Source organism: Rhipicephalus microplus, chromosome 1, assembly GCF_043290135.1.
Source record: "Rhipicephalus microplus isolate Deutch F79 chromosome 1, USDA_Rmic, whole genome shotgun sequence".
NCBI classification, from domain to species: domain Eukaryota; kingdom Metazoa; phylum Arthropoda; class Arachnida; order Ixodida; family Ixodidae; genus Rhipicephalus; species Rhipicephalus microplus.
Window position 1 is genome coordinate 99,712,856 of NC_134700.1, and position 287,288 is coordinate 100,000,143.

A 287,288-nucleotide genomic window follows, 5' to 3' on the forward strand; every position below is an offset into this window, starting at 1 on the left:
GACGTTCCGCTTATTTATACGCAACATCAACTCTCCCGGGCATTGGTCACTACGAGGAACCCCATTCTCGCGTACGCGAAGAGACTCGGAAACACCACTACAGTAATCCTCCTTTACGAAGGAAACAGAGTCCCGACGTGGTTTTACTTTAACAGCATAATGAAAAGAGTCGCACTCTACCGGAAGCAACTCGAATTCTGTCGAGATTGCGGAAGACTCAGTCACAGAGCCGACGTGTGCCCTAGACCGGAAGTCAAACTCTGTCGGATTTGCGGCACGAGAAACCCAATTACCGCACACAAGTGCTCGCCAAGGTGTAAAATCTGCGGGGAAGCCCACCCTACCGCTGATCGCACATGTAAAGCAAAGTACAAGGTTCCGTATGTGGTCAAGTCGAAGAGATGACTCGCGAAAAGCAGGGATGACCGGGAGTATGGGAAAGAGGGCGCACTCACTTCCGAAGATGGCGTGGGGGACCAGTACCCGGCCCTCTCGCAGCATTACCCATCGGAACGTCACCCAAGGAGAGGCCGTTCGAGATCAAAGTCCGGCTCCCGACAACGCAACAGAGCCATTGACCCCCCCCCTCCTCCTCATCAGCGGTAAAAAGAGGTCTCGCAGTAGAAGCAAAAGCAGCAGCCGAAGCCGTAGCCGTACTGGATGAAACTCAAGTAGCGAACACAGTTTCTCGTCGGGCAACGGGCAGCCTCCACCGGGCAGAAAGCCGAAGCGATCATGCTAGGTTACTTGGTCACACCTGACAGCTAAAGAAAGCAGGAGTCCGGAAGCGAGCTCACTCCCCGGAGACCTAGGGAAGACCTTGAACTCGCCAATCGCGATGCGAATAGAGAAGTTAGACAAAGAGAACATTGAACTAAGAGACGAATGGAGAAGGGCGAGACAAGAAAACGAGAAATCGACGAAGATCGACGAGTTGCTAAAACGCTAAACGAAATCCTCAAGCGCATGGCGGGACACGCCGGAGGAGCCCCTACCCAGCGTGTGCCCATGGAGCACATTAGTGCGGCGGCGGAAGAGGAGATTGACATGCTCGACGTAGAGGGACCGACAGTTGGGTCCAAACGCAAAGATCAAAGGAGCGCACAAGCGGATGACACAGAGAACACGCAAGAACCGAAGAGACCCAGGTCAAAAGTCAAGAAAGTAGATGTGCTCGAGCAAATGATCGACAAGTTGGTGGATAAGACGGAACGCCTGTTTGAAATCCTTCTCACAAGGCTGAACGAGTCCGACGCCGAACGGAATGCGCAACACGCAACCGTAAACCCTCAACTTCTGGCTATGAACCAGCGAATAGAAGACTTAGAACGAAAAAAAGAGCAGCTGCAGCCTCCAGAAAGGGTCGATTCCCCGCCTCCCATCACTCGCATTCTGACAATCGTCAACAGAAGCAATAAAGTCAATGTCACCCGCCCTGGAGGGGAAGAGATGCATGGTCAATTACGTTCCTACAACACCCTCGCATGAACATGGCTACGCTTCGCGTGCACAACGGCCGACTCATCGTCTGGCAATGGAACTACAGATGCTTCAAAAACAAAAAAATATACGTTGATGCAGTACATGAAACACTCCCTAAAAAGAAACTTCCTGATGTGATTGCCTTACAAGAGTCCTATCACTACACCAAGCTCCCGGGGTACGTCACGCACTGTCCGTTCTCCGAGAGCACGGGGTGTAGCACCACGATGTGAATCCTTGTAATAAGGGAAATAGCGCTTGTTGAACACAAGCTGGACGTGTTGAGTGAAATCGATAACGCTATAATAGAAAGCATACCAATCAAGGGCACAACAGCTAAGTTGTTCGTCCTTAACGTTTACAGCACCCCTTCGAAGAAAGGTCTCACTCTCAACTTTGACTGCATCTACAGCGAAGCAATGGTGAAAGCCGCCTCCGAATCCTTGTTGATTTGCGAGACTTCAACGCCCCGCACACGTTCTGGGGATGTGGCAACACCTCGCCCAAGGAGAGGAGGCTGGCCGAACTAGTGGACGACCTCTGCCTCACCTTGCTAAACGAGTCAATGTCGCACACCAGAATCGGGCAGGGGTGTGCCGCGACACGACCCTGGACCTCTCGATGTGCGTTAACGCGAACGTGGTGAGCTGGAAAAATACGTTTGAAGGTCTAGGAAGCCATCATCGAATCCTCGCTTGGTCGTTGGCAGGAACGCAGAACAAAGCGCCAATCTCAAAGTCAGGATCGTCGATTGGGACAAATTTCGCAAAAACAGGGACAATGAGAAGGAACAGCCCATCAATGATATTAGGTCATGGTGCAAAAAAATCCTAGCAGACGTGGAGAAAGCACCTAAAGAAATCGAATGGACGGACCGGTGGGAAGAGGAAGGTCCGGGCGGCGAGAGAACTGAGGCCCCCAACCCAACCAGAGTGGACAGCCGTCTGGCGCACCTCATCCTGACCAAAAAAAAATCGATGCAGCACAGGAGTAAGTAAGCAGAAGTTTAATAAAAAGCTACGGGGAAAAATCGGCGAAATCCACCGCAAAATCAAGACACACTGTTCCCGCTTATGCGAGCAGGAATGGGAAGAGCTTTGCAATACCATGGACGGAAACATGAGCGCGGGACGCACCTAGAAGATTCTGAAGCATCTGCTAGATCCCTCCAGTACCAGGATGGCAGCTCGGACAGATATGGCCAAGTCGCGGCACAAATAGGAGGACGACCCGAACGCCCTCACGGACGAGATCGTGTGGACGCACCTCACTCGTTCCCGAAGGCCTAGATAACCCCGAGTATACTGGCGCACCTAACGAAGAGCTCGACGCGGACTTCTGTGTACTAGAGTTCAGGGCGGTTCTTCAGCTACTCAAGACGAAGTCGGCGCCCGGCCTGGACAAAATCACCAACAAGATCCTCAGAAACCTTGACGACAACGCCATCGAGAACATATGCGAGTATGTCAATGAGTGTTGAAGGACTAGTCTGGTTCCGCGCGAATGAAAAATCGCGGACGTCGTGCTTATACCCAGACCAGGCAAGCCACTGGTAGTCAAGAACATGAGGCCGATTTCTCTCACGTCGTTCGTCGGCAAGGTTATGGAGCACGCCTGCCTGAATAGAGTGGTGACGCTCCTCGAAAGTCGAAACGCGTTTGGCACCCGCATCATCGGGTTCCGGAAAGGACTCCCCACACAGTACTCAATGCTGCAGAATACAGAACAAGTCGTTGATGCACCGAGCACGCACCTTCGCGCCATACTCGGGCTCCATCTCAAAAGTGCTTTCGACACTGTAAGGCACACGACCATACTGGAGAAGATCAGTTAGTCGAACCTAGGTGAGAGATTACACAGATATATCGGGAGCTTCCTCGACGGGCGAGAAGCGCGAATCAAGATCGACCAGTTACCAACAAAGACGGTCGAGATGGGAGGTGCCAGGACCCCGCAAGGCTCCGTGCTCTCACCAATGCTGTTCAACCTCGTTATGATTGGCCTTCCGGAGCGGCTCAACACGATCAAAGGCATCAACCATACAATCAACGCGGACGACATTACGATATGGACCACAGAGAGCATGAGTTTTGGGAGTATGCAAGATAGGCTGCAGCAAGCGGTAAGCGAAGTTGACAAGCACCTCGAAGACATGGGGCTCGTCTGCGCTCCAAAGAAGTCGGAGATCCTGCTCCATAGACCTCGGAAACCGGGACGTCCCCCGAGGGACGTGGCCGATGTCCATCAGACGGGCGTGTGTGTCACGACAAAAGAACGAGTCCGAATACCCACGGTGTCCAAGATACGAGTCCTCGGCCTCTGGTTGGAAGGAAACGTTGCCAATTTCAAGCTGGTCAGTTGATTGCAGAAGAAAGTGGTAGCCGCCATGAACCTGACACGAAGAATCACGAATAGGAAGAAAGAAATGAAAGAGCACAATGTAGTGAGACTAATACAGGCGTATGCCACATCATGTACTTTGCTGCTCACGTCAATTGGAGTACAAGCGAAAGCAACAAACTAGACACGATCATCCGTAGGGCTTACAAAATTGCATTAGGCGTACCTCACTACACTGCCAACTGCAGACTCTTTGAGCTGGGCGTGCGCAACACGCTCGCCGAAATAATTGAGGCTCAGAGGATTGCACAGCTCGAAAGACTGTCGGGCAGCAAGACCGGAAGAAGCATTCTCGACTCCCTCGAGATTCTTTACCACAGGATGCGGGGACTGGAGGGCGCGCTATTGCCAGCGGTCAAGAATTCTATACTTACAAAGAATATGCCCAGAAACATGCACCCAGTGCACGATGTCGACAGGCGCCAATGCAGAGCGGAGGCGATCATCAAAGAGCACGGCAGCCGAGAGAGTGTCCTTTCTGTCGATGCTGCTAGATACCCCAGGCCCGACCGAGGACAACAGCAGAACAAACGAGAGCAACAACAACACCTATCGACACCTGCCTCATAGCGGTGGTCGACACGAGGGAACGAACTGTGGTGACGGGATCTGCGAGACTCCCATCGTCTGAGGCGGCAGAAGGAATGGTCATAGCCCTCGCAATAACTCATAGTGGAAACGAGGACACTCTTATTGTGAGTGACGCCATGACGGCGGTCCGAAATTTTACGAAATTTTACGTAGGCATGGGTATCTGCCGAGGGGGCGCACATGCTAAACGCCATAGCCGAAGATTTCGAGTCTGGTGCGATTGCTGCCAAGTCTTTCAAGTGGTTCCCCGCGCACGTGGGACAGCTTGGAAGTGACCAAAGATCTGACCTCCCATCGAACCACAACGAGCGCGCCCACTTCGTCGCGAAACTGCTAACCTGCCGCGACGCAGACGAAAGGGCCGCCGATGTGCGACACATTGACGATTGCGAGGCACCAGATGTCGGAGGACATAATACCTCTACGACGACGATAACAGACCCCGAGACCTTACAGGACTGCAAGGACATCATGGTTACCTTCCACTAGATCCTAAACCATTACAGAAAAACGCGACGATGTTACCCACCACCCCAAATGCAGTTAGAAAGGTCTCAGGAATTTGATCTGAGGCGTCTGCAGACCGATACATTTGAGAATCCCCGACACCTGCATAGACTGTGTCCCTCGCTGCACCCATCACCCGGCTGTCCGTGGTGCGGGCACGAGACAGCCGACATGACGCATATACTTTGGGTGTGTGAGTGCAGTGTTCGCCGCCACTACTCGGACGAGCTTGAGTGCACCCCAGGACGACTGGCTGAGCGGTGGCGAGCCGCCCTTCTCAGCCCACGTGCATTGAACCAAATCTGGGCTGTCCAGCAAGCCAGGGCTATCGCCGAAGACAATGCACGATGCTCAGCGGACGACAGCTCCTGGAGGCCTAGCCCGGGCTAGTAATTCCTCGTTGGATCCTAATAAAGTTTATTACCTACCTACCTTCACTTTTTTTATAACCAATGTGAAGTGGGGGAAGGTTAATTATTACTGCGTGTAAGAGCTATGGCAGCGACAACACCGTGACACAAAGGTAGTCAAAAGTGCCCAGGCCACGGCGCCACATGGGTTAGTTGCCTTGGAACGCAAATACACTTGTCCTAACTTGCCACATTGAAGTGTCAGGCTGACGTGTGCTGCAGTGTTACATATATCAGTCGACCTATCTTTTTCGTATCCTGCGTTATCTTAATAGAAGTTTCACAGCAGAGGCTCCCACGATATGGGCGCCCGTTAATTGCCTTAGATAACTAGATATACCAAGGGAGGTTACATGAGGAAATAACTTTATTAAAGAAAAAAAACCAGCAAGATGTGGAAGAATTGTCTCCTTCCCCTAGGTGGCAGCCATGAGTCCTTGAGCTCTGGTGGCATCTCCGGCTTGCCAAGGGACGTCGAGTTGCACTTCTGGGTCTGCGCTTAGCAGTGCGGTCTCCCACTGCTCTCCATTGCTGTATTTTTTTATATTGTCCTCTCACTGAGGGGCAAGCCGACACTATATGATTGAGATCCGCCCTCTGATTGCAGAACTTACACAAATCTGAGTATATCTCTGGCTAGATGTAGTGAAAAGTAACTGGGTTCGGAAAAGTGTTGGTTTGTAAGAGGCGCCATGCCTTCGCCTGCTGCTTGTTGAGCGAGGTATGTGCCGGGGGGAATGGGACCCTTCTTAGCATGTAGTGTTTTGTGATCTCTTCATAACTAATCATGCAACCCCTCTCCGCCCCCAGACTCGTGCTGCGCCTGTTCGGTCGGCCAAGTTATCGAGCCAGGTCGTGCACGATTTCGTTTCCGGGGAGGGAGGAGTGAGCAAGTGCCCATATAATATGAACTACCCGCTCGTCGCAAAAGTTAGCCAGACTTTTTCGCGATTCCGGTGAGATCCTTCCTTTGGCATAATTTTTAACAGTGGTTTTGGAGTCGCTGATCACGACTTCGGCTTTTGTTGAGGCTAGTGCTAGTGCTTTCGCCGCCTCCTCCGCCACTTCTGCCCTATCTGTACGTGCACTGCCACTGACGTTGGAATCCCTTTGAATATTCGTAGCTACGATTACCATGCTTCGGCCACTGTCGTATTCTGCTGCATCTACAGAGACCACGTCCCGGGCGTTGCCAAACTATTTATGTAGGCTTTTCGCCCTTTCTATTCTTCTAGCGTGGTGATACTGAGGATGCATATTTCTAGGTAATGGAGGCACCACGATATGCCCCTTGCCTTCCGCGGAATGCCCTTTTTTACCCCAATTTGCACGTTGTACGTGACACCAATTGTGTCCAAAATATGCCAGCCCGTAGGGCTCTGGGTTAACCGATCATACTGTGCTATCTTGTGGGCCTCTATTAGCTCTGCGAGCGTGTTATGTAGCCCTAGAGCCAAGAACTTGTCTATTGACGTATTTAACGGTAGACCTATTGCTTGTTTATATGCTTTTCTAATGATGCACTTTATTTTGCCCTGTTCGGCTGCGTGTAGTTTAAGGTATGGGGCAACGTACACGATGCGGATGACTACAAATGCCCGGACTAAACGAACTAAGTTGTGTTCCTTCATACCATAGTTTTTGTTGGCTATTTGTTTGATCAGCGCGCTTGTTTGGTGGACGCTGTTCTCTAATAGCCTAATAGTTTCTCCATTGTGCCCATTCTCAGATATATGGAGGCCGAGAACTCGTAGGTTCGCTACCATGGGTATTTTACTTCCCCCTGCAAAAATCGTGATGTCTGGCCTTTCCTGTATGCTTTTGCGTCCCCTACATGTGGGCCTCTAAATGAGCAATTCCGACTTTTCCGGAGAACATTTTAGCCCATTACCTTCTACATATCTCTCAAGAGTGTCAACAGCTTCTTGTAATATGTTTTCCATGTCGCCGTTACTCCCACCCGTCACCCAGAGGGTGATGTCGTATGCCTATATGCTATGTCTGAGGCCCTCAATCTGGTCAAGTTTTGTGGGTAGGCTAATCATCACCACAATAAATAACAGGGGAGACAGCACCGAACCCTGTGGCGTCCCCATACTGCCCAATTTAATCTCTTCAGACCTTGCGTCTACGACCGCAATTCTTGCAGTGTGGTCGGATAGGAAGTCCCCAGTCCCTGATGATTCTCTAATATGGCTCTGTGTGTGATGGTATCGAAGGCCTTAGTGAGATCAAGACCAAGGATAGCCTTAGAGTCTAAAATTCTGGTCCCCACGTCGAGTATTCGGTGCTTAATCTGTAACATGATGTCCAGCGTTGATGCTTTAGCTCTGAAACCGATCATGATATGTGTGAAGAGTCCGTGCTCCTCTATGTAAGTAGTGAGACGCGTAAGGATGACGTGCTCTATGAGTTTGCCTATACATGAAGTCAGTGAAATTGGTTTAAGGTTATCCAACTGTGGTTCTTTCGCGGCTTTGGAATCACAATGACCTGAGCAGCCTTCCATTGACGTGGAATGGTACCACTCTCCCAACACTTATCCATGTACTCAGTGAGCGCCTTAATGGATTCGTCGTTCAAGTTTCTGAGTGTCTTATTAGTTATTTTATCAGGTCCCGGAGCAGACCTCGGGTTTAGTCGAGCAAGCTCGAATCTAACCTCGATCTTCGTTATATCAGCATCGAATATAAGGTTGTCCTGCCTCTTGTAACCGGAAAGTGGTTCTTTTGTTGCGTCTGCGAAGTACTTTTTTTGTAGCTCGTGGAAGAGCTCCTCCTCTGTTCCTGCATAGTCATGTATTACATGTTGCAGCTTATGCCTCTGTGCAGTCTTTGCACTTTGCGCGTCTATGAGACTTCGGAGAATGTTCCAAGCCTTTGACATCTTGATTTCTCTATCCATCAAGTTACACGTGGCTTCCCACTGTTGTTGGGTCAGCCTATTCGCATGGAGTTCTATTTCCTTGTCTAATGCAGATACTTTCTTTCTTAAATTACGTTTGTATTTTTACAGCGCTTTTGCATGCTAGTCCTTGCCCCGTTGTGGTGGTCTAGTGGCTAAGGTACTCGGCTGCTGACCCGCAGGTCGCGGGTTCGAATCCCGGCTGCGGCGGCTGCATTTCCGATGGAGGCAGAAATGTTGTAGGCCCGTGTGCTCAGATTTGGGTGCACGTTAAAGAACCCCAGGTGGTCAAAATTTCCGGAGTCCTCCACTACGGCGTCTCTCATAATCATATGGTGGTTTTGGGACGTTAAACCCCACATATCAATCAATCAATGCATGCTAGTCCTTTTCTCTCACAGATGCAACAGTTTGCTGTCCATCTTCGTCATTCCTGCTTCTTCGGGAACAACTTTAGTGGCTTTCTTGACACTCTGTTGGAGCTCCTCTACCCATTTTTCTATATGTGCTATGGTATCATCCGAATCCTCTTTTCGAATCTTGCGGAAATTGTCTCAATCTACAAGTGCCAGTTTTCTGCCTTTTTTTGAGGGCCTGCATGCACCGTTGTAACTATAGTATAATGATCAGTGACGAAATTCTGCTGCGTGTTTACCCATCGCGAGTCTGCTACGTTCTTCGTAAAAGTTAGGTCTGGTGTTGTATCATTACTAACACTGTTGCCTATTCTTGCGGGCTCCTAAGGATTCGTTATCAGCGTAAGGTCCTTGTCTTGAGCGTCTGTCCATAAGTTGCACCCCTTTATATTCTCGACAGTGTATCCCCAAGCCATGTGCGGTGCGTTAATGTCGCCGACTATGACGAGAGCCTGTCTCTCCGCTATGCTCAAGGCTTTGTGGAAAAGTGGACCAAACGTGAGCTCCTGTCGGGGTGGGCTCTAAATGTTAAGCACGAAGAGGCTTCCCGTTTTCTTACGGGAGGGTATTATTTCTATAAGGACGTGGTCTATGCTGTGCACTCTGGCATCATGCTCTACGGCTGTGAGGTTTCTATGCACCAGAGTTGTGACAGTCGCCTTCTCCCCAAAAGTACTATACGACTTGTACCCCGATAACTTTGCCGTCCCCCCGGTCTCCTGCAGGGCTATGACATCTGGCGCCTCGATGTTTATCACGAATTGCTGTATGTTCCCTCGTTTCCTACGGTATCCGCGGCAATTCCACTGCCAAATAATGTACTGGTTACGTGGCGCCATGTTTATTTGTGAGACCCTTCCCGGTGACCTTGCTGGTTTCTACTGTGGGGGTTCTGCTATACGGTTTTAATTTAACCGGCCCCGCACCAGACGGCCTAGTGTCCTTCGGCGTTCTCTCTATCGCTAATACCCTGTGCTTGAGTTCATCAAATTGTTCCTTTATTTCGACGTACATGCAAGTAATTTGGTTTTGTAGTTTGTCAAACATTTCTTTAAACAATCCCTTTAACTCATCAATCGAAAAATTACCAGCTTTTTCTGCTTCTTCCTGCACCCACCTTTTGAGTGGCGGTGACTCCCCGCTCGTTTTCGAGGGAACAGATGTCGGGGCTCGATTAAGCGTTAGCATTTTGCTAACAGAAGGAGTGTTGGACGTCGTACTCACGTTGCGCACCTCCTGAAACTTCGCATTTTCCTCTTTTAGTTGCATAATCTCTTCTTTAAGCGTTAGGTTCACTGTAGTGATCTGTTCTAACATTTTTTTAATCTGCATCATTTCCTTTTCTAAGGCGGACCCTATAACATTGCTTGGAGAGGCAGTTCCGGAGACCACACTTGCATCACCTGCGTGCTGCCGCTCTCTTGCGTGGCTCTTGAGTGGAACCTTGGCCTTGATCTTGATCTCGGCTTGGAGTGAGACCTGGACTGTCTTCGAATTTTCCCCCCAGTAAGATTTGGGAAGGATGCGGAGTGGTCTCGTGTGAGGCCGTTCGCACTGTTTTGCCTGTTAGTGTCCTTGTCCGACTGCTGGCTGGTTGTTGTGTGGTGGTCGTCGTCATGGCATACGCCGACTTCCTTGTACTGGGAGCAAGCTTCAGCGCACGCTACCCGTGCTTCCTCATCGTCTCGCCTCGTCCGTTCCCAGCGACGCCTCCTAACCAGGTAAGGTATCTTGTACCTTGACTTACATCTCTTGTCTCCAGTGGGGTGATCTTTGCCACATAACTTGCATTCCACTTCACAACTGTGATCTTGCGCTGGGTGCCCGCTTCCACATCCCCTGCACACCTTGTCGTTGGGGTAGGGACATACATCTGCTCTATGTCCAAGTCTCCCACAACCGTAGCAGACAACAAAGTGTTTTCTCTAGAGCGTGCACTTAACGAACATTGCTCCATACCTCACATATCTCGGAATGCGAAACCCCTCAAACAGCACAACAATATTGCCCGTGCTTCCCATTCTTTTCGTATGAAGGACTCCTGGGTTACGTGGAGTGACCAAGTTTCCAAGAATGTCTTCTGGGCTCTCTTCCTTGGACACTCCTCGTATAAGTCCCTTTGACGTGTTCTCCGGGGCTGCCCTGTACGCACAGGTCTCAAGCCCCTGCTGACCTATTCGTAGTTTGGTAATGGCCCCATACTGCCGGGCTCGATCCTCGGATAGTGTACTGATGACGAGTATGTTCTTCGTGTTGTTGATGCACATACTGTCTTCCACAGCAGCCTCCCGGCCGACCCACGCAGCGTTGCGCAGGCAGCAATGTATGCTATTCATCCTGTATTCGAGACATTAAGCGCACCCCGCGGACGCACAATGACCTTATAATCTTCCATCGGCAGATTAGGCAGTCGACTCACCTTGATGATTTGTCGAGCGCTCCGCTCATTCTTCCATTTGTTTCCTGGCACCTTTTCTTCAAAGGGCGTTTTTCGCTGCGTATTTCCCGCTGAGCCGGGCTCCCGGTCGACCTGCATCTTGGCGCCTTTTCACACTTCGCACCAGCCTGACCCTTTTTCAAACTCTTCCGGTGATAAGCCTTCTCCATCCACAGTTATGACTTCCATTTTGGCATAAATCGGGCCTCCGAAAAGGAACGGGGGGCCCTGAACAGCTCCAACGGTGCGTTCGACCGAGCTCTCCACACCGCCGCGGCGGTGGAGACACTAGCGTACAGTTCGTGTTCGCTGAGCTTAGCTGCCACGTTGATGTGGCGACCCAGAAAACACAGTTGTTGCGCCAAAAAAAATGCAGCCCACCTGTAAAAACATGGTGTGCAAGAGATCTCCAGAACTTCCGTCGTCCAGTGATGTGAAAAATAGTGCTAAGAACTTCAATATCGTGCCGATAATCATAGAAAAACTGCGGAGCCGGTACGACGTGCGTCCGCATAGACAGACAGACAGACAGACAGACAGACAGACAGACAGACAGACAGACAGACAGACAGACAGACAGACAGACAGACAGACAGACAGACAGACAGACAGACAGACAGACAGACAGACAGACAGACAGACAGATGGACAGACCTATTCATGGTTTACCAACGAAACCTTCCCAGGCTTCGCCACACTGATCCTCATTCACTCCGTGCACATGCTGTGAATTTTAAATGGGGAGTATTTCATAATGGCACCTACCCGCAAATCCAGCGTTGGTGGCGTCGTCAAAACTCCCACTGCACATGCTCGCGTCTCGCGCCAACTGTCGCTTTCCCCTCTCTCTTTTCCTTTCGCAGCAAAGCCGACGGAACGACGCAGGCAGCGTCTGCTAGTAAAAACCGACTGCTCGCGCTGCACAACCTTTCACTGCCCCCCCCCCCCCCGTATATGTATGTATACAGGCACTGGATCGGGCACTGGTCTTAGGAGATTTTCGCTTGACTTTACGCTTTGCTTGACTAGAGTAGGCGCGATGAAAGCAACAGTAGTTTCAAACATTAGTGGAACACAACCCAACATCAGCGTCCCACCACTAAATGAAGGAGGAGGATACAACTTTATTAAAAGAGATTTCATGGGTTTCGACCTGGCCGCTTGTCTGCGGCGACCTCTTCTGCCCATGCAATGACTGCTTTCTGCAGTTTTTCGTCGGGGGACCGTGTTAAAGTCTCCCATGTCGTTTCTGAGGGAGCTGGCAGAAGCTCTCTGGGTGGGGGAAGGCCCTCGCATTCCCAGAGGATGTGACTTCGGTTTGATATGGCATTTTCGTCGTAATTTTTTCATGTTGAGTCAACCTCTCCACCTGCGAATATCGCTAAGCGGTGAGTAGTGGTTAGGCTGTTCGTTTGAATTCAGCGGAGGATAGTGGCCAGCGCTCTCGTGAGGTTGCTGTGTTGTATGGAATATAATTTCCTGTCATCTTTACACATATTCGTAAGTTCGTTATAGGAGGTCACTGCCTCTCCTATCGGGGAGCCCGGTTCCAATGAAAGTGCGACCTGGTTTGCTAACCCTCGGGCCACTTTATGCGCTTCCTCGTTACCGGGGTTTCCTGAGTGAGCGGGGACCCAGACCAGATTGATTTCGGTTCTATCATTCCGAATGAAGTTGCTCAGGACCTTGGCTGTATTTAGTCCCACACTTCCCCTTACAAAGCTGAGAATAGCGCTCTTTGAGTCGCTAAGGACAGTGTGGGTGGTTGGATGCATAATGGCCAGCGCTATGGTTATTTCTTCGGCCTTTTTGATTGATGCAGCTCTAGTGGAAGCCACATTTACGATTTTAAGTTCTCCGTCCACGGCACTCAGGGTGTATGTGTTGTGTTCCTGGTTGGCGACATCGACGAATACCACGGTTTGGTCTTGCTTGTGCTTTTCACTTAGCCTATCTGCTCTGGCTTTTGTCCTGGCGTCGTGTCTGCCCGCCAGGGTGTTTTGGGGTATTGGTTTGATATGTAGGTAATGTCTGATCGCGGGAGGTAGTGGTGCTCTGCCTCCCGTGGTGGGCATGGGCTGAATTTTCAGTTTATGCAGTATGTGTAGTCCCATCATTGTGTCTGAAAGCCATGTTATTTGTGCTGTTTTGTGTGCTTCGATCAGCTCCTCTAGGGTGTTATGCATTCCAAGTTGGAGGAGCTTCTCGGTGCTGGTATAAACAGGCAAACCAAGGGCCCATTTGTATGCCTGTCGAATCATAGCTTCAATTTCATCTTTGTCTGATTTCCTGAGATGATAATAGGGGAAAGGCTAGACTATGCAGCTGATTAAAAAGGCCTGAATGAGCCTACACAAGTCCATCTCCTTCATTTCTATATGTCTGTTGGCCACTCTCCTGAGCAGTCCACCAATTTGTTTGGCAGTGTTCTGCAATTTTGTGAGGGCCATGGTACTTTGCGTGTTATATTGAATAAGCATACCCAGCACTCTAATGGTCAGACCCGGAGGAGCTGGACCACTTTCCAACATAATCTTTATCGGTGCTTGTTGTTGGGCGTCCGTGCCTGGCGTCTTTTTGGCTTTACTTCTAATGATTAGGAGTTCAGATTTCGAGGGGAAGCATGTTAACCCGTTGTGTCTAACATACTCTTGCACAACGTTGGCTGCCTCCTGTAATGCGTCATTTATCGCACTGTCCGAGCCACTGTTTGTCCAGAATGTAACATCTTCCGCGTGTATGGCATGTCTGATATGTGGTATCCTGTTTAGGTGTTGTGGTAAGTTCATCATGGTGATATTGAAGAGTAGGGGCGAGAGGACGGCACCTTGCGCGGTTCCTCTTGTGCCTAGCGTTAACTTCTGACCGCGCACTTCACCCAGTTGGATGGCGGCCGTTCTTTTTCTGAGAAAGTTGGAAATGTAGGCACGCTGTAAGAGATGGGAAGGAAGAAGTTGCAGGTGATGGCATCCCACCATCCGCTGCCGCCAGTTGTTAAGGGTTGGAAGGAAGGACGCTGGAGGATACGGAAACAAAACAGGTTTATGGCACTATTTACACATATTTACAGAAAAGAAAGGTTAGTGGTTTCAGAAACCACGAGCATGGTGGTTGAACGTTACATAGTTCAGAGCGATGTCCAGCACTCTGCGGCGTCGTTTTAAGCCCTGTTGGGCTCCTCCTCTCCAAGTGGAACACCAATCACACGCACACACAGGTGAGGGAGACGATCATGCACGGTCCACGTGAACACTGCACTGCAAGGTGGCGCCAGCTGGGCTTTTCCTCGTCGTGTGTGTGCCGCTAGTCGAGAGTTCCCGCGATCCTGACAACGTACATCAAAGGGTCCACCGCACAGCTCGCCCAATTAGCGGGGCGATCTTCGGTGGCCGCCGCGATTTTTTTCAGGAAGATACTTTCTTTGTTGTCCTCCCTCGTCGTGGCGTCGTGGCGACACGACGTCTCATCCTCCGGCTAGCAGGAACAATGCCTGGCGGGCACAGACAGCCGGCCGGTCGTCTACTTGATTGGTGATTAAAAGGATCGCCACTCTCCTGTCAGCTCTGGCTCCGGATGAATCACCGAGGTCATCAGGCATGCTGCTGCTTGAAAAGACGACAAAAGGGTCCGCATTTGAAGGACGGGAACTCGCCTTTGCTTGCTGCTTTGTCTGGATCATTGCTCAAATCTTCAACAGCGTCTGTCAGACTGGGCGCCGAAAGGATTGAGAGACGAATCTTCAGGCCAAACCTAACAACGCCCACGTTCAACTGAGATAAGCCATTTAGGACGGCTTGATGTGCGACATTGTCCAAAGCTTTACTGACGTCCAGGCCCAGTATGGTCCGAGTGGCTCGGACTGGGCCTGGGTCAAGGGTGCCTTGTTGCAGTTGAAGCATAATATCTTGTGTTGATAGACACTCTCTGAAGCCGATCAGGGTGTCAGGTAGCAGATGCTCTTTTTCAATGTAATTGTTGAGTCGGATTAATATGGTATGTTCCATGACCTTGCCTAAGCAGGAGGTGAAAGAAATCGGTCGGAGGTTTCCCAGTTCTAACTTCTTGCCCGGTTTCGGAATGAAAATGACGGTAGCATGTTTCCAGCTAGGCGGAACTTTTCCATAAGCCCAGTAAGTGTTGAATAGTTTATGAAGGCAACGCTTCTGCTTCATAGAACGTGCCAACAGCTTGTGCGGGAACTTTAGCTTACCGCATTTAATGGGGCCACCTAAGTCACCTTCAAACGTTTCATGCAGGAAAGAAGGAAGCTACAGTAGGAGTTATACGTGACTGTGAATTGTTAATTAAAGCTAGTTGCGGCTTCTTTTTTAATCAGATTTTTTTGTAAGCCCTTGTGATCATTAATGCAACAAAGTGGAGCTACATCACGAGGTGAATGAAAGCGCATTTGGAACTTTGTGTCTACTGCAGTGGGGTGTCAACAGATGCGTACAGGCGTAAATAGAGATGAGCGGCTCATGGGTTCACCAGTGGTCGGTTGCTCCGTCTACTTCCGATAAGATGCCTTAATTGACTACCTCAACCCCGACAGCTCCAAATAACCTTTCATTTACGACCCTGTCGAGGGAGATTCAGAGTTGCAAAGTGCATGAATGGCGGTGCATATACGGTTCCGTCGTCAATGCGAAACGAACACCAGCCGGGCCTCAACTGTATTTAGAGATCTTTTAAATGCGAATCATTTTTAGGGAACATCGGCGACTTTGAGCGTATCTATCTATCTATCTATCTATCTATCTATCTATCTATCTATCTATCTATCTATCTATCTATCTATCTATCTATCTATCTATCTATCTATCTATCTATCTATCTATCTATCTATCTATTCTAGCCGCCTAGGACATTTCTCTCCTGGCCGTTTGTATTATGGTATCGATACGAAACTTGGTATCACAAAGCATGACTCTATGACGAGCATATTTGACAAGTCCAAACATGAAAATCATGAAATTTATCTCTTGAGTGTCATGATTTACATTTCATGGTCTTGTTGCTCTTGCGGAGGTTTTGTTCACATGACATGTTGCAAAACTGATATGGTATGACATGATTGCATGGCGAACGCAAGCGACACACCCGAACATGAAAAGTATGACTTGCGTGTTATGTAACAACGTGACTACATGCCACACTCTTGATGCGCTTGCGGCCCTTTCACTAGCGTCACATGTACGAAATTCGCTAATATGGTACGTGGATGGATGACGAAGGTATGTGACTGGTGCAAACATGATAATCATGAGATGCGTGTCATGTAACAACATGACTATACATGCCACGCTCATGATGCACTGGCGGCCGTCTCGCTAGCTTCACTTATACCATATTTGGTATTACGGGACGTGGATCGATAACGAAGGTACGAGATTGGTGCAAACATGATAAACATGATATGCATGTCATGTAACAACATGACTACATGGTACGTTCACGATGCGCTTGCGGCGGTTTCACTAGCTTCGCATGTACCGAATTCAGCATTACGTGACGCGAACGCACGGCATAGGTAAATGATACATCCCAACACGATAATCATGACAGGCGTGTCATGTAACAACATGATTACATGCCACACTCATGATGCGCTCGCGGTCGTTCCGCTAGCTTCACATATTCCGAATTTGGTCTTACGTGACGTAAATGAATGACAAAGGTATGTGATTGGTGCAAAGATGATAATCATGAGATGCGTGTCATGTGACAACATGACCACATGCCGCAATGAAGGTGCCAATACATATCGACGTGACAGGGCGCGCGTGCGCGCCGGCGTTCGTTTCGTCGCGTCACGACGGCGTGGCCACGCCAGGTGCCGGTCCTGCCATATACTGCATTGCCTTAACGCATGCGCGTTTCAGTGCGTCCAGCATCCCTCCGTCACGAAAAGAGGCAGACGCAGTGCTGTCTTGGTAACGCATCGGCGCGAAATGCAGCATTTCGTATTACGCGCCGGTTGCCATCGGGCCGCGCAGATGGACGCTGGTCGCGCCTGTCGTGAGACTATACAGAGTTCTCGCGTTTTGCTGATGTATAGCGTTGCTGAGCCCAGCGCGCGCGCGCGTCAACGTCACGTTGTAGTATAATGGGCCCTTCATGATGCACTCGCTGCAATCTCTTTTGCAATCTCTCGCTGCAAAGAGATTGCATGATGCAACCTCTTTTACAAGTGTGCCTGTTCTTTTGCTGTCCCGTTCAATGCGCTTCATTTTTTTTCAACTGTATGCATCGCCAATTGGCCCAAACCTCTACTCTTTTAAAGAACGTACACATGTTCGATCATACCGAAGAGTTTCCAGCAAAGTTTGGGGCTTACAGAACAGTGGTATAAAAAATAGAACAACACTTGGGCAAGCCCTTGACGTCCCCTCATGAGAGGCCTAGGCCCGGCCACCTACACCTGCTGATTTTTTATAATGAAGTTTATTCCTCCTCCTGGGTACATATTAAAAAACTAAATTTTTGTGAGAAAAGTAAACAAGAGCACCTGACATATGCACATGATATGGCACAAGGTTTGGCTTGTATGTCATAGTTATGACAATAAACAAACGTAAACATTCACTGCATAGCTAGAACAAGGAAAATAGGTGAAATACCTGAAAATAGAATAATAATGTAAAGATTTAAGTATGTCAAAATAAACTCCCGATCAACTCATCTAATATTGGCTGCGCTTCATAGATTTTTCATATAACTAGTGATATGAAAAACACGGACTAAATGAACACATATTATCAAAGGATGTATGTCATTTGTCCTTGAGAAGTACCAATTCTGTACTTCTTAACTGTTCTCTGTGCGCACCGATCAGCTGCGGCCTTTCGGGAGAGGTTAATAAGAACACTTAAATCCTGAAGAAAAGTGACAACATTCAATGAGGTGAAGAGCACCAGCGACTCGTGCTAAAACGAACGTGTTTCTTCGCAACAGAGCAGTACAACGTTTCACACATCTACTTAAAGCCTCAGAAACACGGTCATAAGCGATGACCAGTGATTCATCATCATTATCGTCATCATCATCATCGTCATTATCATCATCAGCAGAAGCGGCAGCAGCAGCAGCCTGACTACGCCGACTGCAGGGCAAAGGCCTCTCTCATGATTCGCCCATCAACCCGGTCTTGTGCTTTCCGTTGCCATCATATACCCGCAAGCTTTTGAATCTGATCGGCCCACTTAAGTTTCTGTCTTTCCTTCGTGTGTTCGCCTTCTCTGGGAATCTAGTCAGCTACCCTCAATGACCACTGGTTATCTTGCCTACGTGCTAAGTGTCCGGCCCCTGTTCATTTTTTCTTGATTTCAACAATATTGTTACGTGGAAATAACACGAGGCAGTTCGCAGCCACAACACTGCTCACCAACACCGTCTACTTCTTCACTCTTAGTCTAAAGTGCCCTTTTTGGGTATGTCGCACTATGCCTTGTCACAGTCAGCCGAAACCACGTAACACAACCCCCGGCGGCAAAAGCGCCGACCCGGCGAGGCTTACGGGGCCACAGTAGGAGCAGTGTGGTAACGCTTGCTCATCAGGAACGATTTCATATGTAGTGTTGGTCCCTCGTCTAACCACGCGGTATGGACCCATGAAACGAGAGACAAGCTTCTCTGAAAGGCCTGCTTGTCGCGTAGGGGACCAAAAAAGAACGAGAGAACCTGTCGGAAAGTGTTCGTCGCGATGCCACTCGTCGTAACGATGCTTCTACAAATCTTGGGACGCCGTTAATATTCCGCAGGCAAGCTGACGAGCATGGTCAGCTCGGGCAATAACATCGCGTGCATATTCAGAAGTAGACTGCGCAGCGGCTGGCAGGAAGGTAACCAACGGCAATGTTGGTTCGCGTCCAAACAGAAGGTAAAATGGCGAGTACCTAGCAGTGTCATGCCGGGAGGAATTGTACGTGAACGTCACGTAGGGTAGTGCAAGGTCTCAATCATGATGGTCGGCCGAGACGTATTTTGATAGCATGTCCGTCAGGGTGCGGTTTAAACGTTGTGTAAGCCGTTTGTCAGGGGGGGGGGATTTTTTTAGGCTGAACGCTGGTAAGTTGCGCTTGAACTCCCTAGGCACGGCGACGTTGCGTCCTTCGAGGTAGTCGATCATGGCGCGGAGGTCAGGGTCGGCACGCTGCTGGGCGGCTAGGTCGCTCTCTGTCACGACTCCGAAGAACGCGCTGTCTTCATCGGAGTCCTGTGGTGGTGGGACGACGGGGGCGCGGGACAGGCAGTCGGCGTCGGAGTGTTTCCTGCCGGATTTGTAGAATATTGTAACGTCGAACTCTTGCAGGTGCAAGCTCCACCGCCCAAGACGGCCAGAGGGGTCCTTCAAATTGACGAGCCAACACAGCGCATGATGGTCTGTCACAACCTTAAACGGTCTACCATAGACGTATGGGCGAAATTTTGAAATGGCCCATATGATAGCCAGGCACTCTTTCTCGGAGGCAGAGTAGTTTCTCTCCTCCTTCGACAGACCACGGCTTGCATAGGCGATTACCTTCTCGTAACCGCTTTGCTTTTGGACGAGGACGGTACCCAAACCGATATCGCTGGCGTGCGTGTGCATTTCCGTTTCGGCGTTTTCGTCGAAATGAGCGAGTACAGGCGAGTTTTGCAGGCGTTGTTGCAGCTCGCAGAATGCCTTTTCTTGGTCGTTTTCCCAGCTGAAAGGGGTGCTTTCTTTCGTCAGGCGCGCGAGTGGCTCTGCAATGCGTGCGAAGTTTGCGACGAAGCGCCGGTAGTATGCACACAGTCCGAGAAATCTTCGCACACCCTTCTTATCTTTGGGCCTTGGGAAGTGCCATGTCCTGATTTTTCGCAATGGCTGATGTTTTTGCCGGGTCAGGTAGAACTCCCGCAGCGTTCACGACGTGACCCAAGAACTTGAGTTCCTCGTACGCGAAACGGCACTTCTCAGGCTTCAGCGTTAACCCCGACGTACGAATGGCCTCGAGTACAGATTCCAACCTTGTGAGGTGTTCGTCGAAAGTCCGGCCGAATACGACAACGTCGTCGAGGTATACGAGGCAAGTGTGCCACTTCAGGCCTGCTAGCACAGTGTCCATGACTCTCTGAAACGTTGCGGGCGCCGTGCACAGCCCAAACGGCATCACCTTGAACTCGTATAGACCGTCCGGGGTTATAAATGCAGTCTTCTCTCGGTCTCTTTCGTCCACTTCAATTTGCCAGTAGCCGGGCTTCAGATCCATGGATGAGAAGTACTTGGCGTGGCAGAGGTGGTCGAGGGCGTCGTCGATTCGTGGCAGGGGGTACACGTCCTTTTTGGTGATTTTGTTTAGGCTCCGGTAGTCAACACAGAATCTTAAAGTGCCATCTTTTTTCTTCACGAGTACAACCGGCGCAGCCCACGGACTTTTCGATGGTTGTATTATGTCATCGCTGAGCATGTCATCTACTTGAGTCCGGATGGCTTCGCGCTCGTGTGAAGAAACGCGGTACGGTGACTGTCTGGTAGGTCGGGCTCCATCTTCGGTTATTATCCGGTGCTTCGCCAAAGGTGTCTGACGTAACTTCGAGTTCGAGGAAAAACACTCGCTGTAGCGATGGAGCAACTCCAGTAATCTGTCCTGATTTTCTTGCGACAGCGCCGGGTTCACGTCGAAAGGATGTGGCAGCCTGGAAGCATCTGCGCGTGCGCGTTCAAAGGTGGCGACCGCGATCAATTGACTCGCTTCTTGCGTTTCCTCGAGGAACGCAATTGCAGCGCCCTTGTTTAGATGCTGGTACTCCTCAGTGAAATTGGTGACCAAAACGTGGGATCTGCGTTGGTTAAACCGCACAATGCCGCTTTTGACAGACACACCGCGGTCTAGAAGCAATCTTTGGTCAGTCTCCACGATAGCGTCGACGTCAGGAGCAGCACCTTCACAATAGACGGCGATCATCAAGCTTGCGCGGGGTGGCAGGGTGACGTGATCGTCGGTGATCCTTACAGCAGCACGGTGTCCGAGGTTCGGCTGCGGCGTCGTGGAGTGATCGGAAGAAAACGTTATCGACCTGGTCTGCAGATCAATTATTGCGCCATTGTCCTTCAAAAAGTCCATTCCGAGAATTACGTCGCGGGAGCAGTTAGGCAAAATGACGAACTCTGAAGGGTACGTAGTGCCGTCTATGGTGACGCGCGATGTGCACATTTCGCTTGGGGTCACGAGGTGGCCTCCTGCTGTGCGTATGTGCGGACCGTCCCATCTGGTCGTAACTTTCTTTAGCTTGGATGCGAATGACCCGCTCATGACCGAGTAGTCGGCTCCCGTGTCGACGAGGGCGACTACGTCAAGGCCGTCCATGGACAACTGGATGTCGGATGCCGCTTTCCTCGAATTTCGGGTGCGTCGGGGCGTCGTATCGCGGCTTGCACGTGTTGATGGTCGGGCACTATGCGTCGTCATGGTCGTCTTCTCAGCGGCACGCTTCGTCATTTCGGGTACGCGTCGCGCAGCGTAGCTGTCGTCGTTTTCGGGGGTCTCGTCAGGGTGTCGTCGGGTCGTCGGGATGAGGGCATGTCGTGAATCACGGCCTTGTGTCGTTGGAGTGTTTTCATTGTCTCGCCGTTGTTCAACTTCACCTCCAGAAGTTGCTGATTTTGGTTTCCCCCTCGTGGGCTGGGGGACCTTCCACGGGCGAAGTCAGCATTGCTGCGACGGTTGGGGGATTGGTACGGGTAGGGCGATGGCGAACGGTTGAAACGGGATGGTCCACGGCTGGTGTTCGACAGGTATTCTTCGATCTCAAATGGGCGCTGGCTGGCTCGCGGGCGCGGTGCGTCGACGGAGAACCCACGCAAACCCAGCCTCTTGTACGGGCAGCGGCGGTAGACGTGGTCGGCCTCTCCGCAGTGGTCGCACAGTGGACGATTATCTGGCGTTCGCCACACCTCGGTCTTCCTGGGCGCCTGGTTTCGGGTTACAGGGGGTCGGGTGGGCGACATTGGGCGGCGGTACGGCGGGGCCTCTTGATAAAGGGTTGGGACGGGTCGGGTTCGACGAGCAGCAGCGGAGTAGGTCAGCACTTGCGGTTCGTAAGATGCTTCCGGCGGCGTAGAATTCCCCAGTGCTTGCTGAACCTCATCGCGGACGACGTCAGTGAGGGAGGCGACTTGGGGCTGCGGCGTTGCTGGGAACAATTTACTCAGTTCCTCGTGAACGACGGCGCGGATGGTCTCCCACAAGTCTTCCGTCGCCAATACAGGGGCGTTTACCGGGTTCACCGAAAGGGTATTGAGTGGTCTATCGTATTGCCGCGAACGCGTATTCAAGGTCCTCTCGATCATCGAAGCCTCGGTGACGAACTCAGCGACGGTCTTAGGGGGGTTTCGGATGAGTCCAGCGAAGAGCTCTTGTTTAACTCCCCGCATCAGAAAGCGCACCTTCTTCTCTTCTGCCATTTCGGGGTCAGCTCTCCGGAACAGCATCTTCATCTCCTCAGCAAACAGTACAACACTTTCGTTAGGGTGTTGCATTCGCGTCTCCAACAAAAGGGCGGCTCGTTGTTTCCGCACAACCATAGCGAATGTTTTGAGGAATTCGCTCTTAAAGACAGTCCAGTCGGTTAGGGAGGCTTCATGGTTCTCAAGCCACGTTCGAGCTGCATCCTCCAAATAGAAGAAGACATGACGAAACGTTTCTTCGTCATCCCACCTGTTAAAGATGTGGATGCGCTCCAGCTTCTCCAGCCACTCTTCCGGGTCTTCACCAGGAGATCCTCGGAATGATGGGGGCTCACGAGGTTGTTGCAGAACGACGGGAGGGTTGGTAGCGCTGGTCATGGTGCCTGCGTTGATCATCGTGGTTTTTACGTCTTCTTTCCTCTTTTTATCCGGGAGCAGTCCAAACTCTGGCTGAAGGCCTTGCTGTCGGCGTCTGACACGAGTTGGGCGTGCTTGTCGTGTTGGGCTTGCTTGTCGGCTTGGCAATAGCCTAGAATTCATGTACCCCGCACCTCCACCAGATGTCACGCAGCAAAGGACGACGAAGTTGTCTATAAGGAAAACAAGTTTATTGGAGCGAACCTGTGCTCCCCTAACAACTGAAAGAATACACAGGCGGCGAAGCAGCAGTCGGCAAAACGACGTGCACGCTAGTGAGCGTCGGCGATCGAATGTCGCGGCATCGGCTGTGCGGGAATTTATATCCCTCGGCGCGAGGGTTTCTCGAATAGTCGAATTGTATCGAGAACGCCGTGATAGCGTTTGTTCGAAACGCTGTTCGTTCGGAACGCTCGAAGCGCTGTTCGATAGCGTTTGTTCGAAACGCTGTGAAAACAGTGATAGCACAGGCCGGCGCAGCCAGGCCGAAAAAACAAAACACAAATAAACAAACCCAATGCATGGTTCGCGGCAATATCGTCAACCACTTTCGATTGCAACGCACGGCCTCGGTCTGTCACCAGTTGACCAGGGTCTCCATGCGCTAAAATGAGATCACGTAGTAGAAAATCAGCGACGTCTGTAGTGCAGCTTGTTGACATGGCTTGCGCAACTGCATAGCGGGTCGCGTAATCTGTGGAAACTGCGACCCACTTGTTTCCAGGTGCAGATGTTGGGAAGGGACCGAGAAGGTCCAAACCAACACGGAAGAAAGGCTCCAATGCGATGTCGTTTGGCTGGAGATGCCCGACAGGGAGAACCGACGGCTTCTTGTGGCGCTGGCAAATTTCGCAAGCGTTGACATAACAACGTACAGAGCGTGAAAGGCCAGGCCAGTAGAAGCGGTGGCGCACACGGTCATATGTGCGAGAGACACTAAGGTGACCCGCGGTTGTCGCGTCATGGAGCTCGCGGAGTACTGTGGAGCGCAGGTGCTTTGGTATGACCAGAAGTAGGTCGTGACCATTGGCCGATAAATTAAGCCGATATAAGGTGTGGTCCTTTAAGGTAAACATGTGAACAGAAGCGTCGTGTGGTGAAGATTCGAGCTGTTGTATCTGGCGGCTGATATCCGGATCGCGACGCTGCTCGTCACCGAGATGAAGCGGCTGGGAGATAGAAAGGACGAACCTACATAATCAGTGCTTGTAGGATCGCAGTCGGCCACAGGGTAGCGTGACAGATAATCCACATCTTTGTGCACTTTTCCTTATTTATACACTACGGTGTAAGAATACTCTTGGAGGTGGAGTGCCCAGCGGGCGAGACGACCTGTGCGATCTTTGAGGGAGGCGAGCCAGTAAAGAGCGTGGTGGTCGGTGAGAACTATAAGTGGTCGGCCGTATAAGTAAGGGCGAAATTTCGCGACTGCCCACACCAGCACTAGGCATTCGCACTCTGTGATGGAATAATTCCACTCTGAGGGGGACAGCAGCCTGCTGGAATAAGCTATCACTTCACTCTTCTCGTAACAATATGATATCCTTCATCCCGGTTTGTTCCCTGATCCACATTTGTTGCACAACGCCGACAGAGTGGTTGCGTGTCCACTGGTGTTATATAAGGACGGCTCACTGCTTCCCCATAGTTGAGTACGAAGTGCTCGAGTGCGTCAAACACGCCTATTAAACACACAGATGTAGTCATGGGTCTGCCCATATAGGACAGGAGCCAGCCAAAGCCTCGGGAGATGTTGAGGAGAGTAGCCGAAGCTGTTAACAGGAATATTAAAGACGATATTCTTTCTTGCGGACCTTCGACGCCTGTCTGTCTGTACAATTGTCCGCTTGTAAGCTCTTGACTCTACCGGATACTCTGAACGGCACCAGCCGATACCCCAAACGGCCGACCCCATTCGCAGCGCCCACAAACGTTGCTCAAGTTTCAGGGTTCATATTTGTGCGATTGCCAATTGAAAAGCAAATATTAAGCTTATTTGAGGCACCATAACAGCAAGTATATATCCTGTATGTGCGTCTTTTACTAGAAAAGGCATACATAAGTAATTCTAAATACAGTAGCGTTTATCACGCTGCGCTGACCATGCAACGCTTGCACGAAAAGGCGAGTGTATCCAACGCTTTGCTAAGACGACACGGTGGTGGCACCTATACCCGTCGCCTGGCGTTCTACAGCTTATGACCTCTGAGACAGGCACTCACGCCCGTTTCAGAGTCACGTGCTTCATTGTCCAAGAAAACTGCCAGATGGCGTTCATGTCTCACGTGTGACGTGACTTGATGCGCTCGTTCGCCTCCGCTGCACACTCGAGGGACTCTAACGCAGCGCCTCCAGAATACCATTCACCAATTTCTTGCGCAGAACACCAAATAAATGTTTTGTCTACTCTCTCCACACGCAAGACTATAGTCTTTCGACGAGATTTGCATATTAACATGCAGATACGGGCCAATTTTTTTACCATTTTTACATTTTAAGGTAGCGTGATTGCATGATTGATGGTAAGATCATGGAAGCTTTCAATGGAGGCTTGATAGGAGCTTCTAGGAGCTTGCCTGGAGTGTCTCGGCGCTCGCGTTTGCGTCCTGGTCTCCAAAACACCGCCTTCTTCCCAACCTAAGAAATTCATTTTACTTATCTACAGATACTGTCGGTCCTCATCAGGACCAAGACAGGAGTGGTAACAATACATCAGCATACAGCAAGCAGTCAACGGAACAATAGAATACAGCGATACAGTTATATGCGCCCTAATGTTGAAAAATTCGGACACAAGTGCAGAAAATTGATCACGAGTCCCATCGTTCACAATGTTTGCAGGGAGACAATTCCAGTCACGTGCTGTCGAAAGGATGAATGAGTCTTTGTAGCAATTCTTGTAAAATCTATTTTCCTTAACGTGCCTACTGTGCTTGTTTCGCACTATTCTGGTCTTAGATTCGTTTACGTAGCGAGACTTATCAACAAGTAGCAGCTCATTATTGATTAAATAGAAAAAGCTAAGTTGTTTCTCTTTCCTCCTGACGTTAAGTATAGGGGCAGGTTTGCCCTCGCATAAAATGGTGTTATGGCGTCTTGCCGATGGTGTCGGGAATAAATAAACCGCTATGCACGTCTTTGAACTTTCTCTAGTTTTGCCTCTGAATCTTTCAAATACGGACCGAACACTTGACATGCATATTCTAATATCGGGCGCACGATAACATTATAAACAGTCAATTTCGTGGCTGGAGGAGCCAGTTTAAGGAAACGTCGAATATAACCTGATCTCTGGTTGGCTTTCTACTACTTTTTTTAATGTGTGATCTCCAACTACGGTCAGATGTTATTGAAATTCCGAGGTATTTGTACTCAGTTACGCGATGAAGTGGTTCTCCTTGTAGAGTGTATGTGAATGACAGAGGTTCATGTTTGTGTATGATGGTCATACATACTGTCTTTGCTGGATTAAGAGACATCTGCCACATGTCGCACCATCGTTGAACTTTACCTAAGAAGTTATTTAAGAGTATCTGGTCACTAATATATTTCACCTCTGCATATATGACACAGTCATCTGCAAATAACCTTGCTGAAACTGTGGCCAATTCTTCGACAAGGTCGTTAAGGTATACCAGGAACAACACAGGCCCAAGAACTGAACCTTAAGGCACCCCTGATCTCAGACCCCGGACATCACAGACCCCGGACTCATTTTCATCAATACTGACGAATTGTCGGCAATCAGTAAGAAAGAGTTCCACCCAATCGACTACATCTGTATCTCCTAAAATAGCGTGTAATTTAATTAACAGTTTTCTATGATTAACTTTATCGAAGGCCTTCTTGAAGTCGAGAAAGATCAGATCTATTTGTCCCTTGCCATCAATAACTTTTCTTAAATTGTGAACACTTTCCAGTAATTGTGTAACGGTAGAGAAACCCTCGCGAAACCTATCTTGATAGTTTACTAAGAATTTTGTTCTGTGACAAAAACAGCCGAATATACTTAACATTTTTTCTAACAACCTACAGCAGCCTGACATTTGCGCAATGAACCTATGATTGGCAGTAGGCTAAAGAGGAAAGAGGCACGCCCAGTTCATCCCATGGCGAGGGAGAAAACATTACTCAATACAAAATACGCTCGACGCAGCCCAGCGTGAAGACGTTTTGTCCCTACGTGCTGATCAACTAGTGTATTCAGGTGCATCGTTCACTCATTCTTGTGGTCAGTGGCACCGGGCAGGCCCACAAAACTATGAACATCTTTGGCAGAAGAAGGCAGAGGAAAGTTCTTGACAGCGCTCATCTTGTCAGGGTCTGGTTGGACGCCAGTAGCACTTACACGGTGACCAAGGACCGTGATTATTTGTCGGACGAAATCGCACATTTTCGAGTTCAATTGGAGTTCCGCTCGATGAAAAACGGCTAGGATGGTTGACAATTGAGTTAGGTGGCTTTCAAATGTTGAAAAAACAATCACATCGTCGAGGTAGCAAAGGCAGATGGACCATTTATAACCACGAAGGAGACAGCCCATCATGCGTTCGAACGTTGCCGGAGCGTTGCACAGCCCAAATGGCATAACCTGGAGCAGATAAAGGCCATCCGGTGTGACGAAGGCAGTTTTTAACGCGATAGCGTTGAAAAGCTCGTGTCGCAGAAATTCCGCCGTCGGCGACGGTACCGTTGGTTGTGAGCAAAAAAGCTCGTTACAGAGATCGCCACGGGAGGCCGCTACTTCTCCACGCGTGCGCGCGTTAACACCGACAAAGTCGCGCATTCGAAGAAAAAAAAGTGCTCAAAGTCACGAGGCACGGGTGACGTAGTTTCTTAGTCCCTGCCACCCCTCCCTGCTTAGCTTCCAGCACTTTCGTAGGGATGACAGAACAGAGAATGGAATTGAAGCATGCGACAAACCTTTGTAACTCCACACGCATTGTACGGGTTCTTAAATTTCTTGCAGCGTTGAATTCTAAAGCAATCGTTCTTCTAGGAAATTCATTTCATCGCTACTTGAAAAAGTGTTTTAGGGCCCCTTTAACGCATTTTGTTCGACAGGTTTCAGGACGAAAACGAGCCCATCCGGAGATTTTTAGGCGCGTTTGGGAGGCCTCAAACTACGTCGAAAAAGGCCAGGATAGCGCAGCCATCGCCGCTAAAAACACACAGTAACTTTCAAAGAGCTCTAAAAATGGACAACTATGTCCATATAGTGGAAAACATATCATGCATTTCTAGAGGCGTTCATCAAACAAACAGCAAACGCTAGACAATGTGCTGCCATCTGTGATGCATTGTTTGACTCTTTATGACCACCAAGATGACAAGTGCGAGGCGTGTATTTTGAAGACCATGCGACTCTTGCTTTAGATCCAAAACCTGTATGTACCACTCGCGCGTGCGCGCTGGTACAATCTACTGTGTGCGTGCGTGTGTGTGTGTGTGTGTGTGTGTGTGTGTGTGTGTGTGTGTGTGTGTGTGTGTGTGTGTGCGTGTGTGTTCAAACAAAACATATCATTAAATAAGCACTTAGCGGTTGAAAGGCGCGCTGGATTTCGCTATCGCGTTCAACTCTTAAAGGCGAAGCTTACGGGTACCACAATTTTTACTCGGTCTTAGTCGTCGACATAAATTTGCCAGTAGCCCAAACGCACATCTATATATGAGAAGTATCACGTGGCATGAAGGCAGTAGAGAGCGTCATTTATTCGTGGCAGTGGATATAGGTCTTTGCGGGATATCTCGTTCAAGCGTTCAAGGCACGGTAGTCAACGCAAAATCTCTAGCTGCCATATTTCTTCTAGACTGAAACAACAGGTGACGCCCATGGACTTGAAGAGGCCTCTATGACTCATTTGGAGAGAGTTTGCTCAACTTCTCGTTGCATGACCTGGTGTTCAGACTGGGAAACACGATATGGTCATCGTGTAACAGGACTATAGCATCACTGGTATATATTTGATGACTCACGAAGGACGTTTGACCTAAAGGGTCATCATCGAAGCCTAAATTATCTCGGTAGGTGGTCAAAGCGTGGTGCAGTCGCAGACAGACAGGGCAGAAGATCAGGGGCAATCATCATCGTGATTTCGTCGGTAGGTACGTTTGCTCGGCTGGTTGCAATAGGGGACGAGCAGTCTTCAGGATCTAATGCCACGATGTTACATGCATCAAGTGGAGAAATGTGGGCTAACGAAATGCCTTGTGGGAGAACTTGAGTTGAACTACGAAAGTTGAGAAGCAGAAGCTTAACGTAGTTGTCAACGATAGTCACGATGGTATGCGGCACAGCAACACTTCGGGCCAAGAGCACATCCGCTAGTAGAGACACTATGTAGTCACCGTCAGGAAGAGCTAGTGATATCGTCAAGGCCACGCACGCGGTGGCTTGCGGTGACAGCCGAACATAATCAACGGCGCACATGTGGTGTGACGGTCAGGATGGCATAGCCCCAAGTTGAGGCAGTTCAAGTTGGAGAACGCCGGTTGCACAGTCGATAAGAGCGGCATGAGCGGACAAGAAATCTAATCCAAGAATTAGGTCATTGGTGCACTGCTCCATAACTGCGAACAGAACAGATTTGGGGTGATCGGCGATTGTGATGCGTGCAGTGCACATTCCTGTAATGGCAAGAGCTCTCTCGTTGGCGGCACGAATAATGCCAGGAGCAGCTGGCGTGAGCACTTTCTTCAGGTGGAAGTCGAGCACTTATCACAAATATATGCGCCCCAGTGTCAACAAGCGCAGAAACAGTCAGGTCGTCAACGTTGACGTCAATCAAATTTCGTCGTGTTGGCAGTACAAGGAGAGGATTTGAAGTCGGTATCGAGGATGCAGCTTCACCTCCAATAGCTGCACCGCTTTGTTTCCCTGATGAGAATTGATCGGGGAGGTTGGGCGTCGTCGTAGAGAAGAAGGGGATGACGGGCGACGTCCAGGCGGTAAACGAGACTGGTGACGTCGAGGCAATGGTGCGGCTGTGCTGCGCATCAGGGGCACTGAAGGCATAGTAATCTGTAACGTTGTGGTTTTTTTTTAGCCCAAGGCACAGGTTCGATTTGGGAGGTCTGAAAAGCCACTTCAGGACATTTCCCGAAGGACGAGTCCGTTTGACGCAAACATTTAATGACAATAGCTCGAGAGCTTTTAACCCCAAATAAAACAAGTCCTATCTCTCGGATACAGTTACTAAAATAAGGCGTTTTAGAGCGGCCCTCTTTTTTGTAAAAAATGAGAGTGGTCACGACAAGTCAAGTGGTAATGCCGGAACCAGCCTGTGAGCCCAGCCAACCAAGCGTCGTCCTCCTCACAGATTGAGTGGTACCCCCTGCCTATCCGAGTAGCACTCATCTTCATCACTACATTTTCCTCCCTTCCGGAAAAGAGCCATCCTGGCAACTCATGGGCAGGAGACAATAGAGGGATCTTAATACGGTTTTAGGCAGTCTATGTGTACGGTCCCACGTCCACGGCGTCGTTGATCAAGGGGTTGCTCAAGTGGCTCCACGATGTAATTGACGGGCGAAGTTTGTTTATCCACACGGTAAGGGCCGTTATACTTGCACGTCAGCTTCGTTGAGAGACCAAGGCTGGTTGAAGGTATGCGAAGCCAGACAAGGTCATCCGATGCATAAGAAGCCGGAGGCGTCGGGCTATCGCGGCGGTGTTTCTAGCGTTGCTGTTCAGCACTTGTGAGGAAGCGCTCAAGCTGACGACACTCCTCCGCGTATTTAGCAGCTTGTGACATCGTCCTCGACTCAGCAACATCCGGGCGGTAAGGAAGGATGGTGTCTAGCGTGCAGGAGGGCTCGCGATCATAAAGGAGGAAGTATGGAAAGAAACCAGTGGTTGTCTAGACAGCAGTATTATGCGCATTTGTTACAAAAGGAAGAATACTGTCCCAGTTGGAGTGATCGGTTGCGACGTACATTGACAGCATATCTCCTAATGTACGGTTGAATCGATGATTGATTGATCTGTGGGGTTTAACGTCCCAAAACCACCATATGATTATGAGAGACGCCGTAGCGGAGTTCTCTGGAAATTTCGACCACCTGGGGTTCTTTAACGTGCACCCGAATCTGAGTACGCGGACCTACAACATTTCCGGCTCCAACAGAAATGCAGCTGCCACAGCCGGGCTTTGATCCCGCGACCTGCGGGTCAGCAGCCGAGTACCTCAGTTCCTAGACCACCGTGGCGGGGCTGTACGGTTGAATCGTTCTGTAATGCCATTAGTTTGAGGGTGATATGCGGTGGTGGTGCGATGCATGACTTGGCATTCCTTGAGAAGCGATTCGATGGCGTCCGACAAAAACACACGCCCTCGGTCACTCAGGAGTTTACGTGGTGCACCGTGACGTAAAATGATCCGATGCAATATGAGACGACCAACGTCACTCGCTGACGCAGAAGACAGTAATGACGTGTCTGCGTAGCGCGTCAGGTGATCGATAGCGACGATTAGCCAGCGATTTCCAGCCGGTGTAATCGGAAGAGGTCTATACATATCGATATTATTACGATCAAACAGTCGGGCAGGACAAGGTATGGGTTGTACTGGAGCTGGAGAACTTGGAGTGGGATTCTTCCGGCGCTGGCAAGCGAGACAGGAACGTACGTAGCGACGAACGAAGCGATACATTCCATGCCAGTAGTAGCGGTGCGACAAGCGGGCGTAGGTTTTTAACACTCCAGCATGGGCGCATTGTGGGTCGGCGTGAAAGGAGGCGCATATGTCTGAAGGGAGACGTCTGGGAATAACTAAGAGCCATTGGCGTGCTTCGGAGAGATAATTTCGTCTGTATACAAACCATCTCTGATAACGAAGTGCTGTATTTGACGGCGCGTACCTCTAGGGATATTTTGCGAGGGAGTTCGACTCAAAAAGTTCATAAGTGAAGCGATCCAAGGATCTTTTCGTTGCTCCTGTAGCATGTCGCTGACACTAAGTGCATATATGTTGGGGGCAGGCGAAGACGGCGACTTGTCACTACATCATAAAGGTGACCGGGACAAAGCGTCTGCGTCGGAATGTTTTAGCCCAGATCGGTAAACGACGTGAATGTCGTACTCTTGTAGCCGAAGTGCCCAACGGGCGAGCCGGCCGTTGGGATCTTTTAACAAGGAGAGCCAACATAATGCATGATGATCTGTAACCACGCTGAATGGGCGCCCGTAAAGATAGGGTAGAAACTTACCTACGGCCCATATGATGGCTAGACAGTCTTTTTCGGTGACTGAATAGGTGGCTTCTGCTTTTGTGAGTGCATGGCTGGCGTAAGAGACGACGTACTCATTAAATCCGGGTTTACGCTGGATGAGCACAGCACTGAGACCAACTTCGCTAGCATCCGTGTGTATTTCCGTCGGGGCAAGAGGATCAAAATGTCGCAGCTGCGACATTTTGATCCTCTTGCTCCTAGTATAGGAGGTGACGTAAGAAAGTGGCGGGGTGTGGCGAATGCATCATCTCAAGCTGACGACCAGCTAGAAAGGTCGCTGTTGACGGCAAGAAGGTCAGACAAGGGCGATATGATGGAGGTGAAGTTGCGAATAAAACGACGAAAATGTGAACGTAAACCGAGGAAGCTGCGAAGTTCCTTTAAAGTATTCGGTTTAGGAAATTCGGCAACAGCACGGAGTTTCGTCGGATCCGGAAGAATGCCATCTCTAGATACAACATGGCCCAAAATTAGGAGTTTTCGAGCGCCGAAGCAGCGCTTCTTGAAGTTGAGCTGTAGACCGGCGGAGGTGAGGCAAGTAAGCACTGTCTCGAGGCGCTGAAGATGCGTTGAAAAGTCGCTTGAAAATATCACGACATCATCTAAATAACACAAACATGTCTGCCATTTCAGACCACGGAGGATGTTGTCGATCATGCGCTCGAAAGTGGCAGGCACATTGCAGAGCCTAAATGGCGTGACGTTAAATTCGTATAAGCCATCGGGGGTAACGAAAGCCGTCTTGGGGCGATCAGCCTCAGCCACGGGAGCCTGCCAATAACCTGAGCGCAGATCTAGTGACGAGAAGAACTCCGCGCCTTGTAAGCAGTCAAGGGCATCATCTATGCGAGGTAGCGGGTAAACATCTTTGCGTGTGATCTTATTCAACTGGCGGTAGTCGACGCAGAATCTTATTGAGCCATCCTTTTTCTTGGCTATAACAACTGGGGAGGCCCATGGGCTGTTAGAGAGCTCAACAACGCCACGCTTCAACATGTCGTCAATTTGCTCCGCGATTATACGACGCTCAGAAGATGCCGATACCTGATACGGACGCTGACGTAAAGAAGCGTGAATGCCAGTGTCGATTTGGTGAGATACTGTGAAAGCACGGTCCAAAGTCAGTTGCTGTTGATCGAAGCTGGCGCGGAAGCGCTCGAGGAGGGCGATGATGTCGGTGCGCTGCTGGGCCGTAAGGTTGGTGTCGATGCAGCGCGAAATTGCGTCGGTGAATGATGGGGAAGAAGTTGACGCGCAGCAACCAACAGCGTCAATAGGTAGCGTGGTCGAGTGGTCAGGAACTACACGTGCACTCGAGGGATCAATGTCACCGGCAAAGCCCAAGCACTCTCCACACAGTAACTTGGAAGTCGAGGGAAACGGACTGTAAACATAAATTGCACTTGATCCATCGTGAATGTTTAGAACGGCGAAAGGGATCAGGAAGCAATTGCGGTGAACAGCGGTTTCAGAAGGCGCAAAAAGAACAGTTGAGCCACCAGAGACGCCACAGGAAAGCGGAATCAGGGCGGATGAAAATGGTGGTATTGAAGTGTCGGTGGAAACGAAAACTTTTGCAGGTGAAAGGGGCGAGTCGAGTGAAGCAGCGTCGCATAACAGCGCGAACCCCCCTTCGGCGCGACCACAGTCGATGACGGCATGACGAGTGCAGAGAAAGTCCCAGCCTAATATAATGTCATGGGAGCACTGTGGGAGCACTACAAACTCGACGACATAAATATCGTCAGCAATAGCGACACGTGCTGTGCATGCAGCAAAAGGGCGAATTCGTTGCTCGCTTTCAGTGCTCAAAATGAAGTCGTGAAGAGGCATTGTGACTTTTTTTAGTCGACGACAAAGTTTTTCTGTCATTACAGACACTACGGCACCAGTATCGACCATTGGAAAAACAGGTATACCTTCAGCAGGGACAGCAACGACGTTGGACGGCGAAAAACAAGGTCTTGTGGAGTTCGAAAGATACGCAGTTCTTGCCCCCGGAACTGCGGCTCCTAGTTTTCCTCAGGGACAGGGCGAGGTCGACGTAGCATATGGGAAAGGGAACGGCGTTGAGGTGAAGGCGACCGGTGTCTGTTGAAGTTCCGGCGAGGTGAAAATTTGTCTATGATGGCAGGCTCGCCAAACACAGCAGGCTCCGGTCGTGGTGAGAAATCATAACTGTTTGGCTGGACGTCATCACTCTGGAAAAACTCACGTCGTCGACAAAATCGCGCCACGTGACCCGCAATTCCACAGGCGAAGCATATGGGGCGGTTGTCTTGAGTGCGCCAAAGGTTCTAGAGTCATGGTGGTGGTGGTCGGGAGAAAGGGCGGGTAGCCTGGTACATAGGCTCAGTCAGTATGGCAAAGGGGCGCGTGGACGTAGGCGTTCGCGACTAAGAAACGTGGGAGTTCACGACAGGCGGACGTCGGGTTCTGTTCAGTGCTTCGGCATAGGTCAGTGAAGCAGCCACAAGTGGTGCGTGAGCTGTTGGTAGCGCCTCGGACACTAGCTCCTGAACTACTCGCTGTATTGATGACACTAAAGTATAAGGGGCACCGTCAGAGGTATAAGGCACGAGGGACAACTGGCATGCGACCTCCTCTCATACAAATTGCTTGATCTCGAGAAGCAAACTGGTGTGGTCTATAGCAGTGCCAGCCGACGTTAACGTGGAGATTGTTGCACATGGCGCGCTGGCACGACGAGTGGTGTCACGCTGTTTCCAGAGCTCGTCCTAACTCTGACAAAGTTGGATCACTTCCGCTGCCGCTTGCGGGCTCTTGGCGACAAGCATCTAAAATGCGTCGTCAGTCACGCCTTCCAAGATGTGTTTTATCTTCTCGGCTTCTGTCATTGCCGAGTTGACACGCCGGCAAAGGTCGATCATATCTTTGATATAACTGATGTAATTCTCACCATTCTGCTGAGCTCTAGTAGGCAAGCGCTGTTCGGCCCGTAGTTTGCGAAGCGCTGGTCGGCCAAACGAGTCCGCAAACGCCGTTCAGAAGGCCGACCAGGTGAAGAGGTCTCTCTCGTGATTGCGGTACCACAAACTGGCGACGTCTGTCAAATAAAATTGGACGACAGTAAGTTTGTGCGCATCGTCCCACTTGTGCTTGCTCACCTGGTCGTATTCGTCGAGCCAGTCTTCCACGTCCTTGTCATCGGTTCCACTGAAGATAGGCGGAACGCGTTGCCGAAAGGAGCCGAGACAGACAGGAGCTGCAGTAGTTGGAGCCGAGCGGCCGCCTGCTGATCGTCGTCCGTGGACATCGTAGCAACTGGAGGCAACGTACGGTTTCACAATTCCAGGATTATGAGTTACCCAGCACTTCCACCAATTAAAATGAGGCGTTTTAGAGCGGCCCTCTTTCATAAAACAGGAGAGTGGTGACGACAAGTCAAGTGGTAATGGCGGAACCAGCCTGTGAACCCAGCCAACCAAACGTCGTCCTCTTCACAGACTGAGTGATACCCCCTGCCTGTCCGAGTCGCACTCATCTTCTTCACTATATTACAAACAAATCTTCATGCTATAAGTTAGTCATTCATCATCAAGTCTTACCACTCAATTCCTAAACAAAAAGTCCTAAGCACGCAGTTCCTATACACAGAGTGTGTCGTGGAACGTCAAAAGAGCGCCATCTTACCGACGTCGTTGCGTAGGAGCTTCGGCGCGAAGCATGGGGTTGATGGCGTCGCTGTAGTTGGCATCAGCGTAGGGCAGCCACATGAACCGTAGGAGAAGCAGCTTTCCTAGGCTGCCGGTAGACGCTGCACAAGCTGACGCTGCATTTCATGCACTGGTTTCGCGGTAGAGTCCCGGCCGGACAGCCTCATCTAAGCTCGAGCCCGAAGATCGACCGCTCAGACCTGTTCACGGGCACGGGAACGTCAGCGCAGCCTGGTAATCCTGGATGCCCTCAGGTCACCGGGCGATGGAGGTAGCAGCCTTGGCTCGAGTCCGAAACCCGACCACCTTGATGTGTGGCTCGTATTCCTCTGGCCACCGCCGCGACCCTTCCTTTTAGGGGTGAAGCTCCTTAAAGCGGCACCCGTCCATGCACTGGCCTCGAGGTAGAGTCCCGGCCGGTGGACAGTCTCGCTTGAGCTCGAGCCCGAAGATCGACGACAGCTCAGACCTGTCCTCGGGCACGGGAACGTCAGCGCAGCCTGGCAGTCCTGGATCCCCTCAGGTCACAGGGCGATGAAGGCATGGAGCGTTGGCTCGGGTCCGAAACCCGACCGCCCTGATCCATGGCTCGTATTCCTCTGGCCACCACCACGACTCTTCCGACTTTTAGGGGCGAAGCTCCTTAAAGCGGCACCCGTTCGTCCCTCCTCGTAGTCATAGTGCGTAAACAGTCTTACACTTTTACCTGCAAGGTGATGCCGGTGGGGGATTTCTCCTGTGCATTGTTGAACAATGAAAAATTCGCAGCTTGCGCGTTAACTGAAAGCCGAATTCTCCTGCCTCTCATTCCCAACTAGCAGCTGTTGGCATGTACATTGAGCACTATCTGACAAGAAAGAGTTGCTAGGTTATACTCGCTCGGCGTAACCTCCTTGGTTTTATAAAGGTTTAGCGAGCGTTGGTCCGCAGTGCCATGAATACAGTGAACTAGTATATACCATGAACTCGAGGTAGTTAAAGGTGGGAAGTAGACACGAAGCGCAAGCCGTAAGAAAGTGTGCGTGTGCCACCTCTCGCTTAGTCCTTGGAATGCCCGCTGGATGGTGGTGCTCCTATAAGCTGAATGTATGATGAAAAAATGCGAGATGGTGGTACCTGGAGGGCTGACTAGATGGATGAACGGAAACACAGACTGATGCATGGACGGACGCACGGATGACTGCACGGACGGGTGGACGCATGAACGGACGCAGGGGCGGATGCATGGACGAACGCAGTGACGGACGCACGGACAGACGCAAGCACGGGCGGGCGGATGCATGCACGGACGGTCCACACAGGCGGACGCATGAACGAACGGAAGCAAGAACGAATGGACGGAAGGATGCTTCACCCGACTCTCCATCATTCACCCCGTGAATATGCTGCCATATTTTCTCTTCTCTGTTTCGCGCGGGTTTCAAACAATCGCTGTGTTGAACTGGCGCTTCAGTCATTTATTATTTGTTGGTTCACAACCATGCCATCTTCTTCCACGTTGCCGACTTTCAACTTGGTTCATGGCGGGCACTTCAAATTCCGCTCACTCCGTTTCAAGTTCCACTCACTCCAGCCACTTTCAATTGCGCGCGCTCCATCACAGAATCGAAGGGCGGAAGGCAGCGGTAGTTGGCGGTGATCGTCGCAGGAGGCTGGAAACGGTGGTAGCTGTCGGCGCGGCGAGCATTGGTATACTGGGTTCGGGACGAAGACCAATGATTGTGGCAATACCGCGCGACGTGACCTATGCGGCGGCAGTTAAAGCAGATTGGCTGATCATCCGCAGTTCGCCATTTGGCCGGATTGCGAGAGCGTGGATAAGACCGTTCCTGGGGCGGTGACCTGGGGTAAGGTTGGCGACCTTGAACGGAAGAAAATTGGTCGAAACGAAGCAAAGGCGCAGACATCGAAGCCCATATTGCTGAGTTCTTCCCGCACAATCGACTGCACCAAGAAAATTTAAGGTACTTGCGAATTTATGTGGCCATTGGTGGGAAGAGCAGGTGTAATTGCTTCGATTTCCCGCCGGACGATTCCCGTCATTTCAGACGCCGGTGAAGACTGCCGACGAGAGGCCAGTTCATCTTCGCAGGAGGACGTCGCAGCGGTGTTTGGCAGTCGAGTAAATGACCTTGAATGACGCCTGCTTTTGGACAGTTCAAAACGCCGGCATTCCTCAATAATTTCGTCTATGGTCGCACAGTTCCGGCACATTAGTAGCATTTTTGCTTTTTTCTGGCACTAGCATTACGTTGACAACCATTTCTTCTCGATGTGCCGACAAGACGTCAGGTGATGACCTTGAGGGCCCGGTGCCTTACAGGTACGAGGTTTTTTATCAAAAACTTGGCTAGTATGCAACCACTACGATGATTGGTAGCCATCGCCACGAGCCTTTTTCTCGTCCAAGTGCGTCAACTCACGTGAGCGACACTGCAGGGCACAATGAAAAGCCTGGGGCCTTACACGCACACCGAAACATCATAAAGCCGGCACGTTTGCTCATTCACAACTGCGAAATGGCTCCAGCAAGCCCAGCAGCAATGGAAGACGATGGAGCTGAGAGCAAGAAGCTTCGCTTTGAAGAGAATTTTTTCGACGATGAAACGCCAACTTATAACCTAAGTGATGAAAAAGATATGGGTGAAGATGAACCATTTACGCTGGTTGCGTATAAGAAGAAGCGAGCAGAGGTCATTCCAGTCGTTTTTCTTCCAACAGCTGAAGATGCTAGTTTCTGGAAAGTGAACCCCAACCGAGTGTCAGCCGAAGTAGTTTCCGCTGCTAAAAAAAAAAGTGCAGTCACTCAGAACAACCAGAGATGGAAGCTTCAGTGTCAGCGTTGCTTACTCAGACTCAGTAAAGCGTCTTTTGATGCTTTCGAATGTATGCGGCCTGGAAATTAAGCCTTTCATCTCAGAGTCATACATTCGGAACGTTGGGACAGTAAAGCATGTGCCTCTGCAGTATTCCGAAGAACAACTCCTAGAGTACTTAATAAATGCAGGGGTTATATTAGCGCGGCGGCAAATGAAATATTACGGCCAGGAAGATGAAGCAGTAACGTCGCGTCCACTTCACACAGTGATCCTGACTTTTCGAGATGACCACCCTATTCTAGCAAGAATCTACTTAGGATTCACCAGTCACCCAGTGGAAGAATCTCTCGGTCCAGCACTTCGGTGCTATAACTGCCAGCGATTCGGACATTTGGCGAAAAGTGGCCGTAATACACGCCAGTGTAAGATCTGCTCAGAAGAACACCATCATAAGGAGTGCAAGTCAGTTCTTCAGCCTAAGTGTGCGAACTGTACAGGTAATCACGCTGCTTCATAATCAGGCTGCCCACAAAGTAGAGCCGCTGCGGAAATGCGTCGGCATGAGCTTATTCACGGAAGAAAACCTCGTCCTAATGAAACCTCCCCAAACCTTGAGATTGTTCATCCTGTACGTGATCTACCTCAGCGCACACCACAACAACAGCCGAGAAACACACCAAGAGAACCGCCAAGAGCACACCCGAGAGACAACTCATGAGAAGTACATTCAGCTACCCCAACCTACGCGTGGAAGCTGCTAACGCCCCCACGACCTCGGACGGAAAGTAGCAGAACCGACAGCGCCAGTGTTCGCCCAAGCTACAACATCGAAACATCACCTCATTCTCAGCAGGCTTCAGGAACTTAACCATTCAATGGTGACCGTGCCTCTGCATCAGTCTTGCAATTGATTCTACCAATGCTTTTCGCAGCACTAAGAGCAATCCTGTCTGCTCTACCGGAAGCAAGCAACCTGCCAGAAGTAAAAGCCCTGCTGCCTCTGGAAGCACTATTGTGTCAACAATCCGGGTCCAACCTGCGACAAGTAACACATGAATAAGCGCTATGAAAATGTCTCCATATTCCAGTGGAATGCCAGTAGTCTTCGAAGGAAGTGTGCTGACTTCCGTAAACTCCTTTTGTAATATAACTTTCCAATACTTTGTATCCAAGAGGCAGGAATGAATGACGATTTCCGCATCTCTAACTACGTGATATATAAGTCATCTCGTAGAAGAGGACCTAGCAGAGTGCATTTGTGCGTCAGAAAGGACCTACCTTCTCACCAAGTTCGCTCAAATGACTCGAACTTCCCGGAATACGTCGCTTGTAAAATATCCTTTGGTGAGCAGTGCGTAACAGTGATTAATATTTACCTACAACCTTTAAGCCGTATTTGGTGGAAGAGCTAACAAACATCAATACTTCTAATTCATATACATTTGTATTTGGAGACTTTAATGCGCACAACATAATCTGGGGTAGCGATCAATGTGATGCACGTGGGAACGTTGTTGAGTGCGCCGCAGACACATGCAATTTGACTATTTTAAATGACGGCTCCCCAACTTTTGTCCGTGGACATAATTACTCGAGTTGCATAGATGTAACCATGTGTTCTCAAGATCTACTGAATGGTGTGGAATGGACAACGGATGGAGATACACGTGGTAGTGACCATTTTCCTTTTCTCATGAATCACCCCTACTTGCGAAATGACACCAAGTGCTACAGCAGACTGACGAACTGGAAATCATTTCGGTACCGCCTAACAAACCAAAATAGTGAACTTACGACAGTTGAAAGCTTTACTGAATTTTTGCAGGATAATGCGAATAAATGCACAAAAAAAATCCCGATTAGAAAAGACTATATATGCTGCAGTCGACGAAGAGTATGAACACCTAAGAGCCGTCAGACGACGTTCCAAAAGCGCATATCGACGCAGTGGCAGTTTAGATGCACATAAAATCCACAGTGTAATGCGCAGACGGCTAGAAAATTTAGGTAAACGACGCTGGCGTGATTTTTGTGCCATGCTCTCTCCACACACACCTGTTCCAAGAATTTCGCTTGTGATTCGAGCATTTAGTGGCCCTATATCACAGAGCTTTCCATTTCGTGCGCTTGCTGTACCCTTGGACAAACGGGAAGTTGTGGTAGCAGATGAATTTTGTCAACTTATCAGTAGGCCCGGCATATCACAATATACTTCATTTGATAATTCTGTCACCATAGCCAGCCCGAAAATTAATGCTTGCTATTGGGCTGAGCCCCCTCAACTAGACCCTGTATTTACGTTAAGTGAGCTGCAATGTGCTGCAGCATCATGTCGTCAAAAATCGACCTCTGGACCGGACGGCGTTACGTACAATATGCTAAAGAACGTTGGCCCAACGGGCGCAACCATTCTCTTAGGTATTTGCAATAATCTATGGACGCAAGGAATTGTACCCAAGTCTTGGAAGTTTGCTCGCATCATTCCGATCTTCAAACCGGCAAAGACGTCCTTGAGCCTTGAATCCTTCCGCCCACTCAGTCTGACAAGCTGTCTTGGTAAGGTAATGGAAAAATGATTGATGCGCGACTTCAGTGGTGGTGGAACGAAACTGGTGTATTCTCCAACTACTTAACAGGTTTTAGGAAACAGAGATGCACAATGGATGCAATACTGGACATAGTAACGTATGTGGAGCATGAATGCGCATGTGATAGTTTTACGGTGTCACAGGTCTGGTTAATTAGGGAGGCGATCGCCGGGCTAATTCCAAGGGCCGAAGGATCGGCCCCCCGAACCGCACCACGAAAGCGTGAACAATTTAGAAGTGGTCCTTTTTGGCGCGCCAGCGGACGCCGGCTGTGGCCCAAAGAACAAGTAAGAGCCGAGGCTTGATAAACAAAACAGAATTATATTCTCATTAATGGCAGATCAAAAAACAATACACAAGTATGCACACTCCACAATAGTTAGTACAATATGTCACCAATCAAACAACGTACTACACAGTACAATCAGGCACACTCGAAACAACGGACACAGACAACAATACACACTACAATGCAGTCGCATGCATTGAACAACCAAGACACTTAAAGACTAAAGAGATAGAAAACCTATTCAGTCCAAAGTTCTTGGAACAAAAGTCTGGATGATACTCCTCCGAGAATCACTCACTCAAAGTCCAGCGCTGTTGTTGTCCCGCTGCCCCTGAAGTTTCTCTTCCAGGAAACCTCGCCGAAGTTTCTCTTCCAGGAAACCTCGCGTCTTCAATTGGCCTCTCTCCAAGCTTCAAACTTCTTCGCCGGAAACACGTCGGCTTAACACACGCAGCTGTTGCCACGCGTCTTCGCTCAATAGCGGTAAACACACGCTCTTGCCTGTAGCTCGAGCCTTCACCCTTCAGGTGGAAATCGTTTTCTTCTCCTGCTTTGTCGCTACGGACAAAACCTTCGCCGACTACACGGCGGAATTCCTATGCGCTCTGGCGCTAACTTCCGTCTTCTCCTGACCTCTCATCTCCGCTGCTCGGTTAAATACCTTCCGCGCGACATTCCAGAAAGTTCTCATCATTTCGTCGGCGCGATGCGCAACGGCGGCTGGGGGAAGGCGCGAGACTGTACGAGGGTGGTCCCCGCCAGATGTTTCAACCCGGCATAACACGCCCCTTTCCATCTAGAAATTTCGAGTGCTCGGCCGTCGATGTGGGGTGAGGAGGTTCGTCGGCGAAGCCACGCTTTCGAGGGGAGAAGCGCGCGCCCGGGGAGCCTTGGATGTTTGTTTTCTTTTTTTTATCGTTGACCTCGCGGCGTCACTCTGGCGTTTCGTCGCGAGAATTTGGCGGCGCGCCCTTTTTGAGCGCTCGTTCTGTGACATACGGTAGCAGTGTTCTTAGACATAAAAAGGGCATTTGACACACTCAGTCGCACTGGTGTTCTGCTGAGTATGTTGGTACTCGGACTGTCTGGCAGGTCTTTGCGGTGGATCTCTAAATTTTTATCAGGTCGCAAAATATTCATTCAGACCTGCGAAGGAAAGAGTGCGGAAGACGACGTCAGACAGGGAGTGCCACAAGGAAGCGTACTCAGCCCTTTTCTTTTCAACTGTGCGATGGCTGATTTAGCAAAAAGAGTGCCTTCCAGCTTGAAATACTCCTTATATGCCAGATGATGTGTGCATTTGGGCATCTGGCACGGACGGTCGGTTAATTCAAATTACATTGCAAGACGACATAAATACTATCAACTACTTCTTAAAAGAAAGAGGAATGGTTCTGTCGCACGCAAAGACAGCTGCATGTATTGCCCTTCACCCGTAAGAAGTTAAAAAAACTTCAGTCTCAATTTAGAAGGAGAACCATATAGCATCGGTTTCTTGACATAATACTTGATAGGCAGCTATCATGGGCACCTCACATAAAGAAATTCGAAAACGAGGTGAACTTGCTAGTGAATATACTCCGCAGAATTGCCAGGACATCATGGGGCGGATCTGTATCATCCATGCTCGCTGTTCACAACGCTTTAATACGACAAAAAATTGCATATTCTGCAGCAGTCCTAAATGGCCTTTCCCGCACTTCAGAGGAGCGACTTCAGAGACTATTAGCTAGGGGACTGCGCGTCTGCCTAGGTGTTTCGCGCGCGACTTCCAGCAGCCTTGTCATAGAAGAGACTCGACAACCACTCTTTCCAGTCTCGAGAACAATCGAAACATGCCGCCATTTTTTCGCTTACAGACGCAACACAAAGACCACTCATTGGCACTGGAGATTTCAAAAAGAGATCAAAGGAATGTTCATGAAGAAATGCACAGTAATCTATATACATTACCAAGAAATGAATTTTGGAACTCGAAAATGGACTATCCTCCGTGGCTGCTTACAATACCAAGCATTGAATTCTCAGTAGATGGCATTATCAGAAAGAGAGACATGTTCATCCAAGCTGCTCAAAAACTAGCACTTTATCAGATGCACATGCGGTATCCAGGGTACATACACGTTTACACAGATGGCTGAAGTATTAGAACGTCTTCAATATCAGCATTTATTATACCACAGCTCAATATTCAGGAATCATTTAAATTATGTCCCACGACATCATCTACTACAGCTGAACTTTTCGCTATTCTTTATGCTATAAAGTTAATAAACTTGGCAGCAGGCGCGAGAAAATGGGTACTTTTCAGCGATTCACAGGCCACTATAAGATCACTCTCCAGTACAAACGCGACAGTGATTAGTGATAGTATGACATACGAAACGCTCAAAGAGCTCACCAAAGCAAGCAAGGCGCAACATGAGATTGAATATCAGTGGACACCTGGCCATTGCAACATTCCTGGAAACACAGCGGCCGATGAAGCGACACGACAACCACATCGTAAAGATGTTACTGTTTCTTTACCAATTTTGAAAAAATGAATTGCGTAGTGTTATGAAGGCCACAACTTTCAGAATGAGCAAAACTGCTCGGTTTGACCAAAGGAGAAAGAACTGTGACTTATATCGCGTCGATCCATTCATTGAATTCAAAATCACGTTATAGCATTAGATAGAAGAATGGAAACTCTTATGCACTGGTTGAGGTTAGGCACCGCATACACAAAACATTTTTTCGCACAGAATCGCCAGAGCTGAAGCTCCCGAATGCGAAAGTGGATTTATAGATAAAGACGTATGTCACCTTCTCATAGAATGTCCATACCATGGCACGCCAAGACGCCGTCTCAAATCAGAACTGTGAGCATTAGACTGCAAAGCGTTTAGCATGAAGAACTTCTGGGCCCATGGCCAACTGTAGTTTTACAGACTCCCGCTTTAAAAGCGCTAACACGTTTCTAACAAGACAGCAGAATTGCTGAAGTATACTAAAAAAATAACGTACTTTAATTTGCATAACACATGTACTTATTATGGGCAGTATCATATCACACCCTTAATATGTGTGTGCTGAGTGAATGGCGTGTCGTTAAATTTGCACACATGAGCGAATACACCTTTATAAGGACCAGACGTGTGCTCTGCTGTTTTGTGCTGGTTGGACAGAATATTAACGAGGGACGTTATCAAAGACTTCATTCGCTGACTTTTGAACGTTTCTTTATCATTGTGTTGTGATATGTGCATATGTGTTTTTGCATATGTGTGCTCGAGTGTTGTATTTCCCATGCACTGTTTCATATGTTTTCTTTTCAGAAACGTGTTCAACTTTCACTCAAGGGCTAAGGAGTAGCCGATGTCATACTTGTGCGCCAACATGTCCTTATATAGCACATCAATAAAAAAAAAGCAGGTTGAACGCGTCATCTGTTATCCCCTTCAGCACGTGGCCAACCTTATCAGACTCCGACATGTCGTTGTCGACTTTACAACATAGAGCCAAAACGTCCTGTATATACGAGATGTATACGGCTCAGTGAACGTGTCAGTACGGATGGACTACACCTTCTTTGCGACCACCTTTCAACCGATGGGCCTCCCAAATAAGTCACGAAGCTTCTTCTTGAAGGTGTCCCAACTACCAATACCCAACTCATGATTCTTGTATCATACCTTGACCATGCCTTTCAGGTAAAAGAGCACGTTGGCTGCAGCATGATAGTCGGATCATAGCGGTTGAACGCACTTGTACGTTCATAGTCGGCTATCCAATCGTCGACACCAACTTCTTCCGTACCACAGAACGTTCCTGGGTGCTTCAGATGCGTCAGTAGCCCCCCCCCCCCCCCCGAGGTGGATGGAGTGGGTGGAGTTGGGGCTGGTGAAGGCGTCGCCATGGATGATGCAGGCGTTGCCGAGGCCGATGGAGAGGTGGCCGTGGGATCAATCCCGTGTTCCATCACGAAAACTCCGATTTGACGACCACTGCGGAGCTCCGTTGCATAGCGCTTCGTTACCCAGCACGTTCACCAATCTGAGACAGAGATTACAAACACACGTAAGAAGGAAACGAGTGTATTTGTAATAATTACAGGTATAGGTGTGACACTCCAAGGCTGCCAGCGTCTCGCGCGGCGAGTCGGCTTCTGTTTCATCAATTCGTCTGCGATGGTGGAGCCACGTCCATTGCCTCGTAACAATATGACAAAAATAATTACATCAATTGATGGCGTGTATGAACTTTAGGCAATAACGAAAGGCAACAGCCGCGTGACATGGAAACGTTGCAGTCATGATCACACCTTAGTTAATTACACTTCGCATAACCTTCCACGGCTACAGAGAAACAGAAAGTTCTTGCACATATGATATGTGACTGGTAAGAAAACTAGATAGGCCATATTAAGGAATTGTTTTTATTGTTCTGGTTCGTGAATTTCGAGTACCCTTTTATATGCACGCATATGATGAGTCCACTTACTTCTGACAAGAAAGTGGCTCGTGTGCTATTTCATATGCCGGTAGGATCTTAGGTACAAACGAAGTGAGAACTAAATTTGTGGTAAAGACAAGGTTAGCTATACGAACAAAGCAGCGGGCTGCTCACAGCTTAGCTTTCTGGAGTCAGCCGATGCAGCAAGCTTCTTTTTCCGTGGCTGCCATGGCTAAGTGATATCAGAATTTAAGCCTTGCTAGAGAAGTATTCGATTTTTACTCGTCGATTAGTTCACTTTACGCACAGCTACAGTTTTTCCGGTTGCCTGTGTCGGCTTAAAATAAGGGTGTCTGTTCAACATCAACAATCGCTAGGCTTTCATTTACCAAACAAGATATCATTTTGAGGTACGCTGAGTGTGCATATTAAGAATTATTGTGACTGCTTGGGGTTTTTTGTATTTCACCCTCATCTAAGTGCGGCTGCGGGGGGGGGGGGGTGAAACTCTATCCCGCGCCTTCACGCATAGCAGCGCGACACCACGCGTGCTATGCTGCCACGGTGATTTGATTGATCAACGTCCCCCTGCATACATGCTGCGGGCAGGACGTACATACGACGCCATGAAAAAAAAATTCACGTAGCTGTACACCATTTCCTCTGATTTTGTTTGTTTCGTTTTACTACACATGTGGGCTGCGTGGTATCGTCGCAGCACGGACTTATCAAAGGGGACATGTCAGCCTGCACTATCTTAACGCAAAACCCAGCACGCAACCATAAAATAAGGACGAGAAAGCCGCCATCATGGCACAGCCTGTTCCTTCGATGCCATGGCATAGACGTTGTTCGCTGTGCAGAGCTTCTCTACGTTCTTTAGTGCTTTTTATGTGAGAGTAGCCTTCGGACAAAGTGATTTTTCTAAACCACAGTGCAGTATTACTGGCGCAAAGGATTTCCGAGCTGTTCGTTCCAAAATGAAACATGGCAGCGGCGAATGCACGTGCTGTCAGAGTGGTTCACTGCGGCCGGTCGTCTGTGCGCGAGCAGCTGAGTTGCGCCGCGACTCTCCACCAGGTGCTCTTTTTTAGCGCGCCACTTATCCAGCGCTGGCCTCCCATTGGCAGAGGCGAGGGCGGCTCTATTGGCTGCATCGCCTAGAGTGGATGCGGCGTAAGCTGCTCAACAGCCTGCGACTTGAAGGGACAATAAAGAGCAACACGATTTTTCACGTATTTGTGAAGTGCAATTTCACAATCTCGAAAAACAACACTTTTACCGCGGCCCGGCGCTTAGTAAGCAGGTAAACACGCGAAAAGAAAATGTGGGTAGCCACGCCACCTTGGAATTTCCACACCAAAACACCGTGATGTAAGGAGTTTTGAAGGCGTCTGCTGGGCACGTAGCTCCCAATAGATAAAAATGAAGTACATAGAAATCTGTGGGTTCCATAGACTCAGTTTCATAAAATTTTATTGAGCGAATACCACGAAAATACCGAAATATATTTTGACTTTTTTTCGTGACGCATGGAAGCTTTGGTGCAAAATTCAACAAAAAAAAATTGAACTTCTGATTTTTTCCGCTTATAACGAAGCTACGACAGTGAAACATATGACATTAGAGTTCTCAGAGTGCAGTTCGTGAATCGAAACCAAGTCATTGTTGGCATATATTTCAGACAGCAAAACTAATTTTTAAAATGTTTACTGGACTATTCACTTTTACAGCTAGAAATTTATTATTACAAGATTAGCATTTTATCTGCATTTCAGTTTTATGTGATGTACACGTTGAAAACTAATCAATCTTTTTCTTGTATTTGAGCTTATTGATGAAATTTGTCTCGCTATTTAGAACAACGGGAGTTCTGGACAACAATAAGTGTCCCCTACACTTTTCTTGGCTTGACCGTCTGTTGGGTTTAGTTTGTTGTGCCTATCGAAGAAAGGGGTCCTTATGAGGCCCAAACTTAATCAATTTACGAAAGTACCTGTTCCAGTATAACGGTCTGATTACTTTGCTCTGCGGCTAAGATACTGTACATATATTGATGGAAAGTGAGTTATTTGGATCTCCTGTATAAAAAAGAAGCCCACTGTTTATTAAAAAGTTAACAGTTGTGTAGAGGGAACAATCGGCGCAATTCCCGAATATGCAAACAACGATGCCTCGGCTTTCAAGCAACACCACTGGCGCCTCACTGGGGATGTGCGGTGCCTAGTTTCTGGTAAATAATAAACATTTGCCTAATTGGTCAAATTTTCTTGATGAGCAGCGATTGCCCTAACCACGAGAACGCAAATTGACGGAAGCGAAATGTGTAACACCCATACACTTACACTTATATGAACGTGAAAGGTGCCTGCAGGTATTCTCTGCTGAATATTCAAATGGAACTCCTTTCAGTTTCTCAAAGCATTTCCTTATGAACTATTTCAGATAGGCAACACAACACCTTAGTCCCAACACAAGTTATGCACGGCATACTGTGTTAGTTATATCACGACGCGAACAATTTGGCTCTGGATTTATAGAGAACAGTCAAAAATAGTTTGGTAATTATCTTCAGTGCTTAATGAGAAATAAATGAAATTGCTAACTTACCTGCAATATGCTTGGCTATGTTGTCAGGAACACGCGACTGCCTTGAAACAGTTGCTCTTTTCACTGTTATGAAAAATAAAGGAAGCAGTTATCACGGAGTGATGCATCATCGATTATAGTTTTTAGAATGCGCTCGGGAAAATTTCACCAAGAAAGGTGTGCGAATGTCTCTGCACGGGCTATCGAGCAACCACACAGGAGTGCCAAATTCCTTCGCTGCTTATACAAAGTATAAGACGGGATGGATCAAGCGCATCGATACAACCTGCCGGCATGCACCACTTACCTGTTGGCGCGTCAACCAACTCCTCCGTCACCAGTAAACATCCTTGCGGCCCTAAATACAAGTACTATTGGGAGGGATTTGCCCCCTCTTCAGCAAACGGCATGGGAAAGCGCAGCACAGCGACATAGCTATCGCTTACGGTGATCGCAAGCGTTCCGCAGAACCGGTAAAAAAGGGTTAGGAGGCCCGACCCGTCGGCAAACTGGACAACAGCAAAAGAGACAACACCGCTTCGGGCAAGCTGGTGGTGCGAGATGGGGTGTCGGAAGACTCTGGGAAAGTGCACAATGGCGGGTATGCGATTAGCGTGCGCCCCGAGAAACGTTTGCTGGAGATGCTAGGGACCTGGTCAGAGCGTAAAGAATGGAAGTGCGCTTTTTGTGTCCATTCGGCGAAACGAGCCGAGCTGTAGCAGGAGTGCCTAAATGAGGGTGACATTTGTGAGCCGAGAGAAGATCATCGGAGAGGCCTCGAGCACTGCCGAATGTTTACCTTTGAACTGTAGAAAGTAGAGGTAGCAGGAGAGTGCCTGCGAGGAAAATGTTACGCTCGTCACTTGGTCGACAGAGAAAACTTGAAGCAGATGACAACAGTATATGAGTGACTACGTGGAGAGGATGAACGCGGTAACCACGCCGCGCAAGCACTGAGCACTGGGACTACCTGAGTACGAATACGAATTCCCGCCATTCTTCCCAAAAGGTAAGGTACAGTGGCACAGGGGCCTGGTGGAATTTTTTTCAGCGGGGTAGAGACCGGAAGGATGGAGACAATGAAAGTGCATTCAGAAAACTAAATAAACCTCCGCGGTTACTCTTAGCGCGCCAGACCTATCGCTCTCATTAGAAAAAGTTTTTCTTTTTCTTTTTTCAAGAATAAGTTTGACAACTTGAAAAGCTGACGAGATCATTGCAAGCTGGTCGCAAGGTGAAGCTGATTAAACGGGGAGGTAGGCTGAAGCCTTATTTAAGCTGAAGTCTACTTCAGCTCAGATTAATATTTTTTTTTGTTTCCGAGTTGGTAGCGCTGTTGTGCCTCGCCCAAGTTCCACGTGGTCTTCGCGGCCTGCTGGCACCTGGCAGCTGTTGATGAGTCAACCCTGCACCGGGACGGCGACGGACGCGGACAATCTGGAAAAACCACGTCGCCGGCTCCTCTTGACACAAAAGTCGTTGGCCAAGCTTTTGTCAGCCGCCGAGAGCAACACTCCGAAGCAGCGTCGACCCAGCAGCTGTACGGGGTATTCTGCCTTGCTTGAGTCAACCTGGCTGCATCAGGGAGCGACTTTGCGCATGGGATTCCACGTCATCTCGCTGTGGTGCCACGCTGGCGCGTGGGGTCTCCCTCACCAAACAGCGAACTGGGCATGTCTTGCCCCTTTCCTAGGTTCAGAGGGAGGCGGTGTTTGGCTTTCCCTCTTCGGGGACGGAGAGGAAGACGACGATCTCATTGGAGTATCCTGCGCATAAATTTTCTTTGCAAGGGATCTTGGGAAGGCGGACGATGTATAAAAACGCTAGCGCAGAGGCGCTCGTGTGTGATTCTCTTTTCATGTTGTACCACGCTACCATGTAAATACTGTATATAAACATTTTTTTCTCCTTCTCCGGCTTCTCTACTCGTCCTCTCCGGGGACTCGGATGGCCCGAGTCCGCACCACGCTACCCAAAGGCGCAACAGTGGCTGGCAGCTTATGGGATTCGCCTGCGTCGGCTGCATCGAAGTGGTGAGTGCCGCGTGTTTGCTCTTCTTTTCGCCAGACTCGTTAGCGCAGATGGTCGGTAACGTGGTAGGGTGATTTTGGTAAATTTTGATTCGCAGACCAAGAATTGGGTGGCTCGTGGGCAAAATTACCTTAGAAGAGAAACGGTGTGCATATCTAAGATGGAGAAGTTTAAGGTCCAAGAACTCCTCGAAATTTGTCAGGAGCTGAATATTTCGGTCGGCTCGGTTAAAAGAAAACAACAAATTTTGGAGCACTTGGGAAAAGAGGAAGTAAGTTTAGAAGAGGCCATTGAGGCCAGAGAAACCATTTTGGCAAAGAAAGAGGAGCGTGAGCGCTTAGCCCGTGAACAAAGAGAGGAGGAAATAAGGAGGGATCGCGAGGATAAAGAACATGAAATCCGTCTGAAAGAACTGGAGCTTCGTATGTCCGTGGGAAATCAAAATTCAGGGGGTGGAGAATCAAAGATAAAGGATCTAATCCACACCTTCAAGGCGGGTGACGACATTGCATTATACCTCGTGCATTTTGAGCGAGCATGCGAAAATGCAGGGTTTAGTAGGGAGACTTGGCCACAAAAACTGATATGCGTACTACCAGGCGAAGTGTCCGATGTTATCGCAAGAATGAATAAAGAGGACTCCGAGGTGTATGACAGGGTAAAGGCTGCATTGCTACGAAAATGTCGCCTATCGACAGAGGCTTTCCGCCTGCGGTTCAGGCACTCTAAGAGGGGCAACGAATCTCATTCAGACTATGCCTACCAAATTAGAGCCAACTTTGAAGAGTGGCTCAAAAGCGCGCAAGTCTATGGCAACCATGACAAGGTCATTGAGTTGATGGTACTTGAGCAGTTTTACCGGGGAATTCCCGAGGAGGTAAGGCTTTGGGTGCAGGATAGGATGAAAGACGTAGACATGAACAGGGCAGCAGAACTCGCCGAAGATTACTGCTCACGCCGTAGTCTCCGCAATACACCACGAACTTCGGAAAAAAATGAAAAGGTAGAAAGCTGGTCGGGAAACCAGGGACGCAAGAGGTTTGCAAGAAATAACTGGAAACCCGAAAATTCCAAGTTATTAGACAATCAGCAGGGAAAGGACAGTGAGGGGACTAAGGCGGCACCTTCATCAGGTTCAAAGGCGCCTGGTGACATAGCGCATGCGTTAGAAGCGCGGAAGCCAGTTGTTTGCTACAGCTGCGGAGAAAAGGGCCACATGGCCAGGAGCTGTAAGAGGCACATGGCATTTGCCACAATTCAGGAGTCAGAGGATAGCTTAAAGCTGTTGAAGCCTTACATGAGGACACTCTCAGTGAACGGCCGAATGTGTAGGGTATTGAGGGACTCGGCGGCCACAATGGATGTAGCGCATCCAAGTTGCGTATCTTCCGAAGACTATATAGGAGAGTGTGCCTGGATTCGGCAAGTGGCAGAAAAGCAAAGCGTCTGCCTACCGATAGCGAGGGTTGTAATCGAGGGCCCTTTCGGCCAATTGTGTACGGAAGCAGCAATTTCAGCCAACCTCCCGGAGCACTTCCCTTACCTATTTTCAAATAAGTCTGAGGAAATGTTAAAAACACGTGGAGAATCATTTGCCACCGAAATAGCTTGCATGGCCCTTACCCGTTCGAAGGCGCGCGAGCTGACGCAACAGCTGAGCAGCTCACCCTCTGGGGAACAGACGTCCGAGGGCAGTGTAAGAAAACCTGAGGTAGTTGCGACGGAAAATGAGTCTGCCATGCGAGTTGTCGAGACGGAAACGGGGGCTATGGTCGACAACAGCGAGGAAATATCTCTAACGCCCGAAAACGAGGACTTGGTGACAGGCTCGGTGTTAACACCCGCGTCCACCAGTTGGTGTCAGCTAGCCAGAACCGACCGTGCAACGCTAGTGGTCGATCAAAAGGCGGATCTCGCACTCTCTATGCTGCTAGATGCCATACATAAGGAAGGTAACTCTAGGAAGAACGTTTCGTTCTACACCCAAAACGAGGTGTTGCATCGCAGGTATGAGAACGCTAAAGGGCGGGTCTACAACCAAGTGGTAGTTCCACTAAAATACCGGCGGAACATTCTCGACCTGGCCCACAGCAACGCCTGGGCGGGCCACTTAGGTATAAAGAAAACGAAAGCTAAGCTGGCTCAGGAGTTCTACTGGCCCGGGTGCTGGAAGGATGTAGAGATGTTTGTCCGTGGATGCGACACTTGTCAGCGGATAGGAAAATCAACAGACAAATGGAAGGCACCAATGAAACTAGTGCCAATAGTCACAGAACCCTTCCGTCGGCTCGTGATTGACATCGTGGGGCCTCTGCCTCCATCTAAATCAGGATATCGGTACGTCCTGACCGCGCTGTGCGTTGCCACCAAGTTCCCGGAGGCAATCGCACTGAAAGAGTTGAGTTCAGTATGCGTGGTGGACGCATTGTTGTCTATTTTTTCTCGGGTGGGTTTTCCCTCGGAGATACAGTGTGACAACGGAAGTGTGTTCACAAGCTGCCTTACGACTACATTCCTAGAACGCTGCGGGATAAAAATCGCGCATAGCTCTATTCACCATCCACAGTCGAACCCTGTGGAACGCATGCACTCGGTCATGAAACGCGTTTTGCGAGCTTTGTGCTTTGAGCATAAAAGTGACTGGGAGGGGTGTATACCAGCTGCGATGTTTTCTCTGAGGTCGGCCCCACACGAGAGTACGGGTTTTAGTCCGGCTGAACTTGTCTACGGCAGGAACTTGAGAGGTCCGCTGCACTTAATACGAGAGTCATGGACTGGATATGGGGAGGACCCTAATGTAGTTTCCTATGTACTGGATTTATTGGGGCGACTGGGGACTACACGCGAAGTGGTGGAGAGCAACATGCGCGCAGCACAGGCGCTTTCCAAGGCCCGTTACGATAAGTCAGCTCGAAAGCGAGTCTTTAGAGTGGGCGATGAGGTGATGCTGTTGTGCCCTTCAAGAAAAAACAAGCTGGACGTACAATGGGAGGGACCAGCGACAGTGTTGTCAGTGCTTTCAGACACCAACTACGAGGTAAAGTGGGGCCGGAAATGCCCCAAAGTGTATCACAGTAACCTAATGAAACCCTACATGCGACGAAAAGCAGTAGTAAACCTTGCACTCAATGTTCCTGAGGATGAGGGCGCGGAAATCCTTTGTCTTTCCGATGGCACGGTCAGCAGCACATTGTCCGATAGGGTAGACACAGGGAACACCCTAAGTAAGGCTCAAGAGGAAGATTTAGAGCTTTTAGTACAGGAATTCGCTACCGTTTTCTCCGAGAAGCCAGGCAAAACGGATGTGATTAAGCACGACATTGAGCTGACGGTTAACAAGCCGATCAGCTGTAAGCCGTATCGGGTGTCACCTAGACAGAGAGAGATACTAGAGGCCGAAATTCGCCGCATGATCGACCTAGGTGTTATCATCGAAGCAGACAGTGATTTCACCTCGCCTTTGATTTTGGTTGAGATTCCGGGCCGTGATCCAAGGCCATGCGTGGACTATCGCCGCCTGAACTCTGTAACAGTCGACCAGACTTACCCTATTCCTAACATTGAAGAGAGGGTAGAGACAGTGTCTAAGGCGAAATACATTTCTACGTTAGACCTTGTTAGGGGGTATTGGCAGGTCCCTTTGACAGAGCGCGCGAGTCGATACGCTGCTTTTATCTCACCCCTGGGCACTTTTCGTCCTTTGATGATGAGCTTTGGGCTCAAGAACGCGCCGTATTGTTTCAGCCGCCTGATGGATAAGGTTCTCCACGGGCTCGAGAAATTTGCGCTGCCTTACCTAGACGATGTGGCGATATTTTCGGACAAATGGGAAGACCATGTTGAACACCTTCGGATGGTTTTGGAACGGGTCAAAAATGCAGGTCTTACGGTAAAGAGAGAGAAATGTCATTTGGGCTGTGCTGAAGTAAGCTATTTAGGGCACATTGTAGGAAATGGGCGTCGTCGACCGTCCGAACTCAAGGTAGCCGCGGTGGTCGGTTATCGTCGTCCCAGCACTAAGACCGAGATGAGAGCATTCCTCGGCCTCACAGGTTACTATCAGCATTACGTCCCGAATTACTCCGAGATTGCCAGCCCTTTGACAGATAGTTTACGCAAGACCGAACCTGTGAACATTCAATGGGACTCTAAAAAGGAAGACGCTTTTCAGAAGCTGAAGCACGCATTGAGTGAGAAACCCGTCTTGAGGGCACCGGATTTTGCAAAACCTTTCACTATTCAGTGTGATGCAAGCGAACGCGGTTTAGGAGCAGTGCTATGTCAGACGGACCAGAGTGGAGAGGAGCGGCCGGTTTTGTATTTGAGTCGCAAATTGAGCAGCAGGGAAGAGGCTTATAGCACTTCGGAAAAAGAATGTGCTTGCATTGTTTGGGCCGTACGAAAACTAGGCTGCTATGTTGCTGGCTCTAAGTTTATTATAGAAACTGATCACTCTCCACTAACCTGGTTACACCAAATGTCACCTAAGAATGGTCGTTTGCTCAGATGGAGCATAGCACTGCAGCAGCACAATTTCGAGGTGCGCTACAAGAGAGGTGGCCTTCATACAAATGCAGACGCCCTAAGTCGAGCGTTTTGACTCGTCAAAAGACGCGGAAGGTTTGTTTGATTTTTTTTGTTTACCTTTACCTAGTTTATGTGTACTTTTTTTTTCCAATGTGTTACAGTGAGGGCGTAGAGAAATTTTTCACTGACTCCCTCGTTGTCCCGAGCTCTACAGTTTGCTTGTTTAGCTTGATTATAATGTTATCTCGATTCCAAATGGAGTTACGTATGAAAGAGTTACTGGACACTTGTCCCGATTGGTATGCACATTGTTTCCTTGAGCTTAAGTTATTAAGATAAGATGTTTGCTTTGTAAAATCGGAGGCCTGGCGATGAGAGTGGCGTGCACGCGGTGCTTGTCGCATTGTGTGTGGCTGACAAAGGTCGTTTCTTGGAGCTTGTCACCCACTTTTCACCGAAGCGGGGCGCAGAGGCCAGCTCTTGGAGCATTCCAGTTTGACCAGGCCCTTCGAGAAAGCAAGAGCCTTGCCGGAACGTCGCCGACATCGACCCGGCCGAGCTGCATGGAACAACTCGACCTCCCGATGTATCATCTGGCGGCGGGGGTGCTGTTGTGCCTCGCCCAAGTTCCACGTGGTCTTCGCGGCCTGCTGGCACCTGGCAGCTGTTGATGAGTCAACCCTGCACCGGGACGGCGACGGACGCGGACAATCTGGAAAAACCACGTCGCCGGCTCCTCTTGACACAAAAGTCGTTGGCCAAGCTTTTGTCAGCCGCCGAGAGCAACACTCCGAAGCAGCGTCGACCCAGCAGCTGTACGGGGTATTCTGCCTTGCTTGAGTCAACCTGGCTGCATCAGGGAGCGACTTTGCGCATGGGATTCCACGTCATCTCACTGTGGTGCCACGCTGGCGCGTGGGGTCTCCCTCACCAAACAGCGAACTGGGCATGTCTTGCCCCTTTCCTAGGTTCAGAGGGAGGCGGTGTTTGGCTTTCCCTCTTCGGGGACGGAGAGGAAGACGACGATCTCATTGGAGTATCCTGCGCATAAATTTTCTTTGCAAGGGATCTTGGGAAGGCGGACGATGTATAAAAACGCTAGCGCAGAGGCGCTCGTGTGTGATTCTCTTTTCATGTTGTACCACGCTACCATGTAAATACTGTATATAAACATTTTTTTCTCCTTCTCCGGCTTCTCTACTCGTCCTCTCCGGGGACTCGGATGGCCCGAGTCCGCACCACGCTACCCAAAGGCGCAACAGCGCTCTGTCATGGCTTCATTTTCGAAGTAAGCAAGAATGGAGCGAAAACAGAACTTAAATGTCTGGCTTTATACCGGGTCTGTGAAGAAGTGCGTCCAAAATTTCCAAACATTTCTAAAAGGGGAAATTCGTTCGATGCCAACATATTTACTTCTACGTAGCCGCAAGCATATGGAGATGCTTAGAGACATCGTATGGGGCAGTAAGAAAGCTAAATCAATTAACATTTTGGGTAGTGGAGTTAGGTTGTTATATCAAATAGAAAAAAATTACTTCGTCATGCAAAGAAACTATCTGGGCTTCGCGAGACGCAGAAGCACCCTCTGGTAATTGTTGTGGCGTGATAAAATTCAACACAATTCAACGGCGAAATCGAAACCGCAGCCCCGATGAGTGTAACAAGCAGACGAACAGAATGTCATCGCGCTTCAAGGTAACAATTAAACAGGTGTAATTGTTCCGCGCTTGTTAACGTATGTGCATCATGCTTGTTACAATTACCAGCGCAGCCCGCGTGCCCACACAACGTAGTCTGTAGATGGTGATTTGTTGACATAACGACTATTACTCTTTCCGGACACCTAAAATGAATATGGCAGTTGTGCTGCTCTGCGTTTAAATTTTGGTATAGTCGCCAAATTCGGAAGAATTTCGTAATTTCTCAATTATTACTAGAGGTCGCTTTTTAAAAATCTCAAGCCTACAAAATGTTCTACGTATGGAAAACTTGGATTCTCTTATCAGACATAACCACGTTACTTCTTAGTGCCCACAAAATGGCCTAATAAAGAACCCTTAGGATGTCTACGGCTACTGGAAAGATAATTGTGAAGGCATTCAGTAAATATCGCATTTCGCTCATCTCCGATAATTTCGGACACATCTCTTAAAAGACCCGGTAAAAGCCATGTACATGGTTAGCCTCCTCCGCAAAGCTAGAGTGCAAGATGTGAAAGCATCGGATAGGGGCCAGGCGCCATATATTGCCCCACGTGTTTCTTATTTTCACTTCTTTTTCTTTCGGTTTTCGCCCACAAAACCTGCCAGAAATGCTCAGCGCATTTTAGGGCGTTAAACCCCACAAATCAAATCATCAAAGAATGCTCAGCGCGAAACTGCGCCTCGTTGTGCGAGAAGGCTTGCGATCATTGTAAATCGTTTTGTTAAGATTGCTCGCAAGACGCGAACACTCGAGATTATTCCTCAGTTTGCGCGACGGCCAATGACAAGGCTGGAATATTTTACAGCACATACATAAATGACGACACGCTTCACCGCTTGTCAACTGATCGACGGCCGATGCTCTGTTCGCCGCTATCAGTGCCGGTTTGTTGCTGCAATCTGACTTCCCATTTACCGGCCACAAGTTCGGCCGAGTAAACAGTTTCACATGACCATCGAGTCTGCTCCCTTCGTCCACGTCCCGACCCTGTGACATCTAACGCCATGACACCGAGACGCATATAAACTACCACGCATTGTGGTGAAGCAGTGGGCACGAAAGACAATATTCGCCATAGAATCACAAGATATGTCATGAAAAAAGTCTATCGCCTATTCAGTGTAACAGGTGCAGTGTGTCTTGTCTAATGCTTTACAGGTATACTCTATATCATACGGACTGTAGTGCTTTGAGTATTTGCCAAGCGGTCACCGAGGACGGAAAACCTCCCTGATAAAGCGAATCGCAGGGGGGGGGGGGGGCAAATTTTATTTTCAGTGATATTTTTGGCATTTCCAAATCACACGACGCGCACGCTCTGTACCCGTGATCCGTTGATTGATATGTGGGGTTTAACGTCCCAAAACCACCACATGATTATGAGGGACGCCGTAGCAGAGGGCTCCAAAAATTTTTGACAACCTGGGGCTATTTAACGTGTGCCCAAACCTGAGTACATGGGCATACAGCATTTTCGCCTCCATCGAAAATGCAGCCGCCACTGCCGCCGAGTACCTTAGCCACTAGACCACCGCGGTGGGGTGCCACGATTTATCAAACCACGTCATGGCGACGGAGGCGCCATCTTTTCCAGCGGTGATGCACACCCAAACACCTTCAAATGGAAGAGTGCGTTGCGCAAAGGTCGGCCATATCTTTCCGGTACTGTGCGGCAAATCCAATACTAGCGCACACATGAGCTTAGCTCTGTGCTGCGTAAAAAAAAGTCTGCAGAGCACCCCCCCCCCTCCCTTCACTTCCTTTCTTATCTACACTGTGGTGATAAGCAATAAATTTCTTTTGATGTTTTTAGTTTTTGCGTGCGCGGTAGGGGGGCAAGCATAAAATACGTTATGTATACTGTTATGCCAGCGAGTCCTCGTCAAACGTCCGTGCCTCGGAAAAAGGCAATCTGGGTCAAGGCCAGCCCGCAGTCTGCCTGGCGCGATCACCTCGACGGCGTGAACACGCGCGGCGCCCCTCTGGCCCAGGTGCAGTGAGTCAGCGGCGCACGTGACAGCGAGCCGGCGGCCGCGTGTCGGGTGGTCTGACGCATGGCGCGGCGGCCCCCATTGGCGGAATCTGCCTTGACGACCAGGGCGCTTCTGATTGGACATTTTGGTTGGACCCGGTGTAAATAAAAGAAGCCCTGCGGCGCGTCGCGATCGGCAGTCCTAGAGAGAGGAGTCCCCATGTCGGAGGGCCGACATGTGTGTGAGTCAGCGGTCTTAGGCGAAAGGCTGAACTATGTGTTAGAGAGAAGAGCTCGGCTCTTCGAGTCTCTGTCGGCCCCAGTGCCGAAATTGTAACGCCTCTGTATATATGCTGTACATAAACCTTGTTTAACTCACCGTCGTCTCGTCCGCTCGTCTTATCAGCTCTGCGCAGAAGCAGTCGCGAGCTGATAAACATACGCTACCAAACGGCTGGTGACCTTCCCGGCGGAGTTGAAAGCAGTGGCGCCTCCGGGGCCGTGTTGGCGTCGCCGTCTTTCGCAACAGTGGTGGCTTCGGCGGGATCGGTCCGCCGTTTCTCAACAGTGGTGGCAGCGGTGGGATCGGCCGGCGTCAGCGACATCGATGCGGTGAGTGCCTGATGTTTTCCCCTCAGTTCACCAGACTACTCTAGCTCAGGTTGTAGTAGTTTAGAGAAGGGCTGTGTGAAGCATTGAAGTGAGCTTTGATAGTTTCAAGCCAAGTCGAAGCGCTTTGAAACCAAAGTTAATGCGGAGGGGGTAAACACGGGAGAGTGAAAAGTTGCTTGCGCGTCTTGCTAGTTGACTTATAGTGGGTACGGCAAGTAAATTGTTAACAGGGGCAAACAGCAAGAGGCTAGTGTGAACGATGGAGAACCTTAAAGTGAAGGAACTCATCGAAATTTGTGAGGAACTCGGCATTACTTTGGGCCGTGCGAAACGAAAGCAAGCGATCCTTGAGATCATGAAGGATGAGGGAGTGTCGGCTGAGGAAGTCGATGAGGCCTGGGTGGATATTAAAGCACGCCGTGAGGAGGCTGAAAGGCGAGAAGTAGAAGCTCGCGAACGTGAGGAGGCTGAAAGGCGAGAAGCTCGTGAAGAGGCTGAAAGGCGCGAAGCTCGCGAACGTGAAGAAAGGCGCGAAGCTCGCGAACGTGAAGAAAGGCGAGAAGCTCGCGAACGCGAAGAAGCTGAAAGGCGCGAACGTCGCGAGGAGGCCGAGAGACAGGAGCGCCTCGAGATGAAACGAATAGAATTGGCAATCCTACAGTGTTCGCAGGCGCCTAGCGCAGCTTCTCCGACGATTCAGGTCAGCGGTATTAGAATTCGGGATCAACTGCCACCGTTCGTAGTGGGCGAGGACATGGCGAAGTATCTCGTCAAGTTTGAACACGTCTGTGAGCGAAATGCTTTGGAGCAGTCTCTTTGGGCGCGGAACCTGCTAGCTCTTCTTCCCGGCGAAGTGTCCGACGCGATAACTTGCTTGTCGAGGGAAGCGTTTGAGAGCTATGACGAGGTTAAGGAAGTGCTCTTGAGACGTTATAAGTTGTCACCCGAGGCTTTCAGGCAAAGGTTCCGGTATGCTAAAAAGGGGAATGAGTCACACGTTGACTTCGCGTTTCGTCTTAAAGCCGATTTGATCGAATGGCTCAAGGGCGAAGGTGTTTATGACGACCGCGATAAAGTGGTGGAATGCGTTGCATTGGAGCAATTCTACCGCTGCATCGAGGAGGATGTTAAACTTTGGCTGCAGGACAAACTTGGTGAAGTACAGTTAAACAAGGCAGCAGAGTTAGCTGAGGAGTATTATACTCGCCGAAAGTTGCATAGCAGGGCAGTGCGCGTTGAAAAGGATGAAAGGAAAGAGGGCTTTTCAAGGAAACCTGATCAACGGAAACCCGCTCCGCACCGTAATTTCAAGAAGGACCCGTCTCTTACGAAGGACAGTGTAGGGGAAGGGCAAACAGAAGCGGAGAAATCGAGTGAGGTTTCTACCACACAGGCATTAGAACCGGAAAACAAACGGAAGCCGCTAATCTGCTACAACTGCAAAAAGGAAGGGCACATCGCGAGAAACTGTCAGGAAAAGTTTGCCTTCGCAACGATCCGAGAATCAGAAAAAAACATGCGGTTGTTGGAGCCGTATCTCCAAGAAATTAGGGTGAATGAGAAAACGTGCCGAGCACTTAGAGACTCAGCGGCAACCATGGACGTTGTCCATCCTTCATTGGTGTCTCCGGATGACTTCACAGGAGAATGCGCGTGGATCAGGCAGGTCGCCGAGGAGCAGAGTGTTCGCTTACCAATCGCCACCGTTGTCATTGAAGGCCCGTTCGGTGAGCTTCGCACCAAAGCAGCTGTGTCTGCCGCGCTAAATGATCGTTTTCCTTACCTTTTCTCCAACAACTCGGAGCAGCTTCTCAAAGAGCAGGGCAAATCGTTCTTCCCCAACTTAGCGTGCATGGCTCTCACGCGATCGCAAGCGCGAAAGCTTTCACGGAAGCTTGACCTGGTTCCATGCGGTGAACTCTCAAGTGACCTTGTCGGCGGGTCGACGGAACCCCAGAAAGGAAAGTTTCCGCATGAGTCATGTGAGCAGTCACGCGAGCGGCCCGTCGCGGGAGCGGCCGGCGCGGTATGCGCTGGGGGAGATGACGTGGCGCCATTGAGTCAGGGCGAGAGGGTTGCAACGCTCTCGCCTGTAGCGGAAAGTTGGAGCGAGCTGCCGAGAGTTGATCGAGAGACGCTCATTCGAGGGCAGAGTGAGGATCTCTCGATTGAAGCGCTAGTGGAAAGCCAAATTGAAGCGCTCGTGGAAAGCCAGAAAAACGCGGCAAAAGTGCTGTCGAAGGAGCACTACGAGAAATCGGGGAAGAAGCGCGCTTTTGAAGTTGATAATCAGGTAATGCGGCTGCAGCCACCCAAAAGGAACAAGCTTGAGGTTGATTGGGAAGGGCCCGCCACAGTATTATCGAAGCCTTGCGATACAAATTATGAAGTTAAATTAGGAAGGCGGCCGGACAAAATTTACAACTTGAAAGCAGTCGTAAATCAGCTGTTGAATGCTTCAAAGGAAGAGGAAGCAGAAATTTTGAGTTCTAGTGAGGTAATTGAAGGGGGATCGAAAGTAATCCGGGAACAGTTAAACCTGGAGCCTAGCTTAAGTGAAGGAGGACCTGAGAAAGAGGACCAAAGAAAGATTGGTTCCGAGTTTGGAGACGTGTTTTCGGACCGCCCCGGAAACACGAGGGTGATCGAACACGATATCGAGCTAAGCGGTGAGGAGTCAATCCGTAGCAAGCCGTATCGTTGTTCCCCTGTGCAACGTCGAAAGTGTGAGCCGCTCTTGGTGCCGCATAGGTATCGTCGCCTAAAAGTGGCCGGTTACTGAAGCGGAGCATGTTGCTCCACAGCGCAACTTTGACGTTCGCTAAAAAAAAAAAAAGGAAAGGTAAACGTTAATGCAGGTGCATTGAGCAGTGCGTTTAGTTAGTACCTTCTCAACCTTTCGGTTTCTGGCTGGCGATTCGGGGCAAAATTTTGACCTCATCACGACCTGGGCCGAGCGCTCTCGTTCAGAGTGCTCTCAAGGGGCCAACTTTATGTGGTATTCTAATTCGTTACGTTGTTGTACGTGGAAAAAAAAATTGAGTTGTCATTTTAAGAGTCTTGTGTCCCACATGTGCCTCTTGATGTAGAGGGAACAAAATTCCGATAGACACGTAGATAGGTATATGTTGTATTATACTTTGTCTGGTGTTCTGTCGGGTGACCGAAGGCACTTGCGTGTGTCGTGTGTTGTCTGTTGTCGAACCGTTCTTAGCAAGTTGCAGAACCATCGACAAGTGCTGAAACCGAAGATGGTCAGAAGAGACGAGTGAAGCTGGTCGACAAGTTGTGGCGACAAGCCAGTGGAGCTGGGATCCGTCGTCAAAATTGGGATGTGTTCCCGGAACAGTCTGGAGCTGTATTCTCCCCATGGCCCTGGAGGCGAACCTGGAGGGACCTGGCGAACGAGCGCACCTGACATCCGAGCCCCGTGGAAGCAGCTCGTCTTTCCGGTGCATTGTCTGGCGGCGGGGGTGCTGTTATGCCAGCGAGTCCTCGTCAAACGTCCGTGCCTCGGAAAAAGGCAATCTGGGTCAAGGCCAGCCCGCAGTCTGCCTGGCGCGATCACCTCGACGGCGTGAACACGCGCGGCGCCCCTCTGGCCCAGGTGCAGTGAGTCAGCGGCGCACGTGACAGCGAGCCGGCGGCCGCGTGTCGGGTGGTCTGACGCATGGCGCGGCGGCCCCCATTGGCGGAATCTGCCTTGACGACCAGGGCGCTTCTGATTGGACATTTTGGTTGGACCCGGTGTAAATAAAAGAAGCCCTGCGGCGCGTCGCGATCGGCAGTCCAAGAGAGAGGAGTCCCCATGTCGGAGGGCCGACATGTGTGTGAGTCAGCGGTCTTAGGCGAAAGGCTGAACTATGTGTTAGAGAGAAGAGCTCGGCTCTTCGAGTCTCTGTCGGCCCCAGTGCCGAAATTGTAACGCCTCTGTATATATGCTGTACATAAACCTTGTTTAACTCACCGTCGTCTCGTCCGCTCGTCTTATCAGCTCTGCGCAGAAGCAGTCGCGAGCTGATAAACATACGCTACCAAACGGCTGGTGACCTTCCCGGCGGAGTTGAAAGCAGTGGCGCCTCCGGGGCCGTGTTGGCGTCGCCGTCTTTCGCAACAGTGGTGGCTTCGGCGGGATCGGTCCGCCGTTTCTCAACAATACTCATACAGCGCACGTGGGGTGTTTTTTTTTCAAAGAAGATGCAGATTTTCAAAAATAATAATCATATCGCAGTAAACTTCCTGTTGTCATCGCTAACAAACTCGCGAGTAATACGCATTCATTTCTTCATTAAACTTTCATGTGCGAAGAAGTCGTGAAGTAGTACTGTAGTACGAAAAAGTTGTGACTGCAGCGACAGCCACCTAGCGAAACAAAGGCCGGAAATTGCAGTTTTGTTGGGTGCAACGCGGAAGAGACAAACACTAAACGCCAAATACAAGTAATAAGCGTTTCAAATTAGTATTTCGGACGGCTTGCTGTTTTCGCGGACCATATTCAGCGGCAACGGGCATTTTTTTTTTAAGTTTATCACGCGAGCTTTTTATCCTATTGTTACGCAGCTATCGAATTTCTAGCGCTTACAGCGCGCTCAGTTTCTGTTTCTCCTTGATGGTGGCCTTCAATTTCGATAATCAATACCCCAAGCTACGCGTGCCTCAACAACCAAGCTGTCCAGCAAGTCATTCCGTATGACTTGCCCCCCCCCCCCCCAAAAAAAAAAAAAACTATCATCGTCATACACGGCTATGCACCGCAGAACTTTGGTAAATCAACAAGAGTGGCGATGTGGGCTTGTTGGTGAAACATTTGAAAGAAATTTATGTAGCGCGAGGCGAAAAAACGAACACAGGAAAGAACACACTTATAAGACTGACCGCTCTGTCTTTTCAGTCTGTTCTTTCCTGTGTTCGTTTTTTCGCCTCGCGCTACATAAATTTCTTTCAAATTTGGTAAAGCAAGCTACTTCACACTGGTCCACTCGAAACGAGGAAGCCAACAGCTAGCCTAACAACAAATGGCTGCTAAGCGATGGCCATGAACCGGAGACCTCGAGTATATACGTGACGAGAGAACACAGTAAGGAATGGGAAAGGCAACGGTTAGAGCGGGAAGACCTCGAAGCGATGCAAGGCCTATACGCCAACGCCGACGTGCCTCTAGGTCTATAGAGGTGCCAACAATTGGTTCTATGGCGAGTTCCTGCCTCTGTAATTTGCGCAAGCGTATTGTGTCTGTGACTGCCTGTGACTGTCTGCGTGTATAACCTCTCTGCACTGATAATAAACGTGGAAACTACCTAGTATCTCCTAGATATACAGGTTATTCCCAACAACAAGTAACTGAGAAACCCGCATGACATAGCTAAGGCTTGTACAGCTGCAGACACTTGAGCTTCGCGCCGTTCAAGAGAGTCTAGGTCGTGACAGCTTACTCTGGCCTCGTGCGCATCGGCTTCTGGACTGCTTCGGTTCTCGGTGCATGCATCGACCTTGCCGTATAAGGAAACGAACGAATGTGCGTGTAACATTGGTCGTTTCAGGGTATTATTGAGGGCCTATTGGAAGCTCAGTTGTTGCATGGTTATATTTTCCGGAGCCCTACATACGTCCTGCCTCATTATTATATAGAGGTTATTAGAGTTATATGCATAAGTATCATTTTATGCGATAGCTGTCATATGGACACTCCCAGCTAATTTTTTGCCATTGCTGTCATGTTCGCTATATTTATGAATATATATAATGTGTGTGCGTGTGTGTGTGTAGTTTGGGGCCCCTTTAACCAACTAGACCATGCTGCTCATTTTGTTCTTTAATGCATAGAAATAATGCATTCAATTGTTATAAAATTTATCGTTTAAAAATTATGCTCACAGTGCACTTATAGATATGGATGAAGAAGGGACACACGAAGACAAGCGCTGACACTAACCTCTAGAGAGTATGAAGTTGGGTGTGTTGGTAAGACATAACTAATGACGTAGCGCGTAAAATATGTTAGACACAGGACAACGGAAGGGACAAAGGGGAGCACTTGCTTCCAAAGTTAGAAGGAAGCGCTCCCCTTTGTCCCTGCTCTTGTCCCGTCTCTCACATATTTTGTGCGCCATGTCATTGGTTAGTAGCAACTGAAATTCATTTCGAACGAACGTGCTGGTAAAAATATGCATAGTTGTCTCTGCGCGAGTATGCTCCTTCGAAATAAATGCAAGTTTTAGCACTTTTCTTCGTGTGTTCCTGAGTGAATTCCTGCAGTCCGGTCAAAAACATAGCTAGGATGATTGTAATTTTTTGTTTATTCTTGTGGCGATTCATTTGTACCTCATCCACTTCCGAATGAATTTTTTTATATCTACCGATGGTTTCATGGTCAATCCACCATGGTGGGTAGAAGCCATATATCAAGAAAGAAGGAAGCGAACAAGCTTCTTTCACCATCTAGCTGCTTACCACTGCAATGTGTGGGGCAATTTGAGGTGGACGATTTGGTGAAGTGCATTGAAACTGTACTTTTCGCAACCGTCACCGGTATCGCCGACGTCGACTGAAACCAAGGAAAAAGAAGCCGAATGAATGCCGGACAAACGCCGACGGAAACACTGTGTGTAGTTCGGTCTCTGTGATGTCACCATGTGTTGTACGAACATCTGCGGAACAGCTCCAATGGAATGCTAGTCGCCCAGCAGACACCGCCTAGACTTTTTTCAAGGCCTCCGCAGGTCTGTGTGACGTAATCACTGTGAGATGTGCCTGGAAGGCGGCGCCACTGAAGTGACGGGCACGCGTTTTATGTTTTCGCGGCCCGTTGCCGTCGTAGCACTTTTTTTCTTTCTGTGATCTACGCCTAAAAAAAAAAAAAAACTAATGTTGATTTTTTTTGCAAGAGGTGTAAAAGTTATAAATCCGCAATAAAGCCTTCAGTTTCGGAAGGCGCTGAAGGGTTTTTTTTTTTCATGTCTCAGTAGATCCACCAGAAGATTTTTGCAGAACAAGATTACACGTTTTATGACCTTTAAAAAGAAACAAACAATGAAATGAATCATTCAACAAATATTTACGCCGAAAATTTTCACAAACTTATTTTGTAAAACATAAAACAAAGCAGACATGATATGAGCTGCATTATCTTTTCAACACTTTGTTCACTTATTCTCACTATGTTTAGCTCAACTCATAAAAAAAAGTTAAACATAATTTCCCCAAATCTTTAAACGACTCTTCCAAACAGCTCAATTTCTACAAGGAAGGTAACCTTCACAACAAAACAAAACTAGTGAGAATAATTGATCAAACTTTAGAGGCAAAAAAAAAAAAACAGTGTTGCCATTGAAAAAAGCCATTGCTTCTGCTTCTCACAGTCATAAAATGTGGCTGCATGTACTGCGCTAAGGAGATTCTCGAGAACAATGTACATCATGATCATGGAGTTCACAACAACAGCTTGGGGAAACTTCAGTTCCACTCTTGGGATGGTCATTATGAGTTCGTCTGCCCCAATTATTACAGTCTTATTTTCAAAAACTAGGTTGTCTTTACAAAACGCACGTGTAAGCTTTTTGAAAGCAGCGTGTGCACAATAACCAGCTGCATACGTTGTAGCTGAAAGTGTGTGCTGCTTAGCCGCAATGTCCTCTTCTGGTGTTGTCCTCTTTGTAGATTGTTACATAATTCATGTGATGACCAGTGCGTCAATTTCGTCATACCAACTTACCGTCCCTTACTGACTTTAGGTTGCCACAATGTTAAGGAAGGTTTCATGAGAGCACTCAGCGTAAGCGGTTATATAGATAGATAGATAGATAGATAGATAGATAGATAGATAGATAGATAGATACGCTCAAAGGATCAGAAGTTGATAAAAATTATAAAACAAATATTTAACTAAAGTTGACTCCACGGCAGTAACTTGAAAGAGAAATTGTAGGTGCAGTAATTAGTTGTGCCAACCCTAATCAATCCAGCGGAAATAAACTTTCCAAATTCTTTGTACAACGCATCGAGAATCTTCAACGCGTACTGCACGTGCTACGCTTACAGTACTCATATCGTAGTACGTCGCCCACGCATTGATCGTAACCAGCCTCAGGCCGTGACATGCGGTTAAAATTCCTACTAGCAACATAAAAACTTGCTCTGTCCCTGCGTAGGCTTTACTTGTATATTAAGGCTACTGTACAACAACCACTTGCACTCCACTCAATAATCGTCTGCGTTCGCAATCTTCTGCGCCAATATGAGAAAGTTCATTGAGAGAAGCCTTTATGGAAAGCTACACACCCTGGAGCAGCCAGGTGTGGACGTGAGATTCCGTGCTCGCGCGTACGTTTTACGACGTGCTAGCCTAGTTAGAGCCCGTGTCCTCGACCGCGCAGACTGACCAAAGGACACCACCTGCTCAGTCGAGGCCTCGCGAACGGTGTTACAAGCTGCGTATCGAACGGGCAACATTTGCGAACCAATAACAAGGACACGTCCTTGTCTAACAGTACAAAGTCGTTCCGCCAGTTTTCATTCAGTGAATGCGAGACGGCGCAGCATCCACCACCTCCCGGGTCACGTTTCCGCTTTGCGCTTGCACGTAAGTCGACAAACACGCTCCCAGAGCAACACTTTACAACGCGCCCACGCCGCGCCGCAATGGCCGCGCCCGTGTTAATCGTCCCACGCAACGGCGAGCAGGGCATCGAGGAGAGTGCGTACGCGAGCAGAGCAAAAGTGGCGGCCGAGTACGGGCTCAAAGGGCCAGCGACTGACATCAAGAAACACCCGAGTCCATCCCACCCGAACACAGCGCCCGAAAACGGTGTGCAACCTGGCCGCGATTTCGAGGGAGAAACATCAGATAAAAGAAGGAAGGAGGCCCTAGGCTTCTGTAGGTCAACGGGGAGGAGGGCGGTGTCAGTGGCGAGGCGACGTCTTCCTGGAGAACGCCCGGCAAATTTCGGCGCTCGAGAGACCATGAATGAAACAGCTGCTGTGCACGCTCTCTATCACTCTCGCATGAACGTTGAGCGAGGGAAAGAAAAGAAGTTGCGGGGCGGATTCGGAGGCCGCCGTCCCGGGATATTGACCTGAACGACGGCGAGCAGCAGCGCGCCCGCTCGCCACGAGGTAGTGCGCGCAGCGCTCAACCCTCTCGTGGCGACCGTTGGAGGGCGCCGCATGCCTCACCTCCGAGTGTGGTTCTCGAGCGGCGAGTGGTTGCGGCGACGCGGATCCCCTAAACCGGTTCGCCAGCGCTTTGCATTGCCAGTTTTCGCCCCCGCGGCCCCGGCGGCGCAGCAACCGCTAGCTCCGAACTTCCGAAGCAGTTTCTGTTCGGAGTGAACGCCACACGGTGGACGTGCATCTTCGTGAGGAGGAACCGCGCGTGATGACCGGCGTGGTAGCAGCGCGACGAGAGGACCTTCATCCTATCAGGTGCTCCCGCCGACAGGTAGCGACGATGGCGAGGTGCTCGTTCCTGCCGATCGGAATACCGTTTGTCGTGTGCGTGGTGCTCGCCGCTTTCGCGGTCGTCTGCTGCGGTGCGACGACGGACTGCAGCGCGCCGCGAGACCTGCTATCATCGACGCTCGGAGGTGGGGACCACAGGTGGACCGAAGTGCTCGCCGCTTCGCCCACGTCCGGTGAGTTTTCGTTATGTCGTTCGGTTAGCGCGCGCTTGTTTTACACCGCGTTAGTTGCAGCGTCGTTCCGAAAGTTGCACGCTCTCGGCGAATCACCGGCCGGTGGATGGCGCGGCCATATGGTCGCCGAGTTTCGCGTGTGTTGGCCTCCGTGCTCGCCGGCGGTCCAGCTTTGCTCGTGGCGGGCTCTTATTACTGTTCTTCTTTTCACCGGCAGGAGAGGCAGGGGCTCGGCCGTTGCTGGCCGCAGGAATGCGCACGGGCGAGCTTTTTCTTTCTTGTCGCCGCCACCACCCGGCTGCCGTTGCTGCCCCTGGGCGGGTTGAGGGGGTTCCGGGGTGGGGTATGGGGGGACAACACGGGGGATGGGGGGTTCGTTTCCTTTGTGACCGCGCCGTGTATGTGTGTGTTTGTGTGTGCGCACGCTTGCCGAGCATCTTCCACTGACGACCTCCTCCTTTTACTTCGCGCCTCCGTCTATGCCATCCGCGACGGCTTTATTCCCACGGCACTTTTGTGAGTAGCGAGGCGCCGTCGCCGCGGGCGGCCAGGCATCTTTCTGCGGCGGCCTGTTCTCGCAGGTTTCTGTTGTCCCTCCACACCGGCTCACAAGGGCTGGGCGGCGGGGTACCGACCACCAGTTTCCCAGAAGTCTTCTACTCTCGCGGTGAAGGAAAGGTGTGCACCACCGTGGAGATATTACTCGCGGCCATCTCCTCTGTGCGTCTTCTCGGTGCGGTATGCGCCTCGCTCTTGGGGTCCTTTTCGAAGTACGCGGCGAAAAACAGGCGAGCGCGCCCTCCTACCTCGTTTCAAACGTTCAGGCGTCCCTCCTTGTATGACGTTAGTTCAAGCTGGGACGCCGCCGCGCGAGAGGTTTCTGTTGCAGGAGTGTGTACCTTGTGAGCAGGAAGAGAGGTCCGCCGGCGTTAGCAGCTGCGGAGGCAACTGCGGCAACCGTGTTCTTTCCTGATCGAACCATCACGTCGTGGACCTCGGAACGTGGAGCTGTCTCTGTAGGAAGAAGAGAGAAAAGGAGCAAGTCTGCTGACAGTTTCCCTTAGTGCACCAGTCCTCGCGATCGCCTCTCATGTGTTGTAGCCTCCTTTTGATCTTACCGGCCCGGCAACAGCTGTTGCTCAAGCGAGAAAAAAAAAAAAAGCGTGGATGTTTGAGAAACACCGATAGGCAAATCGCGAAGAGAAAAACATACAATCGAAGAAAGCGGACGTTATCGATTATTGAGTGCGATTTCCCGAGGCGCAGTCAACAACATACTGTGATTCTTGCGGGCGTTTCAAAAGCTTTGGCGCGCTTCGTTGTAACCGCTTTTTTCGTTCCGTCCTAAATCTCCACCGCCCCTTGAACTCGACTACTCTCGTCTACGAAGTTTCCTGCTGGCGGGCGTGTTGGAATGCATACATGCTTAGACAGGATTTGAAACGTAGCTTATTGAAGATGACATAAGTGGGTTTATTTCACGCCTCAAATGTCCGGCTCATTTGGCTTCTACGCGTGTAACCGCTTCGCTGGATCAGCCATGATTTTGCCATCCGCAACGTCTCCCAAGTGGCTGAGTTGCGGACGCTCCATTTTTCGGGTGTCAAAGGAAAAGCCGCTTTCTGCGAAAGGGAGATCGTTGAAGCGTTTGTTTGTCTCCGTATAGGACTGATTAGGACCGAGGAGTACTGGTGCTCGAAGGCGCGCTACGGAGCTCGAGAAATCGCTCAGGCGCGGGGCGTTCTTTCAAGTGGGCGATGGATATTCGACGGTTGCACTGAAGAGAACTTGAGAAATTGCCGACTTATAGGAAGCACTGTGCCTGTGCGTACGGAAAATACAGATATATATCTAACGAAAGCTGATTTTACGACACTATCTATTCGTCGAAATGCTTTAGCTGCCTCGGTACATGTTCACGGAGCATGCTGGAGGAGCACTCGAAGTTGCGAAGTGAACTTAACGTTCCGCCCTGTTTAACGATGCTTAAGGGAAAGAGGACGAGATTAAGATGTAATGTTGAGATATGCGTATGCGAGGTTCCAGGTTGAGCTGGGAAGAGAAAGTGGCCACGATAAACGCGTGTGTAGGCGAGCTCACAATTCTTTGTTTGTTTTGTTTGCTTGAATAAAGAAATAATATCTCCACGGATATTCGGACTATTTCTGACGCACCAAAGTTTTAATGTGGTGCTTTCAGTTGATTCGAGTTTAACGCTGGTTGGCAAACGTCGCTCGCGATAGAAAGCGGGATAGCGGCAGTCTGTTTACTCGCCCGTTCGAGAGGATGAACGCGCGATTTCGCAAACGTCGAAAGCAGTTTCAGCGGGGACCGTTTCGATCCTCGCGTCATGGCTTCGTGCTTGCATTTCGCCACAGCTGCGTGCATCGATGGGCCGCAGCTTGTGAACGGTGACAGGCACCACATGTACACGCGTCGCCACTGAACCGGCGCAACAAGTTTAAGAGTTGCGCACCTATTTCGTTCCTTACGTGCAGGTGCAACGACGACAAAAACTGGTAAAGGTGTTTTGATTGATTTGTGTGGTTTACGTCCCAAAACCACCATCTGATTATGAGAGACCCCGTAGTGGAGGGCTCCGGAAATTTTGACCACCTGAAGTTCTGTAACGTGCACCCAAATCCGAGCACACGGGCCTACAGTATTTCCGCCTCCATCGGAAAAGCAGCCGCCGCAGCCCCGCGACCTGCGTATCAGCAGCCGACTACCTTAGCCACTAGACCACCGCGGCGGGGCCTGGTAAAGGTGGTGGAAGAGTAGTTGAAGAGTACAAACCGCAGGGCCATTCATTCGGGTCTAAGCGTGCGACTGACTTTCGCAGCCGCCCGATTTCCTCGTCTGCTTTCGAAACGAGGATAAAAAGATCGGCTGCGTCTCCTGATTGAACTATTCCACAGGTAGACGTCTTCCTCAATCTACACATACTACCTCACGGAGTGCGCCTGGCGATGCTGTTATGCGTCTAAAAAGAAAAAACAAGGGAATAAATTAATGTGGCGATTAGTGCCGTTAAGCAGCGCGACCTCAGTGTTAGTGGTGCGTCGATGTAGGCGCCCATGTAGCCTCGTCTCGTCATGTAGAACACCCAAGTTCCGCGGGCACTCGGTGCTTCATTACTTGAATAGAGTTCTGGCTTTTACTTTCAGTCGGTTCAGGAACCGCTAGTTATAGATTCTGTGGGATTGTGCGGAACATACGTTCTGCTGATGGCAGACCGTCCTGCCCAGTTTATAAGCTGGTTAACGTTAGACAATGGAAAGCATATGAAGAGGACGATTGTTTGCTTCCGCCTTTCAATACGCTATACCAGGTACGGGGGTCAGTCGGAAACCGTTACAATCAAACTCGTGTGGAGTCGAATATGTGTGATTGGCTGATAATGGAACAGAGATCTGCTAATTCCTCCTGTTCGTTTAAGCCAGTGGTCTCAAACACGTGGACGTCTTGGTAGCGGCCAGCTATAGCTGGGGTGAGTCAGTGATCTCCTAATTAGTCGAACCGATGTTATATCCTCATTTAATTTCTTCCTCAATACCGATGTTCAGTTGCATGGATTCTACTACTTTATAAGTAGACCGCCAGTTTGTCTCTCTACGAGGCGCGCCTGGCCTTGTAGCGTCGTCGGGGTAGATTGGGTGGGATGACCAAGATCAGGCAGGTCATGAAAGCAGGACGTCCATTTAGGAAACTTGAAAAAAAGGATTTATTTGCATTCAAAGAAAAGTTAACTGGTCATCGTTGTTCCCCCTCCCTCGCCCGCCGTCTCCTCCGTCCTTTTTATCCCTCTCGTTGCCGCCCCTCTCCCTCTATCTCGGTCCATCAGTCCACTTCACGAAAGGCAGGGGCGGCCCGCAGTAAGAGGGGGGGATCAAGGGGGTGAATCGTCCACCCGGAACCCGACTTCCCCTCAGCTCTATGCTCAGTTGTTCCGGGTGGACCCATCCCTCCAAGAAGCAGCGACGAATCTTTCGTTCCCCGAAACCGCCGCCGCATTCCGCAGGGCCCAGCCGTGGCGCCAGCGCACCGTCCCGCGACACAATGGTCAGCCTCAACAGTCGCTGCGTTCGCGGAACTGAGTGGCGGCGACATCGCGCTCGCCTCGAAGACGTCACTGGCAGCGGGACGCAACAGACTCCTCCGCCGCCGAAAGACTCGACTCGAGGGTGGCCAACTGTCGGGTCACCTGAAGCGTCGAGACGACATGTGCAAACACTCGGCCTCTCTGGGCTTTAGCACTCGCATCACCAATAACCCTGTTCCAGGGATACACAACACAAGCACACACACTCTGGTCGGCGTGCCCGAGCGACACGCCCACCGGACGCCAAAACTGCCATAATTTTACCCCATGATTGCCCTCTCTTTCTTTCTTTTTTTTTTTTGTGGTGGTCAGCCCTTGGAAAAAAATCTAAATGCCGTGACCTCAGCCGCGATAGAAACACATCAGTAAAAAAAGAAACAGCAACAAGAAAATCAGTGTTCGACTCTAAAATCCACGGCTCAGTCCATCGGCGTTCTTATTCTGGTTCCCCTTTCTATATTTGACCTCGAAGTTATACTCCTGTAGTATGAGGCTCCATCTCAACAGCCTCCCGTTTTTATTGGACATTTGCTTCAGCCATGAAAGCGGGCAGTGGTCAGTCTCGACCGTGAATTTTGTGCCTTGAATATAGCATCCTAGTTTTTGAATGGCCCACACAATGGACAAACATTCTTTCTCCGAGGCACTGAAAGCCTCTTCTCGGGGAGTCAGCTTCCGACTGAGATAGAGCACCGGATGCTCTTCACCTCCCTCGTTAAGTTGGGCCAAGACGACACCTAGACCTCGGTTGCTGGCGTCGCATTGGAGAATGAATTCTCGGCTAAAGTCTGGCGCGACAAGCACGGGCCGAGAAGACAAAGCTTTCTTCAAGTTTTGGAAGGCCTCCTCCCTCTCGGTGCTCCAAGTTACCACTTCCGGTTCAGGTTTTCGCAGGCTGTCGGTTAGCGTGCTGGCGAGCTCCGAATAATTTGGAATGTAGTGCTGGTAATAGCCTGTCATTCCTAGAAATGTTCGCACCTCCCTTTTGTTTACGGGTCTTGGGAAGTTGACTATCGCAGCTACCTTGGCTTTCATTGGTTCCCGTTTTCCCTGCCCTATGTCGTGTCCCAAATACGTGACACGGGCTTGGCCGAACTGACATTTCTCGGCTTTAATAGTCAGGCCCGCCCCTTTGATTCTTTCAAGCACCGTTCGTGTGTGCTGCAAATGAGACTCCCAATCATTAGAAAATACGGCCACGTCGTCTAGATATGGCACCGCAAATTCTTCTAGTCCTTCTAGCACCCGATCCATTAACCTTGAAAAACAGAAGGGTGCGTTTTTCAAACCAAAGGCCATGGTGACGGGCTGATAAACGCCAAAGGGTGTTACAAATGCTGCATACCGACTTGCTCGTTCAGTTAAGGGCACCTGCCAATATCCTCTCACTAAATCTAGGGTTGAAATGAAGGTAGCCCGGCTTACCAGCTCCACCCTTTCCTCTATGTTAGGCAACGGGTACACCTGGTCTTTTGTGATCGCATTCAACCTGCGATAATCGACGCATGGCCGTGGTTCTTTCCCCGGCACCTCGACCAACATCAAAGGGGAGCAATAGTCACTATATGCTTCTTTGATCACGCCAAGGCGAAGCATCCTTTTAACTTCCGCCTTCATTAAGTCCAGCTGTCGCGGAGACACGCGGTACGCCTTCGAGCTAAAAGGGACCTCTGTAGTCAGCTCGATATCATGTTGTACCAAATGAGTCCTTCCGAGCCTTTCCCCAAAACATTCCAGATATTCCTGAATAAGGCTCTTCAGATCCTCGACTTTAGCTGTACCCAACTCGTCTTTGTTAACTGCACACGCGATTATCTCTTCTACACTAGGGCCCGTGTTCCCAGGAAAACAAGGTACCTCTAGAGAAACCTCTTCTGAAACATTCATGGCGATGCTAACAATTGCTGCTCGCTCTAAAAATGGCTTCATTAGGTTTACGTGGTAGACCCTGTCCTCGCGTTTTCTTCCAGGTAATCTCACGGTGTAGTTTACTTCCGAAAGGCGACTGATAACCTCGGCAGGTCCATCCCAGTGGACTTCCAGTTTATTCTGGCGATTAGGCCTCAATATCATCACTTTGTCGCCCGGGTTGAATGATCGCGTCCTGGCATTTCTATCATAGTAGCGCTTTGAAGCGTCTCGCCTCGCCTCTAGGTTGCCCTTCACGATCTCACGACACTTATGTAACCTTTGCATTAGGTTCAACACATACTCGATCACACATTTAGGCCCCCGATCATCCTCCCACAGTTCGCGGACTAGCCTCAGCGGACCTCGAAGATTCCGGCCATACACCAGCTCTGCCGGTGCGAACCCGGTTCCCTCGTGTGGCACTGTGCGCAACGCAAATAGCGTGCCCGGTAAACAACCATCCCAATCACACTTCCTTTCATGGCAAACAGCTCTCAATACTTTTTTTAGGGTAGCATGCCATCTCTCCACACTGTTGCTTTGTGGGTGGTAAACCGAGCTATGCAAAATTTTAACGCCACATTTCTCGAGAAACATGGTCGTGAGAGCACTCGTGAAAACGGTTCCCTGATCCGATTGCATTTCGGCAGGGAAACCGAGGCGCGAAAATATAGAAAGCAACGCATCGACTACCTCGACCGAAGTTGCCTCCTGTAAGGGCACCGCCTCGGGGAACTTCGTTGCAGGACACAATAGTGTGAGAATGTATCTGTTCCCCGCACTTGTTTTCGGCAACGGCCCCACCAAATCTACAACAACTCTGCGGAAGGGCTCAGAAATAATGGGCACTTTTACCATCGGGGCCTTCCATTTGTCGTTAGACCTACCGGCTCTCTGGCAAGCGTCACAAGTCTTCACGAAATTCTGCACGTCCCTGAAACACCCCGGCCAATAAAATTCCTGTAGCAATCTTTTCTTGGTTTTATTTATGCCCAGGTGTCTTGCCCATGAGTGATCGTGACAAAGACTGAGTAGGTCCTTGCGGTATGGTGATGGCACCACCAATTGATCGTAGCACTGCCCTCGCCTATCTCGGTATTTACGATATAGGATACCGTTCCTCACTTCGAAAGAGATGTTTCTTGACGAAACACCTTCACTGTTTCCGTTGTTCATAACCGCTATACTAGGGTCAGTTTTCTGAGACAGCCGTAACGCTTCCCTGTCAACCCCTAGCATGCGCTCGTAGCTGTGCGAGATTGGGGCCAACACGGACCCCTGCAAACTATGATCTTTTCCTTTCGAAGGTTTCTTTCTTTTCTCAATTATCGGCTTCTTAATCTGACCATTTTCCGGATTTTCGGTCGGAGGAATAGGGATAAGTGCCTCGTCGGGCTTAACTTCTTCGGATTCAGTTGTTAACTCTTTCGCTTTGGCACCTTCCCCTTCCCCGTAACGCAGCTGCTGAGCCAATACGCGTGCTTTCGATCTCGTCAAAGCCATGACCTGGGCATCAGCAAAAGTGCACCCCCTGTCGTTGAGTAGTGACTCCGAGCTGTTCGAGAAAAGGTACGGGTAGCCCTCTGGTAGCCCACGGGAGACTGCTGCTACTGTCTCGATCGCTCCAAAAGGACCCCGAATGTGTACCTTTGCCATAGGTAAACACACTGAATCTTCGCTGACGGCCTGTCTTATCCACGCGCATTCGGATAAGTAGTCTTCACTTTTTACGTAGTTCGGATGGACTACGTCCATAGTGGCCGCGGAGTCTCTGAGTACCCTACACCTTTTGTCATTAACCATTAAATCTGTCGTGTAAGGTTTCAAAAGATCTAGGTTACTCGGGTGATCGCTTACGCAAGCAAACACTGGCCTACCTTTTGAGCAGTTTCGGGCAAAGTGACCTGTTTCGTTGCACTTGAAACATAGCGCCTTAGCTCGCGACTCTAACTCTTCTAAATGATTTCTGACCTCCTTTCTGTTCTTTTCCGGCTCTTTCAGCTTGCCTTCAGCACGCGCCGAATTTTGATTAGTTTCCTCTCGCTCTTTTGTTGCGCTTTGCGGTCCTCGAGTGTAAGCTTGGGGCCGTGGTGCAGGCCTTTGATAGTGATGTGCGCTGTTGATCGGGGTCCTGAAGCCTCGACTGGCCACGTACTCGTCGGCAAGCTGTGCTGCACTCCTAACAGACACACCTTCCTGCCTATCCTTGACCCACAGGCGCACGTTATCCGGCAGGGTGTCATAAAACTGCTCCAAACAAATTAGATCCCTCAGTTTACTTAAGTTATCCGCACCTGCTCCTTTCACCCACTCTGAAAAATTATCACTCAGGCTACACGCAAACTCAACAAAGCTTTCACCAGGCTTCTTTCTTTCCCGTCTAAATCTCCTCCGAAATTCCTCTGTGGAGAGCCTGTATTTTGCGAGTAATGTCGACTTCACTGAACTGTATACGCCTGCCTCGGCTGCGCTCAGTCTGGCCACGACCTGCGAGGCCTCACCCGGTAACAACGCAAGCAACCGCTCTGGCCAGGTGTCCTGGTGAAATGAATGTTTCTCACAGATCCGTTCAAAATTAATCAGGTAGAGACCAATGTCCTCGCCCGTTTTGTACGGCTGAAGCAAACTCGTCATCTTCAGGTTCTCAGTATGCGGCGGCGCCGCATCTGCACTGCGTGCTAATCTCGCCTGCTCTAGCTTTATTCTCTCGAGCTCAATTTCGGCCTGTCTTTGTTCTCTCCTTTCCTGCCTTTCCTTCTCTTCCGCTCTTTCCCTCTTTTCTTCCTCCCTTTGTTTCTTCTCCTCACATATCTTTTCCCAGGCCTCGCTGAGCTCGTCCTCCTCGAAACCCCCTTCGATTATCGCACTGCGAATTTCGGGCTTCCTTAACCTGCTATTGATATCCAAGCTGAGCTCTACTGCTAACAGCAACAGCTCTTCTTTCTTTAACACTCCGATATCCATATCTTCACAAGAGCCAACCCATACTTCTGCAATATTCACCGCACACTTGTGGCGGCCCTTCAGAGCCAATTGCCCGATAGAACCCTGTTCTTATCGTCCGGCAAAACGTGATCGCTCAAGCACTCACCTAACCTCGAGCTGCCGAAGGCCGTGTCTCCCGGAGCCACGTTCCCAGGTCCGCCGATCCCAGATCGTCGGGTCTGCCTTCTGCTGCTCGTCCTTAGTTTCCGGTAGTCGTTACTGCGACGGTTGTGCCTCCCGGAGCCACGAAGTCTCGCTCTGCCGATCCCGGATCCGCAGAAGTCGATCTTCCGTCCGCAGCTACTTCCAACCTCGAGCTGGCGAAGGACGTGTCTCCCAGAGCCACGTTCACAGGACCGCCGATCCCAGATCGTCTGGTCTGCCTTCTGCTGCTCGTCCTTAGTTTCCTGGAGTCGTCCAAAACTTCATGCCGTTACTGCGACGGTTGTGCCTCCCGGAGCCACGAGGTCTCGTTCTGCTGATCCCGGATCCACAGAAGTCGATCTTCCGTCCGCAGTTTTCTGCATGCCTTTTCTTGATTCCACCGCTGCCATCCAGTTTGTAGCGTCGTCGGGGTAGATTGGGTGGGATGACCAAGATCAGGCAGGTCATGAAAGCAGGACGTCCATTTAGGAAACTTGAAAAAAAGGATTTATTTGCATTCAAAGAAAAGTTAACTGGTCATCGTTGTTCCCCCTCCCTCGCCCGCCGTCTCCTCCGTCCTTTTTATCCCTCTCGTTGCCGCCCCTCTCCCTCTATCTCGGTCCATCAGTCCACTTCACGAAAGGCAGGGGCGGCCCGCAGTAAGAGGGGGGGATCAAGGGGGTGAATCGTCCACCCGGAACCCGACTTCCCCTCAGCTCTATGCTCAGTTGTTCCGGGTGGACCCATCCCTCCAAGAAGCAGCGACGAATCTTTCGTTCCCCGAAACCGCCGCCGCATTCCGCAGGGCCCAGCCGTGGCGCCAGCGCACCGTCCCGCGACACAATGGTCAGCCTCAACAGTCGCTGCGTTCGCGGAACTGAGTGGCGGCGACATCGCGCTCGCCTCGAAGACGTCACTGGCAGCGGGACGCAACAGCCTGCAGCCGTGTCCGCTTGTTTCTATATCAGTCGCCGGTCTAACCACCTTTGCAAGCTATCTTTTATCGCTGTATTTGTGATTCGTCAAGTTATCGCACAGTCCTTAGTTTCATTTGTAGCTCTTCTGTCCGTATCCTGGTCGCGGCCCCTTATCAGATAGTGTTGTTGGAAAATAATACTTGGAGAGAGATAAAGCTTGTTTGCAAACGGTACTGCTGGCAAAGAGTGTGTAACCGCTCATACATAGCTTGCCTAAAAAATGTGGAAGTCGGCGAACACATTATTCCGTCGCAGTGTGCGGTGACAGCCGTCAGTATAGCGATAAGCGTGGACGTCCAATAAAAGACTGCCAGAAGATTGGGTAGCACACAGCGTGGGATACAACACGCAATAAAGTGGACGCTCTCCGTTACATGACGAGTAAGCATGAACTGTAAAGTTAGCGGTTTCAATTTACTATATCTCATGTCCAATGTTGGCGTGCTCGGGCCACCGCCTCCGTTTTTCATCATCATCACGTGGTTGTTTCTTGGGATAAAGCTTTGGATTATATACCTTGAACAAAAACTTCGATTAGCAGTTGCCCATGATTTCTATAGAAACCACTTCCTAACTTTCTATCAATATTCGTCGCAAGATCCCATCATGAACTTTTTTTCGAGTTGAGTTTAAAGAGGGTAGTCGTGTTGATGCATTACGTTCTTACCATCTTTCTCGTCGTGCCTCTCTTAGCTGTTATATCTAAACACTTCGAAAAAGCGAGAGTTGAGAATGCCACCAGTTCAATTTAAAAAGGCGTCGCACTCACCATAATTTGATTAGAGTTTGCTAATACAATACTATGCGGCTTGCGCTGTGGCTCGTGAAAGACGACACTCTCGATTCGCAGAATACGAATCGAGAGTGTCGATTCGTATTCTGCGGTGACCTCAACTGAATGGCAGCCTGGTGCTAACAGAATAATTGAGAGCGGCGGCTGCGCGTCGGGACAATAACGCCATGGTCCGCGCGGCATCCCTACGCTGCGCTGGTGCATTGAATAAACTGGTGTTGCGTTGCACCAAAAGGCTCGCGCTAAGCCCTAACCACACACACGCGCTGCAACGCGTCAGCGCGTGGTGAGTAAACGTAGTGCTGCGCCCTCTTCCTACAGAGAGAGAGAGAGAGGGCGCGGGGCCGAGTCCATTCTGTATACGCACTGGCGCGTTGTAGCGCGTAGTGTGGTTAGGGCTTTAGGTTCCTCTTCGCCCTAATCAAGGTTTTGTCAGTGCTATAGTCACAGTCGCGCATCATAGACGCACGTCGACTCATACAAGTGGTTTCGAAAGGATGAATTGAGCCCACCGTTACCAAAGGCAAGAGGCGCCCAAGCACGCGTAGGCAGCGTGTCACAGACCTCATCTGATTGGTCTTTCTGCCACAACGCATATTTGCGCTTATTACAAACTTGTTTGGCGCAAGGCAACGTCAATCTAAAACACACCTCGCAACAGGACTTGCTAGATAGCGAGATAGTGCACTGGCAGACAATGACTGCACCGGTGAGCTGCCACTGTGACTTTTTTTAATGTATCAAATCTGACTTAAAGCCCCGTGAATGTCATCGGAATTAATTTTTGGTCATCAGTTTTGAACGAAATGAAAGCTCAAGGTTGCACCAGAAGTGGCTGCGTATACCGTTTCTCTTGCTGCGTTAGTATATCAAATCTTTTCTTCGGTAATCGCGTACGCCGGTCGGTGGGTTCGGTTTAAGGCTGAAAGATTGCTTGCGGCAGCCTTTCAAAAGTGTTCGTACAATGAATTGAATAAAATCTCTGTAAATCAAGCGTGATTTGCAGTCAGGCTGCAGGCGAGGCAGAAATGATTTTTGTGCTAACTCAGAGGCCGAGTCTCACCGTGCTTTAAAAAAGTGTCTTTCTCCATGTAAAAGTCGCCAAAAGAGTGAACAGCAAACTGATTACCGATTGGAGCGTAACAGCAGTGGTCAGCGTTTGGTCTAATGCGCATCAATAAACAAAAAGAGTCGATTACATAATATGTATGAAACACAGTGAAGGTTCCAAATGTATGAGCGATTATCTATCGGCAATCGACGCATTTTCGTAAACCGCATTTTCATCGTTGCTTGAATAGTTCGAATTTATCCCCTTGTTTCCTGTTACTAGGTGAAGTCCATATAATGTGTTTCGTCTTTGGTCGATAATGTTGGCTTCGTGGAATGAACTGCTGCATGCTCGCAGACGTTGTCGAGAGACATCTCCTAAGAATTTGCCAACGCCGCCTGTTGTATACAGACTACATGCGTATATAGTTACGAAAAAGAGGATTGCGCTTGTTACTTTATAATCGAGGCTGCAGGCGAAGTGAGGCCAAGGGCGCCGATTGAGACCGGCACCAAGAAGAGCACCCCCTGTCCTGGCCCCTGTTACAGTTTCGTAGCATGGTGACGTGGCGCCTCGCTTTGATGCGACTAATGGCTCTTTAAAAAGCCGTTCCCGCGCCTTGCATGATCGGTGTTTGCGTCCTAAAATAACTGGCTCAACTCGTGGTCACGTGGTAAGTGAAACGTCTGTGGCGCCCGCGCTAGGGGACTCGCGGAGTGCAAAACATTCGTTACGGAACGATGCCTCGACCTCGGCTGCTTTGAAGTGAAGCTGTGAAACTTGCTTATTTTTTATTTACTGGGAATGCCAGAGCTGCGCTTTATCTACCCGCTTGAATTGATTAAAACGTCTCCGTTAATTTCACTGCAAAAAAGCTGGTTCACTCCACCTAGGCTGGTGAAATTGTCAACGTAATGCCTTCCTCCGCTCTATGGCTATACCACCATAGCGTAGTCGTGAAGGTATACGGGGGGGGGGGGGGGAGGGGGGAAAAGTGTGTGTAAGTTTGAACACCCTGCTGATGACCGGCGAAGTTTTTGTGTTTTGAATGTGTGTATATGTGCGCACACATGCAAACACACGCACGAATACACTCCCCAATTTTCGACAGAATTTACGTCTCCTACTTGCTGATGATGTTTCTCGAATTTTCGAAGCGAACGAAGTGTTCGTTGCGCATACGCTTTGGTTGACACGCAAAATCGCGAGGGCGACACCTGCTGGCTCAAAGAAACTTCTGTATACACGCCCTGCGCTTTTGTTCTCGGTGAGAAACGGGGCCACCGTCTGCGGACAGCATTAAACCGGCCGGACAGTTTTCGTATGGCGAGGATCGGGGACCATGACCTTGTGGATTGATGTGCCGAAACTCATGACAACCTTTCTGGTGTACTCAAAATCAACAGCTCTGTGACGCCGCTGACAGACATTGCTAGTGTTCCCCGAGCTTGCGCATGAAGGGTGTGCTCCGTATCTCTCTGTTACTCTCTTCTATCTCCTCTAATTTTCGTTGTTTTATCTCTTCTAATTCTGACGTTCGTCTCATTAACCTTCCTCTGCGGCCCTCTCTTTCTGACAGTGTGGACGTAACATTTATCTTTGGTGCATGTATCGCGACATTACTGTCAACATTCAAACGAGTACACTGAACATACCCGTATATCAACGCTTCCCATCGGAAAGACATCGTGGGCGGGAAGTTCACCAATGCGGTACTTCTTGCATATAAGAAACACTGTAGATTGGGTTTTAACTGTCTGCTTCTCTGTTTATTTATTAACCCAGCTAGGTTGTTTTGACGCCTATACTCGTACGAATGTGCGGTAGGGACATTGAGCAGAATCCGCGTATCGCCCCCATCGCCTTCAACTCCGTAGCGCGACCTCATCAGCGCCTAAAACCTGTTCCTCTTCGATCGCCCTTGCGGAGCTGCTGCATTACCCGTTGTCGATGCTAGGGGTCGTCTGTGGATGCGCTGACTAATGCCTCGTAACACTCGATTGTAAAAGCCGACAGCGACGCGTAGTTTTCCGCTATTGCGTGCGATGGAGCCGCGTAAGACGTTCTCTGCGTGGAAGAGTGCACTTCCTAGTCAGATAAAGGGGCTGCCAGGCAGGGTCTCTCCGAGCCAGATAGAAAGGCGCTTTTATATCAGATGCACACTGATTGTCTCGCTCTATCTTCTTTATATATATATATATATATATATATATATATATATATATATATATATATATATATATATATATATATATATATATATATATATATATATATATATAGGAAAGAAGTGTATCCCTGAGGGCCCGTTTTTCCGTGTTTTGACACAATATTAATGAGATCTAACGGACAATAATGCCAAGGAATGTATAGGGGAAGTTACTAGAACCAATTTAATGTAAATAAGAAGAAAGGAAAGTGGGTGAAAAAATAACCAGCCGTGAGCAGGAATCGAACCTACGGCCTTCAAATAACGCGTTCGATGCTCTAACCACTGAGCTATCACGGCGGCTATCCCCCCAGCCACTTTATTGGATTTATATGTGAATTTAAACGTGAGAGTGTCAGTCAGCGCCATCTGTAGCCATGGTGGCGAGTGTGGCACACTGTTCATGAGCCTGTGTGGCGTTACGTGGCACATGAACTTATTACGAGCTGGCAGCTGACCAATAATCCCTCGTATACAACCTAACGGCGCCAAGTCTGCCAGTACGAGACTCTCGTAATGAATAAGGGAAAGAAGTGTATACCTAAGGGGGTCGTTATACATATATATATATATATATATATATATATATATATATATATATATATATATATATATATATATATATATAAGAAGAGATGAGACACAGCTTAGCGGTTGTCTTATCTTAATTTTATTTCCACCAGTTCCGACCGCTGCACTGGTCTTCGTCAGAGTTCGCGAACCCTGGCGAAGACCGGTCCAGATAGTAATAAATAATACTCAGAAATGTCCTTACGTTTCTACAATTCTTCAAGATTGAAATTCGATACAGTAACGATTGTGAGGGCTATGTAACATGTTTCTACGCGTGCCCACGGAGACGCGGGCGCGAGCATACGAGACTCGAACCTGCGACCTCGCATCTCGAACAGCGGAGCGCCCGAGCCTAGCGCACCTATATAACAAAGAGTCCCTTTACGGAATCGCAAGATACGTGTAGGACCCTAATGTTCATTCTGTTGCTTATTAACGCCCGGCGGGCACTTCCATTTCGCGTGCCTTGCGTTCTCTGTCCTACGCACGCTGAGAATCCAGTGGGGTGCGTAATGAATGTACTTGATTCATTTCGTAATTCATTAGCAGAATATAGCAGGATTAGCGCGATCCCCGCAACCCGCTCTTGTTTTTTTTTTCTTCTTGTGAACTGCTTCCACGCTTAATAAGCAGCCGGAAAGACGACAGCGAGTTAGATTAACCCGAGAAGAATATCCGTTGACGTGCTCTGGCAAATAGAAGAAACAAAAAGTGTTACTTTGCGAGTGTGATATATAGAAGCTACCTAACCGTATTTGCCAGAGCAAACATACGGTGAGCCACGGAGAAAAAAAAAAAGAAACGAATAGAGGGAGAGAAGGAAGAAAGGGGGTGAGTAAAAGTGGTGTCGGCCTACCCATTGCATAATACATGGGACGGTTGCATCAGCAGACTACCGCGACAGCGGGAGGCAAGAAAAAAAAAAAAGAGCAAGCAAGAGTGGGCAACGCTTTGTGGCAAATGATGGAAAGGAGGAAGAGGGGGAATAGAAAGGCGATGGAGATCACTCCAGGGGTCGCGCCATTGGAACTTGCGCCGCGGGAAATAAGAGTTAAACTTTTGCGCTCCTCTTGCTAGATGACTATTTTAATTCCTTTTTTTTTTTTGCGTGAATGTATACGTACTCAGGCTTCAGTGGTTCGGTGCCTTTGGTCGAGTTATCCGCGTTTCTTGCGGAAACTCCGTACTGGTCGGCACGCAGTTCGATATCGGCGAGATGAATTCGCTACTTAAGTTATACGGTGAATGCTATCCGTCGCACGAAATAATCGCGGAGCGCGCTAGTGAGACGTCATTTATTGCGAGTAGGAGAGCGTCACTCTGTTTGTGCAACCCCGAGTAGTTTCAAAAGTGTGTTCAAGTATCTGTCGGAGTCTTGATTTCCTGCTTTCTTTTTCAATAGCGTCTGTTCGTGATTACTGGAGTGTAGTACAAGAAAGCTACGTCGTGCAACAGCAATAGATAGTCGTACAACACTGCTATATGGAATACGGGTAGCCCAAAAGCCTCTATATACAGAGAAGCGCGAATTGACGCTTCCCTCGACTTTCGTGCATGGCAAAAGCCGGTATTGCGCTCCGATTTATTTACTGGGCATAGCAGAATTTTCACATTAAGCACAATGTTAATTTGATGTTCGCTCTCCATCCGAATTCATAGTTTCGCCAACAAGTGCTTCTTTGCCATCGGCTGCAGAGCGCGCTTGCGTTTGTGCGTGTGAGCATACCCCGGCGTATAATCTCGGAGCATGACACGCGTCAGCCGGGCCTGCATGCATTTATATTCTCAGTTTTGAGATCACCGCCTGAAAGGGTGCTTTACCGTTAGAGAGGTTACATTAGGTCAAAGATTAGATCAAGTCTGGGGGGATAAAGAAGTCTCTCTTTGGAAACTTTCGGCGAGAAATGCTCTTTAAGAAATATAAATGATAAGGATTATCGAGGTTTGACGTCCCAACACTACGATATGATTACGAGGGACGTACGCCTCGGTGGAGGGCTTGGGAAATTTCTATACCTCCTGGTTCAACGCTCACCTGAATCAAAGCGCACGGCTGGCTTCGAGCATTTTTGCCTCCAACGAAAATGCAAGAAGCCGCGGCCTGGATTCGACACCGCAACCTTCGGGTCAGCAGCTCTTTATGAATATGTCACACCGACGAAGCGTAGCGTTGGGAGTGCTACCCGAAGGCTTCAGGTTCAACGAGGGTGGCGATTTGGGCTTGTTGGTACGGTAGCATGATAATATATGGTAGCGCAGACAAAGGATACGTACGAGAGAAAGCAAATTCAGCACGGACAAGAGAAGGCAACACGGACAAGAGAAGGCTGTGTTGTCTTGAATGTGCCTTCTTGTCCGTGTCTTTTGTCTGCGCTACCATATATTATCACGGTTCAGGTTCAGTCCCGGAAGGCAAGTAGCTGTTCCGCCCAATTTCCATTTATGAGTACGGTTAACAACATCAGTGTTCCATACATTTTCCCTGGCTTCGTTGAGTTGTGACCTATAAGGATATGTCGCCCGGTCTCGCACCAAAGGTCAGAAATGACCCGACGAGCGGGGTCACCACGATGCGAAAGAGGGGGCCGATGCCCGAACGAGCTTTCGGGCGACAAGCCGCCTCCCATGCTTGTTCCCCTCCCGACTCGTTGCTGGCCAGTCGTAATTCCCCTCGGTGTCGTACCGTTACACACGCATTGCGGCCGGCACCTCTCCACGCGGTTGTCGGCGCTGTAGTGCGGGAAAGGCAACTTGCGACCGTGCTTAGTCGAGTCGGGGTTGGCGAAGTCGTCCCTGGCGCGCCGCCGCCACCCCGACCGCAGCCGGGAGGTCGTCGACACCGCGGCGGTGCAGCGGCCTCTTCTCTCATCTGCCGCCGCCACCGAAGGAGTGGTGCGCTGCAGAGTCCGCGCCTTCCTTCCTGCCTTCATTATTATACCACGCGCGCGGGTCGACGTCGAAAAGAGCGCCCTACGCGTCCGCGTGACGTCACAGGCTGGCGGTTTGTTTGTTGTGGGAGACGTCGTCGTGTTGGTGCCGCGCCGGAATGCGGCCGGCTGGTTGCAGTGCGCGGAGTGGAGCGCCTCTAACACCTGTGTTGCGTGCGGTGGTTACGGTAATGGTGTGCATATACTAATGATATGCAGCCACCCTGAAAACGATTACGCGTGCTACGTGCGGCGCGAAGACGAGCCATCCTGCTTTTGTTTTTGTTTTATCTTTCTTTCCTGTTTCTTTTTTTTTTACTCTATGAGAGTAAGGAATGTGTGCGTTGCAGTGAAAGAAGTGGCCACGTTGGGTCAACACGCAGAAAGTTCGCGAGTGTGCGTTAGCGTGTCTGATCGCGGTGAACGCACGCAGTAAGCTTGTTTAGCCGTTATAGTAGAACTCGAGGGAGAGTTAGTTTGTCACTACGACCAACCTAATGCGGGCGCATGCAGCAGCACTTATTTTTCTCTTGCGATATTGTCATGGGTGGATGTGGCCCGGATTGACGGAAAAGTGAACAACAAAACCAACTTTAACTGCAGCAGTGTTTAGACAATACCTTACTTAAGAACGCTGCGTATCAGTTTCCTGCGCGTAACATCTTTGGTGGAGGTGCGGAAAGCGTATGGTGCATGCGCATGGTAATATATTAATGTGCTGTGCAATAAAAGATCATTTTCGACATTCCGACATGCATCTGCATTTCCGATGGAGGCGGAAATGTTGTAGGCCGGTGTACTCAGATCTGAGTGCACCTTAAAGGACACCAGGTGGTCAAAATTTCCGGAGCCCTCCACTACGGCGTCTCTCATAATCATATGGTGGTTTTGGGATGTTAAACCTCACATATCAATCAATCAACATTCCGACTTGCATGACGGCTTTGACGCGCACTGCAGGGCCACTGGGCGCTCTTGTAAACATATATTACCACGCCTTGCATGAACAACATGTCTTTACTGCACCATTTCTTAGCTGTTACGCCAAGTTGCTCTTTCGATGGAACGAATTAGAAGGATAATTTTCAAAGGCTGAAACTCTTTAACGCTGAGCTTGGTAATCCGTCACGCTCCACAAACACGAAACCGAAACTGAACACTTGGGCAGCTACTCTCGCGGTGTCTGATTCGTGGACATGTTCAATTCCGCCTCCATCGATTCGCTGGAGCTGGCGAGCAGAGCGCCGCCTGTTTCCCGTGTTTCTTCGGGCAACGTCATTTCGACGCCAAGCAGCTTTCACAACTCTCGACACAAATGAGAAAGACCGAACGTGCTTCGCGACAACCAATGGTGCCCCCAGAGATCCGCTTTTGGACGCCCATCTCCGAGGCTGTGCATGGACTATAATCACCCTAGTCCTTGAATTATGTTCAACGCGACCGCCCGCCTGATGCCCCTAAGAGGTCGGCACGTATTTATTGCATCGCTCTTAAAACATCTCAACACGTCCGTACGTACCTTCAGACTTGTCAAGATTGTTTAAAAGTCCTAATGCTGTACAGTTCGTCCATTTAGTTTTTTTTTACGCTGGGAATGTTTTGGCCAGCGTGGCCTAGCGTGCCATGACGCCACGACTCACCCCCCCCCCCCTTTTTTTTTGCCAAACCAAATGCGCTGCGCCGAATCGAACATGTCCACGAATCGGAAACCGCGAGAATAGCTCCCCTGCACAACGAACAACGACAGCATCCGTGTTGGAGAAAAATTTCACGCATACATCAATCAAGTACACGACAGCATAATACATGACAATCTGCCCCGTCCGTCTGTCCGTCCATATGTCGGTCTTTCATACTAGTCGGTGAATTCAACGTAGACATAATAAAACCGCATGACCTGGCTTCGCCCACTCATCATCATTCACTTCGTGGAGATGCGGGGACATTGTTCTTTGTCACACCTCGAGCGAAGTAGTTCCTTGCTCGTCTAGTTTAGCCTTTCGCCACATCACGCCGCCGGAATTCCGGTCGCTGACCTATACGCCACCGCTAACGTGTATAGTACAGCCGCGGTCACGTCTGTGTAGAGCGCGCGAACAGCTGGTTTTTGCTCTGTGGGCTGAAACCTTGGGTCAGTTTCTGACTCTGTAGTGGTATATCAGAAGCATGCGTGGCCTAGTTGTCAGGCTGAGTGAGTCGGAGCCCAATACTTACTGCCTCCAGGTTTCACCCCTGAGAGCAAAAACAGGCTGCTCGTGTGCTGTACACAGACGTGGCCGCGGCTGTACACTCCAAAAAGTCTGCTGAAGAAGTAAAGCTACCTCTGAGAAATTTGTTCAATGGCGGAAATAGTTATTTGCTGGTTTATCTTCGTGTCACCGCATTACACCTCCTATCCAGGCGCTCATGTCTGCGGACGAACTTAACTCTGTTATGTCCGTGCTTAGACCGCCAAGTGAACGCCTAGACAAGTTGGGTTTAGCTTCACTTTGGGGATGCTTGTCGGGTGGGAGGCACATTCTTCATTCCAGCTTTGTGTGTGTGTGTGTGTGTGTGTGTGTGTGTGTGTGTGTGTGTGTGTGTGTGTGTGTGTGTGTGTGTGTGTGTGTGCGTGCGTGCGTGTGCGTGCGTGCGCAAACGAGTTATGTCGGGAGCGAATCTAAGAGGCGGCGGAGTGATATATGTGGCATCCCTGTCGCTGCAAAGCGCTGCTCTGGCGCTCTGCCTGGGAACGCTTTTACAGGCGTGCATTATGTTCCTGCTTGTCGTTCTTTTCTCGGTCGGCCGCTTGGCTATCGGCAGCGTCTGTCGCTGCGGATGACGCAAACCCGCGGGATTACAGCGCCTCCTTCTCGGCGCTCGCGTCGCTCCAGCGATCCATCCTCTCTTACAACTGCGTCGCCCGTGTCAATTACTTAACGGTACCGGTAAAGCGAAAGATGTGTTGGCATGGGTAGTGGTAACCCACGTCTGCAGTCTCGGCACAAAAAAAAAAAGAATTCCAGGTTTAAATAGGGCTATCCTGTGGCGCGTCTCTCGACCTTACAGCTTTTTCAAGGATGTGACGACTGCAGCTGCGGGACGTCAAGGCAAGGTAGCCCTGTAGAATAAACCCGTCTGACGCCTGCCTTGCTTCCAGCTATATATGCTCGTTTGTTTACATATATATATGTGTGCAGAACTAAATGTCCGCTAGCCCGCGGAGTGTATAGTCAGATTCGGTGGTGTACTGGCAAACCATCTTGCGTGTTACAAGTGTAGTTCACGTTGTACTCAACGGAATATATACTTAGATGAAGCTCTGTACTAAGACTGTGTATGCAACGTGCGTTTATGCGGGCGTGCTTACATCAACTCTTCGCCTCATCTTTTATGCCGATTTGTTCAGAATGCCGGTTACGAAAGTCAGCACGGCTGCCAACAGAAATAAACACTGTAGAATAAGGTGCCTTTTTTCCGTCTTCGTAGCGAACCTCGCATAAGGTGCAGTCGGAGTTGACCTGAGTGTTTACTATTCTACTCACGAGCCGGTCTTTCAGTTGGAGCCCGTTAACTGCTTTTCAAAAGGTATATTCCCACTAATGGTGCGCCCTCTTTATCTTTTGTACAGCTACCGCTCTGTCGCTCATTAATATTCTACGAACCTGTTATAGTGCCCAGGCGGGACTTTTGAAAAAAAAAAAGCATGGAACACGAAGCTGCATGCAGCTTGCCGACGGTCCGCGAATCGAGACATCGCGTATGAGGCAACTGCGCGTTGGAATTCGTTATCGCGAGGTCGGCGGCGATCTGTCGTGTCCGGGACTTCTCTAACGCGCGTAGAATGCCGAAAACCTGCTTGTGGCGGATTCTGCCTTGGAGAGCGCGCAATCTGCGGATGTCTAAACGCGTCGAATGTGCGTGTGTGTGTAAGATCGACGTTGCAGGGTGTGCGTATGGAAGATGAGTATCTCTCTTGCCGCACAGCCGCCTACAGTCGCCTTAAATCGATTTTGTCTCTGTGTGCGTTTGCTGCCGTGTGTAAAAATGTTATAGCGAAAGTCACCATTGTTAAGTATTCAACATCGGGGTTCACCACTTAATGCGGCGCGCCGGTGAAACTGAAGTGTTCAACGGGGAAGCTATAGGCGACAATGCAGTGACAAGAAGAGTCGGCTGCTGTGCACACGGCCTCAGACACGCGTCGTATATGCTGTGCACAGATGCTCCAACGTGGTGGCTGCAGGATGGTGTCGGTGTATCGTATTCAATGCCATGGAATGGTGCCGACGCGCGTGCATTGAGTTACAGCAGAACGAACGCGCCTGACCATAACACATGCATGAAGCTCGCCGAGAGAGAGATAGAGAAATAGAGAGGATATGCAGGGAGGTTAACTAAACTTGGCTCGGTTGGCTACCCTATACTCAGGGTGGGAGAAAGGGGGAATAAAAGAAATGAAAGAGATACAGAGAAAAGGAGTAAGAAAGAGATGGATAAATAGTCAGCTCGAGACACGGTCTCACGCTGCTGTCACGCTCACAGTTTAATGTTTTGGTGAAGCTTGCCGGCATTACTGGTGTTCTAACGTGGCAGCTTAAATGACGTCAGGCGTATAGAACCAACTCTTCCATAGCAAATAAGCCAATGACAGGTCTCACTCATCCATTTGTACTGTTCCCGCAAATGATATGACCCGGCTTTAGAAGGAACGTATACGCAGCGCCACTTTTATGACGGAGTCAATTTACTTATCTTAAGCATTACTAGGAGCGTTACGTGGATACATGTTTATGCTCGCGTCTACTCACAAGTATTTCGAAACAGTATTGTTCATACACTATTGCAATATTTATTGATTAGAGGCGTAGATTACGTAAGGTAGCGCCATGTACTCCCACGTACTCAGCCAACTCTCCCGGGTAGGTTCTTAATAAATATATTTTATGGTGTCTCTTTCAAAAAAATTTTTCCTGGTTGGTTTGCAGCCAATATATAACTCGTATTTGAAGCTACTATATCAAAATCCGTTAATAAGAGAACCGATTACGCGAGATATTGATGTTAAAAGCATTGACGCCACAATCTAAAGAAGCTAATTCGGGACTTGCCGACTCGTGAGTCGACTCGATCGGACTCAAACCGAGCCACGAGTCTGAGTGGTTTCGGGTGAGTAATATTTTGCTGAGTTTGAGTCCCAGTGAGTCAGATTAAAGAAAATTGTCCCGAGCTGAGTCTGAGTGGGTCCGGCTCAGGATAAGTCTAAGTGAGTCCTAGGCACAAGATATATTTCTTGAGTGTGTGCGAGTGAGCTCCACAATTTTCGCCGACATAAGGTCACCGGTAAAATGAACGTGGTCACAGACACTTCGACATAAAGGCGTGGTCCCTCTCTCTGTGTGTGCGTGCGTGTGTGTGCGCAGTTTCTCTCTCTGGACGCTCGGTATGGCTTTGTGACTGCCTAAATACCCACTCTTTTGGCATTTCACATGCAAACACCGCGGTACTTATTCCGAAACACACGGTGCCAGTGATTCTCGCGATTGCGCGCTGCTGTTTGGACAAAGTTTCGCGGCATCTGAGCTTTCCAGCTTTCTGCATGGATAAAGATGGACGCGATAACGGATGAGTTTCGTGGCAGGTATATGGCCATCGAAACCGACTAATTGAAAGGAAGCCGAAGTAATATTGTTGGCGACGCCTGGATTTTGGCCCGTTTTCTATTTCTGTTACGAAACCGCGTTGTGCTACGTAGACCTTATCCCATGTGTTTACCTGAGCGTCTATGGCCTTTTGGCATCGCCTCGAACTATATGCTGTCACTGTGGCATAGATGTACCTTCGCGATGTCCTTGATTATGGCGCGTGCGGTGCACGCACGACAGCAGTGCTGCACAGGTGTGTGTGGAGCTGGTTGCATGTCATCTCCCTCCCCTAAAGAAAGAGAGGCGGTATATACGAGCTATTGGTCATCGGCTGCTGGGAGGAGGCGTTACCGTGACGCTATATATCATCTTGGCGTTGTACGCGTTTCGTGCGCGCAGTGCTGTCAGGGGTTTTGCATACATACGATGCTGAATCAGAAACGTATGCTTCAATCGGAAGAATAATTTGGTCTCAATTTGTGGGTTCATAAAGTAAGGAACTTTTCATTCGTAATATGGCGCCCGTCCGATTGTTTTCGGCGTCGATCGCCCTAGTTCAGTTTGCACCGGAAATATTCTTCAGTTATTTAACGTATTTTTTTTTTTTTTTACGAATCAGCGTGTGACGATAATGTACGAATGTCTGCACGAGGACTGCTCGATCTTGTTGCGTGTGCCCGATGCATTTTGCTGCCGTTGTTGTTTCTAGTCAACTTCACTCGTTACAATGTGTGTGTGTGTGTTCTCGCTTTCCTCCCTCTCTCCCATTCCCTCTTCCTTACTTATGTATATCCCCTTCCCCAGTGCAGGGTAGCAAACCAGATACTTGCTTTCCAGCTAATGTCCCTGCCTTTCTTTATACTATATTTCTTTTCTCTCTCTTCACTTATTACGAAAAATACATTTGGCAACGTGCAACGCCTTCAGGTGCGGCGCATTGTTTGTGATCCGCCATTCAGTTGACGTAATACCGAGGGACGCCACCGCTTCGAGGAGCTCGATTGACAGATCTCGGTGACGTACGTGTGACGTCATTGGTAGAGAGGCACGTCGTTGTCGCCGTTCTGGCGATCTCTGATCTTGACAATTTAGCGAGAACGTTGTTATGAAATCTGATGTCTATAGCTGCTATGCAAACTGTATAGTGCATGTGCTGTTGAGTTGTTATACGCTTGGAGACTTGTAACCTACGTGAACTTTGTTATTATACACCTTTGAGGGATAAAGAGTAGCTGGCGCTCTGTTTGTGGAACAGCAACTCCTTACATCACGTTAAAGAAAACAAAAAAAAATGGCACGGAGTAGGCGAATTGCGCCGCAGCGACAAGGCGAATCAGTGAGGCTGGCAATTAATCGGTGAAATGTAACACTGTCCTGAGAAAACGTGGTCTTTTATGCAGCTATACAGTGGGGCTATTACGTATTCCGCGATGATTTATTAAGGCAAAAGCTCCTGTTAAGGGAAAATAATTTTATGCCTCATCAGACGCGAACATTGGCCGTCGGCGTCAACGCGACTGATGAAAATAAACCATCATCATCACGCGACCACGTCATTATGTATGACGTGTTCACAAGGTCACAGATTTTTTGTCATTTGTCACGTCACACAGCGTGACGCCACTTCATGGCGTCATCACGTGACATCCTCGCTTGTTAAAAGTCAGGACGATCACAAAGTGCAAAACTAGACGAAGTGCGTAAGGCTTACAGTGCCTCCGATTCTTAGAGGCCGTAATGCACCACGTTAGGATCGATGCATTAATCGGCTGAGCAGAAGAAGGACAAAAAAAAAAAAGAAAATGATAGCCTTCTTCGAAGCCGAATACACACTCTGGGCTTTGTTTATTTTTTTTCGTCCACTTACAGGCATATCACGTCTTATCACCGTTTGTCATTGGTGAACGCTACTATACATTATCAGTAATGGCGCAGTTAGGCCACACCCGCTCCTCGAGCCAGGGAGCACCATGACATCATCATCGCTTTGGGATCATCAACTCCGTATTATAAGCGAAGCAACGTTGCCATTGGGCAGTCTTCCACGAAGAGCGTCTCGAGTCTGCGTGCTCGCACCTAGTTCGGGGCATCGAAGTGCAAGTGTTGGCAGCACTCGCCGCTAACGACGGCGAAGCCATGCACGAGATAAGAGACTGGCACTTCTGCGATAACGATAGCCGAGAGAGGGCCGTGAGGAAAAGAAAGGCGGCGGAACTCGCGGCTCGAGCCATTGCATCCGGCGATAGCGCGGCGTCTCAATCAATCGGTCACGCTAGACTCACGTAGCGCTCTTCAATCGGGAAACATCCCTAATTCGCGTGGTTTTCTGAGACAAACAAAAAAAAAGTGCATTTGGGCTACTTATAGAGTTATCGAGACGGATACGATTGCCAGCATGAATCGCGGCTGCAACGTGATTCGCAAGTTCTTTCTGGATGTGTGAAGCTTTCGATTCGGATTTGAAGCGCTGATCACGTAGTCTATATTGCCAGCTATCGAGTGAGATAAGGAAAGTCATGGTTTCTGCGGGCAGCGCCTATAATAAATATCAAGGGGCAAAACCGTGATATCAGCGCCGGGCTCCAGAAATTCACACCATCTGCAGTGTTCTTCAACGCTCACTTACATCTCACAGTTCACGGGCGTCTATGGCGTTTCGCCCTCCGTCAAAATGCGGCCGCCGTGTGGTGACTTCGAGTCAGCAGCCGACCAGCGTAAACATTGTACCGCCGTTGCGGTGACGCTGCATGGTTACTTGGTCAGTTCTTCGGCACGCACCGGAACACTATTACAGGAACTTTGTCTTTACATTGCGCGCATTTCGCGAATTAGCGCGTCGAAATTAGGAGTCGAACCCACGATTACCTTATCTTCGGCAGTGAAGCGTACGTCTCAATGGCCGCCGTGCCAGCGGTATCGGGGAATCGCCCACAGAATAAAAGTAACAGCGCATAGCCACCGCACGCGATTAGAGATAGAGAAAAAAAAAAGCGAGAATGTATGTACGTATTGATTGATTTGTGGGGTTCACCGTCCTAAAACCACCAGATGATTATGCGAGACGCTGTAGTGGAGGGCTCCGGAAATTTCGGCCACCTACGTTTCTTTAACGTGCACCCAAATCTGAGCGCACGGGCCTATACGACATTTCCGCCTCCATCGGAAATGCAGCCGCCGCAGCCGGGATTTCGTCCCGCGACCTGCGGGCTAGCAGCCGAGTACCTTAGCTACTAGACCACCGCGGTGGGGCGAGAACATGTGTACGTAAAGCTTTAGTATAGGTTCAGTCACGTGGTATGAGAGAGGGAGGAAAAAAAAGAAAAGACGGTACGAGTGAAATGGAGTCGAGAATACGAGCGGTAAACACATTCCAAAGAGTCCGGATGCGGGTTCGTTGTATATGTGTGTTCAGCATGTGCGCGTGATTATTCTGAACGGGGCACGTGTTATGAATGTTTCATAGGTTTCTGTGAACTCGCCCATGTTGTTCAGTGGAGACTCGGTCAGGGGGCCGTGCCGGCGTTCAAGCTCAGCTGTATATCGATACGCATCGACGGTTCCCGTATCGATGGCCGGTGGGAGTGATGCAGGTTGCGTAGTATATATGCGCAGCGATATAGGGCACGTGGCGTTCAGAAAGCAAGAAGGAAAGAAAGAAAGGAAGAAAAAAAAAGGAAATGCATGGCACGACTCCACTTTTTATACACGTTGCTCAGCTACGTGGTGCATATTTGTGACGATTGATTGATATGTAAAGTTCAACGTCCTAAAACCACCATATGATTACGAGAGATGCCGTAGTGGAGGTCTCCGGAAATTTAGACCACTTGGGGTTCTTTAACGCGCGTCCAATTCTGAGCTCATGGACCTACATTTCCGCCTCCATGGGAAATGCAGCCGGGATTTGATCCCGCGACCTGCGGGTCAGCAGCCGAGTACCTTAGCCACTATATAGACCACCGCGCCGGGGCGCACGTGACGAGACAGGTCGACAACCGCGTGGCGCAGTACACGTGATAGTAAATAAATAAATTGTAGTCGTCAACAAGCGTGTGGTATGGCGTAGCAACTGAAGTATTGCACTACGGAGTTTCACGAGGCGTGAGTCGCCGCCAACAGCGGAATCCCCGTGTATCCATGTTTTAGGTGCAGGATCTCGGGACGTACAAATTAAGCCTCAGCGCCCCGCAACGGCGCGCCCGGGATTCACGCGGTGGTTTTGGTAAGATCAGAATTTAACATAAAAATGAAGGTGAAATTAGGGAAGTACATGTTAGCAACGAACGGGAAAGCATGCAGTGATGTTCGCTTGGCCCATAAAAAAAAAAGAACCGTAAAACGAATGGAGCGTAGGTGTGATTTCGGTACAGTTGGCTGAAACCGCTCTTCTAATACCTTTAGCAAATGAAGAAAGAAGCAACTTGTAATTTGAGGCAACATTTGATCAAAATGACCGCAAAGTGCAACTTCAATTTCATTCGTGATTATTACAATGACTCTATCATTCTATGTTTTTTCATAAAGACATGTTCTTGAACGTCGTCTTTCGCGAAATTTCACCAATGGGGTGTGATGAGGACAACAATAATTTTAGACCGGGTTCTCCTCCGCAGTACATGCCAACATAAGATAGCTACGTGTTCTTAGATGTGCTGTTTATAACTGCCGGCCAGTCTGGTTTGTTGGCAATAGTCGACTCTAAATGTCAGATATATGCGCCAATACAAGAGCAACGTTTGTGTTTATTTGATATTAATCCAGTCACTCAATCGTCTGTCAATACTGTATTGTTTCTCGCGAGTTGTGGACGAACTACGCCTTTCAGGTCATCGTGATCAATTACAACCAAATTACTGGTGACAATCGTAACTGTACGATTGTTGGTGTGCATGTTTATCATCTTGACATCGGTTATTTTGGGGGTTAAAAAATAAATGAAGGTAACCTGGCCCGCACCGCAACTTAACGGGCTTCATCATCTTGACAATCGTAATCTACGATCGATTTTCTCCATCGTAAAATTTTCAGTCATGATTACATCATTGTCAAGAAAACGTGCATGCATTCTGTAGGCATACAGATGCACAGCTATTACGAAAACAGACCCACGCAGGTGGTATAGCCTCCTTATCCAATATTCCTTCGCCTTGAGATTTTTTTTTCGCCTTTTTGTTTTTCGATTCGAGCTCACAGCGTGCTATACACAATACAGAAGCCGCTATTACGAAAACCCCTCACGGAGCGGCGCCAGTACAGGCACACATTAAACGGTGGTCGCTACAAAGAGCCATTTAAAAAAAGGAATGAGCCTACTCGAATACTTAATGACGGTGGCACCCAGTGCCACTGAAAAATACGATAAGAATAAAACGAGAAAGGCTTGCTTGTCTTTTCCTCCAGCGTCACGCGAGGTAGACACACTGTGGCCAAGAAAAGACGCGACGCGCCAAAAAAAGAAAAAAAAAGAGCTCTCTGCCGAGCGTTATTAAGCTACTCAGCTCACGTCACGCGACGCAGTTGGGCTGTGATTGCCGAGAAGACTGTGTATGTATATAGTATGTGTTGCGACCTTGACACAGCCGCGCGGTGCGACGAGCATTACGTACGCCGGTCGCGGCATCGCTCGTGCATGCGTGCGCGGTTCTGCGGGCGTTGCGCGGTGATATTTAAATTGCGGTGCTGCGTGCACACTGTGGTCCTCCTCCATAAACGGGCCCCATTCGGGGCGAGTCTTCAGCCCGCTCCTCCTTGGTGAGCACGATGTGGGCGCGCGCCGTGTAATTATGGATGAATATATAGCATAAACGGTAACCAGTTGTCGATGTTCACCAGTGACACATTGATTCAACTTTTGCATGTAGGAGCCGTACACGGAGCGCATATATTTTGCGTAACGTATCAATACGTTCTTACTACGCGCTGACGTTGGAAGGAAAGCGAAGGGAGCACGGGGAGAGAGAGGGATGATGATGACGACGTTGTTTCTGGGATCTCAACGATCTTTCTTTTTCATATATGCTCACTTACGCCGCCCCTGTCCCTTGTAGAAAGGTATACTTAAGCTCCGGTCGCACGTATAGCTGCCATAAATAGAGCGCTGAATGAACAGTAGTTATCGCAATATACACTACGAGACGCTATAGCGCAAGAAAAAGAGTTGGGGGGGGGGGGGGGGGTCAGGAAGAAGACGTGAGAGTAGGCTCGAAATGACAAGCAGTGCATTGTTACGTAATAAGACGGATTTCCAGACGGGTGCTTGTTAACTTGGGACGATGACATCTCTGAGACATCGTTACCTATAAAGATTTATAAGAATAATCAGCCCAGAGCGGTGTCCCTGGAAGTTGTCTTCGTCAGTTTGTTGTGGTTGTTGTTGTTGATTGATTGATATGTGGGGTTTAACGTCCCAAAACCACCATATGATTATGAGAGACGCCGTAGTGGAGGGCTCCGGAAATTTCGACCACCTGCGATTATTAAACGTGCACCCAAATCTGAGCACACGGGCCTACAACATTTCCACCTCCATCGGAAATTCAGCCGCCGCAGCCTGGATACGAACCCGCGACCTGCGGGTCAGCAGCAGAGTACCTTAGCCACTAGACCACCGCGGCGGGGCGTTGTTGTTGTTGTTGTTGTTCTTGCAATGTCTTGGTGATTCGTCAACTGTTACACATATCTCAAATGAATATAATGATTTCGTTCGGAATCACCGATGCCACTGTCGTTGCATGTCGTCCTTCTGTCCTCAGCCTTCTTTCCACTGAAGGACTTACGTCCATGAGGGGGCAAGGACCTCGCCTGTAATCAGAATCATTATCGACCCGTATCGATCGAGCCTTGCGAGCGCATTGCAGCTTTTCCCCCAGAGGCATCTGCATTGCACCGATCACTTGTTTTCTCGAGTGTACAAGTAGTAGGTAAGTTCGTGAAAACTGTTGGTTAATTCGACGTTTGTAGATTGCGTAGAAACACGCCGCTCGCAACCAACCCTTCCTCTTTATAGCTATACAAAAAACGCTGCCGTGTTTTGAGTTCACAGAACTTGTGCACATTGAATCGCTTTCTTGTTGCTACGTGTCTCCGCGGGTGTTCGCAGCGCCGAGATGCGTTCGATGGCCGAGAAGCGCGAGACGTTCATTTATTTGCCGCTTGTCTGGCTTCGACCGTGTGCACGGGCATTGACAGTATGCGCCGTTGTTTATTTCGCGTTGGCGATAGTTATTTTCTTGAAACGCTAATGTGCAGCACAGAGTGAGAGAGAGAGAAAAGAAATATTTCATCGTACACTTGCACGGCGGTCAACTCGATAAATTCGTCAAATCAGAATTGTTTACAAAAGAAAAAAAAAACACATAGGGGGAAACTGCAGGTCGAGATTGTTAGGGAAAAAAGTTTAACAAAAGTAGAAAGAATCACAACCAAGGAATTGCAGTACGGAAGGGTTCCGAAGCTGCTGGCCTGCGAAAATATACGCGAACCGTTGGACGAGAGAAAATACATTAATGGCCGGCCACCACTGCGCGCACGTCGCGAACATCCGTAAACTGAACCGGCGCTGCGCGGGGGTGCTTAAATAAACGGGTCTGTATACCGCCAGTATTTTCTCTTGACTGCTGGTAAAAGGCCCCAGTGTCTCTGCTTTGGCAAGAGCGCGTGGACCGTGCCATATAGCTCTGGCTGTCCACTGGCAAGACAGATGAGCGGCCCCGACTGGCTGGACGGTTCTGCAGAAGTGCATGTTTCTATAGCTTGTGTACACTGTCTGTCTGTCTCCTTTGAATGGATTACGTTTTGTCGTGTGTTCTAAGATGCATCACTTTCAAAGCGTTGAGGCACCTATATATTCATTCGTTTTACGCTACGCGAAAGGCCGCACGAGTGCTCTTGCATCCGGGTTACGTAACTGAAGCATTCCGTGTCGCTTACGGCTGTGCTGTGTTTGTTTAGGAATATAATGTCGGCCTGCTTCCAGGGTAAACCTCGGACGTGTTGTGGTAATGTACTGTTAGAGTTGGTCATTGCCGTCCGCTAGCAACGGACACGAAGTGCCCTTTCCTCTCGCTTTTACGCTTCCATTTCCATCTCCTGGCTTATATTCAAGGGCAGCAACAGGGGCGTGAGAGTTGGTTGAGCAGCATCTTTGATTTTTCTCTCAACCGTAACAGCGTTCAGCAGCTCGCTTCCAACCAGCCATGCGAGGAACGAGGGGGCGACCGCGCTTGCGCCTGCGTTTCGTCTGCTAGCCGGCGAAAGCAGACGGCTTTTCGCGCGTGTAGATGGCCGGTTCTGCCTTGAACTTCCGCGCCCACGTGTATGTATACATAAGCGGCGGGAGAATCGAGGAAAAAAAAAAAAAAGAAAAACCCAACAGCGGTATGAAGTAGGCGAGAGGGAACGATGGCGCGAGCGTAGAAGCTAAACAAAGCTGCGATAAAAAAAAAAAAAAGGCAAGGAAATCGCGCCGCCCCAGCGACTTTACCGTCTCGTTGTCGGACAGGAGCCAGAAATGCTAGCCCGCACGTGAACTGGTTGCGCAGTCCGCGAATTACGGTGCGTATGGCGGCTGGCAAGAAAGAAGGAATGCCATGGGAAGCCAGATGAAGAAGCAAAGCGAAACAACGGGCCGGCTTATACGGCCGTAACTCGTTCTGACCGGTGAGGGAGAGCAGGGCGGAACTGCTCTTCTTTTTTGTTTTTGTTTTTCTCTCTGCCTGCCGCCTGCTTGCCTGCCGGGAGGCATTAATTCTAACTTGTCGTGGCGCGTCGGAATGTTGGAAACGTGCTTCTTTATGCCGCATCGTGCCGCTAAAGGAAATGCCAGGAGCCACTTCGCGCTACCAAAACCGGGTGGATGGGATTCGGAGCAAGATCTCTCTCTTTTTCTTTCTAAACTTTTTTTTCTTTCCGTCAGGTAGGCGCAATATACAACCCGAACCACCGGAAGGAAGCGATAAGACGACAGCCACGAAGAGCAAGGAAAAATCAGTGGTACACTCACCGAAAGAATCTCATTAGTTGGATACATTGTGTTGGAGGAAAAAAAGAAAGAGCGTTTCTGCACTTCTACTATAGTGAACACGTCAGTATTTCGTGGGCATAGGCAAGATGATCTTTAATGCAGTCTGTGTCCATCTGTCCCTGCTTCGCTGGCGAGCGGCATTGGGATGAAAGTGCAATGCCAGAACCTACTTTGCTGCCGTGATGTGGACACTAGACGGAGCGAATTCCGGTGGTCCGGAATTCGGCGTACCTCGATATAGACTACTCGTTTGGTTATGAACTGCGGAGTGATACGCCAAATCAATCGTCGTTGCTGAGCGCCTTTTTTTTTTTTTTAAACGAGCGTCCAGTGTCTGCTTCCTCCATCAATTTTAGCCTGAAGGAGTCCGTATCCCAGGCCGCGAACAAACCGGCTGTTTGTGTACATTCGCCCACCACGTGCCCTCGATTTTTTTTTTTCGCCGTTTTTGCCCTTGAACGTTTGTTTCGTTTCACCTTGGCTTCGCGCGATCCCCTCGGCCGTCTTTGTTTCGTCTGGCGGAAGAGAGCAGAAGGACGTGTTCATCGCGCGCCACGTGATTTGCCGTGATGGCACCACTTTCCTTTTCTGTTTTTTTTTTTCCTGCAAACTTGTTGGTGCAGCGGCGCGTTGATTATTTATCCCCGCTGATGGCCGCTGGTGCTATCGACAAACTCCGCACGCTCACTCGACGGGGCTGCAAGCAGGCAGCGCCGAATTCTGACCTCCCGTCCCCCACCTTCCGTACTCGCTCGGCACTTGTTCAGCCGAGGCGGCGGCAGTTTCAATGGAGCTTCTTTGATCGAGACCCAAAGCGGTCGGCCGGGGCTGATAACGCGTCAACGCCACTATAGCCGCCGCCACCGATAAGGTCGGCACAGAGATAACACGGCGAGGTATAGCTTTTCCTTCGGCAGTTGACGTTATTTATTTATTTCACTTCATACGATTCGCGCCCATTGTTTACAAATTGATAATGTTTCTGAACGGCAGTGTTCGCCCGCTGTACCTGCACTGGTTCTCTTTTTTTTTTACTTAAAAACAATATTCTTTTCCGCCTCAGCCTCTGCAGTGCATCTGAGGGAGAGATCACTGTAGTGTTTTCCGGCCTGCGTATACAAAAGGTCGAGCGGCTTGGCGACTGTTATGAGCAGATACGATATAGCCTCGAGTGGCGCGCGCTGCCCTTAGCGTCACACGCGTTTTAGCGTAGCCGTAGCGGTTAGCGCTCTCCACTCCGTCGCGATCGGAGAGGCTCCTGTTGCGCCTGCTCAATATATGCTGTTCGTATTAGAGAGGTGTGCGTAAACTATTAGCGAGTGAAAATAGTGTGACCCCAGAACCTGATCAGAGACCAGATTGAGCGAACATCATACACACTGAGACCGCTTGTGGCCTCAGTGCATATTGAGACGTAATGACCGACGTGAGGGCATGTGTATCGTATGCGTAGTTTTACGTCCCGAAGCCACGATATGATTACGAGGGACGCTGTGTGGAGGTCTTCGGAAATTTAGACCATAAGGTGTTCTTTAATGTGCACTGACATTGCACACTACCATTGTGTCTCTATCGAAATGCGACTTCAGCGGCCGGCATGACAGTATAGTGTATAAGCATAGTGTAGTGTACAGTATTGTGTACACTGCAGTGACGGATTGTCCAACACCACCTCCATTCGGTCGAATTGGTCCATGGTTGTCCAATGGTCGACATTCCGTCTCGGTTGGTCATTCAGTCCCGGCGATGTTCGGGCATACGTGCACCGAGTCCTGTCCCGCCAACCATCGGTGGCGACGCGGCCGCGCAAGCCGACCGCGCGCTCACATATCCCCCGCGCTCGTGTGTCGTTTCCGTCTCGTGCTTCGGCGAGGACAAAGCGTGCCACCGGAGCAGCGTGAGATCGAGGCCGTGAGGCGAGCTATATATGCGCAGGCCGGTGTGCGCGATGCTGCGCATCATTTTCTCCGCGGCGGCTTTGTCATCGCTCTGCGCCGCGGCATCCGCCTCGATTCGCAAAGCCTTTTTCTTTCTCTTGTTGTCGATGCGCACGTGTGAAAGCAGTGCTGCCGCTGGAGCGAAACCCGAAGCCGATGTGCGCCTGCCGGTCCAGGCCGTCGCGCTATATCTGGTCGCGTGATGAGTGTGTCGTTGTTTTTTACCTCTGAAGCTTGGACACGCCACGCAGGGCGATGTCGAGGAAGTCGCTCGAGTGCTCGATGAAAGGAAAACTATGCACGGTACGAAGAGAGTTATTTAAGGATCCGGAGAAGTTCTAATTCCACTAAGGACGACACCGCGGGCCGCTCCCACGTCTCGACAGTTAGACCTAGCCTAACCGCCGCATTTTTATGGGGTTATAAAAGGGAAAAGAAGGGAAAAGTGAGCCCCGTAACTGTCTGCATCTCGTGCGACACCTCAACGGTATCTCACGAGGGATGGGGGTAAGGAGGAATTAAAAGGATAGGATTAAAAGGTATATAGATATAGAGAGAGGCGCTGGAACAAAGAGCGACAGAAGTAAAGAGAAGATAGGAAAGATGTATACACGGTCGCAGGAGTCCGACGACGGGGCACCTCTGGCGAGAGCTCTTGTCGACAACAGGAGATGGCGTAGGGCTAATCCAGTCGGCCAGAGCTACGCTGTCGTCGTCGTCTGGGACCAGCGTCAGGAGGTGGCGTAGGACACAACCCAGTCGGCCAGAGCTACACTGTCGTCGGATATCGCGAGGGCACAACCGGTCGGCACGATATCCAGCGAGCGAGTAACCGCCGCATCGCAGGCTGTCTGGACAGGCCAAAGTTGATATTTTGAGCTCTTGAGGGCCGAGCTCCATTTCTGCTCTGTGAGGTCCTTGTCCTCACGTAACGAGGGGCACCGCCAAAGCATGAGCTCTAAATCGCACGTTCCCCCGCAGCGAGGGCGCTGCGAGCTGAAGTCACTTGGGAATAGACAGTGCTCGAAAGGGAGATCCGTACAAGAATTAGTAGTTTGTAGCATCCGCAGGGTCATCGCCTGTGGTCTCGTGAGCTTTTTGTGTGGTGGAGGGAATACTCTTCTTTCTATAGAAATGCTTTGTGAATTCAATAAACGTGAATAAAGTGTCTCGGCACTCTTGAACCCTGCTTTGTGACCTCCCGCGCTGAGAATTGCGTTTTTTCTCTCGGTATGTTATGTTCTAATAGCCGCCGCGGTGGTCTAGTGACTAAGGCGGCTGACCCGCAGGATAGAATCCCGGCTGCGGCGGCTGTGTTTTCGATGGAGGCGAAACTGCTTGAGGCCCGTGTGCCTAGATTTGGGCGCACGTTAAAGAACCCCAGGTGGTCGAAATTTCCGGAGTCCTCCACTACGGCGTCTCTCGTAATCATATCGTGGTTTTGGGACGTTAAAGCCTGAGATTTATTATTGCTATGTTCTGAAGATGAGTGCACGCGAGAATGTTGCCGCTTTAGAAGCCCCATCCGCTCCACCCTCCACACACACACACTTCCAAGTTTAAAGGACCCCCAAACTACTCCCAGTTCTAAGACGGCAGAGTGGTTTCTTTCTCGCATTAGGTTCTGAAAACTTCCTGGGAGTCGCCATAGTCCTCTTTGGGCTGTTCAAAATGCGCTGCCGAGGTTGTGACATAGGCTTTGAGCTCCCGTGCCTAGCAAGGAGGCGATGCTCCTCTCCGTTAAATAGGTCTCTCCTCGTCGCGAGTAGTTTTTTTTTTTTTTTATGAATCACGGGGATGGCGGCAGCACTACCCGTTGAGCATATCCATGGATTTCGCGCCTTTCGGCTACACGATGTTATCATTGCTCGCGCAGCCAGAAAGGCACAGAACGATGTGAGATCAGTTCATCGCTCACGGTAGTCACAATGGCCATGCGATGCGGAGCAGTATACGGGCATGCGACTGCGTGGAAAAGCAAAATAGGGGGGGGGGGGGGGGAATCAGCAACAGGCACTTCCCCGTGACGTCACGTGAACAGACCGCTGGTGGTGCCGGAAAAACAGGAAATGCCAGAAGACAACAACGCGCTTGTTCTTAGTATTTTCAGAGGTTGTTTAGCGGCCCTTAACTATTGCAAGGGTGTGCGACAACAAATGCCACAAGGTAATCGATGTTGGCGAACGAATTTTGCAGGCTTTCATACCCGTATTCTCACAGTGCTTCCTTTATAATTATGATATTCCGAACACTGCGATGGAGGATGACTCGTACACTAACCTCCAAGTAACTGTATACGTTGGTCACTATTATTGTTCCTTTTTTTTCGTATTGTTTCCTCTCGGGAATTCAGGGTACGTGCTGGACGTTCATTGTTCTGCTACCTATTTTGGCTGTTTCTGTCCGCGAGGCTTCTCTGCGTGCTCATTTGCGTCGTGCTACAGGTCGGACGTAACGCATCGGAGCACTCGCAGGTACCTCCAGAACTGCGCCGAATTCACGCACGGCGGAACTGGACGTCATCGGGCTTCTTCTGTCGTTTTTTTTTCTTCTTTCGCGCACGCTTCTCGGCTCTTCCAATGATCGCCGGCTGACTTCCACCACTCTATGCTCTGCGTTTTCTCAATTCTTTCTTTGCGATTTCCTTGCTATCATACTTTTCGTTCTCTTCGCCGCGTAAGACCACCGCTTTTTAAGGGTTGTCCGTGTTGACCTCTGGGCCTTATGACTTAGAGCGTTTTCGTTTTGCATTTCATCGTCCCGCGATACCGTCGCCCCCTCCTTCGCTCCCTTTTGCGTCACGGTCCGCCGATGATGACAGTGGCGGCAGCGAGATACGCTAACCACGCAAAAGACGGAAAAAAAGACAAGAACACACACACACCGCCCACTCACTCGCTTTAGATGTCTCTTCCGGCGTCGTCCTAACGGTACGCTGCTCTCGACCAGCGGCAGGAACATACTCGTTCTCTTTCTCTATGCGGACAGAAGACGTTCGTATTTGTGCCCATTACGGAAATAAGGGCTGCACCAGCCTTGATGGGCACGCGCTGTATTGCGAGGGAAGTGAAGCGAAGTGCCTGTGCGCTGTTCTGGACCTTTGGTGTGCGTGTGGAAATTATGTCAGAACCTGGGCCACGTTTATTAGCGAAAAGACTGAAGAAAAATGTTGCGAATCACAAACACTACTACGCGAACATTTAAAGTGCAGGTCATAGTTTTATAGTGCCTGCCATCTCGAAAAAAAAAAGGGAATTTGGAAAGAGCGCTTTTCGTAGCTACACATCGCATCTCTTACACACATTTGATTAAACGATAAAAAACACAGTGCAAAAAAAGTGATTGTGCGTGTTTATGCGTAAAGTATGAGGTGTTCATTCTTAGCCCTACCGTTATAAAGCAATGCCCGCAAATTCGTCCATAAGACGGTGGGACAATTATTTCGATGGCGCAAGCTCAGGTATATCGAAGCCAACTTCAGCGTGAAATGAAATATTTGTTTCCCTAACACCGGACTTATTGAATATCCTTCTGGTGGTTTATGTGGCGCGAGCGCGTCGTAGACATCTCGCTACTAATAAGCAATAAAAACAAAATTGCCAATTCATTTCACGCCTTCAAATTCACCGCACTGCCAAACCGCAAGCGTGTGCGTCTACGTGAGTAGCCATCGAGATCACGTGTGTCATCAACGTTTATGATCTCCTCAAGCATCATTATTATAGTTTCATTTTATTTATTTATTTGCTTCCCCATTCTTGGCGCGTGGGCTGTCAGACTCCTCCTCCTCACAGTACTACTACTGCAACTGCACTACTACTAACTACTAATGTCTTTACTCCTCCTCCTCCTCCTCCTCCTCCTCCTCCTACTACTACTACTACTACTACTACTACTACTACTACTACTACTATAGAGCAACTAGTACTACTGACGACGACGTCGGCAACAACACAAGTTAAACTAACCCAATTTCGCCGTAAAAACATGCGGTTGTTGTTCTTTAACGTAACGTATCACGAAACGTTTTAACCATGTCGAGGCGCATTACCGATTCTACGGCCGTCCTTGACTTGGTGCAAGCTCTCCGGAATGTGCCCAGTGGCGTGAAAATTGTGCGTGGCGATGGCCCGGTTTCGTCAGTGGGCGGCTTCGAGCGAGCTTGCGAAAAAAACAAGGGAGGCGTGTTGACGTCTCACTCCGGGTGGGCCCGCTTTTTCTCGCTCGTTGCTCTTTATTATTTTTTTACGGCTCGCCTACACGACAACTCGAGCACCACAATTCATTCTGAACAGCTGGCCCCGTTCACCCGGACACGAGAGAAATACCATCATTTATACGCGAAGGAAACCTTACCCGGATCATTGCGAGAGCGTTAAAAGCTGCACAGAATGTCGGCGGCCCGCATAGTCGCTCCAGTAGTCGTCGTTGTAGTAGTATCTATATGTTTCGCTTCACTAAATGCGTGCAGCGCATTCAAAGCTGCAAGAAATGCTAGTCAATGGGGAAGTAACGAGGCGGGGCAATTGGCTGCAAATTTCGCAAGGCTAGATCCACCGGCTACCCACACCGTCCTAATCCTAGTAAAACTTCTTTATGCAACGAAAATAGTCGTGGAAGAAAGCAACGTTGAATTACAAGGAGCATAGTAGATGAGAAAGGGAAAACACAAGTTTCAACACAAACTGCACTAGCCTTGTCTTTGGTCCTATTCGTTCGAGATGCTCACCTTATCTTATTGTACAAATAATTGTCTGCAATAATCTGATTGTTTCAGCAGTTAAGAAGCCGGAGAAGGCAGGGCTCGTCCACCGCTCACCTTTTTCGTCAGGAGCACATTGTTCGCGCATAGGCTTACCAAGAGCTGCTTGATTTGATTGATATGTGGAGTTTAACGTCTTAAAGCATCATGAGTGGATTAGGAGGCGCTAAAGATGCATAACGCAAAAGGAAAACAATGGCCAAAAGTTGGATCAGCGTATTCATCTGAAGGGACATTGTTCACGGTTGACGGTTCCCGTGACTGGATGTCTCATATTACCATAGACTACGTGGTCCCACGTGTGAGTGGAACCGAGCCACGAGGGCTCGACTTTTCTGCCCGTTACCATTTACTTTCCTTACTTTGATCTTCAAAGCACCAATGCTTTAATGTTCAAAAACTCTTAACGTCGTTGAAGCGGCTGCCTGACCTTTCCACCGTTCAGTGCGTACACAAACCATTACTAAAGGTATCCCTGAGTGGATATTCATTGCCTCAACGGATCCTTTTGTGCAGCTCCTTGCATGCTCCAACAAGTTGCCGGCATGCTCCCTGGCGCAGCTCGAAATGTTGCTGCAGGGGGGGAGGGGGGCGGATGCCAGCATCGTCATTGTGGGTCCTCGCGCGTCCGCCACCTGGCTTCGGCGCGCGCGTCTCCTGCCTCTTCTCGTCGCTTCTTTTCCCGTTCTCGCTTCTTTAGTGGTGGTGGCGAAGGTATGAAAGTGTAGCGGTTGAAACTGGGGAGGGTCCCGGAGCGCATTCCTTGGAACCGGCAGTCCGGAAGAAAGGATATAAAAAATAAAAGGAAAAGAGGGGGGGGGGCTGTTTTCGGTCGGTACAGAGGCGACCCACGCGCGTCGTTCACTCGCTTCTCGCCGCCCACCGAGACGCCCCCGTATTCCTCGACGTGGCACACACCGCCCTGACGCATTATATCGAGGAGGGGGCCAAGTAATACTTTCTCCCCCCCCCCCCCCCCTTTCAGACTCGTTGCGACAAGCACTCCGGGGAACGCAAAAACGTATCGAACAAGAAGAAACCGAAGCGGCGGAGGACAGGTATAGAGAACGTGTGTCCGGCTCTCTCGCTTCCATTCAGACGGCTCGACCGGCCGGGAGCTTTGTTGGCACAAGCGGCGCTGACTGTTGCTGGGTCGTTTACAATGTATCGCCTCGAACGGGACTCGCTTTGGTCCGAACGCGGCCCGGGGTGGGTTTTCGTGGACTTCGGGTATGCGTGACTCAGCCAACTTTCAAGGTTAGGGCAGGGAAGTGGGACGCTTGTAGAAGTGGAATGCCTGAAGAACGAGCTCTTCTACGGTTGGTCAGTTCTTGAGGCCTTTACGATATCCTTCTGTAGGGGCTGAGAATAGCGTGGTGAAATGAATCGAAGGGCTTTCCTGGATGTTTAATTTTCTTGACCTTTTTTTTTTCTTTCTCGTTAGGACAGGAAGTGTTTGCACGCGCTGCAAGTAGTATGTGAAGAATAACGGCTATTTGGGCCAGTATGTGATAATCTGCGTCTTTGATAGAACTCTATCGTGATTCTCAAAAAAAATCACTAAATAAAGTTGTGTATCTCTCTTTAGCCCTGCTCGGTAAAACTAAAAACTTGAGACTGTCCGGTTGTGTCCTCTCCACTGTTGCGTTCCTTGTATTGTACTTTACACCACTTTACACTGACTTCGAAGGCCACTGCGTTTCAAAGCGTCCTTTCTAGTTGCTCGAAATTCTGCAGTCTGACAACCAGGGCTTCGGAACCGTTGTGGTGGCAGTTTTTTCTTTTATTTTGTTGCGGGCACACTCCTCTTCCCATGCAGCGATAATGCAATTCTGGTGACGAGACACGCTAACAAGCATGAAATCTAGGAAATGTGCGCTGCGCGCCGGAACCTTTTGCACAAAACTCGGCTCTCCCGGAAGCCACAGAAGCTTCTTCTGCCGCATCCATTATACCTCACACTGTACGCTACCTTTAACGACGTGATGTCCTAGGTGCTCAACAACACCAATTTACTCAGAACGTCGCATGTCACTTGCACGATTCCTGTCGAAACGGCGACTACGGAGCTTGTCGCGCAAGGGTCGGATCTGTGCCCTCTTTTTTGTTCGTATTCTATTCCGGCTCACTTAGAGTGACGGTGACCGAGTACTTCGGACCGATGGTTATCGCTCCTCCCCATGGGAACGTCTGATGGGAGCACTAAATTGCTCTGCTCGGCGCCGCTGGAGTGTTTGTACATACGCCGGAGGGCGAAATTATGTGCAACTATCTTTGCTCTTTCTCGCGTCCGTAACCCTTCAGAAAAAAAAAAAAAACTGTCCTTCACCTCGCTCGCTGCAAGCTTCATTGTGATCGAGGTAGCTGCTTCGTACGGTAAATTGCTGCGCGCTGGGTCGTCCTCCTTTGGCGAGCTGCCCATTCGGAAGTGGTGCGTAGTGGTGCGGCTGCTATGGTTGAGCAGCGCTTCTTTTCTCGATGGCTTATTAAAAAGGAAAAGCTTGTTTTGCGGGCGCGTTGACCCCTCGCTTCGAAAAGTCCTGATGAAAGGAAGGGTTGGCGATGGATGGCAAGGAGTTGAGCGGACTGTTGCGGAGGTATCTGTCTAAGCAGGCACAAAGGCGCGTACTTCATTCTTCGCGAAGCCCGTATGACCCGCGCTAAGAGACGCCACACAGAAAAGGCGCGAGCGCGTACGGTCACGACGAAGCAACTGCTGTTTCGTCACCTCTACGAAGAATAATGGCAACAACAACAATTTCTCCGCCATCCGAATCTCAGGAATGGAACGGAACGCGCTTTATTCCACCAGAGGGAAGCCGCTACGCTATGGCGCCGCGGAGGCGCGATGTGACGTCCCCGGGTGGCGGATGACCGCATGACGTCCCATCTCTCTTCTTGAATCGACCTTGGAATTGAGGAGGGCTCGTTGCCAAGTGGCGATTGCGTCCTGTCATGGGTGGGTACTCGGCGCTGGTAAGGTTCGGGGGACGGTGCCCGATGATGACGTTTCGTTGTCGGCTCCCCCTCAGCACGCTCCGCCCTCGAAAACGCTCGTTGACCCCGTGGCTCCTTCGCATCCGGAGGGCGCCTGTGAGTCTCGGGAGCGGCGCCTCGTTGCGTGCCTGACTGCTGGTCAGCGGCGTTGCTTCTTGTTCGGGCGAGAATGTGGAGAATGCCCGCTTCCGGTAGCAGGTGAGACGGACCCGTATGTACCGGACGCGCATCCAAGCCCTGTGTGCCCGGGAGGTGCGGCTTGCCCAAAAAGAAGTGGGTGGTGGTTGTGTGGTCCCCCCCTCACGCTGCCACCTTCGGTAATTTTTTATATATCTTACTCTTCGAGATGCCGCTGTGATTCGGCTTTCCTGGAACGACGGGTGCGTACCGGTGGGTCTGCGAAGAAAAGACCCGCTCCAGTATTTGTGACGTATTGAATCCGGCACTGGAACATGACCGGACACGTCTGTCGGTGCTCGTTGAATGTTGCAGAGCTTGCGGGACACTGCTGCCACGCTCGGCCCGCATTGTACGTTGGTGTCGTTGTTCGCTGGGACATTATGGACGCAAGATGACAGGACAAAAAAACATCGTCATTTGTTCCTGCGCCCACGTGCCCGCAGTGTTGTGCTGTGTACGCCCAACCAATGCACTGTAAGAGAGCCACACACTTTACGAAGCCACAGTATACCTTTACCACATGGTATGCATTTGAAGCAGTTGGACAAAGGCTGTACGTTGCGGGATTGGTTTTTTTTTTTGTGCGTGTTTGCTCAGTTTTGGACAGAACTTGAGGCAAATGCGAGTTCAGACGCGTTCACAGAAAGACTCCGCATGCTCTGCCAAGCCGCCGCGAATTTCCTCGTTAAATACATTTTATTGTGCGGTAACGTCAAAAGATTGTCACCACACAAAGGAACGTGCGGACTAAGTTTACTTCTCGGAATGCCTGAGGCTATGTATGATCACCGAGAGCTTTCATTAATTTTTCGTGCTCCGCGAAGCTAGAATTCCGCGTGAATTGTTTTGGTGCCAGCTTTTAAATGCATTTCGTAGCGAACTTCGGCGACATTGGATCTATCTATCTATCTATCTATCTATCTATCTATCTATCTATCTATCTATCTATCTATCTATCTATCTATCTATCTATCTATCTATCTATCTATCTATCTATCTATCTATCTATCTATCTATCTATCTATCTATCTATTGACCCATCGATCGATCGATCGATAGATAGATAGATAGATAGATAGATAGATAGATAGATAGATAGATAGATAGATAGATAGATAGACAGATATTTTCACGTTAGGGCTTGTCACTTATGTTTACCATGCAGTCATGTCATCACATATTAGTTTTGAAATATGTCATATGAACGAAACCACTGCAGAACAGCAACGCCGTGGCATGTAAATTATGATATTCATGACGCACATGATGAAGATGATGATGATGAACAAACTTTATTTAATTAGCAGAAAGATCCTCCTCCCCTTTCAGGTGCGAGAGAAGGGAGGACCAAACCTAGACGACGGCCATGATCCCATGGGCCCTGCATGTCGTAATTTTTTTATGTTATGACTATTCACTTGTGGTCGTTTGTAGTCGTGTTATGCCGCACCAATTTTTGTATAGATCCCATTATCCAAACGACCAGGATATCTAAAATTTGTATCTATCTATCTATCTATCTATCTATCTATCTATCTATCTATCTATCTATCTATCTATCTATCTATCTATCTATCTATCTATCTATCTATCTTTATATCTATCGCTGGTAGGTTATGACATGACTGCATGGTAAACATAAGTGACAGGCCCTAACGTGAAAATTGTGACATGCATGTAATGTAAGTCATGACTACAGCCACGCTCATGGTGAGCTCGCGGTCGTTTCGCTAGCTTCACATATACCAAATTTGGTATGGCTTGACGTGACTGGATGACGAAGGTATATGACTGGTGCTAACATGATAATCATAACGTGGGTGTCATATAAGAACATGACTACATACCACGCTCATGATGCGCTCGGGCCAGTTTCACTAGCTTATCATATGCGAAATTTGGTATTACGTGACGTGAATGGATGACGAAGGTAAATGACACGTCCAAATATGATAATCATGCCATGCAAGTCACGTAACACATGACTACATGCTACGCTCATAGTGCGCTCTCGTCCGTTTTGCTAGCTTCACATATACCAAATTTAGTGTTACGTGGCGTGAATGGACGACGAACACAAATGCCAGACGCAACCATGGTAGTCATGCCATGGTAGTCAGGTGCGGCATAATTTACGTCCGCCTCGCAACGTTGTGCTGATTTTAAAGTGACATATCGCCCTTTTTTATTCGTGCTTCGCATGCGCTTCGCATATCATCGATTCCCATTCTACGTGGGATTTGCCTTTTTTTTTTCTCTCTTTATTTTCTTTTGTGAATCGCCGAAGGATGTCTTCAAGTAATTTGTGTTTTACTGACGGCTTTGTTTAGTGCACTGTTGTGTATCCGCAACGGCGAGGCGCGATATATATCGCGTGATGCATAACATGGCGGGAATATGGGGTAAGGGGTGCATACGAGAATGCAACTGGTGCCGCAGTATCTGGTGTTGATTAGCTACCGTGCTTAAGGTTGAAGATGGGTTATGATGCGTTGAAGCTGATAGTAATATGCCAGTTGGAAAAGGTTGAAAGATGGACCCTTGCAGTTAAAGAGGCCGCATGATTGAAAACAACGTCAATGGCCAGGGCTCGGCCGGTCTGTCATTCGACTGGCACGACAAGGATTGCTATTCTGCACCATCGATGTCGAGCACATCATTCGCATATAACAGATAACCTGTATGCACTCACACCGTCGTCACCTCATTGTACTTGAGTCGTGGTGGCGCTTGCTTAGTATTCTTCATAAAGTTCCTTTTGACCTTCGCATTGCCCTTGAGCTGCCCGCAGTCTCTCCGCTCGTCGCCGGCAGACAGCGTCTGCAGCGCGGCATCTGACGCGGACCTGAATCGAATGTCGTCCCCTTCTCTCGGTTTTCTGGCGCGCTTCTACTGTCCAATAAAGAATGGGCTCCATTGTTCACGGTCACACGCTGCCAGACAGGTCCCAGACGGGACGTGCGATCGACGGGAAGGGTTCGCACGGCTGCAAAACTGGGACGACTGAGGCCTTCGACACGCGATCTGTCGATTGCCCGCCTTTTTCTTTTGTTTTTTATTTTCTTTCTACTGCTGCAGTCGCGTGCGCTGGCAGTGAAACCGCATCCATCGTATGCGTCGCGCATGTATGAGTACTGCAGCGTTCCCGCGTCTGCAATGGGCGCGCTGTGGTGCGCAGCGGGTGGCGTCGTTGCCACGGGCAAGCCGACACCGCGCTCCGATATGCAATCCTGCATGCTGCAGACCTCGCTCCGCCGGCTAGTTTCAATAAAATGCCAGCGGCGACAGTCAGATGTCAGGCTCCGTCGGCAGTCCCGTGCATTGATTCCTCCTTGCCCCCCCATCTTCTTCTTCATCACGTCATACTCTTCAGTGCGAAAAGACAAACGGAGAACCGAAGCGTGCTCGCTTCGACAAAAGACGGGGGCGTCTCTCTCCCGCATGCGTCTACTTACAAAAGCTCTCCTCCTCATCCTCCGACAGACGGCGTGACACCCCCGCTGCGCGCACGCCATGCTCGCGTCTCCGCGCCGCGCGTCAATTAACGATGTGGGTCTCGCTCGCCGCGCCCCTGCGGAGTTTTCGCCGGCCTTGACGGCGATCGCGTTTCCAAGCGCGAACCGCCCCTCCCGTGTCACGGGACTGGGAGCCAGTGAGTGAGTGACTAGGGCAGGCATGGCTCGGACGCAACGTCTATGCTGTCACGCATCGCCGCGCTCGACGTCGACGTACACCCTCTCTCACAGCCGCTGCCCCGCATTGGCGCGTCGATTGCGTCACCCAAACGGCAGCCTCGAAGGTTTCTACAACGTCTCGGCGGCGCTGAACGTCGAGCGCGACGTCGTCATCCGTCGGGTCTGCTCGGGTTGCCCCGACGAAGCGAGAGATGCTCACCACAGCGGACAGATGCCGCACAGATCCTGCCGAGAGGGGAGCGGCTGGTGACGCGATGCGCGTCCGGTGGTTCGACACTTGCGACCAGAAGTGCACTTTTCGTAATGATGAAGTACTCAGTATAACCAAATCGCGCAGTATTTAGTGGGATCTTCGATCGAAAACAGAAATATAGTGTTGATGACCCTATGTTATACGGTCCTGTCTGCGCATTTTTCGTATCAGACGAGGCGCATTAAGTTTTAACTGCGCAAATGTGTATTGGATCAACATGTCGTTATCTGACATCGCCGTTACTCAGGTGCCACGTTTGACGCCTAGCAGATCGCACGTTTGGAACTCCAGTGCTGGCGACGGGCTAATTCATCTGTCCGAGGCAACAAAGATGTCGGAGGTCCGTGTGCTCTGCAATGCCAGTGCACGCTAAAGAACACCAGATGGTCGAAATTTCCAGAGCCTTCCACTGCAGCATCCTTCATAACCATATCCTGATTTGGGAATGTAAAGCCCCACGCATAACGCCGGCTGTTAGCCGCACCGCGCTCGGACCAACTTGCTATAGATTAGATCTGGATGGTGGTATATAATGATATGCGAGGTTTTGCATGTCAAAACTGCGATATGATTGGGCTATGCCGTAGTGAAGGGCTTCGGAAGTTCCGGCAATCTGGGGTGCTTTGGCGTGCATTGACATCGCACAAGTACTCGGGTATTCGTCAGTTTGTCTCCATCGAAATGTGACCACCGTGGCCGAGATTGAATCCGCGACCTTCGGATCAGCAACCGAGCACTGTAATCACTACACCACCGCGGCGGACATTTAGGTGGTGTTGGTTCGGAGCATAAAACTGAAGAGAAACGCTAAAAAGGAGACCCTTCGCAAACGAAAAGATGAATGAGGTACCTAATTTTAAAGAAAAACAAACAGAGAATATTACTATGAAATATCACACAAGCACACAAAAAAACACAAATAAACAGTAAAGAACAGACTAGCACTAGTGAAAAACAGGTGATTGAATGGTCCACAGCTCGATACAGCTTTCACTGGGGTGTTGTTGACATTTTTATTTTGAGGTCTTTGGGTCATGCAGGAAGCGTGACACACTGTCGTCGCCAAGACGGCGCACGCGGGTGACGCGCCCTGGACCGGTGTATCTTCGGCACCTTATAGTAAATACGCTTTCCCTGCGTTTTCACGATTGCTGCGGAAGTTGCGCGTGCCTCGCAGCGCGCTGACGTTGCCCACTTCGAAAAACGTGTAACGCCCGTCGCAGTTGCCGTGTTGTGCTTGGCCGCATCCTGCGATTGCTCGCTGGCTCGGCACAAGGCCTCCGGATTGACTAATGCTTGTTTTTCGAGCGGTATTGCCGGAAGTCTGACTGTAGGCAGGCGAATGCTTCTTTTTTTTTTCTGTGCTCTTCGCACATCCTTGGGTCATGTTTTCCTTCTATACTGTAAAATAAAAAAAAACACGATTTATTAGTCTTTCTGGTAAGCTCTGACTTATCACTCATGTGAGTACAATTGAAGGTACGTACATACCAGCTCTTTCATGGAAAGTCGCGCGTCCCACAATCTCCGACGATGGTTAACTAACCTTGAAAATTGTGTTAACGTGTATTGCTAAAGCGAGTTTTCACATGGGGGAAGTCAAAACTCACCAAAATGTGCCATATTACTTAATGCTTCCCCCCCCCCCCCTCTTAGTGTATAGTTCGGAACGGCAGCACACATAGTTCGCAGTGCTCGACATGCGAACGGACAACTTGAGACTCAGGTGTGAGTCTCAATGTCAACCTTTTGACCTCACGTGATGCGTGGACGGAGACTGCACCTGAGCATGTCGTTTATGCTATGTAATCCACGTATGCCATTAGATATGTTCTTATGACGTCAGCCATCTCTACGGATGCGGTTAAATTGCCTTTGGTTCGCGAAAAAAATAAATGCTTTGCATTTCAAAACAAAAGTTATTAACACATTCTAAATTTACACTCGTTTTTATTTGGCGCGTGTAATCATGAGGCCGTGAATCAGACAGCTAGGGTCCCTGAAGACGACGCGAGAGAGTGTAGGTGAGCTTGAAATGTCTCATGTAGCTGCGCCCTCTTCCCCCCTCGCGCCATTTCCAGAGAAAAGAAAGAGGGCGGGTGTGGGCTCTTCTCGCTAATTAAACGAGACCACCAACGCTGGGCGGCGATTGAAGCATTCCCTCGCTCATCTTCTCGTTAACCCCACCGCGTATCATCTCTTCAATTTTAACAGCGCCGGCTGGAGCCCTTCCTTCCTGGCTTCCCGGTTGAAATAAAAGAGGATGTTGCGAGAAAAGTACGCGCGGGATGTGAGGTGAAGTGAGCTCAGCGGCGGCCTCGATCACTCATCGGCTTCTCCGAAACGGTGCGGGGGTGAACACGATGCGCGCGGCATCATCGTCCTCTTCCTCCGGGAATGCGATGACTCGCGAACGTATCCTCTCCTGGCGCGCGCTTCGCACCCCGAGAAACTTCGTCGTGGCAGGCTGAAGGAGTGAGAGAGGTGATCAAGGGGAGAGGAGGTTCGCGTGTTGCGTTGGGTGTTGCCCCGCCGCTCGAAATGGAGGACAACACGTACACGCTCGGCCACCGTAGGAAGGAAGGGAGGCGAAAAGGGATCGCGGGCGGATGGGGCTCATTGCGACCGTCGGCCAAAGCTATACAGTGTCGAGGGGGGGAACTGCACCGATTACGACGACGGGCACCGAGTGGACGATTAGGGGCGCCCCGTGTGTAGCGCGTATATACGTGCTCTCGTTGTGTAATTGCGCGGGGACACACGCGTATGCCCTGTGTACTACAAGCACCGTATGTAGTGAGTGCCGCTGGTTGCGTGCCGTCGTTCTTCCGTCGACACGCGGATCATTTGACCGCAGAGAGAGAGAGAGAGAGAGAGAGAGAAAGAGCAGCGGAAGGTCGAACGCGCGTGCTTCACTGCGAAGAGGACGGTGACCGGTATCACTTAGCGTTAAACACACTTGTTTGTGTGTGTGTGGGTATGTGGATGTGACTGTGTGTTTCTTTTCCAACCCGAAGTAACTCGGTCGTGGCCGTTGCGATTGCCGTCATGGAGGGATGTGGGAGGTGTAAAAGGGAGGGGGCGGTACGCGAGAAACGTGGCCGCCGTCTTCTGCAGAAGACGGCGCGACGATGGCACGCACGGCACGCGACTAATTCTCGCCAAGTTCTAATAACACTCGCCTTGTAATTGATGAGCGTTGCACGCCTTCCAATTGGGCACACTGTTCAGATACACGCGGTATACAGTGAAGCCAGCTCGCAGGGCGCGTTCTTTACTCACCGGGCTCCCGGTCTTTTCAAAGGCGTTTTTCTGTTGTGGCATTCCGTTGTTTGTCTCTCGTTCTTTCAGGCATGGTACGTTCTGTACATCATCTCCTTGTGTCGTTTTGATCAGTATCTTTTTCGTCTTTCGCTTTCACATCGTTCTTTGGTCCTCGCCTCACCGTTCGTGCTTCGCACTTGGTATACTGTTATTGGTGTTTGATAAATAATTCAAGGCTTCGAACTCGTTTGCGCCTCAATGTTCTTTAGTTTTAAAAGGTAGACGGATTTTCAGCAATATATATCTGTTTGGTGACTAATTGTACGCTGAAATGCGCTATACAGTGACCAAGACGGCTAATTCCTGTCATATAAAACATACCTTACTACAAATCGAGGCGGAAAATTCATAATTTTGCGAAAACGACGGTAACTTCTTCACTTTGAAGTCGCGTGTTGGGATGCTTTAATATAGCACGCGCATTAGGGAAGGTAAATGAAAGACCGACTGCGAAAACTATTAATCTGCCAGCCCTTGTCACTGCATTCCGTCGTTGGCGCATATATGGACAAGTTGGTCTGGCCTGTCTCTGTGATTCACTTGGATTGCGAGAATGCCAGGACCCGCGCTTTCTACGGTTTAACGTCCCAAAAGAACAATGTGAATATGAGGGACGTGGTATATAGTGGAGGGCTACTGAAAATTTAGACAATCTGGTGTTCTTTGACGTGCCCTCACATTGCGCACGCGAGCCTCTTGCATTTCGCTTCCATTGAAATGCGACCCACTGGGCCGGGTTTGAGCCTCCGGGTCAGCAGCAGAGCATTGTAACCCCTATAAGCCACCGTGGTGGGCCCGTACTGTAGAGATGTCTAGTTATATTTCAGTAGATGCGAAGCTACTGTTTGACCAGCCTGTGTAACGATGTCCCTCCGTACACCCCCACTGCGCATGTTCGCATCTAGTGCAGGCCCAGGAAAACACTCGCAAAACTGTCGCTCCTCTCTCCCTCTCTCAGCTCGCAAGGCCGACGCAGGCAGCGTCTGCTAGTAAAAAAAAACCGACTGCTCGCGCTGCGCAACCGTTCACTGGGCACTGGATTGCGTGGTCGGGATTCAGTCAAGGGCGTCTTTATTTGTTTCGGTCACGTGGCGACAGCTGCAGACCAGGACGCTTCCGAACCCGGTGGTCTTGAACCTCTGTTACCCAGAGCTTTATGCGTCACGCTGCAAGTTTTGCGAGGCCAGGGCAACCCTGGTATCCTATGGGAGTGTGGAAGAGGTAGGGCTCCAGACGGGGACGCAGCCTCGAACCGAACGCGCTGGGAAAGTGCACTGCTCAGCCATGCCCTCGAAGACCAACTTTGGGCCGTCCAGTGGGCAGAGGCCGCCGCCAGAGCTCAAGTGCTCGTGACCGATACCTAAATAAATGTTTACTACTACTACTATTAATGGCCGATACCTATGCGGGGTTATCTGCCCAGGTCCCTGAGTAACTCGCCGGACGTTTTTTTTTTATAAAGTTGCGTCTCTCTTTCTCTCTCTCTCTCTCTCTCGCTTGATGAGTGCCAGCGTCAACGTCGTCGCCAGTGTCCGCTGCTTCGCATCTACGCATGGTTCCTTTTAGCGGGAGATGCTCCAAGTTTTTTTTTTACGCTATAGAAATATCACTGTTTATCCACCTTTTACATGTTCATGGTATTCTCTCTGCTGTTTTGTTAGCTTTGAGAACAACCGGTATCAGGAGAACGAAAGCCTCCGATGCAAAGAGGTGTCTCGCGACTCTACCACTTGGGTAAGAGGGTATGCGCCGTCGCATCGTTAGAGAGTAGAATTGAGACGCGTACAATATTACTAGCGATGGTGAGGCCCGTTGGCAGGGACAATTGTTTCGAAAAAAAAAACTGCGAATTGGACGTGCGGAGTGTATACGCTTTCTGAAACTAACTTATACTGGCTAGCGCCCACCTATCCGGGTGAAGCCACCGTAGGCATTTTGCATGACAGCCTCCAGATAATCCGCTGTACGCGATGTTCGAGCATTTAATGACCGTTTTACGTCGATGTGAGCCGCTGGTCGTGATCGGGTGGGTATAAATGGTAGCGGTATTTGTAAGTCGTACACGATGAAAAAGAAAGTACACTTACAAAGAAACGCTTAACTCAGTGACAAGAAGACAACAGTCATGGAGTACAATTGTACACTCTTAGACGTGTAGACGGACTCTGTTTCTTTTGGTTAGATTTTTTTTTCGTGTTTATACAAGTACGCGAAGGGGTTATTGCATACTGCGTGGCGCGAATTGCCGCTGTCCTTGGCCCTCGTTCGGACTCGCTTGGTTGCCGAAGACCTTCGTACTTTTCCTTTGGCATTGTCTCTATGCGCTCGAACGCGTGGCTGCCTCTATGTTCTCGCCTCATTTTGCACGTGATACAGGGGTGCACAATTTTTTTATGCACTTTTGTTGTATTGATCGTGCAGTTTTTCTCGCGGTAATAACTTATCGGCCAAGGTGTTAAACTTTAGAACGCGGATTGAATCCCGTGGCCACGGTGATCGCATTTCGATCGAGCTGGACTGCTCGAGGCCCGCGCGTACATAATGTCAGTGCATGTTAACCAAATGGCGGGAACGATGTACTACGGCGTGTTTCGAAATCATGTCATGGTTATGACGCGTGTGTTACCCCAAATACGATTAATGAAATTTCGCTTTAGACGTCGCAGCAGTGCTCCATTGCATGGGATCAATTTGTGAACGGATCTATTGTCTATACCCGCTGGGCCTTGCAGACGAGGATTTTGTTGGTAAGAACATCTTAGTCAAAATCAAGAAGAATTAACTGGGCATGGAGAAAGCATGAAGTGCTCGATATAAGCGCTGGCCGTTGGGAACAACAGACTGGATTCCATGAGGAGGTTGGTGATTGCGCGAATGTCAAGTAGAAAATTAGGTTGGGCAAATGAGATTTGGAATAGGAGAGTGGTGATGTGGACACGTTAGGTGGTATTCATCTTCTAAACGGCGCTACCACACGAGGACGAAGAAAAAAAAAACGGGACAGGCGCTGACTTCCAACTAAAGATTTTACTCGAAAAAAAAAAAAAAGTATGGTTTTATACGAGAAAAGTCGTGTGGATACAGATGTAAACATAAACAAGAGTGAAGCCATGTGCGAGAATCCACCACACGCGTGTTAAAGCCATGTGCTCGAGAAAAAAAACAACACTTATCATGGAACGCCGCGTGACGATAAGATCAGTTCGCTCTGTCGCAGTGAAAGCTGACTAATGCACCCAAGTGTTAATTTACTAATGGGACTAATAAGCTTCGATGATTTCTCTTTTAAGGTGGCCCTTATACGGCGATGCATGACAGTGCAATTCTCAAAGCAGGGTTCGCAACCACACGCACTACATTGCGTTTCGATGTGCTATACACGACGTGTGCGATGTGTTTTGCAAACTAAGAAGTTTTCCAGTGATAAGGTGGTTGCAGCAAGCACAGCGCCCGGTTACTTGACAAAATATGGTAAGGGCGCTTGCCCACAGTATAGTATAGGCGCAGTCTGGTCGATGATTGCGGTAGAGTCTGATGCAGGCAGATGAAGAGAGTGAGCACGTATTGACACAGTGGCCCAACTATACCTGCAAGAGGGGCGCTCCTTCTCATTAGCGAGTCTCCTTCAGAGACCGAGTATCGCACGCTTCGTTGGCTGCCACGCACGGCCGCTCGCGGTTCAAGGCGAACGCCCTTCGGCGGCAATCCTGCGGGCTTCATCGGGTTTTCTTTCTCGTTGCGTGGTGCCCAGAATCGCTGGGCGCCTCATAAAAGACCGGAATATGCCGACTTTATTTTTTTTTTCAGTATAACCACGCCTCGTGCACACGTGTACAACCGGGGATGTTCGAGAAGAGAGTTACCTTGACTCCCCCGGACCGACTACTCGCCGCGTACAAATCATGCTACTGCACCTGGCATTTATTAGCATGTAGCGAAACAGAAATAGAGATAACTGTACATATGCATGCAGGTGCTCTCTACGCGTGTTAACCACGATAAAAAGTAGAAAAGAAAACGCGACAGTCACCGCTACCGTGATCGCAGCTTTAAGCCCAAACCACATAAGCGCGAAAATGCACGCGACAGCGACGAGCGACGCGACGTAGATCGTCTTCGCGCGATCAGTCGCTAGCGCAGGCAAACCTCATTCACGCGACGGCTTCGGCGAGCGAATTCCACTGTTAATGGCATGAGGCCGTCAACTCGCACCAAAAAAAAAAAAAAAAAAGAAAACGCGTAGCGAGCGGTTTCCAATTTAAAAATAAGATATATTGTTGTGTAATGGAACGGAAAGTGTTTATTATTGCCTTGCAGCACTTTTTTATATGCACATGCGTAATAAACATTGCGTTATTTTTTGTTGCGCCCACGTGACTTGGGCAGGGTCACGTGCACATATGTAGTCTTTGTCTTTTCCGGTATTTCGCTATTGGCTGCTTGAGCCCAGCACTTCCGGGCGATGAGCGACGGTTTCCAAATCTGGAGAACCGAGCGATCGCGCGAAAACGAGCACGCGACACGTCGCGCGAACGCCCTGTTTCGTCGCTCATAGCGTCGCTCGTCGCTGTCGCGTGCATTTTCGCGCTTATGAGGTTTGGCCCTTACTCTTTTGACGATACGTCCGTCATGCTGCGTCCTCCAGGTATATTTCTGGCGCTGCGATGTCTATGGGCAAGTGCGTTGGCTGCGCTGCACAATTCGCACAACTAACTGGGAAGAATAAGATGCACGGATCTCGGGTTCCAGTCGCCTTGCTCTAGATAATGCAAAAGGGATGGTGTGAGTTTTCGTTGTGTGAACGTTGTACCTTTCATTTAAAGCAGCAACACCATGCGTTTCGCTGATTTCATATTCGCACGAAATGAGAGTGTGTTTCGCTGTCTCCTCGCGCGTCGCTGTCCATGCATGCCACGCCCTCAGAAGCGGGGACAGAAAGAGTTCGTGCGCGCCCCTCGACGCCTGTGTTTCGCCATCATACCATTGAAGTTTATGCAAACCCGCGTCGATGCCGGCTGGCGGCAGAATGGACGCGAGTTCTATATAGTAACGTCGGGTGCGAGCCCGTGTCTGCGTGCTCAGCTGGCGAGGGATCATTGGCCCGTGTACGCTTGAGCATGCGCGTGGGCTGCATCATGCTGCAGAGAACTCGTGGGCGCAAAGGAGCGGCTACGGGCGCCGCTGCGAAGCTGCACTCCACCCTCCTTTCCCTCGCGTTTCAACAGCAGTCGCGAACTTTTATGACAGCGTGCGTACGGGGTCGCGCGTACGTGTGGCGACTCCATTGAGTGCGAGTCTTTCAGCGTGGTTGCGAATACAGCTGACGTAGCTGGAGGCATCCATGTCAGTGACGCGTGGCTTTTACCACGCGGCCCCGACGTGTCTGTCTTCGGTTGTCTGGACTGAGTGTCGAAAAAATGTATGCTTTACAAACGCGGCTGCATGTCGTGGGCGGTGATTGTTCTTTTTTTTTTTTCGTCACGTCTTAGTCGAAAATCGGTGACGCCCCATTTCCACGCATCTGTTGCCCATCGTTTGTGCAAGCCTAAGGGAAACCTCATATGCCGCCCTTCGCGAATTGTCATCTTATCTACCACGTTTCGCTTGCCTGAGCCACTTGGCTTTTGATTGCTTACACGTTCAATGTGCGTAAAAGGTAGCGCGTTGGTGTTACTCGTCTCCAATGTCTCTCACAATGCACTTCGCCGGATGTTCATTTGCGTAGCCTTTCTCTGACGAACGAGTGACGTCATTCATAAGCGTATTTTTGGTTCCCGCTCTACGGTGCACTTCTCTTTGTGCCTTGTTTGCAAAGCTTCGATTCGATCTTTCTCTATCACGGCATTGTGTCGCATCTCATGTCATTAAAGTCAACACACGCACGCACACACACACACACACACACACACACACACACACACACACACACACACACACACACACACACACACACACACAGTTATATATATATTTATGTGTGTGTGTGTGTGTGTGTCGTACGCGTTTGATGAATAACTACACTTCATTGATTTCGTGTGCACATTTGCCCTTTATATTACGTATTAATCGCTGGATCCAAGGAAACTGAACTTATATGTGTGCATTTTTCGCCGCATGCTTTACGGTTGCTTAAACTTGTCATAACATTCATGACACTCTCAAAGGAGCCGTTGTATTGCGCGCATTCATTGCTACTTAACAAATAAAAATACGCAAGTAAACGCATGTTTCCCACAAAACCGAGAAGCGGTTTAGGGCACAGCCTGCATGTATACAACCAATACGCTTTGTAAGCGCTATGCATCAGATCAAGTGAATGGCCGATATATATCTCTCGCCGGTGTAATCGTTGTCGTGGGCGTCGTTGCAAGCGGCACACATATAGTTTGTGTAGCACTCGTCCTGGAGTAGGGACTGTGCCACGGTGCACGTTTAGACTACGCGAGCCGGTTCATGCATGCAGCAGAGCTGCGAGACTGCGACGAGCCTGTTTAGTATCCGGCCGCTGCCTGTGCGAGGCGTCGACTGCAAAATTCGCAGCGTTCCTCCAGCGTTGCGTGTGATTGTGGCCATTCCTGGGAGCGCTGCAGAGTGTTGCGCCATTGGGTAGCGTGGTGCGGACTCGGGCCATCCGAGTCCCCGGAGAGGACGAGTAGAGAAGCCGGAGAAGGAGAAAAAAAAATGTTTATATACAGTATTTACATGGTAGCGTGGTACAACATGAAAAGAGAATCACACACGAGCGCCTCTGCGCTAGCGTTTTTATACATCGTCCGCCTTCCCAAGATCCCTTGCAAAGAAAATTTATGCGCAGGATACTCCAATGAGATCGTCGTCTTCCTCTCCGTCCCCGAAGAGGGAAAGCCAAACACCGCCTCCCTCTGAACCTAGGAAAGGGGGCAAGGCATGCCCAGTTCGCTGTTTGGTGAGGGAGACCCCACGCGCCAGCGTGGCACCACAGTGAGATGACGTGGAATCCCATGCGCAAAGTCGCTCCCTGATGCAGCCAGGTTGACTCAAGCAAGGCAGAATACCCCGTACAGCTGCTGGGTCGACGCTGCTTCGGAGTGTTGCTCTCGGCGGCTGACAAAAGCTTGGCCAACGACTTTTGTGTCAAGAGGAGCCGGCGACGTGGTTTTTCCCGATTGTCCGCGTCCGTCGCCGTCCCGGTGCAGGGTTGACTCATCAACAGCTGCCAGGTGCCAGCAGGCCGCGAAGACCACGTGGAACTTGGGCGAGGCACAACAGCACCCCCGCCGCCAGATGATACATCGGGAGGTCGAGTTGTTCCATGCAGCTCGGCCGGGTCGATGTCGGCGACGTTCCGGCAAGGCTCTTGCTTTCTCGAAGGGCCTGGTCAAACTGGAATGCTCCAAGAGCTGGCCTCTGCGCCCCGCTTCGGTGAAAAGTGGGTGACAAGCTCCAAGAAACGACCTTTGTCAGCCACACACAATGCGACAAGCACCGCGTGCACGCCACTCTCATCGCCAGGCCTCAGATTTTACAAAGCAAACATCTTATCTTAATAACTTAAGCTCAAGGAAACAATGTGCATACTAATCGGGACAAGTGTCCAGTAACTCTTTCATACGTAATTCCATTTGGAATCGAGATAACATTATAATCAAGCTAAACAAGCAAACTGTAGAGCTCGGGACAACGAGGGAGTCAGTAAAAAATTTCTCTATGCCCTCACTGTAACACATTGAAAAAAAAAAGAGTACACATAAACTAGGTAAAGGTAAACAAAAAAATCAAACAAACCTTCCGCGTCTTTTGACGAGTCAAAACGCTCGACTTAGGGCGTCTGCATTTGTATGAAGGCCACCTCTCTTGTAGCGCACCTCGAAATTGTGCTGCTGCAGTGCTATGCTCCATCTGAGCAAACGACCATTCTTAGGTGACATTTGGTGTAACCAGGTTAGTGGAGAGTGATCAGTTTCTATAATAAACTTAGAGCCAGCAACATAGCAGCCTAGTTTTTGTACGGCCCAAACAATGCAAGCACATTCTTTTTCCGAAGTGCTATAAGCCTCTTCCCTGCTGCTCAATTTGCGACTCAAATACAAAACCGGCCGCTCCTCTCCACTCGGGTCCGTCTGACATAGCACTGCTCCTAAACCGCGTTCGCTTGCATCACACTGAATAGTGAAAGGTTTTGCAAAATCCGGTGCCCTCAAGACGGGTTTCTCACTCAATGCGTGCTTCAGCTTCTGAAAAGCGTCTTCCTTCTTAGAGTCCCATTGAATGTTCACAGGTTCGGTCTTGCGTAAACTATCTGTCAAAGGGCTGGCAATCTCGGAGTAATTCGGGACGTAATGCTGATAGTAACCTGTGAGGCCGAGGAATGCTCTCATCTCGGTCTTAGTGCTGGGACGACGATAACCGACCACCGCGGCTACCTTGAGTTCGGACGGTCGACGACGCCCATTTCCTACAATGTGCCCTAAATAGCTTACTTCAGCACAGCCCAAATGACATTTCTCTCTCTTTACCGTAAGACCTGCATTTTTGATCTGTTCCAAAACCATCCGAAGGTGTTCAACATGGTCTTCCCATTTGTCCGAAAATATCGCCACATCGTCTAGGTAAGGCAGCGCAAATTTCTCGAGCCCGTGGAGAACCTTATCCATCAGGCGGCTGAAACAATACGGCGCGTTCTTGAGCCCAAAGCTCATCATCAAAGGACGAAAAGTGCCCAGGGGTGAGATAAAAGCAGCGTATCGACTCGCGCGCTCTGTCAAAGGGACCTGCCAATACCCCCTAACAAGGTCTAACGTAGAAATGTATTTCGCCTTAGACACTGTCTCTACCCTCTCTTCAATGTTAGGAATAGGGTAAGTCTGGTCGACTGTTACAGAGTTCAGGCGGCGATAGTCCACGCATGGCCTTGGATCACGGCCCGGAATCTCAACCAAAATCAAAGGCGAGGTGAAATCACTGTCTGCTTCGATGATAACACCTAGGTCGATCATGCGGCGAATTTCGGCCTCTAGTATCTCTCTCTGTCTAGGTGACACCCGATACGGCTTACAGCTGATCGGCTTGTTAACCGTCAGCTCAATGTCGTGCTTAATCACATCCGTTTTGCCTGGCTTCTCGGAGAAAACGGTAGCGAATTCCTGTACTAAAAGCTCTAAATCTTCCTCTTGAGCCTTACTTAGGGTGTTCCCTGTGTCTACCCTATCTGACAATGTGCTGCTGACCGTGCCATCGGAAAGACAAAGGATTTCCGCGCCCTCATCCTCAGGAACATTGAGTGCAAGGTTTACTACTGCTTTTCGTCGCATGTAGGGTTTCATTAGGTTACTGTGATACACTTTGGGGCATTTCCGGCCCCACTTTACCTCGTAGTTGGTGTCTGAAAGCACTGACATCACTGTCGCTGGTCCCTCCCATTGTACGTCCAGCTTGTTTTTTCTTGAAGGGCACAACAGCATCACCTCATCGCCCACTCTAAAGACTCGCTTTCGAGCTGACTTATCGTAACGGGCCTTGGAAAGCGCCTGTGCTGCGCGCATGTTGCTCTCCACCACTTCGCGTGTAGTCCCCAGTCGCCCCAATAAATCCAGTACATAGGAAACCACATTAGGGTCCTCCCCATATCCAGTCCATGACTCTCGTATCAAGTGCAGCGGACCTCTCAAGTTCCTGCCGTAGACAAGTTCAGCCGGACTAAAACCCGTACTCTCGTGTGGGGCCGACCTCAGAGAAAACATCGCAGCTGGTATACACCCCTCCCAGTCACTTTTATGCTCAAAGCACAAAGCTCGCAAAACGCGTTTCATGACCGAGTGCATGCGTTCCACAGGGTTCGACTGTGGATGGTGAATAGAGCTATGCGCGATTTTTATCCCGCAGCGTTCTAGGAATGTAGTCGTAAGGCAGCTTGTGAACACACTTCCGTTGTCACACTGTATCTCCGAGGGAAAACCCACCCGAGAAAAAATAGACAACAATGCGTCCACCACGCATACTGAACTCAACTCTTTCAGTGCGATTGCCTCCGGGAACTTGGTGGCAACGCACAGCGCGGTTAGGACGTACCGATATCCTGATTTAGATGGAGGCAGAGGCCCCACGATGTCAATCACGAGCCGACGGAAGGGTTCTGTGATTATTGGCACTAGTTTCATTGGTGCCTTCCATTTGTCTGTTGATTTTCCTATCCGCTGACAAGTGTCGCATTCACGGACAAACATCTCTACATCCTTCCAGCACCCGGGCCAGTAGAACTCCTGAGCCAGCTTAGCTTTCGTTTTCTTTATACCTAAGTGGCCCGCCCAGGCGTTGCTGTGGGCCAGGTCGAGAATGTTCCGCCGGTATTTTAGTGGAACTACCACTTGGTTGTAGACCCGCCCTTTACCGTTCTCATACCTGCGATGCAACACCTCGTTTTGGGTGTAGAACGAAACGTTCTTCCTAGAGTTACCTTCCTTATGTATGGCATCTAGCAGCATAGAGAGTGCGAGATCCGCCTTTTGATCGACCACTAGCGTTGCACGGTCGGTTCTGGCTAGCTGACACCAACTGGTGGACGCGGGTGTTAACACCGAGCCTGTCACCAAGTCCTCGTTTTCGGGCGTTAGAGATATTTCCTCGCTGTTGTCGACCATAGCCCCAGTTTCCGTCTCGACAACTCGCATGGCAGACTCATTTTCCGTCGCAACTACCTCAGGTTTTCCTACACTGCCCTCGGACGTCTGTTCCCCAGAGGGTGAGCTGCTCAGCTGTTGCGTCAGCTCGCGCGCCTTCGAACGGGTAAGGGCCATGCAAGCTATTTCGGTGGCAAATGATTCTCCACGTGTTTTTAACATTTCCTCAGACTTATTTGAAAATAGGTAAGGGAAGTGCTCCGGAAGGTTGGCTGAAATTGCTGCTTCTGTACACAATTGGCCGAAAGGGCCCTCGATTACAACCCTCGCTATCGGTAGGCAGACGCTTTGCTTTTCTGCCACTTGCCGAATCCAGGCACACTCTCCTATATAGTCTTCGGAAGATACGCAACTTGGATGCGCTACATCCATTGTGGCCGCCGAGTCCCTCAATACCCTACACATTCGGCCGTTCACTGAGAGTGTCCTCATGTAAGGCTTCAACAGCTTTAAGCTATCCTCTGACTCCTGAATTGTGGCAAATGCCATGTGCCTCTTACAGCTCCTGGCCATGTGGCCCTTTTCTCCGCAGCTGTAGCAAACAACTGGCTTCCGCGCTTCTAACGCATGCGCTATGTCACCAGGCGCCTTTGAACCTGATGAAGGTGCCGCCTTAGTCCCCTCACTGTCCTTTCCCTGCTGACTGTCTAATAACTTGGAATTCTCGGGTTTCCAGTTATTTCTTGCAAACCTCTTGCGTCCCTGGTTTCCCGACCAGCTTTCTACCTTTTCACTCTTTTCCGAAGTTCGTGGTGTACTGCGGAGACTACGGCGTGAGCAGTAATCTTCGGCGAGTTCTGCTGCCCTGTTCATGTCTACGTCTTTCATCCTATCCTGCACCCAAAGCCTTACCTCCTCGGGAATTCCCCGGTAAAACTGCTCAAGTACCATCAACTCAATGACCTTGTCATGGTTGCCATAGACTTGCGCGCTTTTGAGCCACTCTTCAAAGTTGGCTCTAATTTGGTAGGCATAGTCTGAATGAGATTCGTTGCCCCTCTTAGAGTGCCTGAACCGCAGGCGGAAAGCCTCTGTCGATAGGCGACATTTTCGTAGCAATGCAGCCTTTACCCTGTCATACACCTCGGAGTCCTCTTTATTCATTCTTGCGATAACATCGGACACTTCGCCTGGTAGTACGCATATCAGTTTTTGTGGCCAAGTCTCCCTACTAAACCCTGCATTTTCGCATGCTCGCTCAAAATGCACGAGGTATAATGCAATGTCGTCACCCGCCTTGAAGGTGTGGATTAGATCCTTTATCTTTGATTCTCCACCCCCTGAATTTCGATTTCCCACGGACATACGAAGCTCCAGTTCTTTCAGACGGATTTCATGTTCTTTATCCTCGCGATCCCTCCTTATTTCCTCCTCTCTCTGTTCACGGGCTAAGCGCTCACGTTCCTCTTTCTTTGCCAAAATGGTTTCTCTGGCCTCAATGGCCTCTTCTAAACTCACTTCCTCTTTTCCCAAGTGCTCCAAAATTTGTTGTTTTCTTTTAACCGAGCCGACCGAAATATTCAGCTCCTGACAAATTTCGAGGAGTTCTTGGACCTTAAACTTCTCCATCTTAGATATGCACACCGTTTCTCTTCTAAGGTAATTTTGCCCACGAGCCACCCAATTCTTGGTCTGCGAATCAAAATTTACCAAAATCACCCTACCACGTTACCGACCATCTGCGCTAACGAGTCTGGCGAAAAGAAGAGCAAACACGCGGCACTCACCACTTCGATGCAGCCGACGCAGGCGAATCCCATAAGCTGCCAGCCACTGTTGCGCCATTGGGTAGCGTGGTGCGGACTCGGGCCATCCGAGTCCCCGGAGAGGACGAGTAGAGAAGCCGGAGAAGGAGAAAAAAAAATGTTTATATACAGTATTTACATGGTAGCGTGGTACAACATGAAAAGAGAATCACACACGAGCGCCTCTGCGCTAGCGTTTTTATACATCGTCCGCCTTCCCAAGATCCCTTGCAAAGAAAATTTATGCGCAGGATACTCCAATGAGATCGTCGTCTTCCTCTCCGTCCCCGAAGAGGGAAAGCCAAACACCGCCTCCCTCTGAACCTAGGAAAGGGGGCAAGGCATGCCCAGTTCGCTGTTTGGTGAGGGAGACCCCACGCGCCAGCGTGGCACCACAGTGAGATGACGTGGAATCCCATGCGCAAAGTCGCTCCCTGATGCAGCCAGGTTGACTCAAGCAAGGCAGAATACCCCGTACAGCTGCTGGGTCGACGCTGCTTCGGAGTGTTGCTCTCGGCGGCTGACAAAAGCTTGGCCAACGACTTTTGTGTCAAGAGGAGCCGGCGACGTGGTTTTTCCCGATTGTCCGCGTCCGTCGCCGTCCCGGTGCAGGGTTGACTCATCAACAGCTGCCAGGTGCCAGCAGGCCGCGAAGACCACGTGGAACTTGGGCGAGGCACAACAAGAGTGATCGTACGAAACGCGCCGAACTTGATGCGCACACAGGCAGCACGTACCGCGTTGCCACGCGCATTTTCGCTGCTGTTCTCGCGTCGTTTTGTGTTTGACGCGCTTCACCGACGGGGCCTTTCGCTGTGGTCGTGTATGTGCGCGCGCGGCTCGCACAGACGGTTGGCCGCCCCGATCGGCAACAGCTGTTCCGTCTGGCGGGGCACGCGTGTCGTTCACGCTGCTGCGCCAGACTGTGCGGCTGGCGCGCGCGAAAGGGAGACGGGGGGAGGAACGAGAGCCGCTTGTTCTTGCTGCCTCGTAAGTCCTGCGTGCCGCTCAAAAAAGACAAAAAAAAAAAGAGTCCGAATAGTGCGTTACAGTAAAGCGGCCGCTCCATGGCCGCAAAGAGTGCGCGGGTATCAGTGTGCGAGCAGTGCGCGCGCACCGTTGAATAAGTTCGTTCTTCTGGTTACGAATTAATGGCGTTAATGACTACACGGCCCACCGGCATGTCTCGTGTGAGGCAATACGTTACCTTGTGGCAGCTGGTTGTGCAGCTTCGCTGCCACGTGGGTATGTGGATCAGATAGATACTCAACGGCGGTGTACAGACTGGGCGCCGCCATACGGTCCTCTCGGGGCTGCGCCAAATGGGCGGGACTTCCCAAAGAATGCACTGCCGAAGCCTTGACGTCAGCCTTTGTACACTCACGCGTAGTCCAGCATAGCGGCATCTTGCCCGCTCCCGTGAAAATATATATAGGTTCGATTCGGCTGCCATGATCGTGCATGCACTTGCGAACCCGCGCTTTTTTTTTTTGTTCCAGTAAGCGTCCATAATGAATAAACCTGGATTCAGTTCGATTTCAGTGCTGTTTTTGTAATTGCTTACAATTCAAGAAGTGCAGCGTATCATGCATGGATATCGCATTTGAGAGAAAGACAACTGTGCATATTCATAACCATTGCTGTAACATGCTAGGTAACAGCATAGTCCCTCATTACCTATATAGCTCAAATGTTGTAGACCCGTGTGCTCAGATTTGGGTGCACGTAAAAGAACCCCACGTGGTCGAAATTTCCGGAGCCCTCCACTACGGCGTCTCTCATAATCATATGGTGGTTTTGAGACGTTAAACACCACATATCAATCAATCAATACCTTTATAGCTCGATAGTTCCTCAATTGAAGGAAAACGTATTGAATTGAAGGACTGTGGCAGCATCTATAGTTGTACCCGCTGCTTCGCGCTGTACATTACTGTCGGTGGAGTGCAACTCCATTAACGCGGTGCGACGACTTCCCTCCATAGTCCCTTTTGAAAAAAAAAAAAAAGTGTACAATGCTGTGCACTGCAAAGCTCACTTGTTGGTCACCGTTTTGTTTTCGTTTCTGTTGCTGGGATTCACACCGTCGCATTTGTTGCGATCGTACACTCAATGCGTCGGGTATCTCGTTGTCTGTGCAGGTGGCTCCCTGACTCTGTGTCCGCTGGCGTCGGGCCGGGACACGTGTTGCACTCAGGAGACCGAGCTGAGGCTACGAGAGGCCGCGTGGGACCACTTCCGCTTCCGGTTGAGAGACGCCACGGCGCCGCTGCGGAGATTCCTGGACGACAGCCTGGCGCTCTTCCGCGGTGAGTTTGCGTCGCGCCGAGAGATATGTGCACACTATATGCACACACTGAAGTCGAATATACCTATCATGGCCTCTACTGATTTGTTTCAGAATATTGTGATTGTAGTTTTTTTTTTTCAGCCATGAGCACTACCTCTTTCATCTGTTAGCATTTTTATTGCGTCCGGATAAGAGACGTTTTTTTTTTTTTCACATGAGCGAAAGCTCTTAAAGGTGAAGGTAAAACGTCCGTCGTCCGCAAAAGAACACTTCCCAGCGTTGCCTATCAATAACCAAGCCACAGTTGTGCGCCATGTTGATTTAACCCACGACCTACTGTACTCCAGACCTGCCCAGATAGCTCCTCTCCAGTGCCTGCGTCTAGTTTGTATCTTGGCCGCTAGGGTCATAACCGACGAGTGGCGTGGCACTTGTCAGCACCTGTTCGCTGACGTTGCCTTCAGCGTTTGTGGTCATATTTTGACCAACAGAGCAGTGACAGTGCGTGATTATTATGCACAAATAAAAATAATTCAGAAATTAATATATTAAAATTTGTTAAGAAATTGTTTGAATTTAAATGAACGCGACACCACATAGGCTGTCCTACACTATGTAAGTCTACGGGTTACCACGTTCGTCAATCAGTGTGCAATAAATACTTAACCACACTGAATAGCTTACTTCATCAACATTTTAAGTTTGCAGAAATAGTCACATACATACCGGCCGTTAATTACAGAATGCAGGCATTCTTACTCCCGCGCTGTCCTAACAGTCATAGAGTAGCAGACGAACCGGTTATAGGTAGCGCCACTCACGGTGAGCGGTTGGACGAGAGCGGGGACACGCGCTGCCATAGGAACTCCGCCATATGGGTAGGTCAGGAGTACAGTAGGTCGTGGTATAACCTCGTCTAACCGCTCATGCGCCTTGGAGCAACCGCTGTCAGGCCACGCCCATCGACGGAGACAGCTTGTGCAGCCGTCTCGCCGAGTTTACGCGGCGTGGCAAGAGGCGAGTACGAGCGACAGAAGGTCCGTCCTTCTACCATGGGTGTCACATCCAGGTTTGCACGTTAGTTCCTGGCGCTGTGGTTTAGACAATCGTGCATGGTCTGTGACAGGCTGTGGTTGGACCCTACCCTGTCTTTGCCAAGGAAAGACCTGGCATCAGCCAAGAAGGCCTCGTTAAGCCCTATAAGATTGGCCAGCTTCGCTGTTTCTTAAGCGTTACCCTGCTAATGCAAGCTTATTCTTTTCTTTTTGTATCAAGCCACCAGATATTCTTGTTGTTGGTCTAATTGTTTTGAAGATTATAGCTCTTGTTTTTCTTCACTGGCTTTTGCTCGATTTGCACTTAATTGACTTACCGAACATCATACACTTTCCCGGCCGCAATCTAAACGATTTGCGTCTGCGAGCCGCGTTGTGGCCTTCCTGTTTATTTAGTTCTTTTTTTTCATCTTACTTTCAGGACGACACGGGTAAGGTAGTATCAGGTTTCCATCTGAAAGTCCAAGACAGATCGTGAGGGGAGGTGCGCACTGGATGTTCAGGTGCAGGCACTTGATGGGTTTTCGGCGAAGAACACATAGTCTGTGCTGTTCTTTTTTTTGCATTCGCGCTTGATTCATAATTGCTGAGCTGACATAGCTCAGCAATTATGAAGTCTTCTTGTTATGTAAAGACGTAAGCTCGGCGAGTTGATGCACATTCGTGTTTAAACAAACCGCGACAAAATCACAACCCAAAAGCACGAAGGAGACAGGAGGACGAGCTTTGTCGTTGTGTTGTTTTTCGCGCTTTTTCTGACTGAATTACCCTATTTCTTTGCCAGTGTAGGGTAGTGTGGTGGTTATTCTAGACAGGATTTTAATGTCGCTGCCTTTCCTTCCTCTCCGTCCTTTCAGTCATTCCCCTGCAAAACGCGGATCTCCTGCTTGTGGTATCATAAATTTAGTGGCGGCACGCGCTGCAGGCTTCGCGACCATTTAGACGCTCTCACCCCGGACGTGTCGTTCATTTTAAAGACCGTGCCATTCGTGTACATGTTGGGGTCAATACCGCAGTGCGACTACACCAGCTGTTATTAGGAGTTTTTTTCTTTCCGCTGTTCTCTATAATCTATGTCAATCCCGCGGTCGACGAGAGCAGCGTCTCTCGTATCCCATCACTTTCGCGCAGTGCAACTCGCAGCGGCCGAGACGGGCGTTCACATATAAAACTCCGAAGAACCCTTTACGGCGGCCACTTGTGCGACGTGGCCGGCAAGTGCTGCATTATGGCCATTACGGCGTGCTTTAAGCGCGCACGCTGTTATCGCTAGTACTTAATCTAGCTCTAAAAGAGGTCTTGCCGAGGTTGTGTATTTTGAGCGTTCGAGGTATGTGCGTGGCAAAAGGAATCAACCAATGAGAGGAAGGAAGCTCATTGTTAGCGCAGTTGAAAAAATTGTGATATAATTGGTGTTGTGGTGATTAAAAAGCGACCTGCTGGTCTTGATTGCAGATCATGTGCCTAAACTCTCCGGGACAGTTTATTTTTTTTTCTGTTCAAATGCAGAGGGGAGAGAGGTGGAGGTGCACATCGAAGCCAAATACACAGGGTGTAATCATCCGCTTGTAGGCGAAGAAGGGGTGGTGACACAAGACTGGAGCGATCATGTTTCAAGAGCTTCTGCGACGTGCAGCCACACTGTTGTGGCGTATATATATATATATATATATATATATATATATATATATATATATATATATATATATATATATATATATATATATTTGTGTGTTTGGGGGGGGGGGGTGTCCCGCGTCAATCACACACAAAAGGCGCTGCCGCCGTTGGCTTGCCTTGGCTTGGCTGCTGCGGTCCTGAGAATTTGGCTAAGCGAGACCTCTTACGCCCCACCCCGTTTCGTCGTGTCGAGTCGAGATCGGGTCTGGCCGGCCACGGTCGCGCGGGGATGTCGGAATTGAGATGACGCACGAGTGGCCGGCGCTGTGCGGTGGCCCACGTCTTCGAGAGAGACAAGAGAGAAAACGACCACGAGGGAATGAGGAACTGGACGGTCCACTCCCGCGGGCAGCAAGAGCAGGAGAGCGGGCGACACACGCAGCCGCCGACAAATCAAAAGAACTCACACCGCGCGAGAAGATATTACGCGCACTCCTTCCTATACTCGGAGAGCGAGGATGGTGCGGGTCGCCCACTGCCGGGATGGCCGTGGTGCCCCTTTTATGTTGCCGTTCTGAAACGGAAGAACACGACGAGGCAGAAAGAGCAACATAGAGAGGGGAAGGATGGTGTTCGGGAACCGCATTCCTACGATTCTGAGCGATCGCCGCTTGATCCCGGCGTCACCCGTTTATATAGTTAAGCCTCGGGGGCGCGCGGTCGACGACCCCCCCCCCCCCCTCTTCCCCCATTTTTCGGTGCCATTGCGAGATGCCACCGGTGCCGGGAGAGCACCTCCGCTGCATCGCGTTGGGTGTCTCCGACTTGCGCGGCACGAGCGTCAGACGCCACTCCAACATTAGGGACAGTGTTATCAACTAAGAGGGAGTATTAAATTGATGAGGGAATAATTTTATTGACATTGAACGAAGACAGTGTTAGTGTTGCGACAGCCAATTGAAAACGCGAGCAAGCATTGGACAACGCTATGACCAACGCTGTACATACACTGCGTAAGACAAATCCTCACTAGACGAGTCTGAAGCAGCATCCGACATTTGCCAGTGGATAGCTAACAGTTGACGTTATTGGCCACTAGCTACCACGAGCAGTCATTTTGCAAGACTATACGCGATATTAGCTGACCTCCAGCAAACTCCAGCGTTAGCAATCATTTAGCAAAGTTAGTGCACAATTGTCCGACCAGCTGTTGCACGAAATTCGCTACAGGCGCCTCTTGCGCTACGAAGTTTGAGATCACGCCGACAATTATCATCGATATTGCGCGCGTCTGAGCTTTGTATTCGCGCTTGCGGCTTCAAACGTGTTTTGTTGACGTCATTTTCTACACTTTTATTTTTACATGCCGATTAGCATGCGTAGTTTTTTATGTACGCTAAGCAATGTAGCCGCCGTTGCAACGCGTAATCGCGCGGTTGGGGTGTTTATCAGTCCGCCCTCAATTTCTCAATGTCAAGGAGTTGTTTATTTCCAGAAGTGTAAGTACTTGTACTAGCTAAATTAGAACACCGGGGAAAAAATAGAGTCTTGCTTATCATTCAAACGGTGTCCGAACTTTCATACTTGTATAACCCACGGACGATAAGCTCCGGAGTCATATTTCGCAGGAAAATTTTTGTTGCAGCCGGTCACGCATTGGCTCCAAAACCATGGACGAAGCGATGTCAATAATTATTCACATTTATATCTCAACATTTCTCCCGCGGCAGCGTCGTCAGTTGCTTGTGCTCTCGCTTGTAAAACGAAAAGCACACGAGAAGCGTGCTTCACCGCATCAGCTTTCACAGTGCGGAGAAGCCACCTTTGACGAGCAGGTTGCGTCTGCATGTTCTACAGGGGGCAGGTGTTGAGGAATGCGTGGTTACCATAACCAACGTTTTTTACCCTTTGATTGAAGAATGCACATGGCAGAGCTTTCTTCAACTTGGGGTGAAAGGTATGGTGGAATCTTAGGAAATGGCTACTCGACCAAAGCTTGGCAGCGCCTTGGGCCAGGAGTACAAAATAAAAACAATGCAAATGTAGTGCCTGACGATGTTGATCAGTGGCGATGAAGATGACGCTACACGTGTGTAGGAGTGTGGCCTTTCGGGTGCGAAATGTCGCCTAGGAACATTCTTTAAAGCTCTCTCTATCTGTGGCGCCAGCTTGCAATTAAGATTACGTGATGCTCCGAAGAATTTCGTCTCGCAGTGTTCCATTTCAGCAGCGTTCACAACCTCACCATGCTCAGTATTCAAGTCCTAGCCGCGATGTCTGCGTTGTTATGGTCAAACTGATCAGGTCTTATGGACTATATTTCATGTTGTGTTAGCCATCTCGATGGAGGCGGAAATGTTGTAGGCCCGTGTGCTCAGATTTGGGTGCACATTAAAGAACCCCAGGTGGTCGAAATTTCCGGAGCCCTCCACTACGGTGTCTCTCATAATCATATGGTGGTTTTGGGACGTCAAACCCCACATATCAATCAATCAATGTGTTAGCCATCCGTATTTGAGTAAACTGTATATCTATTCCCGAATGTCTTAGATCTATTTTTGTTTTATACCTATTTGTTTTCTTCGGATAAGAATGTCCTATCTACCTTACTTGGGCGCGTCCGCACGCACGCACACACAAATACACATACGCACGCACGCACGCACGCACTCGCATAGGAGCGCGCGCACTCTTAAGTGAGTGAGTGTTCGACCCATGTCCTATGCGCTGGGCACTATTTGGATTGCCACTTCGGGGGAGGCAACTGGTGGGTCGGCGTTTCGTAATTCTCTGACGCGCCTCTCAGCCTCCTCAACTGTTCCGCGTGGTTACTGCAAGTCGAGCGCTTAACGTTTACCGCTCCCACGCGAAAACCCCGGCTTCGCCCAACGGTTCTCGCGTTCGTGAGGGAAGCGCCTTGTTTATTTTTTCGCTAAGAACGTTCGTGCAGGAGGAACTTTCAGGCGGGAAAACAAAGCCTCTCGCTGGCGTGCACGAGTCTCTTCTCGTTGCGACACAGATCTAAACGGCTGTGCAGATGGTGCGGCGCATAGGAATCACAAGCTTGCATCCGCCGGTGTCTCTGGCAAACAACCTGAAACAAGTTGCAGGTGTGGAGTCCTATATACGGGCACCTTGCAACTGTGCAATATATATGCGTGAAATTTGAAAATAATTTTACCATAGTTGTGGAGAAGCTTAGAGAAAATAAAGAAAGGGGAACTGTGACAGTGTGCACGTGAAATGTGAAAGAACAGCCCTGGGCACAAATACGCGCACCAGAAACCAGGTGAGGCGCGCGCCACGTGATCCTGCCGGTAGCTGTCATGAGGATAATTCTAAAGCGAGTGGTTCCCGCCTTATCGAAGTGATTGGTTATTGGGCGAAGCCCAATAACCAATCACGAAGCCATATTTCAGAATGCATGAATTATACTGGTTGGTAAACGAGAGTTGAACAATTCGGCCTTTCTATCGTAATATTCGTTCTGAACGAACGGTAATAGAAATATCATGAACCGAAATGACGATTATTCATGTACTGAAAGAAAATAATTATTATGTCTTATAAAGCATTTCAGGCGTATGTCTCGGGAATAAGTCCCCTAGAGGAAGGACGGAAGAATTCATTGGAAGGCCGAGGTCACTATCGAACTGCACTCGTTTCAAACGGTACGTTTCCCGAGGTATAGCTCCACGAATTCAGCGCCAGGTTTTCGAACAAGGTGCGGTCGATTCGACAGTGGTTGAAATTTCTAGCCCTTTCCCACGCAATACGTGTTCGACAGCTGCGGCCTGGGTTCCTTGAATATTAAAGTCGCGATTGTGCGCACTGAATGCGACATATCTCTTCGCTCAGAGAAGTAATCGCCGGATAAACTCGAAACGAAAAGGCTGAATGCGGTCGTTTTTGCGGTTCCCACGTACTGGTTTCTTTAAAAGGAGCTGGTTCTCCGGGCAGCCTCTCCGGGGCGTTCACACGAGACACGTCCGGTCATCCATCGACCGGTAGCGCGCCTCATAGAATACAGCGTGTGAACGCGGCTTTCTCCCTCGCACCGATATATTTATTCGTATCTTTATTTTATCCTCCGAGTCTCGATCCCCGCATACCGTTGAAGGTACGAGAAAGACGGTGGTACAGACAAAATATTAATACGAGTCTCGGGGGAATAGACCGCAGATGATCGCGAGTCTAGACTAAAAACAAACCTGTTTTTCCCCCTGTGGGCGTAATGCGAATAAATGCCCCGGGCTAGGTTAAAGAGTCCCTGTAACAGCTCCCGTTTATTTTACCTCTATCTCTCTCGGAGTCGCTGTTCCGTTTCGTTATGCGAGCAGCAAGCAGGCGCAGGAAATACAGGGCGGCGGTAAAGACGCAGTAACCTGTAGCACGTGCAATGAATTCGTCGCTAAGGGCAGTGGAGCGTTAACCAGCGTCGCTTTATTTTTCTTTCTGCCGTCTTGTTTTTTTTTGTTTTTTTCCCTGGTGCGTTTGCCAACGCGCTGGAATATTCTCTCGACCGGTTGCGAGATCTCTTAGGTAAGGGTTCCTTGGCAGCGGAACTAACTATGGGGGAAGCAGGTGGTCCTCCCATTATACTCGTAAAAATTTTCGTACAAAATCAAATGTTTTCGAGCCCCCAAACACTTGTGAGGGAAAAGAGAAAGAGAAAAAGAAAAGAAAATGCTAGCCGGTGAGTGCCCGCTGTTGCCATTACGCAAGAGGAAGAAGAGCCTGTGTCGAGTACGAGGATGCAGGAAAGGCGTGGAGGTACAAAAGCGCTAAAATAAAACTGGCTGCAGACAAGGGCGCTTCACTGCACCGCTCGGTATCCTGAGGTGCATGTGGTCTCGGCTGGGCGCTGTGTGTTCTTTATTTCTTCTTGCCATTAAATCTTTCGACATAGTGGCTACACAGCTTTCGCGAAAGACCGAGTTTGATTGGTACAATTTCCATTTAATAAATGTTTTCTGCCGCTTTCGTTCGTTAATAGCTATTATTTTAACTCAGCTTTTTTATTTCCATTTTTTAAAGTGAACATGCTAAAGAGCTCTAGTGTGTTTTTTTCTGTTAAGTAGAATGCGGGACAGCTTCCATGCCCAACAGCGTAATTGGTTGGAAATCTCGTCTATAGCAACGCTTGTGCAAGCCGGTCTTACTTAACCGGGATACCATGATGCCCTATTTATAACCTGACAATTCCTATAACTTTCCGTTGTGTTTCGTCCTTCGCCTTAGGATGGCACCAACGTTATTTTAGCTATAGGACACTAATTGTAATGAGTGGTAAAGCAATGTCATTACCGTAATGAAGGCATTTTAATAATATAGCAATACAATCGCTATCGGCCGATATATCGGTTATTGATAGGCCTCGCTGTTTGCGACCACGGAGATTGTGACAGCCTCTGGAAGTCCTCTTGCAATGTGGACTAACAGCCATCTGAGCAAGTGTGCTTTGAGTTATGGGCGCGGTTTCTCGGAGACCACGTACTGGAACTTGTGTAAGGCACCTGTGGTGACGTGTAAACGGGAGTTGTGGCATCGCTGCGCACTTGTCGTCATCGAAAGGTCACGGCTAGGGTTACTGACGTTCCTGTTCTGGTTCTCTCTAACGCAGCGCAGTCGTCAAATGAAGCAGCTACGTGTAGGGGCTTGTTCTACTGAGGCCTATTGGTGCTTGTTGCGTGACATAGTGTTGTTGTTGTTGCAAACTGTTGAGAGGATCGCGAATGCGAGCAGTTCCACGCAGGGTCGTTCGTATACAGGTAAATATCGTGTGTACTCGACTGTAACGAGAGTTTTCATTCATTTTTTTGTTATATTAAGCCGACCATCGCTTTACAATTGAATGAAGAAGTAAACTTTTTTTTTTTTCCTGGACGCCATCAGAAGTCACCCCCCGTGTTACGATCGAATAGATACCTTACCGAAGCAGACGGTGCTGTGTGGTATGACAAAGTGCACAATTCGGTTTTATGCAATTTTGACACGCATGCGTACATGGGCGGTATTGATTTGGCGACCTCGAAGAATTGACTTCGTTTGCCGAGGGCGCGACGGTGACATTTTTACCACGTTTTCGAGAGCGACATCTAAACTATAGAAGGTACATGCACTGAGATAGATAGATGAATGGAGAACTTTACTGAACGTTCAGAGGTGCGCGACTGAGCGCGCAGCGGGCCTCCCACGTTGAGCTCCCACATACACCGAGAGACTGAAACTTTACGACCACACTGCTGTCGTGTACAGCGCCGTACTTACAGAGAGCGAATGACATACACCGGACAAGTATACTCGTCTTCCCGGTGGAACGTTCTATACACTTTGCTGTTATTGTTATTTGTTAAGTGTGATAACATGCACAAGTATGAAAGGGGCATGCTGAGCATTGCTACAAAAAGGAGCGCACTGCATGCTCCCCCCCCCCCCCCCCATCATTTTTTTTGAGGAGAGGATAAATAGGCTTAACTAAAACAGGAGGAAAGAGTTGCAATGTAAACGAGTGCCGGGAAGCGCGTACAAAAGTAGCACACATGTAACCAAGAAAGAAACATTCCGAGCGGCGCCGTGCCGTGGCCATCGCTTCAACAAATGACCGCTAGCTCGCAATTTCCAGAGTGGTTGACCCGCGTTGACCCTTGCTGGAAGGAGCACTCGCACTCGAAACACCGCTAAGTGAAGTGTGCGTTACGCCGGCCAGCTTTATTATCATCTTGAAGCTAATGCGATTGTCGGTGCTTGCCAGCTGGCAAACTGCGGCCGCGTGAGAGATCTGCCGTTGGCTTTGATATTTAATAGCCGACGCAAACGCGATTGCGAAATGTCTCGGCGCCATCTCCGCCGTTTCTGTGCTTGCTTAATCGGTGTTAACCGCTGAAGTAAAAGTTAGCGAAGTACGACAATTTGTTATTTTTCTAGAGAGAAGAAAGTAATGGCAACAAGGACGGCGGCGAGCTTCGAGGAGCGATGGCCTCGGCGTCGTCGTCCCCGTGTTTCAAAACTGAAAATACGAATGTCTTCCTTCTGTGGACCCCGGTTCACACCTGCTTCCCGCTCGCAGGTAACCAGGCGGCCCACAGCGCGGCTCGAGATCTCACTCACCGAGCCGCGGCCGATTCGGTGGCCGCCTTCACCTCTGAGAGCGGGGTGATGGCACTATCCACACAACAACTGGAATGGTCGTGGGTGATCACCTGACCACATTCAACGACATTACGCAGCATTACAGACTGAACAGACGCAAATACCCACCACCTCACAGCAAATTGAATGAAAGACAGGCCGTAACTTTGAGGTTATTGCAGACAAATACGTACCCCAGCCCGGCGATCCTACGCCTATACCATCCTCACCTATACCCGACGGACGCGTATGAAGAGTGCGGGGAAAGGGCCACACTGCGGCACATGCTTTCGGAGTGTGCTGAAAACGTCACTGCCGCCGCTCCCTTCGCGACGCATGTTAGACAGAGGCACGAACTCCGAGGCCAATTGCTGCTGCTGCCACCGCGCGAGGGCAAGGGCCGGCTTCCGCCGCGGCTGTGGTCACTGTTGCCGATCGGCGGTGGGAAGTGGCACTCACCAGCGACGAGCTCGCCCAGCAGCTTTGTGCCGTCCGGCAAGCTGAAGATTCCGCCCGGGTCCAAGAACTTCGAGCGGTCACCTGAGGCATCACCATCATATTCGACGGAGGGTGGAAAGGGACAGGGTTAATCCCCTCTTCCCCCACCTCGCCCGGTAAAAACTGCCGCACTTTAAATAAAGCTCATTCATTCATTCATTCATTCATTCATTCATTCATTCATTCATTCATTCATTCATTCAAGAAAGATAGTTAAGGAGGGAAGTAAAGGAAACGAAACGACAGGTTGTGACCCTGAACGAGTCTTAAATACACGTGTACAGTTAACCCAGTGTACAACACTCACGGATTGAAACGCGACATCAATTTGTTTTTCAGTACAACTGATATGCGTAATCGCTTGAGATAACCGCGTCACGTCGCGTTGAATGTGATCTCAGATAATGTTGGCTCTAATACACGCGTTGTAGTCGAAATCGCACTGGTATATGTTCCGAACTGAAGACGGTGTAAACAAAAGTACATTCGCTACTCAACAACAAATTTTCCTATTTCAGTACGCCAGTACTGTATATGCTTCTGCAAACATTACGTTTACCGACACTATATACAACATAACGAGCTGTTGATTTTACGATGCACCTGCCACATATATTTTAGATATTTTTATATACACACCTGCAGCTTTCCCTGTTGAACCCGCGGTCCACACGCGTGACAACTTGCGTTGATAACATGTATTACATCAAGTCGAGATAAGTTGTTCGTCATGAAAGAGCTCGTCTTGTTCGTGCTCTTTGAACAACTTGGCAAGCTTTGATGATGCGCGGTAGAGATCTGGGCTTGCAGATTCTATCGTTCCCGCTCAGGCAACTCGCCGAAGTCACCGTGAGGCGCTGCTGTCTGCGAACCTCGGTCAAGGAGCGCTATGTAACTCGCCCGACCACTGACGTCGGGTAAGCACCATCGGGGTCTCTGCGCGATGGCTGGGATTTCTCCAGCCGCAGCACAGCCGCCAGCAGGCACCGGGTGAATCTTGTGGGTTGTGCCGGGCCGGCCAGACACTGCGGCGCGAGCCCTCGCGGAACGCAGCGTTGGCGACTGGCCAGCCACAGCTTTACCGTGCTCACCGTAGCAGCTTTTTTCAGCGGCTGGGCGAGGAACCAACTTTAGCCGCGGTCGGCCCCGGTTCGTCTCTTCGCGGGTCCATGGCCGACGCCGCAGACTTGTCGCTCTTCGGGCGCTCCTGTCTTTTTTTTTTTTTTCTTCGCCGCTGAGAACGACGGTGACGTGGAACAGTTTTGCTTTTCTTTTCCAACTTGCATCTTGGAGGCGTCGTTTTCTTTCCGGGCTTCGAAAACTTGTCTCTCGGCGTTCGTTTGTTTGCGCGCGAAGAGCGAGGCTCGCGCGTGGAGGAATGCGAGCTTCCGCGTCATCGCCTTCCTCGCCTTTTGACTGCTCGCTTGTTTGCGGGTCGAGCCCCGTTGCTGCCCGCGACAACGTCTTCGTCGCGCAAAGGTCTTCGAGCCTCCGTTCGAGGTTCGTCACGCCGCTATGCCCGGCTCTCAGTCTGCGTTCCTTCTTCCGACAGCGTTTCAAGAAATTCTTCGGGCTTTGCCTGGCGCCGCTGAGAGACGAAATTCCGGAACGCTTATACATGATATACTCCTCTGCCTGACAGCAGAATAGTGTCTTGCTTCGCCTTCGTACATCTGGTTGGGAAGGAGTGGGCGAACAAAAATTTTGCGTCTGTATAGATGGCTGGTTTTGCGTCACCGTGCGCATTTTGCGTGCATGCGACACTTGCTCTGCCTATGCCATCGCGTAAAGTTGGGTTGGTTATGCCGTACGCTTTCTCCTTTTTCTCTCTTTCTGTCCCCTCATTGCGGAAAAGAGCGTTCTGACGAGAGAAGTGGTAATTCCGAGCCGCGTGATCTTATCTCGTCTCCCCCGCATGACTTGGTTATAATTAGAAGGTAACACAAAACACCCAGCTTACTGCAGACATAAGCAAGGAAACATGCCGAAGTGGGGTCTGCTTATCAGCGCGAAAGTCATGGATTCTCGTACAAGGCCCCAACTTCCTGGTCGCTGTACACTTGTAAAAAATAATCGTTTGCGTCAACCGTTTGGTTGGCCAGATGTGCAGAAACAGTCAACAAGACGAGTGGAACTGGCCTCAACTGCTGATTTCTCGCCGCATTACTTTGCGTTTGGGTAACGAAATGAGAAACAACGAGGAAGTGAAGATAATGATGAGGATTCAGGAGTGAAATCTAGGCTCACATGAAAGAATCTGCAAACGCCTATCGTAGTCACGTTACCGTCACTTTCTCTATGATCGAAAAAAAAGGAAGTATGCAGGTAAGACGTTTGAACAGCACCTAACCAAACATGGCGCAGCATTATAGAGAGCACTACATAACCACAGTTTAGCGAATACTATATTCAACGCCAGCCAACTGTTAGCCAACGTTATCAAGCGCTGGTAATACGCTAGTAAATAAGGTAGTCTAACGAGGTCATCATACGTAGACTTCATTCTACTTCGTTACAGACGCCGAGGAGCGCACTGCGTCCAGGTAAATGGGGCAACGACTTTTTTCGTCAGAATATAAACCGTATGCATTATGTGTGTACATGTTGGATTCTCTGGCGTAATGCTGAGCGTTCACCGTTCAACTGTTATCCCCTTGCTGAGTGTATGACTTAACCGCGACCGCCGAACGAGGAAAAAGAACGCATAGACGAAAAAAAAACCTACAAATAAATATTGTTTTTGAGCCAATATATCTCATTTACCGAATGCGGCAGATATGCGACCCAAGCCGCGCGCACGTTATACTGTAGATTGAAGAATCAGTTTTTTACGCACATTGGGTTGTTTTTCAATGGTGTTTTCACTTGCTCGGTGTGTGTGCGCATTGTGTGCACGTGTAAGGTTATACCATCGTTGATACATCTCCTGCTGCGCTGCGGAGTCTTGCAAGTGTTTTTGTAGTGGTTCTTGCTCGCGCTCTTTGCTTTCTTTCTTTCTTTCTTTCTTTCTTTCTTTCTTTCTTTCTTTCTTTCTTTCTTTCTTTCTTTCTTTCTTTCCTTCTTTCTTTCTTTCTTTCTTTTTTTTTCTCTTTCTTTCTTTCGCTTTGGTGCCTCCTGCCCGGGCTATTCCTTAGCTCGCATGGTCATTCGCAACCACGAACAATGTTATACTTTCTCTCACCGAGCTTCTTTCGCACTTCCTGGATACCGTTAGGCGCTATATATATGTACGGCATGCAGTATACATGCTGTAAGGCCGGGCATGAGATATGCAGCGGAGCGTTTTTTTTTCTTGGGACGGGCATTGTACGAGCGTAGGCTTCCCTGATGCAATATCTTGGCCAGTTTGTTTATGCAGTTATACTTTTAGGGGTAAGGCCGGGCTTGAGTTACGCCGCAGAGCGTCATGGTCTTGGGACAAGGAATGGATGGCGGCGACGAGAAGTCACGTACTCTTGAGGGTTGGGAGAATAGACCGTTTGGAGGGCCAGAACTCGTCTCCGGTAGCTGAAGCTTCGCTCTATATACAAATCGGAGAATCGGCTGCCATCCCCCTTCCTTCGACATACATATTTCGCACTTGCGAAATCTGTATGCGCAAGAAGAAGAGATCCTCGAGCCGGCGAATGTGCGGGGTAATACGAGCCACGGGCGGAGATCAAGGGGCAGCTCGAGGCTGGTGTCAACAGCGAGGAAAAACGCAACGTCATTCGTGCTGAGCCAAGCTGTTCTCACCCTTTCTCTCTCTTTTTCTGTTTCTCGCCCATCCCATGTGCTCTTCGATTGTAAACACCGCACGCCATGTCGTGGAGGGGCAGCCTGGGCTCTAGCCATGGTGTGGTAGAACGGCGAGGCTCTGTGCTGCGCACTCTCTCGCAGTGTCCTGCGCTCTAACACCACGTGATGTGTAGAAGAGTGAGAGCCTCTTGGTTGTACCCCATATTATGTACAGATTAGACTTCCAACCTGTGATCACCCTGTGCGGACGTAATGCACTTTGCTCATAATCATTCAACGTCTCCTGTCGAATACTTTACCCTCGCCGAGCTTCATCACCAAGGATCTCTCGCCTCGACTTCGCGGGAGGAGAAAAAGAGCCTTTTACTCATGTATAGTCACTCAACAAGTGAGCCTTTACTCACTTGTTGACATCAACTTCCGGCTGCGTCGTTGCCACCGCGATCGCTATCGCAAAACTAGGGCATGGTGCCACGTACCCGCAGGCGAGGATAAGGGAAGTGCGGGGGGGGGGGGGGGGGGGGCAGACGCAGAGTGTTTCGCAAGAAAGCTGAGAAAGGGTTGGGCTCGTCTCTGGCAGGTACAACTTCCGGTGTTGTCATCAGTTTACGCGCTGGCCGAACGGGAAATAGGCGTTTGCGAAGTATCGCTTTCGTTAAATTACGCCATAACCGGTCTGGGAGTGTGGCGAAGGCTGCCCCTAACGCGTCGTTGTTGACGAACTGCCCCGAAAGATGTCTCGTTCCCAGTCTGTTGCACGAGCCGTGCTACGGCAGCCAACATCATCCCTCTCGGTTGATAACTCATGCGTCGTCATTCGTATAACGCCTGTAGGAAACACCTAAACCGAAACATTAAGCGAGTAATTGCAGGTCACTGTGTGAATTCAGACATGCTTATAGGTTATATCTCACTCAACCTTAGTAAGTTAAATGACAATTCTTCCTGTTAATGTATCTGTATGTGTCGTACCAAGCGCCAGATGCTTCAACAATTATACATGTGTCGTTGCACCTGACTATACGGATTGGTGTGTATCACTTGTCAGTGTGTTGTGTGCTGTCATCTAAACGAGAAGACCCGCCATCTGCGCGCTACAGTTTATGCTTCGTGCCTACGTCGAAACAACTACTAACCGAACAACTGTTATACGAGAATACATGGTGAGCAGTATTAGTTATGTCGAACGCATCGCGACCTGAAGAAGTGCGTGGTGGGTGTGGACCCGTGCGCATAAATTCAGTGGTCTGCTGAAATGATATGTTGTCGCGGGAAGGAGGGCGGTATGAAAACGACCCCTTTCTCTCTCTCTCTCTCTCTCTCTCTCTCTCTTGATTACCTTCGTTACGTCTACGTCTCTTTCGGGCCGCGCCTTGATCTGCTAATTAAAACGAGTGCAAGAGGTCGTCTATCCCTGGGAGACCGTCAGGCGCCCGATGTGTAAACTAATGGAGAAGTGCGGGTGAAAGCGGAGAGGAGGAGGATGACGCCGAGAGAAGGGATCGGCTGGCTTGTCGCGGTGCGGGATTTGGGTCTTCAGGACCACCCCGTAGCTCAGCCGACACGCGCCGTGGAGCCGCAGACATCGCCCCTTGCTCCTGGAGAACTGAGAAGAACCTGCGCTTGCTGTATACCACTGCTTAGTGTGACTCGGATACGTATAGTAGGCAGCTTTGGTCAGAGTTAGGGTTCTCCGGTGCGCTGTGGGGGTCGACGATGGCTTGATACATAAACGGCTGTATTCGATGCGGAGACTAGGCTTTTTTTTTTTTAAATGCTGCGCTTTACAGGCCTGAAATAGCGCTGTGTTTATGTGACGCGCCGTAAAAGTGGAGACAGAGATCCAGGTTATTTGAAAGATTGGGTAATTTTAACGTGCGCATCAAAAAAAAAAAATAACAGTGTCAGGCATTGTAGTGTCTGTTAAATTTGTATTGGTGTCTCATCAGTGGCCAGTCCGTTGCCATGCTGCCTGCTTTCGTTTTTTCCTTCTTCCTACTTGTTTATTTATTTGCCTTACTTAAAAACTTAGTTTCCTTGCACGATACCGTATTGCTGCTACACAACACAAGTGTGCCAAATGTACAGTGTCAATCTTTATGAAAGGAAACACGGCGACGCGTGGCCTGCGCGCTCCGGCGGCTCTTAGCAGCGCACTCAAGTGGTAGCGATAGCAACCACAGTCTCTTCAAGACGTAGTAGCCCTCGCGTTGTCTATGTCTCTTTCTTTTGTCTCCGTTTTTTGGCGCTAAGATATCGAAGTCATGCATTGTATTATGTGGGGTTCCCAGTTCTGACGTGTCCCAGTCTTCCAAGCGGAACTGATTGAATACCTTAACACCCCACAATAAATAAATAAATAAATAAATAAATAAATAAATTGATAGAGCCCGACCGCATCATCTGTCTACAGCTTTCTTCAAGACATCAGCGCTTTTTCCACCCAATAGGACCGCTGTCGTGTGGTGGCCCGGTTTCTTCGTGGGTTCCGGCCTTTTTGAGCTCGGCGCAATTAGGGCCAGCCTGGAGATCGTGTTTCTTTTTTTTTTTTTCTCTTTGCATGCCGTCGGCAAAGAATGGCGTCGGACGATTTGTCGGCGGAGGTAATTAGAGAGGGAGCTTCGCAAGCTTTCCTAACGGGCGCACTTCACCCGCTGTTATTGACGTCCTGCCCGCTCAGGCGCGTAGTCCGAAACGGGTTTTCAATAGTTTCTCGTGGAGCTGCGTTCTCAGAAAAAAAACACGGGAAACGCGCTTGATACTTGCAATCGTTTTCACATCTGTCTTGTATCGTGTGCATAGGCGAATCTCCGCCCGACAGCAGACATTCTGAAGGTGGAGGTAACTAACTAACTAACTAACTAACTAACTAACTAACTAACTAACTAACTAACTAACTAACTAACTAACTAACTAACTAACTAACTAACTAAAAAACTACTATTTGATGAGATAACAATGTAAACTGTCGTTAAGAAAAAGAGTTAAACGGCAACTATACAACTATACAACTATATATATATATATATATATATATATATATATATATATATATATATATATATATATATATATATATATATATATATATATATGAGCGCATACATTCACCGGATTAAAGACGCTATACGCTATATGCTATATTTCTTACGCTTATCTTCTCTCTCCTTCTTACGTTTATATCTTGCGCTGCGATCTGCGCTTCTTTTCGTGAGTCCGTGTCGGGTCCTAAAGGTTTTTCCGATATCACAGGGAATTATACGACTTAATGCCGCGCGTATAACTTTACGCATTAAGAACATTCCATTGCGATAAGAGCCTAAAGAACTATTGCGACTTCGTCGTGGTGCGTTTTCGGAATGTGCCCGTTATCAGATAGGCCGTAATTTCTCTTCCTTTGCCTCCGCGATCCTAAACTCGTTATCTTGTTATCTCACTATATATAAAGAGAAGTTGACGGACGTGCGATCGTGCTTGAATGTAGGTTGTCGCATTCCCCATCGATAGGGTCACTCTCTTTTCTCATCCTGTCGATATGATCGGAAACGTATACTTCTATGGCTGTACGTGTAATGACCTCTGCAGTCGGCTTCGTGTGCATGGTAAAGACGATCGAAGCCGCATCCTCGAATTGCATGTTATATATTTACGATATATGTTGTCTACGGTGTGTCGTTTTCTCTTTAGAAAACACGTTTTTTTTTCTTTCTCTAAAAAGGCTCTTGCGACCACATTTGATCTGAACGCGCTAAATATACGTCAAGGCGGGAATGCTCTACCGCACCTAACGTTACATTAAAACGCGTAATTAAAAAAACTCGTTAATTAAATTTTGAGCATAAAATGAGGGGGGGGGGCATATGATATGCGCGGGGCATATGATACCCATTTTTACACATCTCCCCCTCCCCCCCCCCAAAAAAACAAAAGAAAGCCCCGCGTAGTTTGAGCTACAAATAATCGAAATTCAAGGTCCCCATTGAGGCGAAACCGAAACCGAGTGTGCGTGTCGCGCAGGAAATGCCGTAGCTGTCTTACGTCAGACCGAACCTTCACGTGACGAATTAAAAAAAAAAAAGAAAGAAAAGGGGGACACGTGGCGCAGGAGAACCCTGTGAGAGGAAATTGCCAGTCGCTTGAAATACACGAGTGGTTCGCCTAGTCGTTGCGTGTGATACATGTTTCATGCTTATTTGATTCTTTGGCGCTGTTCCCAATAAAACCGAAATTACCGCTCCTTGTCTAGCTGTATAGGCCTATTCCGTGCTACGCAGGCTCCGCTCAACCCAGAGCTCGCCGGAGCTCTCTATGATCACGTGACCACTGGCACGTCTACTGCAAAGCTGCCTCCAAGCACTGTGTATCGAAGAGGATTGATTGATTTGTGGAGTTGAACGTCCCAAAGCCACAATATGATTATGAGAGACGCCGTAGTGGAGGACTCCGGAAATTTAGACCACCTGGGGTTCTTTAACGTGCACCCGAATCTGAGCACACGGGCGTACAGCATTTCCGCCTCCATCGGAAATGCAGCCGCCGCTGCCGGGATTCGATCCCGCGACCTGCGGGTCAGCAGCCGAGTAACTTAGCCACTAGACCACCGCGGCGGGGCTATCGAAGAGGATACAAAGAGCCTTCTGCGGATGGTTACTGTGGCGCTTCTTCTCGAAGACAAGCGCGAGAATTCTGCGCGCCCATTTAGAGTTTTAAAAAAGAAAGAGATAAGCACTACACATCAAACGCAATGAAGAAAAGGTCCTCTTGTGAATTCCAGACGACTTGTCGTTTTTCAGGACGAGATTTTGCTGCGAAGTGCTTGTCTAACTAAACGCAGCGGTAGCATTTTGTGTGCGTGCGGTGCGCTCAGCTTTGATATCGCCTCGAGTGGGGCTTGGAATTACGATTATTTGCATCTTGTATTACGTACGCGTGCTTACTGGGATTTGCGAGAAAAAGAAAATAACCTCATAACCACGGAGTGAATGATGATGAGTGGGGCAAAGCGTCCGACAGACCCTCCGTGCTTCCACCCGTCCGTGTGGCCGTCCATCTGTCTGTCTGTCTGTCTGTCTGTCTGTCTGTCTGTCTGTCTGTCTGTCTGTCTGTCTGTCTGTCTGTCTGTCTGTCTGTCTGTCTGTCTGCCTGTCTGTCTGTCTGTCCGTGCGTCCGTCCGTCATTCCATCTAGTGAAGACTCCAAGTGCCCCCACGTCGCATCTTTTCATCATATAGTCATCATATACAAGTACCGCCATCTAGAGGAGATTCTAAGAACGAAACGAGAGGTTGCTACTACTACAAACACGGGACGCACGACTCACGGCGTAAAGAGCTACGCCCATAAAAAAAAAAAAAACGTCTCGATACATTTTTACGTTGTAAAAGTTTTCTACATGCACAACTGTGCCCTTCAGATAACAACAAAAAGTTCATTGAACAGTTTTTATGTTTCATTTCGATACAACTTCGTATGCGAACGTGACCTGTGCATGATAGCCTCATGGCAGTTTTATCAAAAATATGTACTGTTCAAAAAATGAAAGCACCCTGTATAAGTGCCGAACACTGAGGAGCAAGCAGTGTTTTATGACGCAAGAGACAGATTAAAAGAATTATTCTTCTAAACCATGTTACCTTCAGCACGGTTCACTGCTACGCTTTCCCTTTGTGACTACCAAAAACATAAATAAATAAATAAATAGATAAATAAATAAATGAGGAAAGAATGAAAGGGAGCGTGCCCTTTTGGCTGAATCGTTCGACATGCAATCACGCTGCCTCAGGAAAAAGCAACGCAGTGTACGCTCATGATGTATGCAGACGACAGCACCCTTCCCCACGCTCAACTCGTTTTATTTATTCACTTTTTTAACTACCTGCGCGGCTCTTTTCGTCGGATAGGGGGGAAATTGATTTCTGCGCTTCCTGGGCGAACTTTCAATTCAGAGCGAGCTCTGCTGAAGCGTTGCTCCTTGCTTGCTTACCTTCACCCAAGTGAAGCGCGCGCGGATATTTTTTTGTTTGTTTGTTTTAGTTTTCCGCGCAGCGCGGAAACCCCGGGAGCGAGACAAACACAATTTCCCCAAGCCGCGAGGCGCGGCCGGGAGGACGGCAGTGCTCGAGTGTCTCTGCGAGTGTTTTACTTCGTTATGCCGCTTGCATATAGGCTCGTCGATAATTGTTTTCTCTCGTTTTCGTGGAACGTTGTGCTCGTGGAGCTGGCGCTATAGTCGTTAGATTACGCGCGCGGAGTTGTTTTTTCTCGCGAAACCCGGGTTTTGGCTGCGTGAAAGTGTATATAGAGTGCGTTGCTTCTCGCGTGAGGTCATGTTGAAAAAAGAAATTATTCTTCGAATGATTAAACAAGTTCTGCGTGCAGTTATATATATATTTTGGCCTAGTTTTGCGTGGCTGCCTTCTGGCTCCTCGTCTGGCTTAGAAAAACATCCGCAAGGAGAACGAGGCCATGTGGATGGCTCTTTGAGAAAAGGGAGACAAAGAAAAAAAAACTACCGTGCGAAGTTGACTGTCGTAATGATATATATATATATATATATATATATATGTATATATATATATATATATATATATATATATATATATATATATATATATATATATATATATTGTAAGCACAATATTGACAACGTTTGACCTTCATCTTCTTCATCTGTATATAATCATCATCACAAAAAACGTTGTCTTTGTTCGAAGGGTTGATCAGGCGATTTGGCCTAATAAACGCCGTCGAGACTCCAACGCTGCTACTGTCTTACAGAGTGGTGGAGGTGCTGGGTACTGGCGCTGGGACCGGCGAGTGTGGTGCAAATGCTGCTACGTTGGACTGCGCAGGAACAGGATGCGCGTGCTGAACCAAGGCAGGGGGCGTGGCAGCGACTTGCGCATACGTCATGGGCGGTGTTGGTGGCGCCGTACGATGGGAGAGCGCCAGCCATGGATGAGAGCTCCTCTTTGATGATGTCGCGCAGACCAGCAGATTGAGAGTGAGGCCGAGGGGCGGGTGCACATGACAACGCTTGCGCTTGAAGTTCCTCGCGAATCAGAGTGCGAATCAGCGCGCGCGAATTCGCATCCGAGGAAGGCCGGCTTTCACTGGCGTCTGGGTAGTCTGGGTGCAATCGCATGGCTTGAAGTTCATCAAGATGCTGACATGTCGTGATGACGTCCTCAACGGTGGTGTGGTTTTTAACAACCAGAGCGGTAAACGCTACATGGCCTATCCCTTTGATGATGTGGCGAACACGATCAGCTTCTGTCATCGCCGAGTTCACGCGGTGGCAAAGGGCAAGGACGTCTTCGATGTACGAAGTGTACGTCTCCCCGGGAAGTTGGGCACGCCCATCGAGCTTTCGTTTCGACACTTCGGAATGGATGTTCGGTTTTCCAAAAATCCTACGGACTTATTGAGAAAAAGTAGGCCAATCCGGGAAGCTGCTCTCGTGGTTAAAAAACCACGTTTTTGCGACATCGGACAGATAGAAGGTGACGTGACGAAGTTTTTGAGGCTCATCCCATTGGTTATAAACACTGGTCATGTCGTATTCTTTTAGCCATACCTCGACGTCGTCGCGTGGAAGACCACAGAAGATGGGTGGGTCGCGCTGCCGGGCGTTGACCATTCACGCAGGAATGGTTTGTTGGACAGGGATGCTGGATGTTCCGGGCAGCGGTTCTTTAGCCATGACAGCGGACGGGGGAAGCAAGCGGCGACCCGAACGAAGCTCCAGGGGAACGTGACGTCGGAGAGGACTTGGGGATCGAAGCAGCCTCCACCACTCTGTAAGGCAGTAGCAGCGTTGGAGTCTCGACGGCGTTTATTAGGCCGAATCGCTTGATCAACCCTTCGAACAAAGACGACGTTTTTTGTGATGATGATTATATACAGATGAAGAAGATGAAGGTCAAACGTTGTCAATATTGTGCTTACACTAATGTAAGTAAGCACATTCAAGGAGGGGCAAGCTTAGAAGTGTTTTGGCAAATGGCGTAAAACATTGGCTGGAGAGATGTCTCCGCCACTCAAACTTTAATCCATGCCGCTGTCACTGCGCAAGTGCGCCCACCTAGAAAGCATTGCTCCTGGACTGAAAAAAAAAATAATAAGTGTTCTGAAGAGTCCAGTCCTTGCTATCCGTAGTATCGTCTGAATGCACCACTCCGACTAGACGCTGAGCCGTACTCCTTAATCGAAACCCAGCAGCAAATAGCGCCGGTTTTTCTTCACAGCCAGTCTCTCTCGGAAATAACCGTGACACACGTCTCAAGTATACAACTACGCATTCGCGCCAAACGGTTCAACGCAACCTAACGTGGACACTTATTTCAGGTTTAACATGAGACGAGCACGATGCGAACCACTGTAGAAAACTGTAGCACCGAACCTTAAGAATACATATCTTATTAGTTGGCCAAATATGGCGTTTTTCACAGAGTGCCCCCTGGGCGCCGCCGTAGTGTTCTCGTTAAATGGGCGTGACTACCCTAAGAATGCACTGCAGAGGCTGTGACGTCAGTCTCTATATTCCCGCGCACAGCCCAGCATGGCGACGTTACTTTTTTTTTTCTCTGTGTATAAGGGTTCACCGGCTCCATAGCTCACGGCATGCTGTATCAACAGGTCCTGTCAGTAAGGGGTACATGTGGGAGCCGGTTGGTGTGTCAATGCGTTCGTGGCAGACAGCGAACGAATACTGTCATGGTTTGTTTAGCTTCAGTGCCCCGCTCGTTTGACGCTTCTGGAACAGGGGAAGGGGGTTATATGGTACGACGACGTCAAACAGAGAATAAGAGAAAGTCGTATCAGTTAGTAATTTATTAATAAAGAAAGGAAGTAGGCGTGCAAAGTGAAATGTGTGGAAAATTGCGTTGTCCTCCCTTCGACGTCTAAATTATGCGGCTTTGCGCTCCAGAATGACGATGTCATTATGAGACGCTGTGGTGGGGTAGTTTAGACCGCTTGGGGTTCTAATTACAGGTTCCTTCTTGTCTATCGCTGCAGTCGAAATGTGGCCTCCGTTGGCTGGGAGGCGAACCCGCACCTTCGTGCTCGACGGGGTGACGACGCCATGAGCTTCGCGGGACCACGGCGGGCTTCGGCGTGTCCCGACAGGCGAAATGAAGCCGTTCGGCGATCCTATTGACTCCTCCTTAAACAAACGATACATGCCTTTGAAAAAGCAGATGTCGCAAGCACCTCGCGGGGGGAAAAGCCGTGGCGGCGGCCTCCGTGTGATGTCGTCGGTAAAAAGAGAGTTGAGCCACGTGACGGCTGTGCGGGATGCGCCCTCGTCCTCGCACGGTTCAAGGGCCCGCCGGGAATGCACGACGACCACGGGAGCGGTCGCGCGTAGGTGCGCGTTGTGCGGTCGTCCTTCGGAGTCCGGTTCCCGCGGTGGCGGCTTCGGCCAACTGGTTCTTCCCCCGGTGCGCGCACCGGCCGCGTTACGGGGGAAGGGGGGTCGCAAAGTGACAGCCATGGCGCCGACCGTCTGCGAGGCGATAACGCCGTACGCAGAGACGCTGCTGCTGCTGCTTCCTTTTCTGCCGCACTGCGACGACGGAGACCACGGCACGTGCGTAGTTTATTGTGGGACGACGTCGGGGGCTTGCCGAGCGCTGCGTCTCGTCGACGACCATTTGGCAGCGATGATTTCGTTCCGGATCGCTGCTGCTGGTGGTCGTCGTGCCAACTGTACCGGATTGCACCTGGACGGTCACGCATGGGCATCTGGATGGCTACTGGGAAATGAGGAGGGGGGCGGTTACGTTGACTGGCTTAAATTCGTCGCTGTCTTTTCTGTCCATTCTTTGTTCATTGAGATTGTGACATGTCGGAAAAGAGGCGAGCACAAAAACGGGGCTATTTTCCGATGGGCGCACGTGGGCGTGCTCTGCCGTTACGCGATCCGTTTCCCTTCCCCGCCTGCTGCGCGTTCTTCCCTTTCTTCTCTGCGCATGGTTGTTTTTATCGGCGTAACCGAGAGTTAATTGTCGTTCGGTCATTATTAATGTGTCGTAGCGCAACGCCCTGCGCTCAATCCGCTCGTGCACACCCTGCGGCAATATTGTATGCTTGCGCGCGGCTGATGAATGGCGTGTTTCTAAGCCTCGGGCGAGCGATCGCAGGAAGTTAACGTTATGGCAGCCCGAGTTCTTTTGGCTTCATGAAGTCTCAGTGTGGCTTGGCCATATATACGCTTAACTGCAATTACGGCAGGGCGTCGATCCCCGTTTCCCTCTAGCGTGACTTATTGGGGTGGGTAGCAAGCAGATGGTACAGTAAAAGGCTCTGCATTGAAGCATTGCGCTGCCGGTAACTACTGGTCACTCTTCTATTTCTTGTTTCTAAACGTCGCTCTGACATTCTTCTAGAGCGCGCCTCGTAGGCGCACCCATCCTTTCGGTGAGCGGCATCGCCGTCGGCGTAACCGATACAGCGAACGAGGACGAAAGAGAGTGAATACGTAGTCTGTCGTCACCACGAGCGACTGGCCTCAAACCTCGCTGTACCGCGAACGAGAACGAAAGAGAGAATTTTGTTGGTACCACGAGCGACTGGCCTCGAACCTCGCTGTTCAGCGAACGAGAACGAAAGAGAGCGAACGCGGAGTGTGTCGGTATCACGAGCAACTGGCCTCGAACCTCGCTGTCTTCCCCCGCCTCGCTCACTGACCCTTCGATCGCAGCTCTTGCGCATGCAGGGCTGGCACCTTCACGACGGCTGGATTCGCTATTCGTGACGGGGCTGTCGGCATTTCGCTTAGTGCGCGACGCATAGAGTGGTGTTCGTACATAGCACTCGAGTGCTGGCAGTTTCTGTGACAACATGTAACGAATGCTACATTGCTGCAATTTCGGAGGACCGAAACTCCAAACACAATTGGAGTTGCCACATCATGAAGCTGCGCTCAGAACTTGCATTAGGCAGCATTGCATAATCGTCGTTGATTTTTTTTTTCACTTTTGTCCCATAACAATGTCTGCAATTATGCTTTGTGCGCCAGTGGTCTCGTAGGCTGCTTCTCGGCGCTGCGTAAGCTCGTCGTACGAAGAACGCCGTAGCAGAAAAGGCGTATGTATACGCACTGGCATGCTGGCACGTGCGTCTGTGATGCGCATTTCCATACGGGCAGCGGAAAGCATGCAACTCGCACGGGTTTTCTCCGCGGCCATATTAGCAGAGGCTGATGCGACGTCTGGATGCAATCCAGGAAGTGTGTGTGCGCGCGAAACTTTGTATGTAAGAGCTCGTAAATTCCAGCCTCCTGCTCCCCTTCCCTACTCTTTCTCTTTCACTATCTGCGAAACTCGCGCATGTATCAAGGCTCTGTATCTGTGATTATCTTCAAAAGAGTCAGGCCTCTTCTCGGCAGTCTTCGTAATCGTTCACTATAAAATGAAGGCACGTGAGCTAGTCTATCACACGATTTCACCTCCGAAATGTCACAGAGAGCAGGTCGGCAGGATTTCACATCACATAAGCACTATTTATAGGCCACCGGTTTCCTAGATGTAGGTTCCCTCTATTCATGCAGTAATTAAACCGTATAGGCGCGCTGACAAACTAACTCGTAAGAGTTCAGAACACGCGTGCCTCCGCAAAGCCTGTCTTTCTCCGTAAACATAATCGAGCATGAAGCCTGTAACTTCCTTAACCGAAGACCAATCGAAGCAAATGGGCATACCCCGACAGGGTCGTAAAATTGAAATGTTTCTAACCTGAAACTCGCGTGTATTTTATCTCGTTTGCGTAAAAGGTTCGATGCATGCCCTCTGGACCAGCGTCTCATGCTTCGGAGCGGCCCCTCAACGTTTACTCTGGCCGCGAAAGCAATTAAACCAACTGACGGACGTTTTTGGCATCCGTTCGCAACGCAAGAGCGCCGCCTAACGCCCCGTGTACGGTCATACAGCTCGAAAAAGCAACACTTGCATAACAGCGCAAACGCGTTTCTCTTTCATGCAGCTCCTGTCGATAGTTACGATCACACATTCGAACGAGTAAGAGAAAACGCCGTAGATTTCCCCTACTCCGGTTCAGTGACATGAGGCCCCGAAAGTGCGTCGTAGTTTTCGTCGTCGATGCAGGGATGGCCGTCGCGGCGTGTACCCGGCGGCTGGCCCCAGAAGACGCGGCACGCAGGTCCTGCTTATCTCCCCCCGAGGTCGGTGAGCGCGCGATAAGGACCGGCTATAGGGCTGTAAATTAAAATATTTCCCGGCCATCGATCCGCTAGCCTCCCGGGGCGCCAAGGGCCCTGATATACAAGGACCCTAATAACCACGAATGTATAAAATTGGTCGTCCGATTGCCCGCGTGGACGTGTCTCTCTTTTTTCCATTGGGAGCGTCGCCGCGCGTCTTCTTATAATGCAGGCGTTCAGGCTAAACTGCGTGAGTACGCCTGTCCGAACGAGTTTTATCTCTACAAATGGACGAAGCGCGAGAATTCCCAGCTGGTTTGCCTGCATGCTATACCCGAGCCAACGCTTGTTTCTTGAGGTATGCGCCCGCATATGTAAAGGTCGTTCGCATGCATGTATTTGTGTACTCTTTCTAGTGGAAAACGAGGATTCAGGTGGTTCTCGCAGATGAGAACTGTCCGATGTCCATGTCATGGGTGTGAAGTGAGTAATGAAAGGATATGTTTGTCAAAAGAGGTGAAAGAAAAAAAAAAACTTTTGTTCGAAAGAAGCATCCTCGCCGCTGGATGTTCGGCTTGTGACAGTTCGTGTAACCCACTGAATCAGGAAAAAATAACAAAAAAGAAAGACTGATTGGTAGTGTATCCACACAAATGCATATCTAAATGAATTTAAAGTTTCAGCTATTCCCCACGTTACAGTCCCATGTGCCCATTCTGGTGGCTTAGTCTACTCAGACACAACTTGTCTGTCTGAGGAGACATCACTCACTCAGCAGCACCCGCTCAGTCGTGGGTATAAATTGAACAATTCACATAGGTACGAAGCAAAGAATTGTCGCACTAGCGCCTTCATCATCACCTGCTGCTACCTGCAATTAACTATCTTCCCCTCGCTTTTTTTGTTGTGTTGCTCCTATACTCTGAGTATTACAGCCACCATGGCACCGCCACCACCACAACCACCGTCACGATGCTTATCACCTATAACGTTAATAAAATCTAAATCAAATTATAAAGTCGCCACAAACACGGATCGTGGCAGGTGTTCTGCTCCGAAGCGACAATCCAGTGTCCGTTTTGTATAGGCGACGTACCAGCACCAGCGTGCGGCGCTCGTCTTCGTTGCGCGGCGTGCCCACGCGATCCCGCCTCCGCGCTGTGCCTGATGGAGCCGCTTCCGCTGCTGCGACCGCCGCCCTTCGCGCGTTGGCGGTGGCGGCCGACCAGCTAGTCGCGAGATCCGAGGCCCCGACGTGGCTGGTCGCCGGCACCATACCTTGTTCTCGTGGACGCTACGGCCCCTGCTCACTCATGTCGCGCTATGGGCACTTCACGTCGTCCCACTTTTAGCGCGCCATCTGCTGCCTCAGTTGTAGATTTCTGAGAGATATTGACGACGGAAGTTGTCTTGTTGGCTGCACTACTGTGGTGATAAGAAGAAAATGGGGATGAGGCAATCGACAGTGCCCTCAACTGTGCTCGTCGCACAGGCCGTGGAGCAACTGGCTGCAAGCATTCACTGCAGCCTTGCACGGGGGTCGCCAAGCGTTGGAGATGGCCGCGTTCCAATAAAAGTACTGCGCGTGTAAGGTTGTCCAATCTCGCCAATACAATCCCGTATAGAGTAATAGTTTTTGCAAGACGTACCATAGAGGACAGTCTTCGCGATAAGTGGTCATTTTCATTGCCAGAACATGTGACAGTCCACTTCACATAAGGGCAGCTCGAAACCGTGCTTCTCCTGCGGCAGATAGTCCAACCAGCTCATGAAGTAAGCGTTGAAAAGCAATTGCCTTCGCTAGGCGTCTAGAGGAGATAAGTGGTTCTCTGTCCGACGCAGACCCTGCCAGCCATGCCGATCAGTGTTCTGCAAGCTTTCATAAAGGTTTTAAGTTACGTTCTCTAAGCGCCTGCAGGAACGCTGCGCGTGGCTTCATCGCCGCACAAAATTTTGATGTTCGTGACGTGGGCTTATGAGACAGCGTCGTCTACTGCCCTATACCGTAACCGCGACGATCTTTTCTGGGTGCACGTGCGTGTTTTCGCTTCGCAATCATTGTTGTATTGCCGTTCAGCGTGCACAGCCACTTAATTTTCCCTAGAACAATCAATTAGTTTCGAAGCTGTTGAAGGCACTCGGAATGAACCCCAGTTATAATATACTAAAGTTCCCAATAAGAAAGAAACATTTGTGAACTCTCACTCGAAGAAGACGAGTTGTTGTTGCGTTGATGATAATAGGGATGGTATTCGAAAGTCTGTTTGCATGCTTGTTTGAAACACGTTCTTTCGTCGGTGCTTTCTCGACCAGTGTGTCACAGCACCCAAAAGACGAATAGCAAATGCGCAGTTTTTTTTTGCGCTTTCTACGTTTTGTGTTGGAAGAATATGCGAGACCTGGCGCGGTGCCATATGACCGACGGGCGTCGAAGTGCGTAGTTTCGAAAACAATATGTCTCCTGCTGAAATACATTCGGTGATGCCGGAGGGCTTGCTTCGACCGAAAGCTCGTGTGACTATACAGGCGTCGAAGTGTACGTCTTGTTCTGACCCTTCATCTTTGCGTGCACACTCGCGGAAAACGAAGCTAGGTGGTGCCACCGTGGCATACATATGACTATAATAATGATTGTTCGGGTTTGACGTCCCGAAACCACGATATCATTATGAGAGACGCTGCGGGGGAGGGCTGCTGAAATGTCGATTACTTGGGCACATCGGCGTCAAGCATTTCGGCCTCTATTGAAACTGTGGCCGGGGTATCGATCCCGTGACTTGCGGTTGAGCAGTCTATCACCAAAACCTCTAGACCACCGCGGTGGGCGGCATACATATGGCACAGACAGACAGACAGACAGACAGACAGACAGACAGACAGACAGACAGACAGACAGACAGACAGACAGACAGACAGACAGACAGACAGACAGACAGATAGATAGATAGATAGATAGATAGATAGATAGATAGATAGATAGATAGATAAATAGATAGATAGATAGATAGATAGATAGATAGATAGATAGATAGATAGATAGATAGATAGATAGATAGATAGATAGATAGATAGCCTATCAATAACAGACACGTACGCCATCAACTGACTTTGCGTCGCCACCGCTAGATCGCGATGCGTGTCTGAATGGAAACGTGAAAGGAGCCTTGCTTCGTACAAGCAGCATGCACAGTTAGTTACGACGGTGACAGCACCGTCCGTCGTTACATTGGATGCTGACCGTACCACCGTTCATCTTTATGGGTTCTGGGCACGTTCTGGGTCAGTTAGTGTAACAACGGCCATGGCGGCTAATGCACAATGGCTTGCCCGGTGGTACGCGCGTGCAATCGCAAAGACGCATTCTGACCGTTACCCATAATCAGTAGTGTACGAAACACTCGCAATATGCTTTCGCGCAAGCGGCCGTGTACAGTTGCTCCACGCCGGCAGCCCTAACTGTTGAACTTCCCTGTTTATGCGTCCTCGCGAACGCTGATGGGAGCTCCATGGCTGTTCGAAGGGCCGAGTCTGTAAGTATTGCTGGCGGCCTAAATGTCCGGCACAGACTTCGCTTTCAGTGGCCACAAGGGAGCCGAAGTCCTTTGAACGCCGTTTTTTTACGACCAGCGAAATGCCGCACCGGTTCTCGCCCTCTTTCGCCATCGCTGTCGCGAGTGTTTTCACTACGTACGATGTCTCCGCAGAGACGTGACTTATATAGAAATGTACATATCTTAAAAGGACGTCCAATATATTTTCTACATAAAAAGAGAGAGAGGGATAACAACATTCACACGCAGAGGGATGCAAAAAAAGCATCGGTCCTCTGTAGATGCCGTGTCAATGAAAGCTATGATGTAGTCTCGCCAGTCAAATTAGCTCTTCTCTACATTATGGTGGTCAGATGGGGTCAATTGGGGGCGGGGGGGGGGGTAGATTGGTATGCAATGAGGGTGATGAAGCAACGGCGAAGTACGCGCAAAGTTTGTTCTTGCGGTAAGAGTATACGCGAAGCGTAATCGCAGGACACTTAAGAACTTGGAATGTGCAACGCACATACCGTCTACGCTGCGCTCGGTGTGATGAATCATTTCGGTCATTTAAGCGCTTTCTAGGTAACGCAACATCATCACTTGCAATATTAATCTACCTGAGCGAAGTTTCGACTTTGCACAACTGAACAAATAATTGACTAAGTAATGAGAATGATAGAAATAATTACATCCTTGTGAAACATAATTTCATTGTATCTCTAAAAACACTTTGCATGGCTTCAAAATCAAGTTGAAAATATTTTTTAGCCTTTCGGAATAGGAAGTGTTTATTAGTATTACAGCGCCATGCATTATACATTACCCCATGAGATATCCCACGAATAAGCGCGTTATTAACGCCTGTTTCTTATGCAATAAAGATAAGTTAATGCAGGCTATACTAATTGTACGACCGTTTAATTTGTTGTGCTATACGCATAGCGGGACGGTGTCACAAATAAGCTAAAAACAAACAAATAGATGGTTAAAAATAATTAGTAGGCTGTACTAATTGTGCGATCTTATTTGCTGTGCTAGAATCACTGTGGGATGGGGTCGCAAACGAACTGGAAACAAACGAACAGAAAATTAAAATTAATTAGCAAACGCTGGGGAGTCGGTGTCGCGGTTGACTGGCTGGGTATTTTTTGTTTTTTTTTTTCGGTGCCACCGTGCTTTTTTAGCCCTCGGAGAACAAACGGGCTTCATCAACGACTTTGGAGAAGAATGAGCCGGCGGGCGGTCTGCCGTTGTGAATGAGTCGTTAGCGCCGTACACACGACGCCGCTAATTGGCGTGTCAATGAGGAAGACACCGCACGTGGAAGTGTGTGCGAGGTATACTCCTTCACGCACGTGCCGCTAGCTGGATCCGTCTTCTTCCCATTGCTGACGGCTGAGGGCCGCGGGTTCGGTGTCGTACTCTGAGCGTGGCGTAACGAATGCTGCGAGGCATTCACAGCGACCGCGCGTGTACGTTTCCCATACGCGGAAGAAGCCATTTTTTTCCCCTCGTGACCCTCTTCAGGTTACTTTGACCCATATGCAAACAGTTAATGACATCGGGTACATAGTTCTTGTCACCATATAATAGTCTGTATGCAGTTGAACCTAATTATCACGAAAACAGTAAGTTAGTTGCGTTTCGCTATATCCGATATTCCTTGTAGGAGTGGAAATCGAAACGCATGTTGGCGCCAAATGAATCGATCACACAGTTAGGTCAAGGGTAGTGTAGAGAACGTTTATTGTATACAGAACTGCTGTGTTCTAGTTGTGTCATGAATGATAATTAAGTCGACGGAAAGTCACCCTTTCCGTCGGTGGGATCTGAGTTCGCTACCTTTGGATCACGAGTTATTTGCGGACTGCTTCGAATTAGGAGTTATTATTATGAGCTATTTTAGGCTTCGAACCCAAGTAAAAAAAAAAACTGCTGAGTTATACTTGCATGCCTACTTGTGGCATTTGAAACTCAACAGATTGAAACTCATGAACGTGATGTCATAACAGAGCAAAGTGTGTTTAAGAAAACAGACCTGCCTTCTCATTGATTTGGAGAAGGGTGTAACACTATATATCTTTAGCAAATTTCTTAATGTCGCAACTACCATGAAATAAATGTGGCTGTGAATTGCTTTTCAACAAATGTTTTGCTTCGTACGCTATCTTTTTAGTTTTCATCCTCCGCAAACCAAATATTTTTTGACACTGCCGATGCGGCGATGGCGCTCGCGTTTTCGGTTTCGTTATATATAGAAATATAATAATACCTCGGTCAACATGAGCTTAGTTAACCAAATTCTGCATTCAGTTCTTTATAACCGATAACTCGCTGTGTCAGTGTTCGTTATAACTATGGTGAACTGTAAATGTTGCGTGTGCACCTTTCTGATGATTTGCCACGGGAGCGATCATCTTAGCGTAACGCTGTTATTTGGGAACGGCGAGTGGTAGTGCCCGTTGGGTGTACTGCAAACATACGCTGTTATTTGGGAACGGCGAGTGGTAGTGCCCGTTGGGTGTACTGCAAACATACTCGCTTACTGCCAGACGCTCATGATGTTGGCGAAATGTTGGCTAGCATCGGCTATGTAATTGTCAATTTTGACCCACTTCGCGAATGGCTGCTAGGGCTTCTATGTGTGATGAAGGTAAGTGTACACTGTGACCTCTGCTCTAGCGACAGGAATACACCCTCTGAGGGTCACCCGAGCTGCTTCTGCCTGGACCACTCTACGCCATTTTAACGAAGTCAGACCATGAAGCGCAGAAAGCTCTCACGATACACGGTAGTCAAAGTGGCCTGTTTCTAGTGGTGTAGAAGTCCTTTGACCCGTACGAAGGCGTGAAATGAAGGTGCTTCTCAGCCTTTGAGCCCCTTACCTTTTGCCATCTCATCCCCTACAGCGACCGAGAGTCATTTCTTTGTATCGTAAAGGTCGCGGTCATTGATTCATTATTTCGGTATCGCCAAAATGGATGTAATCGAAAGAGTACGAACTCTAGGTAGCCTCTATCTGTCGTATATAACGCCGTCCATAGTTACGTATAACAGCGTGAGAAATAATCACGAAATGAGGGGAATGGTTTGAATGTATCGTTTCTTTTTAGACACTACCAATGAAACCAAGTGACAATTAAACCAACTAAAGTGTATGGGACACTACTTGTGCAATTATTGTGACCTAAGTTTAAGTGAGTAAAAGAGAACGGAAGGCATGCTTCCCATCGGTAGGATTCAAAACCGTCGCCTTCGAATTACTCTTCGAATGCACTATCATTGCAGCTACGATGAAGGGCACTCCCTCATCCGCTTTGCCGAGTAATTGTGGGTGTTTTGTTCTGTGGGAGTGCGGCTTGTGCCCCTGCAGTGGCGTTGGCCATCACTGGAAACACCATCAGGAATATCTTGTAGGGCTAACTCGCACCCAGTTGACGGTACAGAGGAGCGCCTTCGCGTTGCGCTTCCACGGAACTGCAGTCGTGGGAGTCGAACGCTGATCCTCGTGCTCAGTAGTACATCTCCATGTAGCCACCCTTGACCTCCGCGACGGGCAGCTAATTAATGCACGAGAAAGTTTCCCGCCGTTGGTTATATTCGACCAGCGATATCCTTCTAAAACCGAAAATTGATTCTTTAATATTAGGTATCACATTTTGCTACCGCATTCCTTGTCTCCGCGCGCAGTCATTCGACTAGTTGAAAACATTAGCCAGTGGAGGCAACGATGCTAGCATAATGGTGTAATCCGGACTCGCAGTGACGGCAGCGCGACAAGATGAACACGATATCTCGCGTTCTGTTCAGCATTTGGCATGTCCAGAGAGGGAACAACTGCGGTCGGAATGGCAATGAGGTCCTCTTCGGCGGGTCGTGGTGGCAGATAGCGCGGGAGGACTCAGCGGGAGATCGCGGAGCAAAAAGGGTGGGGTGGGCATGCCAGATCGGTGCGGCCAACGACAAGAAGAGTCCGGGCGTTCGAGCGGCGCGGCAACTCGGGCGCGGCGCGACAAACAGTCGGCGGCAACCGACCGATGAAGAAGAAGAGGAGGGGGATCACGTAAGGAGGAGGTCAGCAGCGTGAGACTCGAAGGTGCGGCGGGGAATGCGCGGAACGCCGCCGCGTCCGTCGACTCTTCTTGTTTACTACTTCTTCCTCACCCGCGCAGCGCGGGAGATGCCAGGGAGCCGGATTAGACACCACCCTCTCCCTTCCTTACTACGCCCCCCTTGTCCTCCCTCTGTGTCTACCTAGTTTAGCATTGTTCTAACTTGGCCGCCCCCGGACGAGGAGGAGGAAGAAGAGGGTTAAGTCCGCCTCGTCATCGCGCCTCAATGTGTTTCTCGCCACCGCGGGCTGGTTATGGAGCTGCTCGCCGCCGCTGCTCCATGTCTGGTCGCCGCCAGCGAAAGGAGTTCCGGCGATATGGGCATCGAACCCTGCACGGCGAAGGCGAGTGTGAACGGACTGTGGAATGCTGGCGGCGACCGACTGGGAAGAACCTTCTGGCGCTCCTTCCTTCACTCGCATTCCTCTCTTTCTCTCTTTTTTTGCGTTGTTCACCGTCTCCCAAATGCCTTCTCGCTCTCGTTTTGCCCGCCACTTGATTGAGAGTGGAATAAAAAGCCCTTCTCCTTTGGCTGTACTATAAAGGATGTGTAAAGGGGTGCATTTTGAGAAACAGCGCGGTCGCTCGGCGCCTGGTATGCGACTGAATCGCAACTGGTCTGCGTTTGGTCTGCTGGTTTTTTATTTACATTCTTACTTCGACTTGACCAAGTAATCCTGAGCGTTTCCTGCTTCTGACAAAGTTAAGTTTTTTTCTATTCACTACAGATATACACTGGCGCCTGACATTCAACTGCGTAATAGACACAATCACTTTATGCTTCTTTCGTTCGCAACGTGTCGAAGAACGTGCTTGGGTGGTGGCGCTGCCCCCGCCGGCACAAGGCGCCTATAAGTCGGATACAGTATTACTGTGCAAGAGTCCTGTGCCCGCTGGGATAAGGTGTCGCTGTTGCCAGTGTCCGTACAAAGCATATGCATGGAGCAGATGTTGCGTATCAAAGAAAGTTGTTGGAAATATTTGAGAAATAAACTTGTTAGAAATTTTGAGACATTTTGAGAGTGTACTCGCGTGGGCGCAGATACTACTGGTGATATTTCGTTCGCGTGAAGAGAGTGCATAGAAAACGGGTATCGGTCCTTGTAATTACCCTAGTCACTGAAAAACATGAAACCAATACTATAGCTTACCTCAACGTTCCAATAAAATTTTGCGGGACGTCGATTCCGCGACAGGTTTCAAGTTCTGCGCTAGGAACTGCCAGAACTCAATGAATAATCGGAAATACAGCCACAGCCGAGTGAACACTCGATTTCGAGGGAGTGTGACGGTGCATAGTGCTCGCATAAGTTCATTTTCTTTCTCGGAAAAAATCTCGTGTCCTGTGCGCCTTTGTAATGGTGAGTGTACTTTCAGACGCAACGTGGCGTGATATTTAGGGCAGTTACTCATGTTTCACGTTTTAGTGCTCACAGTGAAACGCATATTGTCTCCGTGCCTTCGTTTATATAGCACATATCTCGATGATATAACCATGCTGGCTCTTTTTGCAGAGCGTCTGTCCAGTCTGGTGTCCGAGGCGGAGCGCAACACGGAGATCCTCTTTTCGGACGTGTACGCCGAGCGGGTCGCGGTCGAAGCCCGTGCCCCGGTCAGACGGCTGTTCCAGGCACTACGCCATCGGCTTGGCCTCCCTTCGGGCGCGTTGGAGGGCGCCGAGTCGGCCCGCGAGGATTCCCAGGACGACCCCGTGGACGCCTTCTTCGGCGACCTTTTCCCGCTGGTGTACTTCCACACGGTGAACCCGCGTCTGGCCGACTTCAGCGACGACTACAAAGCCTGCCTAAAGGGGGCGCAGGGCCGGCTCAGGCCGTTCGGCGACGCGCCGCTCAGGCTCAAGGTAGGGATGAGCACGTCGCATCACGTTAGGGCACGTACGATATAGTCATAGCTATAGTCAGATCTGTGCCCCTTTATTCCGTGGGAGACGAGGTTTATCGGTGGTGCGTTTCTGTGGTCATTCTGCGAATGCAAGTCGGCGCGTCACAGCGGAGCGCCGTCTAGAGAGATGACAGCAATTAGAAGCGCGCATGCAGTGAACGAGCCGAGTGAGCCCACCATCCGAGCGTGGTTGGTTTGGTTCTCTATCCCCACAATGCTATATGTTAGTGGCTACGACGCTACGCTGCTGTTAATGAAATCGTGGGTTCTGGCCGTTCACCGCGCCAAGGAAGCCGCTTCGAGGCAAGGTCCCGAAACCACACCCGCGGCGGCTGACCAGGCCCACTAAAGAAACGCAGGACTTGCTTATTATTGATTTGACAATAAGGTTTGCGTTCTTGAGTGAATGCTAGCATGTAGAGAGGGAGAATAAAGTGAGGGCAAGGCAGGGAGGTTAACCAGAAATTGGAGCATCTGGTTTGCTACCCTGCACTAATGGAAGGGAGAATGGGGAATAAAGGTGGGAAAGAAAGCGAACAGCGAAATAGACGCACGAAAGGGGAAAAAATAAGTGAGTTGGGGTGCCAAAGCCTATTCAATAGGCCACTATCACGCAAAAAGTTCAATAAGGCCTTCACTGATTTTCTGTGCGAAGACGTATAATGTCACCTTTCCAGCACTGACTATTCTGACAAAGGTATCTCGTCAAGACGAGCTAACGCAGCAGCTAGCTGCCGTCTTTGCACGCTGTAATGAGGGCAGTGTCAGGGAACGTGCTGTGTCGTTTCATCGCTGCTGCAATGGTCGCAAGCAGCACTGTCTTCCATGGCCAGCGTGTAAATTAATACTGATGTCTATGTAACATAAGCACATGTCACCAATTGCGCACTGTTGGGTACACATTCAACGGCCATTATAGCTCTGCGGAAAAGTTTTTAAATAGACATGACAGTTGATGCACTCGTGAGCTCAACAGGTGTGGTCAACGTCGGCAACACGTACAGGCTGGTGAAATCCAACCCTTTGGTTGCGCAAGTAACACAAGTCCGGCTTTTTCAACTGATGCATTCGTGGATCGAAATAGGTCTGAGAAACTGCCGCTTCCGCGCGGTATAAATATATGCGCTTCCGGTTGAGTAAAATGACAACGCCTGTTGCTCCGTGCCCGCTTTCCAAACAATGCGGCGGACGTCTCCGACGCCCGCGGTCTCCTTTCCATGCTCTCGCAACGGGAAACGCGACGACGCGCTGAGTCACATTTCCGGCGACGACCGTCGCACGCTGTCGTCTTGGCCGACCGTCAACGCAGGATCCTCTTCCAGCGTTCGCCGTTAAGTCGAGATCGTGAAAGCGCCGAGCACTCGCCGATGCCGATCGTAAATGTAGAGGACCCATAGGCGTGCGCAGGGTTTCCCTTCGTGGTGGAGGGCGAAGGTACGTCACGGTGCCCCCCTCCCTATTGTGTCAATGTAAGGGGCTGGCTTAGCGCCCCCCCTTCCTGACTCGCAGTGCCCCCCTCCCTAGTATGTGATTGCATATGGCTGACTTTGCGCCCCCCTCTTAGGTGTCTAGGGAGGGGGTGATTGCCCCCTCCCCCTGCCCCCCCCCCTTTCGTGCGCACGACTTTGTATATGCACATATGTGTCCCAGCTTCTTGCGTCCGAGCGCACACAAATCGTTCGCTAAGCGCTCGCTGAGGTTTTTCTACATGCTTGTTTGTGTGTTACGTTGCGTTTCAACACGCGTTATGGGTGACGTTTTGTGATCTGTGTACTCGCGAATATGATAATTCCTTCAACATGTACTAATGCTCTCACATGGGAGGCGTCAGTTGTGTGGAAAGGAAGGGGAGGAGGGGAGGGGGGGGGGCTTCGTCGACCCTGAACTCCACAGAGGTGTGCCATATTCTGTCTTCTACTTGTCCTGATTTTCTTACTTTGCGCCGAAGATTTATATATTCTTTTTCGTCCAAATGGTCCTCACTTTATTCCAGCACTCCGTTCTGCAACTGCATACCCCATCACCCACTATAAGCGGCTCCATGCGCGTATAATTCTTGAATAAACCTTGCGTAAACAAACTCACAGATATGTATCACAGCTGTTATTGCACGCCGCTTTCTTAATACACTGTTAGTTCGGCTTAACCGCCCACTGTGCAAATGAGGAGCCAAAACTTCGTTTCTCCATTTTATAAGTGTACGGCAAACCACTCGATCCGCGCGACAGAGTTCAATTTCAGAACTTGACAAACATTTATTACATGATATTTGCTCTTAGAATGTGCGAAGGTTGTAAATAATAGTAAGTACGAACGTTGGAAAACAGTTTGAGAGAGAGAGAGAGTTATTTTAATGGGGAGCTGGAGACGTTTGCTCTGCTTGATGCGAAGTTTGGTCTAGAAACATCTCTGTTGTCAATTGACATCGATATATGTCCTCATCACGACGCAGGTTGAAATTTAATTTGTTAATCCATTGGCGCGCTGCATGTGATTAGGCCGGTCTACGAGACGTTGCTGATGTGGAACATCGTATTTGTGTAGGAGGTGTAACGGGCCAATCATCTCCTATCATTGCCTTTTGGCGAAGCCCATTTTTCCCGAGTATCTGAGCCGAACACACAAAACTTAATCTTCCGTAAGTTGTATTCGTCACCGGCTGGCCTAATTCACCATTACTGCGACCAGCCAGATTGGATTGGCCGGAATTGTCTTGCAAGCAGTTGCAGCGTCTTTTTCTGCATATACGTTCCTTGGCCTCTGACTTGAGATGTAGAAACGTGAAAGTTGCCGCAAAATGTACCAATTCTGGTGCCTGCCTCGCACACTGGTGGACAGGATACCTCGAGAGTTCTGAGATGAAAAGGTGAAGAACATAAATGTAATGGCGACAGTGTAATGTACCGAACTTAACAAGTGTCGTTCGATGTTGTACACGAGCCGTGTCCTCCCAGGAAAGTGAAAACAACATATCTCCGCATGCTCTCTCTAGGTATGCACAAAGCGACCCCGTAGATATACGTACTGGACAAGCTAGTCGTCATTCAATTGTGTATACAAATGCACCAAGACAAAACAAAACACAGCATAGGCCAGCGTGCGGACATTTTCGGCGCGTCACCCACCCGTATACCCCGGGGGCTCGTTCGCGAAATGAGAGCTTTCGCCTCTGACGCCCGACGCGACGGCTTTGGCAAATGATCGCCTCGGATCGGTGCGGGCGCTGTCGTGGTGACGGCGTCAGTGAGAGGCGGGCCTCCAAGAACAATGGAAGCTGGCGGATGGTTCGGCAACGATATCTGGTCGCTCGTCGTCGCCCGGTGACGGATATGCGCGGCGGCCGCCCGACAGGCAGGGTGCCAGCGGTAGTCTGGGTCGTTACGGCTTCGTCGGCGACCTCCATTTCGCGGCGGCTGTCTTTTTCGCGGAAGGCGAGCGACTCGCCATCACTCATCGTTTCGGGACGGAGCGCGTCAGCGGGCAGCGCCCGACGCCCTTGCGTCACCCGAGTGATGGACGCGCACGTCGCCGCGCATATGTACGTGCGGCGCGGATCTCGGCGGCGCCTGTCGCTTTTACTGTATTCAGATTTAGAAAAGACGGCGAGCGGAGGCAGTTCGCAGGCATGCACGGTTGTCGGCGGCGGCGAGGCGCGACGTCCAAGGTGTAGCAGACACAGTCAGCACGAACAGTCGACTGCACCATGGACTAAATGTTTTCGTGATTGAAGTGTCGAGTAGTAGAAGTGGTAAGAAGCGCAGTAGTAGCATGTGTGGCACTTAACAAACCGCTAGTATAGTATAGCTTATGCAGCAGCAGAAGTGAGTGGCGTAGTCAGGGGGCGGCACACCGCGCCCTTGCCCCCACCCTGTTCCCGGATGCGAAGTCCGAAATAACTGCATGGGCTTCTGCGCGCCTGGCTGGTAGGAGTACATGCAGCTTGCGTGACTGTAGTATTGGAGAAGAGTAGGTAAGGGGGTAACAGGAGCAGCAATATGTAACAGCAAAGGTAGTTTCGTCGTTCGTGGTTTAGTATAAGGTATAGGCGCACATGGTGTAGGCATTTGTGATGTTTTGACTTCCTTCTGTCGTCCGTGTTTGCATGCCCTTTCTTTCTCAATATAGTGTATCTCGCATTTATTCAGAAATCGAAGGGTAAGGTAGTGCATACGGCGGTAGGCTAGATGCACGTAAGAAGATTTCTAGCCATTGACTTGGGGATTTTTGCCACGTACCGTTTTCGGTGCAGTTTGTACATACGGGCCACGACAACCATCTGGCACGAGGTCGACAGCTGTTTGTGCAGTTGACAGTGGGCTAATCATTTATTCGGAAAGGAGTGCTCCAGTCCCCGGCATATTAGACGATTAAGCGACAGACATTACCGCCGGGGTACAGTGCAGCGGATGTTGTGCGGGAAGTGTACGCTGTAACTGCGACAAGTTTGCTGCGCGCACTTTCGTGTCTTTTTCCTTATTTTTTATCCACGCCGTTTTCTACTTAAAATACACAATTCGACTCAAAAGAAGTGCTCGTATTGTGTTGCATACTGAATTTCGTTTAAAAACTGCCGCGCTCGATGAAGTGAACAGAGATGTCAGCCGTTGTATGAGCGAAATAGACAAAAGTGACGGGGGAAGGTACAGTCTCATTCAAACGCCGCAGCTGCTTTGCAGAAATGCAGCCCGCTTGATTGATCCTCGGCGAGACATAACCTTCCTTTTGCATCTACATGCACGATGGGGAGAACAGAGCTGCAGTTAGCGCTTGTCCTGTCTATTCAATCTTTAATAGAACTCAAGTTTATCGCGTGTCGATCAGTGGGAATCCATTCCAACGAATCTATTTAACCGGCGAACCGCAGGCGGTCGAACATGATTTTGCAGTCCCCTTAACGGGGCGATACCTCGCAATGCCGTTTGGGGGATCACCCACTCGCTTCGTTCGTTCACTTGTTCGCTGGGCCTACCCGTGTGTGACGGCGTGTCGGGTTATGTGGGCATTGCGCGCTTAAGTGAGCCGCCTTAACATGGAAGGTTTGTTGCGGTGGCTACGTTGTTTCATAGACGATTGATTCACCCGCCATTGTCACGAGAACGTTTGGCGGCAGCATCACGTCTCGTGCACAGCCACACGTGGCAGGTGTGCTTGCACACCTGGTGCATCCAGGGAGCGTATAGTTGTTGCAAATATGTACATATAGGGTACACACGAAGACCGCACTTTCGGAGTATTGAAGAGAGTGGCAGAACGAAGACGCCACAGATTCGCCGCAAGAGCGAAGCAAAAGCGGGAATGTCCCACGCAATAAGGCTATAGCAGCACACTCCTTAAGGTATGAGACTTGGCGTAGCCCAAACAAAACCTTAGGGTTAAAAAAAAACGTGGCCGCTGACGCGAGCGACGTGCATGTTTGTGCTGTCTTAGGCTTCAACGCGAACTTGGGATGGGAACAGAACACGTACAAGGGAAGGGTATAAGCCGTCCGCCGATCCCCTGTAAAAGACATCACAGGTGCAGCCACGCCCGACTGGCCAAAGCACATATTGCTCTATCAGGGCAACGCAGCGACTTCACGAGTTCCTTTTGAACCGAGTAGCAGTTGCACCACGTGACGCATCCATAGGCGTTTCGCTAATGGGGCAAGCATTGAATGAACAGAACGATCCCGATATCTATGGTTTATCCGATTAACATAATAATATATAGGGTTTTTACCCGGCCAAGTGGTACTCCGATATCAGAAGCCCCTATAAAGGAGGGATCAGCTTTCGGCCTTCCAGAGAACCCACGATGCGGCGGTCATGGCTCATAGCCTACCCGTCCCAACGTGGGAGAAGCGCACCGCGCGCTAGTAGCGTCACACAGGACTCTTAAATAAAGTTTCACCATCTATTCTATTCATCTATACGTCCCAAAACCGCGATGTGAGTCACGCCGCAGTGGAGGGCTCCGGAAATTTCGACCAGCTGGTGTTCTTTAACGCGCACCGACACGTCACAGCACAAGGGCCTGCATGTGGCCTTCACCAAAATGCCGCGGACGGCATCGAACCGGTGATCTGCGGGCCAGCAACCACCGCGGCGGACAGTGGATCCGATCTGAAACGTTCTCTAAGAAGCAGGTTCAGCGTCAGGTGCGCACTGTCTGCGTTACACGGCGCCACGGTCATCGTTCATTTGTCAGTGCTCAGCAGATGCTCGGCGACTCGTATACGTAGGCTTTAGCATCAATGATTGGTTGTTGGCGATCTTTTGCATTTTTTTTTTGCTCATATGGCTTTGGGCGGCAGCAAATTCTGTACACAGTAAACGACGGTGAAGCTACCATATACCGTACGAAGGCGAAGATCGATCACATCTCCCTATCCTTGATCGTGGTAGGAAAAGGAATGTGGTCATCCACGCGCGACTCCTGCGTACGCGACGTTGAAGTCGACCATCCTCAACCGCATCCACTGATCGAGGCGTGACGCAAATCACGCCTGTGCGCATTCTTCCTTGTTGTATACAGTCTAAGGGCCGTTTTTGTCTAGACGGTTGAAGTGCACTTGGATGACACTTTACTGGAGATTAAAAAAGTAATATGGGTTCTTTTCGCAGGTTTGAAAAGCACTTCTGAATAGTGGCTCGGTTGATTATGTACGACGTGCAAGCGATCTCGCCTGAACGATGTATTCCCAGGGCAGCGGCGCATGCATGCGAAATACGCGATGGCCAACAAAGAGGCTTCAGTTGTGGTCCCACGTCCGCGTAGAAGCCGGCGGCCAAGGACGTGAAGTTACCCGACTTGAATAACGGCAACAACCGAACTGCGTTGGTTTACCTCTTGTGCACGGCCCCAGAAAAATTCGAAGCTTCGCGCTTAACAAATAGTTGAACGCGCAGCTGTCGCGATATCAAATATTTTCGAACTTGCTATGCACCCACTATATTGGTGCAGTTGCCTTTTGTAGTGGGTGACTGGCTGTAAACTAGGAAGTCATTATGTTAATCCCTTGTTTTTGTGCACCCGATGGCAATGTATACGCTTGTACCGCGCATTATCACGAAAATATTTTGTGTTGTATAGTGAAGCATGCATACAATACGCGAGTTTCTGCAAAGCATGAAAGTTACTTTCACTGCATTTCTAAGCAGAGGGTGTTATTTTCATTTTATTCACAAGCAGAGGCGTGACTTTGTGGTAGAACACCCGATTTCCACTCATACGACCCAGGTTGGATCCCCCACTCAGACCCAGAATTCTTTATTATTTTCATATTTCTTGATTTTTCAGTCACGCAAAGATGTTTTTTCGCTCCCAACCTCCCACGCCGGAAGTGCTGCAAAACTAGCTCTTTAAAGTTATCGTGTTAATATCAAAAGTGTGTTTGAGATTCCTGGTTCTCATTGCAACATAGACTTGCGCTCAACGCATAACACGCATAGACTCGCGATACATTGCCTCAATTGGTAGTATGTCGCAATGAAAAGAAAACAGAGAAAAAGATTCGAGAGTCGGGAAAGAAAGCAGTATTAATGCTTGAGCAACAAGGGGATGTTATACCGCTTGCTTTCACTTAAGAGAAGCCGCTTTGTGGAGCCGCTGGCGAGTGCATGAGAGAATGCGTGTTGCATAGAGGAGCGGACAATGGCACCCCGCAGCTCCGGCAATGGCCTTATTCTTCTTGTTATCGTCTCTCCCAGGCTCTTGGAAAAAACGGTATACACAGGAGAGGGTCACTTCGCTCATGGTGGTCACACATTTCAACGGTCGAAAAATAGATCGCATGTAGTGACCTGCGAAGCAGTGTCAATAATAAATAAGAGGGGTGACCTTGCTCTGCGAGCAACGTGCAGCTAATTCGTTCTGAATGTTCGTCGTTCCATCACGCCCGTCGTTGCACAATGCAGCTTCACGTTCTTCCTTTCTCTCTCACACAGTTTCCTACATGCAACGCGATCACTTGTGGTCGAGCCATGGGTCGAAATCTTTCAGTGGAATGAAATTACTTGCGGAAGCACACGTCGTACCAGGACCGTACCCCAGGATCACAATTATCTTTTCTTTCGGAGGGGACTGGGGTGGGTGGAATGTGGAACAGCTGTCTTTGGCAACTGGTAGTCGTTGCGAAGGCATGTAAATGTTCTAACATCACCCGAAACTTTAAAGCACGAAACAAATGGGAGGGGTGTCAGACTCTTTTCAATCAGCGCCCCCTCCCCCCCCTACCCCACCTCTTCGGTTCCGGTTTGCGTCGTACCATGATGTGTAGGCGCTTCCTGCGTCGCTCCTGGCCAGTTGGTCTCGTTGAGCTGTTTTTCGCCTTGCTGAAGCGCTAAACAGCGTTTTCGCGGAAAACTGAATCGCTGCAAACGACGTTGAACAGTTGTATTGCAAACACATTGCTGGCTCGGAACCTATGTTTCGCGTACCCGCTTTAAATATAGGAATTTTCATTGGCTAATTCAAAAATAGAACATGTTCTCGATTCCCGCGGCTCATATTTTTCGATTAATGCATTCCTCAGCGAGCGACATGCATTTGTTTATAAATGCCACGCAGCGCTATGATCACTATGTTCTGTGAACGCCACGTAGAGGTCGCGGAGAGGGTTCAGTTTATTGTGCATATGTGCGGGGCTGTACCCGGGAATTTCTTTTGGCGGTGGAAAGGGGGAGGGAGCTTCACGTGTGGAACGACTAATTATGGCAACTTATGACCGGTGTGAAGGCTTGTAAACACCTTAGTATCACCCGAAAAGTTAAAACATAGAAAAATTTCGGGGCCTCTGAGGACCCCCTCAACTCCCCCTAGTCACGGCCCTGTATATTATGTGTGTATGTATGAAGCGAACAGTTACGTGAAGTAGCTTTTCTTTATTTTGGTGTGATTCATTGTATATATCGCACTGGTTGCAATTAATGGTCTTACCTCAGTTCCTCTGATGGCCGTTCCGGGGCTTACAGTATATAGTAACGAACGAAGTGACAAACATTATCCTGTTGCTTGCAGAGTTCCCTGGCCGAGTCCCTAGGCGCCGTTCACACTGTACTTCGAGCCACGCGACTGGCGCTTGAAGTCGTCAACGCTTCCAGCTCGCCTCCGGATGACGCCGAACCGCATTGCAGCCGGGCCCTGGCCCGAGCTCTGGGCTGCGGAGCCTGTACCTCGCTGCCGCCCACGACGATGGGAAAAGGTGAGTGCAATAATTCATTGTCAGGGTCTTCAGCTCAGATCAGCTAGTGGGCCGCAGTGAAAATAATAATCCCGCAAGGGCCGTACCAGTGAACATGACATCGGAGTAGAAGGGAAACTTAACAGAAGGACTGAAGGAGGAAAGAGGGAGGGGGACGTAACAGAAGATTATAAATAATCTGTTTTTTTCCCGTATATCGTTTATGGGTCATTTCTGAAGGGGATTCGGCGTCGAAGGTTTCGATCCTTCAACGTGTATTGATTGAAATCTGGGCGCTGGTTCTGTAACAGAGTTTTTGTTGCACCGCATCCATGGGGTACAAAAAAGAGGGAAAAAAATCTTGAGGCCAGTCGAGTCTGCGTAGCACGCCCGAACGAAGCGTTAACAATTGCAATAGGCGAGGAAGTGATGTCAGTCCAGTTTAGTAAAACCATACAAATTCAGTCACCAAGTCATAAAACAAAAACATGGAAGGGGGGCGGGACAGTGATGTGCGGGTGCGGATAGCTATCACAAGGTCCATGGGCCGCGTGTTTGAGACACCTGATTAAGGAGTGTCATATCCTTGCCGTGCGTACGAAGGGGGCGGGTGGGGGGGCACCTTAAAGTCACTTAAAAGGGGGGCGCTCCAATGAACTTCCGGTCCTCTTAAAGGGGGACCCTGCGCACGCTTGGTCATATCTACTAGTTCGCTCGTTTTTGTATTTCACTGTTGTGTATGCGCGCCCGTACCCAAGGTCAAATGCCTTCATTCACTAAACAATTACTAGCTACTTATTGCCTATTCTAAAAGATTGTCGCACGCTTCAACGGAAAGTAAAGTGATTTCCTAATAATAATTTTGAATTGTATTTCCAACTTGTACACCCGACAGAAGCCTATGTCGGGAAGTGCGAGCGGCGACCGCGGTTTGACGAAACCGCACCACTGCGCCGTCTGACGGAGCGTCCGCTATCGAGCCATCGCGGTGCGCGTCCGTTCGCGATATTTTTTCTTACTCGCTTGCAGCGGGGTTAAAAGACATGGCTGATTGCACGTAGCTGATCCATATGCTGTCGTCGCGAACCAGAGGGGCGGTGATCATCCAGCCTTCGGAGAACATTGCCTGAGTGTTAGAATGGGAATATTTATTTACTCGCGGATGCGATCCACTGCCGCGCCTGTGGTAATCTGGGCGACGCTTCCCAGGCGTTTCGCCTCTCGTCGAAAGTTTCGGTTTCCATGCGCGCACGTGCTGACTTTGGGTACTCACCACGGTGATGAGTACCCGACGTGGCTAACGCACTCGGCTGCTGACCTGCTGGTTGCGGGAGAGAATCCCGGGCCCGGCGGCTGCATTTTCGATTGAGGCGGAAATGTTTTAGGCCCATGTGCTCTGATTTGGGTACACGTTGAAGAACCCCAGGTGGTCGAAATTTCCCGAGCCCTCCTCTACGGCGTCTCTCATAATCATATGGCGGTTTTGGGACGTTACACCTCAACAATTACATTATCATAATATTATTGACTTCGGGTGTCGGGAACTTCGAGGGTGGCAGAGGTTCTGGATTCTGAAGTGCGTCGGTACAGAGAGAGAGAGGAAGGGTGACAGTGTGAAGACGTGAAATACAAAATGGCGTGGCGACAACTTTCTTGACATCACTTTGAAAGCCACAGAACCAAACCGCACGACTGTTACCGTGCCAAAAAATAGTACCTCAGTTTACAGATAATTTTCTCATTTGCCTTGCTGAAATAAACGCTGCTTTGTTTATTACGAGACTCGAACAGCTGCGCATAGTCTCATGTGAAATACAGTTGTTCACTTTGAAATGAAAAGCACCATTTTCTTTCCATTTGTTAGACAGCACCACTTTTCAGCCCACCAGTTTTTTATGATGGTAAACATGGCATCCACGGCGTAACTATATAATAGATTGTAACCTATTATACAGACGTGTCACGTGTTACAGGTAATTGAGAAATGGCGTTTAGAAATGATCGCGACATTATCTAAACCGATCTGTAACTTTACTTAAACTCGGAAAAATGCCGACGGTCTTGTACATGAAAGTCTTGAAAACAAAACCTAGAAGGAAGGAGTGAATGGTCATGTTTTCGCGGTTACAGTGGCCAAAAGGAATGGAAAGACCTCAATGTTGGCACCGACCTGCTCGGGGCTGTGTGTAAATGCCGCCCGGGGTGGCTGCCTGGCTGCACTGGAGGACCTAGAAGCACCCTGGAATGACCTGGTATCCTCCCTGCACCGCCTCCTTCCACGATTGGTGGGTGCTTACAGTCTGGATGAGGCCTTGTCATTGCTGGACTCGAGGGTGTCTGAAGCTGTCATCCACGCCATGGAGAATGGTCCCGAGCTTGTGAAAAGGGTGCGTATTGTGCCTCGACTTGTTGCATGCTACAGGCAGAAGGACCTCGCATGTTTATCATATTCACTGCAGTTCATTTAACAGCGGTGACGAACATAATGAACATGTGGCAATATTCATGCTAGATTCCATGTTCACAAACAATTGAATATCTAGTTAGATGTCATTTTGAAAGATTTGAAATTAATAACACAAAATGCTGGCATAAGGGAATACGGCTGCACCAAGGAGCGAATTAAGCGGCCTTCTGTGCTGTCTCTCTCTTGAATGGGGTGTAGGCAGTTTCAATAAATGCAGCATGTACACTAGGATGAGCCGCCTACTGATTTCAGTGATCGATGAATCTCAATAGAAATGGCACGCTCATTCGATCAAAGTTTGCAGTTGTTGCCTAAATGACTTCGCCTCCCCCCCCCCCACCCCCCCCGACCTCCATGGCAACCCTTCATGCTCCTTTGCCCAACCGAACCAACTGGCGAGCTTCATCTCTGCTTGAGCCGCGCCTGTCAGCAGCTTTCGTTTGTACATAGAAGATACAACGGGCTGGACGATTATATTCATTTGGAGTTATAGGAAACATAATAACAATGGCAAAAATGCACCTCTAGTGTCCATGTAATTGATATTGAAATAAAATATTTATGTCAGGAAAATTAGGCCTGCTGCATGAATGTGTCACTACTTGCTTTAATGCCAACCACCATTGTGCTGAGTGTGTCCTGTTGAGGATATAATGGCCATTTCAGCATAACGCAGTTAATTCGTTTGTAAATTTCAAGGAATGTGATAAACGGAAGTGATTTGAGCTGAATAAGCATATCTGCAGAAATCGTGCACAGAGCTCTTAGGTGTGCATCTGAATAAGTGTGCTGATACTACAAAGACATGTAGGAAGGCAAGTACACTTCTACAAAGCACCAGTCGCATGCCTGACCAAATGTTTCTAGGATAAACATTGAAGAGGGAAGGCTTTATGAATAAAGAACGTTTATCTAATGTACATTTAGTTGAATGGGAACGTGGTGGGCAGCGGCCCATTCATATTCATTATTTTCCACAGTTATGGTTCCAGTATCCTGTTACATGCGAAACTGTTCTATGCGAAAAAATTGATGCACTCGATTACTTTTGGGTGCCCCTTAAAAAACCCTCCAGGGTTGGAGATTATCCAAGATCCGGGGTTGTTTTAAAATGTTCAATGTATCATTTTTTATAATCCATATTTTTTACATTCAAACAGGCATTGACAGTTGCACTCACCTGTCAGAACCATCCTATGTTTCGGCTAGGCACGACCACTCCAAGAAAGTACAAGCGTTTAGTTCCAACATAAATCATTTTTCCAGGTCTTTTTTTCTACAAACTGTATGAGATTGGAACGTGTTATGAGAAAACTATGTTTCTGTATATGATCATTATGATTTTTATTTGTGATTCTGTTTACAATAATGTATTGTTGTCCTAGTGTTTGTCTTTCTTTTCTTGAGCTTTCTGGTAATTTTGAACACGCTAATCTGCTGTTTACCTTGATGGTGACCATGTTTTATATCTTTTTGTTGCTTGTCACTACAAAATATGTAGATTGTGACCCTAAACATGTCTCCCCTGTGATGATGCCTTCGAGGCAAGGCAGGTATCTTGTAAATAAATAAATAAAGTTTAAACAAAGAAATAAGCTATAATAATCATGGCAATAAGTTGTTTCAAAACAATGGTTATTAGAAGCTTGAATATAGCAGCTGAGGCCTCTTTTTTTTCTCTTTCAGGTGAAGTTGGAGTGTGGTGACCCTCGGCGGCGCCCAGGTAGCACTAATCATACAAATTTGCCTGCTGCGACTGGGCGGAGAACGTCAGGTGCAACTTTGCGAGGTGCTGACGCTGCGCTGCGGTCACGGCAGCGTGAGCTTTTGCGGCAGCTGAGCGCCTCACGCACCCTTTTCTCATCTCTCGCTGGCGCTGTTTGTGACCCTGATGTGGTGGCTCCGCCTCCTTGCTGGAATGGCATCCAGATTGGAAGGTGCGTATTGGGTTGTGGTGTGCCCCGGTACTGCGAACAATGGAACCTCTTCTCAGTTCTAACAAATCAAGTGAAAAATGCTTTCATTATGGATTTAAAATGGTATGAATATATATGTCCACAGCAGATTTCCAGATACAAAGAGATTGTGGTTGTGTAGATGATGACCTTTTTATATTGAGGTTTGAGTATATCCTATTTTAAACACAAGATAAGTCACAAATAGTAAGAGTCACACTTTTGCCCAAATTGCATAGCAGTGATAAGGTTAACAAGGGAAAAAATTTATAGTTTTAACTGCCATATGTCGCTTACAGGAAGTGTTTGTATCAAGTATATGGGGGAAGCTTTCATCTATAATGTACTAATAGTATCATGGGGCTGGGCTATTGCTTGTTTTATTCATGCAGGATCTTAGAAATATGGGAGAACTCGATCATGTGAACGGTTGATACCTATCCTTCAAGTACTGCCTATTCTTGTATGTTAGTAAACATGGAACATACAGTGTTGCCTGTATGGCAGACCGTGAGTGCGTGTTTTTTAGCAGAAAGCATGTGTAGTGGATTTATTGACATGCTGCGACCAGCTTATGTGAGTGCTGCCATCGAAGCAGGGCACCAATCAGCAGCAAATATGGACTGCAACTCGCAATGAAAGGATGGTAACTACATTTCAGTGGCAGATTTTTCTGAAGAGGCCGTAAACGCACAAAATAATGCAACTTACAATGTTGTGGTAATCATGCTAGATGCTAGTGCTTCTTTCACATGATGTGAAATGCGTAAGCCTTATATACATAGCACTGGGTTTTATGTGCACTGGCAAATGTACAAAGGCATGGCTCGTCAGTGCTAGCATTTGCTGTCACGGCAATGACATTCAGGAAGATCACCAGCAGTGGAGGGCAAGCATTTTGTGCGGCCTCATGATTCCTCACTGCGTCACCAAAACTTTAGGTTACGTGGGTTCCTACTGTAGGGGCACATAGGAAGAGAAAGGCTGCATGAAGTTACCAGTGGATTGTCCCAGGCAATTTCATCACTTTTTCTCATGTATTACCTAGTGATCTCTAATATAAGACTGCGGGAGTGTGTCTCATTGCTGTCTGGTGATTTATATATGTACAGATACGTCAAGCCTGTGGCAGCCCCTGGCACTGCTGTACAGCACGAGAACCCCGAAGCAAGCCATCAAGTGTCAACATGGGATTCCTGGCTTGAAACACATGCCCGTCGCCTCAAAGAAATGACAACTGTAAGAAACTGCTGCATCTTCTGATTCACAAACATAGTCTCGCACTTCTAAAGCTGCCAAAGGTTATAGAACAGACTTTTGCTGGGCAGTAATCACAATTTTATTTGCCTGCAATCTTGTGAAAAAGAGTGATAGCCTAATTAGGCCTTTTCATGTAATATAACTGCAGTGAAAACGTTTCATTTCCTATGAAGATGCCATGTGAATTCTTATGTGAGGTGAGTATTGAACTAAAGTATTAAAGTAAGTATTGATGAGTATTGAACTACCATGGTAGCGTATGCTGAAACACTGCAAGTTACCTGAAGCTTGGTCTTCTGTTCTAATCAGAGGTCTGATCGTGTGGTTTGTTTTGTCCTCTGTCATGCAAGAGAATAAAAAAAAAACTCTATGCAACTCTGGTAATGAAGAATGTAAAACCTGAACATCTAATATGCAAGTTTACGTTACTTAACTAGAATTAGAGTCCAAGAAAGAAGCTCTTACTAATTCTAGTCGTGTGCTGTTGACAAATAACTCATCATTATTCATAGTAGTTCTTCTGGAATATTAATTGCACCTTGTTGCATTATACTCTATCAATTGTTGTTCATACATTATTCAACCTTCTTGAAAACAATTCTTATGACCATTTTGCATTTCAAAATCTTTATTTTAATTACCTTTATAAGCACAATTCTGTTTAATGGAATCCTGCATATCTAGAAATCAAATATAAATAATTACTTACTGTTCCTGTAGCAACATCTTTGTTTTTAGACAGAAACTGGTCAAAAATAGTGAATTTAGTAGGTTTTTAACAAAATGCTGTGTCTAGGGGCTGTGCTGTGAACTATAAGAGCTGATGTTTAAAACCACTGGAAATGTGCGTACCAACTGTGCCAGCCATCGCCCACACCTCAACCCGCTCCGCTTTCACTACAGTCCCTAGAAGTAGTACGAATGAATGGCGCCAGCAGGAGACAATGCTGCATGGCCTTAATGCATTTTTTAAAGCGAAATCAACTAGAACAGCAAGATATGCAGTGTGAGCAACAATAGTGGCCTTTACTTCTACCACAACCCCTGCTGCTGCTGCACAATTTAAACAGCTGACATTTGAAGCCACAATCACTTCATTGCTACAAACAAGGCTAAATTTTTTTTCACATACTTGAAAATACTTAAATTAATGCTTAAATGCTGAAATAAATACTTAAAAATAAATGTTGACCAATTGGTCATGCAAGTGCGCCTTTTTGTACATATATTAGACACACTGTTGTATCGGACACAACAGTGAAACTTAGAGAAAAAGAACAGAATTTCATTCTCTGGAACGCAACTAAGAATAGATTTATTGTGCCTCCCCTGCTGCTCTGTTAGTCCGACAACTCTTGTCTGGTTTTTTCTTGAAAATGCACCCATTAACAAGAGTATTGAGTGGATTCCACTCAGCTTAGCTAAATTGCTCTAGGAAATGATTAGCTGTGGATGTCATACCTTGTTACGATCTGTGCAGGAAATTCTCAGCCACAAGGTATCAATGATGCCAGAATCGGACTCCTATGTCATGGAAGGCAGCGGCAGTGGTGCCTGGGGAGGCGAGGACACTTCAGATGATGAGGACTTCGACAGTGGCTCTGGCAGTGGTGAGGGTACGTGCATGTTTGTCGTTGTCACCTAAATTGTCACTCTGCTTGTCAGATTATTGTTTGGACACGTGTGATTCTAAGTATTTTACTTTGTACGAATGTTGTTGCATGGACGATTTGAGATGGCGGATTTATATACATGACTGAAACATGTGTTTTGGAAGGACGTATTCAAGGCAGTTAATTGCCATAATGTGATCACAATATTAAGAGCCACTCGCACAGGTACCGAGTGGGTGCAGCTCTGTCAAGTCGGCAGTGACTTATCGACATGCTTAAAATGAAAAGGTTGCGCAAAAAAAGAAACACATTCACACAAGGAAGGTATAGGGACAAGTGCAAATTCGCCCCATTTTATTCATGGGTGAAGCCACTTAATAAATAGTGAAGAGGTTCACACAGTTCTTTCATTTTAAGTGTGTCGAACACACTAGGCCAAGAACAGGTTTTACTGGCTTATCACTCTGTTAAACAGGTTTTACTGGCGTATCACCTCTTTTAAAATTTTTAGAGATAATTTTCTGGTGACGGTACTTCTCAAACATGCATCAATGAGCTGCCAATCAACACAAGTGCAAATATATATTGCTCTCCTGATAAGCACCTAAATAGTAATAAGAGGTGTTTTATCTACCACTGCATACAACTTTCACTGCTGGAAGTGCACTTTGCACCTTCTCTGTAGTTTTGCAGAGAGTTTTGCTCTAGCAACTTTTAACACCACATGAACTCTCTTACCAGTAATTCTGAAAAGGCAAAAAATCTGGCATTATGCGTTTGTTTTAAGATGCTCCAAGTATAAACAGGCATTTTTTTGCAAACAGAGTAAACTGAATACTCATTGCAGGGTCTTCCATCAAGGTGTATCAGAAACTTCTATCAAGCTTTACAAATTTGTTCAAGTGTACTGTTTTTTCAGAAACTTTGTATATGCATTTTAACAGCTGCACAACCATGTTTATCGAAGTCTAAAAAGGCACATGGCATCAGAGTTGGATCCAGCCACTCACTTTAGGGGGGGGGGGGGGGGTCGCCTGAAGTAGCACCAGAGAGGGGGGCGTGGTCAATATTTATTTTGTTTTTGATAGGAAAACCCCTTCATGACATGAATTCTGTTAATGTGGGCTCACTGTGGTTTCACTCACTAGTCCTAATTGGTGACAGGAGGTGGACTTCAAGCACTAAAGTGAGGGGCCGTGCTTCTGACATGGATTTTAGGAGGGGGGGATCGCCCCTATCACCCCCCTCTAGATTCGCCGTTGCATGGAGTGCATTTTTAGAATGTTAAATGCTCTGGCCATTTCTTGATGCTAGGTTAAACTTTGGAAAGTGATTGCAATATTTACCAATTTTTTTAGGCAATTCCATTTGCGGCATTCCAGACTTCTGAGGTATCACGCGAAAAAAGTTGAAGACTATCTCATAATTTTGACTACCTGGCAATATTTATTAGCATTGATGTCACACAGCATTGATATTATTGATATTATTAGCATTGATACCACTACTTGGGCCTCTAATACCGCAGAAGCCTCCATTGAATTGCGACTGCTGCGGCTTGGAATGAACCCACATTTTTTGGGTCAGCAGCCGAGCCCTTGCTCTCAGAAGTTGGCACTCAAATATAGCTATTGTGGATGTAGTGCCAGATGTGAATTTGTTCTGAGTAAAGGTTATTTTTACAACGCATTTGCGGTCAGCTGCTTGCAAATCTGAAAATGAATAACAAGTACTGAACTCAATACTGAGTGTTATTTTTAACAATTTAGCTTTGTGAATGTTCTGAGAAGGTGTAAGACGAGATACCTCTCTAATTTTTGTGATATGTCCCGTGCAGGACCTGACAAGGACCCACCGACGCCAACGACCCACGTCACAACTTCCACCACACCTCGTCCAAGGACAGCTGGATCAGCGACACCACACGTGGCAGCGGCAGCACTCATCGTAGCTGTGGTGTGCTCCCTGTTATCAACCTTCGCAACCTGAGTGAATAGCCTGTCTCTCCACACCACTCACAGAGCTTAGGACGGCCTTCGTGCCGAGGAAGCCCCGGCACCTTCGTTGTGGCATTGTGATAGAACTAGGCATGAAAAATCATGCGTTGGAAAGATAGCATTGAAGGGGTGCGCGCATACGTGGACAAAGTTTACGCGGACTGTGGTGTTCCAGCCGGCAGCATTTTCCCACTGCGCCTTGTCTGGCCAGAGACCTCCCAGCTGTCTGTGAGGCCCGGCAGCTCTTGGGACAACACGGTGCCTCGAGTCTTCCTTCTTGTGGCTGTGTGACTTTTGGAAACAGTGTCGCTCACTGCCCTTTTTTTTTCTTCCGTGCGGGTGCCAAGTGAATGAAACCAATCACCTGATCATGCCATCTCAACTCTCCCGCTCCCGGCTTAAATGTGTGTCATCGTGGTGAGGCCCTCAAGTGATGTGCGGACTTGTGTCACATCACTGCAGCAGCACCTTCAAGTAGTCATTTCCTGCAGGTGTTGTTGCTCTATCTCCTCCTGTGGCCTTACTTTGTCTAACTCAAGGTCCTTGGCTGCAAATGGCCATTCTAATGCAATGGAACGCTCCCCTAAGGGGCCTGTGACTGTAACTTCTTCGAGTGTGAAGTTTTTTTTATTTCTCATCTTACCAGTAGAATATGATCAATCAAATGTTTTGTGTAAGCTGCTAGAGTTGCTGTATGTGCTCAAATGCAATGCTTGGTTATATTGTGGAAAAATAATTGTGTCGCTGTGCTTCCACAGTGGCCACACACAGTTTGTTCGACAAAGAACAGTTGTTTTTTGGACATCAGTGTGTCTGTAGATGATGTGCCATCTTTGTGCCATAGTCAGCAGCTTCGTCTTGGCTGGTACATGAGTGTGACTTAGCTGCCTGAGGTATTTTGTTGGGTGTGTGCAGTTAAAACATCCTCGGACCCACTCGATTCGAAGGGTTAGACTTCTGGACTGTTTCCTGGTTTCTTTACTCATTTGTCTCACTTGTTTCACTCTGCTGTATTTGTAAGCATCAGCTTTTTCAGGATGCTTGAAAACTTCGCTTGTCCGCTGCATGAGCAGCACAAAGATTGGTCGTTTGTTTAATTATACGCGGCATGTTGGCTTTGCATTGGTCAACTTCCTTAAGTTTCTCACAGTTTTGAAATATCACCACTTATTCACTATGTATGCACGAGACGATCAATTTCTGTGTATGTGGTTGTGTCAATGAACTTCGGTATCTTTTCATGACTCAGTATCTTTTGTTACTTCCTGTTATGAGCTTTTCATTTCCCATGGTCGTGGGGTATGCTTTCAGCACATACTTTCCAGTCGATATCACTTGCAGTAAGCAATTTTGGGACGAACATTTTGCACTCAAAGCGAGAATTTGTCCTGTCTATAAAAATTTGCCACGGGCTTTTAAGTACCTTGATAATGTACTGCATTTGATATATCTACAAGTTTTCCCTCAGTCCTCAAACTTGGCTATGTGTCAGGATTCCCTTGTTTTTATGATTGTGGCTCTTGATGCTCAACATTTAGAACAGTTGACCTCCAGCATTTCTTCAGCTCCCGCTGCAAAATCTCTTCTTCAGCTAAATTTGGCAAAGTGAATAAACTGGCCATCTCTCTCATACAGGAAAACAGTCCCTGAAAGTCTTCTTGCAGTTGTTTGTACCTGAGATTTATCAATTAAGGACCAGAGCGCATGGGCCACTGTATGTGCTTTCATTCCCGACAGCTGGCTGAAATCTATGCCGCAGTAGCAGAATTCAAACGTACGCAGGTTTGAATCAACTGGTTGAGGCGCTTGTCTCCTTCTTGCATGATACGCAAGGCATACAAACAAATTAATTTGTGACTATTGACACATCAACCATGAACTTTGCTTAGGAGATAGGGTTGATATGGTGGCTGGTCTTCAGAGATAACGATTATAGGCAACTACTGGCGGATATCTTGGCCTGCATTCAGGGCTCAGTAATCACCATGTGAAGTAGAGCTGTTATTGGGGCAGTCAGTAGTGTGTTAATATATAGGGTAGGAGTACCTTGGTTGTTCTTCCATTCGAGAGCAGGCTGACATGTCTGAGCTTTCTATCTGCAAAGGAGACATTTCAGTAGTTGTGTTCCACACTATTACGTACTTGTGTGTACACATTCCTATTCAGACATATATGTGACATGATGATGTTGTTATTTGCAGGAAAGTACACTGCTCTTTCAGAATGCTTAGTTATGGCCCAGGCTATCAATCAAAAATTTTTCCGATGCATTGTTGCATGGCATTTGTGCAAATACAGCTGAATTGGTGAGTTTTTTTATTGGAACAAGAAAAGCAACGCAAAGGAATAACTTGTCATGCATTTAAAGGTGGCGCCAAGGTAACGTGAAAACCGATGCCCTTTCTCTATTGAATATCTGGCTAAACTTCATTATGCAAGCAATATCTATGCAGCAATTTTCGCCAAAATTTGCCGTGGACCTTTTCTTTCAACAGGAGAAGAAGCATTAGATGCGAGTAATTATGATGCCTTGTTAATGCATAAGCAAGGCACATCATAAAAGCTGTTAGCAGAAAGGTAAAGGTAAACAACAGTTTCATCTGTGGAGTTATGCAAATCTCCATTGAAAACTGGGAGGAGCTTTAGAAGACTTGGGTTAAGATACTCATGCTAGTGTTTTTGATTTCCAAGGCAGCTTTGTTCACTCAATGGAGAAGAAATTGTGTAACAAGCTAATCTGTAGCAAATAGACTGTTTTAATGAATTGCCCATCTAATTACTCTGAGTGAAAAATGAACTAAACTGCTGTTATATCTGGCAAAGTGAACATCTGCTATACAGATGGAGCACCTATACTTGTGACATTGACACCACTGCACTTCACTGGTTCAAGTAGACTGTGTGGATTTGTGGAGAAATTGTTATGGCCAGTTGCTTGTTTAGAACTGAATTGTTCCATATAGTCTTGTAAGAAGTATGTTCTACATGAAAACTGTGTCAAAATGTAGGAAGCATTTTGTTTCTTCCTACAAGTTTGGTGGTACCAATGGACTGACCTGAAAATATGAAAAGATGAATTCACCTTCTGTTGGTTTCATCACACAAGAAAAAGTATATCGATCTTTTATGCAAAAATGTTTCACCTGTTAAAGGGAACCTTTGAATTATAGGTCCTGAATTGGGTCATTGTGAGCAAAAAATACTGGTGGTGTTAATGGTGATGTATAGAACTATGCAGCTGTTGTGCTTATTGCCGCTTGAGATATCTTAGTCACATGTGCTAGAAATTTGGCTGGTAATAGCATAAGTAATTCATAAATTTTCAGCATGGATTCTGAATTCAGTGATTCGTCTGTGGTATGTGTTTAATCATTGTTCTTTGTATATCCTCTAGTGTGCATGTACGTGCTACATTCAGATATATTTGGTGAAGTATTTTTAGAATTTTTTTTATGACATCTTGTAAAGAGGCACTGCAGGCATATATGCTGTATGCAAAAAAAAAAGGAATTGCTCAGTGGAGAAAAATTTAACCCAGAAGAGGAGCTATGACATTAAAAGGCTATGCTCAACTTTTACTGTTCAGAGACATCAACAAGATGATTAACTTATTATTTTATGCTCTATAAACTATGTCTGACACTGCCTTCTTTTAACCACTGATTCATTTCAGCCAGTCAAGCAAAATGAGGCAGTGTATATATACAAGCATGCATCCTTCTCATTATGCAGGTGCTAACTTCACAATGATAGATAGAGTGTGGGCCACTCTGGTATGAAATTTCAGCTATAGTGGTGCTGCTGAGACATCAAAGCTTGAAACTGTGCACTAGTCGTGTATTGAAACTAGCTTGACACATCCAAGCCAATCGTAAGAACATTCGGTTAACACTGTGTAACCATTTTCATTGAATTCACTAAACTTTAATTATCCTTTACCCAGAAGAAACATGAACACTGAATAATGTACAGTTAATTAAAAAAATCGATTTGTTGAGTGCCACACAAAACAGAATTACTTGGCATTTGCATACGTTACTTTGTGGATGTGGTAATATACCACACATATTTATTACAGAAGATAAAAAGAATATTCTAGCTTTGGTCAATACAAGAGAGGTAAACAAGAGATACCTTCATGAACATTTTTAGGAATTATTTCAATGCAGAAATCTGTCTCTAAAGAGATTTACATGCATTTATATTGCAGAAGGGCAGCACTGTGAATGCGAGTTGCTCGATGAAAAGTCGTCTTCCTTTCATGGCTTTAAGGGTTGCTCCTGCAAAGTGGGCCCCACTTTTAGTCGTAGCTGCAAGGATAACTTAATTTAGTGTGTTCAACTATACTTTTCAAATTGCTTAGTCATATCATGAAGTACAGTAGAGCAGCTTATTGTGAGTCTGCGTGGAGGCCTTGTTGCAGCTGGTACATTACAGAGGTTGCAGTGTTTCGCTCAGTGTGTCACTCGTTTTGGTGATTTGGGTTTATAAAAACGGCAATCGAAAACGTTTTCTTGGATTGTATACGAAAGCATGTCTACATAAACTCACAGACAGTTCATGTGGGCTTTAAGCATATGGTTTTTATGTAGATAGGAACCTGCAAACATAAACCCATCTTGTAACAGGGTTATTGCTGCTTGTAGTGTTATTCACACCGTACAGACATGCACAGATAGAATAACATTTGTCTAGAGCAGCAGAATGCGTAGCCGTCAACATTGTTGTTGACTGCGGCTTCTACTTCACGTCAGCTATGAGCTTGTTTTCATGCTTAAATTATAACAGAACGGTTTAGCACCCAATATGACCATGCTTGGTATCATTATGGCCTCTGTCTTTAGATATTTCTGGAGAAAACGGCAGCTGGAGCGTCCGGCTGGGTGCTCTAGACAAGTGTGATTCTATCTGTATGCTATAGCCAGCATTCTATAAGTGGCATTTCTAAAAATAATTGTTTATGTTTGTAACTGTTGGCAGGAATCATGGTTACTGTTCGTATTTCCAGATGTTATTTATCTTGTTTTCTAGATGTTGAATTCTCTCGCATCTCGTGGTTGTAAATGATGAGAGCTATAAAATTGTTTTATGAATGGTGATGTAACAAACTTCCCACCGCACCACAGCATAGTAAAACCAAAAGCGCCATCTGCGGCTGTATTGAATGAATTTTGTGCAAGGCAATATACTTCAGTTTAGAATTGAATGCTGTTTTCTATCTGCTGCTGTCACCACTCGAAGGTTTGTCGAACCACTGTTTCTACAGCACTGCATATATAGATACCGTTATGACCACGTGAAGCTTTTATTTTCTTTGTAAATTCTGCACATGACTGAAAAGAACACATGCTTTTACGTTAAAGATGCATTAAACTTGATACAATTGCTGAAACCAATTCTCTTGCAGTAACTGAAGCATATTTAATGCTTCTTATGCACCATGCTTCTTGAGGTCTAATGTTTGTATCTTGAGTTGCTTCTCCTAATACTGAAAATTATAATATTCATATTGCACTGAAAGTTTGAAGATTATTTCCCTCTGTGAATATTGACACTGACATGAAGATACCGAGGCTGTATAGCTACTGGCATCTTTCAATGCATGTATCGAATTTAATAATTAATGAACTGCTTAAGACTGTATTACAGAATCTGCTGGCTACAGGTCCTACTAGAATGACACTTACAAACATTAGTAACAGTTTTTTGGGTCATAAAAGTAAGCTTCAAATAAAAGGTGCATTGAGTACATTGGTAAAAATATTCATTATTTAGTTGACTCAAATGTGACTCCTCATTTGTGGGCACTCCTCAAGTTTGTTGTGTCACGAGTTGGATAACCAAAGCATTTACGCTTCACAAGTAATAATACAGTGAGATATCAAGAATGGATGGTATGCACAGTGAGAGGTACATAAAAAAGGCTGTCGTGCGTGCATCAGAAGTTGCCGAGAAAAACTGTTATTTGATATTTATGGATGTTTTAGAGTGAAACTACTTGTAGGACATACAGTTCACGGTGCCTGCTAGGATGTGTAGAGATTCCGCATATTTTATTGTGATGCTAATTCGTGTTAATAACTACACCATGCTTCTAATAATAACTGCTTTCTTTTCATTATGTAGTGCCATGCAGTTTGTTTCGATAGGTGCTTGCTCTGAATCAGTTTTTTGCTTTTAATTTCGAGACTCAAAATTCACACTCCTGGTAGGAAATGCATATTTCTGGGTGAGGAATGATGTAGATATACAGTATTAGCCCGTGAACTTTTGATTTCGCAGAAGTATGCCACTTCCTTTGCTGAAAATGCTATTGAAACAGTTTTCACAAAAATTGTCATTGAGCACGTAGCTGCAAACAACCTGTGGAGACAGTGCTACATCTAAGTCATGTAATTTTTTCCATTGTGCGAGTCGATCATTAGAATTCTGCACAGAATCTTGTATGTGAAGTGAAAGGAGCCTACTAAAAAATATTCACGTAAGCTCGATCATCATCAACCACTGAATGAAATGCATAGAGCTGCAAATCTTGCATACCATGTTTTGACCATACAAGTATCAACTGCTGTAGAGTTTGTGGCTTGAATGATTGACTTTGGTTTGCCAGGGTAAACATCGCTGATTAAAAGCATTTATATATTTTGCCATAGTTTGCATCGCTTTTTTATTTATACTGAGCTGTCTTGAAGGTTGGGCTTGGTAGGAGACATGTGGTAGTGAAAGGAGGGATAGTACTGAGACAGTACTACACTTCCAAACTACACAGGCAATGCTTGGTAAATTATGCTTATTGTTATCATGCAGCACCCAAAGCTGCAGTAACTGTAGGTCGATACAGTGCCTTCGCACTTGTGCTCTTATTCAAAGTGCCATGAGGTTAGGTTAGCCTGGAAGTGAGCTTTAAGTTTTAAAGGCAGAATTTCATGGTAGTGGACTCGCACATACTTTTACGAATTCATCATTTGTAGAATTTATGATGGCTTAACTTCCGTGAGTTTTTGGGATAGGTTAGACAACTTGTTTCATTATGAATGGTTGCAGTGAGGTATGTAATTATTAGGTACCTGCTTTCATTGAAGTGGCGATTATACTACCGTCATCTTTTGTGAGCACCATGACAATCACACTGTTACGAATGAAAATACTGCTTTCACAAAAAGCTATTCTGTAGTAAAGCAAGGTTCATGTCTCAACATTTATTCATTCATCTGGGTACATTTTCATGTGCTGGTGACATGTTCTATGTAATGTCTTTGTAAAACATACCAACTTGCCCACATGTCAGCATGCCTGGTGACACAATTTGCACAAAATTTGTATCAAAGTTGGCGTATCTCAATGAAATGAATAAGGATGACAGAGAAGACGCATATAATGCAATATCTGCATCTTTTATTGTTCTTGATTCCTGCAATTTCGCAAACACTCAATGGGCTGCAACAACGAGGCCATCACTTAAACTTATGTGTACTAGGTTGTGCAAAAATGGGATAGTTCGTTTGGTGCCAAAGTCTGCAAGCTATGGCAATCATGCATACGTGACAAAGATAGTGTGCTAGCCTATGAGGGATGCAACTCGTATGAGGGAAGCAACGACTGTAAATTATGTAGTCAAGATGACAGAAAAAAGTTTGTATTCAATATTCTCTAATGAATTATGTACAATTTCAGGTATTGCAAAACCTTTTTACATAGTGCTTCCACTGAAGTATCATGCGGCATTATTAGCGAACCTGCAAGCTCGAGTTTCACTCAAACAGTGACTCCTGTGGATGTCTGTTATCTCGTGCCATTAATAAATCGATACCTGCAACAGAACACTGCATCTTTGTTGACTAGGCTAAGCTAAAGAGCCACTGAGGAAGAGGTCAGGTGTCAATGCAGTTGATGGAAAATGAAAGGACGCTTTCGTTTCAACACTATTGAATAATTATAGTGACAGTGTCTGAGTGTGAAAAAAAAAGGGTGACGAGTAAGGAGTTAGACTGATGCTCATTAGTTAGTTCTTTATTTTCTCTGTCAGTGGATGTCGAGGTACACTCTTGTGGCTTTTTTTGTTTATTTTATGTATGCATATTTGTGCCTACGAGCATTTACATATGCGTTTATAGAGCTGCAGTCCTGACCTGTGCTTCAGGCCATAATCTTTGAAAGAGGGACGAAAAGTTGCATGTAAATATATTTAGCATTTTCTGTATTGTGGTGAATGAACTTACTATGACCAAAATTTCTGCTGCCCAGCTGAAATACTCGCCACAAGAACTACAGGAGCCAAGCTGGTTGTTTTATTATACAAGTTGTTGCATAATTAGCAAGAGAGCCAGGTACTGGTGGTTTTCCTTCATGGTGATCTTCCATGTTGCTTCTTACATCCATATTTAGATCAAATAGCTGTTTATTACATTTGGAATAAATTGAACATTAGTTAAATTCGATATATTTACTGTTACTGCAATCTTAATAGGTAAAAGCTTGATTTCACGGCTGTGATTTATGCTTGGCCAGCACTGATATATACGACAAGAGCTTATGCATTATTCCTGTTGAAAAAGGCAGTACTGCATTTGAAACTATATGTTGCATAAGGATACTTGTGTAATCTGAATGTAAAAATAGCAAGCACTTTTGTGACTGGCTGAACAACTTGTACCTGGTTCCTTCATTTGCACAATATATGCAGCTCGGATGTTTGTCATTGCGACAGCCAAAACATTGTCTTCTATGATGTTACTGCTGTAGCAAAGATGTCTTTAATTATGCTGAGGCTTTTTATCACTTAGTTCATGTCTTCTTTTCATGTATACATGTCTGGAAACGAAGGAAGGTTTTGCTATGAGTTGTTAGCTGTCTGTAATTTATTTGTTTATTACTAATTACAAATGATATTGCCTTTTAATCAACAGCAAAGTCATCGAGCATCTGTATAACTATTATCGCTGGCAAAGGCTTGGCGAGTGCCACTTTGCTTGTTTCTGGCTGGTGCTGAGTGAGATTATGAGGTTTCAGGTATGTGTGCAGTGAGCCATGGGAAGTGAATCTGTTGATGATGATGAATCAAGGTACTCCAGAAGAGACCCCTGGACTTTGCTGTGTGTTGAAAATGCTGACTATGTTGTTGAGATGCGTTGAACAGTTTATGTCCTCTGAAATGTTTTTTTTTACTTTCCTTAGTAGCATTGTTGTTTGTTTTACCATTAGATGCTCTGTCAAATTATTCGCACACTGTCCTATGTTCATGCTTTGCTTCCTTGAAATTTCACCGTGAATGACGGCAGTGTATGTTGGAGTTGAATATCTCGCGGCAGTAAAAGAATTAAATCCACAAAACATTGCTTCGGTCCTTTACTTATTTGTTTCATCCTACAGCTCCTAAAGCTGTACATGAGCGATGAATTCCATTCTAATTGACTGAATGAAACCGGTCCTTAGAAAATGCTGTGGCAGCACTTGATTGTTTTGCAGGTAGCTCTGTGAAAATCATAATCTCTTGAGGGTCTGTAACAAAGAAAATTGCCAGAATTAAACTTTCATTGAACAGGCATGCTTATACAGATACGATTGTGATGATTGGCCAAATTTTTTCTATATTTACTTCAAACGAGTTTGTAATTAGCTTTTTATTGTTCGCTTGTCTAGTCAATAATGCTCTCAATTGTTATTAATTGTTCCCATCATTATGGTGTCTTTCGACTGTCTCGATAGCCTCGGCTTCAATTTTGCCAAAAGCTAACAATAAGATTGTATTGTCCACAATCATCACTTCCCTCAGGTGGCTTGCACCGTAGACACTTTCAAGGTAATCATCTACAATGTGGTGGCCGAGCGTGAGCTTTTGTTTTGTATATTTAAACACTGAAACAAATTGGCAGATCCCATGTACAGTGGGAATCGACGATATGCGAAGCACGAATGAAAAAGGTTGATATGTTACTTTAAAATCGGCATAATGTTATGAGGTGGAGGTAAATGATAGCATACATGACTTGCGTGTCATGATTATTATGTTTGAAAGTGCTGTTTAGCTTTGTCATCTATTCACGTCATGTTATACCAAATTCCTGCATCAGAATTAGGTACCATGCAGTTCCCGTATTTTATCCCGACAAGCTGGCGGCTAAAGGAAGGCGATTTGCGAGAGGCACATCATTTGGACTCGACCAATGAGGAGGAGAGGGGTCTGCGATGAAACTCGGCCTAAATGAATGAAGAACGTAGAAAGAAGCTCAGAAGTACACAACGTATTTCATTATTTTGCATGCACTGAAATTACCGTGTATGCCAGCTCATTTTCGTCCTGCAGAAAAATTCACAGTATATATCCACGAAGTGAGCGATTATGAGTGGAGCGTCTGTCCGCCCGTCCGCTCCTATCCCACTATAACTTGCATCAGACGGACGGACGGATGCATCGCCCTACTCATCAGTAATCACTCTGTGGATATTCTGTGAATTTCTTATTATAACAGCACCATTTATCTTCTTTAAGCGTCAACTATATAAAATCCACTAATGCCATCTAATGAGCAATTCATAAACTAGAGGTGGCTGCATAGATAATACATACAAACCAAGAAGAGAACGAGCCACACCCTAAGGAGCTTTGCCCTTAAATATCAGCAGCGTCAATAACTTTTTTATATCCAGTGCACCAACATTTCAATTGCATTCTTGGTTCCAGCCTATGACGAAGACAGCGCCGGTGTCGGTCTGGCTCGTATTGTCATAGAAACGCCGCAGATCACGTGCTCTTCTTTTAAGGACATGTCAAACTGCGACCTGGGGAGTCCCCTGCACAGCCTTGCCATTCCTGGTAAGCTTCATTCAATGGAGATCGATATGTTGAGGCTGTTTATGACGAATCTGAGGTACAGCGATGGCGGAGTGGTTAGAGCATCCGCCTCGCATGCAAAAGGTCCGTGGTTCAAATGCCGGTGCCGCGCAGCTCCCAACCGGATAAAAAAAATCCGCGTGGTGATGTAACTGCATTAAGAGTTCTGGCGTGCGGCCTCACCGGTAACCACCACCGGGAACGCACTCCCTCACCAGAGAAAGATTGGCCACTCTGGTGCAGTATCTGGCCACTACCTCTCACATGCATACGTCAAAAAACTCACGGCCCTCAGTCCCCAGCAGCTGCGAAGCAGTTGACCACGGTGGCGGTCAGATTTGCAATGCAGCAGAGGGTGCTAAGAATCTCTGGATCCGGACAGGCGGCCATTGGAACCTGAACTTGGCAACGCTTGATGCTAGAACCTTATCTAGTGAGGGAAGTCTAGCTGTACTATTCGAGGAGCTAGAGGGTGTTAAATAAGATTTAATTGGGCTCAATAAGGTAAGGCGGACAGATGAGGCCTATACGGTGCTACAGAATGGGCACGTCCTTTGCTATTGGGGCTTGGCTGACAGAAGAGAACTAGGAGTGAAGCTCCTAATTCACAGAAACATAGCTGGCAACGTAGAGGAATACTATAGCATTAATGAAAGAGTGGTAGGTATCGTAATTAAACTGAATAAAAGATACAAGACGAAGGTGGTACAGGCTTACGCGCCTACATCCAGCCATGATGACGTTTCAGTTGAAAGCTTCTATGAGAGAGAGAGAGAGAGATAAAGATACAAGGAAAGGCAGGGAGGTTAACCAGACGCACATCCGGTTTGCTACCCTGCACTGGGGAAGCGATAAAGGGGGGAAAAGAGGTTGCACAAAGATGAGAAGGTACACACAATCACGAGCACACTCGGTGAGCACACGCAGTTCACAGGCGGTCGCTCAGGTTTGTTGACTTAAGGTAAAGAAGCAGTGCTTTAGTTGCTTTCTGCGCAACTGAGGCAGATGCCCAAGGTCCTAGTATCTTCCGCACACAAAATGGTCCGGGGTCAAGTCGATTCAAAACCATCCGTAGCTGGCATCGCTGTGTGTCGTAGCAAGCGCAGCTGCAGAGGACGTGTTCGATGGTTTCTTCATCTCCGCAGTAGTCGCATGTAGGAGTGTCTGCCATACCAATGCGAAAGGAGTACACCTTTGTGAATGCAACACCCAACCAAAGGCGGCATAACAGTGTCGCATCGGAGCGGGAAAGTTGTGATGGTAGCTTTAGCTTTAGCGAAGGATCCAGTTCATAAAATTGACACCTTTGGAAGCTGGTAGACGATTAGAACGTGCGTGTGAGATCTCGAGCCAGCAGGTAAAGTTGTCTTGCTGCATCATTCCTTGATAGAGGAATCGGGACTACACGGGTTTCTTCATGGGCTGAGCGGGCTGCATCATCGGCTAGTTCATTTCCGATAATACCAATATGTCCAGGCAGCCATTGATATATAATATCATGCCCTCGTGCTAGAGCTTCATGATGGCAATGTCTTATTTCTTGTACCAGTTGGTCATGGCTCCTCCTACGCATGGCAGACTGCAAACTCTGAAGCGCTGCCTTCGAATCACAGAATATGACCCATTTTCCTGGACGTTCTTGAACGAGATATTGTAAAGCAGCCCTTATAGCAGCAAGTTCTGATGCCGTAGATGTAGTCATATGCGACAACTTACACTTGATGGTCATTTCTGCAGCCGGAATTACAGCGGCACTTGATGAGCGGCTGGATGAGACGGACCCATCAGTGTATATCTGCGTTCGGTCTAAGTACAACTCATGTAATAATAGCAGTGTTGCTTGCCTCAATGCTACTCTGGAGTGACTGCTTTTCTTTTTGATTCCTGGAATTTCTAGAAATACTTGCGGCTGGTCGAGGCACCACAAAGGGCATGCCGTTCTCGCAGCTGGCGTATATCCTGATGGAATGCTGTTTAGGTGCTTGGCTATGACGTCTGAAAACGTAGCACGTGGTCTTCCGGAAGGTAGTAGGGCCAAGTAATGGTCGGGGACACGGCTAGCATGTCGAATGTGTGCTCTGAGGCAATCCACAGCTATACATGTCCTGACCGGATGGTCTTTGGCAATTGTGGCATAAGTAGAAGCGCATCGGGGCAGTCCTAGGCAGATACGCAGTGCCTGACCCTGCAAACTCTCCAATGAATGAGTATGAGTGAAAGCTTCTATGAAGATGTAGAATCGGCAATGAGTAAGGTAAAAACACAGTATACTATACTGATGGGAGACTTTAATGCAAAGGTAGGGAAGGAACAGGCTGGAGACCAGGCAGTAGGAGATTGTGGCATCGGTACTAGAAACGCCAGAGGAGGGCTACTAGTAGAATTCGCAGAACGCAATAATTTACGGATTTTGAATACCATCTACCTAAAACGAGGAAACCGCAAGTGGACATGGAGGAGCCCTAATGGCAAAAATAATAACAAAATAGACTTTATAATGAGTGCACACCAAGGCATCGTGCAGGATGTTGAAATGGTTGGCAGGGTACGATGCAGTGACCACAGGATGGTATGGTCTCGAATTCGCCTAGACTTGAAGAAGGAACGACAGAAACTGATACGCAAGAAGCCAATCAATGAGCTAGCACTGAGAGGGAAAGTACAGGAATTCAGAGTATCGCTTCAGAACAGGTACTTGGCTGTTAGTGAGGAAACCAACCTTAGCGTAGATACAATGAATGATAATCTGACGAGTATCATTACGGACTGTGCAGTGAAAGTTAGCGGCAGGATATTTAGACAGGACACTAATAAGCTTTCCCAGGAAACGAAGAATGTCATTAGGAAGCGTCAAATCATGAAAGTCTCAAGTACAACAGACAAATAGAACTGGCAGAGCTTTCAAAGTTGATTATTAGGCGTAGGGTATGCGATGTAAGAAGGTATAACATGGAGAGAATTGAACACGCTCTGAAGAATGGAGGAAGCGTCAAAGCAGTGAAGAGGAAACTTGGGATAGGCGAAAATCGGATGTATGCACTAAAGGACAAAGAAGGCAAAATAACTACCAATATGGATAGGATAGTTAAAATAGCGGAGGAGTTTATAGGGTCGCCGGTGTACTGGATTTGCATCGCCGGTGTTGATCCGATGCTTTACGACGGTCGTTTGACCTAGGGGTTGGTCGTAGAGATCAAAGACGTCTTGATACGATGCAAGAAGGCCACGAAGCACAGACACATGCTCGGCCGGTAGATCCGAGGCAATCATTTTAGTTATGCAGCCTAGTGCACTGTCCGATTGAATACTGGCAGATGACGGTGTATCCTCTGTTAAGGCAGATATGTGGTAGTCGCCAGCCGGGGCAAGAGTTGCAAGGGATATCCCTCGTGGCAGCACTTCAGAGCAAAGTCCAAAGTTCACAATAGGGAGACATGCCACGTTGTCCTTCATATTCATGATGGTGTGAGGGAACGCAACATTGAGCGAACACAGGACTGTAGGATCAGGTGAAATGACATAATCGCCATCAGCCGCAGGTGGATCAAAAGAGACGTCGATATACGTCACAGCTCGACAAGATAGGCGAACATTCGGCGGAGCATAGCTTTGGCGGCGACGAATCAGGAGGGTCAACAGCGTGTGGTAGGACGAGCTGAACAACACCAGCAGAACAGTCAATCAGGGCGGAATGCTCCGACAGAAAATCGAGTCCCAAAATTATGTCATGTGGGCAGTGGACAAGTACGTAAAACAGAACAGTGGTATGACGTCGAGCAACAGTGACGCGGGCGGCACACATCCCAATGACCACTGGTGTTGCATCATCGGCTACTCGGACAACAGTGATCGGGGCAGGAGTGAGCACTTTCTTGAGTTAAGCACAAAGACTGGAGTTCACGACTGATATGTGAGCGCCGGTGTCAATGAGTGCTGCCACAGAAGTACCGTCAACATTTACTTTAATCAAGTTGTTGTGTCTGGGTATCGTGCGTAGAAGAATTTCGGGTCGGGTCGTTGAAGCAGGCTCACCTCTAGGAGCTGCGCCCTTCAGTTTTCCGAGGACTGGCGGTAGGAGGGTGAGGGGGAGCGACGTCGGTTAGTAGTGCGGGACATGCGTCCAGAGGGCGACGGGGAGCGGTTCGGTTGGGTGGTCCTGGATGGCGAAGCATCGTCTTGTTCCACGTATATCGGCATCTGAGAACCAGCAGGTGGGTGTCGGGTGTTGGCATAATGCGACCATGGCTGCCAATCCCAGGAAGTGCGGCAATGACGTGAAATATGGCCGACTCGTCCACAGTTGCAGCAGATCGGCCTGTCATCGGAAGTTCGCCATTCTGCCGAGTTCCGGTAACGTGGGTGATTGTTCGGTCTGCGCGACACATTAGGTGTACTTAGCAGTCGGTAGTCAGGTTGGTTAAGGGGCATAGCGTCTGGCGTTGGCCAGTTCCTGGCGCACGACACTCTTGATCAAAGAAATCGTGGTGCGAGAGTCGTCGGGTGCCCGGACTTGGTCGGACAGGAGAGAGGCTGCCTCGATTTCGTGGCGCAAGATGCGCACAATATTGTCGGAAGCAGCAGGGGCTGGTGGCAAACATCGTCGCAGGTAGATGTTGCAGCTGTATTGGGAAGACGCGAGAAGTGTGGAGTGATACGGTGACTTCTCGCGTCTTCGAAGCGTCGGCATTCATTAAGAACGTCGTCTACAGTCGATGAGTTCCAAAACACGAGGAGATTGAAGACGTCATGGGCGATTCCTTTGAGGATGAGCGCGACTTTTTCAGATTCCGGCATCTTGTCGTCAACCTTCCGGCAGAGGGTGAGCACATGTTGTAGATATGTAACGTACGACTCGGTGTAGGACTGAAGTCGGCACGCTAGTTCTTTCTGCGCAGCACGACGATGCCCAATGGGCTTGCCAAAGAGATCGATGAGTTTCTGTTTACAGGTGTCCCAACTCATGATATCTTCCTCGTGGTTGGAAAACCAAACTTTAGCTGTGCCATGAAGGTAGAAAATAATATTCCCCAACATGAGCGTCGGATCCCAGTTGTACAGAGCGTTGACCTGTTCGTACAGCTGAAGCCATTCATCTACGTCAGTACTGTCACTTCCCGAAAAGGTGCCTGGGTCACTTGCTTGGGTCAGGACGACGGTGCGGTTAGTATAGCGGTTGGATGTGGTACTGTTGGTTGCTGCGTAGTTGGACGAAACACGGTTGGGGTAGTCCCTGAAGAATCCTCGTTCTCGTCTTGATCAGGCATCGCACAGGCAGCCAAGGAACGTCCGCTGCGTAGAATCGTCGTGGATGTTGACTGTGGAAAGACCCGCACTCTCCACCAAAATGTTACGGGGAGAAGGCGTCTGAAAAATACCTTTACTTTAGGTAAACAGGCAGGCATACAATATGAAGCCTAGTTTCCACGAGCTCGCCCTAAACATCGTCCTCTTTCCTATAATGTTCATTTATGGCACCCCGTAGCAATATCGATACCAAACTTGGTATGTCATGACATGGCACTATTAAGAATGTATTTGACTAGTCATAGCATAAAACTCATGTTATGTATGTCATGAATGTCATGATTGACCATTCATGGTCCTGCAGCTCTTGCGGTGGCTTCGTTCCCGTGGCATATTGCAAAACTGGTATGGCATGGCATGATTGCATGGCGAACACAAGCGACAGACCCTAACATGAAAATCATGAGAAGCGTGCCATGTAACAAAATGACTATGTAGCGGCGAGAGAAGAAAGAGACGTGAGACGGCGTCGAAGGCGGCAGACGGGGCCGTGCTGATCTCGCCACTTTATTCCACGCCTGAAGCGGAGCCGCGGTGGCTGTCCTCGTCCGACGCGCCAGGTGCGTGAGCTCGTTCTAATTCTCGCGCAGCTCGAGCTAGCATCAGCTGCGCGAGAGGCACGGCGCGGTGATTGAGAAATGATGATGGTGATGATGGCACTACAGGGCTCCCCCCCTAGCGCTTTGCGCAATTTGAAGGCATATGAAAAAGAAAGAGAGCGATAAATGCTATATACATGAACGACAATTCATGAAGTGTTCATTTGGCAAGTCCAGGTTGTCAACGTTTATGGGCCTCGGTAAGCAGTGTGTCTCCGGTGGGCGACTCTGGGAGAAGCGCAAGGGACGAAGGAGGAAGTGCCGGGTCGCTGTGGTAGCCGACAAGCGGGTCTCACGGTGACCTCGTCGGACAGGCCGAGAGTGGACCGTGTGTCGCGAGGTCCTGCTGCTAACGTCGGCAGAGGGCCGGCAGTGCGGGCCCTGACGTTGGGGTCGACGCAACACAGACCTCAAAGTCGACCGGCGTCTCACGTGCCGGCATAAACAGACGTGCCGACGCCCGCCGGAACGTGTCCCAACAATACCACCAAGTGCGCGGTGGGCAGTCGGGCACACGACCAGTGGTGGGACACCGCGTCGGACAGGCCGAGTAGGCGCCTGCGCCGTCTTCAGGGCCGTGACCGCAACCCGTGGCCGCATAGCAGGGCGGCCCAAAAGTTGCCGCAATGTGTGACGCCAAGCACGCCGTCGTCGCCGACGTAGGGCAACGGGTGGCAGACACGCATGAGGCATGAGCGCCGTCGCGGTTGTGACACACGAGCTGGCGTTGTGGACACACGTCTGGCCGTTGCCGTCCGGAGGCAAAGGCTCCGGGGAATGGCGGTGGTGGAACCCAGCCAGCGTGGGCTCGCCCGGAACACTGGACGGGACACCTGTGCTCGTGCAATGACCTCCGGCAGTCCGCGCACGAGGGCCGGCGTGCAGGTCTGCACAATTGATGGCCGCCTCCAGCCAACACCCCCCAGACTGCCCCACCACAGGCGCTGCATGCCCGGTGAGCCCCGTCCGAAGCGGGCCGGGCACGTCGTCCTCAAGCATGCAGTCACAGTCGTAGCGTCTTGGAAGCCTGGCCGTGGTTGATGGCTGGCGGCCTCAACCTCAGCTGCGGGAAACTGCGAGGACGATGGTGGTCGTTGCCGGCAGGACGTGCAGAACACTGAGGCTGGTCGACAGTCGCCTTCGGACATCGGGGAGGGTGAAGGCTCCGCAACCGGGAGGTGAATAGCGGGCGAAAGGTCACCTGTGCCAAACTCCGATGCGGGCGGCAAGGTGGTCGTCATGGAGTCTGGTGGGGCCACGGTGTCGCTTGCCGTCGCCCTCGTGGAAAACATGCAGGTAGCAAGCGTGCCAGAAGGACCATCGGCCGAGGACTTCGAAAAAACGCACTTCGTGGTGGACAGGTTGTCGGCAGCACGACCTCAAGAACCTCGTCGGATCTGTGACCGGGTGGGAGAGTCACTGCGCCAGTGGCCGGACCCAAGGTGGAGGGAGACGCCGTCGGGGAAGCCAGGTTGCGGTCAGATGAGAGATTCGGGCCAGAGGGCCCAGCACACTGCGACGCAGGGAAAACCTGAAAGTCGCGGGTAAACGGCAGCGGGTGGTAGGTGAGGCCATAGCTGGCAAGCACCGCAGAGCAGAGGTTATCGTAAGGCTGCTGGCTGGAGGTTGAAGTGCCAGAGAGATGACGCAACTCTACCGGAAGGGCGTCTTGAAGAATGGCGTGCATCAGCGGCTGGCCCGTGACGCCATTCAGCGCAAGAACGGCATCGAGCTGCATGAACCATACCTTGGGGTAGGTCGATTGGAACGGCGGCACTGCATGGCGGGCAGAGTTGCGGGAACATGGCCGCGGGCCGCTCGGCGAAGGGCGTCTTCTCCGGGTCACCAATGTAGCGGCGAGAGAAGAGAGAGACGTGAGACGGCGTCGAAGGCGGCAGACGGGGCCGTGCTGATCTCGCCACTTTATTCCACGCCTGAAGCGGAGCCGCGGTGGCTGTCCACGTCCGACGCGCCAGGTGCGTGAGCTCGTTCTAATTCTCGCGCAGCTCGAGCTAGCATCAGCTGCGCGAGAGGCGCGGCGCGGTGATTGAGAAATGATGATGGTGATGATGGCACTACAACTACATGCCACGCTCATGATGCGCTCGGGGCTGTTTCGCTAGCTTCACATATATCAAATTTGATATTACGGGACGTGAATGGATGACGCAGGTATGAAACAGGCGCAAACGTGATAAACATGAGATGGGTGTCATGTAACAACATCACTACATGCTACGCTCATGATGCACTGGCGGCTGTTTTGCTCGCCTCAGATGTACGAAACTTGATATTACGCGACGCAAATGGACAGCATAGGTAAATTACACATCCAAACATGATAATCACGACATGCGTGTCGTGTAGCAACATGGCTACATGGCACATTTATGATGCACTCGCGGCCGTTTCGCTAGCTTCAGATATGCCAAATTTGGTATTACGTGAGGTCAATGAATGACGAAGGTATGTGATTGGTGCAAACATGATAATCATGAGATGCGCGTCATGTGAGAACAGGACTACATGCCACAGTGAAGGCGCCAATACATTTCGACGTGACGCGGGGCGCGAGCTTGCCGGCGTTCACATCGTCGTGTCACGCCGGCAAGGACACGCCAGGCGCCGGTCCTGCCATATATCGTGGGCGCCCGCCGCACTGCGTTGCTTTGACGCATGCGCGTTTCAGCGCGTACGGCGTCCCTTCTGTATTGTGACGCTAGCGGTATATGTGACGGTATATGTGACGCTAGCGAAACGGCTGCAAGTGTATCACTAGCGTGGCACGTAGTCATGTTGTTACATGGCACGCATGTCATGATCTTCATGTTAGGGTCTGTTGCTTGTGTTCGCCATGCAATCATGTCATGCCATACAATCATGCCTACATGCCATACAAGTTTTGCAACATGCCATTTGAACAAAACCAACGCAAGAGCTGCAGCAGCATGAATTGTAAGTCATGACATTAATGACATACATGTCATAATTTTCATGTTATGACTAGTCAAATATGTCCTTCATACTGTCATGTTAAGCCATACCAAGTTTGGTATAGGTATGATTATTGAAACAGCCAGGAGAGCTAAAATTCATAGGCGGCTAGATAGATAGATAGATAGATAGATAGATAGATAGATAGATAGATAGATAGATAGATAGATAGATAGATAGATAGATAGATAGATAGATACTCTTAAAGTAGCCGAAGTTTGCTAAGAAATGCTTCGCATTAAAAAAATCATTATTTCCCAAGTTTCTTAACACACTTTGAGTTAAAAATTTGGCAGATCCCAGGTACCTTTGTAAACGATGTTATGTGAAGCATGCAGATGGAAGGTGACTGTGTTGCTTTTTATTGAGCGAAACGTTACGATATGGCGCTAAAGATATATGCAAATGCAGGCAGAGACATACGTTAACCAGGCGCATATGTTTTATATAACCAGTTGTTTGCATCATGCATAGCGTTGCCAGCAGCAACATGGATATTAGCAGCACGAGAAGCGGTAAGCTGATATAAAGCGCTGGTGCTTGCGAGGATGTAACTCTAGTCACTGCCACAGAAATGGACTTCTGTGTATGGTGCCTAGTGACAAATGACTTAACCCGACGTGACGGCTGTATCTTTTGAGTACGTATGTAATGTTCATAAATTGAATAGACAGCACTGCAACCGCCATTGACATTAAAAAAACACATTAGGGTCTATTTAAAAAGTAGTTGCGAGACCTGGAGAGGCTCTGTGGTCGAATAGTTGATTGCCACGCAGAATGCTGGGGTTTGATTCCTTCTAGTACACATGACATTCATATTTTGGATTCGTCGGGTCAGAGCTGCCAATCTCAGCTTTTGACTCGCATGTTAAGTATCACCCATGTCTGTTCTCATCGTTCCTGGGTAGATATAGACTGTCGAGACATACCCGCATACCTGGGGCGGATACCCACCCTCGGGTGTCACACGTCTGGCGAAAAGGGTGTGACGTACGCGACCGGATGACGGGACGATATGTGTCATTATTCATGTCATGACTAGCGAGCCATATTCGTCAAACCATTTTACTTATCCCTACCAACTTCGGTTTACTCTAAGAGGGTGATCGTTAGAGCACCCAGACGTAGGCGGGCATAGATAGATAGATACGTACATAGACGCTCAATGCGCCTGCTGTTCGCCAACAAATGATTCGCATTAAGAATGCGTATTTAATGGTAGAACACGTGTTCCGAGAGAGGTCAAACTTCCTTGTTTTGTCTTGATTCGGAAAGCCATTTATACTCCAAAATACTTTGATCGCACTCACTGTCAACTTCACCGATTCCCGAAATGCTGAGGAGAACGTCTGAGGACGAGGAACTTCATTTTTACACAAATGTTATGTTGGAGCGTATAAAAAGCCGGTAGAATGACGAAAATCAGTTTGCCAGAAATATCTTTTCAGTTCACCTGGAGTGAATGCTCAATCTCCAAGGAAGCTGGTTGCGCCAGCTAATAACCTCTCACCTGCATTTTCAGTTCACTTGTCAAGGTGAGCAGCTGACAGGGCGCGCTCGAAAGATTGTCTCGTTGTGCACGCGAAATCAGTACTCTGAGAATGACCGAATATACCCAACTCTGAAGGACTATTTAACACGTGCGTACGCTTTATCAAAAGTAAATGCAGACCAATTAAACACAAAATAAGCTAATAAACGCCTAGAAATTGTCATGGACGTATGATTGAAAAGTCTGATAGAGTAAGCAAAACTGCAATTCGGCCTGGCTGGAACATATTCATCTCGAAGTTCTTGTGCAAGCACACGGTGACAAAGATAAGAAACTCAAAGACGAATGTTTCTCATCTTTTTTTTCCATGTGATTGCGCAAAAACTTGAAGACGTCTAATAATTGTCCTGATGAGGAAATTGTGTATCCCTGTCACACAGGTGGTCTGTGCAGTCGTTGCTTATCGGGCTCCTCAGTGAGCACTTTCTCGCTGCTTACTTTTATATTAATACAGTAGTGAGTACATTTATTGGTACAGCGTGCATGAATGTCAACATATATCAAACAGCAGCGATCGCTAAAGCATTTCACCGAATAACGACAGTAAAGGTCCCGCATGAGCTCCGGTGATCCGGTGATCGAGCGGGGAATCAATTGCAATATTGATATCTGGGGTTCGACGTTCCATAACCACGATATCATTGTAAGAGACGTCGTAGTAGAGGGCTGCGAAAATGTCCACTGTCTGGTGTTCTTTAACGTGCACTGAAAGCGCACAGCATAGAATTTATTGCAGCAACTAACTTGAAGTTGTAAGGAATGGCAAGCAAAATGTAGAAGCTGCAACAGACATTTTTAATGTGCAACATATTCAGCGACTTTCCAACGTAAAATGCGGGGCATCTTTCCGATAGGATTGCATACTTCTCGGCAAAAATAAATGAGGTTTGGATGTGACAACTTGAGTTTGGAATATATATCAAGCTAATTTGGAGGACGAGATGGAGGTGGGAAAGTATAGGCAAGCAAGCATAAGAAAAGCGGAATATCAGCTGGGCAGTGCACATTCATAAGAGATAGACTCAGTGAGTGCTTTATACTGCTGATCAAATATTGCAGGCCCACACCTAAAAAAAATAATTGTTGCAGATGAGCTGGCTGCACACGTGCAGGCTTGCCAATTCGAAAAGGCGAAAAAAAAAACCAGAATAGGAGTAAAAACAGCCAAATGTAGCACGCGTGTGACAAAGGAACTTACTTCGACAGTTAAATTTCAATGACTAAATGTGAATGCCCCTTGATGAAATTTTAAATGGTGGCATAAGCACTTCAAACTTAAAATTTCTGAGATTCAAGCATAGATTATTAAGTTAAACTATAATTTCGTGCAGGATAACGCAGGTCTTGCTCTGTTGTAGTAAAAAAAAAAGATTGGCAGATCCCCCGTACAGTGGGAACTGATGATATGCGAAGCACGAATCTGGAAGGCTCATCTGTCACTTTAAAATCAGCCCTATGCTATGAGGCAGACGTATATTATGCCGTAGATAACTTCCTTACTTCCTTCTCATGATTATCATGCTTGGACGAGTCATTTACCTTCGTCGCCTATTCCCGTCACGTTATGCGAAATTTGGTATAAGTGGAGCTGGCGAAACGGCCGCAAGCGCGCTATGAGCGAAGCAAGTAGTCTTGTTTTACATGACACGCATATCTTGATTATTATGCCTGTACGTGTCATTTGCCTTGGTGGTCCATTCGCATCACGTATATAGTACCAAATTTGGTATATGTGAAGCTAACGAAACGACCGCGAGCAGCGCATCACCAGCGTGGAATGTAGTCATGCTCTCACATGACACGAATGTCATGATTATCATGTTTTCACCGTTCAAATACCTTCGTCATCCACTCACGTCACGTAACACCAAATTGGTATATGTGAAGCAAGCGAAACGGCAGCGAGTGCATCATGAGCTTGGTATATAGCCATGCTCTTTAATTGTAAGCATGTAATGATTATTATATTTGCGCCAGCCTTATATTTTCGACAACCGTTCACTTCTCTTAATACCAAAATTTTGGTGCATGTGAAGCCAGCAAAACGACCGTGAGAGCATCATAAGCATGGCATGTAATTATGTTCTTACATCGCACACATCTCATGTATATCATGTTTGCACTAGTCATATACCTTCATCATTCATTCACTTCACGTAATACCAAATTTGATGTATGTGAAGCTAGCGAAACGACCTCGAGTACATCATGAGTGTAGCATGTAGTCATGTTCTCACATAACAAGATGATTTCCACGTGAGGTCCTTTAACCTATGTTTTCCATGCAGTCATGTCATACTCTACCAGTTTTTTGATATATCAAGTGAACAAAACCACCGCAGGTGCAGAAAGGTCATGGCATTTATTCATGGCATTCATCGCATAAATGCCATGATTTTCACGTTTTGACTACTCAGTGATGCTCTTCACACAATAATGTTATGCCGTACCAAATTTGGTATGGATACCATTATCCAAACGGCCTGGAGAGCTAAAAGTCGTAGCCGGTTAGATAAATAGATAGATAGATAGATAGATAGATAGATAGATAGATAGATAGATAGATTAAAAAAGGACACTCACTCGTATTCATGACTTTTATTGAAAGGGTAACGGATATAAAATGAGCACATGGAATGGTGCGCTCAAAATCACAGTTGCTGGGATGGAAGTATAAATTGTAGAGTCACCTTCATAAATATTTGTCGCGTGATGACAAACACTGAGTGCTTGATATCCCAGAGTCAAAGTTCGCACCCAATGATAAGAAACGACGCAAATAGTTTATGAGATGTTGGATTTGTAATTTAGATGACGCCAAAACATCCTGGATGCGGATACATTTATACTTATGTGGGATTAAAGTCGCGCTGAGCAATCGGTGGTTCGCACAATACGGCCTCACACAACTTTTCCCTGTGAATGAAACACGCACACAAAAGCGCTCTCTTCTTGCGCGCCGGAGTAGCGAGAGCATGCGACGGACGCGAATCACATCAGCTCCGGTTCAGATTCAATTTCAAGAAGAGTTTCTTCCTGGCGACCTGTTGCAACAATAGGAACTGGTTCCTAGCATCACCACTGTCAAGCCTATACCAGACTTCAACCTCTGAGTGCGCTTTTAAACGTTTTAATGCTTTCGAAAGTTCTTCAAGAGGTCCACCTCGCTAACCCTAACAAGCCATAGGCGCGGTTTGGACAGAACGCCGCCCCGCTCTACAGCGGATGGCGAGCGTCTCAGGGAGCGTCGCAGCCGACGAGAAGCACTCATTGCCCTCTCGCTCCACGGACCACATGATGGATACGCAGTCCAGTCAAGACACCTATACGCAGGTGAGCAATGAGCACAACGCAAATTCATGGATCACTGTTACCAAGAGAGCGAACAAACGCCGACAGCTGCAACCCCATACCGTACCGACTGAACAGCTGCTCAGCACGCCATCTGAGCCCGCTCTACGCCAGAGCCGGCCTAAGACGCGTCTACCAAGACTCCCACCGCTACCTGCCGAGGACTACAAGCTAGCGATCCGTGCCCACGGTGGATTAAATCTCAGCAAGGTTAGCCCCAAGACATTACTTCTCGCCGTAGTTCATGCAGCAAATATACGCAGTGAGAAGCCTGATATCAAGCTTCGAGTTGGCGAAAATCAAAATGTGCTAACAATAAGCACCTCATCTGAACACATCGCCATGGCACTTGGACAAATCACCAAAATTACAGTGCACGCAGCAGCCCACGACATCACCTCTTATGGTATTGCGCCTGATAATTCGTGCAAAGGGGTGGTCAACGGAATAGGCCATGAAATCACACCAGACGACTTCCTGACAGAAATTGAAGTACCGGGCTACGAGGTCCTTACGTGCAGACGCCTCGGCAACTCCGGAGCAATGGTGCTCACATTTTGTGGAAAGCGAGTCCCTTTCTTCGTGAACGCGCACGGACAGGCTCTCCGCTGCTACCTCTACAAACGGACTATTCCCCACTGTAGAAAGTGCAACAAAACTGGACACCGTGAGGATGTGTGCCCACAGCCTCCTGACACACTGAAATGTCGAGTGTGTGGGGATTCACTATCACCCAACAACCACGAGTGCCACCTTTCTTGCATGCTTTGTGGTGGCGACCACCGGACGGCTGCCAAACCATGCCCAAAGCGGTTTTTGCCACCTGTCAACCGACGCAAACCACCCCGGTCAGCTACTCCCACCAAAAAGGCCCAGTCACCATCTCCCAGCCCCGGACAGCAGAGCAGTGCGTCCTGGAGTGCAGCCAGGCGAAGGAGCCATTCCAGGGATAAGTCGGGGCCCAAGCGAGGAAACTCGTCATCGTGGAGTGGTTTCGCTGGCCAGCCGGGATCTCAAGGCTGGCACACGGACGGGACAACACATCATCATGGCCAGCAAAGCAGTTCCCACAAGAAAGCACAAACGGTAAGCTGGGCAGGGCAGTTCCCTCCTCTCCCTCCCTCTCCACACCAGTCCCACTCCCTCATACAAACATCAACGCAGGAAAGAACACCACAACCAACGCCACCTAGACTACCACAACCCATGTCAGTAGACACTCAGCTTCACCCTGACATGTCGTCAACTACAGCACGATCCGACTATTGCACACGAGAGGCGTTGAACGAAATGGCTACTTCTTTAAGGAACGAATTCGCAACTATGATGCAGGTAGAAATGCAGAAAATGAAGGATTGTATTATGGCTGAACTAACAGCTCCACTACAACAATTGATCCAGCAGGCCCTGCAACCTGCTGTCCAGCAGACTGTAATGGATGTTAAACAGCAGATATCGGCTGCACTTGGCCAACTTGATATTTTGCCATCTGCACCAAAACGCACCACGTCCCCGACACGTGAAACACAGCGACCGCATCCTTACATACGCCCCTCCCGTTTCCTATCACCGTCCCGAAAAAGCGTCCCAACAGCCACAGCTGCTGCAGTCCCGCTTCCCACCACCCTCCACCAAGATTTAGCACAGTCCGAAATGCCTCCGTGTACTACCGAGGCCCCGCTATTGCATGATCATGGCGAGAAACCGTAGGTCAACGCGTGACACCCCTCAACTCCTACGTGTGTGGTAGTGGAATTGCAGGGGGTATCGTAGGAAACGCGGAGCTCTAATGCAATTCATTGCGACGCAGCAGATTACTCCCGATGTCATAGCGTTACAAGAAGTACAATGTACCCCTACGCTTCCGGGTTACACCAAATACACGGACGTAACGAACAATACACCACATCGCACAGCTACATTAGTTTCTAAGCATGTCACTGTCATAGAACACACCCTTCAAAGTACGTCCATCTCACACGTACTTCTCGAATTAGCCCCGTGCTCTCGTTCCAGTAGCAGCCTGTACGTGCTTAACGTTTACAGTGCACCTAACGCCAGGAACGATGACTTCGGTAATCTATTCGCACAAATCTGCAAGTTGGGTAAACACATGGTTACTGTAGGAGATTTCAATGCCCCCTATCCGGCTTGGGGCTACGCAACAGAAACGCCTAAAGGCCGACGACTCGCACAGGTTCTCGCAATTCATCGCATGACCCTGCTGACAGAACCTGATCAACCCACTCGCCTAGGTAATAGTGTGAGCAGGGACACATGCCCCGACCTCACGATTGTCAAGGGCGTTATTCACCATTCCTGGTGCAACCTCATGGTGAATCTAGGCAGTGATCACCATATACTAACTACAGAGCTCCAAGTAGCAGCCACGCGTGCCCCAGAGCGCATCATAAAACTAACGAATTGGGATGCATTTAGGCGTAATCGTACAACTACCCATCAGGACTCTCCTTCCCTAGAGGCTTGGATATTACAACTTCATTCCGATTTTCAAAGAGCTACCAAACTCATCGCTGCGACGACTGAAACGCCGGATGTGGACCGGCATCTGCTACATCTCTGGAATGCCCACAGAGGCTTGACACGGCGGTGGCGGCGACAGAAACATAACCGAAAACTTCGTCTCCGAATCGCCAAACTAGCTACTGAGGCACAGGACTATGCGAACATCCTTACTAGCAACAATTGGCATAACTTTTGTGATCGACTCAACGGCTCACTAAGTACACCTCGAACGTGGCGTATACTCCGTGCTCTTTTAAATCCCACGCAGACAAAATCACACACTGCTAACGCAATCCGCACCATTCTCCACAAATCAGGGCTCGACGATAACACTCTGCTGCACACCTTAAAGCAACACTATGTATCCACGGGCCCCCGCCCCGCCTACCGTGATCATCCACACGTACGCGATACGCCTCTAGATGAGGACATTACAGAAGCAGAGGTTAGGGCAGCTTTGCAAAGCATTAAGCGCAACACAGCACCCGGTACAGAAGGGATTACGTACACACTTCTGCGTAATTTAGATGACCAGTCCATCGAATAATAAACCGCTTTTTACAACGAACATTGGAAAAACGGCACGCTACCACAGGAGTGGCGACACGCAGAAATCATACTTATTCCAATGCCTGGCAAGCCGCTATTCCTTCAGAATCTTCGCCCTATATCCTTAACTTCATGCGTAGCTAAACTCTTTGAACGCGTTGTTCTCTCTCGACTACAACCATTTCTCGAAGACAATCACTTTTTTCCTGATACACAATTCGGCTACCGTCCTGGTATCTCTACACAGGACGTATTATTACAGCTTAAGGAGGACGTGTTGGATAGCCCCACTTCAAACCAGGTCCGAGCTATTCTGGCCCTGGATCTGAAGGGTGCTTTTGACAACGTCTCCCACGACCTTATTATTGACAATCTCACTTCATCTCAGTGTGGCTCACGTATCTACAATTACGTCAGGTCCTTTTTTTCTGACCGCACGGCCACTATTGGGATTGGAGACCTCCGTTCGGACGTCATTCGTCTCGCAGGCAGAGGAACACCACAGGGCTCGGTTCTCTCGCCCACTTTGTTCAACGTGGCTATGGCTAAACTCCCTTCCCTATTACAACAGGTTCCCAACATACAGCATGCTATCTATGCAGATGACATTACAATTTGGGCGACCAAAGGATCAGACGGAACCATTCAGGACGCCCTACAGGAAGCTGTGTCTGTGGTACAAGACTATGCTGCTGCCGGCAGCCTTACGCGCTCAGTGGATAAGTCGGAGTTGTTATTGGTATACAAACGGCGCCGCAAAACCGCTGATTATCCTGACATTTCGCTGTTTCTTGATGGCCATCCTATCCCTCTGGTACCACGAATTCGAATTTTAGGCCTCTACCTTCAGTCCGACGGCAAGGCTTCGTACACTACACATCTTCTGGCTCAGCAGATAACTCAAATTGCACACATGATCCAACGCATCACCAATCGCAGGAGAGGCCTCTGTGAGAAGGATGTCCTCCGCTTAGTACAAGCACTCATAGTTAGTCGGCTCACCTATCATCTTCCCTTTCACAATCTCACTCTAGCTCAAATAAAAAAGATGGACATCCTTCTACGGACAGCTGTGATGGCGGCTATCGGCTTGCCTCCACACGCATCTCCACAACGGCTCCTTCAATTAGGAGTCCACAACACCATAACCGAACTCATCGAGGCCCAGCACAACAGTCAGCTCCAACGGCTCAGGCAGACCCGTCAGGGCTGCGCCATCCTGTCTCGTCTTGGCTACCCGATTCCTCAAAAACCCGCACAAGTACCGTGACATAAACTTGCTTCTACTGTCCGCGCACTCGTCAAAGTGCCTCCGATTCCACGCAATATAAATCCCTCCCGCCACGCCGGTCGTCGACGTGCCCGAGTTCAGGCTATGACACGCGTCTTTGATGATGGTACATCAGACTTACAAGTACTTTATACTGATGCAGCACGCTACCCAGAGAAGTCAGCCATGTGTTTAGCCATGACAGATGACACAGACGCCCTTGTGGCGTCTGCCACACTTCGCACTACAGACAGTGGTCTGGCATAGGAGGGAGCTCTCGCTCTGGCAATTGTTCACGCTACGACACTGTCACATGACTCCCCTGTCACTATTGTAACAGATTCACAAGCTGCTGGCCGTGCTTTCGCTCAAGGACTTGTGGCTGCACATACACACAATATCCTCTCTTCTGTCTCACCGTCCGCATTACGTACTGTGCGTATCGTCTGGACTCCTGGACACGCCTCTCTCCATGGTAATGAACGCGTTGATGCGGTTGCCCGAGAGCTTGACCGGCCGGGCTCCATTGGAAGAGCTGTCCAATCCAGACGACGCATCGACAGAACCACTAAACTACAACGCTACGCTGCAGTACTATCGACAGAGCCGTTATACGTATCCTCCCCCTCATCCTTCACTTAACAGAGCAGATGCTGTCGCTTGGCGGCAACTACAGACCAATTCATTTCCTTGCCTTTATATGCTAAATCGCATTCATCCGACTCTCTACCCCTCCTACTGCCCCTTCTGTGCATCCGTACCGACGGTGTACCACTTCCCGTGGGAATGCTCTGCCCCGCAGGGCGTGCCTCCCATTTCCAATCCCACCCCTTCCTCTTGGGAGTCTGCACTGCTCAGCTTACGCCGGCAGGAACAGCAGCAGCTGGTCCAGCGGGCTCGCGCAAGGCAATGGAGCCCTGGACTGAGGGCCCCACCTAAAGAAGGCTCAGTGTGCATTTGTTATTAATAAATGTTTATTCTCTCTCTCTCTCTTCTTGTGCGCCAGGCCTATCTACACCACTGGCAGATTATGAATGTGCAGCTGTCATATATATTTTCAACAATAATTAATTTATCCTTATCATTTCTTAGATCACGCAGTCATCTCTTTCAATTACGGTCAATTTTTCATGCAGTCAAAGTGATAAGCTGAAAACACAATTTTGTTATCATGCATTTGCACCGCACACTCGAATGCCAACGGCTGCGATGTCCGCAGATGTTGACAATTGTAATTGACTCAAGCCAAGAATAAAACAAGGTAGCTTTAAAGAAGCCTCTTGACAATACGTTTTATTTTTGCCGCCACCAACCTCTAGAAGTAGCTAAATTGGCGCAAAATAGCCAAACCTCGCAACCCTGAGTAATTTCTCGATTTATTCTTTGGTGTTTGACGGGTTGTATGAGAAATGGGTAAGTACGTATACACTGCTTTATTATCACTTTTAAGTTCATGTTAAGAGCAGGAACTCGTGCACACTCTCGGGAAATGCGCCCATGCTGCGCCAAATTGTGACACTTGGCTGTAGATAACTCTATTGCTTGAGGTGCGCGCCGCAATGAGTCAGTCACCAGAGAATGCACCTTCGCTCCGGATTCATCTTGGCCTTGTCGTCACACTCGAAGGCCTCAGAAAACGCCCGCAGGTTCTGGAGCGGTATGTTCACTCTGCGAAACGACACACCAACAATGCACAAACAAATGTGAGACGATGAATGACAGAGACAGTAGCAGAACAGAGAAGTGTTTGGTAGTAGCATCAACATTTCAAAACACCCTCTACGGAGCACGACTATCCCCTTGGTGGCTACCATCCAGTTACGACCAAAATGCGAATGTGTGTGACGCTGAAGCACTAGCAGCTGCACCTTTGACAGATTTCTCGTGAGTGAATCGTGACTTCGCTTATGTCAGGAATCTTGAGCAATAGAGATTTGTACGTAGGCGGAGTGCCTCAATACGATATTCATTGTTTATAAGCTCGGAGTCCTGGTGTACGGCCGTACTTACTTAATAACAACTGCTCGTGGTAAGAGTGTATAGATGCTCGTTGAAGTATTCGGACTACGTTCAACCACCATTTTCGGGAGCGCTTCGTCAGTGCACTACTCAACACAGGTGACACCACAAAAATTCATAGTTTTGATAGCCCAAACTTACGCTATGAAAAATTAAAAAAAATTGTCAATTAGTAGGTCTCACATCCAGACGCATTTTACTATTTGTTTTCATTTTGTGTTTTTTGCGCTTTACGCAAAACTGTAACAAAGACGTGGGTGTATTGAAACCATTGAAATACAAGTCACATACACATTTTTCTTGTATCGGTTCGTCTTAATCGCAAGTGTGACGTATCCACCCGAAATTCTCATAGTATAAACGAGTACATTGCGGTACTGCGATCGGTGGAGCCTGCAACAATATAATTGGGCCTGAGGACTGCCTGCTGTTTGACAAACTGATTTTCACTCAAACGAACACAAGTGGCGCTTTGGCATTCTTGACGATTCTCAGGCTGGTGATTTCAGCGAAGTGGGATGGTACTACGTCAGTTCAAGAAAACTTGAAGCACTGCGTTTAAAATCTAAAAAAAAGAGAACTAGTTTACAAATTTTGAATAATAATTTTTGGGAAGCAAAATGAACAGCGTTAGGATTTCTACAACTTCACGTTGTTATGAAAAATGCAGACTTCAATTTTATTTGCCATTTCACGACACAGAATGAGGAGAGTTTGTGGGTTAAAGGTGCTTATCGAGAATTATTATCACGTATGTGCTTCGCGCACGGTGGCATAGTCAGCCAGCGGAGGTGATTAGTGGGTAATCGCTAGGTTGCACTTTGCAAAAGTACCATGGATATTGACGTGGTAACTAAACTAAGCCGCAACAAAAGTGCAGATGTTACGTTGTGAAGCGCCAATGAACGTCATTCTCACACTATCCGTATAATGACGCATAAAATATACTCTTGAAGAATATCCGCGTATTCATGCTTTTGTTCAAGCGAGAGCCGCTTTTTCTCAGTATAAATTTTGGACTATATATAGACGCGACTGATCATAGCGACTGAACGTCCAAAGTGTCAGGACATTAATTCGGTGCACTTGTCTGGTAGGCAGCCGTCAATTGTGGGGTGGGTGGCGAGAATGACACCACAAAAGGCCCCATCAATCACCGTTTCGAGAACGGTTTGCTGCGCGTCGTGCACAGTGGCTCTGAGTTTCTAGCTAATGACGCACTTTAGGTCTAATAATCTCCAATGTTGTGTAGATCTTCGTATCCAGTCTCATCATTTTTCTTTTTGAGTCCACACTTTTGAGCATTCTCTGTAGATTTGAACCAATTTGTCGTGTAACAAACGCATTAATAAGTGAGAAGGGAGAAGGTTTGGGCGTGTTGGTTATTCATTGTTGTTCATAAAACAGAGCGCACAAAACAAGGGACAGAAAACCCACTCAGACTACAGAGCAATCGTCCTGATCTCTTTCTCTCCTTTGTTCAGTGCGCAAAAACTATAATTATAGGCCAGCACAGGCCGTAAAGATATTGTTAATTTTGCGCGACGAAAAAAACGAGCGAATGGGTCAAGGGGAGCGCAAACTTTCGACTGCTTATTGAACATATTCTGCATCAAAGATCATATAGGCACAGACATGGGCAAAAAGTTGAGCACAAATTAAGCGCGAATCACTCTAGTTCACAGGTTGTGATTGATGTAGTCCGCACCCACCGTGTGTTTGGCTTCGAGCACTTTGGTTTCTTTAAACTCCACCCAAGTCTAAATACAACCGTATTCTTGCATTGGGCCCTCATTGAAATGCGTCCGCTGTCGCCGGGCATCGATCCCGCACCGTCGAGCTTAACCGCTAAGATACCACCGTGGCCTTAAGCGCAGCTCATTAACATCGCCGCGCATCGTTCAAGCACACGCATTCTGCAATACCTTGTAGCAAAATGCAATGTTTCGTTTTGCAAAATCATTGACAAGTCGCCGTCGTTTACTACTGGCAAGCTCAGCGGAAACAGCAGAACGTGCCAAATATATATAGTGCCAGCCGAGTACGTGACTGTGAAGCCCGAGACTTGACTCAGACGACTGCGTCCATCGGGTTCTGCCGTGTCAGTTCGAACTGCGAGACTATTCCTGTCCCGACGCTATTTCGCGCCTCGGCGCCACGCAAGCTGTACGCGCTATTTCTGTCTCTCTCTGAGAAATGAGCAGCTGACACACGAATTCCTGAAATAAGTGAGGCCCCTGGCGCTCGTGTGGCTGCAAGGCACCTGTGCCAAAAGGTGACACTAGGTACAAGTGCGCACCGGCAAGCTGCAAACAGAACCGGAAACAAAGGAGATGCCTTAAGGAGAAAGAACTTCGTTTGACGGGATGCTTTCTAAGTCAGTCATACTTCCGGCGTTTCTCACCGATGCTCTAAAAATCAAAGTTAATAGCAATACAAAGTTTCCATAATTCGCATGTGCACTTCTCTGCACTGCTTATTTGCCCGAGTAATGGCGGCACCTGTCGTGCTTCAAGCGAAGACGCGGTCCTATTTGAATGGGCTTGTCTATACTACGCGTGTTTATATCAAGAGGGCTGACTCTACATTTTCCACGTCATTGCCTAAGCAAACCGATAGTGAACAGGCTATGTGCAGTAAATGAATAGCCGCCATCCGTTTTTCAAGCTGCATAACAGGAAAGCTAGCTTTACAATTTTGAAAAGGGTGTATTGTCGGGGTTAGACATCCTAAGACCACCCCATGAGAGACGACGTAGTGAAGGGCTCTGTAAATTTCAAGTGCCTGGGGTTCCTTAATGTGCCCCCAAATCAAAACACATGGGTCCTCTAGCATTTTACCTCCCCCGAAATGCGGCCACCATGGCCGGGATTCGAGCCCATGGCCTACGAGTCAGAAACAGAGCGGCATAACAGCGACACTGGGTGCCTTAGAAATATGTGTTGTTATTTACGCGCGGATACATTGCAAAGCCTATAGAATGACAGAACATTGATCTTGTTGGAATGAATTATTTGAGAAAAAGGGTATCCGTGCCGACCCGAACAGAGGAGAAGAAAGCGAGAGAGCTACGCGAGATAACTTCTTATGCATTTAGTTTCTTTGTGCGAACAAATACAAAACTGGCTATTTAATTTAGGAGGACTGCCCCGTCGTGGTGGCCCAGTTGCTAAGGAACTCGGCTGCTGACCCGCAGGTCACGGGATAGAATCCCGGCTGCGGCGGCTGCGTTTTCGATGGAGGCGAAACTGCTTGAGGCCCGTGTGCCTAGATTTGGGCGCACGTTAAAGAACCAACCCCAGATGGTCGAAATTTCCGGAGCCCTCCACTACAGCGTCTCTCATAATCATGTCGTAGTTTTTTTAGCAGTAGTAGTAGTAGTATTTTTATTTACAGTAAGCCGGATACAGAGCTCACTGCAGGGGCAAAGGGCTAAAGGCGAACAGCCTGACAAAGGCCCTTGTCCCTCCGCAGTCCGTGACAGTGCAAAGCTTAGACATCAGCACTGATAAACAATATATATATTCAATACATTGGTTTCAAGCAACCCGAAATTGTAAACACAAAATTCAAACATAAATAGCATAAGTTTACATAACACATTTTAAGAATAAGAGGTCACTCTCGTTAAAATTCACAACTAAACAATATCAATGAAACAACTCAAAAACAGACACAAAATGCATGCGGATACAATGAATTCCGCTGTATACACTCGTATAATTGACATAGAAGTTTATGAACAATTTAAGCATTTGCAGAGGCATGAGACTCCATTACGTAGTTTCGATAGTGTAGACCGGTGGTTATGAATAAGTTCTTTATTTGTTTCTTGAAAGTCGCACTACTAGCCCTAAAGTTCAATTGATCTGCAAGGGTATTTAAAACCTGAGGTACCTGGTAAGCAATACTTTGTTTTCCATACTTGGTTCTTGTTCTAGGAGCTCGTTTCTTTTGTTCTCGCAGACTGTAGTGTGGTCTTCCGGTGCAACTTTCTTCATATAGCTTAGTCTTTTGTATTAACTGAAGTAATTTAAAATGATATAATTGATCAATTCTGAGTCATCATCATCATCAGCCTGACTACGTCCACTGCAGGACAAAGGCCTCTCCCATGTTCCGCCAGTTAACCTGGTCCTGTGCTTGCTGCTGCCAATTTATACCCGCAAAATTCTTAATCTCATCTGCCCACCTAACCTTCTGTCTCCCCCTAACCCGCTTCCCTTCTTTGGGAATCCAGTCAGTTACCCTTAATGACCAGCGGTTATCCTGTCTACGCGCTACATGCCCTGCCCATGTCCATTTCTTCACCTTGATTTCAGCTATGATATCCTTAACCCCCGTTTGTTCCCTAATCCACTCTGCTCTCTTCTTGTCTCTTAAGGTTACACCTACCATTTTTCTTTCCATTGCTCGCTGCGTCGTCCTCAATTTAAGCTGAACCCTCTTTGTAAGTCTCCAGGTTTCTGCTCCGTAGCTAAGTACCGGCAAGATACAGCTGTTATATACCTTCCTCTTGAGGGATAGTGGCAATCTACCTGTCATAATTTGAGAGTGCTTGCCGAATGTGCTCCACCCCATTCTTATTCTTCTAGTTACTTCAATATCGTGGTTCGGCTCTGCGGTTATTACCGCAGAGCCGAACCACGATATTCTGAGCCGCAATTCTGAGTATGGAATGTTTAATGAATAGTGGAGCAGTGCGCGTCTAAATTGCTTTTATATACGGACTCCACGCAGGAGTTTTGGGACGTTCATCCCCACATATCAATCACCATTTAGGATGACTGCCACTTGGGCATGTTGGCATAAGTTCATGCTTAAGAAAGAGCCAGTATATACGAAGACTTGGAACGGACACAAGACGGACCGCTTACTAGCGACTCAAGGCACAGACCGGCATTAACCGACCACTGACCCGCCTGCGACAATCCCCCCGGCAAGTGGCGCAGGAGGGCGTCGTCACTACCACAGACAACTCACTAGTCGTATACGTAGACGCAGCTATCGATAACTGCATTATGCACGCCAGTCTCGTATGCCCCTCGCTACCTGAAACTCAACATATCTGCTCTTACGTAACAGAGGCACCGTTCCCATCCGTATTAGCGGAGCTCACTGCGATACGGGACGGGTTGACAGTTATGATATCCAAAATGGGTTCTTTGTCACACGATAAATTGCTTGTATATACGGACTCCACGCAGCCAGTTTGAGAGCTGACAAAAGTGACCAGCTCCCTCGATATAGCCTCTGGTATACACCGACTGATTCACTCATGCGCCTGTTCTGACCGCGTATTGTGGACCCCCCGGTCTGCACCGGCTCAATCGGAAGCAGATGTCGCTTGCCATACAGCGGCTGTTCAACACCCGCTGCCTCTACTTTGTCCCCGAAGGACAGCTTGCTTGTGCACAATGAAACCCTCCGGCTCTCCACGCATGCACTCATTCCTCCGCGTGGATCAGACCTTCCCGGTGGCTTAACTCGCCGAGAGGAGGTTGCGCTCAGGAGGATTCGTGTGGGCGCCGCCTTGACTGCTGCAATCCGGGCTACATGAACATCCGGTGCACAGCTGTCCGGGCCTTCACCAGGCTCGCACTCGCCACCTACGCGGCCTTCACCACCACTCCGGCTGACCACCTGACTTGACCTGCTGGACGCATGGTCCACAACATCGACCACTCCTGGCCATAATACAGAAAACAGAACTTTTCCTTTTTATTTACCTGATGCCGTAGGGCATACTGGCACGGATAAAAAAATCTCCTTCCTACTTTTAAATTCGAAGCATTGCCTAGTTAGCAAAAAAAAACTTGGACCGTTTTTATCTAATTAGGTAGCAGCTTGCGTCTGTGTGCTCTCGTGGTTGTTTCCTTAACATGAAACGTAACAAAATTGTTACAGGAGGCAATGAGTCTATGACAGACATGATTAACAGGTAGTAAAATAGGACATGGTTTTCGTGTAAGTCATGGAACCGCAAGTCATGTACGTGGCGTGTATACCAGCACAGGACATCTATCGACCTCGGAACGCTATATTGAATCGAAACAAAAAAAAAATGGCTTAGGAAGATACTTGCTGACTGCATCTCGCGAAATCAATTCTGGCAATGTGTAGTACCTGTCCGAATTTCTTTCACCCTGTGCGATCAGCAGTGAATGTGAGATGTTAAGCGAGAAAAACAAGCTAACAATTGAACAAAAAAGAAAAATGTACTTTTCATGTATTTAACTAACAACACTTCATCCCATAGTAATCAAAGCGAAGGTAAACGAAGGTGTGAGAACCGTGGTCTCAATGTTTTTAAATAAATGAAAAGGAAAACAATAATGATGCTAAAATATTGCCACACAGAGCTTCATCTGCGGCTGGTCAAGACGAGCAGCTGGCACACAGAAAGTGCGTAACACTGCTTTCTTGCGTTCATATACAGGGCGTTTCAAGAAATGTGTTCGAATATCTTCAAAATACGAGAAATAGAAATATTGCTTGCTGCCTTCTCAACTGCTTTTTCTGCAACGGAAAAGATCTTAAGAAGGCTAAAGTTTTGCTTCCTGTTTTTATAACTGCTTCTTCTGCAACGAAATAGATCTTAAGATGGCTAAAGTGATGTTTTTAGCCATCTTAAGATGTCTTCTGGTGCAAAAAAAGCAGTTATGAACGCAGCAAGCAAAATTTTCATTTCTCCTATTTGTTAATTCATTATCAGATTTTAAATTAGCTGTGAAACGCTGTTGGTTTGAATGGAAGGACTTTTTTCCTGCAATGAAGCCATCGCCGCTTTGAGATTTCGAAAGAGCGGTCTCTCAATATACCACTGGTGTAAAAAAAAAAGGATAGGGAAGCTTCGTGTTTAAACCTCCTAATCCCCCCCCCCCAAAAAAAAAACATTTTTGGCTGCACCTCTGCTGGGGACCCTGCCCCTCGAAAAAGACATTGCTAGTCCCCCACCCACCCCCCCTCATTTTATTAATTTGTGAATTGGCATACAGGAAATGCATCTCTATTAGAAGCGCCGCTCGACAGTGTGTTCGGTGGCGTAAACACGAAACCATATGCGTACTAATTAGCCAGAAGAAAGACGTTGGCCTCGGAGCTTCTCGAGAATCAACGAAAATTTTTCAGTTCCGTCAGGAACAAGGTCATTCCAGAACTGTATAGCATAAATGGTTGTAGCTTACCTGAAGCTGGCAGGCGCGATTGGTCCTCGCATTCTGCGCTCGTAGTCGACCCTCGAGCTCAGCGCCGAGCACATATTCTGCGAATAGACAGTATTGGAATGCTTAGAATTCATATGTAATATAAATACGCCACATCCCGCAGAGTAACGTAGACGACACTTCACAAGCTGCGTAAAGTTTAGAGAATAGGTGGGCCGCATGGTCCGCCGAGTCTCCAACAAGCGGGGAGGTCTCAAAAGCAAAGATGCGCTTCGTCTCGCATATGCTTCTGTCACTAGTCGCATCTTGTATGCGACTCCGTACCTGCACCTACGGAAGCACGATGAAGATTCCTTGGAGGTCACCCTTTGCCAAATTGTCAAGAGAGCCCTAGATCTCCAGATCACTACTTCCAATGCAAAACTTCTTGCCTTGGGAGTGGTAAACACCTAGGAGGAGCTCCGGGAGGCTCACCAAACAAATCAATACACGCGCCTGGCGCAGACCCCGTCACGCAGACGACTCCTAGATCACCTACACATTCGGCATGAATTCCACACAGAGGAGCGGGTACGAGTGTCTGAACATTGGTAATACGCGATTCATGTTCGACTCGTCCCCACCAATATGTCACGCGAGTCGCACGCTGGCCGTCGAGATGCACGGGCTCTTGCTCTCCGGCGCAAATTTGGCTCTAAACAAAACGTATTTTACACGGACATCGCTGGCCCTCACTGTGAGGGTTGGTATACGGCTGTCGTGGTCCACCAAGACAGGCAGGCGGATGGTCTGTCCTTCCGCGCAACCAATGTAACCCATGAGAAGAGGTGGGCATAGCTGGGTCTATATCACACAACAGCTCTCAAATTATATTGTTAGACTCCAAAGGAGCTTGCCGAAATTTTCAACAGGGATGAATCCCACCCCTAGCTGCCAAAATTTTTAAATCTTGTCCGCGAGTAGGTTACCTCTTTTCGCTTTCAATAATCTGGACTTCTGGCCAGCAAGGCCTCGCAGGCAATGAAGTGCCGCCCACGCACTCATTCCCCGTGCCACTTCCTCGCCCACTGATGACCCCTGTCTTCCAGAAGAAAACTCTCCGCTCCTAACTTATAGAGAGATTATTACCCATTACCGCGACTCCCACCACCGTTTTCCTCCACCCTGCAAAGGACTTAGGAAGGCGGACGAGAGAATTCTTCTCCGGCTATTTACGAATACTTTACTGTGCCCGGCAGTGCTTAAACACTTTGACTCTTCCTTTTCCGGCCTCTGCCAGTACTGGGCGGAAGTGGCTGACACCTACCACAGGGTATGGGCATGCCAGCTCAATTCTTCCTAACCCCCGAACCCAAATTCAGCGAGAGAGGACTGGGAGATGGCCCTGCTCGGTTGCCAGGACCTTGCGGCCCAACGAGCCTTGTTCCAGCGTGCCAGGACAGCGGTCACGACCTGTGGGGTCCCTGACTAGGGACTCCACCAAGTACTGCAGGGAGGCTGACCCACAAGAGGCTGCTCTCCCTGGCAGCCTCGGTTTTTAGATAAATGTTTACTACTACTACTACTACTACTACTACTACTACTACTACTACTACTACTACTACTACTGAGTAACGTGAAGTTAACGTTAGGTAGTAAGAAGTCAGCCGCAAGAATGACGATGTGTGGCGTGGAGTGACCGTCTCGAAGAGGTCCCTTTGCACGAGAACAACATGGCATTTAGTCCGTTTGTGTTATGTGTAAATAGCCATTACATCCATCTGTGTGCGCAAGTAGGTAGTTCCACTCCTCCCTACACTCTCTCCGACATTACCATCCTCTCATCTTGATATGTCAGCCATGCAGGTGCCTAATGCTCACGTTAGAAAATTATCATGTAGCCATCGGTATAAGTCATCTTTTACTTTACTTCGTTTTCTTATAGTTGCTCACAAACAACCACTTCATGATGTAAGCGGCACGAGGCTGCACGTCGAAACAAGTTGCGATTCCCGAGTGGCAGTGCTGCTTCGTAGTTTGACCTTTCTTGCGCAAACTTTTCAAAAAGAAACGGAAGACAGCGACGAAAGACATACAAAACAAACCTCTTAGCTCTCTTCAGTTCCATTTTGCGAAGCTTGGGCAAGAAACGTTGATCATGTTTAACCAATAGCTCAATGTCGTTTTTCTGCGAAGTTCATTGAATATATATTTCAAATCCCGGCTGCGGCGGCTGCATTTCCGATGGAGGCGAAAATGTTGTAGACCCGTGTGCTCAGATTTGGGTGCACGTTAAAGAACCCCAGGTGGTCGAAATTTCCGGAGCCCTCCACTACGGCGTCTCTCATAATCATATGGTGGTTTTAAGACGTTAAACCCCACATATCAATCAAATCATTGAATATATTATCCCACGAACCCATATCTAGCCTTCCCAGCGGGAATATACCTAGGAGAATGGACGACACTCGAAAAAATTCTGGGAAGTGACCACCACTAGGAGCAAAAAGAAAAGAAAATACAAAGAGGACCCCCTCAATATTCGTAGTAGCTGTCTAGAACGCTTTATGAAAAGAAGATTGATGCAAAGTATTGAAGCCCTTTAGGAGTGGACCAAAGTTAAACTCATCGTGAGAACGCAACTAAAACAGGACACACGAAAAGGAACAGACGAGAACAGGCGCCAGTTCTTGTCTATTCATTATCGCGTGTCCTGTTTAGTTGCGCAACTCTCGATGGTTTCCATGTTATAACGCCAACTCGCCGAACAGCTAGTCAACTCTTTTAAAGTTCATTACTACTAAAAAAGCGCGGAAGTACACGAACGACTGTTGAAAAACCTGATTTAAACTGACTTGAAAAATTAGCAGCGCACCCTCACCTGCACCACCTGTGGGAAACAATCAAAAAAGATGCCATCATGACAGTCACAGCTTGAGCACTTGGAGGCACCAGACCGGGTCGTCTAGACTTTGTTGCGCATAATCAAATGCTCATGTCCACAGATTACGCCAAGGTCTTTCCTGGCAAATAGAGGCGGATATTCACGATTTCAACCATCACTGGATGAACGTGAGAACGTTGCGGATTCGCTAAAGGACCTCCCTCCCAGAGGCAGAGCAAGACGAAGACCAGAATAGAACAGCTAGCTCAGGAACAGGTGCTGTCTGTGTCTCATGGAAGTGACACTGGTAGAACTCACCCGAAACTGTTACCAAGCGCGACGCCAACACGGTCCCGAAGGCGCCACTGCTCCGAATCTCACCGCTGCCAAGGTCACTAGCTGTTTGGTAGCGTGGGTTTCTCAGCTTGTGACTGCTTCTGCGCAGAGCTGATAGACTAGCGGACAAGACGACGGTGAGTTTAGGCAATGTTTATGTACAGCATAGAAATGGAGGCGTTACATATTCGGCATTAGGGCCGACAGCTCTTAGGGACTCGAAGAGCCTAGATGTCTTCTCTCTGATGCATGGGTCGGCTGCTTGTCAACGCGCCCCTTGTTTTTTTTTTTATAGTTCCCGGGTCATCCTTTACATCACCAACGTCCAATCGGAACAGCCGCTGGGGGCGTCAGCTTCCTCAAATCGGGAGCCGCTGCACTGGGTTGAACCCAAGCAGGAGTGATATTGCCAAGCATTTCGTAAGACTTGCCAGACTGGATGGTGCCGCTTGCTTCATCGGGCCTGTGGGCTGAGGGAGCTCACCATGCGTTGCGTAAAAGCTTGTTTAGGTATATACGAGGTTGATGATGGCATCCAACCACTGCCACCAGTTGTTAGGGGTAGGAGGTCGATGGCAGGTATGGCGGGTTTCTTTATGGTAGCTGGCTCCCCACCATCATCCACATAGCTGATGCACGCCAGTGAGGAGACGCGTTCTTAGAGACAGAACGAAGGTTTATATACATGATGAGAACGATGGGACAGTACAGATATTCCACAGAGATTCAGCTCAGATTCCACTAACGTACAAGAGGTCTCCGGCTTTTATAGCCCGTTCTCTCCTTATACGGAGTACCGAAAAGGGTGGTGACCACTGTTGACGCGAATCAGCAGACGTGAACTCGCAGTGGTCTACCCACCAGAAGGGTGCAGAAATTGGGCCACCCCTGAGAAGAAGAACGTGAGTGAAAATGTCCAATACATAGCACAAACGCACCACACAATGACTCACCCGGCCCACACTTTGAAGACATCGCATGGCGAGGAGGTAGAGTCCGGTGGAGAGGGAAAGTCGAGGTCCTCTAGGGAAAAGATGGCTGCTGACACGAACGTCAGCAGTGGTCCATGGCTGCGTTCTGGTACAGTATTTCCAGAAGTTTCTCGAAGTCGGCAAGCTAGGTGCTCAATCCCCGGAACTGCGACTGCGACGCCTTCCCACGCTTCCGAACTGTTAGTTCTTTGTCACGACCTCACGTAGGCGACAATGGCTGTCTGGAGAGGCTTAGTTCATGAGAACTGCAACAGTGACGACGTCTCACTCTGTTCGACTCTGTTCAACAAAAGGGTTGTTCGCGATGGTTCCGTCGAGTTTCTCATAACCCGACCACAGCAAACTGCCAAGCCCACCTGCAGGAAAACGTCGTGTTTTTCGCTTCCGCCCGGGTGCCGATATCGGGGAGAAGGCCTTCTAGCAGACTGGCTCACGGGAAATGGCGTCTGCTAAAATGAACTGCCGGGCCGAACGTAACAAGCTGCGGAGGGGCATTATAGAAAGGTGGAATAGACAACAGCTCATCACTGTTACTCATTTCTTGGCATCAGCTCTTGACAAAAATGGACAAATCAACATAATTTTTCTAGGCTGCCGAAAAGCCTTCGATACTATCCCTTACGTTATTTTTAGGGTCGCTGCCCATTTATCTAACAGGATTCAATTCGTAGAAATTAATGATTAAAAGTCGGGCTACCTTCCCGTCAAATCATGCGTGCCGCAAGGCAGTGTCCTAGGCTCTGTTCTTTTCATTTTATATATTGTATAGAAGCAACATCCTGAGCATACACCGTTGGCTCGGTAGTATCAGAAGAAAGGAGTGTGTCAAATGGCAGCGCAGGGTTGCAGCCTTACAGAAGAAAGAACGGAGAATAGCCGGCAGTGTCATGCCTTGACGAATTGTATGCAAACGTAACGTACGAGAGCGTTGGTCCCAGTCATGGTGATCAGCAGAGACGTACATGGACAACATGTCTGTAAGAGTTCGGTTGAGACGCTCTGTGAGACCGTTGGTCTGGAGATGGTAGGCAATAATAATGTGATGTTCGGTAGAGCAGCTACGGAGGATTTTGTCGATAACTTTTGCGAGGAAGCAGCGGCCACGATCCGCCAGAAGCTGGCATGGAGCCCCATGCCACAGAATGACGTCATTCAGTAGAAAGTCTGTGACGCTTGTAGCACAGCTACTTGGCAAGGAACGAGATACAGCGTATCTGGTCTCATAGTCAGTGGCGACAGCGATACATTTGTTGCCTGACACGGACGTTGGGAAAGGTCCGAGCAAGTCTAGGCCGACACGGAAGAATGGTTTCGGAGGAATGTCGATAGGTTGGAGCAGGCCAGCCGTATGGGGAGCAGGACATTTGCGACGCTGGCCGTGCTCGCAAGCACAAATTTATACAGGCCAGGCCAAAAGAACCGTTGCCGCACGCGGTGATAGGTGCGTGAAAAACCCAGGTGTCCTGCCATCAGAGCGTCATGCAGATGTTGAAGAATGGTGACACGTAGGTGCCGGGGAATAACTAACGATAATTCCGAGCTCCAGGCTTCATGTTTCAGCGATACAGAATTTCGTTGCGGAGAAAATATTGGCGGAGCGAAGGGTCGGAATGTCCGAAAGATACTCGCTCAGTGACTGTCTTGAGTGCTGGGTCCCGGCGCTGCTCTGTGCCGATGTCGTGCAAATCAGATATGGTGAGCACACAAGAATCGCTCTCATGGACAGCGAGGCTAGCAGGTTCAACCAGATAACGCGAGAGACAATCGGCATCTTGGTGCAACCTGCCAGACTTATAAATTACGTCGAAGTTATACTCCTGGAGAAGTAGAGCCCAGCGACTTAGGCGACCAGTTGGGTCCCTGGGCGACGAAAATCAACACAGAGCGTGTTGGTCCGTAATAACTAAAAACTTCCGGCCATACAAGTAGGGGCGAAATTTCGCTACAGCCCAGACCAACGCAAGACACTCGCGCTCCGTTATCGAATAGTTTCGCTCAGATGTGGAGAGAAGGCGGCTGGCATACGCAATAACACGCGTTTGGCTTCCCTGCTGTTGAGCGAGGATGGCGCTGATGCCGTGAGCACTGGTGTTTGTGCGAACTTCAATCGTCGCGGACAGATCGAAGTGATCCAATATTGGTGGTGAAGTGAGCAGGTCGATCAGTGAGAAAAACGCAGCTGCTTGGTCTTGGCCCCACGAAAAGAGCGCGTTCTTTTTGAGATAGGTTAGTGGTCGTGCAATTGTAGCGAAATTGCGTATATAAAACGTCGGAAGTACGGGCATAAGCCCACAAAACAAACATAGTTTGTAGTAGAAGGCAGAGGAAAGTTCTCGACAGCGCTAGTTTTGTCAGGGTCCGGTTAGACGCCAGCAGCACTTACACGATGACGAAGGACCGTGATTTCTCGTCGGCCAAAATTGCACTTTTTCGAGTTGAGCTGGAGTCCCGCTCGACGAAAAACGGCTAGAATGGTCGACAAATGAGTTAGGTGGCTTTCAAATGTTGGGGAAAAACAATGACATCGTCGAGGTAGCAAAGGCAGATGGACCATTTATAACCACAGAGGGGAGAGTCCATCATGCGTTAGAACGTCGCCGGGGCGTTGCACAGCCAAAAAGGCATAACTTTGAATTGATAGAGGCCGTCCGGTGTGACAAAGGCAGTTTTTTCTCGGTCGAAGTTGTCGACAGAAATTTGCCAATATAGCCCTAACGCAGATCTATAGAGAAGTAACGCAGATCTATAGAGAAGTATCGCGCGCCATGAAGGCTGTCAAGGGCGTCGTCGATTCGTGGCAGCGGATACACGTCTTTGCGGGTTATCTTGTTCAAGGCACGGTAGCCAACGCAAAATCTCCAACTGCCATCGCCCCGCCCTTTTTTGACTAAACAACAGATGACGCTCATGGACTTGACAAGGCCTTTATGGCTCCTTTGGAGAGCATCTTCTCGACTTCTCATTGCATGACCTGGCGTTCGGACTGGGAAACACGATATGGTCGCTGCCTAACAAGACTAGCATCGCCGGTATGTTTTAATGAAGCACGACGGACGTTTGACCAAAAGAGCGATCATCGATGTCGAAAATATCTCGGTAGGTGGTCAGAACGTAGTGGAGTTGCGCAGCCTGATAGGGCAGAATATCAGAGACAATCATTATCGTGATTTCGTCGGTAGGTGTGTTTGCTCGGCCAGCTGCGATAGGGGACGAGCAGTCACCAGGGTCTAATGTCACGATGTTACATGCATCAAGTGGCGAAACATGGCCTAACAAAATGCCTTGTGGGAAAACCTGGTGGAACTGCTAAAGTTGAGGAGCGGAAGCTGAACGTAGTTGTACACGATAGTCGTGATGGTATGCGGCACAGCAACACTTCGGGCCAAGAGCACATCCACTAATGGAGACAATATATGTTGTCACCTTCAGGAAGAGCTGGTGATATCGTTAGGGACACAAACGTGGTGGCTAGCGGTGACAGCCAAGCATAATCAACAGCGCGTAAGTGGTGTGACGGTGAGGACGGCAAAGCCCCAAGTCGAGGCAGTTCAAGTTGGAGAACGCCGGTTGCACATGGATGAGAGCGGCATGAGTGGACAAGAAATACAATCCAAGAATCAGGTCATTGCGGCACTGCTCAATAACTGCAAAGAGAAGAGATGTGAGGTGATCGGCGATTGTGATGCGTGCTGTGCACATTCTTGTGATGGCAAGACTTTTTCAGTCGGTGACACGAATAATGCCAGGAGCAGCCGGTGTGAGAACTTTGTTCAGGCGGCGACGAAGTCGGGCACTCATCACAGAAATATGCGCCCCGGTGTCAATAAGTACAGAAACAGTCAGGCCGTCAACGTGGACGTCGATGAAGTTTCGTCTTGTTGGCAGTACAAGCAGAGGATGTGAGGTCGGTATCGAGGATGCAGCTTCACCTCTAAGAGCTGCACCGCTTAGTTTCCCTTATGAGAATTGATCGGATATGTTGGGCGTCGTCGTAGAGGAGAAGGGGACGACGGGCGACGTCCAGGTGGCGAACGAGACTGATGAAGTCGAGGTGATGGTGTGTGGCTGTGCTGCGTATCAGGGGCATCGATTGCGCTGAAATTGAAGGGCGGAAGGCAGCGGTAGTTTTCGGGAATGGTGCAGGCGTTGCCGAGGCCGATGGAGAGGTGGCCGTGGGATCAGTCCCGTGTTCCATCACGGAAACTCCGATTGGACGACCACTGCGGAGCTCCGTTGTATGGCGATTCGTCACCCAGCACGTTCAAAAATTTGTTACGGAAATTACAAACACACGGAAGAGAGAAACGAGTGTATTTGCAATATTTACAGGTAGGTGTGACAAACCAGGGCTGCTAGCATCTTGCGCTTCGAGTCCGATTCTTCTTCATCAATTTGTCTATGACGGCGGAGCCATGCCCACAGCCTCGTAACAATAATAATGACATCGTTCACATGATAGAAGGTGGTGTCCCGACTCGATTATTCGCTGATGATTGCGTGCTTTTTAAGAATGGTAATTCTGCCAATGACAAAATTAGTTTATGTAGTGATTTAAATACTATTATATACAGGTGTATATACTGAAAAATGATAGAAAACACAGACAAAAACGTACTAATGCGAATCACACAAAAAGAAATCATTTTTGCTTGATACGTATAAATCAGGTTCATCTCCCCCTGCATGATGTAACCCAATATAAGTATACCTGGAAGTCCCCTTTAACAACACTTAAATATGCAATAACCACAAATGTAATACTCCTACCTAAGCCTTCAGAAAACTACGCCATCCAGGGGCACAAACTTAAAAAAGAGCCTTTTGATGTAAAACTGCTATAACACCTGAATAAACAAAACTAGACTATGCATGTATCCTTTGCGATCCGCATACTAAAAATAATATCAATAACCTCGAGGGGGTGCAGCGAAGTGCAGTTATATTTATATTTAACCAATTCTTAAGAGTAGATTCAGCCATAAAACTTATAAAACTAACCATATTAAATCATTCGAGATGAGAAAACAGAAGCAGAGACTGGATTTCCTTAAAGTACTCTACACTAACAATTCACCACTAGAGTAATCTCTATATCTATCGCTCCTTTTAACCTGAACCAGACGTCATCTTAGACAAAAAGATGGGGTGCTTTAACACTTGAATTCGCGAGAACGAATACATTTAAAATTATTTTTTCCCTCGTACTAAAAACGAAGGAAATTGTATAACTGTATATACATCATAATGATCAATATTACAGATTTCTTTTATGGCGTTTCGCCAGACATATTGACTCTAATTCTGTAATATTGTTCTTGCTTTGTTTGTTCTTTGAATTTTTTCCCGGCACGTTTCCTGTTGTAGCATTTTATTGCTTTCTCTGCTTGGGCTACGTGTCCGCAGTATTTCATATATAAATAAACAAACAAATAAATGTATATATAAGTAAACCACGCCTAGTAAAGTCAGTCCAATCCATGAATCGGGAAAAGTGCTGAGGTAGTCATGGTTCCGTTGCCTAACAAACTCCTGGAAATTAGAAATGTGTGACCCATATTTATGACGCCACGCACCGGTAAGCTGTATGAGAGCGCTTGTCCTGTGGTCTTCGTTTCTTTATCGTCCTTGTTACTTTCGCGCTGTTATTTTCTTTGCTGTCTGAGCATGTGGTTCTTTACAGACCTACTTTATACTTGTAAGGAAACCGATACTTGCCCGATGCTGGGTATGGATTGCACAACAATTTATCAGCGCAAGACACCTGTTACAGCTGAAGGAGGACGCCATCAATAATATAGGCAAGAACACCTGGAGCATAGTCTTGGCATTGTACAGAATCAATTTTCATGAAAGGAAACACAGAAGCGCGTGGCGTGGGCGCTCCGGCGGCTGCTGGCAGCGAGCTCAAACGGGAACGAAAGCAACCACAGCCACTTTTCGCGCTATTTCTTGGCGAGCAAAACAACCATTGATTACTTATATAGAACCAGCATCAAGACCGTAACCTTCTCCCTGTTCAAGGCGATAACAGAAGAGGCCGATATTAGCCTTGAAGGGGGAAGGGGTAACAATCTTGCTGTTGGTTCCATATGATCAATAACTGCTTGTTTTGCTCACCGAGAGATGACGCGAAATAAGGCTGTGGTTGTTCTTGATCCCACTTGAGCTCGCTGCCAGCAGCCGCTGGAGCGCTCAGGCCACGCGCTCCCGTGTCCTTTTTTGATAAAAAATTGATACTCTACGTGAAATGTTCTTGAAGTAATAGGTGTCATAGGACGAATTTAGGACACGTACTAAGGTGAAATAACCTATACCGTTGGGTGCAAGTCTTGCTCATCAGCAGAACGGGGTGCCCCGCCGCTGTGGTCTAGTGGCTAAGGTACTCGGCTGCTGAGCCGCAGGTCGCCGGTTCGATTCCCGGCTGCGGCGGCTGCATTTCCGATGGAGGCGGAAATGTTGTAGGCCCGTGTGCTCAGATTTGGGCGCACGTTAAAGAACCCCAGGTGGTCAAAATTTCCGGAGCCCTCCACTACGGCGTCTCTCATAATCATATGGTGGTTTTGGGACGTTAAACCCCACAAATCAATCAATCAATCAGCAGAACGGCAACAGTTCGCCTACTTGGTAGTCTGAAATCAAACCACTTTAGAAAGGTACACTAAGGAACCCTTAATGACTCAGTCATCTCGCCATACCTTTTTAACATCGCCATGATGAAATTGCCAAACATATTGAAAAAAAGAGAGTGAATAAGACAGACCTTATATACACTTGACCTAACCATCTGGACAACCGGCGGTTCCCCACGAACTCAATAGGATGCATTTCAAGAGGTGGTGGACCGGACAGAAAACTACCTCAATGCGTGTGGGCTCACATGCGTGCCAGCGAAATTGGGGTTTCTCATACTAAGTCCTGTATTCACAAACCAACCTCAACCTTACCTCGAGTTTTCCTCATGGCTTTTAAGCCGTTATTGCGCTTGCTGAACAAAGTAGGCTAGTATACTTGAACCAATCTCGTTGTTACATTTTACCTTGTTATGATTTCTGTGGTTTATACCGCACATAGAGAGTACAGAAACTTGAGGAAAACGTAAGAAAATGCCAAGGTTTATTTTTGAATACAGGCCTAAGAGCTTCAACAAGAGGACGGCCACCAACAAGTGAAATGCCAAGATTGAAGCTTTGGATAAATGTAATAAAAATTCCTCCAGTAGACTCACTCAAGAGCCCAACCCACTGTGCAGTGAAATATCGTCACCATAACGCCGAAGATCACCAAAATGTGACATAATTGTGACGTCACTGTGACTCTTATGACGTCGTATAACGTGACGTCACACAATGACCTCCTCAATGGACATGGTCGCTTGGTAAAACGTGGATCAATCTAAGAGGCAGTGCTCCAAACCCCCGCGAGTTGCAGAAAGCTTGCAATATCCCCAATCACGAAGGCAGTGCACGACCCATCGACCCCCCCCCCCCCTCCGTGATTTATGCAAGTGCTCAGGATCGCATTATTTGTAAAACTAATGTTCAAAGAGCTTGACAGCCATGACGTGCAGGTGGCATGGGAGTGTTCGCGATAGGACGCCAGTACGAACAACGGCACGATATATGTTAGACGTCATAAAGAACGATGTCAAAAAGAAAAGAAAACTAATAGCACATTCAGCTCAGCACCACTGTGCCCTAACTATAGGATTGCAACAGTGCGGAGCCCGCTTTCGATCCTAGTCAGATGGCGTGTCTGAGCCGAATGCGCCGCCGCACACTAGCGCAATCGGAGGGCGGAACAAGATGCCCCTCACCATGTTTTCGCCGCAAGCAAACAAGGCACGCACGCAGCCGCGGCTTACGTCACGTCACAAAGGTGTGCCGGATGAGTCACGTGATCAGATCTAGGCCGCGCACCGAGGTCGGGGGTGACAGCGCTTCAAGCGCTTTGTGTTGAACCGTCGAGCTCAGAAAAAAAGCTATCGTATCTTGTGTTCATAGGTCTCGACGTCAATCAGAAGAATGTGACGCGCGTCGCCAGAGTGGTCCGGAGAGCTTCAAGAAGGCAATCCCAATCTACCATGAGGATATACAGTATGGTCCACTGTTAAAGGGAACGAACACTCGAATGCACACCATCAGTATTAATGGCCCTCTAAAAGCAAGTGGATTAAGAAACAATCTTCATGCAAGTCAATAGTCTGTCAAGAGGAGTCGGAACGTTTAACCACCAGTAGCCACATGCATATCTCTAAGCCGCTATGATTCTGTAAGATAGCAAAATCTAAAAATGCTGCTCACGCAAGTGTTCCCTTTAACAGTGGACCCGTCTGTACATATCGATGTACCAATCACTCGTAGTATACCGAATGAATTTCACGTCACTACCACCTACTGACGCTTTCCGGCCGGAAGCTCTATCTTGATTTTACTGCACATTACACAATACAATTTAAGTTGTAGGAGTCGCGTAAAAAAAAGAGAAAGCCCGTCAAAGCGAGCCTATATCTATAGTCACTGCGAGTTCATCAAGAGTGCTTACTCCATTAACAGATGATCGTTTAATTCAAATCACTTTCTTAATACTTCTTTTTACGTCATACGCAAAGATCCAGAGAGAGGTTCGATATTGTATGCTCACCGATGCATAGGCGTAGAAGAACAGTTGTTCGGCAGTCATGTTATTGTTCCCAAAATGCCACCGTGTCTCCCGACTGACGAACGGAGGCCGAACGTGCTTCAGGATGTTGCTGTAGACCTGCGCACACACATGTGCTTTATCCGATCAGACTTTACCTGTATATTGGTGGCGGGCTTTGTTTTTTTAGGAGCTTGCTCCTACACCTCGCGCCCCGTCCGGCGGCCACCGGCGTGTACACCAGCGTTGCCATTGTTCTCGGATTGCCGCTCACGGTCACCGCTCCATGCTCCTCTCCGGTGATTCCAACGATGCTCACTAGACGGCCCGCCATCAATTAAGGCGTTAAAGTCCCTGAAACTCCGCAAAGTAGTGACACTCTCCTGCTCCACTCTCGTTACTCCTCGGTCTCCTCTCCTTCGCGCTCTCTTTTCGAACGTGGCGCCACCTGCTTTGCTCTTGCGTAGCAGACGCCTTTTGATGACGAGAGCATCTGCTCGGCAGGCTGCGCACCCAGAGCATTCGCGCCAGCCGACTAACACATCCCAAAGTTATTTTAACGAGTGCAAAGTTGGCGCATGACAGCTCTGTTTGGCGCCACGTGCAACACGTTCGTGTAATCAGGCCCTGATCGAGTCAGTCGGCGTCGCAGTGACCGGATGTTAACTTTGTGGGCACGACACAATAGTACGTATGTTGATAACGTAAAAAATTTGATTGTTAGCAAGAACCCCAGTTTTTCTTTGACCCATCATTTAGCGCATATCGGAATTTCTTATACACTGTAAATAACATCGCTCAAACGTTTAGGTGTCGCTGCTACGTCTTACCTTTCTATTAGCTGCCGTGATAGCGACCGAAAGGACAGTGCGACGGTCTTTCTTTACTCAGCGCATGAGGGGTGGAAGCTTCGCAATATATATATATATAGTATACCATATGGGTAGAGATCATTTGCAGGGAGTGTCATGCAGTGGAGGCAACAACTCGCGTTGACGCTGTCGGCGCGGGACGGCGATGTCGTCGACAGCCAATTTTAGCGTGTGGTGAGACATCTAAGGCCTTAATAATGTGTCAAAAGGCGTACATCAATTACAGTCGATACATTCGAATAGATGTGGCTGTTTGAAGCGCTAAGACGCAACAATCATATTTCGGAAGTGCGCCCTGGGACGTATGTCACACACGAACTATACCACTGAAAGAATGAGCTAGCGTATGGATGAACTAGTGTACCACCATACGCGATTGCTTCGCGAGAGCTCCAGTTGTGGATATAAACGTTCACACGGAATAGCAAATAAACAATCACGTAGAATGGCACGTATGTGTGAGGTTGTTAAACGATGCGCGCACCTAATCCCTCAATGGCATGTACGCTTTGCATAGCTACCCTCGCATCCCGAGTCCCGTGGCTGATCGGTCAACGGGGCCACATAGAGCCATTAGCTATGAAATATACGAGCACGCAACAAAAAACAATAGAGAGTGCCAATCTAAATGCGAGTTGCCGCACTCCACGTTTTTTTATTGAAAATAGCAGAGCGAAATCTCTGAAGTTTTGCAATCACGATTGCGATCGTCTTTCCGTGTACAGTCTAAGCGTATAAACCAGTACCGCGAACTCAAACCAGTCGGCGCATAACGACAAGCAGAACACGTAAGCTTGTATTGTTGACAAAAAAAAAAACAGCCCCTGCAGAAGCGTAGTGAAACCTGAGTTTCATTAACACGTTGTCCTGCACAATTAAATACAACTTGACTTTAGAGTGCCTTGAATTGAGCAAACACCCAACCATACTCATAGCGAGAGACGCGCAGCTTACTTCCAAAGTGGATTTGAAAAAGTCGGCCTAAAGTTCTCATTTCCGATTCTATGCAACCATATCTTTAGTCGCAACTCGTTGCGCCTAACGGGCGGGATCATCAAAAGCTTTCGGCCGCCACTAGACTTGTTCTGGCATTGGAAGGCGCAACAACCACACACGGCAGAACAGCGACGTCATTCTTGGTTGGAAAGTGTTTCACAGCACAGCGCGCACGGACGGACAAGTTCGTATTCGTCAAAACAGATGCGCTACGCCCCAAGGAGTTAGCGTCTCTATAGAGTGAAGATGGCAACCGCGAGTGACTGTAAACAAACGAACACTGCGAGCGCTCCAGTGTGACGGCATCTGGCCAATAGTGACGCGGCGCCAGCCTTGGAGAGATCGGAGGAGGGGGAAAAAGAAAGGGGACCACGCGAATAACCACATACGTCGCTACATTGCGAAGTTTCAGGGGTTCTACAAGACTTCGGTTTTCGATAGCCTGCGTGATCGCCTTCTCGTGACTACGTCCACTTCGTTCTCGTCACTTCGTAGGCACGGCAGCACGTGAGAAGTTTTTCCGATTAGTGTTAAGCACGGGTACCGATATCCCCTAGGCCCCCTCACCTGCCTGCTCTCAACCCCGTTGGCAACGCCTTGTAGCTCCACATCTGCGATTTATGAGCGTTAGGCATTTGACTCACGGCAGCGGCCAGTATGACATAAAGGGGCATATGGTTGACATGCCGATCGACGTGGCCTACACTGCGTAGCTGATGAACGTGCCCGACCACCCTGCCTTTGACGTACACATCAATAAATAAATGTGCGGGTTTAACATTCCAATCCAAAACCATAACACGACTATGAGAGACGCCGTAGTGGAGGGCACCGAAAATTTCTACTACATGTGGTTCTTTAACGCGCACCAAAATCTGTGCACATGGGACTACAGCATTTTCGCCTCCATCAAAAAAGCAGCCACTGAAGCCGGGATTCAATCCCGCGACCTGCGGGTCAGCAGCCGAGTACCTTAGCCACTATACCACTGTGGCGTGGTTCGACGTACGCATGATGCGCCGGCTCGTTAACAAGCCTTCCCACGGAAATGCTTTTGCCAAGAAACGCCCACCTCGTGCCCATCCAAGCAAGCTCCTCTAACGTCATTCACTCTGGGAATATGGCGGTGATAATTTTTAGCAATCTTAACTAACGTTGAAGTTTAACAGCTCTCGGGCAATATGAGTGGATGTGTAAATCGAACTAACACTATTTACGCAATAATGCTAATCAATTTTTGTCTCGAACCCATATTAATACTACGGCTAAAAGTATACAGGACTGCGTCGTCGAGCCATCGTTTACATTGTAACTGCAGGTATTGAGGTATAGTCAGTAAAGAGCGTACGATAGTACGCAGTAGCTGAGAGTTCGACGAAATACTGTCTGGTCAGGTCAGTGACCAATGCACAAAAAAGAAGAGTCATGTTCAGGGATTCGTACGGATCCTAAAATGTCATTTTTCATGTGTTTTGACATTGTCCAGTGACCTGTTTTTTCAAACAACCATAACACACAGTGTGAATTCGCTATATTTTGTTTTAGTAGTAGTCACTGCACTGTTTTGTAAGCGTACAACTATCGTGCAGTTTTCTCACACAATATTGATACAGCGTCCAAGTACTCTTTATGTAGTTTGCTAATGTTTCCATGCCAGTTGTCTAGGAATGCAGTGACTTCCCGGATAACGCTCATGCTCTGTAGTATTGTCCGGGTAGCTGTGCAGCCATGGGCGATACCCTCCAACACATACTACCAATGTAACATCCAATCTAACATCCAATCTAAGGACTGGCGGGTGGACTCCTCCCCACACGTCATGACAGCACTACTCGGGCATATGAACCTTAAGTTTGTCCGGTGGCTTGGCTTTGCCATTTTGAACACGAAAGAGCTGTATGCCGGGGTTCATCGCGGCTCTGCTGACGTATTTCCGTCATGGATATGACGATGTAAATTATGTAATAACTGTTTGCAAAGAAAAAAAATCACCGCCATATCCACAAAGTAAATGATGCCAGAGAAATTTACTCGAAGGTGGAACGGGCGTTTCTTGGCGAGACTATTTCTGTAGGAAGGCTTGTTAACAAGGCGGCGCATGAGGTGTTCATGGAAGGCAGCGTTGTCGGGCACGTTCCGTGGCTGCCACTGCACTGTGTTGGTCCCGTAGATCGGCACAATAACCCCATACCCATCTGTGCCATACTGGCCACTTCCTTGAGTCAAATGCCCAAGGCTCATAAATGGCAGACGCAGAGCTAAGGCACGGTGTTGAGAGCAGGCAGGTGAGGGGGCTTCGGAGGATAACGGTGCTCCCGGGTAACACTCATGGTAGGAACTTGTCACGTGCTGCCGTGCCTACAAAGTGACGAGAACAATTTGGACGTAGTCGCAAGGAGGTGAACACATTGTACATCAAAAAACGAAGCCTTATATGGCAGCGCGTGAACCGGCAAGTGACGGGGCTTGGGAGGACATCGGTAGCCGTGCGTCATAGTAGGATCTTGTCACTTTTTGCTGTGCCCACGAAGCGACGAGAACGAAGTGGACGTAGTAGCGAGGACGTAGTAACGCGCGGGCCATCGAAAACGGACGCCTTGAGTGGCGGCGCGCCATCTAGTGAGCATCGTTGCATTCACCGGAGCATATTGGAGCGGCGACCCGGGAACACTGCACGGTGACACTGGTGCGCACGCCAGTAGCCGCCGAACAGGGCGCGAGGTATAGGGGCAAGATTCTGAATGACGATATCCGAGGGGTTAATTCGCGGAGCGTCAAACCATCAACCTCTCGAACCTGAGCGCGTGGCGTTAAGCGCTACACCATGCAGAATGCGTGTGTAGTCAAGAGTGCTAACGACAAGGCTTTTATATACAGCATATACTATTTGGTGGTTCTCAGAGCTCCGCAACTTCAGCGCGTTTTCGTCATCAGTAGCGAGATGGCACGCAAAGCGCTCCCTCCACGGTGCGTTCTTTCTCCTCTGCGCATGCTTATGAGACTCGTGATTCAGGAGAGCACGAAGCTCACTTCGCTCGCTGCTGCGGCCGCATGTACCAAAGGGGCACGCCGCTCACACACAAAGAAGTGAGAATTGTGACCGTTGTTTGTGGTTCTCCTGTTTATACTTGTGCGTATTTCTTTCTGGTAATACAGCGCGTTTCTAGTATCGAGCTCTGACAGTTGTTATTCCGCGCTCGTCCTGTGTATGTTCATTTTGTGCATGCTTTCTGCTTGACATTCACGCTGAAAGTTTCGAGCTGCTGCTTGCCGTTCTCCGCGTAACATTGAAATTCGTTGCTCAATAGCATTATTAATTCCTTCGGCCTTGTGGTGAAACAACGCACAATAAACGCTCAACTGCCTTTCTTTAGACACGTTTCACTTTCGTGTTTTACCGCTTCCTGAAAAGAGAGATTAACCCCATTTTTTTATTAGTAAACCCGGACTGGGATTCGTTTTTTAAAAAAAATAAATTTCTTCTCTGCCTCCATAGCCATGCCTGATCTGCTTCTTGATATCCTTTACAATGAAACAGACATACAGCGTTTCAGGTTAACTTGAACAGAATAATAAAAAATAGTGGTTAACCACAACTGACTTAATCCAACGACATTTATGGTTTGCTGTCATGTGACGCTTAATTGTAAGGGTACCTTTTTAATGTCGTCGTTTCCACAAAAATGTTGTCAATAAAAATGGGCTCGGCCGTTTTACAATGCCCTCTACAATGTATTGAAACGAACTTGTTCTTAAATGACAATTGCAAGTCTTGCTCATTTGCCATTAGCTAAATGTAAAGAAAAGGCGCCATAAAGTACCATAATGAGCGCCACATGACAACGAACCCCATGTCTGGTGTTACTCATTTTTGGTGAACCACTTTTTAAAAATATTTTGTTCTAGTTCTGTTCTGAATCAGGATATAGTAAATAATACTTGATAATGAAACAAAAAAATAGAGGTTGCAAATACACGCGACTACTACTAATATACACCAGATACAACGTACCTACAGCTATGTTTAAGAAAATCTTGGTCCAAGATAGCCGTGACGCTCGGTATATGGTAAAAAGTCGAACACGACGACAACAAAAAGCGAGTAGGCTTTTCCGAAAAAAAAAAAATGTAGAAGGGCCTTACCATGTATGCGACTTGAATGGCAACGTTGTCCAGCACGTTTTCATGCAGGGAAGCCGTCGTGTTCATCTGTTTGTTGAAAGACACAGGACATCAATTGAAAAAAACTGTAATGTATACGGAACTATGGCGTTCAACCAGCCGTTAAAGGTAATTTGCTTGGCAATGTCTATAGTTTTTTTTATGTTCTTTTCTTTCTTAATAATGAGCGCACTATAAGTACAGGTTCTCTCAAGGACAGTACAGTCAATAATGGAGTAAATTGGTGAAGGCAGATAACTCCTTATCAGCTTGTTCATCTTTCACGCCTCAGCTAGGCATGCACCTCGTTTTGATTTTGCCGTAATTATTTTTTTCCAGGGTGCAAGGGCTTGTGGAAGGTAAAATCTCTAATTGGAGGATTACATTTACAGCCAGCGCACATTTCGAGGATCTACCTGACAAGCTTCATTGGGTAACTTATTTCAAATTATTATCTCCCCCAGCTTAACTTGAAAAATACTTTTCATGCTGCATTCCAACTTTATAGAAGGTTTACTTCTCAGCTCCCTCTATTTCGACATTAGACACGTTTGCTTTTCCCTTAAAGGGCCCCGAAGCCACCTTCGATATCTTTTTTTCAAACATCTCAACTAAACAAGCGCATCGAGTGTAGAATATTGTCACGATCAATGATGCCACACATGGGGCCATCCATGGGTGCGCCACAAATTTCAAAGAAGAATTCCTCCTCCTCCACACCGATTTTTCCCGGCTTCCATGTAACGAGACGAAGTTGAAAATAGGCGTAGAGTAAGTCACGCAGTGATTGGTTGAGCAAAAACCTACGACTTTCACTTAGCCTGCAAGTAGCTGTCTGACACCGCCCTCCTTGTTGTTGGTCGTCTTTCCAGGTGTTCTGTGGTCTTGCGTTGGCGGCGGCTCCTCATTGATTGATATGTGGGATTTAACGTCCCAAAACCACCATATGATTACGAGAGATGCCGTAGTGGAGGGCTCCGGAAATTTTGACCACCTGGGGTTGTTTAACGTGCATCAAAATCTGAGCACACGGGCCGACAGAATTTCCACCTCCATCGGAAATGCAGCCGCCGAAGCCGGGATTCGATTCCGCGAACTGCGGTTCAGCAGCCGAGTACCTTAGCCACTAGAACACGTCAGCGGGGTTGCTCCTCATCTCGAGCGGAGATGCTCAGGCACGGTGATGTAACCTGCGGTCCCTTCATGTTGGCGGTTCTTTGAAGCCATGCGCGCAACGCGGGGTCCATACTGGCACGATTCGTAGAAGCACGGGCGGGAACGGCAACAGTGACTGGTCAACAAGCGCGAATTTGACGTAGTCACGACTATCGAAAGTAGAAGGTGCTTAGAACAGCGTGTCAGCAATTACGCATGGCAAGCGAAATTGGGAGGGGCCCTCTGCGAGGAGGGAGTTAAGTTTTCCTTTTTGTTCGTTGATCTCCTTGATATGGATTGAAGTCCCGTCAAGGAGATGATCGGCGTCGATGAAGCAGGAGGCAGGTTGGAGGTAATGAAAACTTGAAGGTATATTACAGCGAAATATTTACAGTCATATGTACATCTTGCCGAAGCACACTCATGATAACACAGACATCAACAGCGTCTTACTCTTCTACTTAACTTTTCTTAAGTTAGAGCCTAGAACACTGTTACTACATACAACGTACTTAGTCTCACTGTTCGACCACCAAGTGGTTACGGCCCAGACAAAAGTTGCATCGTACGGAGTCGTACTGATCTATCAGCTAAGTGATTGCAGCCTCGACTGAAGAGAAACGGATTGCCTCCAGTCTTAAGCATCTTGCGGTAACAAAGAAAAAGGGGAGGGGGCCACTGCTGGTCCGCCTCAACATTCTCTCATCCAATCTGCTTCCACTAAGATTAAGTCACTCCCTACTGGGCTGATCTTACTCTCGACAGCAGCGCTTCTACAGTTTAAACAGGCGTTTTGATACTCTTTCCCATCATGTCTCTCTCTCTCCACCTCCCCCGCGCTCAGGAATTCTAACGCTCGGGAGATATCGGCATTGTAGACCCGGTACATTCATGCCCTTTCCCACACCCAGCGAGCCGAGACGAACCTCCAAAGCCGGAAATTGAATGATTGCGCGCGGAACGTAATTGCCCCCGCAGGTAGCAAGCGGCCTTTGACTTTCTCCGCTTTCCCTGTGCTCGGGTCGTGCATCGCTGCGACTTTTGGCCGATCGCCAGGGCAGAGCGTGTCGCCTACTTCCACTGAGCTCGCGCCCGGCAGGGGAGGCAGGACGGGGTCGCTTAATCCTATTGTGCGTTTGCCCCCGGCCGCGGCGACTTGTCTCTAAACCACAAACATTCCAAGCCGGTTAGCAGAGCGGGTTCGTTTCACATTGTGTATTTGTCCCCAGCAGCGGAGGAGACGGACGTAGTTTGCATTCCAGAGGATAAGTGGTGTATAGTTACCGAGAGAGATCCGAGAAAGAAACTTTGAATAACGAAGCTTCTGGTGCTGTCCCATCCGCACGATCAACTTATGAGCGGCAAAACATAACACGTCCCCCCTAAAGAGTATACTGGGCTGTCTTACGCTCAGTGATACGATAAAGCACTGCCGCGATTAAGTGACTGGATTTTCTAACCACACACAGTTGTACACAAGCATTAAACACAATTGCAAGTCAACACTACAGAAGAATACACTAAACGAAAACAAATACATGCTAAACAATCAAGTACAGCATTGCTGCTTCAAGCAGTGAGATCACTAGTGTCTGTTTCTTGAATTGTCAATCACACAGTCCACAATATACAGCAGCACGTGGGCAGGAACATTCACGTCCCCCCCAGTTGGCATGGCACTGTTATTCTGATGGCTTCCACGAACTATTCTGAAGCCTAGATAACGCATCCGCATTACCGTTACATACTCCCTTCCGATGTTGTACCGACACATGATATCGCTGTAAAGCCAGCGCCCATCTTGTTAATTTCGCCCCGTGCGGAGTCGAAGTTGTAAGGTACGACAGCGGATTGTGGTCGGAAACGACGTTTACTATGGCACCGAAAAGCCAGTAGTCGAACTTCTTTAAGGCCCATATTATTGCGAACGCTTCCCTCTCAATTGTCGACCAACGCATCTGGGTCGGTGAGAAGCGGTGGCTTGCAAAGGCAATGGGCTTCTCTTCTCCCTCGGCTGACATTTGTGCCAAACATGCTCCCGCCGCCGTAGCTGATGCGTCTGTGAAAAGCCAGTAGGGCTGAGATGGCTCAGGGGTGTTTAGCGCCACAGCCTCGCACAAAGATCGTTTGAGAGTCTCAAATGCCGCCTGAGCTTCCTCCGGCCAGGGTATCTTATTAGGTACCGCTTTCTTTGTTAACAGCGTGAGCGGGCTCGTCACCTCTGCATATCCTCGGACGTACTCTCGATAGTAGCCGCAAAGTCCTAACAGGCTGCGTAGTTCCTTTTTGGTGCGCGGTGGTACCAAGTTCTTAACTGCTGCTATCTTTTCTGGGTCTGGTGCGTGTGTCCCTGAACCGACAATATGCCCCAGGTAATGTATGTGGGATTGCGCAATCTGACACTTCTCCGGGCTGGCTTTCAGTCCCGCCTTCTCTAAGACCTTAAGAATAATGTCGAGATGCCTTAAGTGCTCCTCCCAAGTGCTAGAAAAAATAGCAATGTCATCTAGGTATGCCGTAGCATACACTTGATGTTGCGACAAGAGTTTGTTTACCATTCTTTGAAAGGTTGCCGCGGAATTTTTCAGCCCGAAAGGCATTACTTTCCATGCGTACTGACCTTCATGCGTTACAAATGCGGTGAATTTCTGACTCTTTTCTTCCATCGGTACCTGCCAGTACCCGCGCCTAAGGTCCACTACCGTAATGAACTGCGCTCTGCCTACTCGGAAAATTAATTCCTGGGGATTCATCATCGGGAACGCATCCGATTTGGTGACGGCATTTAGCGCTCTGTAGTCCACACACATGCGGATAGTCCCATCTTTTTTTCCGACGCATACTACCGGGTGTGCAAACTCACTCTCCGTGGGGTAGATCAACTTCCAAGTCAAAAGTTCGTCCACTTGCCGGCTGACTTCTTTCTTTAATAGTTCCGGCACCCGATACGGGAACGCCTTTTTTGGCTGGTGACCCGGTTCTATTTCTATCTTATGTTCATCTACCTTTGCTATACCCGGAGTGCCGTCAAAGAGTGTGCAATGTTTTTGGAACACCGCCTGTATTTCCGCCTGCGCATCAGCATCAAGGTGAGCAACCTTCTCGCTCGTTACCACTAGCTCTTCCCGCTTCACAGTGGTTGGCTGTGGGGCATATTCCACCTCCCCAAAATCATGGTCCTCATCGAAGACGACCCCAATATGACTGACTCTTGCATAGTAAGGTCGAATGTTGTTGGCGTGGACACTTTTCACCTTTCCCTCAGATGTTTCAACGCGGTAAGAATGTTCGCGCTCACGTCCAACCACTGTGAATGGGCCTAGCCATTTAGGTGACATTTTACCACTCCGATCATTGTCGAAAACCACAACTTGGTCGCCAACATTAAAAGCTTTGAGCCTGCTGCTGCGATTATAAGCACCGGCGTAACTCTCCTGATGAGTTGCACTAGTTAGCTCAGCTATATTAGCGGCCGTCTCGAGCTGCTCTTTAAGCTGTTGTAAATACTTGGCGGGGTTTTCTCTCAATGTTGCGGGCACCGGCATTTCTCCCGTCCAAGTCTTCTGCAGTATTAGAAGCGGTCCCGTGGGATTCCTTCCATACAATAGACGAAACGGAGCTACTCCGGTTACCTCATGGGGGACTTCCCGATAAGCCCATAAAACCATTGGGATCAATTTGTCCCAATTCTTGGAGTCTCTTTGAATGACATGATACAACATGTTTTTGAGTACTCGGTTCCACCTTTCTACAACTCCATTACTCTCTGGGTGTTCTGGGGTTGAAAATCTTGGCATGCAACCTAATTTCTCCAGCATCGTTTGTGTGAGCTGCGATTTGAAATTAGTGCCCTGATCGGAGCAGATCATCTCCGGAACGCCTGTGCGACTGAATATCTCAATCAGTGCATCACAAGTCGCCTTAGCTGTTAAAGAGCGCAGTGGGATCACCTCTGGCCACCTCGTGCAAAGATCCACTAAGCACAGTGCGTACTTATGCCCTCTCGCTGACGGTGTGTCTAGGGGTCCGATCACATCTACATTGACAACTTGGAAAGGGTGCTCGGGTCTAGTGAGCGGAGTTATAGGCACTTTATCCGTGCGACGCTTGTCTGAACGAATTTGACATTCATGGCACGAACGACAATGCTCTAATATCTCCTTCGCCATACCCGGCCAAAAAAAATTATACCTAATGCGAGCTCTTGTTTTCTTTGACCCTAGGTGCCCCCCGCATAGTGACTCGTGTGCTAAGTGCATCACCTCTGTGCGCTTATCTTTGGGGACAACTAGCTGACTCACTCGAGTGCCTGCTATTGAGTCGCAGTGGTATAATAGTCCGTCTGAAATAAACATGCCGGATTTCCCACTACGCGCATCTTCCCAACATTTCTTTAGCGTAGTGTCACCCAACTGCACATTGCGGAACTCTACTCTTTGGCCTAATGACGCCTCCCTTTCTCCATCAGTTTGCGCCCCTTCCCCGGAATCATCTTTCTCCTCCAAAGTAAGATTGCAGGCAACTACCTTTTGTTTCTCTACTGCTCGTTCCGCCTCGTGAGCAGGCTCGGCCGGCGCTCGACCGGGTGCCAGAGGGCTGCTGGCCTTCAACAAAAGTTTCCAATCGTCCTTGGTCAACAAACAATCTGTGCCCTCGACGAGCTCATCAGTTAACGCGCAGAGTAGGTCGACGTTCTGAGGCTCCGTAACCTCTCGCGGGCTATTTAATTTGAGCGGTAACGTAGCTAGCCTTGCCTCGATAGTTTTACCGAAAGCGGACACCAATCTTACCGTGCCAGACGGCTCTACAACACTTCGCGGAAGCAGACTCTCCCGGATGACGGTTATCTCACTCCCCGTATCCAAAATCGCATCTGCGGATATGCCTGCACATGATACAGGAATTAACTGCAGTTTATCTGTGCCTTCACCCTCGTGTTTCAGAGACTTCACCTTTGCGCTAAGTACTCCAGTAGGTATTTCAGTATCCGTCTCGTGGGATAACGTTACCTTTTGAACCTTCTGCTTTGGCTCGGTAGCCTTCTTGGGGTTGTTCTCCTTATCACTAGCCTTCGGGCACTCTTTAGCGAAATGGCCTGAGCCGTGACATAAGTGGCATTTCAGAGCCCCTTTCTCAACTCGTGTCGCCGGCTTCTGCCCCATTTCTACAGTTGGTTGCTTTGAAGCACGCCCTTTCCCTTTCGCTTGCTCGAAAGTTTGGAGCACTTTCGCGATCTCAGTTGGCCTAAGCCATCCCTCGCCTTCCCTTAATCTCACATACTCAAGACCCTCCGTACTAAGGCCCGATTTTATGCGGTCAGCAACCATGAGTTCTGCCATCACTTCTACCGTGTCGGCTTCTCTCACTTGGAGGTAGTATGAGAAATAGGTTTTCACGCGGGACGCGAACTGTGCCCACGTCTCTTCCTTACGCTTTACGGCTCTTTCGAACCTCAGCAGGTACTCTGCCGGAGAAAGCTTCAGTTCCGTCAGCACTGCTGCTTTAACTGACTCATAATCTGCACTCTCTTCAGGGTTGAGGTTACGCAGTAGGTAACGGACTCGCTCAGTTAGCGCTGGCATAACCAAATGCACGCGGCTCTCGTGTGGTACCTGGTAAGTAGCAAAAAGTTTTTCTACTTCCTCAAACCATAGTGGGACATCCGCGTCACTCGGCAGGCGGAACCCTTTGAGCACTTTTGCACATTGCTGAACAGAATCGAAACCCCGGCGCCTCTGATCACCCGTCTCCGACCCAGAGTTGAACAACATGCCATTGAGACGTTCCGTGTTCATTCTAGCCTGCAATAAATTTTCGTACTGAATCTGAAGATTGAGTTTTTGAATTTCAAGCTCGAGCGTTCTCGCTTCGCTTGATTTCGGCAAAACCTGAGATGCCTGCTGCATCGATTCTTGCCTCTGAGTAAGCACTGTCGCCCCATTTGACTGATCAGAATTTTGAATACCATCATTGGATGATTCTCGACTCCGATTCACATCTGCCGCACTCGTACCCTCATCTTCATTAGACTCCATTGTTTTAGCACCCCCGCGTGTTCTCACCATGTGCTCTACACATAAACTGCCATGCCAACTAGAGAAGAACGCAAGAAATCCTGCTCACCCTTTGCTGTATGCACTGTCGTTCCCGGATCTCCTCCACGGTGCCGGAGTTGGCTGCTGTGGGAGCGTCTCGACTTTGCCGCTGGTGGCTGTTGGATGCCTTGCCCCTCGGTCCCCTCAGCGCTGGTCCAGTGTATGGTGCTGCAGAGCTCGCCGATCCATGTCGACTGCGCCAGTTAAGTTTTCCTTTTTGTTCGTTGATCTCCTTGATATGGATTGAAGTCCCGTCAAGGAGATGATCGGCGTCGATGAAGCAGGAGGCAGGTTGGAGGTAATGAAAACTTGAAGGTATATTACAGCGAAATATTTACAGTCATATGTACATCTTGCCGAAGCACACTCATGATAACACAGACATCAACAGCGTCTTACTCTTCTACTTAACTTTTCTTAAGTTAGAGCCTAGAACACTGTTACTACATACAACGTACTTAGTCTCACTGTTCGACCACCAAGTGGTTACGGCCCAGACAAAAGTTGCATCGTACGGAGTCGTACTGATCTATCAGCTAAGTGATTGCAGCCTCGACTGAAGAGAAACGGATTGCCTCCAGTCTTAAGCATCTTGCGGTAACAAAGAAAAAGGGGAGGGGGCCACTGCTGGTCCGCCTCAACATTCTCTCATCCAATCTGCTTCCACTAAGATTAAGTCACTCCCTACTGGGCTGATCTTACTCTCGACAGCAGCGCTTCTACAGTTTAAACAGGCGTTTTGATACTCTTTCCCATCATGTCTCTCTCTCTCCACCTCCCCGCGCTCAGGAATTCTAACGCTCGGGAGATATCGGCATTGTAGACCCGGTACATTCATGCCCTTTCCCACACCCAGCGAGCCGAGACGAACCTCCAAAGCCGGAAATTGAATGATTGCGCGCGGAACGTAATTGCCCCCGCAGGTAGCAAGCGGCCTTTGACTTTCTCCGCTTTCCCTGTGCTCGGGTCGTGCATCGCTGCGACTTTTGGCCGATCGCCAGGGCAGAGCGTGTCGCCTACTTCCACTGAGCTCGCGCCCGGCAGGGGAGGCAGGACGGGGTCGCTTAATCCTATTGTGCGTTTGCCCCCGGCCGCGGCGACTTGTCTCTAAACCACAAACATTCCAAGCCGGTTAGCAGAGCGGGTTCGTTTCACATTGTGTATTTGTCCCCAGCAGCGGAGGAGACGGACGTAGTTTGCATTCCAGAGGATAAGTGGTGTATAGTTACCGAGAGAGATCCGAGAAAGAAACTTTGAATAACGAAGCTTCTGGTGCTGTCCCATCCGCACGATCAACTTATGAGCGGCAAAACATAACAGAGGGCAAAGTGGCTTTGGGAGAGGATACCAACGGAGGGTCGAGAAGGAAAGAGCGAAAAGTGTGATGGCCACGTTCAGAGCATAAAACATGTTTAACTCGGCTATTACAGCACCGTTAAAAAAATTCTCCCGGTTACGTGTTCGTTGAGGACGCATGGATGCACAACTTCCCAACCACAACTACATTTCGACCTCTGGGTGGTTTAGGGTTCCTTTCATTGACGCACCAGAAAGTGATGCCGAGCAACCACACATTGCTGGCTTTGCAGCCGGAGGGAGTTAAGATAGCTTTTCATTGCTGCAGGCGTCGTATTTTACAGCGAAAGCTCTTATGAGATCTAAACTCGGGTCAAGCGTGGTGCCGTAGTTGTCCGCCGCCGTCTCTGGTCTCCGTAACCACATCGCACAACATTAGAAAAAGAAATCTAGTACAAATCACACAGTAGAACTCGAATTCGCGTCCGCTGGGTGCCAGCCCAGTAACTCTACCACTGAGCTACGCCAATGCTTGACAGTTGTTGGCAAGCATGCTTTAGGCAGGCTTGGTGTCGGAAAGCAATCGCATTAATAAACTTGCAAAGCGTTTTAAAACAGCAAAAGAACAACGAGGCGTAACCCAATACGAGTAGCCTAACGAGTGAGTCGTCCACTGCTCCAACTCATTACAAAGGCTTTTTTTTGGTCACCTATTAACTGTGGCGCATCCCCACTTCAGGCATAATTCCTCATCGTCGTCAGCCACTGCATGAACGATTGGCACAAACTTTCTTGGAAGTGTTTAGCGGATACCACACTTCTCAGAAGAATGACAAAAAATAGCAAAGCGAATTCCGGCCTATATACTACCCAAAAATTTTATTATTAATGCCATAGTGGGTATCCACCAAGTGCGCTTGAAGCAGTTACCCAATAAGCGTTAAACAAAAAAAAAAATTCTGAAAGTCCGCTCTTCTTGTTTTCGCTGTGACTGTGCTGCACCTTCCGTGCAGGCCTGGCGTTTTTTTTAAACTCAGTGAGCCGCTTAGTGAGTACCCGATTGAGTATCGCAGTTTTCAAGACTACGGATGGTCGCGATTCAATTCACACCACAAGCAGAGTCGCAAGCTGCTACCAGGATAACAAGCAAACATTCATCCCGAAAGAAGCCCCAAGAGCGGCGGAACTTTCGTGAGGCAGCCCAAAACAAGTGAAATTTAATAAGTTTTATATTATTCAAAAACATTTTTATTATGACGACACGATATCATTGAAATAATGAATGACTTAAAAATCACTTTCATTACTTTGTTGCAGAGAAAATACGGGCAACTACAAACGAAATAACATATTTACTTTTCAATATTGTCTCCAGCATATTTTTTCATTATGTTGAATGAATGTTTCCCACTGCATGATTAACCTGACTTGTTGACTCCTCGAATATATGTTTGAATTCAACACTCGGATATACTGTAAGGATATACTGTAAGTATACTAACGCGCAATCGGTGAACGTGATGATCCATAAAATAACTATATTTGCTGGGAAAATGCACCTAAGTCCATAAAACGCGACAAGCGACAGGAAAATTCTGCCAGTGAATCGACAAAAAAAAAAAAAAAAACGCGAATATGCTTACTAGAAGCAAAACTCACAATTCTGCCACAATGGACATACCTTGTTTTTACTAAGACCCCGTATTGGCGTGAAATGTCCAGCCACCTTCGATCGAAAAGCGCGGAAATGGCTTCGAATGGCACAAGAGTGTAATCGGATAAATATGAATGACCGAAGTTTAATTTTGGCAGTCGTTTTGGTATTATAACCTTGTCGTACGCGATAATACTGGTTTCGGAAGTTTTGCATTCCTCTTGGGGTACTGCGTCTCTCGATTGTGTTTTTAACGCTTTTGAGCTCAGTGTCGTATACTGATGACGAAGCTGGAGCTCTTCAGAAGCAAAGCGACGTGGATTTGTCCGAATCTCAAGAGAGATCCCGTCAGTAAAGATGTGCTAAGCGGGAAGCAAATACAGGCACTGGGCTTGGAAAGAGAAACTACAATGTGGCTGATAAGAAACTACCAGGCAAAAAAAAAAAAAAATGGTGAGAGCCAATTTGAAGGTTGGCGGTTGGGTCCCTGCCGGACGTAAGTTATCTTCTTTGGTCCTCTTTAATTTCTCCACATTTATATCTTAGAAAATAAAAATACCATTCCCTATATGTTCTTTGGCACTGTTGTCTGTTAATTCTCACGAATATTGTGCGTAACGAAAAAATGAGCCTCCAAAAATTTTCCTTTTTTTCCTTGCAGGCCTAAGAAAGGTACTTTCGAAGACAAGTAATTTTTTTTTTCTGTTCAAGTTCTCTTTTTTTTTTTCAAAAACGATGTTGGGAAGCGCATAAGGTGTAAGCGCATATCTCTTTCTTCCCCAATTTTTTTTTTGCGGAAAAAAATTGGTCAGCCATGTTGTGAATAATGATTATGAGCACCTGGCTACACATGTGCACAGACTAAAAAGTACTTAACCAAATCACCGTACTACAGAGAGAAATATAAGAAATAATGCGCATTAAAACAGGTTCGTACTCTGTAGAAAAAAAATGCCGTTGCTCTGTGCAAAGGTGACCCTAACAAAATGAAAGTGTCTGCTGGCGTTCACATCCGGATAGTAATCATAAAAGCAGCCGTAAGTGCGGATCAACTCGTCATTGATGACAAAAGATGACGCCATTTGTAGTTAGAAGTTTATTTTACCACAACAATACATATATTTTTGTTCTTTTTCCATTCTTGCAGTCATTTATTAAACTTGTTACAATGTGTGATGCGGAATGTGGGAAAAAGCTGTGATACAAACGCAGCTTTTTTGAAGGCGATATCATGCATGAGATATACTGACTCGCTTTGAGTAGCGAAACGATACATATTTTGCTGACAAAAGAACTTTCCATGAAGTGAAGAAGCGAGAAAACAGCCTGTTTCCAGTCCGATGAGTAGTTAAACATTTCCGAAAATCTCGCTTCCAGTAACCATGTTGACATAATGTTTGTGTTGACGAGCAGGTGATACTTTTTGAACGGGTCCCTTTTGACAGTACCTGTCTAGTAAGTTCAGCCTTTCTGACCTGAAAAATTATTATGGCATCGGCTGTTGGTTTTCCCCTTCAAGGTTATCATTTACGTTCAGAAGGAAACTGCCCATGAGGATGATATGAAGCACCTTGGTGTGGGAGCCAGAACTTTCAAAACGCTTATAAAAACAGTAAAAAGTTGCGACAGAAACTTTTTTTACTGATGAATATTTCACAAGTTTCGAGCTCGCTGTCTACCTCATCGATGAAATCATTTGTTATTCAAAGGCAAAAAAAAAAAACGGAGAGGGTCCCTATTTTATAACACTTATGGCAACCTCAGCGACAGCCCGGACAGCGTATTTTTTTCACAGTTCTGTTTATGTCAAACACAACAGGTGGCGTAGCTGAAACGGCGCGTTCAAACAAGTGGATGGAACGAAGACAGTATAGTAATGTAAGGTTCGGACTGATGAAAAGATGTGCTTTGGAAAGAAAAATGACATGAAATATGCCCGTATCACTTCTATAGCGTTCGGAACTAAGACGGAAGGCAAATTCAAGGGTGCAATAGGTCGGCGAAATATGATCAGAAAGTTGATGTCACATGATCATGCATTGTGAGCAAATACAATGAAAATATAGGTGGAGTCTACCTAATTTACCTCTACCTCTCTCGCTGTTAAATTTATCTCCCCAAGCGTGAGCTCATAGAATGTGCTTTTAAACATGATCTAAATCTCGCAGGCTGAGACAATAGCAGAGACACGGCGAAATGGCTCTGACTTCACAGAAAGCATTACTTCCTCTTCTGGATTAAATCAAACATAGCAAACTTGCTCCTCAAAGATGACACTGAATGGCATCTGAGATCAAGCAGAAATTTAAAGGTTAATGCGCAGAAATTGCACTGTGCAGTGAAGTGGAGCATGATAATCTCACTTACACCAGAAGAGGTAAGGTACAATCACATGGGAAAGTTCCACAATATGAAATGCTGTCATCTCGTATCAAGTGCCACTATACTAGGACGTGGTGGAAAACTAAGAGTCAAATGCCTGAAATGTGATGTTTATTTGTGTTTGCAGAACTGAAACTGCATCATCTCGGATAGAGAAACACAGAGTATCCATTGGGCACCGTACATTTTTAAGAAAAACGTTTGACTTTAAGCGATTGTGTTATTTCTGCGTTTCCTTTTAGGACAAAAAGCCTGATATGTTTCACAAGTTATTTTTTTTTATTTCAGCACTCTTTGGAATTCAGAGACTTGGATGCTTTCACATTAGTAATTCATGGTGGCGTGGTCCATCGTCACAACCGCGCTGCTGCGTTCGTTGACGAAGCACAGTGAGTTTTGTAGGTGAACGAACCGAGCGAAGAAAAAAGACATGCTCACCGGTAGTTTGCTGTACTCCGCATATTGCTTGACGAGGCAGAATGTGCGCTTGTCGTATATACTGCGCGCGCTTTCTGACCACCAGACACGGAAACGACCGCTGCTGTCCACAAGCCAGCCTACAAGAAAAAAAAATGATAGTTGAGCCCCTGCCATAGGAATCGGTATAAGACAAAGTGAACTGGGTCTTCCCAGGAATCGTTTATTGCTCATTCATGCAAGAGGGCCTGCACGGTCACTAGGAGTTTGGCAGCTATATCACCAGTGGAAGTATATAGATGCACCACACTGATGCACATTTCTATCGCTACGACTAGCGTCCATAGTCATGATTGAAGCCACGTGGTAGCTTAAGTAGTGAACATACACCAGAACACAGAATGGGAAGAATCCCGCGCAAAGATGGCATCAACAAACTCATAATGGACACAGGTATTCAATATGCGCTGAGTCAAAGCGCAATCATTTGAAGAGAAAAACGTCAAGGCGTACGCTCAACGTATAGGTTGGGCTCCGTGTTTTGGGATTCTAAAAATCTGGTAAATACTCACCGAGAAATTTTACACAACTCGGATTTATCCGATGAACTCCGATTTTAAAAGGGCATTTCTAACATTGAAAGGGCATTTTAAAAGCAGATACTTATTATTAGAAAAGAGCGCACTTTCAACTGTGGAGGCTACCTTATAAAATATGCTTGCGCCTATTACAAGAAGCTTTAATGTTGTAATACGATACAAAAGAAGGCATTTAGCATTCCTGAGTTAGTGATATTGTATATGCGTTTGTGCATTCAAACCTTCCAGACATGCAAAATGTGCTTCGTGCACTCACCTGTTTTTTTTTTGTTCCCGTATCATTTCATCTAAAATTTCAGGGTATTAGCAGCAATAATAATAGGTCGTTTATTTTTTCATCGAGGAGGTGAAGGAGACTGAGAAAAATAACTGAGAAAAATAACTGAGAAGAATCTTGCCGATATAGCTCCTGCCTTCCAGGAAGGTACACTTTGGTGAGTTGACAGCAGTGAACATCTATAGCGTTTTAGCAAGGTAAATGACAAGTGAGAAAAAACGAAAGGATGGAAAAACATAATTATCAGCAACAATGCAACTCATTTTCATTGAAACTAAATTAATAAGAAGATTTTGCATTAGCTTATATTCCAAATTAAACATCAAATTCATGACAACTGTACATTTATGAGAAATAAACTTTGATAAACAGAAATTTTCCTTGAAAAAGAAGGAAGTTCTCGGAATTTGAGAAAAATAAACTCCGAAAACGCGGAGTCCTAATAATAGCGTAATGTGCACCTGTGACCACAAAGAGCTTCAGGAATGCGAGAGGCAGAGCTCGTATACATGTAGCTTGAGCAGTGAACGTGGGAAGGCGTCACGCTGCGTCTTTCTCGCTTCACCAAAGCATTCACTGCGTCAATGTCATTGCCTTTCTGTGCCATTTACTGCAGCAGTTCTTTATCAGTTGGTGCAATCATTGATTGATTGATTGATTTGTGGGGTTTAACGTCCCGAAACCACCATATGATTATGAGAGACGCCGTAGTTGAGGGCTCCGGAAATTTCGACCACCTGGGGTTCTTCAACGTGCACCTAAATCTGAGCACACGGGCCTACGACATTTCCGCCTCCATCGGAAATGCAGCCGGAGCAGCCGGGATTTGAACCCGCGACATGCGGGTCAGCAGCCGAGTACCTTAGCCACTAGACCACCGCGGCGGGGCCAGTTGGTGCTATCATGCTCGGAACAATAGGCGGCCGAGAAACGAAGTTGGGGCATCTGGAAGCTGCACTACTCAGTCGGCAATCCGTCACGCTCACACGACGCGAAAGGTGAAGCAGGAACGGCCTCGCCTCCATAGGTCGGCGTGATCACTCATGAGCCAATTCACTACGAATCACTCAGACTCCGATCGAGCCATGAGTTTGAGTATTAGTGAGTCTGGGTGAGTAGTATTCTGGTGAGTTTAGGTTCGAGTGAGTCCGACTGAAGAAATGTTTCTTGAAGCTGAGTCTGAATGAGTCCTGCTAAGGAAAAGTTCGACGAGTCGGAGTCCGAGTGAGTCCAAAGTGCAAGATATAATTCTTGAATGAGTGAGTTTTATTTTTGTTGCATATCTACAGTTATATACTTACGTTCAGCATTACTATCAGCTTTACCTAAATCCACGTTTACAGTCGCGTCTACTTACAAGCATTCGAAGGCAGTCTAGTTCCTATACACCATTTCTATATTTATTGACCAAAAACATGTATGACGGATTACGTAGGGCTACCCTGAATTACCCCCGCCAACATTTCAAGGAAGTTATTGATAAATATATCATATGTGATTGTCTATTTCAAAAAAAATGTCGTTTCTTACTGATCTGCAACACACTCTAGGCTCGTATTTGAAGGTAATATATGAAGGCGCCAAGAAGAGCACCAGTGACTTGTGATACAGGTGTTAAAGAGCATTGCCACCAAAGCCGAAAACTATAATTATCGGCTAACAAGCTCGTGAGTCGACTCCATCGCAATGACTCAGACTCACATCAAGTCGTGAGTTCGAGTCTGAGTGAGCGCTAAGCGCAAAATATATTTCCTGCATGAGTCTGAGTTCCACAATTTTCGCAGACCCAAGCTCATCACAAAGAGATCATCGCTTACGGCGCATTGCACCATTGGTAGAGTTCCCCACAATAATTAATTGGAAGCCTTCATTGGGCTGAAACTATCGAAGCGCTTCCCATCGGCACTGGTTAGTGTTATGATGCAGTAATTCCCTTCACCGACAGCGACGCTGTTTCGTCTACTAAGATTACTGTGAGGAACTTCGGAGGTGAGTGACGTGTAAGGCGCGCTTGTAAAGCTTTGTGCGTGTGCGTTGGCGGCGGAGAGGCTAGAGCGGTGGGCTCCTTTCGCCATAGTCACTGATGTCAAGGCTTCAGTTCTTAGCCTATCTAAATCAACTAGGTTGTATTTTTTCATTGTCGTTGGTTCGTGTAAAATATATCGATGACACTTCCGCAGTAAATATGATGTCACTGAAGTTCTGGTGCACCCCGGTATAAAACACGTTCGGGCTAAAGGGACACTAAAGGCAAATAACCATTTATGTTCCAGTGAAAAGTGAATTTTCGGGAATGTTTAAAACGTCTCTTGTGAACAGCAAACTATTAGAAAATTATGGTAAATGTATGACGCCATATGCGCCAGGAGTGGGACATTAGGAATGGGCCTGATGACGGCAATTGTGCCAACTGCAATTAATTACCAGTACTCAAAATACTTATAACAAAAATAGCATTCCATGCATACAACATAGCATTCCATGCATACATAAAATACACAAAATAGCATTTCATGCATACATAAAATAGCATTCCACGCTTTTACATTTCTTTTTGAATAATCGAAAAAATAAGAACTTGGAGTTACCATGGTGAAAGACGTGGGTGGTTCTAAAGTTCCCTTTTTCCCGGAATGATCTCCGCTTTCACTTAACTGAATTCCACCTAACGTTGCCATTCTGAAAAAAAAAAAAACTAACGCCTTTCCAGTATCTCATATAAGGGTAATTTCTGAAGAGGATTTGACGTCAGGTATTGATACTGATTTCTACCATAACAAAAATATAGGCACCAATACTAAAATGAAGTTTGCATTCCATGGTGGTGTTTAAACTCACAGTGCACACACGTGGTGCATCTCGGAAAGAAATCATGCTTGACACAAGTCCCGTCTCCATAGCTTACCTGAATGATGCGCTAATAATTGCACTAGGCTAGAAAATAATTTGTGTACTATATTTAGTAAGGTCAAAAAGCATTATTTTTTATGAAGCTGCAAACCGAATGCGGACAGTGGGTCGAGTGTTTTATTCCACGTATTAGGTAAACAAAACATTGCATCGAAGAATAAACTATTCGTTGAAGCAATCGCCAACTTCGGTGGTAATCATCTAAATTCCGAACATTCGCGGGGCCAGCATGAAAACTGTAGCCATGCAATGTATTCAGCAATTTAGGTATAAAAAGACACTACAGGTAGCTTTATAGGAACTGAGAAGCAATGCGAATGCTCACACGCATACAGCGTGGGGCCGCGATTTGGAGGTTGTTGAAGTCGCACAACTGTGGAGATCGTTACCCTTGATATGGGCTTCGTTATCGCGACATCACTGTCTGTACATATGACGATATTCAACACGCGAAATTTCAAGCATGTAGCCCTTTAAAGGCCTGGCCTCTCACCCATCCGTCTATTTGCTGGGGTGGGATCACACTTCAAATCAGGCGGTTGATACGGGACTGAAACAAGGCTAGAAATGCTCAAAGCCGTGCTAATATAAGCGAAAAAAGTTTAAAATAATGTAAATAACAGACAGAACTGAGAAGTAACCGCAATAATTCACCTATAATTGCTAAACACGTTTCGAAAACATCGAGCTGACACCTGCGCTGCACAAGGGCGGACACCACTGCCTCGCCAAGCTCGTGATTGCTCCTCCCATCGGCGGTGTTCTGGCCCCTTCATCGCTACGTCTCAAGGGAGAAACAACCTGACAGAATGCGCTGCAGAATACACGTATCTCAACAGCCGTAACCAACAGGAAGTCTATGAAGTGCAGCGAAATATATCACGCGTGTAGCCCACCAAGTTCGCTCATCTCACTAACCAGATCATACTCGCGCCTGTGAAACCCTACATATTTGCAGAAAAGATTAACCACATCGATGGTTTGGCAAGCGGAGCAGTGGGAACCCTAAGAACGAGAATCGCTGGGTGCCCATGCTACGCGCTGCCTAAGGTTTCACTGTAGTATAGAGTTACAGACGTTTTTTCATGTTTACGTTTAGCTAGAGCTGGTGAACGAAGTTATGCATAAATGCAAAAGCTTCTACAGCGTACCATGACTGCCAGTGAATACAATTGGGATATTCGTGGTGGATACACTGACCACTACTCAATGTTATACGACGTTACATATAATGATAGTGGAATCACTCGTACGCGAGAGTGTTATTTCCAGGCAATAGGTTTAACAACCTGAGACTAAAGTATTGCTTCATACGGATCACCATATTAGGCTATGAATCTGCGTGTTTATTCCAGCTGAACGTTGGGACCAGTCTGTGTGAGGCATGACATTTCACGCCTTTACCTGCCTCGCACTTGCCCAGTACCTGCCTAGTTTGTTCAAACCTAGTACGAATGTTACAAATGTTGAAAATAGCGTTGATGATTGCAGAAAACAGTGATGTATCATTCATTTATAGTTAAATAGTCCTCACTGTTTTGTATATAGCGAAAACAGACGTACGCACCTTGAAAGAAAAGATAACGGACAAGGTGCACGTCTCTGCGCAGCAGTTATCTCTTTCTTTAAGCCCTTTTGTTTCGCATAATTGCAAGTCGGAGAATAGAGAGCAATATATCTTGCCTCATCGTGGATAATATGAGCTGCTTGAAACTTTTATTTGATCTACCGATGATTGTAAGGTGTACTTACCTTGAGGAAGTACTGCTTGTAGAAGTTGTCGGGCAGCAGAAAACCCAAATCTCGCAATGTGTATCGGCCTGTGAAAGGTATAGTATTCATCAAGGCAGCAAAATTAAAACGTATCTTCTGCCACAGTAAAACTTATTTCTACTTAGCCTAGTGGATCAAAATTCCTATTTCAGTGATGTGATAAAAATATTCATTGTTGTGGTTTAACGTCCCAAGAGCCCGATATGATTATGAGAGACGCCGTAATGAAGGGCTTCGTGAATTGTGAACACCTGGGGTTCTTTAACATGCACCTGAATCAAAGTACGCGGGCTGCAAACATTTTCTCCTCCGTCGAAAATGCGGCTACCGTGGCCGAGATTTAATCCCGCGACTTGCGGGTGAGCAGCCGAATGCGTTAGCCACTGGACCACCGCGGCGAGTGTCAGTAATGTGAATCGTGCGTGTTCAAGCAGGATGGGAAAACAGTATAGGGGTGCACAAATAAGCACGCGCAAATGTGATAGTATATAATATAAGGAAAGTGAATTTACACATTCAAACAAAAGTGCAATCTCAACTACAAGAAAGCTCAGTTGCTTTAAAAGTTGATAATAACAAGACAGAAACACTACAAGAATTGTACATCGATGGATGCCATTACAAAGAACATTGCAGCCCGAAATGGGGTGGTAAACTGAGGGCACCATACTTCGGGGTATCGCAAGGAAAGATAAAGAGATGGAGAAAGACAGAGAGAGAGAGAGACAAAGAGAGTGGACTCCATGTAACCGAACTTTTGTTCTTGTTGCTCCAGGCGGGCGCCGCGGCAAGCAAAGCAGAACAAGCATCGAATTTTCGTCTTCTTTTTCTTCTTCTACTACTACTACTACTACTACTACTACTACTACTACTACTACTACTACTACTACTACTACTACTACTACTACTACTACTACTTCTGGTACTACTGCTAATACTGCTACTACTGCTTCTACTACTAGTAATACTACAACTACTACTGCTAATATTGAATTTACTACTACTACTACTATCACCCCCCCCCCCCTGCAGAATAACCTACCATCACACATAGCCACTATAATTACGTTCTAGGAGCTTCACAATGAGCTTGCGGATTCACATAAGTTTTTTTTCATCCTTGTTGGTGTCAATGAAATCTTTCTGCTTAATTTTGTGGTCATTTTGGCGTTTGATGTTTGTAAGTGTATACGTTGTGTTTCATCCTACTTTGACTTGGTTGCCGCATGCATTGTACCTACGTGTTATGTTACATTCAAGTTGGAAGTATGTATCTCTTTAGGTTTATTGTTTTGTTTATTCTACTGCTTGCGTTACCTATCTGTCCGACGCGACGACGTAGCACTCAAGGTGCTTGGCTACTGACTTGAAGGTCGCGGGTTCGCTTGCCGCCGTCGATGCACCAAACAGCGCATCTCATACACTTCGATAACGCCCTCAGTTACGGCACTGCTTCTCTCGCATAGGGGGAGTAGAAAAAGCGAGCGTCGATATGCGGCCACGCGGCCATGCAGCAAGAAAGCGATGCCACGAAACGAAAATGTAGATGGACGGTTGACAACGGCGAAAGAAACAGTCTCGTCCCTAGGGACCTTTTTGAAATGAATGCCAGATTCGATGTTTGGTGAGTTCGCTACAATTTCGACTGATAAATTAGCCAGATTTCATCAACCTTCGCCCGCCTTTCAGAGAGAGAGAGAGGAGAATAAGGTTGAGTAAGTGGTTGATTGATATGTGGGGTCTAACGTCCCAAAACCACCAGATGATTATGAGAGACGCCGTAGTGTAGGGCACCGAAAATTTCGACCACCTGGGGTTCTTTAACGTGCACCCAAATCCAAGCACACGTGCCTACAACATTTCCGCCTCCATCGGAAACGCAGCTGCCACAGCCTGGATTCTATCCCGTGACCTGCAGGTCAGCACCTTAGGCACTAGACCCCCGCGGCGGGGCTAGGTTGAGTAAAAGGCAGGGCGCCTTTCAGCAGTTTTAAAGTGGCTATGGACTATTCGCAGAAAGACTTGAATTTTCCCATTAGACTCAACCGCTTATTTCTACCGGGTAAACGGTTAGTTGAGTTACTTTTTACAATTGATACCTTAATTATATTTGTATGCATCTGAACATGCCTTTTGTCACGGTAAATAGAACGTGGCAGGTAGCACGCAGATACCTCCTTTCTTTAATTTTTCAGTAATAGTGGACACATTTTTTTAAAACACCTTGAAATAATAACCAAAATAGAATTAAATAAATTCGCATGCTTACGGAAACAGGTTATCATACATAAATGGCTTTTGTACAGATGTGAAGGGAATTACTGAAAAAGATAACAAGATGATAAATTAAAGCTTCGAAGCAACAAAAGTGGTGAGGCAGTCTATTAGAGTATGTAGCAAAGTGTTGACACATTCACTGGCCAAAAAATTTCTTGCTGCACCTCACTCTTCGCAACGTCATAATTGACATGGATCGGAAGCAACTGACAATACATAGAGCGGGCTGACCATGATGATGTTCGATGTCTTCGGACCACCGTTCCCGTTGCGTACGTTTTTAGGCAGTTTTCAAAGCCTCAAATAATAGAGCCTATCTATCTCTCAGTGATCTGTTCTTTTCATTTTGGTTGACTTTAAAAGATTTCCTTATGAAAGTGCACGTGAAGTTCTCTTTTAAGGCGAAAGCCTTCAATGCCTTGTGAAACGTGAAATTTCGCCCTCTATAACCCCCAACGTTGGCGACAAGCGATACAAAATATTATCATAGCGTGACAACGTCCCCATGTGACGTCAAGACGTCGCCACAAAGCATCAAAATTTTGTGACATAGTGATGACGTCACTTCTATATCACGTGACGTAGTCGCACGATGACATGATCGTACGACATCGCAGATTGGTCGAAGGAAATAATCGCTTGTCGACAACAGTAGCTTATTGTCGCAGTGATGATAAGAAAGCGTCTAGATCACAGAGGCAATGCAAAACAAAGTGACGTGCCTCCGATCTTGGAGGCCGTGCACAAACACGTTAGGTGCAGAAAGCGTTTGAATAGTGGCGAGGCAGCATCATGCCAGCGTCTTGATTCGATATCGATGCCCATGCTGCCACGTGGCTCCATGGCAACAACGAACCCAAGTTTGCTTTTCACACCTTGTGTTAATACGTTTTTTATCAGTGTTTCTGACTTGTAACTCCACGTCTGTATGCGAGAGAATGAAGCTGGGGCGTCAAGTGAAAGTAATAATCTTACGGGTAGCAAAACACATTAAAAATTACTCACCTAAGGTATTGTGAAAGACGTAGTAGGAAGGAGACACGTCCAGAAACGCCCAGCTGAAATGTTATGAAGGCCGTTTTGTTAACACACACATATGACTGCTCACAATCGCTTCCTTGTGCGAATACCCAGAGTTGGCACTTGACTGTCGGTTCCCATTATCTTCATTTACGGCACGTTTTCACATTCGATCCAGGTGAGAACTAGCCCTGTTCTAAATCATTTGTTGCATACAAAGAACATCAAAAAATCGCACGTGAAAGCACGAAAAAAATATATGAAAAAAAACGGCGTTCTTTTTTGAGGGCCCCAAGTCGCGCTTTGAACACATCACGTTACCACAATTCTTTAATATTGGTTCGGTTTCTTTGAGTGAGAGTAACACATCGCACTGCGCATTAGGAATGTTCAATGACTGTGCACCAAGGGGCTATTTTGGACGCACAGGTCTGCGTGCTGTGTACGTTCTATCGACAAAATTTATTGATTATATCCGATGTGTTCGGTGTACCCAAGGGTAAGTTGGTAAAGCAACACTAAAAAGAAAAACAATTTTTCTCGTGCTAGTAAATTGGCCTTCTACGACGTCAAAAGCACAACTCTCACCGCGAGTTGGCGTTTGTATAAGCGAGAAAGCACGCAAAGGTAAATGAAAGTGACGACGCCAAATCCAAGTTTGTGTCCAATTAACTGTGACAGCCTTGATTCTCGATGGCGCCTTCTTGGATTTACATAGTTCGCAATCGGTATAGACGAAGTACGTTGCCACCAGACAGAATTAAAAACTTAAAGTACCATGTTCGAGAAGATTGCTTTGTACCGGAGAGCCCAAAACAGAAAAAAAACAACACTTGGAATTACCTAACGACGCTTTGACGTTTATGCATGGAAATGATATCGCTCTTCAATTTTGGTTCTAATAATAAATTGATAATACTAAAATGAACGGTTTTAGAGTTTTGCGAAACCATAATTTAAATTCGATATTGATTTATTGTTAACTTTAGTGTCTTCTTAATACCCACTGATGTCTACGAAAACGAATTATATTGTGCAGCACAGATCAAGCCTGGCTGTAAATGACAGTTAAGGCTGTTACAAATGCCTTCATCTTAACCAGTTGTGGCCTGGTCACCGTTCCGATTTTGTTCACCGTGCCCTTTTGATACACACCTTAAAACCAGCGTTCATTTATTTTATAGTGAGCCTGCATCGCAAGAACAAATCTTATAGCAAGTCTCTCAGTGTTGACAAAAATAAGCTAAGTAGCCCTTCAGTGGAAGTCAGCATTGCGGGTGGGAACAAGTGAATGGTGGACACACGTGCCCTTCTCTAGCGAGCAGCCCAAGACGACATACTTTTGTAAAACAGGCGATGACGGCAACCAACGGGTCTCCATGGCTAAGGATGAAAGCGTGAAGAAGCCGTCCAGCACGCGTGAAGAACTGATATCTCGAGCCTGCAGTGCAAAGAAAGTATCAATACCCACTATGATATTCTCGAACACGAGTGTGGTAACTACATAGAGCTTCTCTCCTTAGGCTGTAAAATCTACGCATGTGATAGTGTAAGGAATAATGTCAGATAAACGGGGATATAACATATTATGATAGGCGCAAGTTAGATTAGTAGTCGGAGCTAAGATTGGAGAAATATAGCTGTGGACTTAACAAGGCGTGAGCAGAAGCTCACTTCAACGTCAACGAAAACTACAGATAATAAGAAGACTAATTAAACACTATTGATTGATTGATTTGTGGGGTTTAACGTCCCAAAACCACCATTTGATTATGAGAGACGCCGTAGTGGAGGGCTCCGGAAATTTTCACCACCTGGGGTTCTTTAACGTGCACCCAAATCTGAGTACACTGGCCTACAACATTTCCGCCTCCATCGGAAATGCAGCCGCCGCAGCCGGGAATTGAACCCGCGACCTGCGGGTCAGCAGCCGAGTACCTTAGCCACTAGACCACCGCGGCGGGGCAATTAAACACTATACTGCTGCTTGAGTGGCTCACCAAAGACGGCGTGGAATTTGAAATTTTCTTGCTTATTCTGGGGTACTGATAAACGCACAAGGAATGGCTACATCTACGAGCAGCTATCAGAACTACTTATTTCACGGGGTGCAGTTACGGATGTCGAATAATAACTAACCTCGTTTTAAAAATTCAACGAGAACATTATTTTGTGTTATCAGTGTATGAACACAGTAAAGTACCTCCCTCTCTCAACCTAAAAAAAAATGATACTCTATATTTACACCATGCCAACAGGACCTATCGGATTTGGTGCGCTGAATTTGATGATGATGATGATGATGATGATGATGATGGTAAATATCAACATACACATCTTTTACAACACAGGGTGGAAACAAACGGTCACTTGGCTCAGTTGATGTAACAGACTTTACTTAACCTACGACGTTACAAGATTGTGTGTACTTTCCTGAACGTTTAGACAATTAACTTCTATTTTCAGGTTGCGCCTAGCTATAGATGGCTGTAACGGCTTCGGTTATATTATTCTCTTCTATTTTTTGTTTTTTGATGTCTTAAAGATATCGTGTTTATTTAGGCTATTGGACATATGACCCTTCCACAAGCTTCAAATTCTAGCGTCTCTAATACTCGACAGGGGCTACTCGACAACCACTATCGATTTACCTCCTCTAGCTCCTTCCGGTGCTTTAGGATCCGCACTTCGTAATCATTAGCCCACTATTTCTGACGTGACATGATATTGTTAACTCGTAACATTGGCGTTGAGTTTAAAAAGTCGGTAGTTTAAACACGTGCCCGATAGCCTAACAACGGCTATGCTTGAAACGTGAGCCGACTAGGCTGAGCATATATTACAGGCGCTACTGTGGCCCTTGTTTTTCGCTGCATTTATTACCTTTTCGAAAATGCTATTCATGTCTTTGACGCCCTCCATGTGTCGCGGGAAAATATGCAACTTCATGTCGCGCATCTGCAAAAGATAGAAACAACCAGTGCTTACAGTGAACCATCACAATATAGCATGCTGAAAAACAATGGTATATTGTTGAAGCCAGCCAATGCAGGCTCGCGTTCCCACACCCACACATTCATTTATGTTAGAAGGCTTAGAAATGATTTGCGGCAGTGGTACAGTTATATATAAGTACGAATATACTATAAATGTGTACTTGATGTAAGTTGGACAGAGACATTCTTCGATACAAAGGTAGCAGAGATTTTAAGGCGAACTATTAATTTTTCACAAGGCGTCCTAAATACCACCGAAGTTCACTTTGTATTTCTGGTGGCTTTGATTTTCCCATATTTTGCAATTTTAGTTATAAGTAACTTTCTTTACGAAATGAAAGGCACGATATAAATATTGCACTACTGAACTAAAACGGCAGAAATTATCAACTCAGCATGATTAATACAGCGACAGGTGTTCAGAAACATGACTAATGCAATTTAACGTAAACTCTGTTCATATGCTTAACATTAGTTAGGTAGTTTAGAATATCGTACAATGTTGACGTCAATAATATGAAAGGAGATGATAAGTACTAAATAACACCACCACACAGTGTGGATCAACAAGCAAGTACAGTTGTTGGTCGCACCTGTTCCTCTCTACAAAAATAAAGAACCTACATATTATGCAGTGTCTACATCCACTCTTAGAGTGGGACAATAAACTAAGGTGGCCCTTACGTAAGCGCTGCGCCGACAAGACCAACAAGACCAAGCGTTTCTCAGAGACAGACTTTATACTGTCGACTTAAATCATCGATTGACTTTATGAAAGGAGTCTATTATGCTTGGCGAATCAATTGCCGCAAAAATTTACGGTAAGTCATGCACGAGCTAAGTTAAAACGACTTGTCGCACGCTTTAAATGATGCTCTGCTATTCGTACCAGCAACCGCGCTGACAGCTACGCAAGAAGGAAGGGGAGGAGGAGGAAGAAAAGGGGAGGGCACGGCATGACATCTCGCAGCAGCCACAGTAAATATGTAGCTCACGATACTCCCGCCAGCCAATGGTCGTGAACTGTGTTTTAGACGTCATTTGTGCAGAGAAGAAATCTTTAGCTGAGAGCAAGAACTAATATCAGTATCTTTGACTACCGATTAGCAGCTTTTTTGACTACACTGAAATAGTTTTTCAGGGCTCTCCTAAGCTGTAGGAAAAACTGTACATGCGTTGTAACATTGCGCCGAGAGCAAGTGTTTACTTTCATAACATTTCGAGTCTTCTCTGCATGCTGCTGTGTAGGTAAATGCTGATTTATTCATTGCCATTAGCTGTCAGTAGTTGTTGTCAGACGGGGCTAGTTTAACATGCATAACCATAAATTCTTCCACGTGAGCATTACGTAAATTATAAGTTTGTGTCGCCACGTGTTTTTGAGCTCTGTGTCTTGTAGGAAGGCAATAAAAAATCACTGCACGCTCCTTCTCGATGGTATGGGCACTTCAGGAATAAGAACGTCAAATACCTGGTGCCTATGATTACCCCTTTTCAAACTGAGAACCATTTCTTTTTTATTCTTAACACAGTAAAAAAAAACTTAATATTGCTTCCTGTTTTGCTAGTTTATAACGATAAACCCATATTAGACATTCGAGAGATTTTCGTCACATTTGAGTCGAATTCTTATTCAAACATTTAACATTATCACACCTCTAATAAATAGAAAATAGTACCATAAAAAAGCGAACAAACAACTGCCCTTTTTTGCTAAAACGAAGCTGGCAGAAAACTTAGAAACCCGCATAGTTTGTATCGTGGGTCTAAGAAAACTTCTTTCATATATAGTGCCATACACACCTTCTCTTCAACGACAGTATTCATTTCCTTGCCGATGGCGGGCGAATTTTGAAGCATTTCAATAATGCTGGCCTGGATTTGGTGCAACATCGTTTTTACCTGCGAAGGAACAAAAATCACTTCCATATGCGCGCTGCAACTAGTAGGAGTCCTGCACTGTACAAAATCAGTTCGGTACCCATGGGGCCACTTTTTTTAAGTCGTGAAGGCGATCGGCTGACGTGATTTTGTCGTCTATGCGAATCCAGTCTTCTTAAGTAGCATCAGATTATAGTGACATGAGGAGAAATACACAAACAAGGTATGTCGTAAGGGCACTTGTCTTCGCCAGGTAACAACAGCTTTAGTGCTCTCTAAAGTTTAAATCAGAGGAGCGACTTTCATGATTCGTTCTATGTCGATCAGATCACCAGCCTCGGAGTTATCAAATTTGGGACAGTTCTGTCCTAATCTGCCCAGCCCTCTCTGCTCTTACGTTTTACTTATCTTGCTTGCCTTACCAAGTCCCCACCGTCCCATTTGCTTTCCGTCGGAACGTTGTCTTCGCTGCCCACCTGAATGTTTATTTTCTGAACCTGTGTTACAACCAGGGCATCTAACAAAATATTCGTTTTAAGGGGGTAAAAACAGCTCCCCCCCCCTGAAATGATGAAAAAATTGCCTTGAAAGCGTCGGCATCACTGCCATTATTTAATAAAGCAATGCTGAAGACCTCAGGCTCTGTATTGCGGATACACTCATCTTTTTCGAGGTGCAGGATAGCTCTGTAGCTGCCCAGTTGTTTAGACGCAAGATGTGAAGTATAAGCTTAGTAAAAATCGGCACACCTTTTCAACGTCCACAAGAGGCTGGCTGCGCAACAATGTGTTGGCAAAGGTCGCTCCAAAAGTTGGTTCCAGCAGTGCATAGCAGGCAAGTATGGGGTCACCCTGAGCGTGCAGCTGAGGAGACAGCTCGTCAAGCGGTCTGGGCAGCATTGGAGACACGGCGACGAGGACCCGCCAAGCTACAAGAGTAGCTAAACTTGCCCTGTGTTACCAAAATTGTAGGCTATGAGGACATATCGAGATTGCCGGTGTGCTTACAGTGATACTGTTAGATCAATCAGAAGTTGAAACCCTAGACATGTCATTAGCAATAGAATAACGAAGTGTCGTTTAGAATCAACATATTTGCACAGCACAAGACTACGAGTAAGTGGAGACAAGGACAAAAATAGCGCTGATGAAAGATCACTCTTTCTGTCCTTGTCTCTTTTGTAGTTACGTCGTAACTACTTGCAGTCTTGCACTGTGCAAATACGTTCATTCCCAATCACCAACAAGCCCAGCATCTGTAATTTAGAAGAATTGAAGCTTTGGCTAGTTGGGGTGCAGTCTTACTGGCAAGTTCTTTCAGCGCGCGAACATAAGAAAATAACTGTGAATCGTCTCCCCGAAGGAAACCCTGCGGGATGCGAAGCATCAGCGGCGCGCACGGCGTTGACCCGGTTGAAACAGACGTCGACGTGGGTGCTGGAAGAACGGTTTGAAGCGAAACTCGGTGTAGCATTTACTCAACTAGACGTTCGTTTGAAACGCAAAGACACGGGAGGTGGGACGCGTTGAAGACGCATGCGCTCGGCTTCCTCGGCCCGCATCTCGTCAGTGTTATTCACGCACCGTCTGTATTCTCGAACGGGATCACTGTTCTTGACTCATCGGTGTAGCTGGTCTTTCACGGCTGACGCTTGCGTTCGGCTTCACTGGCTCGCGCCTCGTCGGTGTTGACGTCGCCATTCGCGAACGCGATCGGCTTTGCCAACCTTCGCAACGCCGGCAACAACAGGGAAGTGTACGCGCACTAGCTGGAAGCATGCAGCGACCACGTACCGCCCGTCGGCGCGATCGTGCGGCAAGCAGCGGCTCGCGGCTTTTTCTCGCCGACAGATGGAGAGGTGGTGCGGTTGAGATGATAATTAACGGGGCTGAGTATCTAAGGTAGCACAAAAGATAAGTAATGACTAAGGACACCAGGAATGTAGCTGTAATGAAAAATAGGACACTGTGGAAGTACAATAGGTATGACGTTGTGAGAGGGATTTGTAAAGGTAACATGGTCCCTGGTTTGACGTTCGGCAATGCAGTCCTGTGCATGAAATCAGATGTTCTAGTAAGATTGGAAATTAACACAACGTGGCATAGGTATACTTGCTTTGAGAGCACACCGGAATACCCCAAATCAGGGGGTACAGGGTGTTATGGGTTGGACGTCGTTTGAGTGCAGGGAAGCTAGCAGCAAGATGAAATTTGAGGAGCGATTGAGAAAAATGGGAAAAGAGTGTTGGGCTAAGAAAGTTTTCAGCTACTTGTACATGAAGAATGTTGATACTAAATGGAGGAAGTGAATTCGAAAACTGCCAAGCAAGTATTTATACAACAGCAGAATACCAAGCGGAAAAAAACATCGGTTATGAAGAATGTGAAGGAAACAGAGAGGGACATTTGGAAGATTGGAACGCTTACGAAATCGTCACTGGAGACCTACCAAACCTTAAGCAGGAAATTGCAAGGGAAAAGTTCTACGATAATTCTCGGGGTAGTGCTCTGCTCTTCCAGGCTAGAATAGGAGTATTGCTGACCAAGACGTACCGAGCAAACTACGAAGGCACAGGCACAGTATGTAGTGCATGTGGAGAGAAGGAGAAAACGGCTGAACATTTGGTATTGTTCTTTAAAGGGCTCCGCCCTATAGTCGAAAATAATGGCGCCGAAGTTTTCAAAGCATTAGGGTTTAGGGACAGTGAAGGCAAAATAGACTTTAAATGGACAGAAATAACCAGGAGGAGGCTAACTGATGGGTGGCTGCTATTGAGGCGTGATTGAAATTCAATCCTTAAACACAGAGTAATAGTACCTAATGTGGAAATATATGAGCGCACAAGGTAGAAGGAAAAGCACTTGACAGGAAAGGCGCTCATCTCCACATATTTTAACATATATTCCCTCATTATGTTGTAGCAACTGGCCCAAAATTCCACTTTACTGATAGCACTTAACTTTATGGCTAGGTGGCGTGAGCCACCACCCGACCTAAAGGGCACAGCCGGATCCATCCATCCATCCATCCATCCATCCATCCATCCATCCATCCATCCATCCATCCATCCATCCATCCATCCATCCATCCATCCATCCATCCATCCATCCATCCATCCATCCGTGCATCTATCCGTCCATCCATCCGTTCATCCATCCGTGCATCCATCCGTCTGTCCATCCGCCCGTCCGTCCATCCATCTGTCCATCCGCCCGTCCGTCCATCCGTCTGTCCATCCATCCATCCATCCATCCATCCATCCATCCATCCATCCATCCATCCATCCATCCATCCATCCATCCATCCATCCATCCATTCATCCATCCATCCATACATCCATCCATCCATCCATCCATCCATCCATCCATCCATCCATGCATCCATCCATCCATCCATCCATCCATCCATCCATCCATCCATCCATTCATTCATTCATCCATCCGTCCGTCCGTCCGTCCGTCCGTCAGTCCATCCATCCATCCATCCATCCATCCATCCATCCATCCATCCATCCATCCATCCATCCATCCATCCATCCATCCATCCATCCATCCATCCATCCATCCATCCATCCATCCATCCATCCATCCATCCATCCTCATGTGGATGGATGGATGGGCTCGAGCGTTGCCAGTGGTGGAAAGGGTAAAGCGAAAGAAGCTGACACGTGGCGAGTGTTCGGCAGGCGAGGGAGAGAGACGTCACCGCGCACTGCTAGGAGGGCGTGAGCTACTTGGGACCGCTGCTACACCTGTGACGAGGAGAGCGGTGCGGACGTAGGGACAGCGTTACACAGGCTAGTCAAAAGGGTCCTTCGCGTATAAAAGGGACTGAGTAGACAGAAAGAGCAGTCTTGTAGTCTACTCTGTCCCTTTTTTTCTTATCTTCGCGCGCTGAAAAGACTTGCCAGTATGATAACGAAGCCTGTGAGTCTACAAACTGATTTCATATCCAGCCGTTATTACGAAGCTTGCAATTGTGCTGAGTAAGGTGGTCCTCTTTTCAGTCCACTTTTTCAAGCAGTTGCCTAACGCCACTTGGCCACCTTTCAATCGCCTCCTCTCATTGAACTCATTAATCCCCACCGTAAAATTGTGATAAACACAGCCAGGCAGAAAAGGCAGAGAAGAAGAAGGACATGACATGCTCGAACACGGCGAATTGATGGCTCCTGGCTCAGTTTCTCTGTACTAACTAACGTCATAGTATCTACATCCACCATAGTCACGAGCCATTTCTTCCTCTCTACTGAGCCTCGCTCTAGCCCCTGAGGTCACCTCATAATCACCGGCGTGCGGGTACACACGGCTACTAACAGCGACACATAGAAGGCTAAGACAAATAGGGCTGCTGATCGGATGGTGTGGCGTGATGAGCATATAAGCACTGTGTATCAACGTTTTTCTATAATATACTGTATAGAGAATTGCAAATGCGCGTGATGTTTATTTATTTTCCTTGCGCGCGTGATTATATTCAGTAATTAGGTCAACATATTGTTTTACGCGTATGTTGCGTGAACTACTATGCAGACCTATATACGGTAGCACCAGACTGTGAACTATAATGAAACGCGATGCAAAAACCTCACTCAAGCTGGCATTTTCAGAACGTGTATGAATGTATCTGAGCCTCAACCAAGGAATATAATATCGGCTAACGATTCAGAGCAAAGTGGTTCCATGTGTATAAAAAAGCAGTTGTTAAAATATTGCATGAGGATAGTTATTCTAGTGGACACCCACCTATAACGTGGCAGGGTGTTCATTGTCTCACCTCGAGCTGTTTCCAAATACGGGCACCAGGTGGCGTAGGAAGTCCATGGATCTGACAAGAACATACACGTCCTCTCCGAGCGAAGACTGCTTGGCGCTGAACAGGGTGGACAGAAATTCCGTCCAGCTCCACTGTTTATACGTTGACAAGAAAAAAAAAACAAGCCAGAACAGAACACAAACCTTCTGAGAACACGTCTTCAAACGTTCATTCGTATCTAAGCACAAAGAAACGTACTTCAGAGCCAAAACAATAGGAAGTGCCGTTCTAGAACTAATCTAAAAGTATTGCAGATAGTGAATATAGCGTAAGATATGAACACCATCATACCGTGAGGCATTTTGAGAACTGAAAATTTGTAGGCATGACTTCAGCAGAAAGCCAGCGATTGATTTTCAGAGTTATAATTTTTGGTATACCACCAATATCTCGTATGAGCTGGAGCAACCTTCCTACGAAGCCAGACTGCAAGCTGGCATCGCACGCAAGATTAAGGAAAAATCAGAGCGCACAAAGCCGGTTACACGTAGATACTTTCGGAAAATAACGTTTTTAGAGCTTGCAGTAGAGGGCTTGATGGTGCAAGTGTTTCTGTAGTGTAAGTGACCCGGATAAATGGGAACTCTTTTGCAACCGACTCTCGACTGCAGACGCATGCATGTACATGCGTTAAGGCAGAAATATTGTCTTTTACACCAGTGTAGTGTCTTTACCACTGCTGGATATATGTCGGCAGATCTTGGTGAGAACATGCCATATCAAAAACTTGTATATTTCTTGCTCCCTAATTAAGTTTGTTCACTCCAATACACTACAATACTTCTGAGGCCTCTGCATACAGTCTATGAATTCGTGGCTTACTCCTGCGGAAAAATTGCAGCAAACACATTTTGACATTGATTTCCTACAACATCGCCACTGGACATGAATCTTGGGCATAAAAATACGACATTAAAGTATATTTGTACAGCAAGGAGTGAAAAATATTATTTAGTCAATGCAAAAAAGCGCGAAATCACAGATCATAAAATCAAGTTGATGCGTTTTCTTTTATGAAATTGTGCATCAAGAATTGGTACCTCAACGTCAAACTGCCAGGGCTGCTTTGTACGTGGACGCGACGTTAATTAATTGTGAATTAGTGAATAGAGTAAATAAATGTGCTTGGTTTTTAATCCTTGTGTTATTTCGGCAAAAACATTATGCATCTTATTGACTACTCCGATAAACATGAAGACACACCCTATATCAAGAAAACAAAAAAGAAACGTAGTGACTATAAGATGAACAGTAGTTGTTTCGTGCCAGCGAATATTCAAAACCATGCAGTTTCTGCGTGATAAGGGCATTATCTAACCACTTGGTCATTTTTGTGCATAGCCTTGTTGCATGGCTTGATTGCATTTTGACTCTATGGGCGACAACCTACCTGCGGCAGTTCCACGAGGTTACTGATGAGGACTCGCTCGAACAGTGGATCAGCCTCTGTTGGTATGTCAGCTATCTTAGCCTGCAACGGTGGGTAAAAAAATATCTAGGATGACTGCCAGTTGGGCGTGTTGGTAAAGGTTCATGTTGGAACAAGCGCAAATATACACACACTCAGAGAGGACACATACAAGCTCTTACTACCAACTGAAATTTTTATTTCGTAAGGAACGCTAATAAATACATCACACGCATGTACGTAATTCCCGACTTCCCCTGTCATCATCAACAACGTGATATAACAAAATATGCACTCCCGTAATCTATGGCACACAACCAAAACAAACACGTGTCAAGAACTAAGAAAAGAAAGTGAAACAGAAAAAAACCGCTTGTCTGTGTCCTCTCTGAGTGTGTGTATTTTTGCGCTTGTTTCATTATGAAAAAAATATCTCGGTGAGATTCATCTACCCGAACACCATAATGTTCAATGGCGATAAGCGATAACACATTTCTTTACAGCAGTACGTTCTAACGCTTTTATGCCGTTTACAAGTGTTGGCACAATGGCAAGAGCAGAAAAGCACCCCCCCCCCCCCTCCCGGTCTTTATTAAGTAAGAGGATACAACAAGTGCAGACCGTGGTACAGGCGGGCTTTTTCTGCCATTGCTTAATGTGCAGTGTTATGAGCTGGCATATTTCTTTACAATCTAGCTTAAGAACCGTGATGTGGTACACCAAAAGTAGTTTATTTCTTACATTAACTTCCGTAAAGTTGGAGAGCAAAAGCGTCACTGCTTCATCAAGATTTTTACGACCATTGCAAAGCCTGATTTTTTTCGGACTCGACCAAACGGGAATGGAGTGATGTTGAACCCTTGCTTGTCCCCCCACCTCTTCAAATGGAGGAACCCTATACGCACTCCTATGGAGACGCTACAGTAATGAGGGACATATCGAGCAAAACTTGTAGAGCTCATTCAGACTAACTCATGAAATATATTTTGTGCTTAGGGCTCACTCGGACTCAGACTAACCACATTTTTTTCTAGTGCGACTTGGTCGCATTGACTCTCAAGAAAGCTTCTTCAACCAGACTCAGTGAACTCGAACTATTAAAAAAAATGGCAGCATATCCACGGAGTGAATAATGTAGAGGGGGGCGAAGCATCCGTATGTCCATGCGTCCATTTGTGTGACCCTCCGTGCGTCCATTGGCCCATCCGTGAGTGCGTCTGTTCGTGCGTCCGCACGTCCATCTGTGCGTCCCTGCGTTCGTTCATGCATCCACCCCTGCGTCCGTCCATGCATCTGTCTGTGTATCCGTTCGTCCATCTATTCAACACTCCAAAAACCACCATCTCGCATCTTTTCATCATATATCCCCAATATAGAAGCACCACCATCCAGCGGACATTCCAAGGATTAAACGAGAGATGGCACACGCACACTTTCTTACGGCTTGCGCTTCTTGCCTACTTCCCACCTTTAACACCCTTGAGTTCATGGTATATACTAGTTCACTGTATTCATGCCACTGCGGCTCAACGCTCGCTAAACATTTCTAAAACCAAGGAGGATACGCCCAGCGAGTATAACGTAGCAACCCTTTCTTGTCAGATAGTTTTCAATGTACATGCCAATGGCTGGTAATGGGGAATGGGATACTGAAGAATTCGGTTTTTAGTTAAAGCGCACGCTGCGAATTTTTTATTGTTCAACAACGCACAGGAGAAATCTTCCACCGGCACCACCTTGCAGGTCAAAACGTAAGACTGGTTACACACTTTACTCATCCGCAGTCACTGAGACACAGACTTACGGCTGAATTTGTGTCTGACTGGGTCTGCTCATAAATTTGTTAGCCTAGAATTAGCTTTTCCTACCGTGGGGTCAATGCTCTTGAACACCATTACCATTACGCCTCTTTTTAATAGTACCTCTGAATACTAGTGTTGAAAGCTCGCGAAACACTAGGTAATTTTTTCAAAAGAGATGACAACATAACAAATTTATTAGGAACTTCCTGTGAGGGATTCGGGGAGGGGAGGTCAGAGCACATGCCTACGTAATTCACGTCTCTGATTAATAAATATCGCATTGGTGTATGAATGGCACTGCTTTAGAATACGTACGAGTAGATTTGAGCATGAACTTGAATCGACGTAAAAGTGATATGAATGGTAAATATGAGTAGACAAGACCATAGGTCGGCAAAAAAAAAGAGAAAGCGCAAGTGCAACTCACACTCACCCGAGAAGCATGTCTCGCACCTTGGACTCAATAGGACACATACTCACACTAACATTTTTTTTCACCGGGCTTACATGGACTAAATATTACAAAAATAATACTCCCCCAGACTCACCTTGAGTCGCAAACATGGTTTGGTGTTAAAATGAATGAGTCCTAGGGTGTCGACGCATGAGTGAGGACCAGTGACGAGGAGACAGTAATTGGGCAGACAAGCAGCGCCAGAAAGACGGGATGGGCTGCAGGTTACACAAGTGCATTGACAAGCAGCGCCAGAAAGACGGGATGGGCTGCAGGTTACACAAGTGCATTGACTGGATAAGCCAATGCTCCACACTGGCTTAGGTGCACCGGTGAGAAATGATGCCAAAGTAAAGGTTGTTGGTTAAAGTAATTAGGGCTGCTCACAGTACGGAAAAAATTTGGCTTAAAGCCCACAGAAATTTTCGTTCTCAGAACACTTGTTAAGAGAAGTAATACACTCACCAGGGCTATGTCATTCTCCAAATTGAAAGTGTCCTCAGCTAGACGTGCAGCGTGGTTCTCGTCTTCGACGAGATAAAAGAAGGCCTTGGCCATCAGGCCCTGATACCAAGCCATCCGAATCACGTTGTCCTCCAGCAGTGGTGTTTCGAGAAAAACGTCAGGAGCACCAAGCTGCGGAAACAAGACACCACCTGGATAAGGAGTCAACTATGACATCACTATGGTAACGTTATTACTGACAGATAAACAAGTACAGCTTGAGTGTGGAATATTGCCGTATTTTTAATCTTATTTCTTGCTATATGCTTTCACATTGTTTTTAAACCACATGATCGAGAAACGAAAGTGTGCAGTTGCTCCAAGGCATCCAAACCAAAAGCATTTTATGCTTGGTCCACTCCGTCACGGATGTGACGTACGTTGGAGTATGTACACTAATGTACGAGCAAAGTGACCAGAAAAAAGATGTTTCTTCGCCGAGAACTTTCGGTCTAAGATAACAGGCGCGCAGCGTTCTACGCACTACGCCACCAACGCAGATGCATGAGGCTTCAGAAACATGCAACGTCTCTCACACATTATTCATGGTGTGGTGCTCTTGATCGGCAGGGCCAGGAGGGCGGAACAGTGCCACCGCCCAAGAACGGTGAAGCGAAATGCTGCGTTATTACACTGATGGACGACGACATGCAATGATTAGGCGACGACGCAGTTAAGACGTCTTGATACGCTTCTCCGGTGATATCAGTGAGAAACACTGGCCGCGTAAGGTGCGTCACTGAGTGCAATACCAGTATTTACCTTTAGCTTCAGAGTTCGCGTGTTATGGAGTATAAGGCAGCTTCTACGTGCATCAATGGTGTTTATACACGACCAACTCCCTCAAGCAAGTTCGGAACAACAATGAAACTGTTGCAACAAGCGCATCAGAAACGCAAATATGGCGATGGGTGAATGTCGTATTTTGCTGGAGCGATACAAACGCCAGTGGGACGTAAAACATTTTCACGCATTGTCAGCCTAAGCTACGATCGTCTGCCTTCCATGAAGACGCTGCAGAAGCGCAGCACTAGTGTATCTATGAAAACAGGCATAAGCGACCTTATTATACACTTGAGGGCGCACACATCCCCTTTCTCTCTTCAAGTGACGTCGTTTTAAAGAAGTGAATATATTCAAGTGACAATATATATTGTGTTTGTTGGTGTCGTTTTTGGATGCGATTGATGATATGCTGTGTCCAAGTGTATGTTAGCAACGTCGGCCACAATGGTGAAAGTATGATCATAAGTGTTAGTCGTTGGGACAGTGATGTGACACTAGGCGTCAACCTTGTGTCGCTCATGTCGAATAGATGTTGGTAGCGGTCAAACACGAATAGGCATTGTACAAGTGATCGAACATCAATGCGCAGTAAACCATATATTACCACTGTGAAAACATGTTTAACTTTCGTGTCATACCCATTCGTATGTCAGAACAATCAGCTATGTTTATTTTGGAGGGGTTTGTGTACTTTAATATAAGTTCAATTTAACCATCGTAGTACACAGTACACCAGTAAGCTGCTTGTACGCCTGATTTCGTCGTAATGTTCTCACGTGCACTTGAATCAAATGCATGAGCTGTACACGAAACCCCGACGCGGAGGGAGAATCAAGAACGGATAATTACTCTGAAATGAAGCTCAGGATTAGTTAAGTTAACCAGAACTATGAAGGTAACTGAAAATACTCGTGCCATGTTAGACTGTAATTCATAGAGTCAAAATTCCGCCCTCGCCTTTATTAAACATTTTCTACAGCAGGCTAGAGGATATGACTTGAGTATGCACCGTGTAAAACAAGTTTTAAGAACTTGCTCATTTTGCTCACGGCTTGTCGGACGCCGGTGGCCGGCGTGTACACCAGTGTTACCAGTGTGTACACTTCTGTGGTCACGCTCAAGGTTGCTTCTCCGGTTATTCTAACAAAGCACAGTAGATGGTGCGCCGTCATCTAGTGATCTAGTTTTTGATGACCTGTGCGCTCGTCTCCAAGTGGCTTTGAAAGGAAGGGAAGTGAAGAGAAAAGTGTGGCCTCATAACTGTCTTTCGCTCAGGAAGTCACCTTAACAACGCCACACGGCAGATGAGTAGTGACGGAGAGAAAGAATTGTGATAGAGAAAGCAAAAGAGAACGGTGTCAGTGGTGCTTGGTCTGGTCGCGCGTGAACGCGCCGTGTTTCCGAGCCAGGAGAGAAAAAAAGAACCGTCAAGCTGGCCGGCAGGACGAGGATCGTAGGGTCGTCGCTTCGTTGCTATGGCAGCACGTGACGAATTCGCGCGATGAGTGTTGCGCACAGGTACCGCCTAAGCCTTTTCACCTGCTTGCACTCAACCACGTTGAAGAACGCCTGTTAGCTCCACGTTTGTCATTTATGAGCTTTAGGCATTTGACTCGCGGCAGCGGCCAGTATGGCATAAAGGGGCAGGTGGTTAACGTACCGATCAACGTGGCCAACAGTGTGCAGTGCCAGCCGCGGAACGTGCCCAACAACGCTTCTTTCGACGTACATATCATGCGCCGGCTAGTTAACAAGCCTTCCTATAAAGAATGGTCTCCCCAAAAAATGTCCCGTGCACTTCGGAACAAGCTCTTCTAACATCAATTAGTTTGCAGATATGGCAGTGATTTTTTTCGCGCCTGCATCCGTAGTTGAATACGTCCCCTCTCACAGTAAAATACAACGCTATCCACTGTTTAAGAGCAGACGGCGAAAGCACATGCCGTTTTCCTGTCTGGTAGTTCCGTTGCTTTGTATTGAATTATTTGCAATAGTGAAAATTGCAAATTTTGGAGTGCATATGCAATGTACTGACTCATCTAGAAGCCGTGACATGATATTACTTTTACGGTGCAAGCAAAGTAAGAGGGAGATCAGTTAGCTTGTTTTATTTTTTCAACGGAATGCAGTGTACGTAAAGGCACAAGGAGAGCAATGAAAGTAGTGAATTGAACTAACCCTACGAGGAAAAAAGCACGTCCCCTTTGGGCCATGTGGCTTTCGCGACAGCGAGGAAGTGTACCCTTAACAGAACACGTTTAGATGCTAGTTGGTAATACATCGCCACTTAGACTATTACAGCGTTACATGTCACGAGCACAAGAGAGAGAAGTACATGGCGGGATGTACAGAAATACAGAACCCGTCCTGTCGCGTACTTGTCTGTTTCGTCCTCGTCAAATGTAGCGCTGCAATGAAAGTGTGACGCATAAGATAGTTTCTTGCTCACAGCGCACACAGCCTGCTCCTTGAGCTGCACATCGGGTCTCATCTGAGCCGACAGGAAGGACTGCACACCGAGCGTGCGCAATGCCATAGCTGCCAGGTGAGACAGGTCTAGGCGGCGAACTTCGTCAGCGTTGGGTGGAAAGGGCAGACCCAACTTGACCAGCAGTGCTTTGAGTGGCGCCGCTCCCAGCTCCTCGATCGAATCTGCAAAGCGCACCGCCAACAGTCATCGTGGCGCACTGCGTGTATACTTGTAGTACCTCTGATAAAGAAATTTTCGCTTCAGCACTAAACACGTGCGCAGTTAAACAGTTCGTGTACAACAAAAGTGGAGGGTGCACGTGGCCCTCAGAGCAACTTCTAACCATCTTTAATTACATGGTTGCCGCAGTCGACCTGATCTTAACCTGCCGCAGTATCACTGTAGATATCGAGTAATGTGGCCGAGAATTAGGCGCGTTTGATTCAGTGGCCAACCTTGGTGCACTCGTTTAGAAATAAGAGTGCTCATGGGTCAAGTTTGGAACATACGTTAATGAACCTTAGGTGAAATAAAGGAACACTTTCAGTATAGGCCACCTTGAAGTTTCGGGGTTATTAGTTTTTTTGTAATTTTTTAGCAGCTAATTCAGTAAGATATTCATTAGCAGAGAATCGTCTGCCCTTGCTACCTCGAGACAGTTAGCTAGAACTTGCTTAAAGTTTGCTTAGCTCAAGTGCATGCCAACGAATCTTCCATGTCTGTCTGAAGTAAGTGGTGTAGACGATGTAAAATGTGGAACTTGTCCATACATTTAAGCTTACATTTAATGTGACTGACAGTCACTTCATGGATACCTGAGAGTAAACTTAATCTAATTTTTGCAGTTGTAGTGTGTGCAGATTACCATCTATATGACTGCGTTTATTTGACATGTCGCGAAAAGCTTGGGGTGAAGTAGCTTCCTTGTTTTCCTATACACATCTGTGTTTCTACTAGGATAAATTGAATTTAGGATAAATTCGTAGAGCATGACTCCTCACAATATATTGTTGATAAGGGTGATGACTAGAACGTTGTACACGTTAAACTTAGAAAAGTTTCTCTTGTTTTGTAATATTTACGAGAATAATGGCAGCCGTACACATAATCCCACCAACATGTGTAAAACATCCTCTTAAAAATCTGTACGAATTCAGCAAATGGTGGCAGCTAAATAAAAATTGCTCAGGTTTTATAAGCAAATTCTCGACCACCGATAGAAAGAGGAGAGTATGTTGACCACTTTAGTCTTCCAAAGTAAGTTTGACAGGTATAGAATATAACCACGTTGTGTTAGAATTGTCGAAAAGTAACTTAATACATAAAGTAGCACGCCTTCGATAACGAGTTACCTCTGTCCATGCAGCCAGTGAAGATGGCGGCTGCCTTCTCTTCGGCACTCTGGAGGGCACTATCAATGGCCGTTGATCTGTAGGTTTCTGGAATGGTATAACGACGCATCAGACCTCGGAACAGAATTTTCTATACACAGGGAACGGGCTACAGCATGCATTCTATGAAACTATGCCGTCACGCTCTCAGAAAGGCCGGACTGGTTGAGACCAAATACACACGTTAGAGGCAAACACTCTACTTCATTCGTGGCCCGATGTCTATTTGTAGATTATTGCTGAGGTAAAGGAACAATAAATCGTTTCACATGGACAATAAATCGCGACTATAATTGTATCTTGATCCAGGAATATTCACATTAAAGTGGCGTGATTGTTGCTGCATAATTGCAATAATTGACGTGCTTTTACTCGCCAAAATCAGGTGAAAATGCTGTAGGCCCGTGTGTTCAGATTTAGGTGCCCGGTAAAGAACCCCAAGTGGTCGAAATTTCCGCAGCCCTACACTACGGCGTCTCTCATAATCATATGGTGGTTTTGGGACGTTGAACCCCACACATTAATCACTACGTTTCAAAATCACCATGTGGTCGCGAGGCAGGTGGGCGGGGGGGGGGGGTAATTTACAAAATTGACTACACGGGCTTCGTTTCTAGTTCAACTAAATCTTTGAGCATGGGCCTACATCGTTTTGCTTCCATGAAAGTGCGACTTTTATAGCGCTAATACTTGCTTTGTCGTTTACATTCGCACAACGTTAACGCTTCATTTTTTAAATGTGTTTTCGGGAACTTCTGCAAAAGAAACTGCTATAATCATTAGTTTTGATGATGCGGAGTGCCATGGCTGACACCAACAAAACATATCAAACCAAGAGAGCGCATGCGTCAGTTCCAGCTCCGTCGCACTAAACCCCGCGGAAATTGAATTCATCAGAAATCAGAAATAGCAATTTCATCAGCATACTTGGATACGAACTTTGAATCAGCACCACATCTGGTAATCGTAACCACCACACGTGTAACACTTGAAGACGATGGAACAAGATTGCCGCACCCCAACCTCTTAGTAAACTGATTTTTCAGTTTCCTGGAAGCCTCCTTTTTTCCAAGTTCTTTCAATGAACTTCAGTTGATGGTTTGCGCTTGTACTGTCCAGTTATTTTTTGTCTCCTCCCTAACTTCGTTCTCGGTAGAAACTGTAGCGCAGTTTTTTTTCAGTCACCAACGAAACGGTTACAGCGCTCGGCCGTTCCCCGGAAGTTCGCGGGTTGCACCCCAGTCGCGGCGGTCGCATTTCGGCATAGGCAAAACACTAGAGGCCCGTGTGTATGTCAGTGCACGTTAAAGAATACCAGGTGGTCGAAATTTTCGGAGCCCACCACAACAGTGTACCTAATAATCAGATTGGGGTTTCGGCACGTCTAACCGCAGATATTACGCATACTATGAAGTGCATCATAGCGGCTAGGCACGTGTTACTGCTAATCTGTTAATAAAAGCGGAACTATGCGTAATCAACTCATCTTCTGCTCGATTACTGTTTGAGCGGGATAACGTGGCCGTGTCTAGGGCCATCGGAGGCACATCCTCAAAGCGATCACATTAGTCTGCATTTATATTTTCTTCGCACAGAACTATTTTGCTCTTTTGAACAATAAACATAAATTGCATATAGGCATTCTTTTTTGTACCCTGTTATTTCTTACTCGCTTTACAATCCTTCCTATATGTCATAATTACGGTGGTTCAGGGATGCATGACGAACCATACAGCCTGCAGCCACCAAGACGACGACGAAAAGAAGACCATGTTCCTCCTGGTCTCAGTAGTTGCGTTCGTGCCTGCGCCTGCGTTCCTTGTCCCATCCTCAGGGTTGTGGTCAAGTAGCCGGCGGTTACTTTTATTTTATTAGATCTACCTCTTGTTCCGCAACTGTTTTAGTGCATTGATAAGTGTAACTTGTTCTTATTTCATGTCTGTTTCTTCTCCGGGCCAGAGGCCTGCCCTCTTGGCAGCCTCTGTTCCCCCTCAAGATCTTCCCCTAGAGTTGTTTCTCCGCAATGGAACCCGTAGCGTTCCTGTCGCTTTGGTGCCGACTACCGGTGGGTTCATCCGCATGAAAAATCCCAAGACAATCCAAACGGAACTTCGTGCGATCACTCCCCACTCTCTACTGATAACAGAGGTTCGTCAGTTAGGACGCGGGGGGATACTATGCTGCTCACCAGACAAGGCTTGCATCCAAGACCTTCTGAAGTGAACTACTTTTGCATCACATCCGGTGAGCTCTTTTATCCCACCTCATCTAGCTTGCTGCAAAGGATTGATTGGTTCGGGGGGTAGACGCAAGTCTAAGCCCAGCAGAAGTCTTGGACATCTTTTCCCCAGCAGGTGTTATTTCTGTTTACCGCTGTACCAAACAGGAAAACCAACAGAAAGTTCCCACTGAAACTGTAATTGCCACATTCGCTGGAACAGATCGCC

General features: G+C 48.1%; 4 protein-coding genes across 4 annotated transcripts; 1 reads left to right on the forward strand and 3 right to left on the reverse strand.

The window, feature by feature from the left end:
• The first annotated feature begins 68,708 nt into the window (after positions 1–68,708).
• Positions 68,709–187,897, forward strand: dally (division abnormally delayed protein). Its single transcript, XM_037429644.2, has 9 exons — positions 68,709–69,100; positions 133,108–133,275; positions 168,620–168,966; positions 178,005–178,188; positions 180,298–180,554; positions 182,321–182,571; positions 183,702–183,828; positions 185,330–185,465; positions 187,300–187,897. Exons 1-9 carry the CDS (start codon positions 68,845–68,847, stop codon positions 187,449–187,451), a joined length of 1,878 nt encoding a protein of 625 aa, XP_037285541.2. The 5' UTR covers positions 68,709–68,844; the 3' UTR covers positions 187,452–187,897.
• A 29,958-nt stretch (positions 187,898–217,855) lies between these two features.
• Positions 217,856–244,525, reverse strand: LOC142768581 (neprilysin-21-like). The gene is made up of 4 exons (XM_075870572.1): positions 244,462–244,525; positions 238,454–238,570; positions 225,644–225,720; positions 217,856–218,105 (listed from the first exon to the last, which is right to left on the reverse strand). The coding sequence occupies exons 1-4, from the start codon at positions 244,462–244,464 to the stop codon at positions 218,006–218,008; spliced, it is 297 nt and encodes a 98-aa protein (XP_075726687.1). The 5' UTR covers positions 244,465–244,525; the 3' UTR covers positions 217,856–218,005.
• A 1,371-nt stretch (positions 244,526–245,896) lies between these two features.
• On the reverse strand, positions 245,897–251,421 carry LOC142796195 (uncharacterized). The gene has a single exon (XM_075886351.1). The coding sequence runs from the start codon at positions 251,403–251,405 to the stop codon at positions 247,317–247,319; it is 4,089 nt and encodes a 1,362-aa protein (XP_075742466.1). The 5' UTR covers positions 251,406–251,421; the 3' UTR covers positions 245,897–247,316.
• Positions 251,422–256,921: 5,500 nt separating this feature from the next.
• Positions 256,922–284,911, reverse strand: LOC142765560 (endothelin-converting enzyme 2-like). Its single transcript, XM_075866730.1, has 14 exons — positions 284,803–284,911; positions 283,430–283,632; positions 280,156–280,326; positions 277,417–277,497; positions 275,988–276,118; positions 271,961–272,162; positions 271,134–271,232; positions 269,218–269,292; positions 267,675–267,775; positions 266,320–266,372; positions 265,307–265,358; positions 263,017–263,084; positions 257,500–257,618; positions 256,922–256,966 (listed from the first exon to the last, which is right to left on the reverse strand). The coding sequence occupies exons 1-14, from the start codon at positions 284,909–284,911 to the stop codon at positions 256,922–256,924; spliced, it is 1,509 nt and encodes a 502-aa protein (XP_075722845.1).
• Positions 284,912–287,288: the final 2,377 nt, after the last annotated feature.

What these genes read in the sequence shown, in the direction of transcription:
- dally (XM_037429644.2), top strand. Translation starts at nt 68,845, where the DNA reads ATGACCGGCGTGGTAGCAGCGCGACGAGAGGACCTTCATCCTATCAGG. An exon ending in GCCTCAAAGAAATGACAACT is followed by an intron (nt 183,829 to 185,329) that starts GTAAGAAACTGC and finishes CGATCTGTGCAG; the next exon opens with GAAATTCTCAGCCACAAGGT. An exon ending in TGGCTCTGGCAGTGGTGAGG is followed by an intron (nt 185,466 to 187,299) that starts GTACGTGCATGT and finishes TGTCCCGTGCAG; the next exon opens with GACCTGACAAGGACCCACCG.
- LOC142768581 (XM_075870572.1), bottom strand. An exon ending in TCTTCTACGCCTATGCATCG is followed by an intron (nt 225,721 to 238,453) that starts GTGAGCATACAA and finishes GTCTATTCGCAG; the next exon opens with AATATGTGCTCGGCGCTGAG. An exon ending in ATCGCGCCTGCCAGCTTCAG is followed by an intron (nt 218,106 to 225,643) that starts GTAAGCTACAAC and finishes GTCGTTTCGCAG; the next exon opens with AGTGAACATACCGCTCCAGA.
- LOC142796195 (XM_075886351.1), bottom strand. Translation starts at nt 251,405, where the DNA reads ATGTTGTTCAACTCTGGGTCGGAGACGGGTGATCAGAGGCGCCGGGGT.
- LOC142765560 (XM_075866730.1), bottom strand. Translation starts at nt 284,911, where the DNA reads ATGCGTCGTTATACCATTCCAGAAACCTACAGATCAACGGCCATTGAT. An exon ending in GTATTTGGAAACAGCTCGAG is followed by an intron (nt 272,163 to 275,987) that starts GTGAGACAATGA and finishes TTGGTAACACAG; the next exon opens with GGCAAGTTTAGCTACTCTTG. An exon ending in TGAATAGCATTTTCGAAAAG is followed by an intron (nt 267,776 to 269,217) that starts GTAATAAATGCA and finishes TTTGCACTGCAG; the next exon opens with GCTCGAGATATCAGTTCTTC.